Consider the following 251,220-nt stretch of genomic DNA (forward strand, 5'->3'; position numbering starts at 1 on the left):
ACCACCTATACAAGTGAGGCATACACCGAAACAGATGGCCAAGAAGACTCTGATGTCACATACAGTGTCATTAAACGAATAGATGAAGTGGTTGAAGGCGCAGACACCAATGTAGAAAGTTCAACCACTGAAACGAAGGGAGATTGGTTTGTATCTTCAGCATCAATGGTGAAAAGAAACCCTGTTGAAACAATGTACATCGATCTTGGTCCTGAAGAAAACTTTACTGGCTCTAAAAAGACAACAACCACAACCACCACATATACCTTAGACAACGGTGATGATTTCGGTGAGATAATAGTCGACACAGGAGAAGCGGCCAACTAAGCACAAAAGAACAATTATGCCGACAACTTACCTTTTTCCCTGAAAGTGTTACGTGTCTCAACTGGAATGGCACAGTTGAAGTTCACATGCTCGGTTCAACTTCATGTAAGATTTTTGAAGGCGTTTCGAGAGCGTGTAGATTTGTAAACGGAGCACTCAGCTCAGAGCGGTCCTTTATTTCAATGTTTCTCATCGTAACACCTTAAAATGATTGGTCAGTCTGTCGGTCAAAAAGAAAGAAAAACGGAGAGTAATTGTTGGTGAACATGTTGACTGTTCTTTCAAATTGATTTATAACCACACGTTTAACTGTGACCACTACCTTAGAAATGACAATTAAAATCTGGAGGATCCCATGAACCTTTTGATTACAAATCCCAATTTCAGCGATGGATGATAATATTTGCCAACATACACACGTGTAGTCTCGCCATCTCACCAACGATTTGTTTCTATCCGACCATAGAGGGCGTTATTTGTAAAAAAAAAAAAAAAAAAGTTTTGGTCAGTCTTAATAAATATAGGCTTGGCCGGGTCATGAGAAACATAAGAATAACCTTTAGAACATGATACAAAATTTGAAGTGAATCAAAATTGTACAAGTATATTTTCACTGTATAAAATATATAAGCTTAGATTTCGATGACTACATAGTAATATGAAATAAGTGTTGTTTGTTACTTACTGTATATATCGGAGTACAACAATTATTTAATTACATGTTCATAGCGCATATTCTTTAAGGCGACATTAACAATATTTCTTGCTGAAGAGTAATGGATTAGTATCATGATCATTTATATTGCAGAAGACGTTAATTGCCAGTCTTCTTTGTACATGTCGAGTCCAAATGTAATGGTTTAATATTATTCATATACTAAGAAAAAGTACGGGATGAATTGATCAACAAACTCAAGCAAAAATCAAAATGTTTTTTTTTTTCGACAAGTTAAGTTTTAGAAGTTTTTCTTTTCGGTCAACCATGCATCATTTTTAGGGTTAAATGATATACACTTGTACCTCCAGTAGCCGTGTGACATTGCTCATGATTGCTACGACGCCGATTTACTCCGAGGGCGTTATTTTGTATATATTACATCATTATTGAATTCCAAATCATTATTTGTACATTTTTTCATAACTCTGAAGGTGTAATTTGTAAGATAGCACACAGATAGGATATAATTCATCATCACAACCAAAATAATACGCCAAAAGCACATAATATAACACGTTTTTAGATAATTTGAAGTGACTTTGAGTTTAGTGACAGGTCACATACACAGGTCAGTATGTATATAAAAATGATAATTATGCACGACGTAATACTTGAACAATAATACAAATCAAATATAATAAATAAATCTAGGACTATACTTGTCGAATTCAAATCGCAATATTACGTAATGTATACCGACTAGGACACTAGAATGCGCCATGGTGAATTATCTCTGAACTTGAAAGCAAAGCTTTTTAAAATCTCAAAAAAAAACTTTGCTATATGAAAGCTTGTTCCTGGTCCTTTTGTAATAATAAATGAAAAAAAATTGTTCGTCTACAGCTAGTTTCAAAGAAATTTTATTTTCCAACACAGTATCGGGCGGCCATATTGGATTCCACAATGTTTTAATTTTCATATAATTTTGAACTATTTCAAAGATTTGAACGTCGATCCTCATTTTTTGTGATTTTAACTAAGACCGGGTTTGAGTTTTCTTGCAAAAAGTAACAACAAAAGTTTAATATATTTATACCCGGGGCACATTCTACTTTTGACGGATTTTCCTTGTTAATATTTTGATAAAGAAGTTTGACATTATTACATAGCTGTTGTATGGACCTACAAATCCTTATCTTACTTCATTCTAATTTCATGAGAAACTTATATTTTGAACCTGCAAGTACTTCTTGTGTTGTAGTGCTATTGTATCTGTTATCGTATTTTAAATGGCATGTGTTTTTCTTACCATTATCAGAGAGTATATTTTTGTATCCGCCTATACGTACCACCATAGCTTGTTTTGATAGAATTGATAATAGTACTATTACTGTGGTATGACGTAGTTGAGGAGTGCAATGTCGGTGTCGGGTATTTCATAGTATACCCCCAGGTCTGTGGGTATTGTTAGAACTTGGAAGTGTTTTATTTTTAAAAAAAATAAAATTACCAAAAGTCGAAAGAACAAAACTGGAAGACTCGATTGTATGATTTTTTGAAAGATAATAAACAGTCTGGAGGTCAAGTTCCATATTTCAGATGTAGTCAACGGACAAGTTTTTTTTTCCTTTCAGCGATAGTGCCAGACAAAATATGAACAATTTTTGCATTCAATTGCTCTCATCATGAATTTAGCGGAGGATGTCAGCTGGTTTTTTTGTTCCACCTCCCCAGTGGTGTAGGAACCCTACCCACTCAACAGCTTAGCTTTCGTCTTGCCTTCCAGCCTAATGCCTTTCAGTCGACGCAATTCCCCTATTCTCCATTTGAAAATGTTTCCTATACTAACAACCACCCAACAATGATATATTTAGTTCCTAGGTAGCTCTGGATATACGCTACGGGAACTCCGACACATCTTCATCGTGCACTTCTCTGGAGCGTATATTTCTATGATGACGCACGATTATCTAAAGTATCATCGTCGTTACACTTATAATCTTCAATATCCAGTCACCCTAGGCCTGTAATAATCGGACAACTTATGTAATACTCTGATAGACAATAAACGACGAACCACTCGCAAGGTAAAGTTTTGTGGCCTGAACCTTGCAGCTAGCGCCCTCTAAAGTAAACGCATACAATGTACCTTACTTGTTAAATTGATTCCTTATTTGTTCACCATTTCACCATAACATCCAGTTTGGTTGGATCAATCAATCAATCAATCAATCAATCAATCAATCAATCAATCAACCAATCAACCAACCAACCAACCAACCAACCATGACAGAGACATGCATGGCATGCCTTTCTGTTGTAGTATGGGTGGGTGGGTGTGTGTATATTACTTGTCTGTGGTGTATATGGGTCACTGTGTGCACAAGTGTCTGTCTGTCATTGTGTATGTGTTGATCTATTGTTTGTATTGACACACCATATTCACAGATTTCTAGGTTTGACAACATATTTTTTTTTCAAAAAAGAAAAAAAAAACTAAAGACAATAGTCAGGACAAGAAGGTGATACTTTTTGTGTACTTTATATATGTTGTTATGTAACTGGCCACACCAATAAAACCCCTGTTTTGAGTATTGGAGGGTTCTTGCAGTGACCAAGATAAGAAACTATTCCTTCTTGGTGCACTACTACCACTCTTGGGGTTAAAAAAAATGGTTTAGCTTGCAAACTGAACAGACATTATAATTTTTGGTTTCATGGCGAGATTTAGAAAATAATTTATTGCACAAAATAATGACGAGCAAAATCAATCCATATAAAACCAACAGCCTTCTTTACAGCATCAATATAAAGTTCAGTAAAGTGTACAGACATAAAAGACTGACTTATCAGGATGATACTCATCCTGATTTTTCAAGTCTTTGTTTTCTTGCCTAGTTCTACATTTCCATGGCAACAACTCATCATTTACAAATCTGAGGTCAAAATGTACACAATTACACAGCTCCTTCATTATGGCTAAAATATGATACTTCTCTGTTGTAACAACATACATCAAATATCTGGACATTGTCATGTAAAATTGATGTCTCCATGGTGCTGAGCTTTGTTACTATGTTACCCCACATATCCATAGTAACCACTACTCTTTTTCTTTATTGGATATGCATTTATTGATTCACATGTCCATGGTAACAAACAAAGTATCTGATTTGCAACCATGGATTTTCATCTCCATGGTAGCAATACTCAATTTTCAAGTAGCTGATATGCTGTTCTGCAGCAGCATTTCCATGGTAACAAATACTGTTTTTCAAAAATCTGATTTGCAGCTACGGATCCATGTCACTATGGTGATAACTTCTATTCTTTTCTCATGTTATAGCTCTTCATGGTAAAAAATACTCTCCTTCAAAATATCTGAGGTGCTGTTATAGATCCAATCTCCATGGTGATAACTACATACAATCAAAGTACTTTATGAGTGGTTATGAATCCACAGGTCTCTATTAACAAGTACTTCATTCAAAAGTCACCCATTCTTCTGTATCTATGGCTATATGTAACCATGGTGACAAAGTCACTCCTTCTGTATCTATGTCTCTGTGTTATCACAGTGACAACATCACATCCATTCTTCTGCTTTGTGTAACCCTGGTGACAAAGTCAAACTCCTCTTTCCATTGCTTTGTGTAACCATGGTAACAATGATCACATTTTAACTTTTATCTATCAATTAGTAATGGGATCAACATACTTGGGAAGACAACTTAAAACTTTTTCAGCAAGTGTCCTATATGCTTCAGCTGCAGAACTGTGTGGGTTTGATACGATGACAGGTTTACCGCTATCACTAGTCTCACGTATACCAATGTCTAGTGGTATATCACCTACAATAGAAATCAGAGTATACTAATGTCTATAGTGATATATCACCTACAATAGAAATCAGAGTATACTAATGTCTATAGTGATATATCACCTACAATAGAAATCAGAGTATACTAATGTCTATAGTGGTGTATCACCTACAATAGAAATCAGAGTATACTAATGTCTTTAGTGGTATATCACCTACAATAGAAATCAGAGTATACTAATGTCTATAGTGGTATATCACTTACAATAGAAATCAGAGTATACTAATGTCTATAGTGATATATCACCTACAATAGAAATCAGAGTATACTAATGTCTATAGTGATATATCACCTACAATAGAAATCAGAGTATACTAATGTCTATAGTGGTGTATCACCTACAATAGAAATCAGAGTATACTAATGTCTAGTGGTATATCACCTACAATAGAAATCAGAGTATACTAATGTCTATAGGGGTATATCACCTACAATAGAAATCAGAGTATACTAATGTCTATAGTGATATATCACCTACAATAGAAATCAGAGTATACTAATGTCTAGTGGTATATCACCTACAATAGAAATCAGAGTATACTAATGTCTATAGTGGTATATCACTTACAATAGAAATCAGAGTATACTAATGTCTATAGTGGTATATCACCTACAATAGAAATCAGAGTATACTAATGTCTATAGTGATATATCACCTACAATAGAAATCAGAGTATTCTAATGTCTATAGTGATATATCACCTACAATAGAAATCAGAGTATACTAATGTCTATAGTGGTATATCACCTACAATAGAAATCAGAGTATACTAATGTCTAGAGTGGTATATCACCTACAATAGAAATCAGAGTATACTATTGTCTAGTGGTATATCACCTACAATAGAAATCAGAGTATACTAATGTCTATAGGGGTATATCACCTACAATAGAAATCAGAGTATACTAATGTCTATAGGGGTATATCACCTACAATAGAAATCAGAGTATACTAATGTCTAGTGGTATATCACCTACAATAGAAATCAGAGTATACTAATGTCTATAGTGATATATCACCTACAATAGAAATCAGAGTATACTAATGTCTATAGTGATATATCACCTACAATAGAAATCAGAGTATACTAATGTCTAGTGGTATATCACCTACAATAGAAATCAGAGTATACTATTGTCTAGTGGTATATCACCTACAATAGAAATCAGAGTATACTAATGTCTAGTGGTATATCACCTACAATAGAAATCAGAGTATACTAATGTCTATAGTGATATATCACCTACAATAGAAATCAGAGTATACTAATGTCTATAGTGGTATATCACCTACAATAGAAATCATAGTATACTAATGTCTATAGTGATATATCACCTACAATAGAAATCAGAGTATACTAATGTCTATAGTGGTATATCACCTACAATAGAAATCAGAGTATACTAATGTCTATAGTGGTATATCACCTACAATAGAAATCAGAGTATACTAATGTCTATAGGGGTATATCACCTACAATAGAAATCAGAGTATACTAATGTCTATAGTGATATATCACCTACAATAGAAATCAGAGTATACTAATGTCTATAGTGATATATCACTTACAATAGAAATCAGAGTATACTAATGTCTATAGTGGTATATCACCTACAATAGAAATCAGAGTATACTAATGTCTATAGTGATATATCACTTACAATAGAAATCAGAGTATACTAATGTCTATAGTGGTATATCACTTACAATAGAAATCAGAGTATACTAATGTCTATAGTGGTATATCACCTACAATAGAAATCAGAGTATACTATTGTCTATAGTGGTATATCACCTACAATAGAAATACATGTAAAACAGAACAGTCCTAACAAAACTCAACTTAACAGGTTTGCTAACACTCTGAATACCGATAAGATGCATCACAAAAAAACAAAAAAATTTGTGATGGAAAAACATGATACTATTCAGCACTGGTAGAAGTACTTTGTTAAAATTTTGTAGAATAAGAATACTTACCAAGAATGTCTACTCCCATTTCCATGGCAACATTCCTAGCACCATCATGTCCAAAGATGTGTGTTTGATGGTGACATTTTGGACATTCAAAAACACTCATATTCTGTACTATCCCAAGAACCTGTAAAAAAAACCAAACGAATCATAGTATTAGATAGCAGCTTTACACCTGTAGAGGGCAGTGTTCAATTCCCCCACAACAACCAGAGAGTGTGAGCGATTATGAAACACTAAGTTTTCTATTCTGTTAGCATATTTTGTCTGTTGTAGTAGTGTTATACATTAACTTAGGATGTAAACCACAATATATAACACAAATAACATGTTTCATTAAAGTGGTCATTTGGATGACACATGAGTATTTATTTTGGATTTTTCCGACTTGAACAAACTCGACCAAATCCTTGTTTGTAACTCAATAAATTACAAAAAGCTAAAACATGTGTGAAAAGTTTGTTACTGTACATACTGTACATTTTAAAATGTTTTTTGCAATTTATCATCGAGTCGAGTTACACACAAGGATTTGGTATATGTTGTTTCACATTGTTTTCTCAAGTATAGAAACATAGTAAGAGTTGTTTTATGAATGAAAAAATCCAAAATAAATATCCCCATTTGTCATCCATATGGCCACTTTAACTTCATAGGGTTGTATAAAATCTTGATGTAACTGTTTGGAAGTATGTAATGAATGGATACATCTGACGAAATTGATCCAAATCTACATAAATAAGCTAAGTGAGTTCACAGATCTTGAAGCACACAGGATACCCATATTATAGGTAAACGTTAATGGAAATCAGACATTTTATTGTACAATGTTTGCTTCAGCGTCTATGATGAGTTACTTGTAACTTACAGGTATGTCAACTTTTTTGAACATCTCAGCTCCTTTCCTTGCGTCCAATAAAGCTATATCTTGTGGAGTGGAGACAATAACAGCACCTATGTTGATGGAAGTATAACACAGAGCGTAGTGTTACTATATATATATATAATAGTACATTACAGATGTAGTAGTGTAATGATAAAATAATAATACAATTTACATTATTACATGTCATTTTCAGTCAATTGATACACTGGAAGTGTTAACACTGTACAATTATTACCCCTATAGATCTCTATAAGGACACAATCCTCAACTCCTAAGGCAGCCAGCATACATTCTTGCTACCACTAACTTCAGATAACAACCACTATCCTACATGGTCCCTATTTACAGAGCTGGAGTGACTGGGGAACAACTATGCTTCACAGCTTACCTGAGCACTTTAGCCAATGGGTAAGAGTGGTTCATAGACTGCCCAATAACATTAACCAATAGGAAACAGTAGTTCATAAACTACCCAATAGCTTTAGCCAATAGGAAACAGTGGTTCACAGACTGTCCAATAATTGTAGCCAATAGGAAACAGTGGTTCCAGTTTAGCCAATAACTACATAATAACCTTAGCCAATAGGAAACAGCAGTTCACAGACTGTCCGACAACTGTAGCCAATATGAAACAGTGGTTCACAGTTTAGCCAATAACTACCTTATAACTTTAGCAAATAGGAAACAGTGGTTCACAGTTTGCCCAATAGCTTTAGCCAATCATCACTAATATACAAATATATCACTATGGAAACAGATTAAGTTTGATATTATACATGTACCTGTAACTGGTATGAGTTGTGAGATAGATAGTTGGACATCACCTGTACCAGGTGGCATGTCTATAACAAGGTAGTCCAATGGACCCCAGGATACCTGCAGATAGAGAATAGATAAATGGATACATAACTAGATGAATAGATAGATATACATATATATGTATGTATGTATATATATGTATATATATATATATATATATATATATATATATATATATATATATATATATATATATATATATATATATATATATATATATATATATATATATATATATATATATATATAGATGGATGGATATATATAGATGGATGGATAGATAGATAGATAGATAGATAGATAGATAGATAGATAGATAGATAGATAGATAGATAGATAGATAGATAGATAGATAGATAGATAGATAGACAGACAGACAGACAGATCATAGAAAGATTGAGAATACATAGACAGACAGAGACAGACAGACAGACAGACAGATAGGTAGATAGACAGATAGATCATAGAAAGATTGAGAATGCAGAGACAGACAGACAGACAGACAGACAGACAGACAGACAGACTAAATACTCTTGCAAGCTGCTAATGTGGACCACACACTAACCTGTCTTAGTAATTTTTCAATCATTGACATAACCATTAAACCTCTCCATACTATAGGGGATATCTCCTCTACAAGGAACCCCATTGACATGCTACAAGTGATAAAGAGGAAACAAATGTGAAAAATACAAATAAATAAACAAAACTATGAAACATACAAAAACAACAGGGAGATACTACCGCTGTAGTGATTTGACCATTGTGGACTGCACATCCCTGGGCTAACAATGACAATTTTTATGCTTATACAGTGAAAGTGTGAATAAAAGCCATGCCAAGCAGACTAACATAAAGCCAAGCTAGCTAATAAAGTTGTTCACTGCGGCTCAGTAGAAGTGGTTCAAACAGAATGAACACAAGTTTTTAAAAAAAACAAAACTGAGGCGAGCTTGCAAAAAGAATATTTGAATAATAAAAGTTAATTAAAAAGTTTTAAGATGGAAGTCATAGAAACCCACCCTAACAAATAAGATGGCAACAATAGCAGGCCCTAACAACTAATTCCTACCTACTACTACTACCTAAAACCTTTAGCCAGGGTTTCACATGTTCAACACAGAGAAGCAAGTATTGTTTTTTAAATCTTGGCCAATAATGATCTGTTGTTATGAAGCATGCAGACAGTTTTTTTTTTTATAATAACTGTTTCAAATTAACAAATGCAACATTCTATACTTACCAAGAAATGCCATAGTTAACCAAGGGCTTCATTAGTTTTTCTGAAAGTAATATATTGTAGAAACATTGAGCATTACTTCATTGAGTTAATGTAATATCAGCAACAGAGTCTGTACACCATCACTTAAAATGAAATGGGTATTAACCTCTGATAGCCATTTGACTATATTCACCCTGCAATGTTGATGGTCTGTGAAATCATTACCCTGTAAAGTTAATTTTCCCTTTGTTATATTTCAATTTGTTTTATCATCCAAGACACTGATAATATGGATATACAGTGAGTATAAAATAGATCATTCTCACAAAGAGCTGTTATTTCTTCCCTGACACTATGAAATAACTTGGCGGTGGATTCTTGGATGGTGTCGTAAAAGAGGGTGTGGGTTACGACGATGAAAATAGATTAGACTGAAAGATTCTTTGTTGTGTACATTTCTTTAATGACTCAGTCTTTATCAAATCATTTAGAGAGCATTTTTAACAGGTGTGACAACAACAATGAATCCATAATTGATACATTTCAGAAGCATGGTGAAAGTTATAATGCTGGGGATTTGAATTCTTACTAATTTGTTGATATATATATTATGTGTTTGTGTGTCTGTTTGATGATGTGTGTGTGTGTGTGTTTGTGTTTGTGTGTCTGTGTCTGTGTGTATGTGTATGTGTATGTGTATGTGCCTGTGTCTGTGTCTGTGTCTGTGTCTGTGTCTGGGTCTGTGTGTATGTGTCTGGGTCTGTGTGTATGTGTTTGTGTGTGTGTGTGTGCATGTGTGTATTGTTGGTATAATGAAATCACCTACGTGCAGTTAGTTCTGGTTGTTGATCAACTAAGTTCATTAACCGTGGTATTGAAGGACCATAGATGTCTGCATCAAGCAATCCAACAGATTTGTCCTGTAACAGAAACACTGAGGGGTCACATTGGTACCATTAAAATATCATACAGGTGTCATAAAATATGAGTGTCACTAAGGTGTCTTAGCTCACTGTTACGTGTCAGGTGAAATAAGTGTCACAGCAGTGTCTCAGATGTCACATTTCAGGTGAAAGGAGTGTCACTAAGGTGTTTCAGGTGTCACATGCCAAGCGACAAAAGTGTCACAAAGGTATTGCATGGATATCACACATATTTCAGTCTGGTGTCAGTGTCACATACAGGATGTGTAATGTTCCTCAGGTGTCACTAACATGTCGATCACAAAAGACTCCCATACATATTGTATGGTGGTAAATTATAGGGATACACAAGATGTAAAGAAAACTTTGAAAATACAATTTTTTTATAATGTAGTCACAGATTTGTTAATTTGCTTATTATATTTATCCTCAATGCACTTTGACAACATAAAATAACTAGATCAGTGGTTTGTTATCAGCTCATCTTGATATAAATATGCTTAGTAAGTGATTACATTTCACCTAAGTGTATTACTAATCATATACTGATGACATTTGTGACTCACTGCATGTGACAGAGCATATTGATGAGGAAATTCTTTAAAAGAAAATTTCAATGTAGAAAAATGTTTACTTTACCTGATTATTGACTGATATTCCAAGTGCCAAATTTACTAGAAATTAAAACAACAGTTATTAGCATATTGTATGTTATGTCTTCATGATTTAGATACACTTTACTACGTAGTTCTTAACTGAGTTTGGAACTAATACAAACGGTAATACAAAATATGATTCCAGAGTAAGGAAACAGCACTTTTAGCTGCACTTTACTACTGTACTTTGACAGACTTGATATTCATTAATGGAGTGTTGCCATTTTCAAAAAAGCATCACATGTCTCCTCAAAAATGTTGACTATTTATTTAGTGAAAAGGGTAGTGCATGTGCTATTCTGGGGAATGGTTGTCGCCTGACCATACCATGCCTTTACAGGTAACGAATGTATCTATCATTTATGGTGTTTAGTGTTATATTTTCTATAAAATTATTTTACAAAATTATTATACAATTAAAGAGAGTATATATGTCTTAAATTTCCATTCTTTGACCATCAAAATGGTTTTTTGAATTTAATAAAGATAAATGTATAATTATACATGAACATTTCCTCATGTAATGTATCTTGAAATTGGAAAACAGACTACTCTTTGCATATTAAAATGTAACAATAACTTGCAGTGCAAATACCACTAGTATCCTGTAAAATTTGTGCACATATTGGTGCAAGTAATCTCTGGTACATATTAATGTACATACATATTAGATCATAACACATTAAATGTATAAGTACATTAAAACTATTTACTGTACAAAGATATATATGCAATTCACTTTATCCAAGATTAATGTATGTATTGTTATGTATTACCTGCTGTTGTTGATTTACCAACTCCACCTTTACCAGAAGCCACCAAAATGACTTGTTTTACACCAGCTATAGGCCATTTCTTAGGAAGTCCTTTCTTTAGTCTTTCATCTATCAACTTTTGTCTCTGGTCTCTATTTTGGGGAGCTGAACCACTGATGCCCTGTGTAAGTAAGTCATATAAATCAATAGAATTACTCTACTTAAGGCTAATTTTCTCTGACATGCTTAACCAAGGATCTTATATATGTATGGAGTCATGATGGGCAAATGGTTAGTGTGGCCAGCTTTGAATTTGCAGGTTGCAGGTTCACGTCTTGTTGCTGCCATTTGTTGCTGAATGACTAAAGTCCTTGGGCTAGATTTGAACCATGATTGTACCTCAGTCAACCCAGCTGTATAATTGGGGACCTGGTAGGATAGAGGTTGCAATGTGAATGCTTTAATCCTATGTGCTTATACTAAGATAGAGGTTGCAATGTGAATGCTTTAATCCTATGCACTTATAAAGCCTGCAATGGCCTGTATGCTCCCCGGGGAGTTGAGGAAGTATTAGGCGAATTTGTGCCAAAATAGATCCATGCCAGGGGTAATAATTGTATTAAAAGCATTTTGACCACAAAGTGGGAAAGCACTATATGAAAACCAACATCATTATTATTATCATGTATAAATGTTGAATCTCATCAGCGTATACACATTATTAGATGACCTTTGACCTATGACCCGTGAGATGACTGGATATTTCAAAACAAAAGATTGCAATATTGCAATAACAACAATAGTAGACTACCATTTATCATAACTATGATATCACACGATTTTAAATTCAGTTTTATTGTTGGCATACAATACTTAAGCACTATTAAGGCAGGTATATGATTTTTGTGAAGGTCACATGTAATTTATCAGGCGGCTGCATGATACTAACCCACAAGTAACTGTTACAGAAATTAAACTGCTCACCAGTGGATTTCCATGTCTTCAGTATCATTCCTTTGGATAGCATATGAGGTTAAATAAATGTGTATGGTAATCAAGATTATATGCAGTATGGTTTTTGGTAATGACTTGATGAAAATGAAAAGAACAAATATTACCCAAAATAGTTTATATTCCTAAAGTCTAATGACTAATAACAAAATACAATTAAATTAGACTAAGATCGACAACACAACTTCAAAAGAGTTTAATAATATGCATATTGTGAACTTAAAATTAACTACAGGTATTCGATTCCAACCCAAACTATGATTGACACTGTCCAGCTTACCAGTGGATTCCAGTGTGAAGAGTAGCTTTCCTTTGCAGAGTCGTTTAAATAATTGTTATGAAATGCTATATGGATTAAAACGAATAATGAACTTTAAATATGTGTTATGATATGTATTAACATAATTCCCGGCTACCTACAGGTACCTGTGCTAGAGATTATACGACTCACCAGTGGATTCCCATGCGTAGAGTAATGTTCCTTTGCATAGCATACAGCTTGTTGTCTAGGTACAACACCAAAATGTGGACGAATTCGGATGAAAACAGTTTTCAGAGTCGACGTTACGATCATAGCGAAGTTATTTCTGCACATGTGTAGTTTGTTCAGCTGATTTTGCATTGTTATAGCGCCCTCAACGTTAAGTAATATAACTGTATCATAAATAGCTAGCAAGCTAGCGGGTAATTGGACGGCAGTGACGCCTGCAAAACTAGTCGTAGAATAGAAGAGTAGATGCAGAGTAGATAGTGGCCCTGAAAATATCATTTGCAATAATTCAGGTTTGTGAAGTAATAAATAAACAAATAAAAACAGCAAGCAAACAACAAACAATAATAATAAGTGAATAAATAAATAAATAAATAAATTAATTAATTAATTAACAAACGAATGAATGAATGAATGAATGAATTAATGAATGAATGAATTAATTAATTAATTAATTAAATAAATAAATGAATGAATGAATGAATGAATGAATGAATGAATAAACAAATAAACTATATATACATATTAGTAATAAATAAATAAATAAATAAATAAATTAATTAATTAATTAATTAATTGATTGGTTGATTGATTAATTAATTAATGGACTTCTATACAAAGAAGTAACTTAATATAGTAAAAATGTTTTCAACTCGTGTAATAGACATCTTCAAGGTCTACAGTTTAACCTAGATATTATCACAAATAATGATAGGCCTATATACCACCAATACAGATGGTATTCGTATATAGAATTGACGACAAGATGATATCATTAAAAGAGGACCTTTGTATCAATCATAAAGTAAATGGCTATTATCTTACACCAGTTGTAAAAGTTAAAATGTTGCCAACAGTTTAACTCTGTAATGATAATGATAATTCCATAGTGTTCATTGTGTTGCTAAGGGTTGTCGGAGGAATCGACGAAGAACCGGCAAAATGTTGAGTAAACCACCCCCTGATAATAACATGCCATGGGTGTAATGATCTATCACATACTGCATTCTCCATACTGACCGATATCTTATCCGTGTTCAAATAGTTACTTGCTAATATCCAATTTGTCAGTATAAGAGGGGGTTCTTGTAAGCTGATTTTGAAAATTTTAATTTTGATGCTATTTGATGAAATCTTAGAAAAGAAAAGTGTCAAAATTTCTTTTCAAAACTTAGAGAGTAAGATTAGAGTATATTTGTAACAAAATATCAAAATATTTCATTTTTAACATTTTCTATAATTAAGAGTAGAATTTTGTCTGTCTCATAACATTGGACCTCTTAGAGTTGCCAATTTTGCCGACTACTAGCTTATTAGCTTATACTGAAAACACTGCTTGGAATTCAGCACAGATTTCTGTGCTAAATACAGAATGACAACATAATCGCGAATGTCGCGTTAATTCTCTTGTTACATTAGTATAGTGTTGATGATAAGTAACCATATTGAAGCAGTTGTACAGGGTGGGGGGGGGGCGTGCTGAGGGACTTCTGCAAATTCCACTCTCGTAGGAAGCTATAATTTAGAGCAACATAAATATATACTATATAGCAAATTCAAACTATTTTTGCATGCCTATTTCCTTCCTTTTTGTCAGTTTTCCAGTGACTCCCTTGTGTACGTGGAATGTACATGTTTAAGTGACCCTCCCCTTAATTCCTCCGACACCCCTCCCCCTACACACAGGCCGCAATTAATGACGGCTCTCTAAAATCATGATAATGTATACTGACTAATGTCCATCCTTATCTACGTGTTCAAAATTCAATAGTCTTTCGGCCAATCTCTATTCAATCTCAGCCCCTGGAATTTAGGGAAAGAGACAAATATCTGTGGGTTTTTTTTTTTTAAATGCAAACTTTCTCCGGCCAAGCAAATTCAAAATCTTAAAGCCTGACATTGGGAAATATATTAACTGTCTCCACGATCAAGTGTTTTGATTACATATGTTGATGGCTGATGACGCACAGTTTCCCAGGTTCTTCCATTACCCTATACTGTCACCTAAGTGAAATATTCCCACAATGCACCTATACCAATATAAATCTATTCTCTTATGAGTTTTGTGGCACCAAGGTATTTATTTCACGATTTCTATAAAGTTTCATCTCTGATTAAATCTAAATAATTCGACACTCGAGTAAATGAATACTATATTAAAATGAGAACTCTGTCACGCCCCGCCCCCGAATGTTGCGTAGCAGGTATGAGGTAAAAATAAGGTCGTCAGTGGCCATATTGGATCTGAACTAAAAACAGCAACGAAAATGGGTTTCGAAGTTTGCGGCCCGAATGAGGCCATGGTCGTGTCAGGTAAGAAGACTTGCAATCACTATGATCACTTAATATGTTAATAGTTTGCTATTTCTATTTTGACGGTGAAAATAATTTGCCGATTCTTCAAGAATTAGAATTTTAATCATGGAGCACAGAGACGGTGGCCATGTATGTATGTAGTACTATTAGTAACGCAAACGTATTGTTCAATGTCCTGGGTGGGATTGTGTGACATTTAATACCACTACTGTGGTAATTAAACCGCAATACGAACATTTATAGCGGACGGTATCCCATTTTGCCAGTTTGAGAAGCAGTATCGTAGATACATCTGTAAATATTCTGGCGCACTTTTTTGTGGAAGTTCCAAATGAAAGCATTTGTAAACATACGTGCTAAACGTTGATCTTTCACGACATGATGACCGAGGCCGAGGAGTGTAGTAGTACATTTTGTACTTTCCATTTTTAAAAAAACAACAACCACAAACTCTGTTCTGAATAACATAATATTTTACAAATTTAGATTTAGGAAAATTTAATACGATAAATTGTAATTGTGGATCGTCGCACCGTATTTAATAATTCTCCAATCTTGATTTGCAAGAATGTCATGACAAATAAACATTGTCATGTGACATACACTCACTCACTCATGATTATACATATGGCATGCTGACCTAGTTACCGTTCGTGTAGAAGCCGTCCTTTTATTTGAACCATTCTTCACAGACCTATGATGTCTTGATAATTTATTTTCCACAGTTTTATAATCTCACTGGATATATTCAAAATCAAACCCTTTATGTTTTTTTGCCATCTGATCTGGGTCAAGAAAACCCAGTTATTTCAGTAAAATTATCATAACAAAACAGGTCAGTGTGGTGACTATAAGACTTTAATGTAATTTATACATGAGCAGTATATTGTAAGTGATTTTCTTATTTGCATCAAATGTATTAGTGATTCAAAGATTACTTTTAATTCAAATTATTGCCCCTGAATTTGAAAACTGAGTTGTTCCACTGTATGACCCAGTGTTCAACTTCCAGACACTTCTATTAATGTCCAGTGGCCAGCAAATGCAGTCATTATTTTTATTTAATCATATTGATTTATTTTTTCACAGACATTTGCACTAATGGACTTTACTTCCTAGAATCTCAATAAAATAGTCATGAGAGATTTCATTAATTAATGGATTAATTTGCATAAAAAATTGTATTATTTATCGTGTGAATACATTAGAATGTAATGCCATGTCCTAAAATGCATATGCCCTGCTTCTTTGAAATTTTCTTTATTTCGTTTAAATTTGTGAAATGTGTTAGGTATTGAATTTTATGTCGCTATATCCCTTTGTATTGATTGGCCCACAGCAATATCATGTTAAATTTTGTACATACTGTATATGTATACAGATTCTTAACAGTGTTACTGTGTACATGTACATATGTGCATGTGCTGCACAATGTAATATCCCTTTATACCTAATATTTGTTCCTTGTAAGGAAAAAAGTGGCATCATTTATAATTTGTATATTTTAATTTGCCGTCATTTCTGTGCACACTGGTACCCTCCATCCAAATGTACTGAAATGTATCGTATGCAGTCCTGAGGCCCCCCCCCCCCCCCCCCGGCATGGTAGCAATTATTTATTTTAAAAACCAATGTTCCAAGACTTTTGTCATATTTTGTACACTGTGTTTTCCAAATCCTAATATATCCTTTTACATGTATCTTGTGTACATGACTGTTACATGTATTGAAGTTATGTAACAATTCTTTGAATTATTTTTGTAGGACGTAAACCCAATTTATTTTTTTATGTAAATCCGAGAATCCTACCTAGTGCTTTAAAGGGAGGAAATGAGATATTTTTTATAAACAGTGGGTTCTGGAGAGTCATAATTTAATTAATGATCATGATTTCACATCACATTGCCTAAATTTCGCTTGCTTGCCAAGAGTCATCAAATTTAAACCCCCTTTTTACCTTTATTGTTCTGGCATTGGACACTGCTGCCTCATGGATCTTAGACATGAATATATATAGTCATTAATATCCTATGTTCAGATTGTGTCTGTTAGACCCATGGGGGCAACAGTGTACTACTAACAACAGTAGAGGTGAAAGAGTTTCACTTTGGTGGTTCTTCAAAATTTAACGAAATTTATGAGATGTGAACTCATGAAATGACTCCCAGAATTCAAAGTGTATGAAAATATATACATTTCCTGGAGTGGCATTCCCCTTTGATTTTATTTTCATATGATGTAAACCCAAGAATCCTACCCAATGTTGTTTAGTAAGTGCACACTTAGTCTGTAAGCTACATAGTACATCATGTCACGTTAGAGTGCTATAATACTAATAGTGCTGTGCGACATTGTGTATCGTACAGACTAAATGTACACATGCGATATGCTTATCTGTACATGTTTTTTTTTTGTTATAATTGCCTGCTTATTTGTGTCTGCATTTTCCTTGCTGTTAATTTGTAGGATGTTGTCACTCCAGGCCATTGCTTGTCGCTGGTGGTCGTACATTTGTGTGGCCTATATTGCAACAAGTTCAACGACTTAGCCTTAACACGATGACACTGAAGATCGATACGTCCAATGTATACACTAGGTTAGGTGTACCAATATCGGTTACAGGCATTGCGCAGGTTTGTTCATTTTACGCTAACATTTACTTGCTCTATAGGATGCTGCCATTCCAGACCATTGCTTGTAGCTGGTGGTCGTACATTTGTGTGGCCAGTTATTCAGCAGCTTCAACGGCTGAGTCTGAATACGATGACTTTGAAAATAGACACTCCAAATGTGTACACAAGGTTAGGTGTCCCTGTGTCTGTGACAGGCATTGCACAGGTTTGTCTCTCTTTCATTGATCCAAATTACATGTGTTGTGCTTAGCAGTACAAAGTAGTGTATAGCCACCACTGTGAAGCGTAGTATATGTTTTGTGCTTAGCATGTTTCTATGAAGTATACGCAGTACTGGTACATGTTATGTTCCCTGCTTTAGTAGTACAGAGTAGCGTGTTGTTTATCCATGAAATGTAGTAGTTATATGTAGTACTAGTAGTACATGTTTGGGCTTATCAAGAGTAGAGTGTATAACTATGAAATGTAGCTGTTTTATGCATAGCAGTAGAGTAGTACAGTGTACAATGTAGTGTAGTTATGTATTGTGCATACCACTACATAATAGTATTTCTTTGAAGTGTAGTAATGTTTTGTGTGTAGCAGTACAGAGTATCAGAGTATCTTATGAAGTGTACTGGTAGTAGTCACCACTGTGAAGTTTAATTCATGTTTTGTGTTTAGTAGCACAGAGTACAGTAGAGTGTTTACATGTGGCTATGCAGTGTAGTACATATTCTGTATTTAGCAGTACAGAGTGAAGAGTTTAGCCAGTACTGTGATGTGCAGTACATGTTATGTGGTTAACAGTATAGGGTGTAGTGTTTAGCTTTGAAGTGCATATACATGTACATGTATGTTATGAGTAGTACTACAGAGTAGAGTGCTTAGCTTTGAAGTACATAATTGGACTTGTTTGGTGCTTGGCAGTCAAAGTAGAGTGCTTAGCCACCACTACATTGTGCGAAGAAATGCATTGTTATTATGATAGCAGTTCTAAAAGTGTAGCAGTGCATGGTTATTAGGCTGGCAGTCCTAAAAGTGTAGCAGTGCATAGTTATTAGGCTGGCAGTTCTAGCACTGCATGGTTATTAGGCCGCAGTTCTAAAAGTGTAGCAGTGCATGGTTATTAGGCTGTTATATCAAATGTTAGTATTACATACACATGTTGAAGGAAATGGTCAGTAAATGTATGGATTGTGTGTGTGTGTGTGTGTGTGTGTGTGTGTGCGTGCGTGCGTGCGTGCGTGTGTGTGTGTGTGTGTGTGTGTGTGTGTGTGATTCCCTCGATGCTTACTTCAGTAACATCTTTGGTAATATGTCCTGACTTAGTGGACTGACTTGCTACTTGTTACACCATTTACAGAATCTTCTAGCAATTTGAAATACATGTAACTATATTTCATATCATTAGCTCGTGCAAATTTACCATAATACCTTCATAACAAGTTGAAATAATTACATTTCTTATGCAAATTTATTGTAAATCCTTCATGTGGCATTTTGAAATAGTTGTGTTTTATAATATATGTGCAAAGTACAAATATATAAGACATTCATATACAAATAAAACTAATTGTATTCCATATAATTAGCATATATGTAAATTTACTGTAAATCCTTCCTAGCTAAATGTTTTTGCAAGTCATTAAATGGTATGTTTTACTGTATGTCATGTATTGTTCATAACCTACATGTGTTATTGTTCTTTGACAACTTTACAAGTGGCTTTGTTTAGTATGAGGTAATTTGCATAATTAACAATATAGCAATTAATAGTTAATTGGTATGAATCTAAATATTGGAACACAAGATTAATTACAACTGTTCACGTAGATTGTTTTTATGATATTAAAATTATACATATTTAAAACATTATTAGTATATTATCTTTTATCAGTGATTATCTTTTCAATAAATTAAACCTTTTATTGAATTTTGTGTTAGGTATTTTTATATTGTTGCAGTGTCGTGTTTACATTGCTGGATTCAGTATTCAATAGGACAGTTTATACTTGATGATTTATGGACCTCTGAATTCATTTTATGAAAGTAGCATTATTCAAAGGAGCTTTTCACCGGGTGACCCAGACATGATTTGAAATTAATTGGTTGGGAATTAGTAGAATTATTCAAACAGGTTTATCCCAAACGTGATAAGAAATAATTGGTATGGCTATCAATCTCACAAGGAAGACATGTTGTATGTAATTTCATCTTCTATTAGTACCATTAATTAAAAATATTGGTTAATAAGTAATCATATTAATGGATTGTCATTATCAGTACTCTCTATGGGAATCCACAACATGATACATGAATATAAATATGCAAAATTTAGTGAAAAACATTACAGAAGACTGTGAATGAAATATATATTGCTTTCCTTGATAGAGTAAATAGGCTGTATTATACACATTATGTTACATGTAAGCAGTTACAGATGTAGGTACCAGTGGAACAAATAAAGCACTGTTTTAGAATAAAATATTAGTTAATATAATATACATAATTAATATATAATATACATATACATAATTATAAATGTACTCAGAGTTTATTCAGTATTGGACCTTATCCTGTAATTTCATCAAAACAGTAGACGTCAATTAGCATAACAATGAATTCTATCCATATGCAAATCAGCTGGTGTGCTATGAGTATGAGAAAATCCTCTGAGGAAACTGTATATATGTGCATATTTAAGATTATGACAGCATTTCATAATAGCATTATCAATAACCAATCGGATATAGTTTACTCTGTTCACTCCAGGACCAATGCTTTGGTTCACTTTAATTATATTTAAGAAAATTGTTCCAAGTGACTTCCTTTTTTAAATACAGGTCAAAGTTCAAGGTCAGAATCAAGAAATGCTTTTGGCTGCCTGCCAGCAGTTTCTTGGTAAAAGAACTTCCGAGATTGAGAAAGTTGCTATGGAAACCCTTGAAGGTCATCAGCGTGCCATCATGGGAAATATGACTGTTGAGGTAGGTGTTTGAATTACTTTTGCAAGTGTCTGTTTGCGTTTCCAAAGGTGTTAGTTGATGTCATAAAAGTTGGTCTACAACAAGAGAAAGATCCCGCGTAATCGTCATGGCTCCACATATCACTTATGTGATGACCTGAGATTGAAAGATGGCCATTTAACATTTCAGCCAAGAGAAAGAATTCCATTTTTGAACACAAGAATAATGGTACCCTCTCATTTATAATTGCAGGAAATCTACAAAGACAGGAAGAAGTTTTCTAAGAATGTGTTTGAAGTGGCTTCATCCGATCTGGTTAACATGGGTATCAGTGTGGTCAGCTACACTCTGAAAGATATCAGAGATGATCATGTAAGTTTCTTGTCAGTCTTACTACGCAGATTGATACAGTGATGGTCATCAGTGTTCTCCCCAGAATAGAGAAAGCTGGTGGTACCGCCATCCTTGGAACTCCATGCTTGAGCTTGCCAACAATGCTTGTCTCTTTTGGTAATTTTTTACCAACAAACAGCAACATCCTCACATTTGTCAAGGGCAAAACGCATGTCATCTAATTTACGTAGTAGTATTAGTACATAAACCGTCAAGCATAACAAGTGGTTGTTGACACCTACCAATTAGATAATTATTTGTTTACAATAACATACACTAGCATTTCACACATTTGAAGTTCTTCAATACACATGACAGAGTTGTCAGTGTCACAGAGAGATATCGACTCTTTAATACAATGTAACCACATTGTTTAGTAAATCATAAATGTCGCCAAGTAATCTTACTAATTGCCAAAATCGTGACATATATTTTTCGAAGTTAAGAGCAGTGAACAGGATCAAAATGGATCTAAATGACTTTGATACTTGCTTAGAAAACCATTCACTTGCCTATATTGTCCAAAGCTATGTAATTGAATGAGAGTTAAGACTGAGAGATGTAAAAATGCAATGGCATGGGTTCACAGCCATTACTTCTAGAACACACTTTGACCTGCAATGACCTGCCATTAATCAATGGGGTGGGTGGGTGGGTGGGCCATAATGTGTTATTTTTAGTACTAACTTTCGAATGATACCATTTGTTTTCTGAAATTCTGCCTACCAGAAGATCTAGAAAAATCAGTTTGAGTAATTTACTGAACCAGCTTGCCAAATTTGTTGAAATGAAATGTAATTGACATTATATTGGGAAATATACTTTTGAATGAAGAGGAATCTTGACTCATACTATTTAGTATGTGAACAAGCGAGAGCTTGAATGTTGGAGATATGCAAAGCACATGTAAATTAATATACTAATCATATCATATACAAATCAATATACTAATCATATCATATGCAAATCATTATACTAATCATCCACCATGCCTGGCTTCAATCCTGGGGAGAACACTGGTCATTGTACAGTAGCTATGACAACGTGCTACATCAATGACCATCATTTTATTAATCTGAGTAAGACTGACAAGATATTACATGGTTATCCCATATATCCCTCTTTGTAACACTGAGTTATATCAATTGATAGAGTGGTGGTCACTGTATACTGAGTTGTAAGTTTTGTATTAGCCTTACACGGATTGATACCGTGATGGGTCACTGTACACTGAGTTGTATCAGATGATCATGTAAGATTCGTATTAGTCTTACACGGATTGATATCATGATGGTCATTGTACATTGAAGAGATATTAGAGGTGAATTACATCGTCAGTTTTATGTAGAAAGATGTAAGAAATGATGCTTTCAGAATCAAAATATCAGAAATTGTGATACTATATGCATAACAAATAACTACAATTATATTTCAAAGCTAGTGTACTCTCCTTGGCAGCTTAAAGTTTTGTATACAGTCTACCATTGTCTGTAATCGTGTAACAGCGCCAATCACATTTCTGTGAGCAACACATGTATGTATATTGGTTATAACTAGGCAAAGTTTGAGTCCCAAGTACAGTTAGGCAGAATTTGTGTCCCAGTACAGTTAGGCAGAGTTTGTGTTCCAGTACAGTGAACACAAAGTATGAAGGAGCAGTAACACTGTTAGCAACTTGGCTGTATTGAAACTTGAGTGGAAATGTCATGATATGCATTTTTATATACAACTTGGCATATCACTTTTCTTTTTGAGTATTGGTGTCTTAATTAAGTTCTAACAAATGATGTCTACATGTATGGCATAGGAGAGGTATCATGTATAATTCCATCTTTTCTGTCCAATAGGGATACCTGAAAGCTCTTGGTATGTCTCGTACTGCGCAAGTACACAGAGATGCTCGCATTGGTGAGTCAGTCGCCAAGAAAGACTCAGGGATCAAGGTAAGTATCATATCAGTAAACGTGTATAGAAACCTTCTGTAGCATTATTGTACTCATGCAGGTATCAGTTACACATAGTATTATACATGCAATGTTATGTTGATGGACCGCAGCATTCTGAGCAATCTACATCTAAATTACAGGAAGCAAGAGCTAAAGAAGAAACTATGGCTGCCAAGTATTCAAATGACATTGACATTGCCAAGTCTCAGAGAGATTTTGAAGTCAAGAAGGCTGCGTACGACCAAGAAGTTCAAACCAGGAAAGCTGAATCTGAGCTGGCATATGATTTACAGGTTAGTGATATTAGAGAAGTGAGAATTGTCGAATACAGAATGTCAGATGTTTCTATAATGTATATGAAAGTGACATCACATGAGATAAGGGTTATGTGTTAAGGAACAATGTTTACATGCTTGCTATCAATAAAGAGGTAATATTAAGGAAGCACTGGACAGATAGGTGTGTAGCTTAGCCAGCCTGTGGCTGTACACATGTAGTTGGAAGTGATGTGGGACAGTGATAAAAGTTATGTCTCAAGACCGAATCCGAACCATGTTATAATTTGTATGTGAGTGTGAACTTCTATACAACTGGACTCCCTGCAGGGGTTCAAGGTATTCCAGAGAATCTAAATACAACTGTTGAACTTCACGGTTCCAGGTCATTGTAAGTGCTCCCAGTATCAGGTGATTTTTGTGGTGTCGCCATATAGCCTTAACTGACCGTTGAGGCAGCAAAGCGTCAAATACATGTATCACACACACTATCATCCATTGTGTGAACATTATAGTAGTAGTAGTTCTAGAATAGAGATTGTTATTGTGGTGTTGTTCACAAGTAGATAAAGTTTATATATATATGTTGTCTTACTGTACAGGCTGCAAAGACAAAACAACGCATCAAGGAAGAACAAATGCAAATCAAAGTTGTTGAACGTGCCCAGCAGATCCATGTCCAGGAACAGGAAATCAGTCGTCGTGAGAAGGAGTTAGAGGCCCAAGTCAAACAACCTGCTATGGCAGAGAAGTATAGACTGGAAACACTAGCTGAAGCCAACAAGTAAGATACTCCACATTTTTCCCTATCTATGTGTGTGTGTGCGCGTGTGCGTGCATGTGTGTATGTGTGTGTGCATACAGGTATATGTGTATGTTAGTGCTACTATATATGCATACGTGTGTGAGTGTGTGTGTGTGTGTGTGTGTGTGTGTGTGTGTGTGTGTGTGTGTGTGTGTGTGTGTGCGTGCATGCGTGCGTGCGTGCGTGTGTGTGTGTGTGTGTGTGTGTGTGTGTGTGTGTTCGTGTTAGGCTTGCTCAAGTCGCCAGGCTTTTTTCATACTTTATTTATTTTGAATATTATAGGTTACATATCTATAAAATGCTCCATGCTGAAATGTTATGACAACAAATTAACAATCATGTTGTAAGTTTGATGTAAAGATTGACATACATGCACATGTAATATTATAATATATGGCCTATTCCATTTATCAATTACAGGAGGAGGGTAACTTTAGAGGCTGAAGCACATGCTGAATCTATTCGGGTAAGTAGCATGTGTATGGTACAGCAGTCGGCATTAATGAAGTGTTTGTAAATGAAGTGGTACATAGACAATGAATTCATTTACATATGTATTTAGATGTTATTCCCCAATATTTTTCTTTGTTCAGCCAAGGAAAATACAAGTGACCTAAGGGACCTTTGTCACCACAAGCTGCTAGACAAGTAGTGACAAAACCCTTAGGTCACAAGTATTTTCCAACTAATTATACCAGCTCCAGTAATATCACAGACAAATTGGGGAAAGTAATGGCAATTTTGAGAACGTTTTGACTCATATTTTGAACACAGCAGACCCAGTGACGTAGATGCGCGTTGTAGTCATGTAGAACAACTAGGTTATAAATTCCATATGTTATGGCTTATGCATGGTATAATGTATGTTTAATATTTGTTGTAGTTTGTAAGGTGTGTGTGTGTGTGGGGGGGGGGGGGGGTAGTTGTAATGGGTTCTATCTGTCCATCCATACATACACATATCCATATCAACATATATATTGCTGACATCTAGGAGCAAGACTATCTTTTTGTAGGAGGTTTTGGTGTATACAGTACTCTTAATGCCATAGTTAATTGTTGTTAACTTTTGATGAATTTTTAGCTGAAGGGAGAGGCTGAAGCCTATGCTGTGGAAGCTAAAGCTAAAGCTGAGGCAGAACAGATGGCAAAGAAAGCTGATGCATGGAAAGATTACCAGGATGCTGCAATGATTGATATGGTGTTAGACACAATGCCAAAGGTGGGTAGCAGTATGATGTTATTTTTGTTATAACATGACTAAGTTATATCAGAGTTTAGTTTTGAAGTGGTAGCAGACCTATGTGACATGTACTTTGGAGTAAATTAAACAAGAAACTCATTTATAGGAAATATACGGAAGTGGAACTGTGACTGAAAAGGCTAAGTGCTAACTGCATCATGCCTCTGTAGAATTACTTCATGTAATTAACAAAATGCACACTGTGGAACATACCTGTAAATTTCAATATTATGTGGTGAACAAAATGCGCACTGTAGAACACACTGGTAAATCTCAACCATGTGGACATTCATTGTTATCATCTATTGATTTCACATCTACTAAACATACATGTAGGTAAATGTGAATCACATCTACAACAAAAGCTTAACCGCTATTTAAGAATCAGTCTTTGTGAAACTAAAATTTTGTTATGTTATCTTTGTTGTACAGGTAGCTGCTGAGATTGCTGCACCGTTGTCACAGGTGAAGAAGGTTACCATGGTTTCATCTGGTAAGGGTGATGTCGGTGCTTCTAAACTGACCAATGAAGTGATGGATATCATGGACAGATTGCCAAAGGTAGTCGAAGGAATGACTGGTGTTAATATTGCTAAGGTAAGTTTTAGAATGTTATGTGTCTGTAGACATCTAACCTTCAAAGAGTGTATGCAAATGAGTGGGCTCAAATGCATTCTCAGCCAAATGGGATTCAGGGAGGGTTTCAGATTATGATGGCCTCACGTCCAGTGATTGCTGTGTGTATTAACAGTAAATTAATGTTTAGAATATATGTTACAGTGTTATTGATTAATAGTATATGAATCTTACAATGTTAAGATTTAAAATATTTAAGATATGTGAATGGTACAATGTTACAGATTACATCTACATGAATGTTACAGTGTTGCAGATTAAATCTACATGAATGTTACAGTGGTGCAGATTAAATCTACATGAATGTTACAGTGTTGCAGATTAAATACTAGTATACATGAATGTTACAGTGTTGCAGATTAAATACTAGTATACATGAATGTTACAGTGTTGTAGATTAAATCTAGATGAATGTTACAGTGTTGCCGGTTAAAAGTATACATTTTGATACACTTCTATGTTCTATGTTTTGATTAAATATTTATAACTTTTTATATTCCTTTGCTTTCAGTCAATGAAGCTGGCCAACCGTGTTTAGTGGTCCAATCTTTCTACTATACCCAAATTGATGTGTACCATACCAATAGAAGTGTACAGTACATCATCATTTTCTACTGTGATACCAGATTATGTAGACCATCAACTGTGGTGCATGATAACCAACTGTGATACCAGACTATCTTCTGTAATTACAGAATTACCATTATCACATTTTATTGACTTCTCCCTTTAAAAGTATTGATATACTGTGCAATGTAGTCTATATAGTAGTCATTGTGTATTTTAACAATCTCAGTCTTCTTATCACCATCAGTCAACTCCTTTCCGATAAAAGAAACTGTCACTGTCATTAATTTCTTCATGTTAAATCACTTTATATTTTACCTGTACCTGATATTTATACACGTAAAGTTGTCAACACCAAAATAATAGATTTAGTAGCTGTATACACGTAGTTGTTGATATAGAGAAAGTACCATTGTAGTCGCTGTTAACGTGGTGACTGTGTATAAAAGTTTGAACCTAAGCACTGTAAGCTGTGCTGTACAATACCTGTCATACATAGTGGTTACTGCTATGATTTCAATTAATGAGGGTGTTTTATGTGACAAATCCACAGTATGTCTGTGTGTGTATTTGTCTACTCTGACCCCAATCATGCTGCAAGACATTGGCACATTGCTCATCCATAACAGAAGTACCCTGTGTGCCACCGCCACTAGCAGTCAGAGCAGTAAGACATATCTCTCCTCATGGCTTTGCCACTTTAGGTGCATTTCATGTACCTTAAAATTACTAATAGAAAGATGTACATAGTCACTACTCTAGCAAGTGAGACAGCTGTGAACCGTACAATGCATGTATGTGGTAATATGTCACTCAGACCATTCTCGCAAGCCATAACACATTTTTCTGCTTATGTACAACTTAGATGGTGCCGTAAGTAGTCCTGTGATTTACAACACTGACCCAGACCTGTCAAATGCAAGTACAAATGTATCTGGTACTACTATATATGGCAGCTAATGTACAGCCAGTCCCAAAATATTTGCATTGGCCTTAATAGATAGTTGTATGATTTAAATTTAGAAAAAGCAGAAGAGAGAACAATTACAGGGTAAAGATTTAAACAATGTTGTAGTGTGTTGTGATAGATTGATTTCTGCTAAATGCATATAGGAGTGTGTTGAAAGGTACACCATCTATCTTAGATCAGGCGTGGATGATATCAAAGCGCATAATAATAATTTCAATATTAGAATATGAGACATTTTGACACACTTTGTTTAAAGTGGCATTCAATATTTAGTATTTATTGTACAATCCAGAGGCTGATGGTCACGTTTCATGATGTTTATCATGTGTTCCTGCAAAAAAAAAATGGTGAAAGGTGTGGTCTCGAAACGAAAACAAAAAAATCATCTTCATAGTAACATAGGAAGGTTTTTGCACTGCATAGAGTTTTATCAGAGATGCAATGTGTTTTAATTGACATGGTAACTTTCTTGGGAAATGGTTTCAGGTTTAATGGTTTCAATATTATATCGTATGTACATATATCAATACATTTTCCACAATCTTTCAATGCAGCATGTAGCTGACACAAGTGAAGTATTGTAATTTCATTGGAATCTTGCAGTTGTCAATTCATAAGCAAGCACACACACACACACACACACACACACACACACACACACACACACACACACACACACACACACACACACACACACCATACAATCAGATGTTCACATATAGACACCTTTCAAAATCAAGTTCCTGTCATATGATCTCAATTTCCAAGAGATAAAGTCAATGAATTTCAACTTATATGCAGAGCTTGACAAAAACTCCATCTCTGCTCTCGTGCACATGTTGCACAAGACAGATTATGTTAATGTGTTCGAGTATTCTACTGCCAATTGCACCAATTGAGTCTCATAAGTTTGATTACAGAAGTGAGAATTCAGGGTTGTTGTCTCGTTTCAAAGTCAATAAGAACTATCATCCATTAAGAAACATGTAGTATGTTGAATCTCTCTCTACAAGGGCAATTCAATGCTGAAGTGGTGTATAAGATGTACTGATGATAACCATTGTAAGGACTTTGACACTCAAGCTGAACTCATTCCTACCTACGAGAAGTTGATAGACTTTCGTTAATCAAATCAGTCAGCCACTTCAAAATTGTGAATATGATTGGTTGATTTATTGATTGATTGACAATGTCAGAATCAGCCCACTTCAGTTGGGTGTTAAAAATCATTAGCGAAAAGTAGCCTTGCTGTGGAAGATTGGATGTAGTATCAGCCTGCTTTGGTTTGTTGTCAGAGATATGGGTAATGTTCCTGAACAGGACAAGATATGTCTGGTAATTGTTTCCAGTATTATCATATCTACCTTGTAGTTAGTAACCAGTAATGGCTATTGATGGAAAGTTAGATTTGCAATTAACTTTTATGATTTGACATATCTTTTCCTTAACAATCACTTCATTGTTTTCTATGATTCTTGTTATGTCTTCTTTTTGTTTTTACAATTGATAGTTATATCTTATGCTAGCCTGTATACACAATGTTAGGATTTTATATTTTGTTACCTATAGTCTAAGAAAATGTTTATTTTTAGGGAGTTAGTATGACGTAGCTTTTCCTGAAACGTATAACATCAATTTCATTTTGATTTGATGATGTTTTATTATGACGTGCAGTTTCATCGTTTTTTTCAAATATGCCTTCATGTTAAAACTCATCCATAGAGCTGAAATTTGAATGTCACGCCTTTGATTGGCGGAATTCCCTTTGTAACAGAGTTCCTGATTTCTTCCCCTATGGGTCCTATAAATTCCATATCATGTATTTTATTTGATCGTAAACTATTAAATTTGTAATAATCAGTTTGTATTTGTGTGCTGTGCCTAGTATACTCAGCTGTAATATTTTGCTATATGAAGTCAGGACGACAAACCACCAGATGTAACGCTTGCTGCTTTAGTGTCATTCCAATATTATTTGTTATCAATATACTCTTTTAAATCTTTGTAAAATATAGTGATATTATTGTTAATTGTATTAAATTTGTATATGGATTCAATGACTGAGATTGTGTGTGTGTTTATTTTCACTACGGGCAGACAACGACTGTACGTGTCCAGAATCCCACAAATTGTTGTCATGATTTTCTGAACATGGGTACCACAGATGGTGATATTGCGTGGGAGGTTTATCATGATTTTATAAACATGGGTACCACAGATGGTGATATTGCGTGGAAGGTTTATTATGATTTTATGAACATGGGTATCACAGATTGTGTGGGAGGTTTATCATGATTTTATGAACGTGGTTGTTTGACTCTGAGCATACCGGATCCCAAACTGGTTCTGAATCTGAATCCAAGAATATACTCATTTGTTTGTTTGTGTGATCATTCTTTCCTACAAAGCAAAATGGCGACAATTGTGAGGACTGTGCGGCCGATCTTGTTTAGTACGAGACTGCAGGTAGGTTCTTTGCATGCAAGTGCCATAAAGAATTTATTTTCATACCGCGTCGATGTGTCTTTTGAAGTGATTCACGATACAGAGCTGACGAAGGATGATAGGCGCTAAAACGGCGAAGATTTCCATGCTGATTACAGTCGATTTGAAGGTCTTGCTTCGATTGCAGACGGCCAGAATTTAATACGGGGGCTCTATTTTCACTAGTCTTCGTCGGTACAAATTGTAACACATAATTTAACGTCGACAAATTCAACGCTGAAATGTAAAACTACAGACACCACAGTACAAACCCAATATTTCTGAACTTCAGAACTAGTATTGTCAAATCAACTTGTCCATGTACACAGTACAGTGGATATAGTCCTGTTTGCAGACAGAGTAACTCGGTAAGTGACGACTAGATTCGGACAATGACAGAATCGATACCCTTACTCCGTCTGCTAATAGCAGAACTACAGTGGAAAGTGCATTGCCATGAACTTATATGGCGAGTTTGTCACTGTGAAACACTAACAGATGATTTTTATCCTGACAGAGAGGACAGCAAGTATGTGGAACACATCGTGTGAACTACTGTACATCCTCAGGTAAAGATACTGGTGCAAAACCCAAAACAGAGAAAGTGGTCAAAGCAGCAGCTAAGCCAGGTGAGTAAACAAACACAAACATGTGTACGTCTACATATATTACAAATAAGAGGTTGCTGGGGGACCAATGAAAATTAAACTTTTTAAAATTCTACCTACCTGTCACTTTTACAAACACAAAGTTCATTTACAAATTTTTTGTTCAAATGATTGGCACTGTTCAAAAGGAAACATAGCTATTAAAGTAAGTACATGAACAATCCTAAAGGCCCATGATTCAATCTCAGGTCATCACATTTATGCTATCATTTCAGTGGAGTCACAAGGATTACATTCTGTTTGGTGCCATCTTTTGCTATAGCCCTATCAGAGAGCTGTTTATCACACCTACATTTTAATCTTAATGTGAACCAGGCTTTTTAAATGTAATCTTCCATGTATATATTTACTTTTCATAGAACCACCTAAAGAAGTGAAGCAAGTCAAACCAGAGACAGTCAAAGCAGTGAAAGCTGAACCAGTGAAACCAAAGGAAGAATTTAGAAATGATCAATATGACAGCAAGGATTACTATGGTTACAACAAATGGTCATTTTATGATATCGAGTCAGCAATGATTCCACATAGAGTTAAACAACCATCACCATATCAGAAATACTAGTAGAAACATTAAAAACAATGTGTGTTCACTGCAGAAATGTAATTGATTCTAAACTATACTTGCAGTTATAATTGGTATTACTGAAATGCAGCAATGATAGTTCAAATGGTAAGACATGGACTGTTTCCCTGTGAAAAGCCATTGATTTCAAACACACACACACACACACACACACACACACACACGTGCGCATGCATGCACAGAGACAGAGACAGACAGACAGACACACACACAAACTGGCGACTGCAGAAAGACATGTACATACAGTATTGATTGTTAATGCATATGATATGATCAGTAGGTTCCTGTACATCCTACGACTAAGATGATTGTTAATGTCAATCTGTAGGAACAGAACTCCAACCACATACAAAATGCACAAGTTATGAAAACAACAAATAACCAAAAGTAAAATACTGTGTACTTTCACTTTATGGATTGTGTAATTAGATGGTTGATTTGGACAGTGACAAAATTATTTTCTGCAACATCAAATGCGATGTTCATTTTAGGCAGTTTTAGTCTCTGTTTTTTGTTTGGAGTGAAATATTATAAATGTACTTTCTGTAAATAAATCTTTTGTTGACTAAAGCTTGTCATTTCCATATTATACCATACATACGTACATAAATAGAATAAGGCTGGAATGCTTTTGACAGAAATTTCCATCATTTATTTCTTTGTGATCATTCCATGTTTTTTGCAGTACTTGTCCCTTTTTGAGAAATTCTGCATTTATTGTTTTAATGTATCACATACTGAATTAGACCTTCTTACATAGAAACCTTGAGGAATACTTATATAGAATGCAGCAGGTGGTACATGTACGACTCTGGTAATCAAGCCTTCGGTTTACTAAGATAGACACAAACTAAATACAGTATATTGTTGTTCAATGTGGTAGATTACAAGTGGGTGATGGCAGTTTCTGTTTTGCGAATCTAATCTACTGATAAGATAATGTAGACATTCAAACAGTACATTGCAAGTTTAACTAACTAGCTTGCAGCCACCCTATTGAAATTATTTTTAAAACAACGTCCATTCAATAGCTTATCACTGTTGTATCAACATGTTGTGATAATAGTTTCAGTTAGTGTCTATCTTAGTAAACCAAAGCCTCAAGTACCAGAGTACATGTATGTGTTGCCAGTCGTGGGTAACTCGGGATAGATTGTGGACTGACTGGGAAAGGGTTGACTGTTCTACTGTGATATGATAGTGAGCATACTACACAGCCAGTTTCACATACTAAAGTAGTCCCAAACATGAATGGAAATCTGTATAATAGTGTGATGTGTCTTTGTGTGTATATATCTGTATAAACAAGTCTTATGAAGTGATATTCCCCCCCCCCCCCACACACACACACACACGCACAGCCTTATAAAACAGAGGTACACTTGATCTGAAATCTTCCTTTACTTGCTATAGGTAATATAAGGCATAAAATAGAATGTAAGAATCCTGTACACTAACTTGTGCAAGGCACATACATGTATGTGGTAATTTGTTTAGCTTGACTACAATACAAGTATTTGGTACTACTGTGTATGAGGGTACATGTTCAGCCAGTCACAACTCACAACATATTTGCATCAGTGTTTTTAGTCGCCAAATTGGAGGGTGCTACTACGATGGGTTGTGTCTGTCTGTAATACACTAATTCATCTGAAAGCAATATCCATTCAAACTGGCACAAAGGCAACATCTCATATGGAACACATGCATGTTACTTTGTTTTGACTTTGACCTTCAGGGTCAATTATCAAAAGCCCTTTCGTACATATCTTAGACACTTGTATTTTTTTGCTGCGTTTCTTATACATCATGTTTTCAGCTAATACAGAAGATTACACACAAGAATTATTTTTAGTCAGACTCCATGATTTTCCATTTATTTTTCTATCCATTAATATATAAATCATTTATTTTATTTATGTATACATACATATGTGGCTATCAGTACAGACTGAACACGATACAGTTTACTAAAATACTTCACCGGGAGTATACGCGTCCTTTTAATACCACCCCTGCCCCTCGCCTCATTGTGGAAAGGATGAGAAGAGCGCCAGCAACGGTTGATCTATTGATATCAGTCCATGCGGAATAGTCTCTGTTACCCAGACTCTCACCGTTGAGGGCATATCCCCTGAGCTGGGGGGAGGGGTAGTGCCCTCAACAACGAGAGTCTGGATAACCCAGAGTAGATGCTGAACAGAAAGATGCTCAACTTTAAGCTAGCGGGAATCAGTAATTTTGATTAAAAGATAAACTGGTCGGCCATATACTTTTATTTCTGTTATACTAATGTCTTCTTAACTCTATATATTCACCAGTCCTACTTTTTTTTCTGTCGGTTCATGTAATTTGTAAAGTAGTTGGGAAATTCTTATCAGGCTGTGGTTTAGGCCTGTATAAACGGTACGGGCGGGCTTAATAAAGTCGGGAAATCAGCACTCACACGATCAAGTAATTACGTCAGTAAGACACAAGTTAGACCAGCATACTGCCACTGTTTTGTTGTCAAAGAATCAAAAATACAAATCTCATCGTTATGCACAAAATTACCACAAACATTTTATTGCAACACTTTCTAGTATATTGAGTTGTCAGTGTAGATAGATAAAATCACATGCTGCACTCGTGAAGGTCAGATCATCTTCAGGGAAGTGCCAAAAAATTGGCCTAACACCCACGACATAATGTCTGTAATACAGCTGACGGACTTCGCGGAAATGAAAAAAACAAAAGCTACGTGACAAAGTAATATAAATAAAAAACGAGATGACAACTAGTGAAAAAAACAACGGAGTTTTAGTTCTTGGTTATAAAATCACTTGACATTTTCAATAAAAGCTGAATTTTCAGATGAAAATTTGGAAAATCACCCTGAGCAAAGCATTGAATTAGTATGATCGGATAATTATTCTATGCAGCTGGATTTCGGCAGGTTTAAAAGTCCGGACCGATGACATCATTACAGTCTAGATTTCTCCCTACCTAGCTACCATGGGCCAGTCATTTTCTTCGATGGCAGGATGGGTAGGCGTCGGTAGGTACTAGTAGATTAGTTAGTGTGTCACTCTGCTTTTTGAAATTGGAAGTATGAAGGTCATCCTGTCATGAAAATGTTGGAAGGAAGGGGGCGCTGTTTTCTTCTAAATTGTGATGGACGAACAATTCATATCTACAATGGCATGACCAAGTCGTAAACGCGGTTTAATTTTTTTTACTTCATATCTTACCTACGTTTTGTAATATTACTTCACGTAGAGTAACATTGGCATGTTGCTTAATATAACCACAGTCACTTGCGAACTCATATTCCATTCCAGGATGGTGATATTCTAGTCTAGGATGATCATAATACAAAATAATGACGTTGTTCTTTACGATATTCAAAAAATACCGTTACGGGTCACTGTTTCGGATATCCTGGGATGGAATACGAGTCCCTATGATGCTAGATACTGTACATGTCATTTAAATAATCTTAAAACTTATCTTAAATTTAAACTCCTACCTGTTATATTATTACCTAACAGATTATGGATAACCTAAAAATTTCCTTAATCGAGCAAAAAAACCACCGGAGCTTCCAGCAGGCTTCACTGGTTCGGTTTTTACTGGTTCAGGCTCCACAGGTTCAGCTTCCACTGGTTCTGGCTTCACTGGTTCAGGCTCCACGGGTTCAGTTTTCACTGGTTCAGCTTCCACTGCTTCAGCTTCCACTGCTTCAGTTTTCACTGCTTCTGCTTCCACTGCTTCAGTTTTCACTGGTTCAGCTTCCACTGATTCTGCTTCCACTGGTTCTGTTTTCACTGCTTCAGCTTCCACTGGTTCAGTTTTCACTGCTTCTGCTTCCACTGGTTCAGTTTTCACTGGTTCAGCTTCCACTGGTTCTGCTTCCACTGGTTCTGTTTTCACTGCTTCAGCTTCCACTGGTTCAGCCTCTACTGCTTCAGCTTCCACTGGTTCAGTTTTCACTGGTTCAGCTTCCACTGGTTCAGTTTTCACTGGTTCAGCTTCAACTGATTCAGCCTCCACTGCTTCAGCTTCCACTGGTTCCGTTTTCACTGCTTCTGCTTCCACTGGTTCAGTTTTCACTGCTTCAGCTTCCACTACTTCGGCCTCCACTGCTTCAGCCTCCACTGCTTCAGCTTCCACTGGTTCAGTTTTCACTGCTTCAGTTTTCACTGCTTCAGCTTCCACTGCTTCAGCCTCCACTAGTTCAGCTTCCACTGCTTCAGCTTCCACTGCTTCAGCTTCCACTGCTTCAGCCTCCACTGCTTCAGCCTCCACTAGTTCAGCTTCCACTGCTTCAGCTTCCACTACTTCAGCTTCCACTGCCTCAGCTTCCACTGCTTCAGCCTCCACTGCTTCAGCTTCCACTGCTTCAGCTTCCACTACTTCAGCCTCCACTGCTTCAGCCTCCACTAGTTCAGCTTCCACTGCTTCAGCCTCCACTGCTTCAGCCTCCACTGGTTCAGCTTCCACTGGTTCAATTTTCACTGCTTCAGCTTCCACTACTTCAGCCTCCACTGCTTCAGCCTCCACTAGTTCAGCTTCCACTGCTTCAGCCTCCACTGCTTCAGCTTCCACTGGTTCAGTTTTCACTGCTTCAGCTTCCACTACCTCAGCCTCCACTGCTTCAGCCTCCACTGCTTCAGCTTCCACTGGTTCAGTTTTCACTGCTTCAGCTTCCACTGCTTCAGTTTTCACTGCTTCAGCTTCCACTGCTTCAGCCTCCACTGGTTCAGCCTCCACTGCTTCAGCCTCCACTGGTTCAGCTTCCACTGGTTCAGCTTCCACTGGTTCAGTTTTCACTGCTTCAGCCTCCACTGGTTCAGCTTCCACTGGTTCAGCTTCCACTGCTTCAGTTTTCACTGCTTCAGCTTCCACTGCTTCAGCTTCCACTGGTTCAGTTTTCACTGCTTCAGCTTCCACTGGTTCAGTTTTCACTGGTTCAACTTCCACTGCTTCAGCTTCCACTGCTTCAGTTTTCACTGCTTCTGCTTCCACTGGTTCAGTTTTCACTGCTTCAGCTTCCACTGCTTCAGCCTCCACTGGTTCAGCTTCCACTGGTTCAGTTTTCACTGCTTCAGCTTCCACTGCTTCTGCTTCCACTGCTTCAGCTTCCACTGCTTCAGCCTCCACTGCTTCAGCTTCCAGTGCTTCAGTTTTCACTGGTTCAGTTTTCACTGCTTCAGCTTCCACTGCTTCTGCTTCCACTGCTTCAGCTTCCACTGCTTCAGCCTCCACTGCTTCAGCTTCCAGTGCTTCAGCTTCCACTGGTTCAGTTTGAACTGGTTCAGCTTCCACTGGTTCAGCTTCCACTAGTTCAGTTTGAACTGACATTACAGGTTCAGACTTCACATATTCACTGTTAACTGTGTTTACTGGCTCTGGATTTACTTTTGTAGGTGGTTCTATGGAAAATAAATATAAACATAAAAATTAAATTATAATATCACAGTTCAGACTAAACGTAAAAAATCACTTGTCTTGCAAGACTGTAGAAAATGTTTGTCCACAACAGAAGAATATAGATAACACAAAAGACAACCTGGGATTGAATCATGGGCCTTTATCCTTCGTCTAAAGCTATCTTAGCTACTGTATGTTGGTTTTGAACATTGGCAATCATTTGAACAAATGGTATGACGTGCGCCTATAGTAAAATTGATATCGAGGTAGAATTTACTGAAGTTCAATTTTGATTGGATCCCCAACAACATGTTATATGGGCAACTCATTTATATGTAGATCTGTGTACACATGTTTGTATTTGTTTACTCACGTGTATTAGCTGCTGTTTTGACCACTTTCTCTGTTTTGGGTTTTGCACCAGTATCTTTATTTGAGGATGTACAGTAGTTCACACGATATGTTCCACATATTTGATGTCCTCTCTGTCCAGAAAAAAAATGTCGTCATAGTTACACTTACAGTTTGAGATTTGTGGCAAACTCACCTTATGACTGGACACTTCAATCAAGGGTAGTCAAATCTGGTTTCGCAATAGTTGCAATGTTTGTAATCATTTTTTTTATTTTGTTGTTGAGCTTTACTAGTTTGCAACAAACAATAAAGCTAAAATTCAGCTATACAAACTCAAGTAGATGGCATGTAAAACGCTTTTTAGCTGCCAAAAATAGGACCTTTCTTTACATGTAAATAGTCTCTAAACTTGAGAGCTCGCTCACGTTTTCAAATTTTGTGGTTCTTCACTACCTTCGCTGTTATACACAAGGTTATCCACCTGGAATATTTACATCGCACCATCTATTTGAGTTTCTACAGTTGGATTTGTAACTTTAGTAGCAAGTGCAAACCCCAGAACGATAAAAAAGAAAACAAAAAAAGAAAACCCCAATAATAAATTGCACCTAGTTAAGAAGTTCATTTTATCTCTTGGTTTGTGTTGAGACGTCTTAGAAACTTACTACATTCCAGTGCTACACTTGTTGCAGTTACATTGATGTACTATTTGTACACTTGTTTGCTAGGGACAGCAGTTTAAATCGAATTTCGTGTATAGGCCTAATGATAAATCGATACTGCGTCTGCTCTCTGCAGGCAGGACTAAAATCAACATGGGTAAACATTGCAGTGTTACATCTCACCCCTCCTTCTTCAGCTCTGCGTCACGAATCGTTGTTTATGATACATGCATGCATTCAAAGAACCTACCTGTAGTCTTCCACTGAACAGCAGCATCGGTCGCAGGGTCCTAACGATGGTCGCCATGTTATGTTGCTTTATAGAAATGGGATATTCATTGTTCATCAAATGCGTTACATAATTGGTCTAGACGGGTCTAGAATGTCAATGACCTAGCAGAGACTAAATTTAGCATGCAAGCCCGACTTTACAGTCATTTCACTGGTTCAGAAATATCTTTATAAGTAATATAACTTCTTTCCCTTCTGTGCAAGCTTTACTCAGTTATATATGACGCTATTTATTTGTTCCAGGTTGTATTTTCCGACTTTACACATCTATTCATGACGTCAAACCACAGGGTGCTCAGGCTGTTAGTTTTGTTTACAAATACATACATACATACATACATACATACATACATACATACATACATACATACATACATACATACATACATACATACATCATACATACATACATACATACATACATACATACATACATACATACATACATACATACATACATACAAACAAACAAGTAAACAAAATTTTTTCAAAAAATTAAACAAGTAAACAAACAAACAAACAAACAAATAAATAAACAAACAAACAAACGAACAAACAAACAAACAAACAAACACAAACAAACAAATTACCCGACACATGAGTAGATACATACATGAATAAACGACAACAAACCAACGAACAAACACTGCCCCCCCCCCCCCCTTCCGAAATGGTCACAAATGCGAGTCCCGAATTCCTCCGTATGCAAGCAGGACTAGTAACAGGTAAACAGGCACTGGAAATAAATTATAGTACAGTATAGTGTCATGTCGTGTCGTGTCGTGTAGTCTAGACTAATCTAGTCTAGTCTAGTTTATTTGAAATGAACTAATATGTAGAAACCACATATGGTAAACACACAAACAAAAATATCAAATATGTATAAAACACTGAATTAATATATTGAATACAAAGATAAGATTCAATTAATGAATTTCCAGATTACTGACAATGATACAGTATACCCAATGTAGTATACATACTATACTCCCCTCCCCCGGAGGACGAGGTGTACCTGTATATTGTTTTCGTCTTTTGTATATCACAAAACATGGCAAAAATATCACTTTGCAGAGCTCTGTACATATATACCATGTAGCTACAGTAGGTAAATGACTGTAGAGTTGGCCGTGGCCATGCAAGCTGATTTGACATTGAATTGAGTTTCTGCCAGCTATAGGTCGTTGACATGCAAGAGCTCGACCCATTTACGGTGTATTCCCGTAGACAGTTCACTACCAATATATTATGCAATGCATTTGTTAAACAACGAAAATCCCATTCCAACATGGCGACCATTGTTAGGACCCTGCGACCGATCTTATTAAGTGCAAGACTGCAGGTAGGTTCTTTGCACCCATGCATTTATCATTAACAATTTATTTTGATAATATTAAGTACTTTTCTTTTGGAATCATCACGCAGAGTTCAAGAAGGAAGGGTGTGATCTATAGTGCTGCCAAGTTTTCCATAGCGATTCCACTGAGTCCAGCATTACAATGTTACATGTAGTTTAGCCTTGGATTTATTGTTATTATTATTGCTATTATTACATTATTTTATTAATTACCTGTAATATATACTTCCATAGTTTAGCAGACAGCAGACGAGGTATCAATTATCACTAGGAATACATTTTGTATTTTAAGACGAATTTGGTTTATAGACTGTTGTACCATGGAGGTATAAAAATAGATGATGGTTGTACCTCGCAAAGTTACAATAATGTAACTGCAACAAGTGTAGCACTGAAATGTAGAAACTTGTAGATACATCTCAACACATCAGGGATGAACTGAAATTCATCAGAACTATTTGCCAAAACTGTACGTAGCTTCAATAAGTTTTTTTTTACGTTTGATTATTTTTAGTTTTAAGCGTTTATCTATAAATTATCGTTCGGTTTGCACTCAAATCCAAACTCAAATAGACGGTGCGATGAAAATATGCTAGGTAGGTGGATTCATCTTTTATTAAATCACGCTTTAGGTCAATCCGCCAAAAAATCGGACATTTCCTTGCTCCACTGATCTAACATGACGTACTCTATTCTCCAAAGTACCTTGGTTATAACCCTGTCAAAACAGCAAATACAGCAAAGCACCACATCTCGGGTTCGGAGAGTAAGGAAATGTCAGAGTTTTGGCAGGTACGACCTACTTTAGGAGATGAATCCGCCCGACTAGTGCGATGCAGATTTGCAAATCATCTATTTGAGTTTGTATAGCTGAATTGTAGCTTTAGTTTTGAGTGCAAACTATAAAAAGCTCAAAAACCAAAAAAGTAAAACCTGCATAATAAAACACTAATGCTACAATTATTGCAGATGTTATTGCCCTCAGACCATAGTGTCCATTCAAGTGGTGAGTTTGCCACAATTAACGTTAAGTTTGAAACAGTATATGATGACATTTTGTATGACAGAGAGGACATCAAATATGTGCAACACATCGTGTGAACTACTGTGCATCCTCAAGTAAAGACACTGGTGCAAAACCCAAAAAACAGAAAGTGGTCAAACCAGCAGCTAAGTCACGTGAGTAAACTTGGCAAACACAAACGTGTGTATGTCTACATATACTGCACGTAAGGGGTTGCCCGTATAACAGGTTGCTGGGGGGAACCAATGGAAATAAAACTTCAGCAAACGTACCTGTCTATTACTCCTTACCACTAAAGCAGACGTCATTTACCATTTATTCAAATGACAGACACTGTTTAAAATCCAACTAAAATAGCTTAACATGAAGAATAAAGGCCCATGATTCAATCCCAGGTTGTCACATTTGTGTTATCTATCAGTATAGTCATAAGGATTACATAGGAGTATTCTTCTGTTCTGGACCAACCTCTTCTATAGCCTTGCAAGACAACCGGTTTTCTAACCCTAGTCTGAACCGTGATTTTTAAATGTAATCTTGTATTTATTTTCCATAGAACCACCTAAGAAAGTGAAGCAAGCAAATCCAGAGCCAGTAAAACCAGTCAAAAGTGAGTATGTGAAGTCTAAACATGTGAAGTCAGTACTAATGAAGCCTAAACCAGTGAAGCCTAAACCAATGAAAGCTGAACCTGTGGAGCCTGAACCAGTACTAGTGAAAGCTGAACCAGTGAAAGCTGAACCTGTGGCGTCTGAACAAGTGAAAGCTGAACCTGCGAAGTCTGAACCTGTGGAGCCAGAACTAGTAAAAGCTGAACCTGTGGAGTCTGAACCAGTGAAAGCTGAACCTGTGGAGTCTGAACCAGTGAAAGCTGAACCTGTGGAGTCTGAACCAGTGAAAGCTGAACCTGTGGAGTCTGAACCAGTGAAAGCTGAACCTGTGGAGTCTGAACCAGTGAAAGCTGAACCGGTGGAGTCTGAACCAGTGAAAGCTGAACCTGTGGAGTCTGAACCAGTGAAAGCTGAACCTGTGGAATATGAAACTGTAGAATCTGACCCAGTGAAAGCTGAACCTGTGGAGTCTGAACCAGTGAAAACTGAACCTGTGGAGTCTGAACCTGTAGAATCTGACCCAGTGAAAGCTGAACATGTGGAGCCTGAACCAGTGAAAGCTGAACAAGTTAAACCAATGGAATTTAGAAATGACCAATATGACAGCAAGGATTACTATGGTTACAACAAGTATTCATTTTATGATATCGAGTCAGCAATGATTCCACATAGAATGAAACAGCCATCCCCATATCAGAAGTTCAAATAGTTGAAACATTTAAACAAGTTGTTCACTGCAGCAATGCAACTGATTCTAAACTAGACTCAATGTTATAATTGGTACTACTGAAATATTGATCATCCAGTGGAAAACATATGGATTGTTTTACCTATTCCTATACACACACATGCATGCACACTCATACAAACACACACACACACACACACACACACACACACACACACACACACAATTACAAACACACACATGCATGCACGCGTGCACACACACACGCACGCACGCACACACACACACACACACACAAACAAATGGATTGGAAACTGTAGAAAGACATGTAAATACATGTACAATGTTGAGTAAAATTTCTTATACATGGATTTTGCATACGGAAAAGAAAGTTGGGATGATTTGGACACTAACAAAATAATTTTCTGCACCATGAAATGTGATATTCTGTTTTAGTTTTGGTGTTTGATGTACTGTAAATAAATGGGACTAAAGTTTCTATTCCTATATTATACCACATAAGTTTCAAAGACTTTAATATTGCTTTCTGATCATTCTATGTTTTTACAGTACATGTTATGCCTTTTGAGAAGTTCTGCATGTGTTGTTAGAACTTATCACATGCAGTCAGCGACAATAACTCGCATGAAGTCTGCTTGGGCTATGCATTGCTTGGCCTTGGTGTCTCTGGGATGACTAAATGGAGACTGACTAGGAGTACCTGACTAAGGAAACTGTCACTGCAACATAACAGCATGTATGCAAACATAGCCCTGTCATGTAGACCAAGTATGCAATATAGCCCTGTCATGTAGACCAAGTATGCAATATAGCCCTGTCATGCATACCAAAATCTGAACAGAAATCTATAGAATCGTGCCACATGTTTTTGTGTATATGAAAACAATGTCATTACATGGTGCAATTCCTTCTGCACACAAAACAAAATGGCAAATACAAAGCATAGTCTGTTTTAATTGCTATAGGTAATATTAGCTTAGATAACATGAAACAAAGAATGTAAATAAACCCTAGTCACAAATTGCTACTGATTATTATGGAGGTCAAAGGTCAAGTTTAATTGAAAATTTTGACATTTCTATAAGTTTATTAGTTTTCATATACTATGTGAAATCAGTGCATGTATCTGATTAGCAAACTACAATTTTGCAGACAAAACATTTTGTCAAAATATGTCAGATTTAAAATGTGTAACTGTAGATCCATTCAATGATGAAGTCAAAGGTCTTTTCTAATGAGCCTTGCAGGCATGAAGAATGATCACAGATCCTATAGAACTATTAGAAGAGAACGTTATTTACAGGGTTATTTATATTTACAATTTTGACCTTTGACCTATCATATTCAGAGTTAAGTTTGACCTCTGACCTACCAATTTCAAACACATATCAAACTTATACTCCCAAAGTTTAAACCAAATTTGACAAGTCTATGGGGTTCTACTAGACAAAAAGATGGCACACAAAATATGCAAGAATAAAAATTGAAAGAATATTGAAAGAATATTTTGTAATTTGTTGTATGTGAGTTCTTTTAGTTCTTCTTTAGTTCTTATTTCATGTATTTAGCAGATATAATTCAAATTAATTAATTATTAAAGTAATAATTTAATTTAATTTGAATTAAATAAATAAGTAAATATTATGATGAAAGCTCATCTTGCACACATTCAGTCTAAGTTCATGACTTTAACTTCGTATTGCACCAAAATTTTCAAGTAGCTCACCAAATAGAGGACTCTGAAAGCCAGAAGAAGTGAACATCGTAGACTGGGTTGAACATTATCCAAGGTCTCCCGACATCTACACAAGGACTACCCTGGTCATTCATTTGACCTTGACAATGTTACAATTTTGGGTTGCGAGTTGGACTGGTTTAGGGATTAAGGAAGTGATTCATGTACCCACGATGGGGGACATTACCAACTTCCGAGATTTTGGGACAATTGTCTGACGTCATGCATGCATCATGACTTCAGAAAAGAAAGACAAAACCATGGTAGATACCAGGTGAAAGCTTTGGTGCAATACGAAGTTAAAGTCATGAACATAGAATAGATAAATAAAATAAAATAAATTAAATATAATTCCATAAGAATATATTACTGCATGTAAACCTTTCACATTCTACATCAACAATCACAGATATTTAAGTTTTGACGAAAAAATATACAGTCTCATTAGACTATTGTGATATTTTGTTGCAAGGGAATTATAAATACTTGAAGATATAGAAACATCTCATCTGTGATAGTCTTGTTTTGGTTCGTGATACGACATGTTAAGCTTTTGTAGTCAAGTGGCCAAAGTCAAAGTCATATACATGAATGTACAGGCACAACATCAAAATAACAAAGTCAAAGTCAAAGTCAAAGTCAAAGTCAAATGAGAAAAAATATAATGAAGGAACTTTCTATATACAATTTAAAATCAAACATAAAATCTACAATAATTCAAAAAACCAGCTAGTAAATCATTTGAAAAAGAAAAGTTGGACAGCCTTTCTTTATACAAATGTTTCACCATACATTATACATGTGCTGTACAAAAGTAATGTCAATTTACTATTTAAATAATTTTTTGTAAAGTTTTTACAACATTGACACCATATTATACTAGTTAAGTACATCATTTTGATATAAGATACACAATATTATTGTTTCTCTGTACAACACTGATGGCAGTCACAGCTTGTGAACTTATTTTGAATGTTACAAAAATCACAATATCTTCAACACTGGAGACATACAGCATTTGATTAAATAAAGTATTTTTATGTCAGGATTTTCATTATATACACATACGAGATCCATTAAAACTTGATTGTTTCTGTTACCGGTAAAAGAGACTGACCATTTTCATATGGAATAAAGAAATTTTATATTCATTTTTTTTGTTGATTTTAATACACAGTCATATAATATTAATTTCTTGGATCTAAGTTCTTAAATCTGTGGCAGGAAAGCATGACAAATAAGCTTAACATTTTCAAAGTTGCTGTGTGATGTGATGTGATAGAAGTTTGACATGGCCCTGGAATGTTAGCGCCCTAACTGCTAGACAGTAGTATGGTAGTTTTGTGTACCTAGTATATGTACAATACAGTCTCATAAGGCTAACAGTAATCTCAATTCACTGTTACAGTACAATCTCTCATAATCAAGCTCCCTGGCACTCTACACCAATTTCTACTATAGTGTGTTGCTGTTTGATATTAAAACCTGTTTTTGAGACAGCCTCATTCTGTGGAATATGAGAATCAACAACAACATTGATAAATGCCTACATTCAAATAGCTTGAGTGATAGACTGTGATGGGTTGGCACAAGCTAGAAGACTATGAAAATACTACATTTGAATTTCACATAGTTTTGGTTATCTACCAGGTTATGTCCATCCTTCACGACTTATTACTGAATAAAGTGAAATGAGGTTACTTGACTTATTTTTGAAATGAATATTTTGATACTTAATTTATAAGCCTAATTATTGCAGTTTTTGTTGATTTTACACGGGTCTTACATTCTTGCACTGATAACATGTTTGATCATAAAACAGAAACACATTTTGGCAATTACATTTTACAGTGTACTTTATTACAAATCTTCTGAATTGTTTGAAGAGACTGTTTGCATCATCTACTGAATACTGCAAACAGAACTGTTCTTCTGATGTTTCCTTGATTTTTCTGTTCGCCGCTTGTACCCTGCAAATAGACAAGAACGTTATGTTAATGGTATTCACTGTAATTGATAAAGAAACAAGTAATGGCTAACAGTGATACATACATGTAGTGGCATGCGACAGTATCACCTTCATATTAGGACTAATAGTTACATTTGAAAAACAGTTGTCTGGCAGAGATATAAAAAAGTAGCCCTGAACAAAGAATGATTCTATCTAATGGCTATGACTAAAGTGATGAGCTAGCAATAATGCAAGAACATGGTATAGAATTATGGGCCTTTAACTAGCATTGACAACTGAAATTATGGTACTACAGTATGTACGTGACACTGATGGTCAAATATGAGTTATTCTGAGGCTGTGTTGACAATTTTTAGACCATGACAACAAGGGAATTTAGTACATACATTTGTAGTATGGCATATACAGACATTTAGTGTCAATGACTGAGAACACTCACCTTCCATGAAGACATTCCTGTTAAATATTCCACCAGATAGTGGCATACTGTAAGAGAAGAGATATACTGAATGTGGTTGTAGTATCACAACAGTTGATTGTGTTGCCCTATCAGTGCCCTTGGTGGGAAGTAGAGGGTATTCTCATTGAGAAGTTATAGTACAGTATACCACTCAATGGGGTCTACTTTTTGGGCATCCGAGTCTGACATGATGTGTACTTTTGTCTATAAATGGGATCCTGAGAAAGGGTTCATATGCAGATTCATATTGTTTTCTACGCTGAATTGAAATGGTTTGTGCCCTAATGGGTGTAAAACTTTAACAATCTCTCTTTGAACAAGATAATTTTCTGCACAACAACATAGTTTCCTACAACAATACAGTCTCCTAGCAACAATACAGTCAAAGAGAACACATGTGTATCACACAACATTCATGTGTTGTGTACGCATCCATGTGGACTAGTTTTAGTTTTCTTTTTCTCTGTAGAAAACGTTTTAAAAAGATTGCAAAGCTACATATCAGATATAATACAGACAAAAACATGTGATTCTTTTAAACAGGAAGCTACTTACCCATCTTTGCCAGGTCTTATTCTGACCTGAATTGTCGCATAAACAGGTCTGTGGTCGGATATTTTGATACTGTTACATGAATTATATGTTAGAATTTTCATGTCATTTGGTTTCCTTGATTTACACAGTACACGGTCCTATGGGCAGAATAAACAATAAAAATCTCAAATCTGCTTATAAAATACCATATTTATATATTGTTAAATATAATCAGACTGTATTACATTGTAATTGTAAATTATTGAATATGACCTGATTATAGCCACTAAAAAAGTACCACACTACCAAATCCATCATATACCAATCTCCTCATCACATTGTTACTGCTAGGTAAACTGAAGCAATATGGAAGTTCAATTTTTCATGACTTGATGTCATGCACATTAGTTACTACACTAGGAGATATCATCTACTTGCATAATATAAGCTCCTGTAACGTTTAATAACAAATTTGTAAATGAAATCAACATGCTATTACATGTATATATGACGATGAACAAAATGCAAAAATCTATTTTTCTTTCAAACTTAGGAATATTCTGATTATATCGATAGCAAACTGCAGTTATCATTACCATCCCATACTGCATACACTATTATAGATATTAGTATTTTGCAGTGAATGTCATCAGGAATGTTTAATTAATATGGGAATATGTATATTATGTATAACTGTAAATATTAAAGTAACTAATACTTACTGTGTATGAGGGTATTCTGGTTTTGGGTGAACTATCATAGTTATCGCTGTTCAAATCAAACTTGTATGACGGATAAAACCGAATTGGTTCCTCTTTGAATCCTTTGAATATATTGCCTGTAACACCATCACAAGTAACAATTTAATTCAAATATACATTGTTAATTCAAAACCATTTGAACTTGTTGTCAGTACTTTGTTTCAATAAACCATCTATTACTATGATATCCTATGATTTCACAAAAGAGTTACACTTTAGAATAGTATGTAGAAATAACATGCTTATCTCAGAGTCTAATAACAATGAAAACTTTATCAGTCCCACATTACATTCACTATCATTGACCGGTTTCTCAGCCCCATGTATTAGTTGATATAGTGAATCAACATTCATTGTCACTGACTGGTTTCTCAACCTCATGTATCAGTTGATATAGTAATACTGTAAAAAATTTGAAAACTTCGTTTAATAAAAAGGATACAAGCTGTGTCAGCATGTCAGCGTGTATCTCATAATCTATATGTGAATTGTACATTATATCATTACTAAACATACCTTTCTCTATTTCAGCATTTAGCTGGTCATATTGAACTAAATCCTCATAGTCTGGTGATGACTGTTTCTTCATTGAAGCAAGTATTTTGTCTACTTCTTCACGACTCTTTGTCAGTCGAAAATTCAAATCTCCACACCAGAATACATAATCAAACTTAGTGGTCACATCGTCTGCAATGAAAGACAAAGAGCTGATAAAAAAATATGCTAACTTTTTTCTTTCAAAATTGATCTTGCCTGATTTTTCATTACAGGAAGTTTATCCAAAACATTAAAGAAGAAAAACACTGAAGAACATAAATGTATATTTATAGACTGGGTTGTGGAAAGTTATTTCATGATTTCCACATTACTTGTGTTAAGTGCAACTGTTGAGAAACACCGGGTTGAAACTTTTCACTCATGCATTGATCAGTGGAGGTTCTTGCCATAGACACGTCCTGCAGGTATTTATTCATTAGATCACAATGTGACAAAAATATTCTTTTCCAGGTGAAGAAACACACTTGACATGAACATATTTGCTACTTGTACTCACTTCTTTCACTTTGATATGGGTACATAACTGGTATTTCTTTTGGCAGTTGTAGGCCTTGACAAATCTTTCTGAAGTCTTCTACACGTTCATTAACTTTACCTTCATCAGCTACATGTAAGAAATGTTCACAATTATTGATGCATATTGTCTCAACAATGAGTTTGCTAACACATACGAGTAACATTTGATGGACATTCAGACATACATACATACGTACATATGTATGTACGTATGTCAAAGGTACGTATGTACTTGTGTGTGTGTGTGTGTGTGTGTGTGTGTGTGTGTGTGTGTGTGTATGCATGCATACTTACACACATGTACATACATACATACATACATAAAAAGTAAACATAGTACTGACCACATAAGGTGACACTGTCACCTCTGTAGATCTAGAAACAATGTGTTGTCATAGAAACAATGTAATAATTATACTTACATGTAAAATGAGATGATATGAATATAAATGAAGTACCAAAGAAATTAAATGATAAGCCAATTGCACCCTGTAAACAAAATTACAAATGGAAATTACTCATATCATGCCAACAAAATACCTACACTCTCAACAGTATAATAATACCCCTGACAATCGAATGTTGTGACCTGATTTGAATATGAGTGCGAGTTTAAATGTGACAAGGATGCAGTGGTATATAATGGACATTGTAAAGTCATCACCATAAATAAAAGAATGGTATTAGTACAAAATACAATTTGGCAATAACACACCTGAATGTATTTCCTGTACATCTAATGTAACTGTATACCTTCGGAGTCCACGAAATAAAGACATTTTTTGCAACTTTAAGTTCTGGAGGATAATTTCCTGTTTTCACATAAATTGTGACAACAACGAAAATGTGCTGACTTACTGCACACATGTAATGAGAATTAAACTCTTTTCAGCTGTATACATGTATATCGATAGTTCCTACAAAGCATTTTACAACACGTTATTTTCAAAAAATTGTGTTTTAGCAATCATCATTGTAAGTAGACCATTTCTATATTTCCTACCTTTGTTTTAATCATAGACCCTGGTCTTGTTGCTATGGTATCTTCTTCCACAGCTGTAAAGAACAACAAATCACCAAGTTTAGATATTAAAGCAATGTGATTCTGATTCTGACATCCATATATCATACTACATACAAGCCAAGTTGTACACATTCAAACCAAAAATAGAAGATGTATACCTTGGTTGCTTAGTTTCACCACAATGCTCCTCTAGGTCATTTGTTGTGCAGTTTGCAGTGTTTGAAATTGAGAAAAATCACATTATTTTTCCCCATGTTTCAGAGGCCTGCAATGTGAATCTACATAATTTGTTCTGCAGTGTTTGCAATGTTTAAAATCACCATTAATTTCCCAGTTTTGCCTTGATTCAGCAAGCATAAGTCGAACCATAGTATTATCCAATATTTTTCATCAATCACTCATGACAAAATACCCATGACAGAGTACTCATGACACATGGGTTTTTATCATAAATAATCACAAATCATAGTGGCAATACCTATTGTGTTACTTACTAGTATATTTCCCTCAGCTGAATGAGGATAAATTTTGGCAAATAATATGATTGCATACATATAAAGTCTGCCTACCAAAGTGATATCAAACACACACAAATATGATAATGAATTCTGAAGACTTCTCCTATATGCTAAACTGTAATTTAAGGACCTGTGATTAATTGAAAACTATGATGTGAAAACTGCATGTCAGTATTTAGTAGCTAAAATGATACTTACGAGAACAAAACCAAATGTACTCTCTTCTGACAAAAATGACTAAATGTAGAACACCAAATGATGCGGAATGTAACTGTACATGGGATGGTCCTAAAGTCTCTTGAATTTTTATTTCCCATTCATCTCTGCAATAACAATTGATTGTCTAGTTAATACACCCATTAATGATTTATAACATAGATTACATTGTTTGATTTCTGTCAGTGTCCTTAATTGATCTTAAACTATACAGTATTACATTTGTAAATGAGCATCATAAATGCACATAGCCAGAGATATAGACACACAAAGTTCACATGCATCTACATGTACATGCAAACACAAACACATAGTACTTGGTGCACACACACACACACACACACACACACACACACACACACACACACACACACACACACACACACACACACACACACACTGCGTCATACACAGACACATACTGCTACATATATACATATACATACACACATAAACACATACATACATACATACATACATACATACATACATACATACATACATACACACACACACACACACACATACATACATACACACACACACACACACTGCGTCATACACAGACACATACTGCTACATATATACATATACATACACACATACATACATACATACATACATACATACATACATACATACATACATACATACATACATACATAAAATGAGAGTAAAATTAACAACATACTTAAAGGGGGTAGCTTCCTGTAAACCAATGACATAAAAGTCGGCTAAATAGTCAATATCTTCAGGTATTAGTAGGTCTTCTATACTCTTGGGGAGAAGCTAATATGGAGACAGTAAGAAATATAGTCATGCCAGGTAACAGAGTTACACAATTTACAAAATGTAAACAATATTCAATTTGTACGCTCACAAAACTTAATATTGAAGCCAAGTCAACTCTGCCTATTTATCACTACAAACCAGATGTTAAATGTTATCAATTGTCAAATGTGTTTTTTCTTCTTCTTTTTCCCCAATGTTCATAGGTTTCATTTACAAATGTTATTGCTTTTAAAATGTGACGGCATAGAACAAGCAATGGAGTTTACAGCAATGGAGTTTACTTCCCCCTCCAAGACAGAGTTTGAGCCAAATCTAAGCAGTTTCTCGAAGCTTGTGTTAAATAAAAAATAGTATGTTTCTTTAAGTCAGTGTTGAATCCTAATGAAATCATGAAATCAGGTCTTTAGCCATGTTAAAGACCACTGAGGAGCAATGGATACTGATTTGAAATAAAAATTATACATACTTTTTCCTCATGCATGTTCCAAGTTGCTATGTATATCTTGACTTGTCTGTCAGGAAAATGTCTCTCTAATTCTTCAGTACCAAGTAAAGAACCAACATTTCGAAGTCCACCAGTTAAGAAACTCCTGTATAAGTTGAAAACAATTGAAATGAAATCATTATAAATGAATCATAAATTTGAGCCACTAAATACTCCAATTTTCATTTTGGACTCAAATTACTATTGCAGTCGTCTAACCGAATTACTTATTGAACATTGTAAAAATGTGACATAATTAACCTGCAGTTTGAAAAAGGTTTGAAGTATAGACCATAAATATTATGCTGTGAACCACCAAAATTTAAACCCTCCAGTGGTCCACAAGGACCAATTTCTAAAAAAGGAAATGTCTTCTCTCCTACAAGAACCAGACTGAAGTGAAACAAATTTTCACCTAGGTATGAACATCCTTAATTTCAAAGCATTTTTGTGATTCCAGCTACACTCTCATTCTCTTTTATTTACTAAACATTTTGACTATAATAGTATAATTAGTAGAATACATTACTTCATTCTTGCTGCTTTACTTGATATAGCAGGTATGATACTGGTTGACATGAATGACTTCTGTGATATTGAGTCAGCAGGCCTGTTCAGTGGTTCTGACAATGGAGCTGAGTTTATTCTCAATGTTTGTGATAGTGGTGCCAATGTGTCATATTGAGGTTCACGCATCTCTGGCATTGTCTGGTTAAGTCTTGGCTCTGGATGATATTCAAGTTTATCATCATCATCATCATCAGATGCATCACTCATAGTATTTTCATCTTTGTCTCCAGACATTTGTTTTTCTTCATCACTTTGCCCCTCATCTTTTTCTCCAGAAAAATATTCCTCTTCTTCATCAGTCTCTTCTCCAGATTCTGATTCATCTTCAGATGATTCAATCACTGGATTTTTATTCTCCAAGTTATCTTTCTCTTCACTGATTGTCTCCTTTGTTTCCACGGTATCAACAAACAGATTACCAGTACTGTGTTGTCTCCTTGGTGATGATACTTCAGTTGGCATCATTGGTCTTGTATTCCTTACAGGGACTGTAGTGTCAGTAGATGACATTACATTGTCACTACCATCCAGAGGAGTCAATACATGTTTTTGTCCTGAATTCAGTGATCTTCCAGCTAGTAAACTGTCTCTTGAAAACTGTGGAGTTCTTCCAGTCAGTCTGTCAGCATTGTTACTAGAAAATGACTCACTGAACCTTGTACCATTTGGGCCAGCATTTCCTCTACTTTGCAACAATGTATCAGGTCTATCTATACCACGTATTGGTGATAATGCTGCACTGCCATGTCTAACAAACAAAAAACAAACAAACAAATACACAATATTATTTCAGTAATTTCAGTATTATAGTAACTAATATAAACATTATCTGAAGATTTTGGAAATGAATAACATAAGAATCTGATATTTTCCAAATGGCCATCAGACAAATCTCTAGAATATTAACCAGGAAACAACTGATTAAACCTGTATTTGCTATATCTTTTATGCATTAGCTACACTTTTGAAGTTTCAAAAAAAGTAGCAAATTATTCACGAACAGTCAGACATAGTTGTCAGACATAGCACTGATAACAGAGATAAGTTTGACTTTGGAACCTAGCCAATTATCACAGCCATGAACACAGTCAAACTTTGTTGCGAGTCATTCTTCCGAAAACATAAAACAGAGATAACTTTGACCTCTGACCTTTTGTGGTCTGAGCTTTGACTTGGGAACCTAGCCAATTTTATCATATCCCACAGATTAGTAGAACTTATCTTTTAGTCATAGAGATAAGGTTGACTTACGGTAACCTAGACAACCTCGAGTCTTCTTTCCAACTTGGTGGTGATGATACAGACATTGTCTGTACATCTTCATCTTCATCACTACTTTCATTTCCAGAATCCATGTAAGGTGTCAAATGCAGGTTTTCCATATTTGATTCTTATTGTTAGTCTTCTACATTGGTTTTTATGTCTATCAGCATACTGTGTAGTCTTCTAAGAGAATATGAACAATGATGAATCAGTCATCCCCTTACATCACATATGAATGATTGCCATATCATTAATTGTAATACATTGTATTGTTAATAAAATCAACAGTCAGTGTGTACACTTGTACTCAGTAAATGTTGATTAGAAATCTCAAATAATTCATGTACCTGTAGCTCACAGACAGACTGTACCTGTAGTTCACAGACAGACTGTACCTGTAGCTCACAGACAGACAGACATACTGTACCTGTAGCTCACAGACAGACAGACTGTACCTGTAGCTCACAGACAGACAGACTGTACCTGTAGCTCACAGACAGACAGACTGTACCTGTAGCTCACAGACAGACAGACAGACTGTACCTGTAGCTCACAGACAGACAGACTGACTGTACCTGTACCTCACAGACAGACAGACTGTACCTGTAGCTCACAGACAGACAGACAGACTGTACCTGTAGCTCACAGACAGACAGACTGTACCTGTAGCTCACAGACAGACTGTACCTGTAGCTCACAGACAGACAGACTGTACCTGTAGCTCACAGACAGACTTGTTTTGCTCTCACTACTTCAAGTCTACCTGTGGAAAAAAAACTACAAATATGTGGTAATGAAAATTTCTACTCACAGAGTCAAACAATTTCTTGGAAGTGAATCCAAAATTTTTGCTGATATCTTGTCAGTATCATCAGGGGTGTACATGTACTTGGAAGAGACACATGAAATGAGTGTGGGAGAAACAGCTGGGAACTCCATGCCTGCATCCCTGACAATGCTGATGAGATGTCAGCGAAAATTTGGGATTTGCTTTCAAGAAATTTTTTGACTTTGAGTAGAAATTTGCAAAATTACTATGAATCCAGAGTCAGAGTCCATGAAGATTCATTCTCATACAAATATATGGTTTGAAATGAATAGTTTGAGAGCAATTAATTGACATAAATGTCTCTTGGGCTGCTACATTATGTTTGGGTGTTAGCAGTGTTCCATATGTGACCTTTTACTAAGTAATTTCTGTTTCTGTTGCTATTTGTATTTAGTCAACATATTCTGTCTATTGTATTGTATTCTATTGTAAAAACACACACCTACTACACTGTATTTTATTCAATTCAATGGTCTCTTTCAAAATTTTCTTTAATTGTCTATTTATCTATGATGGCAGCAGTGTGCCCGACATCGTACTGACGCACACAATTTCTATCTCTTACTATGTGGTGCCAGTTTTTCTCACTTTGACTCACAACAACAAAACTTGGCTATCATTAGAGGGCACACTGAACAGCAGTACTAATACTTCACATTCAAACAAAACCATGTACCATCTACACATTTACCTCTAAATTCTATGGAGAATGATGAACATGATGGTTTATATACACACACTGCAGTGTCTAGAAATCTTTGTTTCTAAGCCTATAAGTCTCTACATATTTTTGTACACAGCTACATCACCAGTGATATAACAGGGCAGTTTATAGATATGTTGAAATACAGAAAAACACACTATCCTTGGCAAAATTATAAGTTTACTATATCATTATTTAGTATAAATTTAATATGCTAAAAATGAAGCTCTGTTACTATATAAAAGATTGAAGTTGGGTACTACTACTAAATACATTGAGATCAATATATTTATATTGTACAAACAGAAATAGAAATTCAAAACTGATTTTAGAACTGACCATAACTATCTAAATTGTCAGTAATTTCGGAGGATATTAAAGGCATGCGATATGACTGAGGATTTATAATACACTGCGTTGTAACAAAGTGGGACGTCTGACAGATTGCCTGGGCATTGACATTGTAATTTGTACACTAGTCTGTAATTAAACCGATAAGTTATAGCTACTAATAGTAATAGCCCTATAAAGGTTTCCAAATTCGGTTCAATGCAGGTACGGGTCAACCGACCTCTGTTCTGTTCACTGTTCATATCACTATTCTGATAGGTAATGATTACTAGCTATGTTTATTTGGACTCTGGTCTCAGTCATCCATGGAAACTCGATCCTGCGAGGAAGTAAACATTACTTAGTCATTACGAATCCTATGTGGATCTAGGCACAATTCTGAAGTTACCTCTAAAAATCGACATGCACTTACCGTTAGACTTTTAATTTATATCATTCGACGCTATGTCAACACCATTGCTACATTCATGTGGGTCATCACGAGTCAACTAACCAATCTACCATTGACACTGGTATATCAACTTGCAGTTTCCATTTGTCAGCCATCAGAGGATCCGCTAGGAATCCCTTTCACGACGCATGCGTGTGTCTAAAGTTGAAAGGTCATTTTACGACAATTTGTCGTAAATGTGACGCGCCCTTGTTACCATGACAACTGGTGCAAAGATTTGTTTTGCCAAACATAGCAAGCCAAATACTAGTAATTAAACTTTGTCTGTTCACTGTTCTTCACTTATTTGATCGTAAGAGTCATGCTTACGTACGACCGATTTACAGTTATTTCCGATTTAGGCCAATATAAAGCTCAGACTTTAAAGCTTTCTGAGATTAAAGCTAGAGGGTTAGGCTAGACTAAAGTCTCTGGGGCCCTTTTCCTTCTTTCTCTACATGTGAAATGGTTAAACCGGACTGAGTGATTGTGAAGCAGTTGCTTGAACCGGCTTATTGCCCTCGGGAGCGTATTAGTATTAAGTGAAAAATAGAAAATGAAAATCGATGACATTTTTTCTCTACAGAACTAAAATTAAAAGCATTTTGAAGATTTTGAGAGTAAACAAGAAATATCCCAATGGACTAGGGACTGTGTGTGTGTGTATGTATGTATGTGTATGTGTGTGTGTGTGTGTGTGTGTGTGTGAGAGAGAGAGAGAGAGAGAGAGAGAGGAGAGAGAGAGAGAGAGAGAGAGAGAGAGAGAGAGAGAGAGAGAGAGAGAGAGAGAGAGAGAGAGAGAGAGAGAGAGAGAGAGAGAGGGGGGGCGACGAGTGGGCGGACGGACGGACGGAGAAAGATATAAAATGAGAGAAAGAGAGAGAGAGAGGTGAGAGGATGATGCGATAATGTAAGACCGACATGTTGAAATTAGACATCGAGGTGATAGGGGACTCATCTATAGATCCAGACAGTGTGACAGGCAGAGGATGGAGAGAGATGGCGAGACAAGACAGACATTTGGACAGTAAAAAGGTTGGTGCTTGTTTACCTGATTGTTGGTTGAATGCATGAGTGACCTCTTGGGGTGAAGGCTGAGTCCTAGGGGGTTATCATAACCTCCCAGCAGATCTGGAGGTTTTTTTGGGCTCAGTCTATGAAGGCAATTTTTGATTGGTTATTCATAGCCTTTGTTTGAGGTAAATATTTCACAGCTTCGAAAAGCTAAAGTGATTTTCCACGGCAAATGAAAATGGACAAGTAACATTGGTATAGTGGCATAAACTATTGCAGATACATATATAATATAGTAAAGTCACTAGTATGTTACATGTAAAGAACTTTAGATTGCCATACCTACTGTGTAAAATATACTGGAATCTGATGTGTGGTGATTTGTTTGTAGTGTCGATAACACGTAGTGTTCGAAATAGAAAGTGTATTACATGTAATGCTTTCATACTGATGAAATTTTTGTTCTGTTCGGCTTGCCATAGTGACACCGTACACACTACCAATAATTTCACCTTTGCCTTTAAATTGCTTTCTCTATTTAGAATGTCATTGACTTCGTTTTGTAGTCCACGTCATACTTTGTTCGTTTTGTGATTTCTTAGCTGTGTTGTCTACCACACCCACATACTCTATCGCCATTCTGAATTAGTTTGTTACATGTGTAAGTTATTGAATACTGCTGTAAATACCAGTACGTCTTTTTTTGCACACCAATACCGGTATCATTGATCGAAGGGTGAAAAGTGAAATAGGCCCACACGTATCATTAATAAAATGGCATATACAAAAAGACATTCAACGCCACCATTCAGCAAATTTCTAGTCGTTCCGACCCTTGCCTAACTATTCGTTCAGCTTGCGGTGTTTGTTGTCTATTCAAATTTTCTTCATTTACCTGGGTAGAAAGTTATCACCACCACCTCAATGGATCACTTTTAATTTTCACGAAAAAATCCTTAAACATGGGTCAAGTTTTCATCTGAAAGTTCATGCCGCATCAGAATAAAGAAAGTCGACTGGATGATGGAAATTCCCTGTTTTCTCATAGGGCCACAGGGAACCCAGGAACCGAAACAAACAAACAAACAAACAAACAAACAAACAAACAAACAAATATATAAATGAATGAATGAATGAATGAATGAATGAATGAATGAATGAATGAATGAATGAATGAATGAATGAATGAATGAATGAATGAATGAATGAATGAATGAATGAATGAACAAGTATAGGAACAAATAAAATATTTAAATAAACCAGCAAATAAACAGATACTCATGGAGGTATACTAGATATGGTTTTTTCCTATACCATCACTACAAAAAAAAACAGAAAGAGAAACAGAGAAACGTCTGTAGCACAGAGAAACGAAGATATGCCGATGATAGGCCGGTCAGACATTGACTATTTTATGTTCCAAGTTCCTTTTAAACTTTAACTTGATTTATCTGTTCTCCATTCAATAGAATCTCTGCATGACAATGAGGTTACATTGTAAAGATAGCAACATCGTTTGGAACTCCCCCAAAAACATACATTATAATTACAAGTTTTTTATCGACGTTTGTGGGGATACATGTAAAATAGCATTGCGTGAAATCCATACTAACAAAACAAATATTTTGAAATATCAATCGCAGCAAATTACAACAAAAGTTTAAAAAATTAAGTCCTATTAAGCTCATGCTTAAATTTTATCTCGAATATGCATGCGTCTTCTGTGGCCAATTAAAATATTACCACTGCTCGATCGTTTTGGATGATACGTTTTGTTTCTATCCTTCACACTGAAACATATAAAATATATACAAATCTATCAAAGTAGCATGGTCTTTTACCAGAAAGTACAGCGAGGCGGGCGGCCTTCACGTGAACGGTTAAGGACGCAAGCGTGCATACGTAATCAGTTAAATATCCATAGCAGTGAACACCTCACAACGCCAATCTATAGATTGCACACTTACGTGGCTATTCAATTAGGCGCTTGACAACAGCTTTATTACAGGTAAGATGACCACGTTCATGTCGTCATGAGTGTATATTTTGTGTGCTAGAGTGTATTTTACTCATCGGCCACGTCCAGGTTGCCCGAAGTGAAGGGTTGGCTGGGTTGTGCATGACTGGTGGTTTAATCAATATCGAGTAACTATGGCTGTCGTCAGGTCATTGTTTATCATCAGCCATATCGTACTCAGTTTCCACGTGAACAACGCCACTTTTACACAAATGTAACGCTTGGTGTATACAGCTATACGTATATAAGTAATTGCAATTCAGTACAGAAATAACTACTCAATTTAACAGTTTCAGAAAAAAGTGTATGGCTTCAGGTCGCTAGCAACCATTTGTTTACGGTGTCCTAGGGGAATGCGATCATGACCTTATGAACCTCAGTTCTGCTATAGTTCTCAAGCTTTAAGCCGACCCTTCAAACTCTTGTATTGTGTCAAAGAATAGCAAACGCAGTCAACCATTTGCCAAGTAAGGACACAAAGAGGCAATGTATATTAAAACGTTGGCCTAAATGTGTCAATGTATGAGGATTTAAATCTATTGCCATTGGTCGTTATTGACACCCTAATTCTAGGGTAATAGTTATAATTATTCTTGAATATTACCTATCAACTATCTAAAATTCCTTGTGATTGTCAAATTGTGATGTCCATGTACCAGCCCATGTTGTCATGTAGACGTTTTTTTTCATTGTCACTGGCATTTAATTAATATATACCCATCTTCTAATGGATGTCGTGAATTGAAAGAAGCCCTATACTGCATGTATTAAAAAAGCTAGTGGAACAATACAAGTCAATGGATGTACTTAACACGTACATGCCATCAATAATCAACCCATTCTGTGTCTTAAATCAACACATTAACAACATAATTCCCTTCTGTAGCAGTATTGGAATTTGTCCATCAAGACTTAATCCGTTCTGTAGTAGTGTTGGTATTTGTAATCTAACATGCATACACTTGTATAGAAATGTTGTGAATGTCAGTGTCCATGTTATATATCTATTGTCATACATTCTTCAAGTCACAAGTATATTTATTTTGTAGTGGAGCACAACTCTTTGACTAGCCATCAGTATCTTTATACGCCAATGTTTCTGTTGTCTGCATAACAGCTAGAATGATGAGCAGGTCAAATTTTCTCTTGAAAAGAATTAAGTTTTAATAGTGTTCTTTTGATTTTGGAATACTACATTGTATTACCAGAGAACCAAAGTTTTTTCCCCTCCAAACTACTAACCATTACAATTGTTGTTCTAATTCCATGGAAAGGGTTTTGCTAGTTTTCTAAGTACTTAAAGTGGTCATATGGATGAGGATTGGGTATTTAGTTTGGATTTTTAATTTATAAAACCATTTTATCATGGCTTCCTACTTGAAAAATCAATGTGAAACAACACATATGCCAAGTCTGTGTTTGTAACTTAATAAATTGCAAAAAGCTAAAAAATAAAATAGTTGCTTATCAGTGTTTTGAAAAAAAAGGTATAGATCGAATTGTTATATATAGTGAAGATTATCTAAAAGATTAGATTATCTATTGAGCAAATTTGACAAGAAGTATAAGATTTCTTGCATCATCCACACTACCAAGAAAGTTATCTGTAGCAAGCTATCTTCTCTTTGTCACATATCTGTTGACGTTAAAAAGAAAGACACTTTAAACATAGTAAACTACCAAACACATGCATCACACACTCACTTCCACATCAGCTTCCCTCTGGACATCGTTATAGAATTCCACTTGCAAAGCAGAATGTGTTTAAAAAGCATTCCTGTCATCAGCAGTAGCTATTGTGAATTCAGCTATGTAATAATTGGTGTCATCATCCTATCGTTATGCTGTCTTTGTATTTGGATTGTATTTTCATCTTTTTCCTTGACCAGTCTGAAGACAATTTTATGTGGTTTTATATGCAGACAATAAAGTTAATAATAATAATAATCTTTATTTAGTTTATGAATTGAATTGAATCTATGTACCAGAAATGACTTTTTAATACAGTCTGTATGATCACGAAATATCAACTGTAATCATCTGCCAAATCTACATTCACTTTCTTTACATTCAATTGTATAAGGAAATGTTGATTGACCTAAAAATTCTGATTTTCTTTTTCATTATAGGATAACACAAGAGTTTGAAAGATGTCTGTCAGTGGACTCAGAAGAGACATTGCCAGGCTTCATGCAAGATACAAGGTTCTAGAACAGCAACAGTTCACCTTTGTTAATGCCATGGACAATAACAGAACAGATTCATATGAGAGAACAAAACCTGTACGCAACATTACAATGGTAAGAAGTGTGCTGAAAAGATGCACATAATGTAATGCCAATTACATGTAAATTCTTCGCAGCTAAGATTGGCTTGATTGTGTTCATTGTGTTCTCATTTAGCTCTGATAATATTGCATGCATTGCGGAACTTTAAAAACTGTTACATCACTTTGTGGGTAAAATTGCGTGGATTGAGGATTGAATCTGGTAGAGTACTACTAGCTTAACTTTACATTAACTCACAGTACCATGCTGCTTAGTCCTGAGTGCATATACCCTTCAGTGTATAACATCTCATGAATATTTATTGTGTAATTTGAATATATTATTTCTGGTGACTCCCATGATGCAATGCCCCACCCTATATAGGCACAAGAATAACTTGGTGTTCTTCTGAAATTGTAAGTAATAGGTGATGTAAAAAAAAAATAATCATGAAATGACTCTCCAGAACCCATAGTTTATGAAAATGACTTCATTTCCTGGAGTCTTATGTATTATAATTATGATTTACTTTTACCAGGTGAGAGAGTACATGCAGTGCTGCCATAATGCAACTGAAAAACGAGCACTGAGACAATGGTTAGACCTGCTTAGGGAGTTGGATGATTTCCGTAGGGGAATTGATGAAGCGGGAAAAGTGAATGGCCCCATGGAAAGAGCTATGGATAAATGGAAAGTGTTGTTGAATCCTAATAATGATTTCTCTTCCCTCAGAGCCAGATACCCACACCAAGAGGTATGTATATGGCATTCTTTTTTTGAACTGGAATTGATCTCCCCCCCCCCCCTCACTCTGAGTAAGAGATCCACACAGACACTGTCATTTATTCCAAAATGGACTATCTTAGATTATCATATTACCCAAAATTATCCCCTCTTGTGTTGCCATATGACCCGCTGAAAATTATCTCCTTAATGTTACACACACAGACACAGACACACAGACCTACTCTCTCTCAGAGAAAGAGAGAGAGAGAGAGAGAGAGAGAGAGAGAGAGAGAGAGTGTGTGTGTGTGTGTGTGTGTGTGCAAGTGTGAGTTACTCCCTTTGTGTTTACCGTATATAAGTCAAATTGGCCTCACATATGAACACAATCTAGATTTGTTCCATCTTTTAATGATGACCATGTACTTAGTGTAGTTACATATCTCTTGTAGGTAAATCACCTAAGTTGTGATGACGCTCGTAACTATTATGGAGGAGCTGTGAGTCTTATTCCAACAATTCTGGATTGTATAGATGTTGTACAAGGACAGATAGCTGCCCAGGCTGCATTAGGTACCTGGCCACCAGCACCTAAAGAAGACAGATGTCTATCTAGCAGTGCACAACACCGACGTTCACGTACTGAAGGTATATACATGTACTACAATACTCTTTTATTTTAAAATTATGGATAGTGAACATTACATTTTTAATGAAGACAAAATTACATTATTTGTGCCTATAACCAGTGTTATTGCTAAGGGTGGTAAGTATAGGTAAAATCTACCTGGGTTCCCATGTCATTTTACCTGGGTTCCCAAACAAAAATACTGTATGGGGGAAACACTGACATTTTTACCTCAGTCTCCCTTTCTGTTACTTGGGTTTAGCAAGAAAATCTCCTTACAATTAACTAAGCTATAAAGAATGTCACTGGTATACATGTAGATATACCTACAAATGAATGTAGTGAATCATATACTCACTGTGATGACTATGGAGAGAACACATTGGAAACTTTTCTGTCTAGGTACAGTTATGTATTAAAGGCAAATTGCTGAGTGAATCTTTGATATGAATGAACTAAGTTTTATGATTAACTTCATGTTTCCTTGATGTTTTCTAACTCATCAGTTAATAACATATTTATATACCCTTAGTATTTCTCCCATGTCATTCCCATAAACTCTAGTCCCTTCCATGTCACATTCCACGTTATCCCCTTCCATTCTCAGCTCTGTCACTCCCATTTTATAATTCTCATCAATTTCATTTCCTTCCATATCACACTCCAATTTTCCTTTCTTACAGTATTGCCATCCATGTCACACTCTTCCATGTCATTGCTAGCAGCCCTTCCCATGTCACTATAAGGTTATTCCCCTGAACATTATTCCCATCTGTGCCATTTTATCTTACACCATTTAGTGAATATGAAAGAGAATTCTAACACAGCTCACACCAATGAAAATGTCTACAGAAAATAAGTAATTATAAATCAATTAATTGATTAATATAATTATACAAAAAATAAACAATGGTTCTATTTTCATTAGGTGACTTGAGTCGCTCCCAGTCAGCAATGGACAAAGCAGTGGACACAAAAGATTTAAGTAAGAAAACAACAACAACAACAACAAAAACAACAACAACAACTAAGCAGCCGAGAAAGTTTAGTGGAGGTGGTGTAGGCTACTACAGGAGAACTCTGAATGGTAGAGCTGATCAGGTACAGGTCCGAGGACAAGGCAAGAAGGGTGTCTGGCGTGGTGCCTCCTACGATAAAATCAATCACGCCGACCATAGACGTTTTGTAGATTTGTCTGGTTCTTACATGTAAATAATGTTGACTTGGTCTTACAGGGCAAACTAGGTTACCTTGGCATTACACTCATGGGACATTGTGATTTTTTATATACAGATAAAGACGTTTCCATTTCAACTCCAAGTGAATAATAACAGAGACACCACACAAGCAGCACCTTATACTCAGTCACATTGACGAATGATAAGTACAGCTGCTATTCTTTTACAGTGCAGTACAAACAGGTGTATATCGAAACAAGTATGGACTTCATCATTTCAATGGCTTAATTGTTTACTTTCTTACTGATAAGCAAGATGATTACTTGTCAGCTGTCTACACCCCAACTGTGCACGGTACCTCGTGAGTGAAATGCCAAGGTAACCCCGTTGGCCCTGTAACTGTATATAAAGATGAACAATAAGGACTTTAGGAAAAATAGCCAAGACATGATTGATCAGTTATAAAAATGAGAATGAATAGTCTGCACTTGTCAAATTAATACATTGTAAATAGAACTTTAAAAAAACAACTTATTGTACAGTAGTATTTAAATTTATCATGAAACTATCCAAATTTTAATCTCTTTATTTTTTCTCATAAATAGTAGAAGTTTATATGCCATATATAAGAATATCGTGAATCAAAATGTTGACATTTTCAGTAGATGTACCTTTCATTGTTATAGCAACCACAATCAACCAATCAGAATAGAGAAGAGAATCAACCAATCAGAAAAAGAAAAGAAAAGTACCAGTACTAAGTAAACAGCTGTTTGTCAGTTTTAGATTTGTTTACTCAACTTGATGTTATATATATACAACACATAAAAAATAAACACTGAGCATTCTGGTACATTAAAGGTACATAAATAGAAGTTTTAATTTTTTATTGATATTTCACCGAGTGTAGTTCAACTGTTGATGTACATATATATTAGATAGATAAGCACGTACGTTCACTCACTCAAACTTTGCTTTCTTTACTGTAAAAGTCTGTTGTCAGTTTTACCAAAGACATCTCTCCAGCGTCTTTGGTTTTAAGTTAAGTACTGTATGTGTGTATGCACCTGTACAGGAATTGATATACATGTACATTATATGTCATGCAATAATCCAATATGAAAACTAGCCAATGTATTTACATTTAAAGTGCCTCATGTTAGCTTTTATGTTTACTATCACAGTGAATAAAGCAATGTACAGTTACTGGGTAGATAACATGCAGGCCGAATGTCACATCATGTACTAGGTATGTAGTATACTATAATATGCAGGCCGGATGTCACGTCACATACACATGTGTTATAGAAATAAAGTCACTAAGGACTGAAATAAAATGACTCATACAGACATTATTTACTCTGATTGGCTATTTTCAGTGGTAAATATAAGATTTGTGATGCCACATGCCCTAATTGGTTGATAACATGATTGGTGAAAGTGGTCTCTGATTGGTTGATATTATGATATTGGTGAAAATCATGATCTCTGATTGGTTGGTATGAATGTGAAAGTGATCTCAGATTGGTTGATATGATTTATGAAAATGATCGCTGATTGGTTGGTTCATAGTATGAACGGTGAAAGTGACTTTTGATTGGTTGGTAACATGACTGGTTAGTGATGTATGGATTAAATTTATGGACTCTTTGATTTATTAAAATGATTGACAAGCTCTGAAGATTTGCTTTGAGTTTTGATGACAGTATTGTCCCAAGTTGCTCATATAGCAATTGACAGATATTTCCCTCCCCCAATTTAGTGATGACGCCTTACATGCAATTGTATCGGTTAGCATCAGAACAACTACCAGGGTATTTGGAATGACTCTGAGAGCACTCAATTATTTTGGCACTCACTGTTTCTGAACAGCACTCCTAGTGGCCAAACTACGCAATCTTTTGTCTTTATGCATACTGGACTATGACACATTATGATCATACCATTAATCACGCAAAATTCTCTCATTTGAACATTATGTTTATTTCATAAAATAAACATGTTCCTGGTTACTTTATTGTATAGCTGGTTGTATATTTACAGAAGGTAAAATGGAAGAGAGTTTGTTGTTGTTCACAGATGACCAATCAACAAAGATACCTTTCATCATAGACCCTCCATGGGTTAATGATATATCACAATAAACTTGACATAAAAAGTTAGCATATAAAACTGGCATTGTGACTAACTGTAAAATAGAAAGAAAAACTGACTTTTGAAAGAGTGTTTTCAAATATAACATTTATTGTTGCATTGATGCATTCATATTTGACGAATACTGGTAAACCAACATGTATTGTCACCACGGCAACAGCTCTTGATATACTCACTTACATGTCTATCAGTATCACTATGACAACACAAATGTTGACATTTCTAGTTATCTATAACATTGTTACTATGACAACATAGAGTGGAGATATTCACTCTACCACTGTTACTATGGCAACAGTGTTGACATATCCATTCACTCACTAACACTCTTACTATGACAATACAATGTTGACGTATTCGATCTGAGCCATGATTATTTCTCTATATAGTTAACTGACAAGACCAATCACAGTATACTCAATGTGGTTAATCTACAAGCCAAAGTTTAAATGTTCTATCCCATGATGACGTAACTATATATTGATTATCAGGTGAGACATCTACACCCATTACTTTGCCTTCATGTCCAGCCAATGTCATCAAGGGTGACCAGCCTGGGTGGGCCCATACCTACAATGATAAAGTACACTAAAATTAGTTACAGAGTTAGATACAAGTGTTTGGTTGGTATTGTAAATGCAAAGTAGGTGATCTCATTCAGTGTCAGGGTAGAGTGGGTGATCTCATTCAGTGTCAGGGTAGAGTGAGGAATTCATATAACATATAAAGTAACCTTACCTTTGCTGTGTTGTCATAGGAACTGGTGATAAGAAAATCTCCATTTTGTTCTGAAAAAAAAATGTTAGAAATTAAGGCAAGTCAAATTCTGTCATTGAAAAAAATAATTTTTCATAAAGATTATAACAAGCCTTATGTACTTTGTACTCAAACCACTATCTGCTGGGTTGTATTTTATACGGTACAAGAGTTTTGAATTTTGACTTACTTTGAAAGCGAACTCTTGAAACTAAATTACTGTGTGCTGGTATTGTATACACACACTTTCGTTGTCGTACATCCCAGATTTTGGCAGTGTTGTCTTCACTTCCAGTAGCTATGTGGTATCTACATAAAGATAAAAATATTCACATCAAACAACTGATAAGTGTTTCATCAAAATCCTAATGCACACCTGAAGGACACTGTTATTTTGCTCTGGATAAAGTCTCCAAGGGTCCAACAATCATATCATCTTGATCTTGTATTCTAAAATCCCTAACCCTAATGTCAGTGTCCTTCATTTCTTTATTGAGGCCAGTTTCGCCAAACCAAATCACCCCATTTCTATATCTACTTTTTAAAAACTATCCCTGGTGTTTTTTCATGCACCTATTCATGCTTGCCATGCTTTCTGCTGCATGTTTAGTCATTTTGTCGCAATGTTCTGTTGTGTCATTCCCTGTAATTACTAAATATATAATATTTGTATTGTAGTCTATACAGACAATCTTACCCATTTGGTGAGAAATCAATACCAAGAATTCCTTTCTGATGTCCTTCCATAAACATAACACATCGACCAGTTCTCAAGTCCCATACACGAGCAAAGGCATCCAGACCACTTGATGATGAAAACAACAAGAGAAAAACTAATCAGAAATCAGAAACATACCACACCGACCAGTTTTCACATCTTATACATACCAGGTCAGAGGCATCTAGACTACATGATGACAACAGGTTAAGAAATGTTTACTTAAAGAGATCATTGTGTTGTCATGAATGGTTGAAACTAGGTACTGAAATCCATAGGACATCTCTTCTTTCTCACACCGTGGTGCATAGTGTCACTATATATTACATCTCCTACATATAAGTTATTATGCACATTGTGACATTTGACAACAAACATGGCTGCCATTTGGTTACTGAATTGGTTACAAAGCAAAGCAAAGTGACGTTTATGTCTCATGTATAGTATGTTACCTTTGTGCCGGGTTTAGTTAAAATCAGTTGGTGCATGCCAGAAATATGAGAGTGAACACACACATGTGCAAGGATGGACAGAACTCAATGTAATAGCCCCCTCTGGACGGCTAAAAATACGGGCCTGTATCAAACTTTGTACATGACATGGTAAGATATTTGTGAAGGAGCCACTTCAAAAGACAAAGAAAATAAGAAAGTTTTAATTAAAGTATTTACCCAGTTGTAACAAGCGAACCATCAGATTGAAATGCTATGCAATAGACTGGTTTACTATGTCCTTCCTGGTGGAGAATCTCATCTTGAGCTTCTAGATCCCACAACCTCCATGAACTATCATGACTGGTCAAAAAACAGAAAGTATATCTCAAGTTTTGTATGTTGATATGTTAATTTATGTTAATCACATGAGTTAAGATACAACAATTCTTGGTACCTGAAATAGAATATTACTGCCTAGGCACATCATAGAAATAACGAACATTTGATTTCTTCGTTGACACCGTAACTTCCATTATGTGCGCTTCACATACATTAATATAGGTGCGCATGTGAGAATAAGTCAACCTTCTTGTTCTATTTTGACCCTCCAGCATGAGGTAAAATGCTATTGCAGGTACAGAGAATTGCATACATTTAATCAGAGACCATCTGTGATAGAGGTATCTTCAACACTTCAAATATCTACTATCTTCACTTACACAAAACAAAATAAAATAAACTAATTCTATGTTTTTTGTTGACAGAAAACTGAAAATATCAAGATTTACATATAGATATTGATATAAAATAGTGTTCTCGAATTCATAGGCTAACTTTGTTTCTGGACACCCAGACTTGGTATGCTGTGTTAGAAAGCTACTGTTTGTTGTTCCTAGAAATCTAAACTATGTTCCTAGAAATATGTAAACTTACCATGTTGTTCCTAGAAATCTACCTGAAGGATGATAAGCTATTTGTGAAACTCTGTTGCCATGTCCTTCGATGTCTGCTATTGGTTCATCACTGAAATTAATTCAAATGAATACATAAAACAACAGTGAATAAATCAAACAATTTGATACACCAGTAGTGGAATTAGTTCATATAAGGGTTCCACTTTGTCAAGTTAAAGGCCAGGGTTTCAATCCCAGGTTCTCACATTAGTGTTATCTTATCAGTCGAACCATGAGGATTACATAGAATCACTTTTTTGTTCTTGGCCAACCTTTTCTATATGCATGTTGCTTTGTCAGACAACTGTTTTTCACACCTAATTTTTAATCCTTTTTCAAAGTATTCCTTTAAAGTGTTAAACTGTTTTTGTTGATATGTACAGTTGCCATGGTAATAATTGCAAATATTATATTGGGATTGAAAATAGCGTTCAAAGTGATCACAATTTTACAGAGCCATCAACAGTCTGTTTATAAAGTGAAACAAATCAAATGATGATTACCTGTCTAGAGACCATAACTTGACAGATCCATCAGTAGAACACGATGCCATACAACATGTAGAATTCTGTACACTTAATGTAGCTTGTGGGTGGAAAACAATATTACCAACATTGTGTTTGTGACCTGTAATTACACAATCATATTTCTATATTAATTGTGGACTTTCTGTTTTTACTATTTCATTGTGACTGTGACATGCAATCAAGACTGCAATTTTGAATATAATTTCATGCATTCAATGATTATGTTAATTTTTGACATTTCATTGAGCTAGTGACACATACCCAATAATTATTTTTTTATTTCAATACTTACACTGCAACCTTTACTTGGCAAAATCAAACCCAGTGGTAAATGAAATGAATTTCACTTTTTTTTTCAAATATCATATTTTCTATATTACCTCATAACAATCATTTTATCCAAATGTCAAAAGTATGTATATAAAAATATTTAGTCACATTACAAATTCCACTGTTATAGCTACTTACCATTGAGAGTTCTCACAAGCTCACATTGAGGAATAGACCACAGTTTACATAGACCACTCCTAGAACACAATGATAATTCTGATATCACTAATGATGGTAACAATATCAATGTAAGTTTAATACGGCACTTGACCACACTGTGCTCAAAGCACTTTAAAATCATTACCCTGTGCATGGACCTGGATATGGGTTCTGTGGACAGAGGTTGTATAGCGGAAGCCATACTACTGAGGTCCACAAAACCCATTTCCCGGCCGTAAAGGTTTTATCAATATGCCATGGCACTGAAACATCATTTGAATCATATAAACACACAAATTGTCTTTGAAATAATATTTCATTCATGAAAACATAAAATTAATATAGTGAAAAATTAACAAAGCCAAATCAATAAGCGAATGGATATCAATGAGTGTGCCACTTGTCATATTTTAGCAAAGTGTGCTGGGACGTGATACAGAAAATTGTTGCCTGGGTTCGATGCATGTGCTCTCCATTGAATTGCATTGGAAGTGATACTGGATATATGATAAGATCGTCTACACAATGATTTCATCTTTTAATGCTAGGCAAGACAGTGTACATACAGTTGTACATGTAAGAAACATAAGCGCCAACAGTATAGTCTGTAGTTGAGTAACTAAGTATAACAAATGTACCATAATAGGTCTGTGTTATGGGTGTCAAGTTTTCACACAGAATGTTCCATTGTATAGGAACTTTGGCAAAGGAGCAAGGTATCTAAACATATACAGTACTTACCATGAACTTGTCACAAGAAGTTTACCATTGGGACTAAACTGACAGCTGCTAATTGGTCTTGTATCTCCAATCTGACTACACTGGTTGCTAAGTGACTGAGGAAAATAGATGAATCTAATTAGCTAATGTGATATCATTACATTATGCTATGTGATTGTGTGCATGAGGGTATGTGGATGGGTCTATGTTTGTCAACATATATCATGCAACTATTGTAGCCTTGAATCCATGCTGTGAGGGTGTGTGGATAGTTGTATGTTTGTCAACACATATCATATCAAATCATTGCTGTTCTGTTTTCTTTTCAACAATTCAGACAATCTACTTTACCACAGCTATCAACAATCTGTACGTGGACCAAGAACTTGATAATGTAAGTACATTATATACAATATACCCTGTAACCTATCATGGAGGGCTGTGATATGCTCTGAGACATGGCTTCTATGCTAGTTTACAGATAGTGATCTACATTTGTTCTGCAAATATCTTATACAGTTGTTCACATCATACAAAGACTTGGGAGAGTAAAATATAGCAACTTCACAATGGTAAATTGGAAATGAATGCAATGATTCAATCCATCTACTACAGATCTTGATCACACAATGAAGGGGTGTTTGGCTTTACTGGTATGTGGCTACTGTCTTGATAATGGGAAATGTGGTATAATTGTGCCATAGTTGTTATTTCGGTGTTTTCTCCTTGGGGTGCACTAACAACAGACATTAACAATGCATAATTAAATCATTGTGTTATCTAGGTCCCTTGTAGATGGATCAAACTATCATGTTCATTTCCAATTTACTGTTTCACAAACTATAATATTGATTCTTGGAACCATATATAAACCATTCTCCATACAAAGACTTACTCTAATAAATCTGTGTAGTTCTTGTCTTTTAGCATTTTTCTGTGAATCTGGTATCTGTTTATAATTTCTAGCTTCTTCTAGTCTTGCCTCAGCCCTGTAAAAGTGTAATCAACACAATTATTATTCAGTATTATTTCATACAGCTTTCATGAGGCACTTTGGAAAAAAATATCCTGAAAGGAAAACAGATGGATGTAATGTTTGAACTTACAAGCAAAAACTAACAAGGTAAAGACACACAGACGGTATCACAGACACACACACAGTGCCACACAGACACACACAGACACACACAAACACACACACACATACATACATACATACATACATACATACATACATACATACATACATACATACATACATACATACATACATACATACATAATGATACATACATACATACAGACAGACACACATATCCTCATCTCATTGTCAGTATATTACTAACCCAGGAGATATAATTGTCCTTACCTAGGCAGTGAGTACTCTGCTATCCAGTATCTAGCTTTCTTCAATCCCGGTGGCCCTTCATGGTACCATGTCTTCTGTTCATACTGAAATGTGAAATCATAATTCATCATGTTTATAACAGTTTATGTCTATGTACATCATAATAGTGCCCATGACCTAAAGTAAAATATTCCATGAATTGCTATAAAATGAATGTAGACCAAACTCTGTGAATGCAGCGGGACTGAAGCATCTTCATAAGAGAATGAAAACCAAAAGATTATTATCTGTGCTGGGATAAAGGACTTTTACTTTGATGTGATAAAATCTAGAGCCTAATGTTATGATCACACAGTGTCTTGGTCCATACAAAATAATTCAGCTCTTACATGTAGTTTGCTAAATTTCTTTCTTATCTCAGTATCTGACTAAATATTTACAATGTACAGTGCCCTTGTGACAATATTGTTGATGGGTATATAGGAAATTTTGATTTCAAAGCACTCACCTGTTTCTCTTCAACTTTAGCTGGTTCTTTCTTGTCTACGAGAGTGTGTCCTTCTCCTAGACTGGCAAGAAGTTGTCTGAGACGTTCTCGTCTGTCGGCAGGTCCTTCACCAAATAAACCTGTGTATACCAAAGGGGGACTTTCATAGTTACATACATGACTTAAAACATTGCCTTTTATCTGTGGGCCCTTCAACAACAAGTAAACCTGTTTTACATTGGAAATTTAATCTTTATACCTTGTCTGTAGGCCACTCATTGAATAAACTGTATTCAAGAAACAATCTACATTTATGTCTTGTTTCTGACACATTAGTTTCTTCAATGATATCTGCAGTCCTTCACCAATAACAGTTTGTGATTAGAGTGAAAACCTGTACATGTTTCTGGGATAAGTTTTTAATTACCCAGAACCCTGTATGCAGGCCATTCATGACTAAAATCAGTATCTTCACATTAAATACTAAAGTAGTCATTCACAGAGCAGTCAATGGAACTACAGCAATGACCCTTAACAGAAAATACACAATTTAAGTACATACGTTGTCTTGGTAACCTTAATACAAGTATCACACTGAGTTGTATTTGTGAATGTTCATGTGAAATTACGCCAGTACTTACATATGGGTTCTCCTAGTTCTCTCAGTTTTATCTTCACCTCAGCATCATCAGTAGATACAAGAATTTGCCTGGCCTGAAAAGTTTGCCACAAAATAAATAAATTGAGACATCATAAAATTGATGACAATGTTTCATTTTAATTACTCTATCTAGGGGTGAAGTTTTAGTTACACATGAAATAAATAAATAGAAATTTCAAAATGTGTACATGGTACATATACATTCACTCAATGGGTACTGAGACTTTCTTAGGCAATTAATACTAATAACAATGTTTATACCACATATACCTGTAAGACAAGTTGAACATATTCAAGCAAAATATATGTGATTTATGCCATGGTTATTCTATGTCAGGACAACACATGTCTATGTCATTGGTTTATGCAGTGTTTGAAATAGGAATCAAAGCATTAAGAACTAAGTCATTATTTTCCTCATATCATTTGTTCTCTCTTAATTTAAGCTTGTGCAGATATAATTATATTCTTTTCAATACAGCTATTTATCTTAATTCAGCCAGAAAATACTCTTGATATATGGGTTTGTCACTACTAGTACTCTTCAATTTGTAGTGACACGTCTCTTATATCTTACTTGTATTTTCCTTTGCTGACATAGAAAAATATCAGGGAATATTACATGTGTAGTATCCACTGGTATGATGTAAATGTATCATACAGTCCATGTGCAAGAGAGTACCAGGACTGCATGACCACATCAACTGACTTGACTTGATCATCAAAGTACACATCATCATTATTATGTCATGCTGTAACCATGGAAATAGGATTAATCATCTCACCCTTTTCCTTCTCTCAAATTCAGCTAGAACTTCTTCTCGCTGGGCATTGACGTGTTCCTCTAAATCAAAGTGATCTCCTTCATAAATAAAGAAAAAGATATTTCAATGGTTTAGATACTTTCTATTATATTGATTGTATCACTTGTAAATGTTCAATGACCTCCACCACCGTTGCCAAAAATGTTTCATTTTTACATTGACACTGAACAACAGTGTTGAGGGTCAAGAATTACATGTAGTTTGAAAGCTTTGTGTATTTTCAATATTTTGACAATAAACATTTCAGAATATTGCTATAAACTAGATTATAAATATGCTTAGGACTATGTTCAATTTTAGAATAGGTGGGATAGGTTGAGTTTTTATTTTATTTTATTAATTTTTTTCTGTGTGTCTAGTTCAGGTTTTCCAAATGGTCTCTGTTGTTTATTTCTTCCTATCAGATGTACATGTACAGCCATTACAGATTGGAAGAACGGTTTTAGAGTGTCTTTTTAAGTTCATGACAGTTTCTGCATCCACTATTTCTCATGAGACTGCACAATTTTTTGCAATTTTTCTTGAATACATAAAAAAATGTTTAGGGTCGGCAGTGAAATCTAGGTGGGGATCGGGTAACCGGAACCAAACAATTATTTTTTTTAGACCATAATTAGATTGTATTTATTTTCTGAGATACCAAGTTAAATAAATTATTGCAAGCCTCACAGCAAATTGCAGTAATTTGTGACTGAGAGATATCAGAAAAGAAAAGGTAAAATGGAGGCAGTTCAAGGGAAATTTGATAATTCTTAACATCTGAAACCAAAATCTAAAACATTACAATTTCTCTTTATTTATCTGAGCATTAGTATGTTAAATTTCAGAATGATATGTCAATTTTTGATGAACTAAGTAATGTAGTATTAAAGGTCAGTAATGTCTTATATGTGTAACATTAAAATGCACTTACCTTCTGTGATATTGATATTTCCACTTTCTAGTCCAATTTTCAAAAAATCATCTACGTTGTCTCTGATTTGACCCTGTAAACTGCCATAATGGACTTTCTGTCTTTTGACACTGAATGGTGCTTCATCATCTGACATTGTTAAAAGAGACCTGACAAGAAAAACACAAGGCAAATGACTCTGGCTGAATAAATGCATAGAAAACACGAAACACAGTATTTTGTTTTATTATCATAAATTTAATGAAAAATAAATCAAAGTGAGAATGCTAGATAATCATAGATTGACTGTGGTTGAATGCACTTTGTTGTTGTTGACATTTACTCCTATCACTGGGACCAGGAGGGACAAATAGCTGTATTTCAAGCTTTCTGATATTATTTTCTGTTTTTCTCTACATTTCAAATAAAGTTTTAAATAAATCCCACTATATAATATATAATGTTCATAACTAAGCTATGGTGTGATTCATTGTGAAAGCCTTGTTTCATCCACATAGACTGGACGCAGTTTCACAACAGAAGGCAGTCTCCCCTCATACAACATTGATCCATGATTATCGTGGATTGAGATCCATGATGATTACTTGTATTTATATACATACGAATATCAACAAACCGTCACACACTGCAAACGTATGCTACACGTTTTCAGCCATTGGAAACAACACTTGCATGACTTGAGGTTACGTGTACAAATCAAACTTATAACTCAATGAATTGCTTATATTAGTCAAATGTTTTATTACAGTCCCTCTATCTGGGAACTTTGGTTTTTATATACGAGATCACGATCGAGTCCAGTGCGCAACATGCAACAGTCAGCTGGTCATGCTCATGGCATGGCACGCAACCCATAAATAACCACATGCTGAACTATGGGTCCGTGGACACCACACGTTAATCATGAACATTCGTCTACATGTGTTGGCCCCTGATAGCTAGCTATTTTGTCATGCAGCTAAGAAGATAGCGGGTATTTCTTTCAGTTTGGAAACTTACCTTCTCGTTGTATCTTATCTTGTGGACAAAGCTGACAGCATACAGCATTTACAGCAACACTGGCTTCGGCATCTGAATCACTTTCAAATGTTACGCCGAATCTGAATACAACTTGACCATAATTTATTGGGATCGTTATCTTATGTATTTTGACCGTTCTTTACTTAGGGGTGTCATAGAAAATATTTTTTAAAAATATATACCCTTGAAAAATACTTCATCAATTATAGAATAAATCTTTAAACGTTCAAGGACAACAATATTTAATGACGGAAACCGGAACGAGGTTATACATTTGAATTTGTTCGCGCTTTCATCACTCAAGTAAACACACGAGATACACGCTGCTGCTAACTTTCCTTGTTTATTATAAACTATTAAGCATGATAAAGCGGAGACCAACACGAATTGAAATGACTCTCGATGATCTCAAAGAGTTCGAAGCCGTTAAAAAGGAAGTCGAACAGAGGAAGAAGCAAAGAGAGATGAACGCTGCTGCTGCTGCTGGTGGCGGTGGTGGTGGTACGGCGACGTTAGATGTTGCTACAGGATCAGGAGTGTCCGATCCGAAATCTAGGCAAAAAGAAATCAACGAAAGAATAGGATATGATCCCAAAACTGTAACAGTGACATCAAGCAGGATTGGCGAACTTCGGGGCGGAAACTAATCTTTGTGTACATTTGTGACATACCAAACATCGTGGTTGTCCGTACGTCTGGTGTTTTTACCTGACAGTTCACAGACGTGTACTACTATCATTACCATGGCAGCATGGGAACGTAACTGGCATAAGGAATAGATTATGAAGTCAGAACGGAAGCCTAATTACATGTACACCCAGAATGGAACTGGTGCATTTGAGAGGTAGCTCAAACATACACAGGGATGGAATATATTTATATGTGCTGCCACTTTTTATTTCCTGTATGAAGTTTGGAACATCAAATGTAATGACACTTCAAAGTGAGGTTGATATCTCTACTGTACAGTCAATGCAAACAATATTATTTAGCTAGTACATGTACATGGATACTGGCCCCGAGAAGATGGGAGACCTGGCTATCTGGTTTTAAATATCATTCACCAGAACAGTCAAGACTTTGAGACCTTCATTTGTACTCAACATTACAACAAGAGGGAATGTACAGAAGTTATAGGCAGGCATTGTGCCCTGTTACTTTGTTCAGAGATAAAACTGATATACATTCAAGTGTCAGTATGTTAACACATTCATGAGTGATAACTCCTGGCTTGACAATGAATAGTCTTGTGGTTAGTACTTAGTAGTCTGAGGACGCTCTGACATGAGCAGGGAGTCAGATATATTTGGTCGGTGTAATCCGTTATCAGTCAGAAATCCAAGTGGTCTCAAACTTGCTAGCAGTGCAGTTGAATAAAATTGGAGAAAATCTGTGCGGATTTAAAAAGTGACGGCAATTGTGTTTGATCGCAAGTTTGAGATCATTTGGATTTCTGACTGAGAACAGAATCATACAGACCACATATATGATTATATCCGACTCTGTGCTCGAGGCAGAGCATCATGGGAGTATCGTATGTTAACACCTCAGATTTGCAGTGCGCTCGCAAGGTTGCTGAACAAAACTGAAGGATGACAGTACATTTGTTGGACTAGCAAGCACATGATAAAGGCATTTTACGACCTGTGGTCACTTTTAAAGTTAGCAGAGTTTCCCAACGATCTAGCAGCTACACTAAAGAGTGAGATGTCATGATTAACTATCACTGGACAATTAAGAAAAAAACATATTTTGCAATTCACCTTGAGTTGACTCTTAGAGTTGTAATTAACTCTGTGAAAACATAGGTTAATAGAATGACTGTTTTTTTTCCCAAAGAATTACTTCCTTGTAGCAATACCTGTGATTTTATACATTTGTACATGTCTGTGTAATAATCTGCATTTAAGTTTCTGAGTTTATCATATGTCCACTCAAAATAAATTAACTTACTCTATACATGTATGTGCATTTGATTTTATTGTCATGGCATGACATAATTACATATCAGTAAATGCCTTTATTTCTTACATTATGTCATAGACAATCTGGTAAAATCAAGAAATTTGTATGTTTGTGTGTATACCAAGATGTAGTCACTGAGTAAATATATATAAGTTGTCACATAATAAGAACAATTGTGAATTTTGTGAGTGATTTGTGAATTTTGTGAGTGATTTGGTTTTGTAAGTATGCTCAAATCATAACCGTACTGTATACATGATTAGTCGCATAACGTCTTTCAATTCAGACACTGATAACTTTACCTTGTTATACTTATTAAAATACCAAATGTCTAGGTGTGCCTGTATCAGTCAGTTTAATGTGAACTGTTGAAAATAGCAATGTATATCTATCTACATAGACATTAGAGAGATATGAACATCAATGATAATATCCATGTACAAATCATAGAATATCTTACACCTGCCTTTACTAGCATTGTCAGTATTGACTCTAGGTGTTAACATTCAGGGCTGTCAAATTATTCTAGTTGTTAACATTCAGGGCTGTCAAACTGCTCTAGGTGTTGACATTCAGGGCTGTTACCTGGTACATGTAAATTACTCTTAGACCTTAACATTCAGGGCTGTTACATGTAAATTACTCTAGGTGTTCACATTCAGGGCTCTCAAGATACTTTAGGTGTTAACATTCAGGGCTGTCAAGATACTCTAGGTGTCAAAATTCAAGACTTAAATTACTCTAGGTGTTAACATTCAAGACTTAAATTACTCTAGGTGTTAACATTCAAGACTGTCAAATTACTCTAGGTGTTAACATTCAAGACTGTTAAATTACTCTAGGTGTTAACATTCAAGACTGTCAAATTACTCCAGGTGTTAACATTCAAGACAGTGACTGTTAAATTACTCTACGTGTTAACATTCAAGACTGTCAAATTACTCTAGGTGTTAACATTCAGGGCTGTCAAATACTCATAAGTGGAAATGATTCAATGTAATGCTGAATGTCCTAAATATGAAGTGAGTATACAGGTCTCTCTGAAGTGGTAGCTGATGACAGAATGGTAGACAATGAAGCTTCCTTCAAGACCATTTAATGGACACTTTCCCCTAATACTTGGTATAATGAATTTTTAACCACCTGTATGGCTTGAGGTGATGGCATTTTATTACCTCCAAAAATGGAAGGCAATGTTGTCTGTCTGTCTGTCTGTCTGTCTGTCTGTCTGTCTGTCTGTCTTCTGTGACCTTATAAGTACCACGGTATCATTTACACCAACACTTTATCTTTGGTCATAACATCTGGGGGATTATCAAACTGAATATATCGGGATCAACATTTAATTTTATTCTGATTAAATGTAACTTCCAACTTTCAATGCATCTTTACATTGACAACTTATTTGCATAATTAATGAGTTTTACAAATTAAGGAATTAGTGGTAGCTCAATTGTTTTATCATCAATATGTGCTTGTAGTTTAATCTAAATTTGATTGATATATTGATGACTGAAAACTTTTTATATATATGATACACAAATGTATATCGATGGACATTATTTGCATATTGCTAATTTACATAATCATAATGATTCATTTCTCTTCACCAATGTGGGAATACATGGTCTATGGAAGCACGAGGTTGTTGCTCTTCAAAATGCCATCAACCATATTTTTTAGTCTCAGGATCTCACATCTCAGGTTTGGCACTCCACAAAGTTGATCTTTTGTAGTGTCATTCCTTGTGTAGCATTCATTTGATAATGTATATGTAGACATTTTTTAGGTTAACTTTATATTTGTATTGTCAATTATTTGACTGACAGTCATTGTTTGGAGGCCCAACTGTTGTGTACATGCTATCATCTAATACATTAATGGAAATACACCAGAACTAATTACATAGCCTTGCTGTGTCTCTCAAGGAGAATGAACTAATTACTGATGGGAGAACAAAGTAATCCAATGAACAGGAAATAAAATAAATAAAAGTTAACATTCTCTATGTCGACAATGAACAAAATAACAATTTCTCTTATATTAATTTTAAAACTTATCAATTAGTTGTATTGAAAGTATAATAAATCAGATGATAATTAATCTGTCAATTTTTTAGAGTAATTTTCCTAATTGATGTCGATTCGTTGATCAATCCTATTGATCCACTCCATTGACTTTAATTACACTAATTGCACATAAAAGCTAAACAATTATTGCATTTCTTACCCAAAACAATGTTGAAGCTTTTTTTTCTAGAGGTGTGATAGCTAATGCTAAGCGTTTTGTGGAATGCTTTGCCAAAGCGTGCAGAAAGTTTTTTTTTAGCCTGATTTGTCTGTTTTTATCCCTCTATTGTAGAGAGGTCGTGCGATGTTGAAATGCGAAAGGTGAAAATTCCCTACACATAGGGATGCAGCTGAGATTAGATCGAATACAGAGAGTTTAAGTCAATTAGATTTTATAGTCTGGTGTCTTTAATTTCATGCTTGAACTAATATGGTCGCTTTGCTTCATTAGAGAATCACAAGTAATCATCTCATCTCTCCCAATTAGTGATTAATGTTGTAATTACTAATAATTGTGGCTTGAAAACGACTAATTAATTGGTTTTTAAGTAATCAACGGACACATGACTAGCAATCATTACTTTGGCATTTCTTTAGTCTTCGCTAGAAGAGGACATGAAGGACACACGGCATTATTCGTATGTTCAATGTTGACAGAGATAAACGAACCAATGCAGCGACTTTCCAATATGAAGTTTAAAATATTGCTGGCTGTGGTGTTTCTCAATCTTTGTAATAGAAGTGGACAAGTTGGTAAGTGTATACACTACTTATAAAATCATATTACAAAACTACCCAGAAAAAACATGGAATCACTGTGACATCGAAGGTACATGTATATGCCATTTCTCTCACTTTTTGCCATGGTTTTTATAGAAGTTATGTTCCACCGTTTGCCTCTGTCTGCCTCAGAATATACATGTACAATGTATTAACCCAGGTTGGCTATGAAGCATTTCAAAAAATCTATTAAAAAAACCTGCTCAGTGTATGCATAATTCTGATTCAATTGCACCACTTTCTCAGTATCTAGACCTTGCATTTTTTGGTAGCTTTGAACTTTGCAAATCGTAGGGTCTTGAAATATTGATCCTAAGGTTATATATGAAGATATTCAGGGTAATTGGACTCGATGTGAAATGAAAAGTTTGAGGTATTGTTGTTTTTGATGTCAGGTTTGGTAGTTCAAATTGTTTTTATAACACCTGTTGTAATTAGGGTAAGGCATATGTTTGACATTTTTGAGTAATAAGGTTTTGTGGGGAGATATTACAATTATCTTTCATACCTTTTGATTTGATGCCGTCTATATAGAAATTCAGAAAGTGTGTATATTAGGCCTAAAAAAATTGTGTAGTTCCAATAATGGTCAGTTTTAGAATAGGTAGGTAGATTTTTTATTCATTTTTTTTATGTGTAGTGTCTAGTTCAGGTAGTTATGTTTTCCATTGTTTTCCATATGGTTTATGTGTTATTGGTTTCTTCTCATCAGATGTACAGCCCTTACAGATTGGAAGTACAGTTTTATATTGTCTTTTTAAGTTGATGTCAGTTTCCACATCCACTATTTCTTACAAGACTTCACAATTTACATTATTTCATTTTATTTTTTCTTAAATACATAAAAAAAAGTTTAGGATCAGCAGTAAAAAAACTAGTTGGGATGGAGTCAGGTAACTGGAACCAAACATTTTTCTTTATCATTTCTGTATCATTCAGAAAGTGTTAAACTATCATTCATACATTTGCTACTCATATTCATAATATGAAACTGGTATCAATTCGATGCCAGTAACTAAATACTGTATTAACTATTGGCATTATTTTACAGGTGCCTGTACAACAGGATGGGATTACTTTAAGGGGTCCAAATACTGCTTTGAAGAGTCTTTGAACACTTGGCAGGATGCAAAGACTGACTGTGAGGATATGAAAGGTGGCAACCTAGCCAAAATAACCACAGATGCAGAGTTGACGTACTTAGCCTCAAAAGTTGAACAGTTAGGAGGAGATTACTGGATTGGCTTATATGATATAAATGTATGTAATGATATAATTATTGTTTCTAATTGAAAACTGACAGACTTATTATTTCTGTCAAGTTGACTATTCATCACTTCTTGCTTATTGATACAGTTGTGACTTATCTAAAAGGCTTAATGTTGTCTGTACCTTTAATGTTGTCTGTAGACTGTATTTTTAATGTTGTCTGTATTTTTAATGTTGTCTGTACCTTTAATGTTGTCTGTACCTTTAATGTTGTCTGTATTTTTAATGTTGTATTTACCTTTAATGTTGTCTGTACCTTTAATGTTGTCTTTACCTTTAATGTTGTCTTTACCTTTAATGTTGTCTGTATTTTTAATGTTGTCTGTACCTTTAATGTTGTCTGTACCTTTAATGTTATCTTTATTTTTAATGTTGTCTTTATTTTTAATGTTGTCTGTACCTTTAATGTTGTCTGTACCTTTAATGTTGTCTGTACCTTTAATGTTGTCTGTATTTTTAATGTTGTCTTTACCGTTAATGTTGTCTGTACCTTTAATGTTGTCTTTACCTTTAATGTTGTCTGTATTTTTAATGTTGTCTGTACCTTTAATGTTGTCTGTACCTTTAATGTTATCTTTATTTTTAATGTTGTCTGTACCTTTAATGTTGTCTGTACCTTTACTGTTGTCTGTTACAGTGTATTTTTAATGTTGTCTTTACCTTTAATGTTGTCTGTATCTTTAATGTTATCTTTATTTTTAATGTTGTCTTTATTTTTAATGTTGTCTGTATCTTTAATGTTATCTTTATTTTTAATGTTGTCTGTATCTTTAATGTTGTCTGTACCTTTACTGTTGTCTGTATTTTTAATGTTGTCTTTACCTTTAATGTTGTCTTTACCTTTAATGTTGTCTGTACCTTTAATGTTATTTTTACCTTTAATGTTGTCTGTATCTTTAATGTTGTCTTTACCTTTAATGTTGTCTGTACCTTTAATGTTATCTTTACCTTTAATGTTGTCTGTATCTTTAATGTTGTCTGTACCTTTTTCGTATATAAACTTGTTGTCATGACTATAATCAGTCCAACTACATACTGCGGACAACCCTAGACCTTAATTGCTGAATTTTTCATTAGAATTTATCAAGTAACTCTATTTATGAGTTCAGCAAATGTCTCTGTAATCCATTTTTTGGTGGACTTTGAGAGTCAATGATTACTTTACTCACTGTGACAGGGGTGTGGCGTAAACTACTCACTGTGTCAAAGCATTGGCCAATCTGTATAAAATCTAAAAATCTTTTAGAAAAGGGAATGTAGTCAGGCAGGGCCACATTTCACACGACACTGAGATAGGCTTGATTTCTCCTTCCCCCTGTGATTAACTGAAGGCCCTTGCAAGACTAATGAGTCAATCCTGTATGATTATTTTAACTTTATTTGTTTCTTTCTTAGGGGACAGGAACATTTCTTTGGAGTGATTATGATACTGCATGGAAGTCATTCTGGGACAGTGGTGAACCAATTATTGGGGCAAGTAATGGCTGCGTTATGACGATGGGTGGGGCTGTAGGACGTTGGACCACAACTGATTGTCTGAATACAAACAAGTACATCTGTGAAGTTCGTAAGTCTAGAATGTCAATAATTTTGATAAAAAATGTCAGAACACATTAGTGGATACTATGTAAATTTACAGGGTGGGGGGGGGGGGGGCGTGATGAGAAAATGTTTCGAATCAGTAAAAATTGTGATCTATATCTAAAACATGTGTAGAATGCAAAAGCGTATGCATAGAATATGTATTGTTACCTGAACAAATGTAATGTCACAGACTAGGAATGGTATAGGAGTATGTGTTACAGTACTTTTTATTACTTTTAAAACACTGCACAATTAAATAGACCAGCAAATTAGCCTGCAACCCTAACTCTAGTTACACTCCTGAACAAATCCTTATAGGCCTAACAACGTCTCTCACATATCATACATGTTAATAGTGTACAGCATTGTGAGTTATTGGTAAATATTATATGTTTGTGTTCACACTATACAGATGGTGTATGCAATGAGGGTGAAGAAGTACATGGGGGATACTGTTACACACTGTATCGTGGGCCAAGGATGGATCATACTTCAGCTGAGCAGTACTGTCAGGTCAAAGGTCATGATGGACTTGTTGGCGTGGAAACTGAAGATAAGCATTCATTTGTTACATACACTCTATTAGAAAATTTGCCACCAGAAATCAGTCATGTATGGACCAACACAGCTTGTGAAAAGCTTGATGTTAACAATGGTGATACGGGTACTGAACCCTGCGATACATTGCTACCGTTTGTGTGCAAACGAGGTAACTTTGATATAACATTTTCCATTTTCGATTTGTGCCATTTTAACTGATTTGTATCATTTTAAACTCCATAGTGAAAGATGCCATATGATTTTTGTGTGATCACAGAAAAGCCAATATTTAAATAGTAATGACTAATTTATCATGCACCAAGAGCTGGAAATGTGATGAAAATTAAAATTAAAACTATTCAAGTTTGCATAAAGTTTAAACAGGAGCTGCTGTGATATAAATTAGAATATCATGTTATATGAATACAGCTACGTTTTACCATCCGATCAAGTACCAATATTATCAAAATTACTTGTATATACCGACTTAGATCAAGAGGATAGAATCTGCCTCGTTTCTTGTTTGATAATAAATTCCATTATAGTAAATGTAAGGGCTTCTTATATGTGTATGCATGCATGGTACAGAAAAGAGACAGTTCTACAGAATGAGGGTCAATCGTTGTTACAACAAGTGATGTTTATGTTTATTCACAAATTGCAATGCATAAGATCTTACATTTTCTTCTCTTCTATAGGAATACAATGTACTATCGAAGATGGATTTCCAGCTGGAGGATTTTGTCATCGTGTGGTAGAAGTTGAAGAAAACTATGACAGCGCTGCCAGTTATTGTCAGGATGCCATGGCCAGCCATCTCGCCAAAGTCTCGTCTGAAGTGATACAACAAGAACTAATGACTCATTTATCTAAGTATCATCCTGGTCAGAAACTTATGATAGGTAAGTATTTCAAATATTCTGACTCTAAGTGTGTTTGCCCTGTGAACATGCACCGCATCAGCAAGTCAGCAAAATACCTATACAGCAACAAACACACACACATGCACACATGAATGCACACGCATCATTGATATGTCACGGACTGACTACTATTTAGTGGAGTAGTATGTATATGTATATAAGTGTTTAGTCTTCAAAGTTTACTAGGTATAGAACATCTAATATGTCAGCTGAACTGATCATAGTTACATGTGCCAAATATCAATTTGTTTTCATCTCTTCTATATCTTGTTGATTATTCTAAATAATCTGCTTCTTTAATCCTGTTTTCTCTTCAGAACTTACACATAACACACTAAAGAGTCTCTTGTCCCGTTTTGTCCTTAGGACTTACAGATAACACACTAGAAGGTACATTTATTTGGGAGGATAATTCTAATATAGACTACTCCAATTGGATAGACTTTCAACCAGATGATTTTGGTAACAACGAAGATTGTGTTATAATCGATGTTAGTGAGAATGGGAAATGGGAAGATGTGGAATGTGATCTGGATAGTTATTACTTTATTTGCCAAGTAGGAGGTTACCCTGCTGATGGGGGTAAGTTGTTACTTTAGCTGACGATGTCAATTTCTATCTGTGAAATTATGAAAAAAGATGATATGGTCTTTTAAGAATAGAGAGACGACAATCAATCCATTTATATAACATTATGAAAACAATTTTAATGGTACCATATTACAAGTTCAAGTTGCATGTATGTTTCCTTGTCCTTGTTCGACTATAAGATGCATCGATCGTGTCCTTCAGTAAATCAACCCTTCTGAAGAGGTGTAGCAGCTAGCTGAGAGATGACACAATCATGGTATTTGTATACCCAGTCGGTGTGAATTTTGCTATTGTTGATCTTTGTTGTTTTATCTGTGATGTTACAGGTTCTTCCAGTGGTGATACACCTTACTACATCTATTTGCCAATGGATAATTATGATAGCGGGAAGACAACGGTGTACCCAGATCTGTTAGACTGTGACGGTGTCGGAATCGGAGTAACTTTAAGTAGTGAGGGCGATCGGGATAATGTATTACAGTTTTCTTCATCTTCGTATTTGACTTGCCCAAGTCACGTCAGCAAAATTCAATCAGGCTGTGTTGGTAGTGATTTGTACTGTCCTATGATGTTTTCGTTGTCACTGTGGGTTTACATTGGTATTGACATTACACCACCTAGTGGTCAATTAGAACTCTTGTCATTCCGACCCGATGCTGGCAATAGAGGTTTCTATCTGGCTTTTTCAACAGACCAATCTGCTCTGACATTTTACGTTCGCCAAGAAGGCTCGACCACAACATCGAAAACAAAAGCGATCTCACCTATGGCCACAACATTGAAAGCGACAGGGTTCTTAACTATCAACAAATGGGTACATGTATATGTGTCAAGTGCTGATGGCCAAGTTAAGATGTATATTAATGGAGAATTGAACACTAACGATGTATCTCCAGTAAACTTTGATACACCAATGGCTTCAATCCAGACTGGTTTAACGATTGGTCATTGCCAAGATCCAGTTTGTAATTCATACAACATATTTATGGATGAATTTTGGTATTTTAGTGATGAAGTCACCCTTGAAACAACTTCAGGTACTATGTTTTTCCTAAATAACACTTGGGCGCTGCAAAATTGGGTACTGTATTTCAATATCCCACTGTTATTTGACTTGATCAACTTAGTATATATATTTTATCATTATATCATTAAATATGATAGTAATATTCACATAAACACTGCTAGGATATATTTGTTGACACTGTGTTTAATATCAAAGAAAGAATTAATGCAGTGATAGAGTTTAGCACAAAAGAGAACAGTAAGACAAAAATATGCACTGAAAGAAATAAGGCCAACTAGATGAACAATCAGCAAGACCAATGCAAAGCCTAAACTATAGTTGTCATTTACTAATGAAACCTTAATTATGCAAATTAGACTGATTAATATGCATGGTATGTCTACCAAATATATACAATATAGATGTTGCCATATCACTCATCTATTTTTGAAATTTTGTCATATAGATATTACAGTGTTTAACTTGGTGAAAAAATACAATTTCTGTGTTATAATTTACAGCATTGATGGCGCCTAAAGTGTCTTATCATTGGCCATTTGATGATCTTCAAGGGACAAGTTTGATTACCAAGTCAAATATCCAATCCACAGTGAACAACATTGTTTCGCTATCATCTGATGCAGTATCTGGATCAGCTATAGATTTGAATGGTGTTGACCAATCAGTCAATCTTGGTTTATTCTCTGGAGAATGTTTAGGAAATATTCTTCTATGTCACTTTGGATTTTCTGTCTCGTTCTGGTACAAAGGTCAAATACCTCTTGAAGACGTGTACTTCATATCCAATGGCGGTGTTGCCATGGGTTTCTCATTTGCGTTTCAGTATGGTCGTTATGAAGTTGCAGTTTTCAATGATATTCAGAAGTGGCGTATTCATTTTATGTTAGTTGACAATGTTTGGTCACATCTATTCTTTGATTGGGTATCACAGTATGGATTAAAATTGTACATTGATGGTGTCTTGGTGGCAAATGAAATAGAAGGGTTCGAACGCACGGACACCTACCCGGCCACTGCAGGGGTCCCTTCAGAACCATTGTTTGCTGCTCAGCTTCCGAATGATGTCGCCCAAACATTTGGAAAGTGTCAACTTGATGAACTAAGGTTTTGGGAAGGGATTCATGAAGATGAATTAGACAGTGTTGCAACCAAAGGTAAGTAATGTAGTGGTGAACCCACTGATGTCATATTTTGTAATGTAGAAAATGTAAAATTATTATGAAAAAATTCCAGAATGATGTAAAACCCCAGACATTCAGACATACATTGTTGAAAGACGTTTTATGATATTTCCGTACATGCGGGCAGTATGTAAATTATAATCAGAATATAAAGAAATTGTTACTGCTTAGCTTCTCCATAAATGAGTAACCATTTATATTTTAGATACAAGTATAGCAAACAATGCGAGTTGTATCGACAGTGCTGACAGAATATTCTCTATTTTGTATTACAGAAGTAAATCTAGAGGGCTGCTTTGACATTTCCCTGACAGATGTACCTTCAGATTCCACTCTGGATCCATTAGAACTAACACCTGGAAAATGTCGACTGGCATGTGCTCGTTCAGGTCTAGACTTTGCTGGTATAAACAATGCTAATGAATGTCGCTGTGGTAGCACCCTTCCAACCTCGTCATTGCCCATCGGGAAATGCGATTACTCCTGTCCAGGTGACATAACTACCTATTGTGGTGGTCTTGCAGCTCAGAGTGTCTGGCGGTCCACTGGTTTCCTTGAAATTGCAGATGTGCCAGAACTTTTAGATATGAATATTCTAGCTGGAAGTGATGGCAGTGCTGTGGTTAATGAAAGTGTACCAATTACTTTGACATACAGTAGCAATGTAGATGTCTCCCTCTATATTGATTTTGGTCATGATTACTTCGCAGCAGAAAATCCTGGTACAACTGGTAAAGTAGTGTACCATTCGTTTCCGGAGAATGGATCTTACACTGTTACATTACTTGCCAATATTGGGGGTGCTTATGTTGAATATGAATACAACGTTTCAGTCGAGGCACTTATAGAAAATATAACAGATTTGTTTATATACAGTGAGCCAACATCTCTGGGATATCAGACTATCATATACAGAGTGATACCCACAGGGTCCCATGTACACTGTAATTGGACATTTGGTGACGGAACACATGTTAATACTTTCACTTTGTATCCCAGTTACTTTGATGAGATAAGTCATCTGTACCAAAGTGAAGGTACTTACGGTATACAAGTTAGTTGCTCAAATGCACTATATCAACTTGAGACATCAATCACAGCTGTTGTTCAGGTTGCAGTAACGGAAATAAACTTGGCACCTTTCACTTCGGAGTTTGGAAAGAATATATCCTTTACTTGGACCATTCCTGCAGGCAGCAATGTGTCTTTCTCCTTACGGTTTGATGGTAAAGATATGAGTCGATTTGGTTACAGTGAGGAGGAGCAGAGAGGTTGGGCATACATTCATGTGGAAGATTATATCTATAGAGGTGAACACGGTTTGGAATTGAATGGTACAAACCTTGTGTCATATGCTCAACATTTCCTTCTTATCATGATCACAGACAAAGTGAGTACCCGTAGACCACAAGTTTCACATTTGAAGCCTTTCGTAGCTGAAGGCGAACAGTTTACACTGACAGCGAGAGTAGATGGTGGATCACCATTGTATTTTGTGCTTGACTACGGTGATGACAGTCCGATAATATGGATGATAACCCACGACAATACAATTGAGATGAATAAAACCTTTGAAACAAATGGTATATACCCTGTTAGAATTGGTATTGGCAACTTTGCTGAATGGCATGAGCTTTATTATCCATTACTAGTCAACAAAGAAGACTGTAACTTTCCAAAAGTACAAATGAATGGTGACGGACAGGATATTCACAATCCACGTATTCATAGGAAATCAGAAGAGATAGTCATCAAAAGTACTGTTGAAGTTGACTGCAAGGCAAGTATTTATGCTGAGTTCATCTGGAATGTAATTCGCTTGGATGATGGAATATACCCTGATGAATTTATTGAGACTCCGGTTGACATTGAACAATCACACTACTCTGAGATTGTTTTCAAACCTGGCACATTTGATATTGGATTTTACAATGTAAGCGTCGCAGTCGGAATGGTCAACGTAGCTGACATCATAACAACACAGAATGTATATGTTCGAATCACGTCATCTCCACTTATTGCGGGTCTCACAGGTGGTAGTGCCCGGAAAGTGGCAGTGACAAGCCCACTTGAAATCAATGCAGTAGAGTTGTCTTACGACCCAGACACACCAGCTGGTGAGTCATCTAATTTTGTATTCAGTTGGTACTGTGCTGTACACCCAGAGGATACTAATATTTCTCTCTGTGATGAAGTAGACCTGGAACCACCACACGATGTTTGTTTTGGAATTGCTGTAGAAAACCGTGGTGAATTCAGTATTCCACAAGAGGATCTAATCGTTGGTGCATTTTACGCTGTGAGTGTTTTAGTAAAGAAAGATGTGCGTACAAAGTGCTTTGGGCAATTGAATGAGATTGTAGCAGAACAGCCTCCAGTGCTGGCTCTCACGTAAGTATCACAGCACCTAATTCTGATGTAGCTATGTTAGGAAAGAGCAATTGTATTGAATTCACAGATAAGATCAAAGTTTGTCATTAATTCATGCAAATTTTACTTGTACAAAATAGAATTCATGAAGAGTGGCATGGATATAAAGTAATATCTCCTTGGTTACCATACACAGTTGTGGTTTTTTTCTCAATGTATCATATATATCTATTACCTTCACAAATCATACACTACAATGTAATCTGTGTTGAAATCTATGCATAATGAATGTTGAAAAATAGTAAACAAAAACTCTGAGTTGATTTCAAAATGCTGCCATGAGAACAAATTCTACCTATAGCCAACCACATCAGAAAACTCCCATAAGAAGTAGATTAGTCCAACCATCTTGTTATGCAATGATATAAGTGATATCGCTCCTTCATGATACATGTAGAACTGATTAAAAAATTGAATGCATGTACATGCCCCTTTGAATAAATTACCATTTTGAGATATCTTGTTGAAGTTATGCTTCTATAAATATACTAGGTGAGTAACTGAAGATGATATTTTGTATTGGGTCTTGTTGCAGTCTTACACTAATCTCATTCTGGTTTTAATCTAGGTGTATCAATAATTGTGGTATGAAAGTCAACCCGTCCAGTGTTTTAACATTGAATTCATCATGTGATAGTTGTAGTAAAAAAGAGTGGAATGAAGTGATGACGTTTCTTTGGACTCTGGAGCTTTATGAAAGTGTCAATGGAAAATTTGTTACTCTTCAGGATATTGAGTCCTGGACATCGACTGGTGAGTTATTTTTACCTTCCGTAAGAGACATTCTGTTATGCTTTTGTCTTTGTCTGTGTCTGTGTCTGTGTCTGTGTCTGTGTCTGTGTCTGTGACTTAATCTGTCTGTCTGTCTGTCTGTCTGTCTGTCTATATTATATAATTTACCTTATGAATGATATTCTTGTCACATTCAGTGCTAGTTTTGTCTGTGCATTGAATTTGGTTCTGTTCCCTTAATCATTGAGCTGTATACATAAACGTTAGATTATATTTAGTTGCATTGAGGTTTAATTTACGTTGACAGTTACTCATATTAAAACCATCTATGACATATTTTGCAAGATGTGCAGTCTCATGCCACCCTATCAGCCACCATAAAAGAAGAGGACCGATTTGACACACCTGACACGACATAATAAGCATGCATGGATATTTTGAACCACTGCTGTTAAAACAATGAACAAGTCATAGCATGGATGTAACCAGCTAGAGACTGTTTGGTTTTATTTTACAGGTGTCACAGCCTCGGGCATATCGATAAAACCGGGCTATCTACAAGATGCAGCAAGATATAGATTCCGTGTTTATGCTACCCTGGATGGCAAGACAGGATATATTGAAATAGAGTTTGTCACAAATATATCACCATATGATGGTTGGTGTAGAGTAAGTCCAAACAGTGGTAAGTATATAGTCGTCAACAAATTTAGAAGTAGTCTTTACTACGTGAAAGACTAAATTATCATAAAGTATATCATGAAATATACAACTGATTCGAAATATTGTTCACACCCATTGCAGACATTAATTCATGTATAGATGAAGAGAGCAATTGGCTAGGCAGTGCTTATTATTGTATTCGGACGATAATCCGTAATGTTTTTCCATTCCTTGTTGCTTTAGGTTACGTATTAGAGACAGAGTTTGAAATTATCTGTTATGATTGGATGGATGAAGGTGTAAACAGACTAACCAAGCCCGATCCAGATAAAGGAGATGAACCCTCTACTAACTATGGTCTATTGTATGAGTTTCGCAGCAGACATCCAGGTAAGATTGTCTACTACGAATTAAATGGTCATTGCGTTTCATGAAAAGTGATATTGTCTAAATGAAGTATCATAATTAAATGCTGGTGTGATTAGCTGTTGAAGATATTTGTATGTACCTGCACACAGTGTACCATGAACAAACTTTTACTCTTCTGGCAATGATAATACAGTTTAAAGCTAATCATCAATAACAGAGCCCAAACTTTTCCAAAATAACTCGCTAAATGCAATTTGATATAAATGTGTGTATAGTATGTCCTCATTTAGGATCTCATTATGAATATCTCTATATTACAATTATATTACTGATATGTTTTCCCTTCAGTTTTATTGCATTTTACCCAAATCCCCATAAAACCATGTTATTTCAACTTAACGTTTGTTTTGTTTGTTTGTTGATATTTTTGTTTTATCTCCATTTTCATGTTTTGTTTGTGTAGGCTTTGAATACAGTGATGTGTTCTACTATGGGGCTGACCCATATTGTCCACCTTCTAAGTTACCCTTGGGAAATCCAGACCTATACATTGATATTCGTGTTTATGACTCACTTGGAGATTTCACAGAGTTGTCTCTTGTTGTTCAGGTAATGTCAACCCAGCAATCTGTTGTCCATTATGAGTAAAAGACTTGTCGCAGCACTGCCTTTTATTTCTGAATTGCTAAAATCTTTTGGCAGGACTTGAACAGCGATTGTGCCCCAGGCAAGTCAGCTGTATAACTTTGAACCTGGAATATTCATGAGAGAGGTTTTACACTGAAGGGTATAGGCACTCAGGACTCATACATGTTAAGTGTGCAACTTTAATAGACTAGTATATTATTTCTACTGACTCCCATGATGCAATAGCCCATATACCCTAAGGCACAACATCAACCTGCATATCTGAAATCGCATTCCATTAGTAATTGTAGATGGTGTAGCATCACGAAATGATCGACTCTCCAGAACCCATATTAGTTTATGAAAATGTCTCCATTTCCTGGAGTGGCGTTCGCCTTTAAAGTATAACTTAGAATACATTATTTTGTATAGGTTCAGAGCAGACCAGATCCAAGTGGCTGTCGAACCGATGACATTCTACACAAGACCACAGGAGAGAAGTGTGAATTAAATACATTATCTGGATGGGGTAATACTGGTGCTGTATCTCAGTTAGTGATGGCAATATCGTCAGAGTTGAATGCTGACAGTAGTGATGGACCTCTTGGGGTGAGTAAACATCAAAATGAGTCTGTCGTCATTTTATCGGTCACATGGAACACCTGAAACATAATAACAAATATCTGTACAGACAGACATAAAGGAAAATAAGCAAGACAATTTTTGTATGTGTTCCATTTTCAGACTGTGGATATAAGTTCAACTACTACCCCATCAACTGATGCTGTGCCTGTAGGTGGACCAACCTGTTATAACACAGGGACTGACATACATGAGAAGAAGATGTCAATTCGTGAAAACATGTTACGTACAATTAATGACGTGTCTAGTACAGTACAGACTATAAGTTCAGCTCAGCAAATAGCTGCAGCGTTGAGAGATGTAACTGATAGACCAGATGAGATAATAGAAAATAGTAGGGTAAGTACCACACACGTCAAGTTGAACACGTTTGGACAAAAACTATGGAATTGATATCCAGGTCCTTGTAGGTCTCAACAAACGTGTCTACATCATTGATTCTTGGATGGTCGAAATATGAGTCACAACATTCGAAATCGCCATTTTTTCCTGATTTTTTTTCTAATGCTTGGAGAAGGGATAATGATATCCCAATATTTTTCATTCAACCAGAAAATTCTTGTGTCACTGCTCATCTTCAACTCGTAGTTACAAGGTCATTACTTTTTCCTTGTCTAAATAAAGCCATTTTGGGGGGAAATATATCATTATTCGGCTATACTGTTGCCACATATCTATATTCCTAGATTCTGATCAACTTTCTGTGTGCATTTAATTTCTTCATGGCATCGTCATGTTTAATGGACTTTGCATTAAATAGAAGCATTTGTATGTATCTATATATGTGTACCAACAAAGTTTAAACTCTGGTAATACCAAAGGAGATATCGGGTCATACAAAACAAACATGTTATAATCGATATGTCGATATGTTTATTTGAGTTTGACTAGAAGAAGTCAACAAATTGTGTTGTCTAACATAAAGTCTTTATTGTACCTTAAAGATTTCAATCCTTTTGTATATCTACAGCACCTTGCCATTGATTCAATGGACAAGATAACACAGCGGTTATCAAAGACAAGCTCAACATCAGATCAAGACATTGTGGCTTGTAAAGGTAGTTTGTTTAAATTATTTATTTTATTACCACTGAGCAACCTTCAGGTAGTAAAAATTACAATTTTCTGTGGCATGAGTCAGATTATTTATCGACACACAGTCGATTACACAACTCCCATAATGTATACCAATGACTTTTTGTGCTGTGTTTATCAATGTAATTATTTTAGCTGATGAAATTGTTTGTTTTTCATCTGTGATAAATGTGCCAAACTGTTTATAAATTGAGTAAAGATTTCTGTCTGAAGAGATGTTAGCTATGGCATTACAAATTTAGCTAAATTGCATCATGGGACTTGTAAAATATACAACTTTAAAATAAAAATGGATTTTTCAATAATTCATAACAACTATTACATTGTATTTCTCCATCTACAATCTAAAGTGGTCATATGGATGAGGATTTGGTATTTATTTTGGATTTTTAATTTATAAAATTATTTATCATGGCTTCCTACTTGAAAAATCAATGTGAAACAACATATGTCAAGTCCTTGTATGTTACTCAATGAATTGCAAAATACTAATAAATGTTTTAAATGTTTGTTATTGTACATACAATAACAAACTTTTTACACATTTTTAGCACTTTGTTATGTATTGAGTTACAAACACAGACTTGGTCAATGTTGTTTCACATTGATTTCTCAAGTAGCAAGCCATAATAAAATTGTTATAAATTAAAAATCCAAAATAAATATCAAATCCTCATCCATATGACCACTTTAACATGTGAATGTAAATAGAACATAAGTGTACTTGTAGGATCAGATATAGACAAAATGAAATTATTTAATTTTTTTTTATATAAATAGACCTAATATATGGGTTAGGTAATGTTATTGAAGCAGGTGCACTGCAGTATAGTGAACACTACATAGCCAGAGATGTTAAATTGGTACAGAATACTACTAGTACGGAAAAAGATGATGATGAAGAAGATGATTTGGAATATCTTACAGAATCTGCAACTGTAAGTTTCTTTTTAAAGTGGCCATGTGGATGATGATTGGGTATTTATTTTGGATTTTCAATTTTTACAAATTTTTTATCATGGCGTCCTATTTGAAAAAATAAATTAAATGTGAAACAACATATGCCAAGTCCTTGTTTGTAACTCAATGAATTGTAAAAGACTGCTTAATGTGTAAAATGTTTGTTGCACGTACAATAACACACTTTTTTTATACTTTTTTTAAATAGCTTTTTGCAATGTATTAAGTTACAAACATTGACTTACTCTTTGTTGTTTGATTTTTCAAGTAGGAAGTCATGCTAAAATTGTTTTATAAAAATAAATAACACCCCCCCCCCCCCCATACCCAATCCTCATCCATATGGCCACTTTAGAAGTATCATTATATTGAACCAATTCTCTATAGTGGATGAACGTTTGGTGAAGTTTAATAGAAACCAATGAAACTAGAATGGAATTTCCAATTACTAAAAAAGCAAACATGATCATTAATATTCATCATGATAGGTTTTGTGAAACTGAAAATTTGATTGCAATAAGTGTAAAGTACAAGGTGATTTAAAAATCTTAAACTGTATCTGACTACAGATTGGTTTTGACATGAATAACATATCCTGTGTTGTAAATAAAAGTTTATCTCAATAATCTGATGAAAATATACTGTGGAGTGTATATGTAGACCTGATAAATGTAATCTCCACACAGCCAGCCAACTAGGGATGATTTCAAACCTACAATATTGCCCTACCAGCAACATACATATATTATTGCCTCAGTTGCTGTTCTAGCAGATAGATAGAAGCGGTTTTATTATCTGTATACAGTGAGAGTATGATTGACAACAGCATCTTTTCAAAGTGTATGTTTAGACAAGAAGTATTTACTGAGAGCCAGTGTTAGTTATATCTACCCAAAATGGGAAGTGGTTGTAAGTATGAAAGGAATATTAAAAGCATATTATGCATTATTTTTGTGTTTTGAACTGTTGCCCTGAGAGGTATGTAATCTGATTGAACTTTAAGTATGATGTAAATATTTATTTTGGGTAGATGTATCTGTAACTTGTAGCAAATAGTTTCCAGTCTCAACAAACACAAATCCCTACTGAAATATATTCCCCAGAATTTCTGTTCAGACTCTTTTGTGGCCATACAACAGTTCAAAGGGTCACAAACAAAAAATGAATCGTCAGTGTTTCACAATTTTAATGTTCGTTCTGTTTGAATACAGGTCCAGGGCGTCACTAACAAAGCATTGAAAGTAGTCCATGATGTTGCCATGGTAGCTCTAAATGGTAGGATCGTGGAACAAGATCAACTTTTCATGGAATCTAGAACGATCGATTTGTACCTCATGCGAGATATTCCTGCACGACTTGAAAATAGTACTATCACAATCAAACATGGCAGTTTCATCCTTCCACAAATTCACAGCTTACCGGAAACTCAAGAAGGGTTCCTAAACCTAGAGGTAGGACTTAGTGTATTTATTTTTTCTTAAAATGTCAGTCTAACTAATTTCAGGTCTCATAATTTGAGTTGATGCAGCTGTTAGTTGTAATTATTAGAATCAATGAAAATTTGTACAAATTGTGAAAAATCTTGTCAACAACTTGAAACAAAAATGCAGAAAGGCAACTTTTTAAAAGCAATGAGAAAGCATAAAATATGTGGAAAAGACTTAAAATGTATTCTCTATCACGCTCCCTCCCTCCCTCCCTCCCTCCCTCCCTCTCTCCCTTCTCTCTCTCTCTCTCTCTCTCTCTCTCTCTCTCTCTCTCTCTCTCTCTCTCTCTCTCTCTCTCTCTCTCTCTCTCTCTCTCTCTCTCTCTCTCTCTCTCTCTCTCTCTCTCTCTCTCTCTCTCTCTCTCTCTCTCTCTCCCCCCAATATTGTCACCAACAAAACTTCACATTACCATAACTTTTTTACTCTCCCATTCGTTCTCAAAGGTGATTGATATGAGAGAAAATTACTTTAGTTGGGATGACACTTCTCATTCCGTTCAGTCGTCAGTTATTGGTTTATCATTCACCGATCCTTACAAGCAAGCTGTACCTGTTCACGATACTGCTGATCCCTATGAGATTGTATTCGACTCTGTGCCCTATATGGACTACCAAGAAATGGAAGTTGAGTTTATTGGAGACCCAAATGATAAAGATCATCTTTACTTCTTGAATGTAACAGTTGACACTGCAAATAGTTCTGTCAGTATCATTATTCACCCAAGTGATCCTTTAGTACAATATCACGCTTATGTCAAATATGAAGGTTTTCCATCAGTTGAAGCATCAGATCTTAATACAACGATACCCCATGACCTTAACCTGACTGATGATGAATTGGATGGACTTGATGAATCTGTTATCAATGAATTACAGTTTACTGTGTTCTTACCTAGTGACTACATTGTATTGAGGGGTATTTATATGCTGGCATTACAAGAAATAGGTTAGTGTAACTACTTTTTGTTGTTTACTTTAATAAAAACTACTTTTTTTGCAAAGAAAGTGAGGAAAATCCTCCAACGTAAGAAATGAGAATTGATAATGATAGTTTCTTGTATTCTGATACAATGAAGTGGTTTAGGTAAAATGGAAATGCATTGGCTACATGGATGCAACCATGATTGGTTTGTGTAGATGAGGATATGATATAACATGATGGATACAGTTCTAACACGTGTAACACTAATGTCTTTCTTGCAGCTGTTATCTCTTATGTGGTGACAAAGGAACGCAAATATTATTGAAAACTATACACAACTGAGACTGAAAATATAATATTTCTGAACTGTTGCCAACTAACAATGTCTCAAAGGTTCAAAGGTCAGCAGAACAAGATGGTGACTGACAATTATATCAGCAGCAGCCCAAAAATAGCTTGGTTTAAATAATTTATCTGTGGTTTTGTACCATTCACTTTATTGTATGCAGTTTGAAAAATTCTGAATAATTTGAATATTTTGAATTCACATTATGCATGATTATTATTTAATATCTTCAGTTTCGTAAAAATAAGATTCATGAACTTACTTTTAATCTAACAAGTCTTCTACGAGAAGTGGGTAATATATCAAACAGTTTCAGTTTTACATAAAATGTCTGCATTATCAGCAAATCAATAATTTCTGCTTTTCTTTTTTGTTGATGTCATTGAATGGGAAAAAAATGGTTGGATTCTGGCAGTACTGAATGCCACTGACATCACCAGTACAACGGCTAGTGAGATAGATGTAACAACGCAAGCAAATATGACAGAAGAAGTAATGTCTACGTATCCAACAACAACGTTGAGGTCATCTACCAGCTATGCAACAACGTCAAATTCTTCAAATATAAGTTATATTGATAGTAATGTAACAACAACAATACCAACTGTGTCATCCCATGCGTTAGAAAATGGAAATAATATAACTCATAATTTCACCATCACACTTTTCGCATATGGTTGTCGCTACTGGGATGTTGAAAGTCAAACTTGGAGCACGGATGGTTGTCGGGTAAGTCTCAACTAACTACTACATTGTACATTTTTTTGATATTTTCATTTATAGTCCTTTCAGATTGTTGATATTGTTATTTTCAGTATCATGCTCAGGCATTCTCTCTCTCTTTTTTATATGCAAGTTTCAATACTTTTTAGTTTTAGTAAATTTGTTTTCTAACTTTTTTATTTTTTATAGGTCAGTCCAAGGTCAAATTCCAAATTCAGTCGATGTCTATGCGATCATCTGACCTCATTTGGAGCTGATTTTTTTGTTCCGCCGAACACAATTAACTTCAAGGAACTCAGTTTTTCTGACTTCAAGGACAATGTTGCTGTGCTTATCATGGTCTTAATAATTATTGCTTTGTATATATTAATGTACCTTTGGGCTCGACGGGCAGATAAGCAAGACTTGATCAAGGTAACAGAAATACATAGTTAGCAATGATGATAAACATGTATAATTGTTCTTCAATTATGTGTAAATTTTATTCATGGCAGGACATTTTTTGGTCAACATCAGTTATTTTCTCATTGAACAACATAAGTCCTGCTTTGCTCAAAGTGTTTCTGTAAAATTCAATAAACTGATGGGAGATGTACTAGAATGTGGTTATATTGTGAAGTCAGTGAGTTTTGCAGATTTATTACCATTTACGTTGTTTTTTAAAGGGTGTACTATGTTTAGTAGCACTGTCACACAATACTTGTATCGGGTATCACGTCCATAAATATCAACTTGGTTACATCACATTTACCAATGGAACGAATAAGCCTAGATTGATCAAAAATCACTTCATAGTGAAGGTAGTGTAGTGGTTTAGAGAGGCACTGTACTCAACCATAGTGGAGGCATAGCTGATTTATATACTAAATGTTTACACATACCTAACCAAAAGATGGGTTTATAGCTGGAAAAAGTCTCAGGTGTGCAGCATGAGTAATTGACAGACAGTTTCATTGTGACAGACTTTGCAATAGGTTGGACATTTTCAATGTACGTCACTTCAGCCTATGTGCTGAGATGTTTTGATCAATGTCTTCTCTCATACTGATAAGTAAAAGTGACGGAAACCAAAACATTTTATCATGTTTAACATGCATATTTTTATTAAAAATAGTTAAATCCACAGGGTATCTTTTCCCTTTAACAAATCTGTATACCCTTTGACTTTGTTCAAACTGTCCTGTCCATATATTTTATTGTATCAATAGCATAGCATGATCCTCCAAATTAGATGATCCGACTAATTAAAATAGTGAAATAATTTATGAGGTACGGTCATATTTTTATCCCTGTTTTATAACATATTTGCAGTGGGCAGTTTTTCCGTTGGTTGATAATAAAGATGATGACGACTACCTGTACCAAATATCTGCAGTGACTGGTCTTCGAAGTGGTGCCTCTACAAAGTCAAAGATACGTTTTCAAGTGTTTGGCAGAAATGACGATACTGATGTACGAATCTTACATGATGGCCAGAGAGAGGTAATTGTACATAATATAGCATGTACATGTTGTAGATTCACAGAAATTAAAAAGAATGATAACTTGAATCAAAACTTGGTCAAGAGAGCGAACAATTGTATGATAATGATGGCCAGGATAAATGTTATAATGCTACATATCTTATACTTTAAAGTGGCCATATGAAGATGAGGATTTTGTATTTATTTTGGATTTTTAATTTATAAAACTATTTTATCAAGGATTCCCACTTGAAAAATCAATGTGAAACAACATATGTCAAGTCCTTGTTTGTAACTCAATAAATTGCAAAAAGATTAATAAATGTGTAAAATCTTTGTTATTGTACGTATGGTAACAAACTTTTTACACATTTCTTTAGCTTTTGAGCTACAAACATAGACTAGATCAGTGTTGTTTCACATTGATTTTTCCAAGATAAAATTGTTTTATAAATTAAAAATCCAAAATAAATACCAAATCCTCATCCATATGGCCACTTTAAGTACATGTATATATGAACCTAATCTACTCATTTTCACAGTTGTTTGACCGTGGCAACATTGACAACTTTTTAATGGCAGTCAACAAGCCTCTTGGTGATATTTTGTTTATACGTATATGGCATGACAACTCTGGACATGGAGAATACCGTTCATGGTTTCTTAACCAGATAGAAATTATAGACATACAGACAAGTGAGAGGTGAGTATATACAATATAAATTGATAGGTTATTATTCATATTGAAGTAGATCACATGAAATTCCCTAATGGACACTTGCGTACATAGTAACCCATTGACAAGGGTCAAGCTAAACCTGTGATTTGCCTAACAACACATCGTTCGCAGCAGAAGTTATGAGAAATGTCAGTAGTGAATCATGTGTTATTTCTGAATCAAGAAATAGTCGTACATAGCATATTAAGCTTTCATAATAAGCTAGTAACGATAAGTTTATTAATATTGACAACCAATTCCAAATATGAATGTAACACATTCATTTCATTCAGTGACACAAACATTTCCTTAATGTAGATATGAGATAATTGACAAAAAAAGTTAAAGTAAATGATTTAATGTAGACAAATTAGTACATTTACAAATATCAGGATTCATCTTTGATTTTAAAGACATGTGATACTTAAAACAAAAATAAAGCTAGATTTCTGAGATGTTGGCTATCTTCTTTGTTTACATCAAATGGTTCCATAAGTTTAGATTTTTGTAGAGTAATCAAAACACGAATATTATAAAGTTGTAATGTGACCGTAATTACTCACTCTTGCCTTGGATTTACACACCTTTTTTGGGGAGACACTATTGGTTTAGGATGTATGTATGGCAATTACTTTTATCTAAATTAAAATTAATATTTAAAAAAAAAAATCCTCAATTAGCTTTCATTGTTTTAAATAAGTTGTCTTTTGGACGAGCTTTTTAATATATTAAAAATGCTTACTTTGGTAATGTTTACAATAAAGAATAGTTACACAGTGCTATATATTGCTGATTTAGCATTCAAGCTTTTTGACAAAATTGTGGCAGTCTCAAAGCTTCGTCGCCTGCTTATCACTTTTACATGCTTATCAAAGATAGGTGTCCATATATGAAAACCTTAATGCTGTTGTTGCTTTATCAACTCAATTCTTTGAAAGCTTATTAACGAATTGAGTATCATTTACTGTGTCATTTACAGGTTTCAATGACTTTATCATTTACAGGTTTCATTTCCTTTGTGATCAGTGGTTTGCTGTTGATGAACAGGATGGTAAAATTGAACGTATTCTTCCAGCAGCTGGACGATATAATCTGATACAGTTTTCTCACTTGTTCTATACAAGCACACGTAAAAACCTGTCTGAAAACCATCTCTGGTTTTCTGTTTTATCGCGCCCATTTCGAAGCTCATTCAATCGAGTTCAACGTATGGCATGCTGCTTTTCGCTGATCTTTCTCACCATGATTGCAGGGGCAATGTTTTATCAGGACTCGGAGGAGGATGCTGAAAAACTCAAAAGTGGGAAAGGACTTAAACTTGGCCCTATCAGATTATCATTCAAAGAGATCTATGTTGGCTTTATCAGCATTTTAATTACATCTCCTGTGAGTCTGATTATCATTCACTTATTCCGTAATAGTGAACCCATTCCTGGTAACCAATCATTATTCTATGGATGGCGTCAACTCAAAAGAATGCTTAAGACACGTAGAAGGAACAACAAACAGGGGGCATACTTTGAAGATGATCAAGACATTGTAAATGTCACAAAAACGAAAACCAGCAAGAACAGATTATCATGGTATTGGTTATACATAGCTTGGACCTTAGTGTTTTTGTCGATTACAGTTCCCTCGGTTTTTATTATCATGTACAGTATGCAGTGGAAAGGTGAAAAGTCGAATCGTTGGTTAACATCTATGGCAGTTTCTCTTATCAACTCCTTACTTATTACAGAACCATTAAAGGTAGGGTACGACATGTAACTATTGGTGCATTATGTGGTGTGGAAGGGGCAGGGAGTGGACTGCTGGTGTGCATTGATTGAACATGTTTAGATGCCTTTTTAGGTTAACACGACCTTCAAAAACATGTCTCTATTGAAATATTTCAAGATTAAATATTTTGAGATAGTAAGCAAGAGTGTCTATAGAGATAACAAATATAAAAGGTATATGCATTGTTGTTTAATCACTTTGAATCCCAAATGAAAAGGTAAATGGAATGATCACCTTTAATAACTAGCATTTATTAGGAAACTGAATTTATACCATGCAGGCAAAACAGAAGTGTCATGTATGTCAATGACTTCTGATTAAATCTGGTTGATTAGTTAGATTATTAATTTGCATAATGCAGAGAGTTCTATTGGTGATTGTGTCATGGTGGTCAATTTTATTAGTTTGATAAATTGTTGAGACGAAAATTACTAGTATGAAAGTAAACTTTTGCCAAACTTTTGTGCCAAATACAAATAGAAAATTAATACCCAAGATTTTTTCAACGGCACACATTAGTCTTTGTGGACAACAGATTGACACACAACTTAGAACACATGACTTTATGGACATGTGGGGAATAAGATATAGCTTTGATATAATGTTTGACCAACACAGATGAATTGTCATGTGAAAGTGGTCATATGGATGATGGTATATTATTTTGGATTTTTAATTCTTATTCAACTCTTCTATGTTTTCCTACATGAAAAAAACCAATGTGAAGCACCATATACTAAAGCCTTGCTTGTAACTCAAAAAATTGAAAAACATTAAAAAATTTTTTAAAATATTTGTTATTGTATAAGAAACTTTTTACACAATTTTTAGCTTTTCACTATTTACTGAGTTACAAATAAGTATTTGGTTGATACTGTTTTACACTTTTTGTTCAAATAGGAAGACATACTAGAATTGTTTTAAGAATTAAAAAATCCAAAATAAATACCATTTGTCATGCATATGGCCACTTGAAAATTATCACTACTTCCTTTTAGGTTGTTATGTTGACTTTTATCGTGTCGCTGATATTTAAGAAGCCAACGGAGGAAGATGATAAAGAAGAGGACATTATAATGCTAGAGAAAATAAAGATACAAACAGAAGATGATGACAGTGACTTAGAAGGTATGAGGTGAATTTAGTTATCTTTGAAATAATATTGATATAGAAAAATTATGTTGATGATGAAATACATAATTGTATAACTAGCAACAGTTTTGAAAGTAGAAGTGTGTTATTTGCATTTGAGAGAAATGACTTTAGAGGTATTTAAAGTAATAATTTTTGTTTATCTTTTCAGTGGACAGGGTTCCGATATTTCCATATTTTCTAAAAAGGGCACTGTATGCGTTAAAAAGTCTTCACATAGTGTCAGATTTCACATTTGTAATTGTAGAAAAATTACTTCAGATGCATTATATACTTCAGAGATATTAAAGGAATCATTTTCATCATTTTTAGAGCAGACGGTATTTCAATGATTTCACTATAAAATCACACACCACTTGCATAGACAATTCTTGACAGCACGTTAAATTTCCTATGGGTATATTTCAATTTATTTAATACATACTTTTTGTTGGAATTTGGTTTTACAACACTTTTACCTCAAAGATACAAAACACTTGAATGAAAAGTAAAAGTCATACTTTAGGTTTCAACAAAAGCATAGAGAAGAAGAATATCATTTATCTGCTGTAGAAGTTACTTTCTACTTTTAATTTACAATTTGCAGAGGAAGAAAGTCTCAGTGAAACGGTACACACTCGTGATTTAGAAATTCAAATGAAAAGGGTTATGTATGAAATTTTTGGATATTTCATCCTGTTAATGATTCTGCTCTCCATCGTCGACAACAATGCCGACATCAACAAACGTTACATACACCAGTCGCTGCTCAATTTGCTTGTGGATACATCACCATCGTTTCGTACTGTAAGTGCATGAAACTAGTTTATCAATTTCAGGAAATTTTGCAATATGTTCTATTGAATAATGTGACACACTGTACATTGGTAAATATTAGTGACATGACAGATGGCTTTAACAATTATAATCTGTATTTTAATACTTGATAGTTCTTTAAGTATATAAACACTTGTCTCCCAGGAAGTCCAGTGAGGGCCATCCCTCATGGGTTTAGTGTTCAGTATTGAAGCTGCAACTGGAAAATTTTTTGCAACCTAACATTAGATTACGATTCATGCAGCAATGCTCAACCCTACTTACATATGCGTATGTCCATCATGAAATCCATCCCTTTGTGATTGGTTGATCCTGTCTACTTGGTGACTATGTTTAAATCATCTCGCAGCAGTGACTAGCTAAACCTGTGCTCTCTGTGGTCTATAATATATGAATTCAAAATACATTCTGTGAATAGTTCAAATGAAGTCGAGACTGATTAAGTTGTATCTACTTGATGTGCTTGCTAAGGACATGATAAAGTATGTTGTGATGCTGAAGTAATGGCAAAGAGCTGAATAACCTTTACTGTTCTTGTGTAACAGTAAAGGGCTGACTTCCAAATCATTTGCCATCAGAGCACTAAATGGCTGATACCCAAATGACTTACTATCAGAAAATAAAGGTTGTTTTTTGGGTTGTTTTTTTGTTGTTTTTTTTTTGGGGGGGGGGGGGCGCAAATGCATTATAGGTCATACATTGATGCAAACACCTTGACTTGTTAATGTAAAGCTTGATTGACTTATGTTGATGTTATAGATTGCAAACACACAGAGAGCCTTCCAGTGGATGGATGGTGTTCTGCTGCCAGGCATGTACCCTCAAATGTCTATTTATGGTACAAAACTCAAAATAGACGAACAACAGTTTTTACATATGAGTAGAAACTATCGAGTTGGACCGCCAAGACTTCGACAACTACGTATAAAACCTGGTGAGATATGCATAATGAGGCTATTATCTGACACTTTTAATGCGTCAACATACTGAATTTGTTGGTTACAGTTTATAATACTTACATTTTATTTTTACGCCATGGGTGTCCCTTCAGGGCTGTATAGTGATATTTATTCAGAATATGAGTATATATATGCACTAGGTACAGTGTGAATAATGTTCATTCATCAGTGATGCATCAGTGATTTCGGATGGGTCATGTAAATAAAGTTTCCTACGCTGAGATTGAAAAGAAATGAAAGGTGAATTTTGGACACGTGCAGTCTTTTGTATCGATAGCATATAAAAAATGTTACAAATTTGTCATTACTAAGTTTGGTCCTTGTAGCATTGCTGATGTACTTTTGAATGTTCATCTACACATTAAATACCATGTGCATAATGGATATATGGTATAAATCAGAGAATCAACCACAACTTAGTCTTTATCATGACAGGCTTTAGAAATGACAATGGCAATACCGTGATAGGGAAAATCTCAATGAATGGTTCTCAGGTTCTTTGCTCAAGAATTAATTGCTTTGATTTGCTTTGGAAATGTATTTGTATAATGCTCCTGTGTGGAATAATGGTAGATTCTGGAATAATTATTGAGATTGTGAGAATTAGCTTTTGAGATATAAACTTTAACCATCCTAATACAACAATGTCGCTATTTAGGTGATTGTGATGTGCCAGACTCCATGGTTGGCAAAGTTAAAGAATGTAATATACCGTACTCTATTTCAAATGAGGAAGATGGAAACTTTGGTATAAAATGGAGTAATGCCAGCGCGTATAGGGAAAATGAAAGTGGCAATATCAGCCATAGCAATCCATGGCTATTCAGGTAAGTGTAATATTAGCTTATGATTTTATTTATAACTGTAAATAGTTACAGAGGCTGCAATGGATTGTATGTAATGATAACCTTATCACGGTATTTTTTTTATTGTTAGGAGTACTTTTGATCTCGGTGGAATGCCAACTGTGGGTTACATTTCTACATACGGCGGTGGTGGCTACGAAGCAGTCTTGGGTACAAGTTTAGAGGAGGCACAGAATATGACAAAATATTTGTTTGAAAACAGATGGATTGATCAGTACACTCGTGCAGTACTTGTAGAATTTACACTTTATAACGCTCAAGTGAATCTATTTACGTCTGCAATGATGATGTTGGAATATCCATCAGGTAGTGCGATCTCGACAACGTTGTCATTTCAAGTGTTCCGCCTCTACGACTTCATGGGTGGTGTCTTTTACGTCATCTTCCTGATGCTAGCTCATACTACCTATGGACTCTACCTGTTATACAACTGTTTCATGATTTTCCAAGCTTTGCGATATGATGGGAAGCAATACTTCAGTTATTTCTGGAATATTGTTGATTTTTGCCAGACATTTATTGGAATTACTCTCGTGGTGATGTACCTCATACGATATGTAATAACTCTCGCCAATGCTGGAACATTAGCAGATAGAAATGGTAAGGTATTTCTCTCTTCACTTTTGAGCAATTTGATATATAATTATATATATATATATATATATCACGTCAATAAATCATCTCACATAATCAAACACTTCAGAATTATAGGAATTGAAAAACTATGCACGCCTACCACCAACTACATGAGTCAATGTGGATTTAAAAAAACTAGATACACTCATCAATGGTATAATAGAAAACAGTAACATAGCAACCAGTAGTTAAATCAATAACATAGCAACAAGTAGTCATCAGTCTTCAACAGCTGACTGAACTTAATATTCATACCATTCCAAGACAAGATCATGATTTTACATTACAATATAGCAGCATTTATAGTGTGTCAGAACTTGATTTTTTTGACAGAACTGGAGACCCACTGATGAACAGAAGCTCAAGCTTTCAATAGTCGTTTCCTTACAAATCTGTTTTTTTTTTCTGCTATCAATTCATTCTAGGTACTGACTTCGTAAATTTCCAGTACATTGCCTTTCTGAACGAGTTGTATACTTTATTTATCGGGATCGTCATCTACGTCGAAATACTCAAATTTCTCAGACTGCTTCGCTTCAACCAACGCATTAGAATGTTGGCTGCGACTATCAAGTATGCGTCAGTCACACTGATCCCGTTCTCTATTCTATTTGGGCTCGTGTTGCTATCCTTTGCTTCATTTGGGTATATGATATTTGGACATACCATCCCACATTATCGAACTTTGATTATGTCGTTGGAGACACTACTTCAGACTTTCATTGGAAAGTTTTACTTGACAAATTTAAATGAAAGTTTGGTTGGTCCTGTTTACTTCGTATTGTTTTCTATTATATGTTTCTTTATCCTACTAAACATGCTGATATCAATCATAGCCGATGCATTCGCTGAAGTCAGAGAAGATGCATCAAAACAGAGTAATGAGTATGAGATTGTAGACTTTATGAAACAAAGGTTTATGGATAATATTCGTCAACTTTTGAAGAAAATCAAGAAGAAATTAAAAATAGGAAGTAAGTAGAACTGAAAAATACATTATGTATACAATGAAGACATATGTTAAAAAAAAAGCAATTACTAAGATTTTAGGGAATGTTTATTGGAAAGAAAGTGTATTCATTGACAGGGACAAAGTGGTTGTAATCTACGGTAATGGTGTAATCTCACTTAGTCTATCTAGCAATGGTGAAATAACAACTTAAATGTAAAGAAATGGTTAGCATAATATATACATATTGATAATGAGAAGCTTAGAAATACACTTGTAGAATTAAAGGGATTTTATTATTCACCACCACCACCACCACCACCACCACCACCACAACAACAACAACAACTACCCATTACTATTACGACCACCACCACCACCACTACTACTACTACTATTACTTCTACCCTAACCCTTAACTTTACTGTAGTATTCTTAACCCTAACCTTACTACTACTCTGACAACGACAGCAGTTGCTACTACTACTACTACTACTACTACTACTACTACTACTACTACTACTACTACTGCTGCTGCTGCTACTGCTGCTGCTGCTGCTGCTACTGCTACTGCTACTACTACTACTACATTTTATTTAATTAAAAAAACTTTTAAGAACAGCTCCTGGAAATCACTCGTACAATGATGCAAGCCTACTGATTTCAAAACATAACATTTTGATTATTTTCAACAATTTCTTTCAGAATCAAAAAGGGAGAAGAAGAGCAAAGATCCTTATGAGGTGTTAGAGCAAAAGATGGATGAAGTGCTATTGAAAATGAATATTATAATAGAGAAAACCAGTGGGTCTAGTCATAGAAATGAAGTCATTGAAGATGATAGAGATGAACCTAGTTCTAGCTATGATGTGATAGAAGATAAAATAGATGGACCTAGTTCTAGCTATGATGTGATAGAAGATAAAATAGATGAACCTAGTCCAAGCTATGAGATGGTAGAAGATGAGATAGATGAATCTAGTAGAAATGAAGTGGTAGAAGATAAAATAGATAAACCTAGTTCTAGCTATGAGGTGGTAGAAGATAAGATAGATGAATCTAGTAGTAGAAATGAAGAGGTAGAAGATAAAATAGATGAACCTAGTCCTAGCCATGATGTGGTAGAAAATAAAATAGATAAACCTAGTGATAGGAATGAAGTGGTAAAAGATAAAATAGATGAACCTGTCAAGGGGTAGAAGATAAAATAGATGATTCTAGTGATAGGAATAAAGTGGTAGAAGATAAAATAGATAAACCTAGTGATGGGAATGAAGTGGTACAAGATAAGATTAGTGAATCTATGGAAATCAAGGGGTAGAAGACAAGAAAGATGGATCTAGGAATAAAAGTGAAGTGGTAGAAGATATAGACAAACCTAGTGGAAGGGAACACAGTTTAAAATATTACAATGCTGCGGCATTACTGAATATACAAGCCGATATTTCCAAAACACACACCCAACATATAAAAAAGAAATTGAGAAACTTGTTTTATTTGAAAAATGAAATTCAAATAATGAGTTGTCAGAAAGTGTATTTGTACTTGTTTACAGCTGATAAGCTTGTTATGAGATTCAACTTTAGACTTAACTATATATGGAAAGAAAAACATCATGTATAAATTTGGATTGGACATTGTGTAGTTATAAAGAGTGTAATCATATCATACGTATATAATATTCCATATCATCTTGATATTAAATCATCAATAGTCATTTATATTAATAGAATGTGATGACGTATATTCATATGTACATTTCAAAACACTAGAACATTAATTATGTGTAGGACGTCAGACCTAAGATTTGTTTATTTATATTGATACATTTGGAATTTAGTAATCATCTTTCTCCGTATGACAATTAGATTTATTCATTACCATGTAACATGTACAACGTTGATATTAACTATTATACCATGCACACAAGCTCGGTCATTATTTTCGAACAGAAAATATAGACTGTATACCTTGGTCGTTCTACGCTATGACAAGCTGCAGTGTCTACGTCACTGGTTTTGCAGTGCTTGAAAATAATCATTTCAAATCGCCATTGTTTTTCCTGATTTTTCATGGATTCTGTTTGCGGAGGTATAATTATATTATTTTCCAATATTTTTCTTCATTCAGCCAGAAAATACTTGCGACCAAAGGGTTTCTTGTGTTGGGAAACAGTGTTAGTAGAAAATAAAGAGGCACTTTAACTTTGAATACATCATGAACATTTTAAGACACGTGTAATAAAATCTTGTATGCTTCAATCATATCGACTTTCTAGAAAAAATCTTCATTAAGATCGAGAAGTGAGATTTACTGTTAGATAAGGACAGGGTAATATGGGGCGTATATGCATGAATGTGCAAATTTCTTTGTTTTATTGTGTCTGCCCATAAATTTCAATAAAGATATATATATGTTATCTGGTATATCATACCTTGTTTGTTTTTGTCACAGCTTATCAGTTGTATCAAACACTTATTTATTGCAGAAAAATCCAATGAAGAAATGTAGTTTTCTTTAACAACGAATGCAATAAAGATTCCATTCTATTCTTTTCTATTCTATTCTATTCTATCAATTAAAGCTCCTTACAGCTTTTCAACCCTATCAAAATGTAGATGGTTAGTTTTCAAGATATTCTGACCTGGTATATAAAGCATTTTCTACCATGAGGACGTAGACATATTTCCTCATTATAACCGTAGAGGGCGCAAATACAAAGCGCCCCTTGACCTCATGAGAAAACAATCAACGAACAAGCTTGGGTTTCTGGGTCAGGTTACAGTTCGTCGGTACATGTGTTATCTGTCGTGCAATATAACATATTTTTCCTCGGTATGGGGTTTCCAGCAGCTCTTACGGAGGAAGAGGAAATGCTTAAGAAGAAGTATGCCTTACTTAGGAAAAAGGTAAAGAAACAGACGCCGATATGTCACTTGAATTTGAACCAGTACTTCTGTTCTCGTTGTACACTGTTGCCATATTTATTTTCCTGTATTTACATCTCATGCTCAGAAGCCCGTGGTTAGAGAATTCGAAAATTTGCATCACATGGCTGGGGATGGAAAGGGAGGGGGCGAATTAGATGGATTTTGGTTGCATCCTTTGCAAGGGATTTTGGGCAATATTTGATGAACTTTTTTAGTCTTGGTGTATATCTGTCATAATCTTAACAAATGAATCATGGAATGATAAACTACAGAACTTGAGCCCACATTCAAATTCACATTAGCTATGTATTGGTTCATGGGAGAAAACGTAAACTTCAAATTTCTTATGTTTCAAAACTAATTTAGTGGTCCAAATGGGCCTTTGCAAATTGAATTTTTTGGTCCAAAACAAGAAATTCATTGGTCTTTAGAAACAAGATAATTCATTAATTGTTGTCTTTTTTATGGTAATACTAACAGTTACAAAATAAGATGTAGTCACTGCCAGGTAGTGGTACTCAAAGTGTGATCAATACTGTTGTAATGTCAGCAAGGGAACTTCTTTCTTAAACTGGCCATATGGATGAGGATTGGGTATTAGTTTGTATTTTTAATTTATAAAACAATTTTATCATGGCTTTCTACTTGAAAAATCAATCAAGTGAAACAACATTTGTCAAGTCCTTATTTGTATTTCGATTAATTGCAAAAGATTTAATAAATGTGTAAAATGTTTGTTATCGTACATACAATGACAAACTTATTACACTTTTTAAAAATAGCTTTTTGCTACATATTGAGTTACAAAGACAGACTTGGTCAGTGTTGTTTCACATTGATTTTTCAAGTAGGAAACCATGATAAAATGATCTTATACATTAAAAAACAAAAATGAATACTAAATTCTCATCCATATGGCCACTTTAACAAAAATGGTAGAATCACATTTGAATGAATATACATTTGTAGGATATGGCGAAAAATGCTGTTTTTGATTTGTTGACAGAAAAAACAACTTGTGCAGTTAAAGCAAAATAAAAGACAGGGAAGTACATCAACTGTATCTACACAGAAGAAAAGAGGTGAGACTTCCAATGTTTTTTGGACATCCCCCTGGGCACTGCTCACCCCATAATTTTTCTACTGGTAACCCTCCCCACTCCATAACTTTGCTATTGGACACCCCTCCCCACCCAATAACTTACTGATAACCCATTGATCCTCACCCCCATAACTTTGCTACTGGACACCCCTCCCCATCCAATAACTTACTGACAACCCATCAATCCTCACCATGACTTTGTTCCTGGACACCTCCACTTCACCCCCATAACTTTGTTACTGGACACCTCTTCACTCTATGACTTCGCTACTAGTCACTTCCTCCCTGCCAAGTCTAGCGAGACAGGACTATTGCCACAATGTTACATGTATAATCTTCCAGACTTGACTGCAGTAATATGCTAATAGTAGTGAAGAGAAACAAAGGGGTGCTAAATATGACTTTCACACATGTATAACCATAATGTCAACAGAAGGAACTCGGGCCAGCTTTGAATACTAGTATCTTCCTGCTCATTCTCCTCATGGCAGATGTGATAAATAGTATAACGAGTATTCATGTCATGCACTTAGTAATGTCCAAGAACAATAGTGTTTTGTGCTGGACAGCAGCTTTATGTGCCAGTTACTTGAGTTCAGGACTAGGTCATCATCCAGGTTGTGGAGAACCTTGAGTCCCATAGGGACATTGCCTAGTATATAAAGAAGGGTTGTCCATCACATAAATACCTTTTCACCATGGAACTCTGTGACAAAGTCAATGCAATTGTCTATGATTTTTAACACAGCTGCACAAATTGGCAACTCCCTCAACTCATTAGCAACTGAGTTGTGCGCATATATCTGTGTTTGAATTAGCACTTACCTTTATCATGGAAGTATGTTTGTCCCTTACAGCAGCCAAAGAAGAAGTCAGTGAAGGTGCTAAAGAAGCTGCCAAGGAAGTCGCTAAAAAATTAGTTGCTACAGGGGTAAGTTTTAAGTTTTTGAAATCTCTATGTTTGCCATCGGGGTAAGTTATTCTAGGACTAAAGCTGCTATGATTGTCATTGATATCAGAGAGTGACATTTTGGAAAGGAAAAGGAGATCTGTGTTTCTTTTCATAACTGATGATATGAAGGATATTGTTATACCCGTCTTCAAGTGATTAATGTCTTCCTGGTGAATATTACAAATCATGGTAACTGCTAGTCCACAGAACTGATGCTTACTAACATTTTTATTTATCCTTGCAGGCCATTAGGTTAGATGCCGACAGCAAGAGTTCTGGTTTTAAGAGATCTAAGAACCTAGAACACAAACTAAAAGACCCTGAGAAATCACACAGTATGTTAACTTTCCAACCATTTCATCCAAGTACACCAACTGGAGATGAGACTTCACCATCACCTGCGAAATCATTTAAACCACTTTCTGAAAGGTAACACAGATCTTTCTTAATCCACTAACATTCGCCATTTGTTATCATATCTTGTGATCTTTATGAGATGTATCTCTGTATCCAGTGTGTGTGTGTGTGTGTGTTGTGGGAAAATAAGGATTATGAAAATTTCAAAATATCGTTAAAATATTGGTTAGTGGTCATACTAATATATAAGCAAAGTAAGCTTTCTTTTTATACCTTAACCTTTGACTTTGACCACAATATTGAAGGTCAAATAGCAAATAGGTTGATAAATTATGAAGTTTTGGTATCTAGAGACACCATTCAAATTGCACAATAACTTTTCCATGCAACACATGAATGTTTAGCTATGTCTTCTATGAAGGTTCAGTGGCCTTATGGGACCTCATATCCAGGCAATAAGTGTTAATTAATGCATAATCTTGTATTGTTATCACATTCACAGCTTTGTTACCAGTGGATCACTATCAAGAGGAGACTCTAGTAAGTGCATGGTAAAATAAGAAAGAAAACTGTACGGACAAATTTGAGACACACTAAGAGACAAAACAGTTTTTGCACTGCATTGAGATTTGCTGAAAATGGTGTTATAGACTGGTCAAGTTAAAAAAAAATAACTTCAAGGCCAACACAACAGGCCACTAACAAGACTGGAACAGAAGAAAGGTTGATAATACTTTACAGAAACACACACACACACACACACACACACACACACTTACTCACTCAAAAAAAAACTTTAAAAAGTTAGCATCTTATGTACATTTTCTTCCGAATAACATAATACAATACCACCAAGTATATGTTTTTAGTGTTTTACACGATTTTTGTTTGCATAAATATGAAAATGATATATATGCTGTTTTCATCCTGTGTTAGGGCCTGGTGGTCACTATGACGACAGGAGAGAGAAGCGGAAAGGAAACACTGTATATGTACATGGTCATGGTATCACAGAAAAAACATGTCAACAAGCATTCAGTCACATTGGTCGAATTGTGCAAATAAATATGGAACGAGACAAACAGTAAGTCACTCAGTGTGATTTAGAATAGTATGTCACTCATTAGACAAACAGTTAGTCATTCAGTGATTTAGAATTGTACATCACTTATTAGACAAACAGTAAGTCACTCGGTGATTTAGAATTGTGTCGCTCATTAGACAAACAGTAAGTTGCCGATAGCACATTTTCCATAGTGATACCAGTAACTTATATGTAATGCAATTTAATTTTTGACAGTTGTGGCTTTGTAACATTTGAAAAAATGGAGATGGCCGACAAGGCAATAGAAGAAATGAATGGGTCATCAATAGCTGGAATACATTTAAGGGTTTCTATGGCAAGAAGACAACCTATGTTAGAAAGTGCAACAGATAACTCACCATGGGGAAGTGTAGGTAAGTCAACTTTAATACAGCTAGGGTTTAGAGATTTTGATAAGATGGGAGATATACAACTGCTGATATCAGACCGTGGATGAACATGTTACAGACAGGGAAAGTAAATAAATGAATTGGATCAATAACACTTGGCTCAGCATGTTGGAACAGCAGAGACTTGTATTACACACCATCATTTGATATTTACAGTTTTATGGCCTCTGTATGTGTACCTGAAATGACAGGGGAACTGGTAAACTGCTAAAAATTGTCATAAATTACAACTAGCATTTCTTTGAATATATAATATGACAGAACCGCATGACATGTGAGTGCAAGTGTGATGTACTCGGGGGTATTTGCATAAGTGCTTGCAGTTTTCTCTGTGCCCGTACTTTCACAAGCGTAGCATGGGGTTATGTTATTATTAAATATTACATATCTAAAACGGCAAATTTCCATAAACATCAGACATCATCACGCGCAATCATGTGATTTTGTGTGTAGCACGATTGTGTCATCATTTGCATATAATTTGCATGCAGGTATGCAATAATGTTTTCGGTTTGCACCGCAGTGCAAATACCACGAGTATGTGCACACACCAGTGCAAGTTATCTCTGGGCCATACTTAATAATACCACTAGTATGTGAACACACCAGTGTAAGTAATCTCTGGGCCACACTTAATAATACCACTAGTATGTGAACACACCAGTGTAAGTAATCTCTGGGCCACACTTAATAATACCACTAGTATGTGCACACACCAGTGCAAGTAAGCTCTGGTACATATGTAATAATACCACTAGTATGTGCACACACCGGTGCAAGTAATCTCTGGTACATATGTAATAATACCACTAGTATGTGCACACACCAGTGCAAGTAATCTCTGGTACATATGTAATAATATCACTAGTATATGAACACACCAGTGCAAGTAATCTCTGGTACATATGTAATAATACCACTAGTATGCACACACACCAGTGCAAGTGATCTCTGGTACATATGTAATAATACCACTAGTATGTGCACACACCAGTGCAAGTAATCTCTGGTACATATGTAATAATACCACTAGTATGTGCACACACCAGTGCAAGTAATCTCTGGTACATATGTAATAATACTTAATGCCTTTCTTCTTGTTTTGTATAATTCAGCTGCTGGGATTACCAAAAACTCACACAGAGAAAAAAGAGAAATGGTTGTATATGATGACGATGATGTGTTTTGATGGATTTGTGGTACAATCTTAGACTTCTTTCTACAAATACTGCCAGTATGATGTTGACTGCGTGAACGTGAGCAACTCCAGCAAAATGTCTAATGATAAACCAAGTATGCATTGTCTACATGTGGTGAACCTTTCAAAAAGTACTGCGACAGTGAACTTGTACATATACATGTTTGTAATATACCAGTCACAGGTGGTTGATCTTTGATATTGAACTTGTATAATACCCCAAACTTATTTCAGCCATTGGGAGTTGAGGTATGCAAAGTTTATTGAAAGTAAGCATTGTTTTTTCTCTTTCATGAGCAAGGAATGTCTGTCTCAGTATTAATGCTAAATTTCAAGGAAATTCATCAAATAGTCGTTTTCCAACAAATATGGTTATAATGATGATGTACTAAAAATGCTAGAGACTAACGATAGCGACCTCATGCATGCCTCAATGCAATAGCGATCTCATGCATGCCTGAATGGTGGTCAGATCAAGATCTAAAGGATGCTGCCAGTGTGGTGACAAGGTCTTGTTGGATGTTGACACAGAACTACAATGCTAGAGAGTGTAAAAGTAGCTTAATGAACGAGTGTCTGGTCTTCAAAACACTCAATGTCTGAATTCTGCTAACGCTAGTACCGGGTATTTCCAGTATTACCCTGGGTGTGTATTGAAATGAGCAAGTGTCTGGTCTTCAATACACACCCAGGGTAATACTAGAAATGGCGTTAACAGAATTCACACATTTGTGTAATGTTTGGTTGAAATAGGTGAATGCATGTCAAGGGGCGTGGGGACGCACAGACAGCTGGACAAACAGATGGAACTCAATGGAGCTAACAAATCTATGTCACTGAGACCCAGATTTGAATAAATCTGTTTGAATATCTCACATAGCTTAGTCAGATGGCTATGAAATACAACATAACACAGTAGTAGTCTTCTTTTCTCTTAGGAAAATACTCATTTATTCCAAAATCACTTAGCTTTACATTGAGTACAGTGTAATGTACGTACATCAAAATAAATAAACATGATGAAGACAACAACGGTTCCACAATACATTAGGAGAAGAACCCCATTGGCTATATACTTACTGATTTCTACCCGCCTGTGGTTAGCATTATTGTACATTGAGTGAAACTCTCTAAAAATACAATGAACAGGAATTGGTCACTCGTCTCAAAGGAAATTTTCAAAAGTCAAGACACAAGTGACCACAAAAATATACATAACTACATTATACCAGACAACTTTAGTGTCACACCTGATTTCAGTGAGTTACAAAAACAAACATTTTTTCCTTAAAATTCCGACAAAAGGAAGTTTCCACAATTTTGAAGACTGTTAAAATGTCGTACATTGTACAATGAACTCTGGAAACTCGCATATGAAATTTTGTGTGAAAATCCATATGGACAAGGTTTTCTGGAAATCCACTTTATTAAGAGACATGTGAAATTTGAAATAGCAGATGGATATCCTTGATACTAGAGCATCCACTTGCTCAAATACTCTGGATTAAAAATAGCAAATTTTAGCCTTTGACATTGCGGCTTGGTTAGTATTCTGACCTGCACTTGAACCTGTAAATGATACCATATTATATATAGGAAGGAAAGAATGAATTCTGCATATATATATATACGAACGAGTAGATGATGGCATAATTTGGCAATATATATGAAGTAAACACACATTATTTTTGTCTACAATCTAAAATTCTGTCGAGCTTTTCTTTATATGTGTCAACGTATTGCTTTCTCATCCCTGTTGATCTGTGAAATTATTTGTCTTTCTCCACACATATTCCACAAAGTGTATTTTACTTGGTGTATTTATCGCTGATTGCACGAGAATACATTTTTTTGCTGCCATCCATATGGTGGACATTTACAAATGCTGGTACACTTGAAAGGTTACAGTTGGTTGTATTTACAAACCCTGGTATACTTGAAAGCTGCAATTTGTTGTACTTTTTTGGCCACAGCATGATCTATGTTAAGTAATGTTCAGTGACATTTCATTACATGCTGGTAGTCTGCAAATTTGTACAGCTGGAAAAATCTCCCATCAAATTGAAATGTAAATAACTGTACTAGGCCAGGAATTGAAATTCACAGTAGTCCAGGATGCATAGGTAACTAAACACTCTATCTAGACTACCAAATTTATAAGATGTTACCTTGTTTAAACATTGAGAATCAATTTTTAAAAATTTGCTTGAAAAATTCATTTGGCTAAAACTGATTACCAAGCCTTTAAGCTAAATTTAAGCCCTGTAAGCGTGTTTTACCTGTTGCAAAGCAAGTTTGGGCAGGGTTGTGTACATGCTATACCATCTTGATCTAAGTGCCATTCATATTTTGTCTCAGAACTGCAACTCTGTTTATAAATCTCAATAGATCTATTTCAACTGATTGAAATCTCAGTTTGTTTAAAGTCCATAATGTATGGCAAGTGGGTATCAATAACAAATACATCTTAAAATTGTTGATTATTGTATGCACTTATTTGGGGCCACTAAATGGCAGGCAGTGTCAATCCTGAGTATACAACCATTCTACTGATGAACTGGGAATCTAACAGGTCAGTGGACAGGTTGGAAAACATCACACAAAAATGTGGCATTATTTGTAAAAATATGAAATCCGATAATAGAAAGACAATGTGAGATTCTTTTACAATTAAGAACAAAATGCTGCTAAAATGTCTGTCTAGAATGATGTCATCAAATGTAACTCTTCAGAAATACAAATGATGTGCTTTTAACTAGCAGACCTCTTAGCTCAATAGAACGGCGCACTCATGGGAGAGTATTGCAGTTACTTTGTTTTGATGAAATGAAAGTGAGTGACTATCTGACATGCATCAACTGTTGAAAGTCTGACTATGTAATGTCACCACTTGCACAGAATTCAACACCCTCTGTTGTACATTACATCAAACAGAATTAATTCTAATAAAGTTGGCTTTGTTGGTCACCCATTTTGAAATTCCAGAGGGAGCTATTTATATGAAAATGTATTGAGAGAACTGATGAGTATATGACACTTAATGTATCCTTGGTAAGTAATATATTTTATGCTTGAAATCAATGGCACATTCTTATGTATATCTAACATTCAGTCCTCATAATTAATTAATTATATAGTTCATTTCACTGACGGGCAGAACGGACAAATGAAATACACAGAGAACTTACATCACTTTTGAATTCTACTATTATAAGTGAAATTACAGCCAAAGCACAAAAAAAAATGTAAAATTTTCTCTGAATTTAATAAACTGTACAGGAACCATGCAAATAGCTATATAATACAAAAGTAGCAAGATTAGAATTCAAAGCTATAATTTCATGATTGAGTTTTGGCAATCCTGCCTCTAGAGAAATGAATAGCTAAACTATGCCGTTTTATGAAAACAAACATGTTATTTCCTCTTGTATCGATATTTACACTTTGAAAGTTTTGTCTGAAAACATTGACCCATGTTTACACTATATGCTTGGATCAGAGGAGATTATGCATGATGACAGCGCCCTCTAGTGACAAAGCAGTGACCTTGGCGATATCACACCATGAAAGAAAACGATAAAACTTGCTTTTAGCATTTCCCTAAACAACAGGAAACTACCGTTCCTTTTTTGGTATAGAACTAGGCTTCATGCAATCAACTTTCCTGCATTGTAACACCAGAGGGCGCCACTTGTTGGAAAGGTACATGATATTTGAAGACTGGTAATTTACAGTGTGTGAGCTGTATTAATATTATTCAAAAGCAAAACTGCCTACCCCTACAAGTTCCACAATCAATTGCAAACCACAGTAAATCAAATCAAAATACCTGTATGAAAAAAGTGAACTGCCATATACCTTAGGGGAGAGACTAATACAGTCCTTAACATCAGGGCACATGATTCAACTAAATGTGACTATCAACACACAACGAAATTACGATATTTTCAGAAAACAAATGATACATTCTTTTCAAAGGTAAAGTTACAGTCTCTGACAAGAGTTTTGACGTGTGAAAACATGACCATATTAGAGGTAAGATGATAACCATTTCCACAATAATTTTGGCACAGTATTCGATTTCAAAGGTAATGTTGTCAATGGCATGCACGATTTTCAGATCACCATTACAGATTTTGTTGATTTTTTTTTAATCTTGACTTTTCAAAGACAAACAAATGTTGAATAGTTACAAACTTAAGGTGAAGTGTACTGTATACGCCAATATCATTAGTGAGAGTGAGGGTGCATGATTGGTGCCACTCTAGGAGGTTCTCATTTAGAGTTGATACATAACATAAATTACTACATCACAAACACATAACCAGCTATATCAATCTATAAGGCGAAAAAAAAAATTGTTTGTTTCCGATAACATGGCTTCAGAAAGTAGGGTAGGTAGGGTCAGGATTTTATTTGGTCTTTTTACTTTTTATTTTTTGAAAACTATTGCTTCGACCAATAACAAACAAAATGTCCATCTGAATACCCCTTTTGTGATAGTTTGATGAAATATGTACAGGCATTGATGGGGATAGAAAACGGACGTGCATGAAGGTCAAGACAAAAAAACTTATCTTTTTGTTTTTAAATGTTTAGAAAAATATTCAGAGTTGGCGGCTTAAACTAGGGTCGATCGGGTTATAAGAAACACAATTTTTTATTTGGCCTGATGGATAGCTGACTATGTCATTGGTAATTGTGGATGCTATACAACACATTAGATAATGTCATGTAATTTATGTTGCAAGTGAAATTAACTCCTTATTTCATGAGTTCCTCTTTGCTGAACATACATGCATACAAGTGCAATATGTATAGTTGATAAACAATGATGTATGAAAGCACGAGGAATGTGTTACATTGAAATGGTTAGTCAGGTTTACCAAACAACACAGAGTCACATATTGAGTATTTGACTTCATCAAGTACTTAACAGCCTCGGGAGGGGAGGGGAGACAGGAATGTTTGAAGGGAAACAGCGGAAGAGAGAAACAGAGACAGACGGAGACAGAGGGGAGGGGCAAAGATGAAAAATAACACGACTGCAGTATACAATCCAAAATTAAAGAAAATGCAATTCTGCTTAGCATTAAGAAAACAGACAAAGCTGAACCTGGAAAAATTGCATAGCGAAGAAAATCAACGAAGACATTTTACAGCCCACACACTTGGCTGACAAATAAAATTACACTGACAAGAAAAAAAAATGCAGAAAAAAAGTGTCTCCCATACTGGCCAACTTTCTTTCCAACCCTTTATTTGAAATGTAAAACACCAAGTTATTATACACAGGGAAGGGTTTATCATAACATACAGGGACGACTACATTGACAAAGACACAGTATTTACATCAATAAAATCTATCTAGAAAGTTGGACCATGGAAAGAAAAAAATAATCACTAAAAAATTATTGTTTCTTCTTATACAATATATTAATAAATGTCAGCTCTGGCAGAGAGAAAAAAAGATGTGAAGTGAAATTTGTGTGAAGTTGTGAGTTCATTGATAGTTGTCTTATTGTGGTATGCATTGCTTGCTAGAACTTCTAAAATGTTTTACAGATGACTTTAGCACCAATCAGCCATGTAGGAGAATCCTTTGAAGTAAGCCTGGTCTTCTGCTGAGAGAGGCCGTGGATCTTTAGGAGGTGTTAGTACTGGCCTTTCACTTGTAAATTCCACATCAAAATTGCTGACATCTTCTGATGATTTCTGTGAAAAAAAACCACATCATATTTTAGTTATTACTGCTATAATTAAGTGTATCCACAGAAAGGTAAGTGAGCTTGTTTTGAATCAATATGATTGTTTGCTTTGCGTTTAAACCAAGTCAGGAGAATGTAAAAAATGGGGTATACTACAGATCTTTGCCTATGTACAGTTCAGATATGACCTTCACCATCCTATAGGAGATACATGTATGGCTATCAAAGTATGGATGGACCAACACAGGTCCTTCCTATAGCCCCTCTTGACTACACCTGTTGTGGGTTTATAATCATTGAAAATAGTTACATCAGTCAATCTCTATCAATACAACTGCTGTTATATATATTTACAAGATTATCTACACAAGTCATAACTTACCACTGTAGGCACAAAAGGTGGCTTCACTCTCCTCATCAGCAGATCATCCCATTTGACATTCTGTAACATAAATTTCTCTCATTTTAATACAATTTCACATATGATGGCAAGAACAGAAATTTGATTTAAATGGATATACATTTATTTACAAAGCTTTGGGTTCCCTGGAACTGAGAATGTGTGTGTGTGTGTGTGTGTGTGTGTGTGTGTGTGTGTGTGTGTGTGCGTGCGCATGTGCTAACATCACACTGTGTAACAACACTAACCACATTTGTTAACATAACTGCTTTGTGCACTGACATCACAGATATGTGTGGTGACATCATAGCTATATGTGGTGACATCACAGCTATATGTGTGTTGATATGACACTTATGTGTGCTAACATCAAAGCTACAATGTATGTATGCTGACATTACTACTATGTGGTGATTATACATACCCTAAAGAAAGCTTGTTTCTTGATATCTTCAGCATCTCTTTCTGTCGACCCTAACCTCCTGTCAGGATTTTTTCGGAGTAACTACAAGAAAAGAAAGATACATGTATACACTTGTGTCAAAAAAGGTCTCAAAAATAACAAATTTAACAGATTCCTGTGTCGTTTTGGGAACACTCTTCACTGTCAGTTCCCTCAGGCCTATGGATTACTTCATTACAGTCTGTGCCCCTCAAGACTACCCTCAGAAACAAAGTCTGTGCCCTCTTGAGACTACCCTCAGAAACAAAGTCTGTGCCCCCTTGAGACTACCCTCAGAAACAAACAGTCTGCTGCCCCACGTGACTACCCTCAGAAACAAACAGTTCTTCATAGAAACAGACATACATATATGATGTTGCCCTTGTAACCATTCAATATAAATATAACCTAACTTACCCTCCTCATTATTGAGATGGCTTCAGTAGACAAGAAGCGTGGATATCTAACTTCATCATTGACAATACTGTCAAACATTTCTTCTTCATTTTCACCTGGGAATGGTGACTGTATGACAACAAAGACATAGACACAATATATATAGTACTTAATACAATTCACTCTACATTGGTTTGGTATAGCTACTTGCATAAAGTAAAGGTACTTGCTAATACAAGTATAGTATTAAAACATCCAATCACTATGGATCATTGATTACTTGCATCAGTGCACACACATGCAGTTGGTATTTGCCCTGCTGTGCAATGCTGGAATGAATATGGGTGTGTGATTGTTCTCTCTACATGAAATCCAAATTAAAGTTGTCACAACTTGTGTATTTCTATTTTTTTTTTTTTTTTTTTTTTTTTTTTTACAAACTTTGGTCTTTTGGATAAACATATTAACAAGAGCCGATGATGCATGAATGATAGTGTTAATACACTTGGAGTATTTACACTCATGTTTGTGAAGTTTTCTGCTGCACTTTCAATATCTATGGAGTACGCTTGTGAAAGTGTGGCCACAGATGCAGTCATGCAAATATCCAGAATACACAATAGTATTAGTACATAGTATTTGATACTCAAGGCATTCAACACACTCATGTTTATTCAGTATTTTCAACTGCTATTTCCCAAGCTACATTCAGGAAAGTATTCCTACAGAGAACACGACAAGCGTGAGGGCAAATAACCTGAGTAAACCACACTGGTAATCACATGTCATGGGGTTCTGTTATCATATGCTACTTGGTATTTGGTAATAGTACCCTATAAGTAGTTGGTATACTCATTTTTATGTAAAGATTATATAGGGTAAGAAAGTGAGCAGTGCCTACCATAACATTTGTGTTGCATGTCTTTCAAATAAATATCTGAATTGGAGATCATAGTAAAAAGCTCTTCGCCACAGAATAAATTGTCAGTTAACTTAAACACACAGATACTTACCTCCCCTATAAGCATTTCTCCATATAAATTGTCAATGATACCAAAAACAGAGATACCTACCTCTCCTACAAGCATTTCAAATATGAGAACACCAAGTCCCCACCAATCTACAGCCCTTGTGTAGGATGGTTCTGTCAACACTTCTGGTGCCAGAAACTCTGGAGTGCCACAGAATGTACTGGTGCGGTCTCCATACCCCATACCTTCTTTACAAAGGCCAAAATCTGCTATCTTAAGGAAGCCTTCAGCGTCAAGTAAAAGGTTGTCAAGTTTTAAATCCCTGAGAATATGAAATCAGTAAACAAATATTAGTCTAGACAATCTTTTGATCATGTGCAGTCATTGATAGTTGTACGAGAGTTGCTGGCTTGGAATCTGTACATTGCTGGTTGTGGAGTCATTGATGGTTGAATGTATAGAGTGGTTGGCTTATAATCTATACATTGCTGGTTGTGGGGTCATGATGGTTGAATGGTTAGAGTGACTGGCTTGGAATCTATACATTGCTGGTTGTGGGGTCATTGATGGTTGAATTGTTAGAGTGGCTGGCTTGGAATCTATACATTGCTGGTTGTGGGGTCATCGATGGTTGAATGTTCAGAGTGGTTCCATGAACAAGATATAACCACAACTGTGCTCTAGTCAACCCAGCTGTATAATTGAAGACCTGATACACTAAGGTTATTATGTGAATGTTGTATTACAATCCTATGTGCTTACAGATGGATTGTACGCTCCCAAGGGAGTTGAGGAAGTTATACAGAGCCATTGAGCTGATATACAGTAGGTCTTTGCCAGGGGTAATAATGTACAGTGTCATATCTATTGTGAAAGGTGCCTTTTAAATGTGTAATAGGTATATTAGACTTTCTTTTGATGTATGAGTGTTTCTCTCTGGTCGTGGTCTGATACAAGCCTTAGTTTATTTTTCACTCTATTTTTAACATTTCTCTCTGTTTTCAAGTAGTTACTCTACTTACCTATAAATGATTTTATTCTCATGGAGATATTGTAAACCGAGTACCACACACGCTGTGTAGAAACTGAAACAAAAAAATATCATCTGATTAATTCATTAAATTTGATAAACAACTTCTATGATGTGTTAATACAAACATATATTGCAGCGGTATTACTCACATGGTGGCACATCTTTTGAGAGTTTGTTACAGCGCCATCTATAGTTGTCATCTGTAACAACTCAAATCATTCTGAGAAATGCTGCTTACCACAAATGATTTTAAACTGAATGGTATATCATTGGAGTGTACCTCATGGTATCTATATCCCTACAAATGAGCCACACAGGAGAACCACTCAACCAGATTTTGATAGTATATTTCCTGGTTTTCATATCAATACTTTAAGGGTAAATTTAGTAAGATAGTATTTGATGTCTATGCCCCATGCTGTTGATAAACTAAGATAGACATAAACTATAAATATTGTGGTTGGATGTGGTAGATTACACAAGTAGGTGACAGTGGTGTCTTGGTCATATGGATATAATTACTCTGCAATTACAATGTACAGGACAATAAGTGTGAACACTGAAGGAGGTTGAATGTCCCCCACTTAAAAGAAACTTGCTATAAGAGATACCACCCTACTGTGAATGTAATTACATTTATGTGTTTATATGACACCTTACATGAATATGTAGCAATAACAGAGTTACCGGTACTTTGAGTCTATGTTAGCTTGTCAATACCTCATCTGCCATTCACAAATTTACTACTAAAAGAAACTTGCTATAAGAGATACCACCCTACTGTGAATGTAATTACATTTATGTGTTTATATGACACCTTACATGAATATGTAGCAATAACAGAGTTACCGGTACTTTGAGTCTATGTTAGCTTGTCAATACCTCATCTGCCATTCACAAATTTACTACTTACACTGTCCTTGGTTCAGAGAAGACATCTGAATGTATATGCATCATGAGATCCCCACCAATGGCATACTCCATCACAAAACATACATGCTGCTCAGTTTGGAAACAAGCAAATAGGTTGACAAGGAACGGATGCCTCATGGCATTGGCTGCTTCAAAGATTCGCTTCTCACACATCAAGCTGAAATTAATCACATGACAGTCACATGATAACCACATGATAATGAATTAGTTACTTACATGTAAAATATTGTGGGTTAAGTAGCTTTGCTTTGGATCTTTGTCAGTCGATTTTGACTCTGTCCTCTCAGCTCACACTTAGTCATTTGAATTCGATATTTTATTTAAAGAAAGTGTAGACCAGAAAACGGTTGCAAATTCTTACTGGATTTTAAATCTATCCGGTGTGTTAGATGATATCAGTACTATCCTTACATTATGTAAATATCAATAAATTACTCTTGAGAAGCAGGATCAGCTTACCACAAAGGCAAATATTTCCTTGGTGGGTGTAATCATATTTACAGCTTAAATAACAAAATGCCTATATTTCACAAAGAATGGACACACAAGAAATTCATCCTAAATGATCATTTTTATCAAGACTAACCTGTCTACTTCATCTCTTGCAACGATATCTCCTTTCTTCAAGGCTTTAATAGCGAACAATTCACCTGTGTTTTTATACTCTGACAGTAAAACTTTACCAAAGTGACCTCTACCTAGAACACTGACACATCTAAAGTTGTCCATACTGATAGAGCTGTGAAGGAACACAATGATGCAGTTTTAGTACAATATCATGTCTCAGTACATATATGAAAGGAAAACAAGTCTTCATTGAAGACACAGCACAACATTTTAATAATTTATGTGACAATGGTAGCATTATTTAAAAGAAATTGGTGGCAACAAATAAATACTACAAATTTGCAAACAAAGTGACCTGTATATGTCCTGTATGATACATCACCTTTGTAACAGGTTTGATTGAAATCGGACTTTGCATGTCTGAGAAATGACGTATTACCAACACACAGACAGGTGCACGCACATACAGACAGACAGAGCCCACAGTAATAGTTCTCCTTCGAGGGACAACAAACATTCTTAGCTGAATGATGCATAGAAGATATTTACTTTTGAATTGTTATCATAAATTCATTAAGGCTTTGACACATTTCAGATGTTTGTCTCTCCCTTAGGCCATAAAATAAGGGTGGTATCATGGCATTGATTCTCATGATACATTACGAAACATGCTGATGTGTAAGTTAGGGGTTGTTAATGTGTAACACTTTCTTTCAATTTATCCAGCATATAATCAACTTAGAAATATCTAACATACAATGCATATAGTGTACCCAATAACAAAACTCTACAACACTAATGAGTTATTGTTATTCTGATAACTTGTGTACATATCATCTACATAAAGCTATGGAAGTTAGAACTTCCAAAGTCAATGCTCTGTAAACTATTTTTCTCACATTTTCTATCAGTATGGCAGATATGTAATTTTCACTAATTGTATCTTTCACACAGGCCGATGGACTAGAAATGCAATAACATCATATTTCAAAATAATTTGGAATATATAGCATGTGCTTCTTTTAACTGCAGTCTTAGTTTTGTTATGGGTCTGGTGATAGAGGCTTTTGTTTACAAAGATAGACACAACTAAAACTGCTGTGGTTTGATGTGGTAGATTACACAAGTGGGTGATAGTGGTTCCTCTGTTGTGTGAATCTAACCACCCTGCGATCAAGATAGTGTAAACATTGGAAGTCCCAACGCAGTACACTGCAAGTTTATAGAACTAGCTTTCTGAGAGTCTCCCTACTGAGACTATAATTAAACCATCGTCATCCATTCAATAGCTTATCACTGTTGTATCAAACTTGTTGCATCAATAATTTTAGCTTGTGTCTGTCTTACTAAACTAAAGCCTTGACTACCATATACTGCTGTATGATTGACTGCCTATTACATACTTGGAATGATCAAACACTGGTAAAACACATAGACATCATTCTACTAAGATTTGAACTATGACCTCTCCACAGGAATTAGATGTGGACTAAAAGACAGTAATGCATCATGCAACTAAGAGCAGATACTGTGTGTATCTATACTACAGGGAGCACAGCAAATACAAACACTACATAGCACAACAACTATGGGATATACTACAATAGAAATATTAGCACCACACTACACACAAATTCACAGCACACTAATTTGAAAAAACAACAACACATCAATACCACTCAATACAAGAAGAGTACATGTACAAAGTAAAATTGGTTACTATTGCCGTGTAGTTTCAAACATCACACTAGAACTAAACATTTTTGTGCATCACCCTAAACTTACACCTGTCAACCAAATAGTGCCCTCTAGTGGCAGGTGTGACATTTGCTGCGGGGTAGTCATTTGATCAAATACAGTAATATCAAAATGAACTTCACTCGGATGTTACATTAGATGAAAATATTTATCTTGAATTGGTTTACATAAATTTGGTTAGAAATGTACAGCAATTGCTTTCTAGGCAAAGGCTTAGCCATTCACATTTCTCAGCTGCACCTGTTGAGGGCATGCTTTGTTCAGTAGGGTATATGATAGGTGTGGTAACAATCACTTTGTTCAGTGAAATGGTTCGATGTGTCTGTAAGAGGATTATTTGAGTATGTATCATTGTATGTGTGATTTACTGACTGAACCACTAAAGTGTTCTTGTTGCAGCCAAAGGCCATCCAGCCCAAAATACAAATGTAATCAATAACGGCTGGTAATGTATGCAAACACTTTCAAACGAGAAAAAAAAGCCAGAAGAGAATCAACAGGACTTGGAACGTCTTTCTTACCGCCTGGGTGGAGTCCTATAGAAGCAGATTTGAACAATGAAGACATAAAGTTTGATGTGAGCCTAACAAGAGTGTGTACATTATAATGTATAGATTGGGATGTTTCAAATATGTATCTGATGAAAGTATCAACAGTTAAAATGACCACAAAAAGTTGTAATCTTCCACTAGTTTTGCACCTCAGTGAGATTTTTCAAGAAGTTTGAAAATACGCACTTCTTCAATTAACATAAATATCCTTGGAAAAGGGACGGAAATAGTATGACGGTAAACTATGGTTTGGGTTCATAACAAATATAACGGGCTGGGTTACAGGGTTACAGACCAAACATTTGTACAGATTTTCTCAAAATCTAAACACTGGGGTTGGAGACTTCAATGAGAAAGATTGTGCAAACTGGTTGGGTTGGATTTGGTGATTCATTGGGGGTTAGAAGGATGTAGGGTTAGTGATTCTCGCAAAATATGTGTCATTCGCATCAGAGGTGCTAGTCAATCAATAGTAAATTCAGTGGACTAGAGTAGTATCTGTCATTTAACACTTGTATAAATTCATTGGATGGTGGTGAATCATGAAAAAAACTGAAAATGGGTTAGTTAGTCAGTCATTGTCTCCTGAAAAGTTGACATATAAATTCAGTTGGGTAGCAATTACAATGTAATGTTGTGTCAATATTTGGGATAGCACAGTGTGAAATTGTTGTAAATTAAGGAGGGGAGATGGCAAGGTATAATGTGAAACTAGTAAATTCAGGAGTGAAGGGGAGTAGCTAAGCATAATCAGAAACTTTTGTACACTCGGGGGGGGGGGGGGGGGGGGGAGTAGCTAGGTATGATTTGACACTTACGTAAATTCAGGAGTGAAGGGGAGTAGCTAAGCATAATCAGAAACTTTTGTACACTCGGGGTGGGGGTGGGGGTGGGCGTGGGCGTGGGAGTAGCTAGGTATGATTTGACACTTACGTAAATTCAGGAGGGGGAGGTGGCAAGGCATCATAGTACTCTTCCATTGAATGGTCTGATGACTGGTCTCCTGGTGTGGAATTCTCCAGAAATTCAAACGCTGACAGAGCATCCTGTAACACACAAAATGATGACGATGAAAATCTAACATTTGGGAAACTACACAATAAGTCAACATCTTAGGAGATACATAAGACCTCATATATGAATGATGGTTTACAAAGCTCTATACAGGGTTCTTTAATCAGTTTAAAGTAGTAAAACTCTTTCTTCCTATTTCCATCTCTGACAATATCCCAAAGTGTACTTACTTGTACTTCATTCTCCGACACTGGTGAATGTTCTAAATCTTCAACTACCATATCATCTGGTAGTTTTCCTGCACCCAATACATCTTGGGAACTTTCTTCACTATATTCTAATTTCTGTACAGGTGGGCTTGATTTTGGCAGTGGAGGTGGCTCTGAGCTTGCTTGGCTGTGAGGAGTGAGGGGTGCTGGTGTTGACACAGTGGCAGCTATAGCACGTTTCATAAGTCTACCCCATGTTGCTACATTTATATTCATCTGTCCTGCACGCAGAAAATTTTTACCTGTGTAAGAAACCACAAACAAAGTGAGAGACATATCTTATACAGCAGGGGGTAGGAAGAGAAAAGATATGCTGAAAACACTGGGAACATATCCAAGCACACAAAATGTAGAAAACACTGACAATTCTTGTTTGTAATTTCATTGTACTTTCACGGCTTGGTGGAGGAGCCAGATGTTTAGGTATATATTGAACTAACACTAAGGCACATTTGGGAAGTGTCTCATCAGAGTGAAGCCTTCACCACATTCTAAGTATCTTCCACACTTGGGCTTTACTTACATCTCTGCATTAAAAGCATAGTTTCATGTAATACCATTAATAGTTGAATCTGTTAGTTATACAAATAGTAAAATTGACTACACACATAAGTTGTCTTGATCATTGTAACAACAGTGCCCTAATAAGTCTCTCATTAAACAATGCACTGTAAGTTGTCGTTATTTATTTCGGCTAAAAATTGCTTTTAACCGAACATAATTTTAAGTTTACTCTAAGTGAACACCTCACCTTTATGCTTTGGGAAAATCTTTCTTTGCCTTTGGAGCTTCGGTTTTCTTTCTATTGTGGGATTGAGGAATGTAATCTAGAATACACAAACAGAGAAAGAAAGTTAGAACACGCTGATGAGAATTGAAATGTAGAAATGTAGGATTTGAAGGATATTTCTATCAACAGATTCTTAAGTTTATTATAAAGAGACAGCTTGACAAGGTACTTGAATAAACAGTATCAATTTGTGTATCATTGCTAGACACACAAGCAGCATGACATATCTTTAATCTGACTACGAAATTTGTGAGGTATTTGTTAGATCTACTTTTCCTGGCATGTATTTTGTATCAGATGTTAATGTTAACATCTTTTGTCATTTGAATAATGCGAATGTGATTCACTCAGCACACATGTAACAGTAATTCTCAGTACCTGAAATAGAATATTACTGCCTACGCGCGTCATAAAATAATGAACATTTAATTTCTTGGTCGACACCATAACTTCTGCTCCATGTGCATTAGTATAAGCATGCATGAGAATAAATCAATCTCCTTCCTCTATTTTGACCATCTATCATGCAGTAAAATGATATTGTAGGTACCAAGAATTGGGTGTACATATGTCAGCATCCTTACTAAAAAATTAATCAATTAATCAATATGTACCTCAACAAAGAGCATTCCTTGTGGTTCCATTGCTAGACACATCCCGTGTCGTTGATTGTCTAGGAAGTCCTCTAAACGAAGGTATTTCAATGCAGCTAACGACCTCCAATCTTTATAATATACAGCAATTTCTAATTCCCTAGACTAAGAAACAAACAAACAAACACGACATTTCAGTATAGAACAAACACACTTTTTTCTTCTACCATAACCAGCCGTCAACATATTAAAGATTTTTTGCTAGTGTGTGTGAACTGATACATGATAATGCACATACAGCAAACATAGCTTAAGTAAATAAATAAATAAATATATAAATAAACAAATAAATACGTAAATAGACTGACAGACAGACAGACAGACAGGCAGGCAGGCAGACAGACAGACAGACAGACAGACAATGATAAATATACATTCATGTTATGTTCAGTTGGAAAATGTTGCCAGTTGATACTTGAAAGCATCAAGAGATTGTGCTATTACAGTGACAAGTTATTCCAGTGTATGATAGTTTTCAGAGAAAAGGAATATTTGCTACAATCTGTCTCAAAATGGTGGAATTTAGTCATTTTTACTACATACATATGTCTGGTATATCTTGATAAAGATATAAGACACTAGTTTTTGTTGATAGCAACTGTTCCTGTGGACATTTTTGTAAAGCATTGATACTCTTGCCTCTTTCCTGCTTAGTTTTTTTAAGAGATTTCCAGTTGTACAACAGCAATGCAAGTTTATAAAATCCTTGTCTTGACAGGTACTCACCTTTTCTAATTCTATACTAAATCTCTGATCCCAAGACTGGTTACTGATGGGTTTCCACGACGTTTGACCAACTTGAATATTGTCTAATTTCAAAATTCCACTAATTTCATCTGGAAAGCAAGGTGGGAAATAAAACGTGTACAGAATTTGATATTAGATACATTGTAATGTCAGGAATATAAGTGTTAGCCAACAATGCTGGAGACTGTCAGTCAATTGATATTACATCAAAATACATGTATTGTAACATATTTTTTTGTCAAGCCTACATCATACATGGCAAACAATTATTGAGTCGTCATTTTCATTTTTCTTGGGAAAAGAATATGCCATATTCTAGTTATCCATCATTTTTGATAGAAGTTTCAAAAGAGGGTACACCACATGTAAACACAGCAAAATATGAACCACTTATCAAAACGTAGCTAAAACAATTCTGTGAGTCTGAACAACATGATCTAAAACAAGTATTCATAGAAGACATAGATTTCAAATACTTAATTTCTGTCCTAGTGTGACTAATGGATGAAATAAATGCAACCCTAAAGGTCAAGGTCAAGGTCAAATATGATAATAATGATAAATAGACTTATATGGACCTGGTATCAAGTGATGCTCACTGGTGCTTTACAGTATATACTGTCACAAATAAGCTTTCTCTGCATCTCACATTTGTGCCATGTTTGCTTGAAAACAGGCGAAAAAAATTCAACTTACTTGAAATGTCGTCTTGTTTAATACTATAAGATTTACTACTATTTTTTCCATGAAAACTTGGTTTGCCTTTCAGTAAGCCTTTGCTCTCTGGAGGACTGGCAGCTGGGTGGTAGGAATGACCTCTTGTCCTTCCAGGAACGTTGTCTAGTAGATCTTGGCAGCCCATGACACGTACTTCTAGTCTACCTGTTAATGCAGCTGGTTTGGGTAGCTTACTGTATGGCATTTGGGCCTGTGTAGTCAAACAAGTTGTAGACAGCTTGTTAGTAAACAAAACATTTGTTGAATATGTCATCAGTATTGAAATGTATGTCATTCATGCAACAATTCTCCCCACATAATAACATCCACTGTATTTTGATTTGCAATTAATTTCAGCTTAGGGGCGATTGCACTATGTCACACAAGCTCAATAAATGAACTTCGTTCTCTTAGGCCAAAACCTCCTCCCCATAACAAACGTACACAAGTGCGACAACTATAAATTGTAGCGGTCAAACAACTACAATCGATATAATATAAAAACATGGTAAACATATTAAAATACAAACCAGAAACCCAGCACTGGTATATCACATTATCAGTAACTTATCAGACATCTCAGTAGTAAATACAGAATCTCCTTGAAGGCTTGAAGGTTTTCAACATATGGTTAGCAATGCGAAAATGAAGTTCTGCAAATTGCACTGATGCAAGACCCCTCCCCTAAATGAACGAAGTTTGTTTACTGAGCTTGTGTGTGTGACATTGTGCTATTACTATCCCTTATATAGTGGAAACAATATTTGGGTCAAAATAGTGTGAAAACGGAATCGGTGCAATGTGTAAATAATCTCTGGTACATATGTAATAATCATTATTACATCACTACATGTAATATACTTACATGAGCACTACCAGCCAATTCTGCTTTGAGTTCATACACCATAGGTGAGTTGGGTACCAATTCATCTATTCTTCTTTCTAAGGAAAGCCTAAGGAGATCTAACTTCTGAGAAGATTCTGAAAGTTTACTTTGTGCCTGTAAGTAACAGATAAAGAGAAACATGACGGATTTGTGTATGCACGGAGAAAGTAAAAATAGGTGTAGTGTTTTCTCCAGGTTTCCGGACAGAGGGGGTTCGTTCCCATGTGCATCAAATTTGTATAAGGTCTTTGTCAATAGTTTGTGTATGTACAGAGAATTAGGAACCGTGAACTTGCTGACAGTTGACTATGGCAAATGTAACTGTATTGTGTTATATAACATATACTAGTACATATAATGAATGACAACTTAATCATCAAAGCTGGCGCCCTCATGTGGTAGCTAGTAGCAATGATGTGTACTGATATAAGACTTGTAATTGTGATCTTGCATCAATTTAGCAATGATAAGTCCTATGTAGAAATAAATGTTTGTCAGATTATTTATTTATTTATTACATTCAATGATGGAAATTTTAAGTATGATACAGACAGAGAAATGAAGCAAAGTCAAACACTGCTGGGACAATTGCCTTAGGACTTGATGGGGATAGATCTCTTGTTGTCTAGTTGAGGGTTTGCGAAAAAGAAAAGGGTCTGGTTTTGTGATATACAAGTTTAATATGTCCAAAAGAATGATTTTCCATCAAATATTTCTAGGCTCTTCAGGGTAATTTCTGATGCATGTTATAAGTCATTTACACATACAGGCTGGCAACTGGCATACCTATAGCACTGCTGAACCTTTGAACTGCAGCTTCACACCAGTTCCAGTTACTAACAAAATGGGCATATGTTAATGTTCTCAACCCTCGCGAAAAAGGCATTTACGGTTACCTATGAGGCTATTGAGTCTAAATAAAGTTTATTATTATTATTTATTATTATATACAGTAACTCTACCAATATATCACTACTGAAGATAAAGTGCAGAGGTCAGGGCAGGTCACTTGTCTTGTGTACATATGTACATACAATGTTGATGGAATATCGATCGACTATTTTTAATAACTACATTGTGCAATGAGTGAATACAAGCCTAGATAATCCCAACTATGACATTAACTTGGTTACTAACAGAGACATCATGAAAATGTTTTTCCCTACAATGCTGACTATGCATATATTGACAGCCGATATTTACAATGTCTTTCATCTGATCTTGCCTAGAAATAACAATCCCAATGTAGTAACTCAAAAACCATGTCTAATCTCACGGTATTTTGTTTCTCTGGTAAACACATATCAGTCATCAACACAAGTTTACTTGTAACTGTGCTTCACAACTTACATTCTTAAGAATTTATAGATAATGTAATGGGATATACTTAAGAATGTGACATTTTTTCTTTACTTATGAAGTATCATGCTACACAGCCAATCAACTAATTTCTCTTTGCGAAGCATTCTTGGCACTTGACAACAAGTAAATATTGCTAATAAATAAATTCAACAACAGTCAAAGAGTTCAATATGCGTCAAAAAAAAATTATATAAACGGAAAACATAGCTTTCATATCTATACTATAGATAGATTGTAATTATCTTTCATAACAGTAATAATACATTCATGTACCACGACCAAAGATTCTCATTACTTATGAGTAACATTTCACCTCTTCAGGTCGACAGACGTTACTCATAAATAATAAGAACCCTTGGTCGTGGTACACGAACATATTATTACTTGATTGCAATATCTTTAATATTAGAACCAAGACCAGATGTAAACTTATGGGCAAAACCTTCATATTTTTGCTCCTACACACATTAAATGTTGGAATACAAAATTCTAAGCTATAGCTATCATACATAATATATCTCTTCTGTGGCAAATTAATTATACCAAATTATATAAAGTTTGGAGTCTGTTTTACTTAAGATATTGCCCAATTACCGAAAACCATTATTTATGCAAATGAGTCATGTTAAAGGTTACATTAACAAGTTTTATTGGACATGCATGTCCTGTTCACATTAATGTATTTATACAATGCCATGAAATAATTTGATGTATGCACTATTGAGATACTGCCTAATTACTGAAAATAATTATTTCATAAAAATATATCATTAATATTCATCGAATGTTTACCAAAACCTAATCACTTCTAGCCATTATCCTAAAGAATATGTACCGAATTTTATTTTGAATTGAGTCATTTTTGAGAAATGATGACACAGATACACAGGCAGACAGACAGCCACACGTACGTACGTACGTACGTACGTACGTACGTACACATATGCACGCACACGCACACACATATGCACACGCACGCACACACACACACACACACACACACGTGCGTGCACGCACACACACACATGCACGCACACACACATCACTATAACTTCCCTTGCAGAAAATGACCTGGGGTAGGGGAGGGGTACACTAAGCAAATAGTAAACATGCTTGCTGTACAGCATGACAATTAGCAAGGCCTCAAGAAATTTGAATATTATAAAACCGATCATGATTCCACTGTTTATAAAGTTTCATTTTTTAGGTTTAATACAACTGTTAATAGGATTCATTGTAATGGTTATTGGTTCAGGAAGTTGGCAACTATGTTGAAACTGTATATGACAAATAGCAAACATTGTATATTTAAAGTACATATTAAATAGTAATTAATAGTGTTAAGGGTTTTGTATACTGTTACATTTCCACAGGAAGGTAAACTATACTACATGTATACAGTACTTCCTTCCATCCATGTTTTCTTGTGTTTCACTCATTTCCTTATGGGAAACATCAGATTGAAATTTGCCAACAAAGATACCTGACTGACTTCCCAACATTTCAGAGTGTGTAAAGTATGCAAAGTTTGGCTTGTAGTGGATTTACTGTTCTGACAGCCCAATGACATGGTCTCACTGTCTCAGGCCCATCTTTCAAACCACTGATATCAAGTTGAAAAGTAAGCCTGAGACAGTGCAACCACAAAAATTCTCTGGGCTACTCTTCTTACGGCTTGCCATTTGACATAATATACTTGACTGCACTATATAAAGGTGGCTATTTTGTTATGAATCTAAGATTACATTCTGTAACATTAATCTGCTTCTACTGAGTGTCTTGCATTGCAATCACTACACACATATTTATGCATATAATACATATGATAGTCCAACTAGTGTTGCTATGTATATGTGGTATCAATGTCTGTGGTTTCAACTAGCATACTATATCTTACCTCATTGAGAGCTTTTTTATCTGCGAGTTTACTAAGTTGTAACATTTTCAGAACATTCTTACAGCCTTCCACAACTGCTGTCTCTATCTTTATATGATGCCGGAGTTCTTCAATCCTAAACTCAAGGGGGTTGAGTGGAACCTCCGATGATTGCCTTTTGACCCCTGTAAGACAGAAATACATGATTCAGGTCAAATCTCTGCCCTACATCTATTGGTTGGTGTCATCACTGTGCACTCAGTATGCTACAATGTACATGTATATATTCAATACTTTCAGCATGCTGTCTCTATGTTTTCAGATTGGAATCCTGACAACACTTACTACACTGAACACATACTGAACTAGTTTTAAGTTTCCAGCAACTTGTTGAGAGCTTTCTTTGAATAACAGATTAAGTTTTGTCTACAAAGTACCCTTACAAGTAGGAAGTTTACTCATAATACATATTCAGTCAGACCTAACACATAAGCAAACAGAGTGACTGTATCTGCTGCTAAAAAAAATATAAAAGCTGCAATCATTATGGATGATATTTCACTGACACTTTATAAAGCTACGATATAAAAATAATTTATGAAATATGGGTCGTTAATATTGTGGCGTCAAAATGACTTAATGTATTGACATTTCCTTATATCATAATTCAGACCAAATGACTTTCCTGGTATTCTCAGACAGATCTATGTAACATTATGTAACATTATACAGATTTCCATCTACTAGAATATTACATGTATTAGGTCAACTCTGAGAGCATATTGTGACATAATCCCCATTTATAACAACTGCAAAATTTAATGTTCCACAGTAAAGTGGCCAGTGATACATTTTGTAATCTAACTGAATGCACTGACTGGAATAATTACGTGACTTGGCATTGATATATACACAGGTGTCAGTATGCTAGTCAATGGTTACAATATGTGGAATGGTGCACAGCAAGTTGTACAAATGTACTTACATGTAACTTTAAACATAGAATTGCCTTGCTCATCTATGTGGTGTATTTGAAATCATTTGTTTTCAAGAGGCTTGATAGTTTCTAGCTGGACTACTAGTTTTGTCTTTTATCAAGCTCATGGACAATGTGATATGTATGTGATATTCAGAGGGTCACTTATGGAACAGCGCCCTCAGAGTTATTTGCACAATTCATCCTCTCACTCTGTTTTTACAGTTCAAGGTTCACAGACAGACAGACAGACAGACAAAATCACTTTCAAAACAACACTGATATGTGTGGTAGTGGACCAGCATGCCCTCAAAGTCAATTTGACGCCCAACTGATGCACACAATTTCTAGTGAAGCACCGAAATTTGGTGTTCCCCTATCTCATACTATGTAGTGACTCACAAGAAAACCCAGTTTTTCTCATTTTGACCCACAACAACAAAATTTGGCTATCACTTGAAGGCACACTGGCGTGGACAACTCAAATGAAACACTATGTAACCTGCTTAATAATATGCATGGATTATACCAACATTTAATCTTGCTTTCACTTCATATTGTTCTACTCAATTGAATTCTACATCAGACAAAGCCTCTACACTTCTGGATATAGACAAACTAGACAGTGACTGACCTTTCCTTGACATTACTGAAAACCACATGATAAAATCATCTACTGTGTCCCAATGTAGAAAAGGCACATGATGTATAGTATAGCAATCAAAAAATACACAGACTATTGATGTGCCTGACTTTCATATGTATTTCAGACATGTATACTGGATGACCTCTGAACTTGAAGTGATAATTAACTCTGAGATGAATCCAACAGAAAGACAACATGCAAACGTACCTGATGAGTCTTCTGTAGCAGCTGCACCTTCTCCCAGTGCTAATGCTTGTTCAGCTTTCAATATCTGCATTCTAATGATTTCAATTTTGGTTTTGCTATCGTCCATCATTTGCTGTGCTTCAGCTAATAGTTTGCGGTCTTTAGACGACCCAGATGAGTACATATGTAGCATGTTTTCAGCACCCTGTTTCACTTTCATTTCAATTGTTATTTGTTTTTTCAAAGCTGCTATTCTGCTGTTGATTGGATGAAAAGGTTCACTTTTAACTCCATTTCCTTCGGGAGAAGTTACATCAGAATCACCTGAAACAGGAAGAAAACAAAAGAACCACATTGAAATTTTATTAAATCAATAACAAAACATTGAGATAAATTATGCTTGTACATTGTACTCGTAAAATTGTATAAGCGAACATCGTTCATTTAGGACAAGCCCCCCCCCCCTCCCAAAAAAACAAACAAACAAAACAAAACAAAACAAAAACAAAACAAAAACAAAACCAAAAAAAAACAAAAAACATTCACAAGTGCGACATCACACGTTTCACGTTGATATATGTGAATCATGATGAAAATTGTAGAGATCACACCTGTCCATTCCTATCAATGCAATATAAAAACATGATGAAGTTCCAACCTCATGAACCGGCTTACTGAGATGATGGTAAACAAAACACTACCGTAAACCAAGCACTGTACATGTATCTCACATTAGAAGTAAATTTTAATCAACTTATCAACATCTCAGTAGTAAATACAGAAACTGTTATAATTGAAGGCGTGAAAGTTTTCAAAACTTGATTAGAAGTGCGAAAATGAAGTTCAGCAATCACACTGACGCCAGACACCTTCTCCCCCTAAATGAACAAGGTTCGCTTGTTCAGCTTGTGTGACATTGTGCGATCGTCCCTTCTTATGGTACACATACAGCCATACAGTATCAGATACATACAAAAAATGTATACATGTAAGGGAAGAAGTCCATTTCAAGTTGCCGGTACCGCAGGCGGTTCCCGCGGGAATCCAAACCCTCCCGTACCGCCGGCGGTTTTACCGCTTTGTTACCGTGCATATTCATGAGAAACTCATTACCGCTTGACATGGCATAATGAATTCAGTGTGAATGGGGTACCTGAATATTAATCAGATCGTTGTTTCTGGTCGGTCCCGCGGGAACCTCGGTTTCTTCCGTCAATACAAAGAGGTTTTAGACAGTAAAAAGTTACTGTCTATGGTTCTATGAGAATACAATAAAATGGCGATAATAAAGATAACATAGATGTGTATATTAAAGCCAAACGTTTATGGTAGGGGTAAAAATATGCTCGTTTTATATGATCGTATAAATTCACTGCAAGTAATGTTACAATTGGTTAACTGCGACGTGCGTTAAAAACCATCAGACGATTTCGAGTCAAGAATAAACATTGCCATACGAATCAAGTTTATTGGAACATAAATCAATTTGTGACGAAAAGTCAGACACAACTGCTTTTATTCTTCGATCGCAGCGTGCATGCAGTGTGATCGAATAGTGGAACAGCAGGCTTTGTTAAAAATACGACAGTCTATGGTGACAACAATTAGTCTTTAGTTGAGAAGTGTGACCGAAATCAAATAGTTATGACGATAAAAAAAGTTTTAGAAACAAATGATGTACATGCACATTGTCAAGCGAGTACAAAAAAAGACATGCGCGAAGAATACCAGTCGATACGACACTACGTTTTCATATCGTTATTAAAACCATCCCCATCGACGTTTGGTACAAAAAAATATTGGGCGGCATAGGGCAATAAAAAAGGTGCATCAAGGTGAATGCCGCGTGTTAATTGATATAATGTATTATTTGAGTGTGCCTATCAACATAGTGTGAAACGGACCACATACTCATATAATTAAACCCTCCGTATTAAAATGTAGTAAGAGGTTGTAAACGACTTATTAATTGTCCAGTCTATGGTGACAACAATTAGTCTTTAGTTGAGAGGTGTGACCGAAATCAAATAGTTATGACAATAAAACAGTATTAGACACAAATGATGTACATGTACACGCGAGTAGAAAAAAAGGCATGTACAAAAATATGTCAGTCGAAATGTGCAACTATTTCATACACAAAGTCTTCGGGTGGCCATGGCCGCGACGATTTGGTCTCGTGTAACCTCATGATTTTTCAGATATTCCTTTCTGAAGTATTTACAACCTAAAGTAAAGCAGTTACGTTTTATTATAAGGGCAGTTTTCATTTCTTTTACCAAGCGCACATGGCAAGGGGAACGTAACATGACCTCTGACCGACCTTGAAGTAATCATGACGTAGCTACTAGTGTGAACAGATCTGATCGCCACATTTTCATGTCGATGAACACGCCGCGCCATTGCTTATAGACTTTCTGGTGTCGCAGAAGTGTCCTCGCAAGTTTGACTAATTGAGTCCAAAATCTTCTTGCAAATTGCAGATTTTATTCGCATTTTACGATTTGGCGAGTGGGCATTATTATTTTAATCATTTATCGATACTGTGACGTGAGGGTTCATGTCGGTACCTGTTTAAGTTGTGTCAGTTTTGAACATCAATCTCAGTGTCTGAACGTCACCCATGTCCCCATTGAGTTCGGTGGTCTACTGAATTCAGAAAAAAAAAACATGCGACAAATCATTGGACCTGCAAAACATCTCCGAATAGTATCGTGTGCGACATGTTTGCGATCTATTGTTCTCTCATGAATAATGAATTTAGGTGTTGTCGGAATAATCAAAGGACATGCCACACAAAAGACTATGGAGATAATGTAGTGGTCCCGGTAACGTCGGTTTCCCGTGTACATACAAGCTCATTACTGACAGCTGAACCTGGTACCGCTGTTACCGCGGTAAAGGTGTGTTTCCCGCGGGAACCGCCCGCGGTACCGGCAACTTGAAATGGACCTCTTCCCTAACCCATCACACAATGTATATCATAACCCTTAGGCCATGTGCATATACACATATCACTGTTTTCCATTTCTACTTATCCAACATTTCATTTTATCTCAAGTACCCTTAGCCTTACTGAGAAACCTCATTCTTACTAGCAAATGGAACTGAAATGATTTATAGCAGGTTAGAGAAAAAGTGTCATGCAATAAAAGTAAAAGGAGAATTTGATTCATGGCTATTACTTACATAAATCTATCAAACCCTCACAAAGCTATCCTAGAAGTCATCTATGTGAAGTGTAATCATCTAAATTTTGTAATTAAACTGGCTAAACTAGCTCTGTTTGATATTGTTGTTGGCTCACTTACGGCCACCCTATTTGTTTTTATGTTTCTCGTCATAACAACTTCAAAATGGATCAGTTAAAGAATTTGAAAGTAAGTATATGTGTGTACATTTTAACGATGCTTTCAATTCATAATCATACTTCTAATAGTCTGGATGTCTTAACAAATGATAAGTAATGGAAACTACATACATGTATGAACATTTGTGTAACTACTAAAAGTCCACAATTTCAGCGATAAATGATAATTTCACTCTGTCTGTAGAGGGCATCAATGTTCTCATCTTTATCATTTTATGGATTCAAAAAGAAATGGTCATCAGGGGTATGAGAAACATAAAAACTAAGAAGGCTGTCCTTATTATAGTCTTGACTGTATAACAGAAAAAATACTACCATTTAATCATAATTTCACCTTATATTGTTCTACTCCTCTGAATTCTACATCAGACAAAGTATCTTTACTTCTGGATGTCGACAGACTAGACAGTGACTGACCTTTCCTTGACATTACTGAAAACCACATGATAAAATCATCTACTGTGTCCCTTTGTATAAAAGGCACATGATGTATAGCAATTAACAAATACACAGAATATTGATGTGTCTGACTTTTATATGCAGTATATGTTGACACTGTAGTAGTCCTGGGTACATATACATATTATTAAACATCATATTTAGACTACCAAAGCCATACTCTCATAAAGTCTATTAGACTAATGGAAATCAATACGTAGTTGAAACAGTTCACTCTTAAAATTAGATTACTATGCATACATGTACATGTATATGTACATACATGTACATGCAGAAGTTAAAATTTGAGCCCCAGTATTGGGATAGGGCAAATCCACTCATCAACTTGTGTATTTTGTGCACTACAGCTACAATTGTGGCTTTGTGGCTTTCCTAGGTTACATCAAAATTTTAAGTGATAAAATCTCAAATCTTGGCTGACATTTTGTCAGCACTGGGATGTGTTGACTTGATACAACTTGTGTGAGACTCATATATAACACTATAATATAGCTCAAGTCATGGTTGGTACAAATGTACCTGTGTCTCAATGAACTATGATTAATACATGTACATGTACATCTAGTATGAGCCCATCAAATCTCTCAAAAAGTTAGTGAAATGCATTATACACTGTGCATGAAATTCTTCATTTGAAGGACATGGGCCATTTTGAGACACTACATTTTGTATTTTATCTAGTTAATCTGGGAGCTACCTACTTGTGGGGTTAATAACCTCCCTGAATAAAAACAACCTGATACCAAGAGTGACTGACATTTTACTGACCAAATGTCTGCAAACACTGTAGGGAATATTTTTATAATTTTTTCTACAACTACTATGTCTCCACACGACACAAATGCAATTATTGGACTCTGAATTGAATTTCAGGAATTCAAATCATTGTAAATTATGTAGGTTAAAATGTGGCTAGTAGTTTTCAATTTCAATTATCAATAAAATTAAGTTTTAAGTAATAATAAATTAATGAAGCTAACACTAACAGTGCCATGTATTATACATGTACACTGTACAATGACTATGCCTTGATTAAACTCTCAATTCAACCAATTCATTACTAATAAGAGAACGGCTTTCTGTCTATTGTGCTACTGAATTATGGTGCAAATTTTTTTCATCAGTTGGGATTTTTATCCATCTGCAATTTGCATTTTAAGTCCTAGGATCTTTTACCATTCATGTCAGTTTCATGCTATTTGTCTCTGTGTTTGTATCTTTCAAATGTTTTATATTCGATTGTTGTTTTCTTTCCATTCTTTAGTTTTCAATTTCAGTTACCTTTGTAGAGGAATATAGAAAGCCAATTTCCAATGCATTATTATGCAAATGGCAATAAAAAATTATGTTATTATTTCATTAAAAAATTGGCAAAAGATGAGAATATTCTAAAATAATATATTCTATTTTCATAGTGTCGTAATCCTAATCAGGCTTCTCTCTGTTCAGTAGTATCTGATAGGGTGACACACACGTCATATCTTAGACTAATTCCACAAAACTGAAGTCCTATTATACACGTCCTTCACTTTGCTGCAAACACAGAATGAGATAGACATGTTTCTTGTATTCAGACTGTAGTGTAATCTCATTGTGGGAGACTTCCTATCAGCCAGACAGATCTATCTACAGCCATGGATTAATTATCTAAAATTACATCACTACCCAAAGTTGTGGAAAATTGGTCAGTAATTTGTACATGTACAAGTACATGTACATGACTACCCTGAGTTAGGAATACTGGCCAATAATTACATGTACATGACTATGTTGAGTTGGAAATACTGGCCAATAATTACATACAGTTTTAACACTGCATTCAAATGATAAATTTGTATCTATGAGTCATAGAGTTGTCTGTCTATCTTTATGTCATTTATACTTCATCTAACACTGTTACTGACAATTTTATTTTTGCCTGGGTACATTTTGTATTTCTGACAAGTCAATTCCTGAATGATTCACTAACAATGACACATAATGTACTGTAATGTCATTGCTTTTATTACCTCAGGGCAATTTACCTACACCATCACTATTCTTTCACAGTACACTGAACTGCAATATCACCTAACCAAAATTCAATAACATGTACACTGCTAGACGAAAAAGAAGTGTGTGTTTCCAATTATATGGCCTCACAAAATAGGGTGGGTAGGTTGGAATTTTATTTTATTTTATGTTATTGTTTTTATTTTTGAAAAATATTTCTTCGACCCAAAAACAAAATGTTGATCAGAATATACCTTTTGCAACAGTTTGAAATATGTAGTGTACAGACATCGCTGGGGAAAGAAAACAGATGTGCATGAAGGTCAAGAAGACCAAGAATTTCTTATCTTTTTGTTTTAAATGTTTAAAAAAAATGTGTAGGGTCAGAGGCTTTTAAACTAGAGTCGGCCAGGTTATCGGAACCACACAATTTTTTTTTTCTTTGGCCTGAATATACAGTTAGACTAGTCTAGTGCTATCCTTAATTGAATCTAAAGATTAGAGAAGACTTGATATCATGTTATTAGCATCCAGACTATTAGAATGTCACTACAAGCCAGGCAAATCCAATCCTTGTTGAAAGCAGACAACATGTAATCTATTGGGTACAATACAACATGTACTTGCCAAAGCTTTCTCTAAAATTTAATGTACCAATGTATACATGTACAAGTAGGATAGAAATTGATATTATTATGTACATAGCATGTATTATGTTAATGTTGCATTATGTTATTGTACATATATATATATATATATATATATATATATATATATATATATATATATATATATATATATATATATATATATATATATATATATATATATATATATATATATATATATATATATATTAGTGTTTCTGTCATGACCTACATTATCTAAATTAAAAGAAACTTAAAGAGGAATGTCACTTAAGAAATACAGATATTTTCATAGAGTTTAGTTTCTGTAGAGTCATTTCCCCTGGAAAAAGCTTTATTTTCTGTTTTCGTTCCACTAGGCTGACTACAGGAGGAAGTAAATGTTCATATACATTGTATAACATGAATAGTACCTGCATACAGATGCACAGAGACCAACATGTAATATACAAATGGAAATACAGACACTGTGAGATGTCAGAGTGGATATTAAAATGTTGAAAATGCAAACATCTTTGACACTGTAAAAAAACCATCTAATAGTCAACAGAGAGTTCATGAATGATGATGTTTTAGAAATCAACGGACGTTGTAAATGTAATTTCCATACTGCAGTCAGTGTAGAACTGTTCATGCTATGATGGGTTGTTACCGATCATGATATCAACCAGTAGAAAGATAGGTGGCTAACAATGCTAACATATGGTTCTATGCTAAAATATGCATGGTGTGCAGTACTGACACCACTATTTTCATTTCCCATTGGATTATGAAATGGATATCTTGGTGATGGATTCTGTCCATACAATGTAGCTACCAGATTTGAATATACCAAGAAGTTAATATGCCTTTTTTCTACATGTGATTTTCTCTGGGACTGAACTTGAAAATTTTCAATCACACTCCAACCCTAACCTGTCCATTTGCTGGACTCACGACTCTACTACATATACATAGCTCTTTATCCATGGATAAGAACGACTATAGCAGAGTCACAGATCAAGTCAGTAGAGAGGCTACACTGACCCTGCATTTTTTTTACGACATCCAGGGAGATTCAGCAAGCAAATGCTAACTTGTCAACAAGTGACCTCATCACTATCCCTAATTAATTATCTGTTGGACATGAATCCATGCCTGAAATGTACCCTTGATGTTTTAGTGCCCCTGGCTCTTATTACCCACCTAAAAAACAAGCACACTAGAGAGATGTACATAAGTATCAGGTCATTCAACCATAACTACAGTACTACAGACACAATGTACATGTACCTAAATCACTGAGTGGTGCATAATAAAGATTACCTCCATGGGCGTGTGGGTGTATAGTGTGTTTTAAAACGAGTATCGGTAGATAGTATTCTGCTGGTTACACAGAGAATTTATCACTATAATATACAACAATACCCATGGATGATACAAGTACTTCATATCAAGGTCATTGTATCAGACATGACTAGTCTGCATGCATGTTATAATACTCTAGGTTTCTACCTTTGCCCCCTTATTTGTATTGGATAGGCAGGTATGTCATTAATGGTTATTTAGTTCAGTGCACATGACACATGTGTGTATATGATCCACCTTTGATTTTCCTTTGTTTATTTGTGACTTCAATGTGAATAAAATGCTGTCTTTTATGAGCTGTGTGTCACATCAATCAATCAATGAATGTGTTATGGTTGAGGTGACAAACCACACCCATTTCTGTGCAAATGGACTACCTATCCATTTGTTGTTGGAACAAACAATATGGATTCCTGGCTATAACATACGGAATAGCTTGAACGGCTGAGAAATACCTGCATGTCATCCAGAATTTGCTACTATTGTATCAGGGTAACTTATAGTTATAAGATATGTTTCCACTTTAATACACGAGTCATAGATACATTTGTATTTTGAGTGGGATATCTGTATACATATACAACATTGAATACAACTTATATTCTAATTTCAACAGTTACATGTACATGTAGTGCTAAGTTATACCAAAGAATATGTGTAGCTTTTTTTCAATGGATACTTTGTTGACCTGCCAATAATGTTGTCCTGCCAATAACATTGCCCTTCCAATAACTTCAAGTCAGTGTCAGTCACTATTGGTTTTAGTGATTTACTTGAAACAACACTTTACAAAATTCCAAAGAAACAGTTTACCTTTTACAACAATATCAAAGAAATATTTATATCTAATCCCACAAAATCAATTTCAGCATTACAGTATATCATTATAAGGTAATTTGTGGATGGATACACCACTGTGGTGAGACTACATGTACAGTGTATGTGCAGTTCATTACTCATACTGGTATTCTGACCATGTCTTACTCACAATGCTTTCAAAGATTGATATCAAAGCAGTATTATATCATGTACATTTGAAATGACACAGCCATCTAAACAGCACATAACATTGAACACATGTAAGTCTAGAAATTCTGGGCATTTGTCAACTTCAGAACCCTGCAAATAAAATGTATGTTATTTTCTACTTGAGAATACCATTCTTACACTCTACATGTACGGATGGATCTTGTGTTGGCATTTGTCATGAGTGACCCTTAGGATTGATAAATACAAATAGTATGATACAATCAAGACAAAGAGACTAGGTATCTGTGATGTCATCACAATCTTTTCCCATGAGCCCTTGCAGGAAATACCCCAAAATGGCTGAACAGATGTCTAGTGCTGTCATGTTTCTTTACAATATTTCAAAGTTGATAAAGTTACTCAGATGCTATTTTATCAACCCAAATCATATTTAATAGTAATAAATGTATGTACAAGTGTTCCAAAGGCACAAGTACAAGTGCATCTGACAGGTCTTTTCCTTTTATAAAAAAACTCAGAAGTACAATGTAGTAACCTTCAATGAATGCACACCAGTTTCACATCACTAAAATGTAATCTTTATAATGCCCAGTCAGGCTGGCATCTTCCCAAAATAAATCAACTTAAAGTAGAAAATACTAAAGCCATGTAATATTTGTAGACATTTAAGTGTGATAACTTTGTACACAGGAGATTCACAATGAAAACCAAACATCCTACAGCTGTGTTACTAGAAGTCTTGAGATGGATGAATACCTTATTAACATCAGTAAAAACACTTAATGTTTGACCTTCACCATTGTGTCTATTCAAGACATGATACTAATTGATGACTGTTGATGACTTCAATTTATCAACCTAATTTCCTGTGAGAACTGCTGAAAGTGAATGAGCAGACTTCCATCATCTGATCTGCCCTTGTATGGTTTCTGAATTCCTGGCAAAAACATCTTTAAGTGCTTTGATAGGCACATATCATTCCAGGTTGAGTATTTCTCATGTAGCCCAGAGAATTGTCTTGTCTCACTATCTACAGCCTACATGTACCGTTCAAACGACTATGGTAGACAAAGGCTTCAGATAGTGAGAATACTTCAAGTTCAAGTCTCTGGGCTAGTGATGCACTGTTCTTTTTGTTGTCTGAATCTGATTCTGTTTTCTTCAGAGTTGCAGATATAATTTAGAAACAGACATTAATACAAGTTTGCATGTTTCTATTTTCTACTTCCATAGGGTCTGATATAGTGAGTGTCATACAACTCTGAACTTCAAATTGACAAGTCAATCCAATCCTAGAAGTACATACATGTAGTATTATATCAAGCATGATTTCAATCAGATGGAAGAGGGAGTGAGAGGCCTTATGTGGTCACAGGACATGATTTCTCCCCTGCAAATATGGTCCGATGAATATACTCAAGTTGGGGACGGAACAAAACAACATGGTTTAAGGTGAAATTGTGGAGGAATTCAATGAGCTAAGAGGGGCGAAGGTGTTGTGCAAGGGTATACGCCAAGTATCTCTGTATATTTATCACTATTCTTGATCATTTCATGCCCTCATGTGACCTCTACAATATGCCCAATTTAGTTAATCTATCCTTTACTGCCCCACTTCAAACGCTAATGGTGATAAATTTGATGTATAAAATGTAAATCTGTTTTATCTGACTTACAATGTACATACAATCATGTTAAATTTCAACTTCAAGGGTTGACCGTGAGTAATTTATCTCACTGCCACCAAGAGTTGACATAAATGTGTCTCTTTTACTGAGACCATCATGATATATACAATACTGTTACTAGTTAGTATAGTTAACTCTATTTGCTGTGCATTAGAGGGTGGGTGAGAGTTGGAAATGATGAAATGATGAATGGTACTGTGTACTCCAAAAATGATAAAGTCAAGTGAAAGTCATTGGAAATTAATATCCAGTTTCAAAAAGAGGGGTTTGGTTTCCACCAAATATCTAAATAGTATGAAAACAAATATTCAACACATAAATTTGTATAACCATGTGTGTTTATGTACATGTATGTGTGGACTTGTATAATTTGACTGAAATTCAAAACCCATACATTCAATTCTGTCTTGAGTAATGCGGTTACGCATTCCATATTTATCAACCCTTACTCTACGTATCATATACTACATGTACACGATTGCTAGGGACCTCAGGCACAGTGCCTGTAATCATAAATCATGTATTCTGATTTCATTTTGTGACAGGGAACACATGCCGGACGCTTTATCAGAGAGAAACTGTTACTGTGAATTATGATATGGTACAAAACCTGATATATGATATAACAAAATACACAAACTATTACATATATGTATTTATCCTCTTAGCATTTCTATTGTCACTGTAATGAATAAAGTATGTGATGGAAACTACAGTATTACTTCTATAAATGTAAATTGTGCCTTCTCATGTAGCAGTACAAAATTGCTGAGTGAATAAATATATGCATAATACTAACACTTTTTCAGACCCTTCAATGTGATAAACATGCACACATAAACAAATAATACATATGTATGTGTTTACACTAATATTATGTTATTTCTGTCATCCTAACACGTACATGTACTGAGTTTATACTGTATGACTATATACATGTGTACATGTACAATGTAATACTACATGTATGACAGAATGCATGACACATGTGTGCAAGTGTGGCGTTCTCGGAGAATTTGCACGAGTGCAGTGTTCTCAGCACCTGTAAGCATAGTGAGTGCGTGCAAGTGTGGCATTCTCGGGAGATTTGCAGAAGAGCTTGCAGTGTTCTCTGTACCCATTCTTTCACACGAGCATAGCAAGTATAAGTGCAGCAGAAAACACTGCAAGCACAAGTGCAAATACCTCTGCCTACCCACACTGGTACTCACGTGGCATGGGGTTCTGTTATTATTACATATGTTTATCTAAAACAGCAAATTTCCATGAAACTCATATGATCACACGATTTTGTGTGTAGCAAATGGTAGCATCATCATTTGCATATCATTTGCATACAGGTATGCAATTATGTTTTCAGTATTTGCACTACAGTGAAAATACCACTAGTATGCGAGCGCACCAGTGCAAGTAATCTCTGGTACATATATAATAGTTATACAGAATGTTGCAACCTGACTATAGTACATGTATTTCATTTTTATACGATTCTAACTATATTTATTCTGAATGTGCATGTTTTCAAAATGTCTATGAATTTTGTAAGTGATAAATACATGGAGTTGTGCCACTTTGGTACTACGCGAAGTTTGTGGAACATATTCACTAACATCTACAATTCAACTTCAGAATTACAGAATATCTTATACAAAGAAAGGAAGCAAAGACTGACTTTTATTACATTATATTGTGGAGGGGTTTGTGTGTGGGGAGGGGGAGGGAGGAGGAGGAGGAGGAGGGAGGTGGAGGAAGAGGGAGATTACTCTAAAATTATGATTTAAGGTATGTTTGAAAGATAATCCAGCAAACCCCCCCCCCCCTCCCCCCTTCCCCCAAGTCCACTGTACTTGACTTACTCTTTTGATAGTATTCTTAACTTGCATGAGAAATGACACAGACCTGCAGACTAGTTGATCACAACTTTGAACTATGGAGGACATGGCTTACATTTGTAAGCAACTGGGTTAATGTTTTTAATATAATATGATCTCACATCTACATTTTTCCCCTAGTAAATATCTCATTATTTAGGGGCGACGTCAAAAGATCGATGTTTACAAAAAAACTTAATTGCTTTAGTTTGGGGGTGGGGGGGTTTTGGCCAAAATAATTTCTCAACCGTCAAAAACGATTTAACGCCATACTTGGCAAATTTAGTACGATTTCAAGGCTGCTTTTACCTAAAAAACTGCGTACAATCGGTTCGATTTATCAGCGGTACGCGGTTCAGCTTTCAAATTTGCTGCAAAATAGGTATTTGGGAACGAGGTGGGTATCCAGAGTGTGCGTACGCACATGTCATCAGTTGGCGTCGTCGAGACACGAAGGGTTCGTCCGTACAATTTTCTGGTCCATATATGTTCTCCTCACACAATTTATAAATGCCCTTCGAACGACTTTCAGAAACTAGCGAACAAGATTTGGGAGTTAAATATCAAAGAACAACAGGGCAAATCCCGGGCCGGTGTACAGGAAAGCGCAACGAAGTTGTGGCATGCCAAATACAAAAATGATCGACGGTCATTAGCCGAGTTCATGTCCCAGGAGGTCGAGTCGAAACAATCTATTTTGAAATACGTTAAAAAATATGTTTGAAAGTTAACGAAGTCACAGTGGGTACGTGATCAGAGACGATCGTGCAATCGTAGCGGTAAATTTTAAAGGACCTTCACGATAATTGATTTCAATAGACTATGTGGAGAAGACGTTGCCAAAATCCACCTACGCGAAGGTTCTAAGTTAGGCCATAAGTTATAACGTGAAACTAATACGAATGTAAATCCGGAAATTACCGATGAGATGTCATGTTTGATGTGACCTCTCAACTTGGACTAAATTGTCGTAGATAGCGTGGTATTGCGAATGTTTATTTCTACACTCGCAACAAGTTGATCGTTCGACTGATGTTGATTCAATCCTTCCTGAAAATCAAAAGTTCGATCGCCTGAAATAATTATTCAGCAATAGTTTAGCAATTTCAAACAGATTTATAGATGTTTGTAGATGATAGTTGGAACATGCATGTGAAAGCCGTGGCCGCCGCGTCAACGTGTTCATCACTGTCGTGGTGCGATGTCACAGTCAAAATCAACGGAAACGTGCGAATATATACGACTCGACAGAAACAACTTGAAGGCTAAAAAGCATGAGAGCTGGTAAATACAATTTCTAGTTGAAACTATGTTTTGCAGAGACAGTTAAATGTTTTACAGTTTGAATTGCAATGTTACTACATATAGTTCTTTACTCCAGTGAAAATGGTTACTTCATCCGATCTAATCTTTGGAATGGCCTTTAATGGGAAGTGGTATCCTGCTGTTTGCAAAACATCTTGTCAAGTTTTATGAATCAAATCTATCTGTACAATCAATTTAGTCGAACGAGTTAACAAAGGCGATTCCTACACTTTCCCGACCGGCCCTGTATTTTTCAGTTAAACAAAAATCATCCGATTAAAGTGTTGCTGATGAGCCTAAGCTTACACCCAGTCACGAAATGTCTCCCATTTCATAAAAGAAAGTGAAACCAGACATACCAGTATTAGTAATCAATGTGACTTGACGTGTAAATTCAGTGTTGTTGTGTTCTGTTGGTTTTCAATAAAAGTATTTTTCTGAGTTAAAATGGTTTTCTATTTTATTTATAATTCAGTATTATATTGGTACGTTGTTTGAAAGTGGGAGTATACAGTACGAGTCTGAAACGATTTTCAATTTTAGGTCAGTTAAGTTAGATGGGGGGGTGGGGGGGTCTGGGACCTAACTTAAGCAATTAAGTTAGATATATTATATTGAACTTTTGATGTTGCCCCTTAAATGCCTATTGGGAAACCATGACACTTCAACTCTGACATTTAAAAGTTCATACCATCTCACCATCTTACCTACTTACTACTCCTATCTTATTGACATTGTGTCCTGCATAGCAAGCATTGTACCATCTGATAACCACACAAGATGTATTTGCAAACACCATGTGAAGGAGTGCACAGACAAACACTATCCTTGGCATCAACACACTTCCCTTTCTATCTACAGTATATATTGTTTCTTGAGGCAAATGCTATCCTTCAATGGCTATCCACACAATTCACTTTCTCTGCATATATGTATATACATGTACATGTATGTATCATTTGCTTCAAGACGAACACTACCCTGGCCATTAAAAATTGACTTTCTCTGCATACAATGTATATCATTTGCCGAGACAAATGCTACCCTTGGCATCAATGATCAACACAATTCACTTTCTCTGCATATATCAATGTCCAAGACAAACGTTACCCTTGGCATGGCCGCATCAATGATCAACACAATTCACTTTCTACAGCATTTTTGCCGAGACAAATGCTACCCTTCGCATCAATGATCAACACAATTCACTTTCTACAGCATTTTTGCCGAGACAAATGCTACCCTTCGCATCAATGATCAACACAGTTCACTTTCTACAGTATTTACTGAGACAAATGGTACCTTGGCATCAATGATAAACGTAATTCACTTTCTCTGCATATATCATTTGCCAAGACAAACGCTACCCTTGGCATCAACACAGTTCACTTTCTCAGCACACATCAATGCCCACGACAAACGCTACCCTTGGCATCAACACAGTTCACTTTCTCTGCATATATCAATGCCCACGACAAATGCTACCCTTGGCATGATGGCCACATCAATGATCAACACAATTCACTTTCTCTGCGTATCTCATTTGCTGAAACAAATGCTGCCATTGGCATCAACGATCAACTCAATTCACTTTCTACCTAGAGCATAATATTGTTTGCTGAGATAAACGCTACCCTTGGCATTAACATAGTGTCACTTTCTCTGCATACAAATAGTTACAAAGGTAATTTGCTACAAGTTCAAGGCTTTTGAACAATTTTGTATCTCTGTATGTATTTACATAAACAAGCCATCTTTATAGAAGACTTAACCCCCAACTGCTTTGTTGTATAGCAGTTATTCTGCAAATTTAAGTGTGACCTTGAAAATTTTAGTTATGGTCAAAAGTCTGCCTGAATAGTAACCATACATGTACCTCAAACAACATGGGTGTACAGGTTTCAATGATGTCTCTAGAGATGAAACGTCCACATATATTGACCAATTTACTATTTGACCTTGAAGATGAAGGTCAAAGTAAAAGTATGTTAAGCATGCTTATTTTGGATAATACGAACAAAGACACTTAAATGAAGTCTGTGTGTATCCAACTTTTTGAGTTATCATAGGTGGACAAATTTGGTTATTTTGACTTGAAAATCTTTGTCAAGGTCAAAGTCTCATTATCAAGCTTACATGTACCATAATTAATGTGGGATAGACACTTGAATGATGTCTGTGTGTATCAAACTTTGGTGATAAGAGGCAACATTTTCTTTTTATAACAAATATGGCTGCCATTTCACTATACAGGTCAAGGTCACAAAATCAAGTGACCTATGCACAGATGTCACACTAAAAATCTAAGTCATGATTGAAATATCATCAAAGGTTTCACTATAATTTATAAATGCTAAGAAGATAAACCAAATTTGGCCTTGAACAAGATTAGAGGTCAAAGGTCAACGTTTTAAAAGCAAGCTCATCTTTGATAACATGGGTGTAGGCATTTGTATGGTGTTTCAATGTGTAACACCTCCTAAATTATAATGCAACTTGCGAAATTTTACAACAAATGTGGCTACCATTTGACCATGTTTGATTAGGTCAAAAAAAGTGCCGTGCAAGTCTCACATAGTATGTACATGTAGTTACCTTTGTGCCAGGTTTGGTTGAAATAAGTTGGTGCATGCCAGCGATTTAAGGGTGAACACATGCACAGATAGCATGCAAGCATGCATGCATGTACGTACATTTTTGTATGTATGTGCAATTGAATGGACGAAACCCCGTCAGCTCTGAGCAGTAGGATTATGTAGAAGGATAGCGGTGTTGCTAGACATTTCACTATCATTTCATAAATAAAGGATGTGTTTAGGACGAAAACAAGTTACTATGCGATACATGTGTAAATCTTTCCCAAGTTTCACTAACAAAGATAACACAGCTTTTTAATTACTTCCTAAAAAACTTCCATGTCATGTTTAAGGCCAGAGGGCATGCAGACTCTTGTGTTGAAATCAATATAATCATTGAGGTCAGACAGACTCACTCATTATAAATAACTTGTTTCTCAGTGACTAACATACTTCCTTCACCAGATCTGGCTTCTCAAGTGAGACACTTTCTAAATTTATGTTTTGATGACAAAGTGTTAGTACAGGGTTCAAAATTAGAAATAGTCCAGGACACATAGTATAAACATTGCATCTAGACTTTCACATTAATGAGGTGTTAGTCACGTGACCCTCTGTTAAACCGATGAAAAATACAGTAATAGCTGAAACAGTTCACTTGGCTAAATCCCACAACAAATCATAACGTTAAATTCAAACCCTAAAGTACATGTTTATATGAGCTATATCGGTCTTTGTCTTACAAACTGCATAAATTCCACAACAGAAAAATAAAACAGAAAATTTTGTAGTGAAATCACCATCAACATGAAGTAAATAAAGTATCTGTTCTCATAAATTCCATCAATTACACAAATTATGTGTAGACTAATGATTTCAAATCATAGCTTCACCATGTATCTGAGATAAATATGTAGACAGCAGACATACAATACATCATGTATTGTGTAATTTATGTTGGTATTTACATTATGTACAATGTAAGTGACAGTTTCAGGATAATGCTGCCCTTGTTTCAAGACAACCTTTTCATTCTCACAAATGACTGCAACCCATTTTTTTTTTTTTAAATATACATACTGTATCGTAAGTCGATTTGAATTGCTGAGAAGATGACAAAATTGGCTCCTAGCAATATCATAACAAACATGTATTCAGATACTAAATCTCCCAGGTGCCAGCCTGATATCTTTATTGGGATCTAAGGATATGAGTCCACCAAAAACACATGTAGTACACGTAGATGTGTATGAATTATAGTTTATTAGATGATTTATATTGTTGTTACACATTTCAATAGCATAGTTCAAACACAGTACGACATCGATTGTAATATACAATATCTATGCACAATGCAGTTGTTTTTAAGAACTGACTAAAAAGAACTATATATCAATCAAATTTTGTGACATGTTATCACCTCATGTTTTATCACTAAAACTTAAAAGTTATCACATTGTGATTGTGCCTTATGACTAAACTTCTAAAGAATAGTTTATTGATGGCCCATTATGTATAATTTGTAACATCAATAGCTTTATAATTGTTTTATTACAAATCCATTCCCCATATAACAAGCCTGGGTTTTTGAGATATTGATGATACAGACAGACAAATAGAGAGAGACAGATGCCCAACACTTCTCAAGCTCTCCCTTAGGGAGCTAATAGCTGTAGAAGTGAATTTCATATACATGTACATGTATATGTACTACACCAAGAAGGGCCAACTGACCAATGCTAGAAAATACAAGAAGTAAACTGATAGACTACAAGTTTATGTCCATTACAGAGACATACATTTCTTGAATGATACAGTAGATAAATAAATATAGCCAAGTACAAATTAAAAGTTGATCATGTTAGTCACAGTAACTTTACATAAACCCTTCTCAGGTCACAGAGGTCAACAATAATATAACAATTACCATGTGTGTTATGACCCTTGAAATAAATACCACACAGTGTGACTGTACAACCATTACATATTGCTAACCAGGTATAAACCTTTGTCACTATTGATCTCACACTGAAATGACAACAATGGCAACATTTTTCACCTGGTAACAACACTTCTGTTAGCTGATTCTGAAATGGTCTTGACAAAAATCACTGTGCATTAAACACAATCCCACAAGGTGGGTTGCGGTCTTTAGTGTTCTAAGGGCTGGCGGTGGCTGAGTGGTTACCTAAACCATTTGCCTCTTACCACTGTGGTTGGGGTTCAAGCCCATTCAGGGTTTGAATCTACCGAACAACACAGGTTTTCCCTCGGGTACTCCTGGTTTCCTCCTGCATTAACACTGAACCCATGAGGGATGGCCCTCATTGGACTTCTTGGGAGATAATAGTGTTTATATGCTTAAAGAACTATCCAGCATAAATACAGATTATTTTAAGGTGCTGGTGATGAACAGTCATGACTCTGGAGGCTTGCAATGTACAAGTTACTAGTTACATAGAGCACAGCTAAAGGCTAATAATTTAGGTCAGGGTCTGATTACATTCAAATATCTATCATGTACTACTTTCACTGTGTCAAGGTTCTTTTTTTTTCACTCTTCACATGCTGAATACAAACAATTTACATTGTATTTGAAAATGTCACAGTCAATGCACTATCTGGTACACAGAAAAATATATAAAGTAATCAGTACACTGTATGGTAATATACCTCCCTTTTTGAAAACCATAAATTACAATTTGTCAAGCAACAAAATTTGATCTGTTATGTGCACGGGTTTCAAGGTTTGGTTCATCCATCTTGTCAACAACTTGCCCTCACAGCTAGCTGAACATACCCATACTGTGAATTAGAGAAGCATTTGATACTTGAATTGCTATTCCATCCATGGTTTGCAAATATTAACAAATTTATTGTTCACGTCTTTTTATTTGGGTTATTCTTATTCTCACCAGAGACACCTAGTTATACCTAAAGTATTTGTTATTTGATAGATTTTAGCTGTCAACCAATCACAATTTGACAGACTACAGCTGTCAACCAATCACAATTTGATAAGACTATACAATGTAGCTGTCAACCAATCACAAATGAACAACAACCAACAGTACGAAAATACTTACATAATTTCAAATAAAACATACTGCACAGGATTTCACATAACAAAACAAGCGTATTTTGAGTGTGGGCTTTAGTTGGTATCATCTTAAAATGCTGATACAGCTATGTAAACATTGACAATGAGTCCAGCTTGGAAAGTCTGTTTTAACTTTTATGTCAGGGACTGTTTATACAATTTAGAACTTCAATAAATACTATTCAGCTGTATTAGCAGCATAGTCTGCACACCATTTGTGTTTTCTCAGCTTCAAGGACTTCGCCTAGTTTTCTGTTTCACTTCAATTCCATACTGAAATTTACACAAGTATATTTCAATTGCCTCGTACTATTATTCATGTTTCACTGTTTGATATTTCCAAGGGTTTGGGTAATCTAACATTTATCATATGTGACAAATATGGAAAAAAAATCAACAGAGCAATCAATCAAATATGACATTTGAAAAACACAATGCAATCAGATTTAAAATAGAAATCTGCATTGCTATTTGTTGTATTTGTACACATTTGCCTTTAAATATCACATGATTCTAAATTGATGCTATCTTATCTGTTCGATTTCTTTTTTAAATAAATTCTGCAAGCATAGTTGTAAGACTCCGATTTAGCACAATGTTTTTTTTTCAGTACAAACTAATTAATATTGAATTAAAGTAATCTTTCTTCATGACACCAATCTATCTCTACGATCTTGATGAGAACATCAATTTTTGGGTACACCCAAAATCATATTCAATATCAACCATTTATCAAGGTTGCTCAAATCGATCTTCTTACACATCTGCAGGCATAGGGTAGTACAATACATAATTCATGACTTCCCTCTACATGAATCACTGCTAACCTTCCGTCTGTCATTCTGCCAAAATCATGTCTATTGTTTGTCAAGTCACAAGGGTGATGTATCAACATACTGCAGTCATCCAGGAAACTTCCTGCTAGCCCAGGCTATTGAAATTTACTGGTTGATTGCAGACAGCTGGTACAGTGAATTCAATAGGAAATGGTAGAACAATTAGTGTTATGCAAGGTCTGAATTTCATTGTAATATAAGAATCACTCAGTTCATTGTAAACTAATAATCCTAGAAAAAATTCACTCTATGACAAAAAACCCACTTCCCTTACATGAAAGTTTATAAAACTGTAATGTAACAATCCAGCATTTTGAAAATAATCACTGCGTTAAGATTTCATAATTGCAATCATCTATATCAGTTAAAATTCTAATTTTTTGTTTAATTCCAGTACTTGAAAAGATAATCTTTTGTTGTAAACTTCAAAAAAGATTTTTATCTTTAATATGCTCTGCTCTATTTTGATCATTTTTATATGAAAGAATGTACAAGAGTTGGGTAAACAAATATCTCACACACACACACACACACACACACACACACACACACACACACACACACACACACACATACACATACATACATACATACATACATACACACACACACACACACACACACACACAATTGACATTACAAAACATTGACAAAATTTTCTTACTGATCTTGTATTCAATACAAAGCACAAGTAATGTTCTTGATATTTTGATGTTGGTGAAAAAAACAGACAGGAATACTTAAAGTGGAAGTTGTGTCACTGTACAGTCAGTAGTATACATCATACATGTACATGTAACAGTTATTGTCATTCATGGTAGACATCAATGACTCATTACTAGTGCTGATTAAATGAATGACAATTAAAACATCCCAAATTAACCTTTTCAGGTACATGTAGACTTATTGACTCACTAAAAAGACAGTTCAAATCTACACACAAAGAAAGATACTAAAACACCATGTAATTACTTCTCTGAGTCTCACTTCAACTCATCAGTTTTCATAAAATGAAAATCAAATCATAAAGTAATATCTTTCAGAATATTCCAGGAATGCATTACACTGAATTACAATGTATGATCTTTCCTTGATGCATTTTTCAAAATAAAGGTAGACCACCACAGCATAACTCAATCAAAAGGTACAATGAAATAACAATCAGACCTAGACAGTTATTTAGGATTATCAGCATTTTTGAATAAAGCTTAATCCCCCTTGAGACCCTACAGTCTTTTCTGCTCTGAAAATTACTAGAAACATCAATGCATAGAGTTTGTCCCTCCTCATTGAAACCAACAACTTAAAATCAAAGCATAATTTATCCATCCAGGGCATTGAAATATAATGTATTTTATTGATCAATATTATACACAGGATTACTGGAGACACAATGAAATTGAGAGACAGATCTCACGTGTACATGTATATGTTTATATTTTTATATGAATATGTTGAGAGTAGAATATCTGTTGTCTGGAAGTTGTCAGGAAAGTGTCACTTTACCATACGGTCAAGGACCCTACTTGAAGCCTGTGTACATTGTATTACTTTTCTCAAGTATAAGCTTTCCAAATAGTCTCCATTTGATACATCCATCAAACAGTTCAAGATCATTTGGTTGTAAGAATTAGATTTGCTGTACATACAACATGAGTGTACAATAGTGAAAGTTCCCTGTTATTAGTCTTCTGAAGTAGATCACAGTAGTATCACTATCAGAGAACAACTGCATATAGAGTCAACAACATGTCCATGACGATGTAAATCTGGTCACTTGAACCATACATGTGTGTAAATCTGGTCACCTGAACCACAGACAGTGGAAGGGACCCCTACTGTGTCAGATTGAGTCTGGCTGAAAGTGAAACTTATGAGAAGAAAATGCACCATGGATGTAATCCAGTAATAACAATATACAGGGTAGTTAGACCTAGTGTCAGTAATGTGCTGCTGTTATTATGACATTTCTAAATGTCATGGTATTGATTGAGAAGTTTCATACAACATACTTCTGTTAATGCTGAGGATTAAACATGTATACTCTGTCTTTTACATAAATGGACAAATGTATGCTCTCAGTGAGCAATACACAATCCAATTCAATTAAAAAATCATTCATTGGATATAACACAGAAAATCGTCTTCAAGCTCATCAACATACAAAATTCAAATTTATTCCTGAACTGAAGTAAGAACACACAACTGAGATCATGATACTCCAATATCCCTCCTTTTCATGATTACAGAAAATGTTTCAGACAATTTAATGAAAAAAAATCTGTGGTAACAATTGAATTTGTTGTGACTGAGGAAGTTGCTATCTGCAAATATATCATGTATCACACTTCACTTTGTAGAGTTGGAGGAAATAGTTCTGATAATGAAATGAAAAATAGTGTGAATTGTCAATGGTATCCAGACTATTGTCTTGTCAAGTAGTGGTCACAATGGTGTGCTATCTATTGAGTGAGACACAATTTGCATCTGGGTTTTTTTTCCCTGCACAATTCATGTTTGGATTAAAACTTCACTGTGCATAAAAATAAACTTGAAGTATCGTATTATTGTAAAGAGATGGTAATCCACTAGGAGTGAATGGTAAAGAGATCTCCAGATTTACACTGAATGGCTAGTCATTAGACTAATCACTTCCCTAGTTTGTCCTTGTAAGATAGTCTAGTGTATCTTTCATCAAATCTTTCAGATCCCCCTTTCGTTAGAGACCACACTGAGACCATGTTGGCATCCAGACTATTTGTATGACTGCATCCCCAAATTTGTACACTGTGTCTGTAGTGTGCTTCCCTGAAGGAACATTATGCAACTCTCTTGGTACGGAAGACTGGCAATATCCTTCAAGATTGCTTGAAAAATTGGGTGGTAGTCTCGTACATATAGTAATAACTGACATTGCCACCATAGCCAACTGAGAAATTGTGTCAGGGACCTGATTACAAGTAACTATGGCAGTATGTGTGAACAATTTACAGTAATCAACTCCTCTAAATACTAACAAGACAAGTGAACTTACAATACTGATAAACCAGAGCTCATTATAAATTGTAAAACATTCCAAAGGGCATCAACACCATACTTGTGCGTGATAACCAAAAGGTGTTTTGTAAAATGTAAAATAAGCAGTAGAATCACTTATTTTACTGCTATACTAGTATTTAGAAGTACTGATACTCACATGATGAACAACAACTTGAAAGGTTAATTAAATTTCATGGGAATAGCTGCATTAGAATATCATGTTCTACGAGGAAACGAAAGCCTTGCCTTGACAGTTGAACTAAGTCAATGACTGCAGCTGTTACTGACATATCATGTCCACATATCACCATACCATGGTCTAGCCACCCATGAAGGACACACACTGTAAAACATCTCTGGCTACAATATTTCATGATTCTTCCAATTCTGCTTCAATACATAACTAAGTTGTAAAACTAATATACCATGCATGAGCCAAGTTGAACCAAAAATATGGAATATATACTCTGATCGTTCTACATCATAATGTTACAACAAAGCATGTATATGTCTGTCACTGGGTCTGTTGTATTCAAAATATGAGACAAGACATTCAAAATTGCCATTACTTTCCCAGATTTTTCTTTTACATTACTGGCGCTGGTATAATTATGTTATTCGCCAATATTTCTCTTCATTCACCTGGAAAATACTTGTGACCTAAGGATTTTGTCACTACTCAACTCATCTAGCGACTCTTAGTGTCAGAGCTCCCCTTAGGTTACACGCATTTTCCTTGGCTGAATGAAGAAAAAACATCTAATTATTATTTTGTATTTTACGTATAATGGACCACTTGAAGTAGTCAGCTATATAAACTTCTTTACTTAAACCATTTCATAATTCATGATCTACCCTAGTCTTAAATTGTATATAATTGTAAGTCATCCACCAACCAAACTGTAGTCTTGCTTTATGATTTTAATAATAGCACGAATGGAAACTATAGGCTTCTCTGACGTATATAGGACTAATGCAGAAACACCGACACTAGGGCTTCCAGGTTCTTTTTTAAACTTTCCACATGTGAATGGCGAGAAATTATAACAAGATGTTCTCAAGTACGTTACATTATATTGTACACTTAAATGGGTTGACTAAAAATAGAATAAAACAGATCTAAAAATATCAGCTTCTTTCTGATGAACCCTATTGACTATATTATCAACAGTTATAAACACTAAAATGTAAACATTTGGTGGGAATTCTTTCATGCTGTGCTAACATCAGTTTTATCTAGTCCAGAGGTTGACCTTGGTTCATTGGTTTACAGTAAATATCACTATAGAAATGTGTATGTGTGTGTGTGTTTAAGATAATTTACTAATGTGGATTAACATACATACTGTGTAGTTCAATCACAGCCAAATCTGTTGGATATAGCTGTCCACAACTTAACCCCTTTGTTTTTCATATGAACTTTGTAATTTACCAAACTGCATACTGTATTGCAATTTTGGGATAACATACAGATTATAAATTATCAAAATATTGGTTTATTTTGAATTCATAAGTCTGTCTTGCCACCCATGGTAAAATGTCCCTCCCACAAAATATTTTGAATCATGACTATTTCACATGATTCTTGAATAATGTAAACAAACGACGTCGGATACTGACCACATCCCATGGAATTCCACATGGTGAACCGTCTAACTATTATCCACCACGCCTATGTCACACATATTCTGAATAACACCACACTACTAGAACAGTAAGTAAAAATATGCGACTCAATCAAACAACATATCTACGCTGCGTACATCTTTGTTTACTATAATAGGTCGTTCGTTGGGTCAATGCTTTTACCGCTGGCATATCGCTGTCGAAATAATTTGTCAAATATACGTGTGGAACTCACCAGGACTTGCTTCCTCGATTGCCACTGCTCCAGTGCTTACGATATGGGCATTTAATTCGTTCAATTCAGCTTGTAGTTCTTGTAGTTTATTGTTTGCCTGTTTAACAATACTGTTAACATTTGCCAAACTTTTCTTGTCCGTTGTGGCTTTCCGTAAATTTTCGGCCCCTTCTTTAATTTTCAGCTCTCTCCTGATATCCTTTTTGATTTGTTCCCGAACTTGTTCCATTTTTTGCTGGAGAGATTCATCCGAGAGGTCTAGTTCAGCCCCGTACCGTTGGCCGACCATGATTAAGCGGCCGGGCTCGCCCTAAAGTCAAAATAGACGTATATATAAGCTTACATATAATAAAAATGCAACACAAATTTTGATTAACAAAACTTAAGTTCAAAACATTTGATAATAATGCGAACTTTTACCTGATAGATACTGGGCTCGGCCGCCATGTTTGATGAGAGAAGACCCCGGTCCCGCACACACACTAAGTTTTGTATCGCCTTTCCGTGGCTGTTTTCCAGATCCGATCGCGAAACTCAAATGTCCAATTATTTCCTTAGTTCCGACTCGGCCTAAATACAGAACTTTTGGTAGAATATCCACTAAAACGGAAAAAAGAAAAGTGACAACACTAGGAAAGTCATCACAAACCGTCATTAAAATTTTGGACACTATCACGTGATCATGAAAAGCTAAGCCAATAAGAAGTTCTGTCTGAATGACCTGGGATGTATCTATCAGATATGTTACATGTGGTGTGATTTGAGAACGATAATCGACGTCATAATGTTATTAGTATCTTGCAAACTCGTAAATATCTGTATATTTTCTTGATGAAACAATATTACTGACTTTGGCTTAAGCTAGATATAAGTAACTTTCATCACAGATCATTTTTAAACGACAAATTCATCAGCTACAGACCCTTTTAGATTTTTGACAAGTACCCGTATGTTTACTAAGTAGATTAAATATTCAAAATGGTTTCACTGGGGAGTTCATGTTGGTACAAGTCGGAGGTTTCTATATTTAGCATATGATTAAGTCACTTATAGCGACTGGGAAAGGTATAAATACGCAAACGTAGCGTTCTCTGTAAGTGTTTAACTATAGACGATCTAGCGATGTGCGGCAGAACGGCTTGGTAAGTGGAGCACCACTGACAAATTCACGGGTACTCGGACAAATTGACCCTTCACAGATTAAAGTCCACCATGTACAACTGTACTGGCTCTATCGATTCTGTGGACTGCACAATCGAGTACCGTAGTAAACAGGACCGTGTATGACTACACTTCAGCCTCGACATAGTCCTGCTTGCAGACGGATTAAGTCGGGATTCGAAGCTGACAATGTCCCATTCCTTCTTTGTAAGGTGACACTGACAATGTTGAAACGAGTCCTGACTTACATGTGCTCTGTGAAAGAAAATCCTAAGGTGTTGAAAACGTCTTTGAAGCAATATCATTTTTGACACCACTCTCATTGACGCAATCAAAGTGTTGATTTTAAAAATACCTGAAAAAGTAATAGATGTAAGAGAAGTTTGACTTTATTAAACCCGACATTTGAATAATAATAAAACTAGCTTATTTTACTTCAAAAGTACGGATACAGTGATATATGTATTTGCATACCTTACCAATTTAGTGTTGATTAATTGAATTCACTGCAGACTAATTTTTAAGTATTATCTTAAGTTGATCAGGGAAGGATAATGTAAAACCTCAGAATAATAAATTAAATCAGTCATTGAGAATTTCTGGAGACTAATATATGAATATCATAAAAAGTAAAAGTCATATAAGACTGCAAAATTTAAGTCCCAGCCCAACCATATTCTGTACATAATCAAGTTATTTGTATGAAATAATGTGTTACCATGGAAACTTAGCAATATTATGTGTCACCATGTGATCATGTCATCACTGTTTGTCCTTTTCTTTGCAGTACTCTTGGCCCAAGTGATATTTGTAATGCGTGTGGCTACAAGAATAAGCAAGGCAAACAGAGTCGACCACAGTGGAGAGGAGGTGGTGGTGGTGGTGGTGGTGGTACAACTGATGGCAGTAGCCATGGAAAACAGTATTATACATCATACAATGTCGGACCACACACATATACGTAAGAGATGGTTTTATTTTTGTCTGTGAGCTTGTTTGATATTTATCAGTTTATTTTGACTCTATATTACTGAATGATTTATTCAAATCAATACCACTTTGAAGCATCGTAAGACTGTCTGTATGAAATCAAAAGACAACAGAAGTGAACATAATATATATGTTTGTTGCACAGTAGATTTTGTTCCTCCAGTAAGATATACCAAAAGTATGAATTGTTATATGTTAAAGTCTAACTAATCAGTTGACTGATAGGTGAAACTATTTCTTGTTTTTATACCACAGACCAATTTTGGTTTCCAAGGCAACCATTGATGAAGACACAAAAAGTGCGGACAGTACTGATGAAAGGGTTGTCATGCCGATGAAATGGGGACTAGTTCCATCCTGGCACAAAGGAAGTCCAAACAAGTTTGGCTACAGTACCATGAATTGCAGGGATGACAGCTTAACTCAGAAGGCAATGTTTAAGAAACCTCTGGAAAGGGGACGAAGATGTGTCATTTTGGCTGATGGGTAAGAACTAGATTCATATTATATTAGTATTCCTCTTGTAATATATACGTTTAACTGTTCATTGCATGTAAAACCAGCTGGTGGTAAGCTACAAAATGTTCTGTTGGATCATTAAAAGAATTTTACCATTACACTGTTGTTTTCAAGAATTAGATATGTAGACAAAAGTCATAGGTAACATTTTCATGGTAAATACATAGAAAACGATAGAAATTCTAAAACTTACCTGTAGGTGGCGCTATAATTCAAAATTGGATACATGGCATACCAAGCATTTGTCATTTCTTGGGTTCAGTTTGAGGTAAATATTATATATGCCTATTTTTTAATGGTTTTTTTTTCAAAGTTTACTGATCATTATTTGTGTTTATTCCTGATCTAGCTTTTTTGAGTGGAAGAAAACTAAGGATGGAAAGAAGCAACCATATTTCATTTACTTTCCACAAGATACCAAGGTGTGGTCCGAGTCAGAACAGAAACCAGAAGATAACTATGACAGTGAAGGCAATTGGATTGGAAGGAAATTACTTACAATGGCTGGTATCTATGATGTAGTCAAACCCAAAAATGAAGTAAGTTTACATTGTTTTGAGTTCTATATACTATGTATGTACATTACTTCTAATGGCTGGTTTCTCGTCTACATTTCGATATTTCCTTGAACTTTTGCCTCTCTTGAGTATTTTGGTTGTGTCAGTGTTGAAATTTTACTTTAGAGTAAATAAGATATTATGAATGATAATTAGTATTATCTGTACATAGAAGTGACCATCAGTAAAGAACTATTCACATAATGTTGGTAACAGGTTGTATCATTAACTGTCTTGGCTGTTCCATAATGTGGATAACAATGTGTGTCAAATACAATTGGCTGTCTTGGCTGTTCCATAATGTGGAAAAGTTTTATCATTGTCTGTCTTACATGTAGCAGTTCCATAAAGCAGACAAGAAGTTGTGTAATTGACTCTCTTGGCTGTTCTGCTTCAACAGGGCGAAGAACCACACTACACATACACCATCATCACAGTGCCAGCATCTCCAGAGTTGTCATGGTTACATGATAGAATGCCCGCCATATTGGATGGAGACGACGCTGTCCATGATTGGTTAGATTCTGGCAACATTGACAAAGATACGGCATTGAAACGGATCAAATCTACAGGAAACATACAATACCATCCTGTCTCAACAGTTGTCAACAGTATTCGAAATAAAAACCCAGAATGCATTGTACCAGTTGATTTAGAGTGAGTACATTTTGTTATTTACACACACACAAACACACTACCCCTACCCTCTCCTACCCAATGTGATGTTTTCTCATTTATTTCTACACATTGAGCTGTAACTACAAACTTCAAGCCACAGTTTTAACAAATTATGTATTTCCATTTGTGTTATGCTGACAAATATTTGTATTGGTTAATGAGCATAACATTGTGACAACAGCGATGACGATGGTGATGACAACGATGGTGATGGCGACGGTGACAGCGACGACGACAACGAGTGGCCACTGTCCCCAACACTTAAGGAGATTCGATGTCGGAGCACAGACCATGCTATCAGCTTGTCAACATCTATTTGCCTCTAACTGGCTCATTCTTCCTCAAAGAACTATCACTAACCTTACTAGCACCACCTATCATATGCTTTCTACCCCTGGCATTGATCATGAGATAACAAATCTGTGTACAATGTCTATTACAAAAAAGTGAATGACAGGTACATGTCAAACATGAAAAAAAAAAATTGACTTTTGAGCAAATGAAAGGTAATTGATGTTAAAGAAGGAAACTTTCTTTGATTGATTATTTATAGTAAACCCAAACCAGAAAGCAAGCTAATGGCTGCATGGTTAAGTAAAGGCTCCAAAACTGCTGGTATGAAGATGGAAAGTTCCCCTGCGAAAAGTCCCAAGAAAAGACCTGCTCAGAATCTGTTGACCTCGTGGGTGAAGAGAGAACCAAAGAGTCCAAGTAATCAAAAACAGACTGATGATGGCAGTCCAACAGCTAAAAGAGTCAAAACTGAATAAAAATGAACCTAGTCAACATTCCGCTGGATCTAGTATGCAAGATGTTGGTGATTGTTGAAGATAGACCTTGAAAATATCAATCACATGAACATTACTGGACCAAGTATGAAACAGTTGTGAAAAGGAGAATCTGACCAGACAGTCGGGCTATACAAACATTGCCACAATACTGCAGCCCTTCATACAATTGATATCATGCAAGGAACTTTGACTCTAGGGTTGCCATGACATGAGTCATCCTAACATACACTAGATATGTGTCACAAACCATGTTGAGTCCAACATCTTAAAGCTGTTTCTAAGAGAACATGGCTGTGTTCTATTCAGACTCTAAAGTGTATCAGTGCAGCTGACAAAGGTTGCGTAGGAAGTGTAATGTAAGGCAGGATACCAAGTGTTGATTTCTACACTTGATACTGTAAGTTAATTATATAGGTTTTCTAGAAAAGATATTTATGAGAAAGTTGACAGATTGAATGTCTCAACAGAACATTATACGTGTACGTAGTAAATAGTAGTTCTCTATCCCTACTTTGTAAACCTTTCTCATTCTCAGTTTTCTTCAGTCTGTGTATATTTTCATTTTGGATTGAAAAGCACATGTTACAGCAAAAATACTTAGTAACTATGGAAACTATAATTCTGGGTCCCTGAAATGGTGCGTAACAAAGAAGTGGGAGTAAAAACAGAGGAAAATTTCATTCTTGTTGGTTAGAAAGTTCGACACCAGTTGCAATATCCTATACACCGAGACGTATAAATTAAATTATATTTTCCTAGTGTCTGACATTTTGTATCTTGAATTTTCAGTGCAAAATAAATTGTACTCAATCTTGTTTATACATTTGCTTTACAGTTCATAAAGTTGTACTTTACCATTGCCATATAGTTTATCAATTGATCACGATTGTTTTGGCTCCCCTTAGGTGGCAAAATTACATATTGGGTTGCGACGATTGCACTGTGATCTCTGACAAAACAGATCAAACATAAGTCAGTATTGTCCAGTAACATTTGATCATAAGCGTACCCCTCCCCACTTCCCTGTCCTTCTTTTGCCTGTTCACTGCCAGTTTACCGTATGTAACATGCCACAGTTAATATATACAAAATCATCTGCTATTATTATAAAGCTAGTTATTAACATTTTCTGGTGTCCTTACTTTGTTCTGAGCCAATATAACTTGTCCATTTGTTATTTTACAAGTTGTTTCTTGTTCATGATTTTCATATTTTTTTATACTTGTAGATATGAACAGAGTAAAAGAATCATGAATGTTATTATAGTATTTTTATACAAAAGCAATTATCAGGTTTGGTTTTGGTAACAAATGATAATAAATGTACATTTAACAGAACAAGTTGTATGAAGTCATTTTGGTAACATCGTCGCAAACCACGACCGTTTTACGGTACCGTTCTTAACAAACTGGTCCCTACTTTTATTTGAAAGAAATAATAGCTCTGGTTTGCGAGAATGTTTGGTAACAGGGAAGCTTGCATCCAGTGTCTGTATTCACGTTGATATTTCAATTTCTATCATGTATTCAGTAGTGCTATAGGTATGGCAGACTCTGTGTGTGTGTGTGTGTGTGTGTGTGTGTGTGTGTAAAGTGTATAAAAGTCTACATGGCTCATTGTTGTGGTATTAGTATGTACTGAATGTAAAGTGTCTCTTTTAGGGACTTTGTTCGTGGCAAAAGATATTAGTGATCATCCATGGACTTGGGTACACTTTTTCTCAGTGCTAGTCTGTGTAGAAAATAGCTCAACAAACACAGAAAGTGACTCAACATAGACAGCACTCCAAATCAATTACATTCCCACTGTGTTCAGACAATAAAACTGCTGCTATAGACAGTAATATACTAATTTGTTCAAGTCACCAAACTTGTCAAATTGTGTAGAGTGAGAACAGAGTGTTTTATACATATACCGTATACACAGTAGATGTGTACACATAGTTATGGTGATGAGATGCCAGGGTAAATTATGCATACATTTAGTAGTTTGTCCAACATTGTGAGCAAATGATATCCCGAGTGCATTTGACACTGATGTGAACTTCTTGTCATAATTTACAAAAAATAAATAACTTATAAAAATGTCATATTTGGTTCATTACCACTGCCATATGCTTCTCATTGACTGAATACTATGGATATGATTTGAATCACATTTGTATCCTGATTTCACTAGTATAAATGGGCACCTGGTAGGATGTGAATGGTTTATGCCAATTAAATCCTTTGTATTTAGTGATATCATAAAGTCTGACAGATTGTACAATTAGAGGTCTTTGCCAAGTGATGGTGCAACAGTACATTGACACTGTACAAATATATTCTATGACTAAAATGGTTGTTTATTACCAAAGTTTTAAAAAAAATGTTACATTGTTGCCAGCCTTTATATCAGGTATTGCATCATTAATTGGTGAACAATGAAACAGAGTTACAGACAAGTACTGAATAATCAAATAAAATTAAACTTCTTGAAGATTAAAAAATTCATGATCAGAAACAAAGAGATAAAATCGTGTGAAGTTGAAGTATCTACTTATTGCATTATATAATACGTAGACTGTAAAATACACATCATCATTCTGCCCTCATCGGCCTTCTCTTTGAGAGACATAGGACAATGTATGAGGGCGCTTTACAGACTACATGTATACATCGTCGTAAACCAGAGGCTCTTTTACGGCACCATCGAAGACTCATCTCAATGAGAGGCATCATTATTTTGCAGTGTCGCAGAAGAAATAACAGCTCTGGTTTGTAAGAATTACATGTCTATAAAATGTTACCTTACTGTTTATTGCACACAACAACAAAAACTTCAAAGCAATATCAATATTTGTCTGAAATTTGCATTTCAAAACAAAACGTCAACTTGAAGGTTTTGGTCTGACGGTTGCATTGACTACTGAATTTCATACAGTGAAACATATTGGAATATTGAAACCATCATGAAAGATTTCATCACAACATGGCCCCAGATGGCAAATTAACACTGTTTCCTCCAAACATGATCAAACCTGAGGTATGTAAGGGTGTGTATGTAAACTTTCCCGCACAGTTTCACACTCAGTTTGCCATTTTCTACAAAGTGTACATTGAGTACTTTTTTGCCCATTTTGTCAATTTAGAGACTCTTACAAAACTTGACTATTTTCTATAACTTGTTTTTGCTCTTATTGTGTTACAAAATGTTTCATTTTAAATTAAGAGTTGTAACTTACACGTAACTCCTTGAAAAGCACACTGAGATCAAAATTAGTTGACAATTCAAGCTGATTTTGTAAAAATTTACTTACATTTCAAAACTTCACACATTGCATAACCACCTCACAAAAATGATTCCTTAGATATGAGTATAATAAATATACACCATTCTGGCTCAGAAGTTAGATTTTGAAATCTAATACTTCAACCACATTTCAGGTTTACAAAAGACCATTCAGGATGAAGTGTTGACATTTATACATGTTTTGATGATACAACAACTATTTACCTGCATTTTGATGACACAACTCAACTGTTTACACATATTTTGATGACACAATGATGTATACACTTTGATCACACACACGCACACACACACCTACACACCTACACACATGCACATATAACACACACACACACTTTGATGACAAAACTCAACTTATACACATGCATTAATGACACACCATTACTATCTACATACACTTTGAAGACACAAAGTGATGTATACACTGAGCTGAAAACGTGATGTACACACACTTTGAAGACGTGATGTACACACTTTGAAGACACAACATGATGTATACAGTCACACACACTTTGCTGACACAATGTGATGTACACACACTTTGATGACAGTCACACACACTTTGATGACACAACATGATGTACACACACTTTGATGACAAAAACATGATGTACACACACTTTAATGACACATGATGTACACACACTTTGATGACACATGATGTACACACTTTGATGACACATGATGTACACACACTTTGATGACACTACATGATGTACACACATTTTGATGACACATGATGTACACACACTTTGATGACACAACACTACATTCATTCCTTGTCTTCTTCATCTTTCTGTTTGGGCTTCTTATACTTGTGTTCTATGAACTTCTTCTGATGTTTCAGCTGAGGAAATTGATCTAAAACACAAACCAGAAACATCAAATGTTTTAAAATACCAATGCTTAAGGAGCACAAGCTGAGATTATATGTTTTTTTGTTTGTTTGTTTTTGCATAATTATTGCACATTTACAAGGTGTTCATAGCATTTTATTTACTGAAGCATTTAACCATCACTTGCAATTGACTGAGCTCAAACCTGGTATGAAGATGCACCTTAAAAATGATCTGATAACATTATCTATTTTACATACAAAAATGTCTACTATGCAATCAACTGTTCTTATAATGCCAGAAGACAATTGTAATATCATACAAGGGCATGCTTTGGCATTAGCATTATTTAATTGGATGTTATGAAGGTAGTCTCACTTAATTTGTTTTCTATTCTTACGTTTTCTCGTGTGATCTGTAACAGTGTGGGTATATTACTGGTACATACAGTGTGTTATACTTACAGTTATCCAGGGCATTCTTAGCAGCATTCATTTCAGCTTGCTGAACACTGCAATACAAAAAGTCAAATCAAACTTTTCTTCATATTTGTCATTCTTAGGTCAAAAGTCAATGTAAGGTCATGTGACTCATACCCATACCAGCTCATGTGACCCGTAGCAAGGTCATCGTATGTTTTCCTTGTTAGTCTGCAGGTTGTGTCTTTGTTTTTATCACTGTTATTGTATGTCTTTAACAGCAGACATTATTATGACTATTTTAGTGCTTTAGTAAAGTATTACTATTATCTTATCTTATATATCCATACCAGGTCATGTGACCCATAACAATACAAGGTCACATGACCTACAGCAATAAGAGGTCATGTGACTCTAAGTTTATGATAAAACATAGTTAAGTATTCATCAGCATCTAATATATACATCATAGTTTCAATGTCAGCTATGCTGTCTTTTATACTACTGAAAATGGAGATCTCTTTATCAAGTCAACAATAACCACAGAGCACCTACCTTGACCAAGATCCACTTGCCAATCTTTCATTCTTAAAGTAGACAGCTACAGTATACTTCCTAAGGTGTGATGGACCAATCTGGTTAACAATCCTGTACAAAATATACAACAGAGTCAATTTACAGTCAGGGTCTTTCCATGGCCATTATATTGTAACCATAGTAATATATTTCTTCTAATGCCTTGCATTAAGTGGTAACACATTGTTTTCTAATACCTTTAATTTGTAACCATGGTAACACATGTTGTAACCATAGTAACACATTTCTTCTAATGCCTTGCATTAAGTTGTAACAAATTGTTTTCTAATGCCTTTAATTTGTAACCATGGTAACACATTTTTTCTATGGCTGTTATGTTGTAACCATAGTAATATATTTCTTCTAATGCCTTGCACTAAGTGGTGACACATTGTTTTCTAATGCCTTTAATTTGTAACCATGGTAACACATTTTTTCTAATGCCATTATGTTGTAACCATAGTAACACATTTCTTTCTTGAAGGTACTTCTACCAGTACAAGGGATACAACCTAAAATATCTTGAAAGAATATTGACTAGTAACTGATGTGCTGTAGTTACTCTACACTCATGTGAAGTAAATGATAAAACTAGCCAAACCTTACCTCAAACACAACAAATATATAATTTAACTTTACATGGAGTGGCAACCTGTGCCCTACCAACTCCCTGTTTATATTACTGGGTTGTCTGGGGTGTGAACATGGTTCAAATCTTCGCTAAGGACTTTGACCATTTGGCAACAAATGACAGCAGCAAGGCTCAAAAATTGGAAACTTACTGATCTTAAGCCAGAGACTCTACTTATCAAATTACTGAAATAGCTGATAGGGGGTTTTGTTACTTTGAGAAAAGAGATGAATTATATACAGTCTTACTTATATATTGGAATATCTGGTTCTTTTCCCTCAGTACGTAGTGTTAGACAACATTGTTGTAGTTGAGATTTGGGATCATTCCAGTCTTGGTTCATAATGAAATCCTGAAAATGCAAAACATATAATAAATCAGGTAGGCAGGAATCGATAATAATATAAATTGTATCATTTTGTTGTTGTTTTCTCGAAAAGTTGTTTAACAAGCACTAAATCGAAGACATACTCCCCAACTTGTGTGTTTTATGGCAACCTTATTATGCAAATTTGAATGGTGTCTTTATAGATACAAAGCTTCATAATTTATTGACGAAATTTGCTATTTGACCTTGAATAGGTCAAAAGTGAAAGGTCAAGATATAAAAAAGTAAGCTGACCTTTGGGGTATAGACATTTATTATGGAGTCTTTGCTCAGCAAAGGAAATATGAGTGACCTAAGGGGTCTTGTATATGCAAGTTGCTAGATGAGAAGTGACAAAACCCTTAGGTCACAAGTATTTTCCTGCTGAGTGAAGAAAGATATTGGAAAATAACACAATTATCCCTCTTCTAGCATAATTTATGAAAAATTGGGAAAAATAATGGCAAATTGACTCATATTCTGAGCATGCAGAACCAGTGATGTAGACACGGGTTGTCATGACATAGAATAACCAGAGTATATAATCCATATTTTCTGTTCAGAGACAATAACTTGGCTTGAGCATGGTATAATGTATAAAGTACTCAGACATCATTCAGTGAGGTTCTGATCTTATCACTCTCCAAAATAAATCATGTTTCATTAGTTTTTCACTTTATTCACTGAAAAAAGTTTATCTTTGACCTATACATACTAAAGAAATATCAACAGATAAACAATTGAGACACTGCATTGACTACTACAGTTACCAATGTAAGGCTATCACATACACACACATTGTGTTACTTACTGTAAGCCTTGGGAAGAAACAGACTTCACAGAAAACTCTGACCCGTTCAATATCTCTATCAACATAGAGAGCACCTAGAAATGCTGAGAGACAAACATTCTGACATTTAGTAAAGTACTGTTACTACTCTAAGACTCTTAGGCCTGGGATGAATATCGAACTTCTCATGTGTCAAATCTAATTATTAGATTAGGTACATGACAAATTTGCTGCAACTAATAATATTTTCAACAGGCAATTACATTCGACACCACCTGTCGAAAATAATGACAGAAGTGTAACTCACAATAAGGGTCAAACTTTTGCTGTGTCGAATCTAAATTCTCATCTAATCTGCATATTTAATTGCATAGTAGGAATTTCCTTAACATTTTTTGATATGTCTTAATATGTCAAGACCAAAAGATTAGGATATTCATGATGTCATCACCAGAGGTTTTCCAATAGGGCTTCTTTAGTCGGACCTTCATCACCAGGTTTTCCCATAAACCCTTGCAGGAAATACCAAAAATGATCAAGAGCAATGGGGCTTCTTTAGTTGGACTTATCCTTCAAAATTGATAGCAATGTAAAAGGTAGCATGTATATTCAAGTTTATGTAACATAAATAGTTTAAAATTCCATTCTGACACATTTCATAGTATCAATATTCTGTGGATAGAAATTTGAGAAAACTTACCCTCCAACAAATCAGCTAGAACTTTCACTCGAAGTGCAGGTTTTTCCTTTTCTCTGTTTCTGTTGAAATTGATAATGTATTCTTCCATTCCTAGGTCTTGGGATACAGTGGCCTGAGTTCTATTGTTGACCAGAGAACTTCTCAATAGCTGCAAAATAAAATGATACAACAAAGATCAGTTTTGTAGTTGTACATGCCAAGTGTCGTAAGTCTGGAATTCTAAAAATCTTGGGAATTGATAGAATGATCAATCAGTTATGTCTTGGATGTGTTCATGGTCACACATACACCAAAACACAGCATAACACAACACAACACAATGCAACGCAACACAACGCAAATTACGCAATGCATTGCAACCATAGGGTCTACGCTGCAACCAATGCAATACAACCCAACCCAACACAACACAACACAACACAACACAGCACAGCACAACACAACACAACACAACACAACACAACACAACACAACACAACACAGCACAGCACAAAACAACACAACACAGCACAGCACAGCACAGCACAGCACAGCACAGCACAACACAGCACAACACAGCACAACACAACACAACACAACACAACACAACACAACACAACACAACACAACACAACAAAACACAACACAACACAATACAATACAACACAACACAACACATGCATACATTAATTTCTATAATTTTTGACATACTTTAAGACATCTTTTCACTTTGAGGTACCCATACCTACCCACTTCATAACTACTTCACTGTATCATAAATTACTGACGTGTCAAATAAAATAAGTTGGTACATGGTAAAGATTTACTTACTGAAAGATGACCTTCATGATGGTCTGGGAAGTGTTTGAATAGATATTCAGAGGCTACTAGTTGCATGGCAGAATCACCTAGGAATTCCAATCGTTGGTTATGGCCTCTGAAAGATAACAAGTAATGAACAGTGTAGTAGTAGTAGTAGCAGTAGCAGTAGCAGTAGTCAGAAAACAACCTTAGCTGATTTCCACCAGGGCCCTGTTGTCATTCATTTATGACCATTTATGTAACTGGTATCATTTGACACTGGAAGATTGTGAGAAATAATTCTGATCTCATTTTCATAAGTAATTTGAAACTTCAGAAGGTAAATGTTGGTCATAGAACCAAAAACTTACATATTTAAATTTGTAAATCTACGTCCAAGATAAAACTCAGAGTTAAATATATGTAAATCCAACACTCCATTGTATAAATGATCTAACTAACTTACAATGTTAAATATATGTAACTCCAACACTCCTTTGTATAAATGACCTTGCTAACTTACACCGATTTTAAATGATCTAACTGACTTACAGTGTTAAATTTGTAAATCCAACAGTCCTCTGTGTAAATGATCTTGCTAGTAAACGTATATGGTTGAACTCAATTCCTGTTGATTCTTCAAACTGGGTCAACTTCTGCAAAGTTGAAAGCAACATGAAAGGTATTAATTCACTTCTTATAGGGGTAAGATTATATTTGTGACCTAAAGAGGTGTAAGTTCAAGATTGAACTGTGACCTAAAGAGGTGAAAGGTCGAGATTGAATAGTGACCTAAAGAGGTGAAAGGTCGAGATTGAATAGTGACCGAAAGAGGTGAAAGGTTGACACTGAAGGTTACCATGGAAACAAGCCTACCTTGAGTACAGGCGATGATTCTATGAGATGTCTGTCTCCATCAGGTTCTTGTAGCTAGGATACAAAAGATAAGGATTTAGCATCACTGAAAACATACTGTATATCAAATGATGTTACATGGCCATATCATTCAAAAATATATTTGACTAGTACTTCCAGACAAGGCATCTACTAAGTGTGTGCACCCACAGACCCTCCACGGTGGCGGGTCTATGGTGCACCCTGGTATTTAGTGCTGATATTATCTCTAAGTTGTAGTGTAACTTCAACAATGTCACTTTTGTAGCAAATGTTGAGACAAAATTGGAAACCAATTCTAGTAATCTAAAAAGACGTTTGGAAATACTACAATATTACATCTGTTCAAGCATAATCTTTCGAAAAATCGAGAAGAATAGTGGCGTCTTTGAATGTTTTTACTCGCATTTCAAGCACCAAGGAACAAATGATATACACATGTGTTGTGTTGACATACAACGACAAGGGTATAAATCCAATATTTTTTGTTCAAACATGTACAACTTAGTTTTTGTGTGGCATAAATACCTGGAGTGGATGTTTAGGATGATTCATCCAGATTTTTCTCATTTCCTCTTCATTAAATAACAAGTTGCAGAATATATCCCTAACTTTGTCCAATCCTGCTTCTATGTACAGCGCCCCCATGAGGGCTTCAAAGCAGTTGGCCATGGCGTGTCGAAGGTCAGCTGTGTGGCAAAGGTCAGGACCATGGGCATACAACATGTAGTGGTCTAAATCAAGTTTCTTTTGAAAAGAAAAAGTGTGAAATTAGGTGGGTGGGGGGAAAATGGTGTAGGATTATTTTGAATACTCGACTTGCTTCAAGTCTGTAAACTCAGAAGATACTTTAAAAATAAAAGTGAGACTGTACACTTTTACTGAACGATCGAGCCAGTAGTGTAAGCAACACAAACCCAATTCCCTGTGGTGACACCTTAAGTCACAAGTCAAAGGTCACCCATCTCAAATGAGAATGACTTCACTTTGGGTTATAAAGGTGTATTTAAAAAAAAAAAAGATTTCTGAAAAGATCCAGGCTGTATGTACATTCATTTTTTTTTTTGAATATCTGTATATTTGTACTGACCTTAGCTAGAACAGCCAGGTATTGATTTTGCACCAGGGCCATTCTATAAGTTGCAAGTCCTCCCTCCTCAATGAGTGGAAATAGATAGTATAGGTGAGTGCTGTAGAAAGTAGGAAAAGATAGAAAATTATCTTATTATCTTTGTTAAACTTTGTTTCAGCAAAAAACGAAAGAATGCAACAATGCTCAATACATTCCATAGATTAAACAGACAGGAAAAAATAAAATAAATATGTACACAAAACAGAATTTTTTTTAACTAGCAGATCTCAAAAAAGACAGGCTAACAATACTACACATGAAAATAGTTACAAGCATTTAAAAGTAGAGTTACAGTAAATCTCGAGCAGAGGATTGTATCAGAATTTTGTAGGGTTAAAATAAGACCATTGCTACTGATTCTCAAACCTTCACAGAAATTGTACACTAGCTTCTGTCTAAGCGGCCCAAAAGTGAGGTTTGTACGTTGAACAAACATTGAGTTTGCACTACAGTCTTGTGAGCAACCCATTAGAATTGGGAAAGCTTTGTTGAAACCAACTCTAAGATTATTCAGACACTTTTTACTGTACAATGACCACAGCTGAGAACAGTACGCATTCAAACAGAACGTTCCAAATACCAGGTAAAAAGTTAACAATGCCATTCTCACCTGGTGACAAACTCTAAGACTGCATCACCTAAGAATTCCAGTCTTTCATTATGTTGTATTCTTGATTTGATTTCATCATCACTTGCCATTCGAGACATGATATTGATAAGAGTGTTGATACCTGACAAACAAATAATATTCAATTGCAACATTTAGTGAGATATAAGTGTAGTACTGTAGGATTGAGATACATGACTTTGTCTTTGGTCAATACTTCAATCTTATTTCTCAATGTGTGATACTCAAAATGATTGGTCAGTCAAGATATCTCAATATAAGACCCTCAAAATGATTGGTCAATCACGATGTCTCAATATAAGACATCTCCAATGATTGGTGATGTAGTATTTTTCAACATTAAGACCTTCAAAGTGATTGGTCAGTCATTAGCTCTCAACATAAGATATTCAAAATGATTGGTCAGTCTGAGTTTATCTAGGTAAGACATTCAAAATGATTGGTCATTCAGTGGTTTATGATAATACCTTTCTTGCGAGTGTGTTCATGATGAATCCTCCTGTCTCCATACTCTGGTTGTCTAATACCACAATTTGACATAGAATTCCTGACATGGTCTGGATTCATTCCAAAGTTGAGATGATGGGATGGATGGGTCATGGCAAGCTACAAAAAGACCACACAATATTTATGACTGTTATATCACATATAGTAATTTCAAACTTCGTCTAGAGCATGGCAACAAACTATATGTTAGAAACTACCAATTCCCAGGTTCTAGTGTGTGTGTGTGTGTGTGTGTGTGTGTGTGTGTGTGTGTGTGTGTGTGTGTGTGTGTGTGTGTGTGTGTGTGTGTGTGTGTGTGTGTGTGAGTGTGTGTGTGAGTGTGGGTGTGTGTGTGAGTGTGTGTGTGTGGGGGGGGGGGGGGGTGCATTACATCCTTAGCACTAAATAGGGGACACTCTTTCTTACCACACTAGACTTGTTGTGGTCTTATGATTTCAAGCTATCCCAACCAACAAACATGATTTTTTGATTTGGATAGCTTGAGATAGTAAGACCATAACACGATTCTAAGCCAACTTCTTGCTCGCTGTGTTCATTTAGGTCAGAAATGTCTATGGCTATTTGCTTTGTTACAACCAAATGATATACGCCAATCACAAGACAGACAAAGTAGTACTTTGTTGTATCTGTACTGTGGAATACTATGACAGACCCCCATGATGTGCAAGTGCCAGTGTGGCATACTCGGGGTATTTGCACAAGTGCTTGCAGCGTTCTCTGTGGCAGTACTTTCAAGAGTATAGTGAGTGAAAGTACAGCAGAAAACACTGCAAGCACGAGTGTGAATACCACTGAGTACCCACACTGGCACTCGCATAGCATTGTACTGTTGAATGCCGTTGGTAGATATCAATATATTATACAATGGAAAAAAGTTAGATACTTCTGATATGATCATTTCTGATAGTACAACCAAAGTACAGTACAGTTGGTATTTATAATAGTACCCACCTTAAAGAGGGTGCAGTCTTTAAAAATGTATTGTATAATATACGAGATATTGTATAATGATGTCACTTGTCTTACAGAAGGACATCTTTGAAAGCACAAGACATAACAAAGTACAACATATTATATAATAGTGGCACCCACCTTAAAGAGTGCTCTGTCTTTGAAAGTATACTGTAACTTTGCATCTAAGGTATGCAGACATGCAAAGTATCGGAGATGTTGAACTAAGACCGGCAACATCATAGCATGCTGAAAATGAAGAAATAAAACATGGTTAATTCTTGACATTTAGACAACATATCATACAATTATATAGTATTAGGCCTAAGACTAGAATGTATACCATGATGGTATGGCCAGATGACTTTTTCTTCTTACATATTTACACGATACATTTTGACCAGTTAAGTTAACCTTCCATAATTTCCTTGTATTTTTTTTTCATATTTCATTTTTTGCACTTTTTTCATGCTCACTTTAAAAAAAAATAAAATAATGATATCATATATGTTTACTATGGTTGCATAAGTAAAACTGAACACTAAATCTCAAATTGTCACTTTCCCTTTTTTGGAGAATATAAACTCTTTTTTAGAAAGGGGGTGTATTCTCACTGGGCACTTGCGTTAATATAGCCATACAGTACAATACATTTTGCAAAATGCATACTGTCTAATGATGTTTACAAGATTATCAATACAACGTTAGTTATCACCATGACAACTTACCTGACAGACATCGGATCGTATACCAGTCTTTAGCATTCCTTCACTACTTAATTCCACAGTAACTTCTCTCTTCATACTTCCTCGACTTCTTAACTTCTGTAACTGGTCTTCTTTTTCTTGCAGTTTGAGTCTGTCTTCATGAGTCACTTTAGGTCTGTTTGCTAACAAGTGCCTCATCTTTAGATAGGCCTTGAATAGTTTCTGATATCTGTGAATTATACCACCAATTTCAATAATTGGTTGAATAGTTTCTGATGTGTGATAGTTATCTTATGACTCTGTGACAGTTTAATGGATGAAACAGAACGCTTTTGGAAAAACATCTGTTATTGTGTCAGGGGTGAACCAACAATTACTTACCCAGGATCCCCAGCAGAACTAAAATAAGTTGTGATGGTCTAACGACATCATATTGAATACTTACCCAGCATAACTATCGGTAAGTTGTGCTGGTCTAATGACATCATATTGAATACTTACCCAGGATCCCCTGCATAACTAAGTTGTGCTGGTCTAACGACATCATATTGAATACTTACCCAGGATTCCCTGCATAACTAAGTTGTGCTGGTCTAATGACATCATATTGAATACTTACCCGGGATCCCCTGCATAACAAAGTTGTGCTGGTCTAATGACATCATATTGAATACTTACCCAGGATCCCTTGCATAACTAAGTTGTGCTGGTCTAATGACATCATATTGAATACTTACCCAGGATTCCCTGCATAACTAAGTTGTGCTGGTCTAATGACATCATATTGAATACTTACCCGGGATCCCCTGCATAACAAAGTTGTGCTGGTCTAATGACATCATATTGAATACTTACCCAGGATCCCTTGCATAACTAAGTTGTGCTGGTCTAATGACATCGTATTGAATACTTACCCAGGATCCCCTGCATAACTGAGTTGTGCTGGTCTAATGACATCATATTGAATACTTACCCAGGATCCCCTGCATAACTGAGTTGTGCTGGTCTAATGACATCATATTGAATACTTACCCAGGATCCCCTGCATAACTGAGTTGTGCTGGTCTAATGACATCGTATTGAATACTTACCCAGGATCCCCTGCATAACTGAGTTGTGCAGGTCTAATGACATCATATTGAATACTTACCCAGGATCCCCTGCATAACTGAGTTGTGCTGGTCGAATACCGAAATGTACAATGACAGGGTAGTTGATGACATCATTACTATTCTGTTCTCTGTCCAGTTGATCAATACGCAATGATGATGGTTTCTGAAATTAGAATACCAGTATTATGTTTATTACTATCAAAAGTAGGTTTTAGGAAATATGAATAAACACAATTTTTATGGTTATGATGCGACAGCCAATTTATGACATGTGACAATCATGTGACTCGCTTTGCTAGGACTTGACAATCATGTGACTTACCTTGTCCTTACATATGACAATATGATATACCTGTCAGCACGTTACAATCATGTGACTTACTTTCCAGGACATGTGAAAATCATGTGACTCACTTTGCTAGGACTTGACAATCATGTGACTTACCTTGTCCTTACATATGACAATATGATTTACCCGACAGCACATTACAATCATGTGACTTACTTTCCAGGACATGTGACAATCATGTGACTCACTTTGCTAGGACCTGACAATCATGTGACTTACCTTGTTCTTACATATGACAATATGATATACCTGTCAGCACATGTTACTATCATGTAACTTACCTTGCCAGGACATGTGACAATCATGTTCTTCGTTTCTTCTGCAATGTTCTGCCATTCAATTTCATCCATTTGTATCATGTCTGCTAAGGCACTGTCTTCCAGCAAGGGTCTGTTGCTTCTCAGCAGGTACAGTAAAACTTGGTGCATTGACAAAACTTCTTTTCCATTGTCAGGCAAACTTCGTACAAATCGAGGCATGAAATGATACCTTCTACATCCATTTGGATCTGAGGATCACAAAACAAAGCAAAATTGTGTGGCAGCACTTTTAAGATTAACTATCAATAAAAGTTTATTAACTTTTGGACGCATATAGACTTCAAGGAATGAGGCATAAAATGATATCTATTAGCCAATTCCACATTTTTAGAAAGGCAATTTATACAGATTTCAATTAGATTTTTTTTTTTATGACAACTGTAAATGTCATGTTTCAACGTACTGTTGTGTCTTTGTCAGTTGTATATAGTAAATTGTAAGATGACTGTTATTGGGTACACACCTTTTGTTATCTTTTAGCAGATAAAAAATGCATATTATCTTCAGTGATAATACCATGAATATTCATTGTTCACCTATTACATATGCATTTCTTCTGACTCCCATGAGGCAATGTTGCCCAAAGTATAATATATCCCCAAAAGTGGCATGACTTCAAATTGGTATTTCTCCGAGATCACGCATAATGTAGGTGATGTAAAATCATCATCCAAAAATGTCTTTACTTCCTGGAGTGAAGTTCTCCTTTAGAAATTGTACTAGTATTGAGAGGTACTGATGTCTTGTGATGAGTTGAACTTGCATGCTTTCACATCAAAGTCAAATGTACCTACCTTTCAGATCAAAGTCGTACAACTCTAGAATTTCTTCAAACAGAAAATCACAGAAGTGATCAATACCTTCAACACAAAAGTTCTGTGGGTGAAATCAGAAAGATGACCAGTGTGAATGTAATTCATGACTAATGTATTTTACTTCTCTCGTTGCAAATAAAAACCCATAACAATATCAGTGACATCATTGACTATTAAAGGAAACTCATACCATGCTGATTTTTGTCTTTAGTTCACTACGTGATGCAGACACACAGCTCCACTGTTAAAAAATGTTCTATTCTTGATGTCTATACAGTTTGACTATCAAATTGGTATTTTTGTTAATGGTACAATAAATGAATAACTACCACCACATTTCAAGAGCTATTTTACTGGGTATCTCATAATCACAGACAGAAATTAAATGAGATGTATTTGATGACAGCAGTTGGATTCCCCTGTACCTAAATTTCTAAGTGATGTGGCAATTTGAACACTATACATGAATTGCCAATTTCTTAGTTTAGTGTCCAAAATAAAGATGAAATAAAAAATGAATGAAAAATAAAAAAATGATTGGCATACCTCAGGTATGGGTTCTTTGAGAAAAAGTACATTGTACTCTATGTTGAACCTAATCACATTGCATTCTGGGAAATTATCCAGTGGATAGTGAGAAAACATGGAGAATCCTTCAAATATGTACTCATGTTCATCGTATTCTATGACGGTTGGTCGGTCACTCTGAAAAACAACAACAAATAAACCATTTTATCAAATTTTAATTTAAAGCCAGGTGCACACTAGAGGAATCAGCTGAGCAAATTTTCACTCACACAATTTCCTCGTGCTGATTCTTCTCATGTGAGAGCAACTTTCATTGAGAATTTGGTCATTTCTGATCATGTGCCAAACATCTAGCGTGTTTTGATATTTTGGCCTCATGTGTGCGCCTAAATGAGCATTCTGTTCATGACTTTCTCATAAGAGCACATGCATGGCGATGATGCAAGTACAAAATGTTTGTGCCCAGTCTAAAATACAGGTGAGTAACTTCTACGTCAATAACTAAGGTATCTTCATGATTTTAGAAGACAAACGTGTCGATCTTCGGCCTAAAAACCCAAGGCTATTGCCTCAGAGGGAATAGTCAACAAGGTTATTGTGTCAAAGCATGAGATGGTTATCTCATTTTGCTACAGTTTTATTACTATTTCCACCAATTACCTACAAACACATTAAGTATTATTTTTGACTTGGATTTACAAAGTACCGGTACTTACCAGAAAGTTTGTACCTGGTGAAACAGTGACTCTATAGTGATAAAGTCTCCCTATGTTATTAGTGAGTGGATCACAATGGCTTATACTTTCTTCACCAGGGTAGATATTATGACGTATTCCAGTCTGCTTAGCTCTGTAGCTACATTTACATAATGGTCCATCATTCATCTACAGGTGAACACAAATACTAAGTGTTAGCTACATCACCTACACTGTGTAGTTTAGTTTGTAAGCAAACTGTTCATGTTTGGCATTCAGTACACAAAAAGTATGATTGGTTTCATTCAAGGTTGCTTAAAAAATTGATGTAATCATAAACTGTTGTACTTGAAATGTTGTGTAGAACTGAGTAACGGTGATTTTGCTGATTTTACAGTGGATTTAACACTGGCACACTGCATACTACAACTTGTGTGGCAGTATACAGTAGAGCACTGCCCCTACCCATTGCAGTCATCATGGGAGTCATCGCTGGGCCCCAAACACGAAGTAGTTAATGAGTTCTTGCCTGTTTCAGTCATAATTTCAGTACTAAACTGACAATTCTACTGAAACTCCAATATTTCTTACTTATAGTTATACAGCATGGAAAATTGTTTCAATCTAAACTTGGGTTCCATCCAGGTAAGTGGTTTAACCACTAGACTAGACAAATGTTAGCTTTCTTTCAAAAGTTTCCCTTATCCAGAATTTTTTATTCCGATCTTCTTAATGAAACATGTCTTCAGGACATTTATGGCAATCAATTTTGCATGTCCAGACTTGGCTAATTTAATCGGTGTCAATCAACAATGCAATAGCGCAATTCATTACATTGGCATCCATTCAAAGGTGGTGATGTTCATTTCTTGTGTAAGTAAAGCTATGCTTTGACTTTGACTTTGGCTGTATCAAAGGACTCCTTGCATTTATCTAGAGGGTCAAAGTCTTGAGGGTCAAAGTCAAGGTCAAATTCCAACAAACCTACCTCTCCTGGTTCATTGAACCATAATTCCTGATGTAGCCTCAATGGATGAGCTTTCTTTCGTCTCATTTCATTCATTTGTTCAAAAGTCAAATTATCTTCATTATCAGACTCCGAGTCATCACTCTCAGAAGAACTACTCTCACTGTCTGAAATATGTACTTCAACTAAAAAAACAAAACTGAATTATGTAACAACTATAGTATATACAGGTTTATTTAAGACCAATTTAAATGTTTTACCTTCACAATGTACAGAAGGAGTAAAGGATACTCCCTGTGTTCCAATTCCAATGGATAGAAAGAAAGGAGAATTCTACTAAATTCCTTTCCATCATGTCTTCCCACTAACAGTATAGGAAAGGGGCCTGGATGATCCTAGCAACGTAATTCCATTCCATGGTGTCTCCCAACCAAAAGTATAGGGAAGGAGATTACACTTTGTAAACTGCAAGTTAAACTTTAAGGAAATTTTCATGCAAAATATTCTATGATACTCTTTATATGAAAAAAAACCCACAAAAATAAGATTGACTGTAATCATTAGAAGCTGAGTATGTTATCTATAATTTGTAAAAATGTTACATTGAGAGTACTTTTAGATCTTACCTTTGTGGTGACATTTATGTTCTGAGTAGTTTGGAATTTTAGCACAAATATTTTCTTTACAGCGCTCTCCTCTCTGTAGAAGATCATGTCTGATCTTACAATAAAGATCTCTCAAATTACTTGTGCCAGCCACAGTAGAATCATGCTGTAAGATATAAGATGTATCATGGTGATGATCACATCATATCTTTCTAATGACTGCTAAATTATCAGTTCATAGAATTACATGTAGATCCACAGTTAGTTTCATTTGTATTGTTCGTGTTGAGATTACTCCCAGCAAGACACACACCACATGACGTTATGGATTCTGTTCAGGTTTTGACTACCTGACAGTGCTACATTGCATGGTCATACCATGGTACTGTGAAACTGTACAGAATTTCCAAGGCAGTCCGCAGTCTGTTTCAGAGTCACTTTAGCCCAGTAGCACCTAAGGGGCTTTTTTTGACTAATTGGTCCTGACTCCTTGAGTCATTTATCACTCCAGGAGTACCCCCAAAATTAACTCTTGTATTGTGAAGAGAACAGGCTGTTATTTTGACTAGTATGGTGCCATCAAACACTAAACCAAAATCCATTTTCAGAACCAGGACATTCTTTGAAAGGTCTGAGGACGGTGGACCTCCATATTTTCATACCTTAATATTGAAAATCAGAATACAGTTCTTGAGAGCTGTATATAGTGACAACATTCCCCTGTAAAAAATACCCTCCCCTCCCCCCATCATATGCTGTGGATATTGCCAACAGGACAAAGAGTAAAGTTCACTCACCTTTTGATCCATGGGATCATTAGAGTAATAGTTCTCCATTGGTGTGCATCTAATCCAGTGAGGTTTCTTCTTCACATCTGCTTCTTTTGTTTCTTTGGCAACGGATGCAGAAGATGAACTAGATGGGTTTCTTACTGTCTTCATTTGTATCTCTTTTTCCAAGTGGCTCCATCTTGATCTCCTTGAAGATGGTGACTCACTACTACTGAAATGACAACAAAATTATCAAAAGAACAGACACGGCCAAAAAATAAGAACTGTTTCTGGTCAGTATTTGTATCACTCAAATACCTCTGCATTGGTCTTTGTGTTTGTGTTTGTCTAGCCCATGCAGTCTGCAGATCTGGGGAAACACAAAAATAACTCTCCCTACTTCATTGAAGACAACTGCAGAGCCAATCATGAACAAGCAAATGACATCTGCCCCACATAAACACTTGCTCTAAAGTACTAAATAAAAAGAACAGTAACTGTCATAAATAATAGATTTAGATAAAATAAGAAATTCACATTATCACACCACTCTAGACAAAATGACCAAAAACAATTCTTTTCTTTTTTTGCCTAAATATGTAATAAAATCTTGAGGTTTTATGAATGAAAAAAAAAAAACAATTACCAAAATTTGAGTTTCAATAGTTGGATGATTATATTGATGATGTACACTGCACATGCATGTAGTATATCTACACTAAGCATCTATTGTAGACTAGTAATGGGTATAGCAGGCCTTTTAACTTCCTCAACTCCCTGGGGAACATACAATCTATGCAGCTAGTGAACTGAATAGGGTTAATTTTTGTCCTATGTCATACCGGGTCCCCATTTATATAACTGAGTTAACTGGGGCAATGGTGGTTCAAATCTTGGCCAAGAACTTGCCATTTAGAAATAGACAAAAGTGGCGAGGCTGAAACCAGCAACTTGTAGATTCCAGCCTTTCCACTCAAACCATCATGACTCCATATATAGCACAACTACGGTACTATGTCATAATTTCATCTACCAATTTCTTACCTTCTCTCATATTCATGTTGTCTTTTTCTCTTCTTATGTTCATGGCTATCACTGCTGTGTTCTTTATGTCTGCTTTCTCTGGTCCTTTGGAACATAGATAATGAAATAAGAGTGTCATACAAGTGTATTTTTCCACTTTTTTTCAAACCCCTTGCTGATTTTAAATATTTGAATATATGGTGGGGCTTTTAATGTCAAAGTTGGAAATGACTTACCTTGTGTGTGTGATATGTATGTTTATATTAGAACTGTACACAAGCTAGACTGTGATATGGATGAAGACTTACTGTTCTAATGGTAAACTGACAGCTCATTATTATGCTAAGGTAGGTAAAATCTACTGGGGTTCCAAATTCATTTCAACATGGTTCTGAAACAAAATTCTGATAGGATTCTATGGGAAACTATGTCACATTTCCTCCTTCCTCTAATTTAGCAAAAATAGTGATTAACAAACAACACATCATTCAGACACATATGAAGTGTTATCCTAAACGACATAGAAGTGGACACTTAATAGAAATTGCTTTTAAAACACCGTTACAATTCAGAGGATAAGAACAAATACAAATGTAATGATACGTTTTAATGGATTTCATATGTTGTCAAATAATAGCCCAAACTAGAAACTCTGTGGTATTTCAAAAGACTGTATTACCTCTTACTTAGGACTACAATTTGCACAAAATTTAAACTTTCTATCTGTGACAGATGTCTTTCCCATCTGTGACCATTTGTACTTCCGACCTATCTGTGATGAATCACACTTCTAAGTCACAGACAGTCTTTTGAATGACACCATTAAAAACATTTAAACTCAGTTGAATTGACTTTACCTATCTCCAGTCTCATGAAGATTTCGTTTTCTGTGTCTTTCACCATCACTTTGCCGTGAGGATCTCTTTTCTTCATCTCGTCGCTCATCTCTGCTGTCTGTTTTTCTGTAGCGGCGATGACTGTGATGTTCTTGATGATGGGAAGCGTCATCATGATGTCTGTGTTCAGATGAATGATGTCTTGTTTCATCTTTTCTATGTGTGTGTACTGGAGAGCGATGACCACGCTGGTGATGGTGGTGGTGGTGATGATGATGATGATCCTTTCTGCTACTATGAACTTGACGTGATGCATCACTTCTATCTTCTTTTCCTCTGCTGTGCTGATGATGATGGGAATGAGTTTTAGTCACAGAATGTTGACTATGTGACTCTGCTTTACTTGTTTTGTGCGATCCCAATGAATGATTACTACTACTACTACTTCCTGATTTTGTTGTCACACTCGACTGGATACCTGCTACTGTAGGATGGGAAACCTGTGTCTGCATGGGAATACTTCCCTGCATTGGAATTCCAGGAAATGGAAGTCTAGGAACCATGCCTCCCTGATTGTACATACTTGGAGTAGGTAGCAGTCCTGGCCTCAAGTTTTGTTGAAAGGGTACATTTCCAATTGGCCCTTGTGGAAAACTTACACCTGGTTGTATGGTCTGTTGAAATGGCATATTTCCAACGGGTGTTTGGGGAAGATTTGGAAAAATGGGTTGTCCTGTCCATGCTGGATTACCAAACTGAAAAATACAAAACAACAAACATCGATTTATTGAAGGTATATGATTGCGCTTCAGACGCTGGTGTAACTGCAGTATTATTGTAGTGACTATCTGCCCCACATTGATCCTTCACTAAGAACTGCTATAGAGGGACGTCCCTGATGTCAATTTCCAATCTAAAGTCAAGTGACAAATCTGTCACTCACTTTAAATATGGGTTTGATGAGAATATCTCATATATCATGAAAATCGAGCATACAAATCGAGCTCTTCAAATAGATAGTTCACGGTTTATTGCAGTTCTGACATACTACTAGAACTACATCACATAGAAGGAAAAGATCTCACACAGATTCACGTGTTTGAATATTATATCCTAGCTGCAATAACTGTAGCATTAGTTTTTGACTTTGATCTTTGACTGTTTTTAAACATTTTATCGTTCCTGAGTTTCCACTCAAAACTAACCCCAGAACGAAAAACCACTCAAAACAAAAAAGAACAACTAAAAATTAACGTGCTACTGAAAACGACGGCTTTGTTTTCAATACGGATTATCACATAGTAGTAATGGTACTGTTGTTGACTGAGTGTAATATGATTATTAAATGATTATTAATGATTCTCTATTCCGGATTCCGGGGTTTCCATGTTACGGACACGGAGCGGAAAATCACTGCAGTTACTGCAGTTGCGTTGGGTCTGTATGCAGGTTATAAATCTCCAGGCCATGTTGAACTTACCTGACCACCACCAGGTTGTGAAAAACCTTGTCTTTGTAGACCACCAAACTGTGATAGTTGGCTGATCGTCGGCCTGGGAAAATTTCCAGGGACACCACCAACCGGCCTCCCTTGCCAACCTCCTGTGCCTCGATTCATCTTTGTTCTGTGCAAACTCTAAATGGCTAGAAATGTTGTTATTGTACAAGAGAACCAAGTCTGGGTTATGGAGGCAGCCATGTTGTATTTATATGGCAAGCGCCTCCAACTCCACTCAATCATTTAATTTAGTCTTTTGTTTTTATTCTTGAATCGCTTAGTCATTCTCTACACGCGCTTCCCACCATGTTCAATAAGTCAAAACGTGATTATATTTGGCCTGTAGACAAGAAAAACAACAACCTAAGAAAAACTTAGTGTCCCTATGTGTGTATGTAAATCTACTACCCATTTGCTTGTCGCTATTTTTATCGACGATATTTCATGTCAAACACCCGCTCGTCCAATATATTCTAGGTTTTGTTCATTAAACGCACTAAAATTCTTTTCGATGAAATTTATGTTAGACCGGAGTCACGTGACCGAGTAACAGCGGACACACACACACACACACACACACACACACACACACACACACACACACACACACACACACACACACACACACACACACTGTAAGTTTGTTCATATACATTTCTTTATAAATTATATTGTAAACCCACCATATACCATAATACAAAATTTGTGTTATTTTGTAAATCATCAGTAAAAGAGTTCTAAAAAATCGTCTGCTCGTAATTTTAGTTTGCCAAGGTTTCGGCTTTAACTATGTGGTATTCGGTATTAGGGGTAAAAGTACAAAAACCAATGTTACGTTAAAATAACATTTATTATATATCGTCGATACACTGTGAACAAAAGTTAGAATAAATAGCGATAACGTGACGTAGACGCGTTCCCTGGCCATAGTTAGGCCTAAAACAATTGTTTGGTTCCAATTACTGGACCCATCTAATTTTTTCACTGCCAACCCTATACTTTTTTTTACGTATTCAAGAAAAAAATTAATAAAATCGCAAAATTTAAGTTGTGAAGTCTCGCGAGAAATAGTGGATGTGGAAACTGACAGCAGTACAAAACTGTTCTTCCAATCTGTAATGGCTGTAGTGTACATCTGATGGGAAGAAACCAATAACACAAAATCCACATAGAAAACAATGGAACACATAACTACCTGAACTAGACACTCACATATGAAAAAAATATTTAATAAAATAAAAAATAAAAAATCTACCAACCCCACCTATTCTAAAATTGAGCGTAATCGGAACCACACAATTTTTAGGACTTAGCTATATAGGTTATGTATCTGAATATGATAATTTGAAAGCTCTACATCTTGTCCCAAATATGTATATTGCTCTGACACTGAAGTCTATTAGGAACCCATTACGTGTGATAAACGTATAACAAATTGTGACAACGGTATCGGTATGACCTTATGATCTACCGACCATCCTCCGTCGACGACCAGTACATCCAACATTCATCATTTAGCGGCGTCACCTGGTCTATTGTGTTCAAAGAGAGATATAAATACTTTATCATTAACACCAGGCTTTCTTGTCATTTGTCTTTCGATTTACACACCTTATAGACAAACTTTGCCCCCACACTTATTTTGATGACACGATCCCCTCCTCCCTAACATTGTTCATAAATTGTCCACTCCCTTCCAATAATTTTTGAAATCATTCATTATTCTACCCCTAGGGCCCCTTTGATCTTCTATCTGATCCGGTTTTAAACAAGCGTAGTCCCACAAAATGAATGTACAAATTGAAAAAATAACAAAAATGTATCAAAAAAGCAAACTGCCTTTAGCATCCAGTACTGTGAAACGTTGTTAGTATTTTGATTTTCGATTCTAGTTTCAACAAACGAATGTTCGAAATTCGATATCAACGCCCCAAAACCAAATATCAAAATCGCATGTAATTCTAAATGTCGATTGCTTAATACGAATTCATAGTTTGATATTATGTCAAAAAAACATCTCCAGATAGATAGATTAGGATTTCACTTGGTCGTCGTTAGTCACGCACCCATGGTAGGTATGGTAATTCTCTGATTAGAAATGTTTTTTTTTTAGTTTTACATGTACTTTGAAATGACTTCTACTGTTGATGCTGCGAATGCTGATTGGGGTGCTCTTCCAAACTTTGGCACCCGTAACTTGTTTCACGAAATTACGTCGACCTGACCTTCCCCAAGTAGTATTATGCAGTGGGTTATCAATACCTATAACATACCAATAGTGTGTCAATGTATGTTACTCAATGAAGCGAGTGGGAAACATGACAATAAAATCCCCTGTCATAAACTCTTTGTAATTTGGACTGTGCAAGCTGACCAAATTCTGTTGAATGGATTGGCATCGTAAAAGTAATTGAATCTTACTTGTTTGTATCCAGATGTTGATACCTATGACGTAGTAGACACCATTGGAAGAGTCAATATGTGCCGAAAGCTATTAACTTTATAACCTCTCTTCTTTTGGGATATATACACAGCTTTGCCTACATACTATCAATCAATTACTTCAAAGAAATTAACCCACCACCTGTTACACTTTAGTATATTAAGCAATGTAAAGTTGAAATTTGGTAGAGCTTGCCAAAGCTTCATATAGGTGGCACACGAAGTAGAGTCTACTGCAGTTCCGTCAATAACGACTCTTACTTGCACGTTTGAAGCTCCAAGCTTACGGTTCACAGGTAAAAAGTGTTGTTTTTTTCTCTCGATACTTCACAGGCAAAATATTTTTTTTCCGATTGTCTCCTTAAGTTGTTTTCCATAACAGCATCCTTTCTTAAATATTTCGATATTTCAGGAAAATGTTCAATATCTGGTATTCGCTATGATGACAAATGCATGCCAAGATATTAGATTAAGTCCATTTTCTATAATTCAATGTTTGTAAACCCCCCCCCCCCTTTAAGTGTAACCTAACGTTGTCGGGCTTATAGAAGTTCCAAGCAGAAACCCCGAAATATCAATTCAGAAATGATATATAAAGCACTATTCAACCTATTATTCCTAAATTTTAAGAATGTTATTAAAAGTTAGTATTTCTCAATCGTTTACCGGGCCCTTCAGTGAATACAGCGATCAATTCAAGATGATTGCGAAGATACCCATTCTTGTACTCTTTGCTGGAATGGTTCTCTCGAAGCCAGCTTTGGACCACCAGATACAAGAACGAGATGAAGAGACAGGTACGTAGCATACCGTACTGTGGAATATAGGTTTTATCTGATATACGTAAATATATTTTCACTCGGAATATGAAATGCAAGGACTAATTTCAAAAATGAAATCATTGCCTGCACATTCTTATAAATATTTATAGTTCAGTACGACATCTAGTACTTGCTGACAGTTGTGAAGTCATAAATTTCGGTAAGGTTTTGACAATATTTGATAATCTCACAATGGTTCTTTCCTTGGGTGTTTCACTTGCTTTGATGGGGACGACGGTTACTGGTGACTTCGATACTCCATTCGCGTTATAGCGAGGCTAGTTCAAATAGAACGGAAAATGCGCTTAACCGAAGATCGTGGCAGCTCATGTTTAAACAAAATAACTAAACCTCTCTGACATTAACAAAAATAATCGATGCTTTCCTCATTTTTTTTACAATGACACTGTGGTTTGTTTTATCAGGCGATCTGTCATGTTATGAATGCGCTGCTGCAACGAACCCCAACGAGGAATGTGTTCAAGAATCTAAAATATGTGGAGGGCGTGGTGTAAGATTGATTACTTACTTACTTACTTACTTACTTACTTACTTACTTACTTACTTACTTACTTACTTACTTACTTACTTACTTACTTACTTACTTACTTACTTACTTACTTACTTACTTACTTACTTACTTACTTACCTACTTACCTACCTACCTACCTACCTACCTACCTACCTACCTACCTACCTACCTACCTACCTACTTACTTACCTACTTACTTACTTACCTACTTACTTACTTACTTACTTACTTACTTACTTACTTACTTACTTACTTACAATTATCATTCATTAAATTTTTTACACATGATTTTACGATGAATTGAATGATTTATGATATGATTGACTAGCTAACTGGCTGGGTGGGTGGCTAAATGGGTGACATACATACATACATACATACATACATACATACATACATACTTACATACATACATACGGACGGACGGACAGACCGTAGACAGACAGACAGACAGACAGACAGACACACACACACACACACACACACACGCACACACACACACACACACACACACCCTCCCCTCACACACACAGTTTCGTTTTAGATGGTAATATGTTATGCTTTCTCTCCAGATGGCGTGTTTCTATCGTGGGGCGAAATCGCCAAATGGTCATATGCTGTTTTTGAAAGGTTGCATGAAATTGTCGGTAAGAATTATAGTTGTGTCATTATCATTCCCGTTTATCGCCGTCTCGTTTATTCTCAATTCATCTTTCTATTCCTGACCTTGACGACGACGACGACGACGACGATGACGACGATGATGATGATGATGATGATGATGAGGAGGAGGAGGAGGAGGAGGAGGAGGATAATCATTGATTCAGAAGTCGTTTTAGTGGACGTGATTTACATCTTTATGGAAGAGAAAAGTTTCTTCATTTTAATTTCCACTTCTATTGATCTGTTCTATTCGTAGCGATGCCAAGATGAAGCTGCTAACAACTCAGACGGCTGTAGCCTCGATATGAACCCAGATTCTTTGGCGACAGAAGATAAATGTTTCTATTGTTCTGAAGGGTCACTCAGTAATGACCAATCTTTAGAAGTTCTTCGTAAGTTTATTGCAATCTACTAGTATTTAAACAAAGTAACCCCGGTTAACGGTTGTTTTTTTCCTATCAACGTTAAACATATTATTATAACTAAGTTACCGACAATGGGTGAACTGGAATGAAAACAAACTTTAAATCCGTTTGTCGAATTTGTAGTCCACGAGCTTCCTACACAGTCAAGCATAGTCAGTTTGGAAAAGTAAATTAGTTTTCGATTTTAAGAACGAACTAGGGGGGATAATATGATCATTGCAACGCCCCCCTGGCCCCGGCCAGTGTTTCCTCGGATAATGCTTAAAGTTCTATATTCTCTACTTCTATTGTTGACAGCGGTTGACTGTTACAACTGCGACTGGACTACCGACCCTAGCCAATGTGATGAATCCGTCACTTGTGGCAGAACTGGGGTGAGTATGCAACCTTACTACCAAGTAAATGTACAGTCTGTGAATTTTATCGTTCTCGGTGATTACCTCTGTCATATTTGAAATATCATTATATCATCACAACTGATTATTGAAAATGACATTATAATGAAAATTAATATATTGTGGATTACAACATTTTACTAACACAACTGAACACCTAACTTCTGTTTACATACTCACCCAACTTGAAGACCATGAATCATGTTATTTACTCCTAATGATGTTCAGAGCGCATATATGTACGTGCATTTCTGTCCGCTGCAGCGAATCGACCTCAATGTATTTGTAACATTTCGTGTATTATTATATTAGTATTCGTACTCGGCAAGGGTTTCAATGCAAGATCGGGACCCTCTTGACTTTTGTACTCAATACAATGTTCTTTGCTTCATTGTCGTACAGATTTTTTCTCGACAGTCACATGTTTCTCTTATCATTACAGGAAATATGCGCCTTCAAAGCTAGAAAAATTTCTAATGGAAATATGGAATACTGGAAAGGATGTCTCTGGAGAACGGTAAGATGTTAATGATTACTTCATTCGTTTTGTGTTTGACTTGGGTTATTGGGGAACATTATTTGAAACTGTACTATGCTTCAAATATATGTCCATTGTACACATGAGGTCTGTTAGAAAAAAAGTTACATTATCAGAAATTATCGTAGATATACCCATATGGCATAATTAAACGTCATATTTTGTGTTCACTAGCAATTTATAGAGCGTTTGTTTGTAATATTGTTGCGGGATACCATTATTATCTCAATGGCCATAGTTGTCCGAGATTATATTCATATTTCTACCTGTTGGTAGTGGTGATAGAGATGTAGTGATGGTTGGAAAGGTGGTGATTGTTGTTGTTGTTGTTGTTGTTGTTGTTGTTGTTGTTGTTGTTGTTGTTGTTGCTGTTGCTATTGCTGATGGTGTTGCTGCTGCTGTTGTTATCATGGTAATAGTTGTACTTTTTGCTACTGCTACATTCTCGCAAACCGGAGTTGACATTTCTTCCGCGACCATTACAGAACTTCACAACTCATGAGAGGACGTATTAACATCTTGCTTATATCAGTAACCACAATCTTTTCATTTCCAGACCTGTCTCAACCAAGCTAATATGGACCCTGATGTATGCCCGGAAGGAGCAGACGATTTCAGTGGCATTGACAAAAATGAACGTTGCAACTACTGTACCGAAGGATCTCTTAGTAATACACAGTCATTTTCCAGTGCACCTGCTGAGCCTACTGAGCCATTAGATGAGCCTACTGAGCCATTAGATGCACCTGCTGAACCAACGAATGCACCTGGTCTGCCAACAGAGGCAGTTACTGAGCCAACCAACACATCGGCGGAGCCAATAGAAGCGTCTGGTGAGTCAATATTACCAAGGTTTTTTGTATACTGAACTTTTAGCATTAAAATATAATCCTCTTGAGTTGTTTATATGCCACAATTAGGAAAGTTTGGCTAGACCTTATTAATGACCCTCCATGATATCAAACAACCTTGAGTATTGAACACTGCATTCATTTCAAAAGGTCGCTTTCTCTTATACAAAAGTAAATTTAGTCAAAGAGTTTTGTAAAGGCGATGGACCTCTGGCACTTTTGTTGTCATTTCAGATGACAGTCTCAATTGCTACACTTGTGAAAAGGCGACCAATCCCCTGACAGAGTGTATGACAGAAACATTAGAGTGTACTCGTGCTGGTGTAAGTAAAATACGTCACTGTCTTTTGTCTTTTCTACTTTCCTATTATACAAAACAGATTTATGTTGTCAATTCTTAATAAAATCAGAATGCTCGGCGAATTTCTTCACCAATATCACAGCTCGTTGTTAGCTTGAATATCAACAGTTTTCTGCCCATTATCATAAACGACACTGTCCTGTTTACGGCAATGTTACCTCACATTGCGTCAGCATTGAAAATATGCCCTTACTTGCGACTGAGAAAGGATTTAATGGCCAGCCAAGCCATAGACAATGGGGAAAGAGTTGTCTATAGTCAAACTAGCAAATACAAGGGATGGAAGAATATAGTCGCATGGTACAAAGCAGAGAAGGCACTATGCTATCTTTACAACCATAAATGAAGTGAAGACTATGTTTAATATGTTCGTAAGTGAACTCATTCAAAGATCAATGAGTACCGTTATTACTGTAATATCACTGAATTGTATCACTCTCATTAAAAAAAACCTTTGAGAGTTTTATAGTGTCAGTACACTTCAATATTGGCAGCCACCGAAGACTCAAAGCCCAATCGGATGCCTCCTTCTGTTGACTAATTTTAAAGGTGAAGATACTTTGTCCTAAAGACACTGAAGACACTTTGTTATATATTTTATTGTGAAGCGGTTTGTTATTGTTTTGATGGAAGTCGCTATAGAAAAATAAAGTATTATTAAGTATTACTGAAACAGAAACATCACGTGACTGTAGTTTAAAAGGAACTCTATGATTGGTCAATTGCTGTTGGATAATGAATAACTTTGCTACGTTTGTATTGGGGCGTGTTGACGTACACAACTCTGACAGAAAATATTCAAGGAATGATCACAAAAGAAACTTATGTAGGACATATTCCTTGATTTGACTGTATTGTTCTTGTATTTTATTTCTTGTAGTCTGTATGTTTCTACAAGGGAAGAAAACAGCCTAACGGTCATCTTTTATACACAAAAGGCTGTATGAGAGGAGGGGTAAGAAATCTGGTTTTTGACCCTCACTTGTTATATTCATCAGAGAGTATAAAGCTGTCTCGAAAATGTTACCTAGGTCTGCGCTTGAAATTCAACTCAAGAAATTCATAAAAAGTTATTAGGTAGATTGAGTATAATATCAAAGGAATTTATCTAGGGATCAGGATTAATAGTTTGGGATTATAAAGTTGATAGGAACTCAACTTTAGATTGTGTATGGTAGATTACTAGTTCGAGTAATTGCTTTTGAGAAGAGTAGAATCAGATGATGATGATGGTGATGATGATGATGATGATGATGATGATGATGATGATGATGATGATGACGACTATGTGATTATGATGGTGGTGATGACGATGAATCAGACGACTGCAGTTGTTTTACTACATTGTTTTTGTTTTATTCGGAAGCGATGTGATAGTGCAGCAGCAGAAAACAGTCCGAGTTGTAGTGTAGACATGAACCCTGATGACATGGAAGTTAACGAGGAATGCGTTTTCTGCAGCGAAGGAACACAGAGTAACGACCAGTCCACTGAAGTTCTTCGTAAGTTATTACTGTCTCCTAGATCAATCCCTGCTATTTTTCTCAAGTTTTCCATGTCTTGATTCCTCAAGACCATTCCCCTAACTCTAATTTACAACTAGTAACTAACCTCCTAAAGATTTCTAGGGATGATATCAACACACTTCAGAACTGGCAGGATATCACTTTGATTGTTCTCTATCTATAGTATATATATTAGATAAATACCAAAAAGTCTCGTCTTGTTTTATTGACAGCGGTTGACTGTTATAACTGTGACTGGACTAATGACGCCGAGGAGTGTCAGGAAACCATCACTTGTGATAGAGTTGGTGTAAGTAATACCACGCCGATATTGAGAAACATTTGAATAAAAAAATATATATATACCTTGTTATTCTCGGAAGTCTATACGGAAGTTCTCTCACATCTCTTTTACAACAACACGTGTATGAGCAAGGTAATGTCACCATGGCAACCACGATTTGCTACTTCCTTAAAATTGACTCAGAATAATTCCTGATGTATTTTACATAACCTTAATACATGTAGTATAAATCAATCACTTGACATCATTTCTTTGTCTGTCTGTCTGTCTGTCTGTCTGTCTGTCTGTCTGTCTGTCTGTCTGTCTGTCTGTCTGTCTGTCTGTCTGTACAGGAAATATGTGCTTTCAAAGCTAAACGAACTCCGTCAGGAGATGTACAATACTTGAAGGGATGTGCTTGGAGACTGGTAAGTCCGATAAGTTTCAATAATTTTCCTATACATATAGTTGTGTCTTTGGTAGGTCAGGCTGTAACGTCTTGTTGGAATACTTACAATTTGAAATTTCATCATCGTTAGACCATAAGATTCCTTTATAGTAACGTGACAATAAATTCCCTCTTTATTGTTGTTTTTAGAAGTAACAAGGTAATATGAGATTCTGATGTACTTAAAGTCGATATATATCATCCGTACCAGTACCTCTTTATTTGACCTAGTCTAGAGGTTATCTGTGGCTTCGAACCTCTTCTCACGTCTAGCTCAATGGCGTCCTGAGATGAAATTTCAAATTGAAACGAAGTCACCCACACAGTCGTTTACTCCATGTCTTTGTATCACTCACAAAATTCATTATGGTACCTGATGGAAGCAGTTACATAATGTCCAAATAAGGTACATTTGTCATATCAGGAAGTGACTTCTACCCAGGTTACATCATTTCGAGTTACTGTTGGAGTTTACTCATTTGCATGAATAACTTGTGATTCATGATTTCTTATTGAGCTAGATGGGATGAACAGAGATCTTGAGATTTGAAGCCACAGATAGCCTCTAGACTATATTCGACCATATGGAAACAGTAATGTTTCTTTTTGGTTAGTCTAGTCTAGTACGTTATACTAATATACAAATCTTCTCATCGCTTTCTTTTTCTTTCCTCTTCAAGACGTGTCAGGACACTAATTCAGATAACCCAGAAACGTGTCCCGAAGGAGCTGATGACTTTAGTAGTATAGTTGAACGTGAAATGTGTATGTACTGTACTGAAGACTCTTTGAGTAATTCGCAAGTACTTCCAGAAGTTGTTCCACCAACTACCGAAGCACCCACTCTGATTACTGAAGCACCCCTTCCGACGACCGTCGCACCCGTTCCGACAACCGAAGCACCAGGTATTATATAGTTATGGACAGTTTTACATTTACTACTTTACCTATCGAGGGCAAATTACTCTTATTTTCATTTAATGTGCCACTCGTTTCCTTTCGATTCAAGTAGGTGCAGTGTGTATTTTCCATATCGTAAACTCACCATTAGTATTACATAAGCCCATTTCGATGTTTCCTCTAAGTCTATCATAATTGATCAAGTGCTTTTGATACACACACACACACACATTATTTATATACATACATACATACATACATACATACATACATACACACACACACACACTATACACACACTATACATACATACATACATACATACATACATACATACATACATACATACATACATACATACATACATACATACATACATACATACATACAATGTATATAGTAATTAATATCTGATTTGGTTTTTTTGTTATCATTATAATCGCTTTATATAAATCGTTGGTATGTAATTCACACGTTCTTATGTTTTCCGGTGTTATTCAGTTGTAAATGAGACACTTTCCTGCTACTCGTGTTCTCAGTCAACGAATCCACTGGAGGAATGTACCACAGACACAGAGGAGTGTTCGAATGGGGTACGAGAACGCTTTTCGCCTAATGTGTTATTTCATGTTTCCACTCAAATTATCTTCTTCTTTTTTTACTTGGTTTGGTAAATCAATACACATGTATACATTACGGCAGATGAAATCGCTCATGGACGAATCATAGGGACATAAAACATTGTAAAAATTTAAGAATGGCTATTTCGTTTACTTCATACACCATTTGGTTGCAGTGAACGATGAAAATGCATACTGCTCAATATAGATACCAAATACATATCAAAGCAAATTTTTGAGTGAATGAATAGGAAATAATATTAACATATATTACTTTCATAAGTATTTTGTTTTTATGTGTTAGTTACTAGAGTTTATCTTAACTTACATTACAGTGACGACAGAGATTGTTATCGTTTATTTTATATCTTTTGCAGGATGTATGTTACTTCAAGGCAAAGAAACGAAGCAGTGGTGATATATATTACTCGAAAGGATGCATGGGAGAAGGGGTAAGATATACCGAGTTATGGGTCTCTGTCCGACTGCTATACTATTACATTTAACCTTAATATAGGACATTGAATCATTCAGTGAATTAATTTCTTTGTTTGTTTGTTGTTTGTTTGTTTGTTTGTTTGTTTGTCTATCTATCTGTCTATCTATCTATCTATCTATCTATCTATCTATCTATCTATCTATCTATCTATCTATCTATCTATATATCTGCCTGTCTGTCTGTCTGTCTGTCTGTCTGTCTGTCATTCTGTTCATTCCATACCCGCCTACCTGCTTTCATCTCTAGATTTCCGTCTGAGTGTACATTTCCTCTCTCTCTCTCTCTCTCTCTCTCTCTCTCTCTCTCTCTCTCTCTCTCTCTCTCTCTCTCTCTCTCTCTCTCTCCGAGGCGCTCTCTCTCTCTCTCTCTCTCTCTCTCTCTCTCTCTCTCTCTCTCTCTCTCTCTCTCTCTCTCTCTCTCTCTCTCTCTCTCTCTCTCTCTCTATCCTCCCCCTCGGTTTGTCTCGTGCCCTTAAAAGTATGGATACAACGATTCATACCACATGTTTCGTATATCTCATATCATATTTGTAAACCATTAATATTATACCTTTGCTGACACGTAGTTTTATTTGTCACGTGACTGGGATGATTGGAAAAGGCAGTTTTTGCTGGCAAAGCTGTTATTCATACAGTGATCAGCTACACTTTTATATTAAGGCTGATATCCTTCTGTATCTGAGACGTTTTATTCTTTCAAAATCATTCACTAGCATCACATTGTTTCTCTCCAAAAGCGATGCACAGAAAATGCAGCTAGCAACCCCGAAAGCTGTGGCGACATGAGTACAGATACCATAGGAGAGGGTGATGAATGTTTTTGCTGCAGTGCAGGATCACTCAGTAACGACCAAGCTCCTAGCGATGTTGGTAAGTTATCGAAATTTTTCTGAACTATTGCATGGTTATTGTGCATTCAAAATATATCTGTTAGTTTATAGTAGTAGCATTTCAGTATTTAAAATCGTCAGAAGATTAGTCGACCATGAACTTTTTGAGGGTATATTCCACAAAGAGTTGTTTAATATTGTTACTGTCAAATTTGTATTATGATGTTCATGAATCTCATGTCCACTACAATTTGAATGTGATTGAAAACAAAATGCTAAACTGACAACAAATATACAAGTCAAACATAAACAAGTATGCACAGTATTTTATGTTTTGATTCGTCAGGCTGATTTATTCAAAGCTTTGGTTAGTGTTCTTGAATGCTATTAATGTACGCGAGATCATAATAGTTCAATTTTCATAGTTTCCACGCACCATGCAAAGAAATGATCAAATAAAACATGTAAACAACCATGTATCTGTCTTTGTTCACCACAAACACCATTTACAACAGTTCCAACCGCTGAACCAACTGATGCACCAGAAGAACCCACAGTCCCCGTAGGTAAGATAGGCTCATTCATGAATTCTGTCTTGTACATGAGAAAGATTATAGTTCAATTGAACTGAGATTTTGGTGAAAAGTCTGAAATGCCTCAACAAATATTTATTTGCATCTTTGTTCCCAAAGAACTTCTAGTTGCAGCAGATGCAGTGCCAACTTATGCACCAGAAGAAACCACAGATGAAAGTGTAGGTAAGACAACCACATCGCCTATATATGCTATAATACTTGTCTAACTTGTATTTTAGAATGTTTAGTTCAACTAAACTGAGATTTTGCTCGCAAGACTGAAACTCCTAAATTGCTGAGTTGATTACTGACATCGGGATCAGGGCTATACCTCTTAGGCGCTATCTCAGTGGAGAATTATTTGAAGCAAAATGTTGTATCAACCACCCATCCACATACATACATATATACATACATACATGCATACGTACGTACGTACGTACGTACATACATACATACATACATACATACATACATACATACATACATACATACATACATACATACAAAAACTTGCAATATCGATACTATACTCATAATTCCACATGTAAAATGACCGTATATACATACCATATCACAAGAAACATCTCTAATTTATGATTTTTACTTCATATTTTGTCGGAATTACTTTTATTCTTGCAGAAGAAACCCTTTCCTGTTACAAGTGTAAAAGATCAACGAATCCTGCTGAAGACTGCCTTGGGGAAACTGAGGAGTGCAAAAACAGTGACGACGTAAGTGGAAAGTTCCCGGATGTAATGATAATGGATGAATTTACAATGAATTTGTATGTGACTTAAAAACACAGGTTATAACGCACAAGCAGCTATAACTTTGTGTAAGTCATTTGATCTACTAAGCTGATGAACGTTTTTGGGAATCTGTATGTGTTTCTAATTCTAATTCAGTTTAATATCAGTTATATTTATTTGAGTATGTATTTATTTATTTATTTATTCATTCATAGATATAAGAACATACAGGTACAACGACCAAATGACTACATTTGCATATAATTCAAGTCTTTAAGTGATTTCATACTTGCATCTTTTTTTTAGTTTCTGTGTTACATGAAGGGGAAGAAACGACGCAATGGCAATATCTATTTCTCGAAAGGATGCATGAAAAAACAGGTAGGATATAGTGTTGATGTCGCCCTTTTGTATAGGACTGGTGATGATAGTGGTGATGGTGATGGGTGACGAGGTTGATGATGTTGATGATGGTGAGGATGGTGAGGATGAGGATGATGATGAGGATGATGAGGATGATGATGATGATGATGATGAGGATGATGATGAGGATGATGAGGATGATGATAATGATGATGATGATGATGATGATGATGATGATGGTGAGGATGATGATGAGAATGATGATGATGATGATGATGATGATGATGATGATGATGATGATGATGATGATGATGATGAGGATGATGAGGATGATAATGATGATGATGATGATGATGATGATGATGGTGAGGATGATGAGAATGATGATGATGGTGAGGATGATGAGGATGATGATGATGATGATAATGATGATGATGATGGTGATGATGATGATGATGATGATGATGATGATGAGGATGAGGATGTTGGCAGTATCTTTCTGATGACGTCATGAGTTTAAATGCCATCGTCATAATTGCGATTTCATCCTCTCTTATTTACATAATGATTCATTTCATTCATTCATTCAAGCGTTGCCGTCAGAAGCGAAGAGACAATCCCGATAGCTGTGAAGACATGCTCTCCAATCCAGATAGCGTTAATAGCGGTGATGAATGTTACTTCTGTAGTCAGAAATCACTTAGCAACGACAAGGTTCCCGATTTTCTTCGTAAGTATTTACACATTTTAGTCAAACTGAATAAAATAAACATTACTTCAAAAATATTAAAGAACAATCATATGTTTTGTTTGGGAGAAATGCCCCCCCCCCCCCACAAAACCCCAAAACCCCACAAAAATAAAAATAATAATAAAATAAAATAAAAAGAAGGACATTTTATCTGAATATTTTTAGCGTACTATTGTACAAGAATGACAACTGTTTTAATTTCGGAACGAGATCCTCGCGAGAATATCCGAAGTCCTGAATATTTCCATGAAATAAAAAGCTAAAGTAAATATATGCTCATACTTCACTGATGTAGAAAAATAATCAAGTTATGGATAATATATTTATTTATTAATGTTGTACTTGTGCTTACAAACCTACTCAAGAGGACCTAGGTCTTCTTCCAATCACTGAAGCGCCGGAAGTAGAGCCAAACGGTACCGAAAGTCTTCCAGGTAAGATGCATGAAATTGAAAGTGACTTTCTGTGCTTGAGTTGAAATCTCGTCATATAATTAGCCTGTGTTACCATTCAATTCAAATTGGTGTTTGAGTATTATGTGTAAATGTTCACTGGTGAAGCCTTCAGTAATAACTACAGTAGGGGAAGCCTGGGGAAACCAAGCCTGGTCTTTTGCGTACAAATGTGACCCCAATAATTTCATCGAAATAGTACTCATACTATTTCTTCGTAGTGACCTCTTTAATTTCTGAGCAACTATTTTTTTCTAACTCTGCATAGGTAACTACGAGAATAACAGAAATACTTACTATTGTCGATGCAAGATGAAATAACAAAAATTAACATGTTTATACTTCGTTTATGTAGAAAAATAATCAAGTTTTGAGTAATATGAATATTTATTTGTACCTTGGTTCACAAAAAACTCCTGTAGACCTAGGTCTTGCTGCTGATCAACTTCCAACCACCGACGTACCGGAAGTAGAACCCACGGTTACCGAAAGCAGCTCCCAATCTGAAGAAGGTAAGAAGCACATTTATTGAACGTATCTCCACTCTCTGTGCTTTACATGTTGTCATTTAGTTGGCCTGTGTTGCTATTCGACTCCAATTGATGTTTGAGCATTATGCACAAACGTTCACTAAGTAAATCGAAATGATATGGAAGAAACGGGGTCATGAAAATGCTCTTTAGAAGCTTCACGAAGAACAGACCTTTCGTTGTCCATGTTTGAAGCGAAATTATTCCATTCTCATAAAGCAGTATCATATCAACAAGTTACAATACAATACAATAATGCAACACAACACAGCACAGCACAGCACAGCACAACACAACACAACACAGCAACACAACACAGTACATTTTATTACTCTCACAGGGAGAAACAAATGTGTGCTTATGTAAAAAACAAACAAAAAAACACCTAAATAAACAAAGCAATACAAATTGAACAAAACAAAAAATCTCTAATTTATTATTTTTCTTTCATATTTTGTCGGTATTACTTTTATCGTCGTCGAAGAAAATATTTCCTGCTACAAATGTAAAAAATCAACGAATCCTGCTGCAGACTGCCTTGGGGATACCGAGGAATGCAGAAACAGTGACGTAAGTAGAAAGTTCCCGGATGTAATGTATGAATTTACAATGAATTCGTGTGTGTGATTCAGGCAGGTTATAACGCACAAACAATTATAACCTATTTGAATCAATATATCTATCAAGCTGATGAGCGTTTTGGGGAATCTGTATGTGTTTCTAATTCATTTTCATATGTTATATTTATTTGAATATGTATTCATTTTTTCATAGATATAAAAAACATGCGGGTACAACGACCAAATGACTACATTTGCATATTAAGTCTTTAAATGATTCATACTTGCGTCTTTTTTTAGTTTCTGTGTTACATGAGGGGGAAGAAACGACGCAATGGTGACATCTATTACTCGAAAGGATGCATGAAAAAACAGGTAGGATATAGTGTTGATGTCGTCATTTTGTATAGGTGATGATAGTGGTGGTGGTGATGGGTAACGAGGTTGATGATGATGATGATGATGATGACGACGACGACGACGACGACGATGATGATGATGATGATGATGATGATGATGACGACGACGACGACAGTATCCTTCTGTCGACGTCATTTAAAATGCCATCGTCATAATTGCGATTTCATCCTCTCTTATTTATTACATAATGATTTGTTTCTTTCATTCATTCAAGGATTGCCGTCAGAAGCGAAGAGACAATCCCGATAGCTGTGAAGACATGCTCTCCAATCCAGATAGCGTTAATAGCGGTGATGAATGTTACTTCTGTAGTCAGAAATCACTTAGCAACGACAAGGTTCCCGTTTCTCTTCGTAAGTATATTTACAAACTATAGTCAAGCTGAATAAAAATTAACATTACTTAAAAATATAAACTATATTTTTTTAATCATGTTTTTTATCATCCCCCACCCCATAGAACAATTATACACGAATAACAACTGCTTTCATTTTGGAGCGAATAACTAATTTAATTCTGCTGTCAATGAAACTGAAATATTTAGCTAAAGTTATCATGCTTATACTTGTGGTTACCATGCTTATACTGATGTTGAAAAATAATAAAGTTATGAGTAATATAATTATTTATTTGTCCTGTAGCTGATTCACTTCCAGCCGGTACCGAAAGTCTTCCAGGTAAGATGCATGTTATTTAGAGTGACTTTTTGTGCTTGAGTTGAAATCTTGTCATTTACATGTAAATTGGTCTGTCTTACCATTCGACTAAAATTTATGTTTGAGTATTTTTGTGGAAACCTTCACGAAGGGAGCCATCAGTAATTACAAGGGAGAATACCCGGGGAAACCAACCCCTGCCGGATACCATTCTGTCTAAAAAGTGACCTTCCCTCAGGTTTTTTCTCTAAAACACGACACCTACCCCTGTTCAAATATTTCTTGGGTTAAAATGCCGTCGGATGTGGAAGGGACAAGTCATCGGCATCAATGGTACGGATCCACTGCTGCCACCACATTGATAATTTTAATGGCGTGGGTTGTTTCCCCCTACTACCACCACGGGGAATTTATGGGAAACACTGCATTAATTACTTTCCATGTCTGGATCTAATTGGCAGACTTCAAAGGTCAGAACTCCCAAAGACTAGATGGGTGAACTACCGACACTGTCGGGACCGAGGACAACATCTCATCTGCAGCACACTATCCCCAATTTCGTTTTACACTGTTCCCTTCACCAGAAGTGTTTCACTACTGTCAGACCCACTCCTCTCCTAACATAACAACTAACAATTGGCTGATATGTTCCGATAGTACTGTACGATGGTGGCAGTGGCCCCTGTGGCAGTGGGATACCAAAATCATAAAATAGTGCAATGATTAAAAGTTGATAATACATTGAGTAAAATGTCACCCTCCCCTAATTTCAGTTTGTAAAATATGGCCTTCCCCTAGAACCAATTTGTAAAAGGTGATTCTCTAATTCCCCTCCTCCCTTTGTGTTTTCTGACGGCTCCCTAAGTATATGTCGGTCGATATGAGAGTTTGAGAAAAAGACATCTTTCACTCTCCATGTTTGAAAGTCATACTGCTTCATACTCATAATATTCACCCACGTACACATAGATAGGTAACATTTCCTCATATTAATACTACTGCCAACATAAGGTGTTTTTTTTCATAAATGTTTTCGGCCAATATTTTGTAGGTACATTTATATCGTAGTTCAACAATATTAACATAAAAGAAACATTTCCCCAAAACAACAATTTCTCGTGGGAGAAACTTTATTCCGTTGTAGTGAGCGAATATTTTTCTAACTCTACATAGGTACCAACAATATAATAACCTCAATCCTTAATTATTGTCTATGAAAGCTGAAACACTTGAATATAAACATGCTTTTACTTACATGTAGCTGAAAAATTAATCAACTTGTGAGTAATATATATATTTCTTTGTAACTTTGTTTACAATAATCCATCCGACCTAGCTCTGGCTGCTGATGAGCCGGGAGTAGAACCAGACGGTAAGCACATTATTGAAAGTGTCATCATGTTCTGTTCCTGAAATCTTATCATTTAGTTGGCTTGTCTAACTCTTTGACTCGATTTGATGTTCGAGTATATTGCACAAACATTCACTGTGGAGATCGTCACAAAATGGAATAGGCCAGGTTATGAAAGTCAAATTACTTCAATATATTTATTTATATATTTATGTATTTATTTCCAAGGATATCCTATAAGACAAGTACCAAATACAGGCTCCAACAAATCATATCTAATTACATATTCATACACAGGAAAACAATAACGATTCAATGAGTTCAAAAACATATTGACTCACTGTTTTTCTTCATGTCTTTGGCCAAAGTTGTTTTAGGTTCATGGCAGTTAATAGAGATGACAACTGTAATTTTTATGCATGAATGTTGTTCTAAAACACTGTACTTCATAGAAATTTGTGACAATGAGCACAATCTGATGAATAGAAAACAATAAATCTCACATATACAATGATATATATTGTGATGTGATGTGATATGATATAAAGTATAATTCAATAATGTTATTATACAGTATAATAATTATACTAACATGGCAATATTACATTTCATAATACATCATTTTCATACATCCTTCAGTGACTGGTTTAGACCATGTCACATGGTATGGACTAGTGACCCATAGTGACTTCATTTCCATAGAGTGGTCACTATTTGTTTTCTGCTTCCCTTAGGGTACTATTCATATAATATGCAAGTTTTTAGGTGATTTACTTTGACTACGGAAAGACTGTGTGTACGACAATATGATGGGTTGTAAACCCCTTAATACTAATAGCTGGTCTTATTCAGGCACTAGTAGATGTCACATGACTTTTCATGCTGTTATGTAACGACTATTTCCCCACCCCAACCCCCACCCCCATCCCGAGGCTGACAGCTGAGAATAAGTTACTACATAACATGGGTAATAAATATCCACCAATGCCCACGTAGCCAGGAAATGTTATTTATATTGTATTGTATTGTAACATATATTTCATATATCATTTCATCATAAATATCATAATATAGATACATACTATTGTATAACATATGTACATGAATATATAACTTTACAGTGATTCTGTCTCTGTATATCCAAGACTTCATTTGTAGATATTGTATAGTTAATGTTAAACTAAATACATCTTGTCTGTTTTCTCACCTCCCTGTCACTATTTCATTCCCCATTCCTTTATTTTACACCTACACCTATCTACTTTAACTTTTCTTTCTCACCTACTCGTCCTTTTGATTTATTTCTCTTTCAATATTTTCACCCCCTTGCCCTCCCCCTCAAAGCAGATGGACCATGTATACTGTAATACATGTTGTGACAATGGACATGACTAGAGATGAAGACGAGTACCATCATTATGGGTCCCAACACTACAGTGCATTGTTCTAAACAAATACACTGCTATACTTCTACATATCATATGAACTAAGTATGGATAGATGAATGTAACGTCCAAATTTTAAAAAAATCCAATTTCCTTAGAATTTGACTATCTCTACAACTGTTAAGAAAAAAAGAATAGAAACAATGAGACATGATTTATGAATTCATGTAATTTGCACAAGGTGATTGTCATCAATACTGTTACTTGTTGCTATGTGTTGTTTGTAGTATTATCATTAAAGCAAAGTTTAAAGCTCGATCATATGTCTGGTGTATTTATACATTTTCCTTCTCTCTACCAATCATATCTACTCAGTACTGTGAAAGTAATACGAGGCTTGTATTTACATCTTAAGTAATTTGAGGCATAATTATAACTATGCCATCTATCTCTCCATCAACTACCTCGAAGGTAACTCATGTAAGTTAGATCGCCCTCAAACAGTTACAATTTGCTATTATCCAGCAGCAAATTGGCCCATCACAAATTATATAGTGTTTAAAAATGTTTATCCACATACTAATCCATGCTAGGTATTAGTTCAATTGTCAAATGTTCATCCAGTTGCCTATCCAGTCCAGCCCTACTGTTACCTTTACCAACGTCTTGTTGCTAGGCATATTTGTCAGTGATATGCAAATTAGGTCTAACACGTCTTTCAGTAATGAAAAATTCTTCGTCTACGCATCCATAAGATTATCCCCACCAAATTGCAGACAGGTCTGACCATACTTTTTTGAGTGTACCTAAAGTGTTTTTTCAACCAAAAGTCACACTTTTTTTATCCAAAACACTGATGCAATCATTTTCATTTGAACAGTTTTCCATCTATACACCCCAAGTAATGTTCCCACCACATACCAATACAATCAGTCTGGCAGTTTTTGACTTTACGTGCACACACACACACAATTTCACCTGCCTATAGCACTACTGAATTTCAGTTCAGTTGTTCTGAAAAAGCTTTGTGTAATTCTTGTATTTATATTCAATACCATTTCTCAGTAATACTCTCAACGTACAAGTGGCCCGTCATTTCAGTTTGTGAATTCTTGTGTTTCTTCAAACTTCCACTTTGAGTAAATGCTTTACCACATTCTGTACATACAAATGGCTTGTCGTTTGTGTGAACTCTGATGTGTCTCCTCAGATTGCCACGGTGATGGAAAGCTTTACCACACTTCACAAACAAATGGTCTGTCAGTTGCATGGGTTCTTGTGTGTTTCTTCAGACTATCACTATCCTTAAAAATTTTATGACACTGTTTACATACAAAAGGCCGGTCATTTGTGTGGATTCTTGAGTGCCTTTTCAGAGTGCAATTTTGATTAAAGCCTTTACCATACTCTTTACATACAAATGGTCTTTCATCTAAGTGGATGTTCATATGTCTCTTCAGAGTGTCACTGTCACAAAACCCTTTACCACACTCTTTGCATACAAATGGTCTTTCATTTGTGTGGATCCTCATGTGTCTGGTCAGTTTACCAATTTCAGGAAAAATGTTACCACTCTTTGCCTTCGAATGGTCTTCCATTTGTGTGGATTCTCATGTGTTTCTTCAGACCGCCACCATCGCGAAAAGTTTTACCACACTTTTTACATACATATGGTCTATCATTTGTGTGGATTCTTATGTGTCTTCTCAGGTTGCAACTCTGATTAAACCCTTTTCCACACTCTTTACATACAAATAGTCTTTCATTTGAGTGAATTTTCAAATGTCTCTTCAGAGTGAAACTGTCACAAAACCTTTTACGACACTCTTTGCATACAAATGGTCTTTCATTTGTATGGATTCTTATATGTCTCATCAGAGTGCCATCGTCACAAAACCCTTTCCCACATTCTTTACATACAAAGGGTGTTTCATTTGTATGGATTCTTGCGTGTGATTTGAGATGACAACTTTGCATAAAGCCTTTACCACACTCGTTACATACAAATAGTTTTTCATTTGTGTGGATTCTTGTATGTCTCTTTAGAGTGCAACGCTCATTAAACCCTTTACCACACTCTTTACATACACAGGGTCTGTGATTTGTGTGTATTCTTGTGTGTCTGTCCAGTTTACATCTTTCTTTAAAACCTTTACCACACACTGTGCATATGAATGATTTCTCCTTTGTGTCAGTCATACACTTATCTCCAACTTCACTTTGTATCCTTTGGTTTGGAGGAGTTTTACAGTAGGTTTCACATTTTTTGCCACTGTTCACAGGTGTTCCACTTGATATTCCAATGGCATAGGCATGCAGTTTGGTGTTAATTATTCCTATGGGATAGGGTTCACCATTGGAATTTCCTGCATTGATAGGCATATGTTTATCAACTTGAATTGTGTTTTGGATGAAACAAGTGCCTACAGCAGTATCCTCTGTTGAATTTTCAGAGGAACAAAAGTATGGTGATGTTTTGGAATATTCTTCTGTGCTCTGTAAGTGATAGTTATCTGTTGAGTTGGAGTTATTTTCAAGTACTTTAGCAGATACTACTTCCCCCAAGTCTTCTTGATATAAGTCATCAATAAGTTCTGATTTAATGCCCCTGTTGGTAAAAGAGGAGAATGTATAAGAAACAACACATTAAATGTTCAATTCGTAGATTACACTTCGTTGTTTTGGGAATAGTCTTTGGATTGAATTACAGTATAGTACTAGTAGAGTACGACATTTAAAACTTGTTTCTTCAAAAACTTGACTAATCAGTGATACAGTAGTTCGCTTATGTCCATCAAGTCCCTCTTGATGGACTAAATCTCACTCATGCCACAGGGAAACACATCGCTTATACTGTGCTTACCTAAGGAAAATATCACAGGAATCCTGCTATGTAGAAGAAAATTAAAGCTTACTCTATAAAGTGACTTACATCATCGTTACAGACGTGGACTGTAGTACATCATCAGGCACAGAAACGCCCTCTTTCTCCTCCACGAGTTTGACTTCATTCTTATAAATATCCTGACCAAGATGGTAACTCGGGTCATAACCTTGTTGTTGACATTCACTCGGGAAACATTCCCCGCAATACTGTCGGTGAATATGTAGCAAATGTTCTGCAAACGCGTCATCCGATAGTTTGGAATAACCAACTGCTTTAACGCCATGCCAAACATCGAACGCAGTATTGAGATGAATTTCCCTTTCTACCTTGATGGGGGTCGCCATCTTTCGTCCACTGACCGCGGTGTGTTCTGGGATATATGCGAGACTGGAAGGATTCAGATTCATCCTGCTGGAGTTGTCGGATACGGATTCATAGCAATGTTGTCCTTCTAGTTCTATACGGAGATCGTGCTATTGTGACCGTAATGTTTGTCGAAGATGATTCATATACATCAAAGAAATGACGACCAAATAGATAAGCATGTCACCCAATAAGAGAAAACATACTATATTGAGCTGACCAGCCCTGCGCAAATTTGAATGTAGCCTTTCCCGGATCCCCACTAAAGCACGAGCTCACTACCTTCGCTTTGGAATGTAAACATAAAGTCATAAGCCTACGATATTAATAATGAGGGAAAGTAAGAAACAAAGTAAAAGAAATCAAAAAATGAGAAAACAAACAAATGAATGAATAAATAACTGAATAAGTGGGGTGTAAGAGGCTGGATAACGGAGACTAGACTTATCCAAGACAGAAGTGTTCTGAAGTATATTTTTTCGAATAAACATGGCCGTCTTTTTGTCAAAATGACATGCACATGCTTCATTTTCAGTGTGTATAAATGTCCAATGAAATGTGTAGATTTTTAAGATATCAGCCACATTCAAATACGACACAGCATTATATACAAGAAATTTATTGACATGTGTCGGCCAGTGTTTTTGCTAAGGTTTGGGAACCCCGGTAACAGAAAGGGGGAAAGAGGTAAAACTGGTAGTGCTTCCCATGCAATGTATCATAGTTTAGGTGGGGAACCCCGGTAAAATGATGTGGGAACCCCGGTAGATTTTACCTACTTACCGCCCTTAAATAAAACACTGTGTCCTATAAGAATACTTATCATTTCTGTAATATTTTTTGGAAAATGGCTAATATCTCAAGAATGCAAACTATAAATCTTGCATAGTTTGGTACATACATTGATGATAAAAAGGACACATGCTATAAAACTTGATGCATTTTTTTAAATTTCAAATGAGTCACTTGCATGTTAAATTAATATACATGTATATCAGGCAGGGTAGCTCAGAATTTTGTATTCTGACATTGAGTATAGGAACAGCAATCTAAAGGCTAGTAATTTTCACCACTAAAGAAGACATTCAATTTTACATGTAATTTCTTTTCATAAGTACTGATTTGGTCAATAACTTCACAAAGCTCAAATACTCTTTTCATTTGTCAGGATGCGCGTTAGTCTTAGTCTGCAATCTTTTTGAAAACTTACCATACTTTTCTGTAAAGGGAACTGTAATAACTTTGCCTCTCTTTCAGTATGTATGTATGTATGTATGTATGTATGTATGTATGTATGTATGTATGTATGTATGTATGTATGTGTGTGTGTGTATGTATGTATGTATGTATGTATGTATGTATGTATGTATGTATAATGCATGCATGTATGTATGTATGTATGTATGTATGTATGTATGTATGTATGTATGTATGTATGTATGGTGTGTGTATGTAGGTATATATATATGTATGTATGTATGTATGTATGTATGTACATATATACATGTGTATGTGTGTGCATGGCTGTCTGTCGATATGATATCTCAAAAGCTACTTCATCAATTCTTATGAAATTTGCTCCACATCCTTATGGGATTGGTAAGAACTGATAGGTAAACATCTTAATGAGTTATTTGTATGCAAGCATTAAATTTGATACAAGTGGTCTATTCCATTAGTGATAACTGTGGCAGGCCTGATGGGACAGGCCTGATCTGACAGGCCTGACTGAACAGTTAGATGTCTTCTGTGACAACCAAAACGTATGTCAGAAGTCATATAGATTCACTTTATGTTTGCAGTTGCATTCTTTATATATGCATATATACATACTCGTACACCAATCTGTATAGTGGCAAAAGAACTTGACTGACACAGTGTGTACATGTAAATAATATATTTATATATTCAAACACTGGTTACAAATTGACAAATTCTGAATGGAGATGATTCAATTAAAGCCCCATCACAAAGTGGAGTTATATTTTTAATATACCACAGCAAATCCTCCACAGGGTAAGCCTAGAATCTACATGTAGGCTTTAAAACTGATTTGGGCTATTACCCACATAGTGCTCGTGAAAATTCTTGATAAAGGCCTAAATCAACTACAAGCTGAGTCTAGGCTACTCCATGATATGAAATAGAAAAGTACTGCATGGCATTTATATGTTCTTTCAATAGCATCTCACAGCATGAGTCAATCTGATCAAAATCTGATGTGGTGAAAGTGGCGAGATGCCTTCATTTACCTCTATTTCCATCGTTTTGTATCGTTTGTTTTGGGAAGGCATTGATCACCCAAACAAAACAAACACCACAAAATGATGGAAATAGAGGCAAGTAAAGGGATTTGGCTACTTTCACCACATCAGCATGAGTCTACCTGTGTGAATTTCGAAAGAAATATTTCATTCTGTATTTCTATTACTTAAATATGTACATATACATAAACAAGCATGACTGTTTTACAAGGAATCAAGGCTGGGTTTTGAAAAACGACGAATAAATAGTTATCATTTTGAATTTCAATTTTTCTCTGAATATCGGCTTGCCCTGTATACACATAGTACTTGATGAAAACTTGGTCATGGTCAATGCATGATGACCTCTTCTACTCTGGCCTTTGTACCACTACATTGCAAATGGCCTGTCATTTGTGTGGATTTTCCTGTGTCTCTTCAGACTGCTACTTTCACTAAAAGCTCTACCACACTCCTCACATAGAAATGGCCTGTCATTTGTGTGGATTCTTATATGTTTCTTCAGATTACCACTTTCATGAAAAGCTTTACCACACTCTGTACATGCAAATGGCCTGTCATTTGTGTGGATTCGTATGTGTCTCTTCAGAGCACCACTTTCATTGAATCCTTTACCACATTCTGTACATACAAATAGCCTATCGTTTGTGTGGGTTCTCACATGTTTTTTCAGAGTGTCATTTCGTGTAAATCCTTTACCACACTCTTTACATATAAATGGTCTTTCATTTGTGTGGATTCTTGTGTGTTTCTCCAAACGGCCCCCTTCATGAAATCCTTTACCACACACTTTACATACAAATGGCCAGTCATTTGTGTGGGTTCTCACATGTTTCTTCAGAGTGTCACTTTGATGAAATCCTTTGCCACACTCTTCACAAACGTATGGTTTTTCATTACTGTGGATTGGTATGTGCAACTTCAAATGACAGGTATCAATAAAACCTTTACCACACACGTTACATACATATGGCCTCTCATTTGTATGGATTCTTATGTGTCTCTTTAGATTACAACCTTCGTAAAAACCTTTACCACACTCTCTACAGACATATGGCCTGTCATTTGTGTGGATTCGTGCGTGTTTCTTCAGACTGCCACTGTCATGAAAATCTTTGCCACACTCTTTACATACATATGGTCTATCCTTTGTGTGGATTCGTATGTGTCTTCTCAGATTGCAACTTTGATTAAATCCTTTTCCACACTCTGTACATACAAATAACCTGTCATTTGTGTGGATTCTTGTGTGTTTCTTCAGATTAGTCCTTTGATGAAAGCCTTTACCACACTCTGTGCACGTGAATGATTTTTCATTTGTATCAGCCATACACTTATTTTCACTTTCACTATGTTTACTTTGATTTGGAGGAGATCCATTGTTAATGTTTTCATTTCTGTTCTCACACGTATCTCCATGTAGTTTGATTTGAAATTCCATTGGAATGGATTCACCTTTAGAACTTTCTGGAATGGCAGGCACATATTCATGTTTATTCTCATGTTGTGTGCACTGTTGGTTGGTTTGTTGTTTGTCATCAACCCCTTCCTTTGATATTGTTATGGAGTTGATCACATCATCACCAGTAATGTTCTTTTGTGTAGAACTACTTTTTACAGCATTGTCAGAAGCTTCATCACCCTCGGTTAAACTTTCAGTGGAAGAGTCTGGTGAAGTTTCAGAATAGTCTTCTGTACTTTGTAATTGATGATTATCAGTTGAGTTGCAGTTAATTGCGTGTCCTTTTTTGGCTGTCCCATCTCTTGTGTCTTGTTGATACTGGTTACCAATGGTTTTTGATCCAACACAACTGGAAAGAAAGAGAAAGGGTTATGGCATGCACCCTCCTGCATATGTTATGTAAGAAAATCATCATAAATGTAATAACTGCTTTTCTTCTGGTGCTATCTTGATTTTTCGAATATGAGACTGAACCTGAGACTGGCCTCATATCGTCCTCCAATGTGAATCTGATTCTGAATCTGAGACCAACTTACAGTATACTCATTACATGTTTATGTACGTAGCTCCAAATGTAGTTGCACGTGATTTTGGTCACGGGGTGTATAAAGTCGTCGTCGGCAACAAATTAGTTACTTACCTAGTTATTGCAGACGTGGGCGGTGGTACATCATCAGTCGCAGAAATGTGCTTTGTATCTGTCTCGACGACTTGTTCCCAACGAAGGTGGCAACTTCGGTTATGACTGTGTTGTTGACAATCACTCGGGAAACATTCATTGCAATGTTGTCTGTGAATGTTTAGCAAATGTTCTGCAAATGCGTTATCCGACAGTTGGAAATAACTAAGCGCTTTAACGCCATGCCAGTTATCGTACGTAGTACCGAGATAAATTTTTCTCACTACACAGGTCGCCATGTTTGTTATGACCTGAAACCGCGGTGTGTTGTGGGATAGAAATATGTGATTATTAAAGGTCATCTGAGTTCATCATAACGACAGTAGCAATGTGTATGTACAGTGGGTCTATTCATGTATGTACTGTGATTCTCTAGTGTGCAGGCATTGGAGAGATATTCGCTCTTGATTTTTTGTCATTACTTTTCATGTTTGTTTCTGATTCAAACGATCAATAAATAAAAAATAAAAAAATAAATAAATAACAGATAACAGAGATAGACAATGTCCTGGAAATGTTTTCAAAACTTTTTCACGTCAATAAAATGATAGGATTTGTGTATAACAACTCAGACCACTGTAGATTTAAATAGGGGTCTGAAATAGAAATGATACTTGCAGACGAGTTCATTTTAATGATTGCTGATCGTAACTTTAGAAATCAGAGAGAGAGAGAGAGAGAGAGAGAGAGAGAGAGAGAGAGAGAGAGAGAGAGAGAGAGAGAGAGAGAGAGAGAGAGAGAGAGAGAGAGAGAGACAGACAGACAGACACACACACACACACACACGAAGGCTAATAATGCATTGGTGTGAAAGTGACGTATGCACTGCTCAGAAACAACTCTTTCAGTAGGGAAGGGGGAGGGAGGGGATGACTAAAAAACTAAACTTTTTTGATGACTATCCTTTACTCTCAATAATTCATCATTGGACACTTTTGATACAAGTTGTAAGGTAGGTAAATTTTCAGATAAACCAAAATAATAATGAGAAAAGTACCAACGAAATTTCAATACCCTAGCTGTATCTTTTTCACTAAAACACACATCCGAAAAAGAAAGTTTACCCTGGCCAGAGATTGAAAACAGTATGCCGTCATTCCAGCATCATTATGATATCAAGGACTCTTCTTTTTTTTTTTTTTTGAAAATGACAGTAAAATGCCTGCTTCCGTTAGCATATCTCAACAACATTGCTCAAAGTTGTCACATGAGTATTAAAGTTGTCATCAATAAAAAAAGTGAGAAAAAGCAACCAACAATAGAAAGTGGCCAATTCAAATGATCCATGAATGTAAAGACCATAGTGACATTTTCCTTGTCGATATTTTACTGAAAACAACATATGGCAAATCACTTGAACCGGGAATGCTTTTCATATTGGTGGCCATTTTGTATTCTAGATGAGTCAATTTTAAGACCATTTTTACCTCTACTTAAGAATTCTGCATGGTTACCCACTCTTTTTCTTTAATTTAAATTTAAGCGAAATAGGTGAGCATTTCTTGAACAAACGAACAACAAAAGTTTCTGACTTTGATATCTGAGGCGCATGTCGGGAATTTAATACAGAAATGTTTCCTCCACTGTACTCTGATTTCTTCTTTTACTAAAAGCTTCACTACACTTTCTACATTGATATGGTTTCTCCATTCTTCTGTCAGATTACCACTATCATATTATTACGCTGTTCCTATCTCCAACGTCTATGATATGGTATTTTCATTTCCTGTGAATTTGCATATGTTTTTGCATATTGTCTTTTCGAGAAAAACCTTTACCACACTCATTACATAGAAATAGCCTTTCATTTTTGTGGACTCTTACATGTCTTTTCAGAGTGCCACTTTCATGAAAACTTTCACCACATTCTTTGCATATAAATTGCCTGTCGTTTGTGTGGATTCTTGCATGTCTTGTCAGAGTGCCACTATAGTAAAACCCTTTCCCACACACTTTACATACAAATGGCAAGTCAATTGTATTCGAGTGTACTCTTATGTGTTTCTTCAGAGTGCCACTTAGGCTAAATTCTCTACCACACTCATTGCATATGAATGGCCCTTCATTTGTGTGAGTTTTTATATGTCTCTTCAGGGTGCTATTTTCATGAAATCCCTTACCACACTCTTTACACACAAATGGCCACTCATTTGTATATGTGTGAGTTCTTATGTGTCTCTTGAGAATGCAACTTTGATTAAAACCTTTACCACATTCTTTACATACAAATGGCCTATCATTTGTGTGGATTCTTACGTGTCTGTTGAGTTTACCTCTTTTACTAAAACTTTTACCACAGTCTGTGCATATAAATGATTTCTCCTTAGGCATTGTGTCAGCCATAGACTTCTTTCCAGCTTCACAATGTTCATTTTGGTTTGGAGTACATGTAGATCTATATTCACTGCAATGTGTAATGTCTCTTTTTTCAACAGTATCTGCATGTAGTTTGTGTTGAAGTCTTGTTGGAACTGATTCACCACTGGAACTTTCTGGAATGGCAGGCACATGTTCATATTTATTCTCATGTTGTGTGCACTGTTGGTTTGTTTGTTGTTTGTCATCAACCCCTTCCTTTGATATTGTTATGGAGTTGATCACATTATCACCTGTAATGTTCTTTTGTGTAGAACTACTTTCAACAGCATTGTCAGAATCTTTATCACCCTCTGTTAAACTTTCAGTGGAAGAGTCTGGTGAAGTTTCAGAATAGTCTGTTGTACTTTGTAATTGATGATTATCAGTTGAGTTGCAGTTCATTTCATGTTCTCTATCTGCAATCACTTCTTCTGAGTTTTGTTGGTACAGATCATCTGATTTAATGCACCTGTTGGTAAAACATCAACATAAAAATTAACTGGACCCAACATGTCAAGTGTGGAGTGTAACTATTGTGCAGGTTGCGGGCTGCTGTGGGTCACTGCGGGCATGGGAGTATAACTATTGTGTGGGTTGTGGGCCGGAGTAAGTGAGTGTTACTATTGTGTGGGCTGCAGGTCGCTATTATTTTTCCATCATTAATTTATTCACTTTTTAAAACCAAAGAAACTTGTTTGCTGACCAATAGGGGTAACTTATTGTGCAGGTCACACACTACATGCACTGTACTATACAATAGAACCCATGTGCTGGGCTAATTTTGTACACAATATGTGTATTCACCCCCTTCCCCACCCCCTAAAAGTGATGATTATTTTTTTTTAAATGATTAGTTAGCATAGCACTGACTTCAGAAAATATCCCAATTCTACTATTACTTTCTATGATTACATAAGACTAATTATTTGCTGTAACAGAGATAACTGGACCAACTTATCTCTGAAACAACTCTTAATAGGAAGTGGTGTCCTGTTGTTTTGGCTGAAATCTATCTTTTACAAGTCTGACTAGTTACACAATGGCTCCCACACACTAGCCTGTAAGGACAACGACACTACATCGGTAGTTAGGCCCAAGTTACATGTACAGGAATGGTGGAACTGACACAATCTTGAAATTGAATAATGATTTATCAGTACATCCAGTAATTGTGTCTCTATTATTGTCACAACACAGAACTGTATTCTATGCATGTCATTAGTAAAATAAATCATCATCATAGTGAGGATGACTGTGTGCCCACTCTGGGATTATTTACTGGCTGGGCTGCGCTTGTGAAAGAGGCTGGGCTTGTAAAAATGACTTATGTAGGTAACGTGGTAGCTAATAAAACGGCATTGCCTTTTCCCAGTGTGTGTGTGTGTGGGGGGGGGGGGCTTGGGTCACATCTCGCCAGATTTCTGATTTTGCACGATTTAGGGGCAGGGGAACATCCAAAATAAATAACTTACTCCATCGGCGTTCCCAGTTGTATAGTATCTTCACTGAGGTCATGACCTTGTTGTTGACAATCTCTCGGGAAACATTCCCCGCAATGTTGTCGGTGACTATTTAACAAATGTTCTGTGAACACACTATTCGACACTTCAGAATAACCAACAGATTTAACACTACGCCAGACATCGTACAAAAAAGCATCCAGATAAATTGCTCTTTCTCCAACAACGAAGGTCGCCATCTTTGTTGTTACTTGAAACCACGGTGTATTCTGGGATAGCAAAGCTATCCAGAAAGATTCAGATTCATCATTCAGACGCAGATTCGATAATTTATGCATACAACAAATAGTACATTTGTACAACGTAAGGATATATATATAAATACATGTAGATTAAATGACGACCCAAGTCTTCGTTAAAAAAAAACATGCTCCCCACCATTTCAACTTATTCATATTTTGAATTAATTGTCGTGCCGTCATTTGGTCATTATTTCAAATGTTATGTGGGCAAAATGTGAATTTTTACATGCATTCGCATGTGTTTCTTTTAGAGTTCCACACTGTTTGCATAAAATGGTCTTTCATTTGTATGGATTGTCATTTAAACAGACTGCCACTTTGAGTAAATGAAATGAAATAGTACCATATGCTAATCTTTTCTCTCTCGTTTCTTTTAAATTTGAAAAAATAAGGTCTACATTACTATCCCTGGTTCTTGATTATTTGCTCAGTATCATCTGACTCAAAATTTACGAATGTACCTCACAGTAGGTATTCAGTGAACATCTGGTTGCGAATTATTTGCAAAAGGGAAACAAACACACGCAATGAGGCCCTGGGGTATTGCTCATACAGTAATATGTAATTATTAGCAAGGTAGTCATGGTAACAAAGAACAAGACTTTTCAAATGACAGTTGACTAACATCATTCAATACTCTGATCAAATTTGTATCTAAAAAGAATATCCATTATATACAGTAGTTCTGCACCATGGTGCTTTACTTTGTCAACAAAATAGAAATTGTTTCTTTAGTAAATTGTTACATGTACATCCAGTTTGAATATGGGTTCCACGATAAAATTGACATCAGTATAGTTCTGTATTAACTCGACACATCCTTCTTTTCTCCAAATGAAAGTTTTCCATGTCTCTCTCTTTATTGGGGAACTGGATTAAGTGCAAAAATAGTATTAGCCCATGTATTAAGGATGGCATCCCTTGCCCCTTTCCATGATGCGGGTCCTTGCAGTCTATACCATGAACCAATGGCCGGTCCGAAGTAGTATGCATATGCCAATCTCCAGTCAGTGAAAAGGAGTTTCCATATGCTTGGTAATGCACCAATATCCCTCGCTAATTCATCTTGATACATTGTGCATGCCAACTACATTAAACATTAAGAAAAATACCTTGATTATTTTTCTATCCGCATGTTTTGAATCGGAAGATCTTGAGTGATGAGATCTTCGAATTCAGATTCAAAGCAAACAGACAGCCTCTTGACTAGGTCATGTATGTATGTATGTATGTATGTATGTATGTATGTATGTATGTATGTATGTATGTATGTATGTATGTATGTATGTATGTATGTATGTGTGTGTGTATGTGTATGTGTGTGTGTATATGTATGTATATGTATATGTATATGTATGTGCGTGCGAGTGGTAGGTGGGTATAGGTAGACACGTGCACGTGAGTATATAAGTAATGTAGATTTGGGGAAATGTCTAATGATTCCTATAAAATATGAACTATATATCATACACTCTACAGTCACGTAGACAGACAGACACACAGACAGCAGGCATACAAACACACATAACACACGCACACACACACACAAACAAACAAACAAACAAACAGACACAAACAAACAAACAAACACAAACACAAACACAAACACAAACACAAACACAAACACAAACGCAAACGCAAACACAAACACAAACACAAACACAAACACAAAGTATGTCTGAAAATGTCAAGATAAGCAACAAGGAACAAATTTGGGCTAGATAATGTATATTTTGTATAACGTATTTATCACATGACAAAGTATTTAAGATTATCTTACTTACCACTTTGTAATGTTTTGTGATTAAGGGTCTCCTCTGAATATCCCTTATCATTTTACTTTTATCTGGAAGGCTAAGGCGTTTACTGAAAACTCGTGCACCCCACCGTGCTTGTAATTCCAATGTGTTCCAAGCTGATGGTATGAATGTCTGCAATACACCAATGATAGCGAGGCTAGGGTGTTTCAAGTCAACAGGTATGATGTATTTGTAAAGCTTCAGGAAACCGTTTTTGTCTGTATATGACAAAAAAATAACGTTTTCACCATTATTTAGTCTCTATATGGGTGAAGGAAAGGTATTACAAGAGCATTTATTGCCTGGCATATTTGCTGCACATCAGCCCTTGGGGTAATAGATGACTACTACAATCGGAAATAAGTATCATATACAAAGGACAATGTATGCTTACCAAATACTTCAGCTTCATCAAGTGCCTTATAGGCGATGGAATATCCAGTGGCAAATATAACGACGTCGATATCAGCTAGAACACGTCCATCTGATAATATTACACCATTTTTGGTAAATTGTGATATTTCTGGTATGATTGTCACATGACCTGCTGCAATACTAGTTTGCATGTCATCGTTGGACATGAAGGAAATTGGTTTGTTTGGGTCCCTTGGCTGTAAGATATGACATGTGTAAAGTACACAGTGCCAATTATTCCAGATTAGTACAACTAAACAAACATTTAAGACTACAGCATCAGAAATATGGAACGAATTACTACTTGAATTTTAGACAATGTGTTGTCTTTTAAAGGAAGGTGCAAAACTTTATGCTGTTTAATGAAGGAACATATTTGCATTTATTATGAATATTTAATCTCAGCAACTTAGAATAGTACGAATAAATCATAGACAAAATACCAGTGTGAAATTTGGAGATGTATCTATACTAACCGCTAATCCAAAACGGCCATTATCTCCATAGTGATCTGACATAATACGATTTCGAAATATGCCAAGAAAAGTCAAATATGCTCTGTTTGTTATGAGCATTCCATAAGGCCAGCCAGATTTGGTGAGGCGTGGAGATATGATTGTACCATTCCGTACACTCATGTATACCTGTGAAAGAGGTTAACAGATTAATCCTCTGTATGGGTCCACATCGTAGATTTGGAACGTTCAGCTGTATGAAACGTATGCAAATTATATTAAGTTCTACATAAAAATACTAACTGTGGATGACTTGCTTGTATATTGATGCGAAAATATTGAAACATCATGTTTAAATATATATGTTACAGGACTGTCAAACAAGCAAAAGTCAGCACTGTTTGGAATTATACATAGGTTTTGAAAGCTATTACCTTTGCACAATGATTTCGTCCTAACTCACAGGATAATTCTCCAGCTGTGTGAGAAGCACCTGGAATGGCAAAAGGAGGCAGAAATATGGCTAGTTAGACGTGACACACGGGCTAAAAACTCAAATCGTATCATAGGGACAGGATTGTAAAATCTTAATCCATACACTATAGCCATGCTTTTGTGTTTTGTTTGTGCGTGGTAGTTGTGCCGGGTTGGTAAATATCCTCTCCTCATTGCTATACCTACGGTTTACCTGAGGGACAGAGCATATGGATCTGGCAATTAACATCAACAGTTACTGTAATATACCACACCCCAACTCTCGTACGTATGATTACATTCTCTACATGTGTCCGTCAGTCTGCCTGCCTAACTACATGTCTCAGTCACCGTCTCTCACCGTCTCTATCCGTGTATGTCTGTACATGTCTGTCTGTTTGTTTTGGCGCTCTTAAAAGTTCCTTAATTTTTCTGAAAAACTACAATAACATCGGCCATACCACATACCAACAACAATGACTGATTTCCCTCTAAAGCGGTCAGGTTCTCGATATGAGTTTGCATGCAAAGACATTCCTTGAAAATCTTCAAATCCAGGTATTGCTGGAGTGTAGACCTCGCCAAATCCACTGGTACACATCATCACAAAGTCAAAAGTTTCTATCTGGACATTATCGTTTTGGCAATCTTGAACTTCAACATCCCACTTCCCAGACACGTTGTGATCAGGAGAAGGGTTCACTTTCATAACGCGTCGGTTGTAATTTATATATTTGTCGAGACCAAAATGTCTTGAATAATCCTTCAGGTATGAATATATTTTGGTATTGGTTGGAAATAACGGTGCTTCCTTTGGAAATCGAAAATCGGAGAAGCCAAGCAACTCCTTGGTCACGTTGGTGATAACAGACCGGTACACTGCTCCAACTTGACCGGGTCTAAGCTCTGGCGTGTAATACCAAACACCACCTAAAGAAAGTGTGTAGGGTAATATTATGTGTTGCATATCACGTTTTCATATCTCTATGTTTATTCTCTGCAAGTTACTGGGAATGATCCTACCAAATCATCCATGGAAATCATATGTTATATATGCAATACTTTGAACAAGATTCTGCCACTTACGGCATTTATTTAGTATAAGAATATCATTATTGGACCATCAGCTACAAACGTTCTAGGACAGTCTTTTAACCGAAAAGTTAATTTCAAGAACAAATAATATATTTGTCATAGGTTTTTCTGTAAGTCCTGCCACAATATTATTTAACAACCTCAGTAACATCTCAATCAAGTTGCATGGTAATATAAACAAGTGACCTAGAGATCGAAATAGTGCCTCTGGGTTTTTATATTTATACATTTTTTGTTACATAAATGGTACAGGAGATAGACAAGGTGATTCTCTGATGTTGTATAAATTAGAATTTCTAGAAACAGTTCAACTCTGCAACAAGTAAGAATAACCATAGTGGTTAAGTGTTGCGATTCCCAGGCCAACATAACCTTTAAACCGAGTCAAAAATTTCCCAACAAAACGTATCTCCCATCATCATTATTAGCTTTTGGCTTGAAAAGAAATATCTTCATTCTAGGAGTTGTAAAAATTGTTCACTACTATAGTTCACTGCTATCCTTGCTTATATCTTTGCAATAAATACCATCATTTTATTGTTGCTATGGGCATGGTCTTGTTGCTAGGCATATTTGTTTAGTTTTGATGAATGTGTATCACTTGCCTCCCCAACCATTTTACCAAAGCTCGACTTTTGCTATTGGTGTGGTCTTAATTGTTGCTAGGCATATTTGCATATATATTTTTCGAATTTCTATCTATTTACCTATCCACCCCTGTTGTTATCTTCGCAATATACTTAATTTTGCTGTTGCTAAGGGTGCAGTTTTGTTGCTCGGCACATTTGTATATATTTTTGAATGCGTAATATTCACTTATCCATCCAACAATGTTATCGTTGTAATATGCTAGCAATTGGTCATTTCTAAGGGTGTGGCCATGGTTGGAAAAAGTTACAATTTTTTACCTAATTTACATATCACTGTTGGGATCACCATGCCATGAATAATTCTTATCTACACATTCCAAAGAACATTCCAACCAAATTTCAGGCCAATCTATCTATTACCAAAGATCACATTGACCCAAACATGCACTTTTCATGTGATTTTTTTTTCCATTTTGAACAATTTTCCATCTACCCTAAGTAATGTCCTTACTACATGTAAAGGCAATCGGCCTTGTGGTTTTTGACCAAGTCGTTCACACACACACACACACACACACACACACACACACACACACACACACATTTTGACATGACTATAGTGCTACTGTACTTCCTCAAGTGTTCAGTTGTGCTAAAGAAAATTTAATTAAATAGTAAATAATAGTTCCCTATCATGTCATCTCAGTTTCATGTTTGGTCACGATTTAGACACCTTTTGAAAGTTCTGTGGATTCAGTGTACACAAGCAATCATTTTAAAAGGTTAAACAAGAGCGTGCTTTTCACAGCAATGTACATCAAATTGATGCCGTAAAAACCTCGGACGTGCTGGTGACAGGCGCCGGTCACTTTTAATATTTTGATTATGTTTTACTTGAGAAAGTTACTGTGATCTGACAAAGTAATGGCGTTACAAGCTACTGTTAACGTGCTCTATTTGACAAAACCACGCATACATTATACCAAATATATAAGAAACTGCACGCCACATGCTACACTTGAAGACAATTGAATCATAGTTCGTTCCTTGCACATTAAGAGGCAGACATGGAAACACCGGCATCTGCCCAGCCTTGGGGCACCCGCCGCATGTCTGCATATATTGCAATGGTTTATTTCATTTTGACAAATGTCTGTGTCATGGTAGCTGATAGTCTAGCTTCTAGACCTCGGATGTTCTTCCGATACAATACGGCACATGACCAAACATAGCTATCGAGGATGGAACATCCGAGGTCTAGCAAAAGTCATCTCTGCATTTTCAGGGATATAAATAACTGCCAATCAGAGAACTGCATTGGAGACAAGCACAAACAGAGGACAATAGGTATTTTTTCATGCATCATATTCAGCTTAAGGAGGGACTTGTAAAAATAACCACCAATGCCTTTACTGAAATGTGTGAATGATAGTGTCTACACATTCATCAAACTCACAATTGCACCATAAACTGATAACACATAATAGTTAGTAGTTTGTTATCATCATGTGATATTGGACATTACTATTATAAATCATTAGCATTATTGAGGTCATGGGTTATTGAATGTATTAACATATATATATATATATATATATATATATATATATATATATATATATATATATATATATATATATATATATATATATATAACTCGGTGAGTATCAATCTGCTAAGACAGTGCTCTATACCGCAGTGGCAGAGCGTAATAGTTTATATATAAAACTATATATATATATATATATATATATATATTATATATATATATATATATATATATATATATATATATATATATATATATATATATATACCTCTAGTACTCCAGACTTTCTAGTACACACACACACACACACACACACACACACACATATATATATGGATACATGGTCCAACCCACAGCCATATGTCACCTCAATCAAATGTGAAGTCTGAAAATGACATTAGCTAGACGATCGGGCAAGCCCTCACTGCGCTTATCGTATCGGAGGAAAGCCCGAACGTCTAGCAGCAAGACTAGGTAGCTGACAGCGTGGCACGAATGTCGGATTTTACAGACTACAATTACGTTCAATAACCATAGAGCCTAATCGAATACACACTAGCTACACGACTGCATGAATTGAACTCCGCTTGGCCTTGTCTTGTCGGTGATAGAAACTTTCAAAACCCTGCGAATATAGGTGTAAGCTTAATTATAGATAATGATATCTAAAAATCAAAAAGTACTCCACTGAGCCTGGAAGTGACTTCAACATTTAACTAACCTTTGTTGTCGTGTTGCTCAAAACATACTGGTATAAGGCCTTCTTCTACACAGCTTTTTATAGCTACTAAACCGCTAACCCCGGCTCCAATGACTGCTACACGTTTCTTGTTGTGCTCCACATGAGGGTCCATCGTGATTCCTTTTAGTTAAGACTGGTATTGAGACGGGATGAAGATGTCTGCTATGAATACTAGAGAGGCGTATTGTTCACGTGCTTTTTCGGTGTCGACCAAGTGAAAGTATGACGTCACTCTGAGGTCAGACAAGAACATATGAGTGTCGATATGTGCGTTACCCAGACTTTCACCGCTGGGGCTCTATTGCGAGACAACACAAGCGATGTGTCTGTCTAACCCTGACAATATCTTATCCTGGACAATACATATAGCACTGTGTGCCAAACTAGAAAATTTACGAATTTACCTCACAGTAGGTATTCAGTTAACATCTAGTTGTGAACTATTTGTAAAAGGGAAAGAAACACAGACAATGAGACCATATGGTATTGCTACAGAGATGCATTGTGTATTTATTCGCAATCTCAAACAAAAGTACTTACCAGAATGGCCATTTGTAAATCCTACTATTGAAAAGTTTTATTCACCTATGTCGTCAAACAAAGGTCCAGTAATTCTAAACCTAGCTGCGTATGTATACAGAGCAGATGTTTTAAGAAAGGAATTCTGCTAAATAAATTTGTTTTCTGTACACTTCCGTGAGATTATGTAAACTAGTACTGTAAATTTTTGCGATATGGGCCAGAGGCCTTAAGAAGCAATAAAGCATTATTATTATTATTATTATTATTATTATTATTATTATTATTATTATTATTATTATTATTATTATTATTATTATTATTATCATTATTATTATTATTACAAGTGGAGGGGTTTAAATAGTATATAATAATGACAAATGTTGGGAGAACTTTAGAGGAATATCACTTATGGTTGTTGTGTATACTTAGGAGGTGTAAAGGTTGACGTTTTACACCCACAACTAATTGTTCAACATTTCCCATTCAAGCTTCAAGTCGTAACAATTGGGAGCTTGGTACTAGCCATGTATATGAATAAAAGTATAACAATATTATTTTATTTATGACTAAATTGGCACTAGCACTGCGGCCCAGCGAAGATCTCAATTGTCCAGTATTCCCCGAAGCATTTAGGCACTAATATTTGATTGACAGCTACGGTAGCGGTAGCGATGACTCAGATTTTCACAAATCCCCTTTGGTTTCTACTTACGATTTTTCAGACAGATTGGTGTGCATTTGAAAAAGTTGAACATGAGCTGAGCGAAGTTTAGTTGTCATAAAATAATGTTGCAAAGTTCAGTGAAAAGAATATCGATTTCAAGTTTTTCTAATATGAGCGCAGTAGTACTGTACTGACTGTGGTGAGTGTCCGTGGAACACATATCGCTGACCTGTTGATAGCTAGCATTATTTGCTGACGGGTATTAAACTAAAGTATACGGAATAACTCGAAACTCTCGATTTTATTTGCCACACAGCTTTCATGAAATTAAAGACTGATTGCTGTGAAAGCAGTCTCTATGTATTACGTGTAATTTACTTACAGAATAACGAAGTTAGAGGTCTGTATTTATGTAGGTGTACATGGTAAAATGTGCCGGTTTACAAATTACAATGGTTTTCTTAATGAGTTTTAACAACATAGTCAGCGATAGCACATCATTTTCCAGAAAAGAATTTTAAAAATGACAAATCTAAAACCAAGAGATTTTTTACAAAACCTCTATTTATTAATTTTCAGACCGATTGGTGCGAATTTGAAAAAGTTGAACGTGAGCAAAGTTCAGTTGTTATAAAAGAAAACGACCATTGTTTTTCTATGGGAAATCTGACATAGTATTCGGAATTAAATGTCAAATTCGAACTCCTACAATCGCTTGATTTAATTTTTTTTATCTTCGCGTTACTTGCGATACAATTTTGAGATTTTAAGTCGTTTGAATCTCTTCTAAAATCGTAAGAGCTTATGTTTTGATTTGATTTGATCGCAATCGAAAATGCGATGTCATTGTGCTGGCATGCCATAAAGTTGACTTGACCTGTGTCATAACTTCTGCTACTGTAAAACGTTGTAAAGAATATTGTTTCATATATTACAAATTGTACTTTCATGAATAGCCGATAACATGTAATAATATATTAATCCGAATGCAAAAACGTACCTGAAATTATGAAATGTACGGTATGCATGTGGAGAGCACGTGATATAGGTCATTCCAGGCATGATGATATTGTTACACTGTGTAACATTGTATCACATTCACAAGGTGTTTATGTGTGCATCTGCACCATGTGCACAGCGCGTGTGTACTAAAAGAATGCAAATAAAAGGTCACAACCTTGATGGTGACACAACTGTGAAATCATGGATAATTTATCAATCTTCCCTTAAAAATGGAAGGTATGGAAGGCTACTCATCCTCAACTATATGCAGCGGCATTGTGTTCAATCATAACGCAACTAACGGTTTCCTTGAACGCAACTTTGGATATATATTTTGGTACACGAGTGTCTATGTTGTGTCAAACTTAACCGACCTTAAGTTATTACTCAAAGACCTACATAATCGAATGGTACATCGCTTATCCATCACGATCGTGTCATATATTCAACTGTAGTTTATGTACTACGTGTGCATATATATATAATTATATACATGTATGATTTACACTGCCAAGAAAGGAAAGTTGAACTTTGTTCATAGCAAAAGGTATGTAGAGCTGATGACTTCGTTAACGTACATGTTTGTAAATGTCAGCGCAAATGAAAAGGACAAGAATATGTCAAGATGGGATTGTATTTTCAAGCTGAGTAATTTGTATTAAATCGTAATTTCACACAGTATATCTTTATTTCTGTGTTATGCTGTCATTATTGCTAACGGATGCAGGCTTTTACATGTAATATTTAACAGAAAACTAGCGAAGGCCTGTAATTTTCTTCACATTCCCACACACCAGTTTGTTTATGTATGTACATGTAGCACCCTCCTTGAAATTTTGGGATCGTAATTCGACCTTGTAATCGGCACAGATCTTCTGACATACATGTTAAGCTTTTACGACCACTCAGTTTGTGACTCGTTGCATATTTTATTTGGACTTAGAGTAACAAAATATTTGGTATTTTAATAGCAAACCCATTCGATTGTAGGTGTATGTCAGATGTATTTTTTTTACTAAAACATGGCATTTGTAATGCAGGGATCACCCTGGCTCCAGAGCTACATGAGCCAATGTCCCATTTGGAGAAAATGAGCAGTGAGACAATTTGAAAACTGTGTGGGACGGAAGTAAAATTCTGGCAACTGTATATGTGCGTCATGTGTATATTATACTGGTAATGGTATACACTGTGACTGACACACACACACACACACACACACACACACACACACACACACACATAATTATAATCATAAACCTATGGATCTCATAATCATATCAACTTTCATACTAGAATTTGCTACTGTACAAATAAACACTGTAGACATCAACTTCATGAAACATTTCTTTCACAGGAAAAGACCACATCTGTACTTGTCTTACATTGTACATGGTTGTCCTTACATTTGTAGTATATGGTATTACTTATTGACTGACAAAATGGCCCTAGATTTAGTGACTTTCCATTCCTTTAGAACGGTTTGGAAATTGAACTCTTTCAAATCCGAACCTTGAATCATAACTCTCATGAGTTGATCACAATGCTCTGATGACAATCTATTTCTGAGTGGAGTAGTGACTGCATTCTGTGCTGAAAATGCACGCTCACAGTCACTGGTGTGTACTGGGTGGGTCAAGGCCAAGGCAGCTAGATGCAAAAGATAATACATAGCCAGCCAATTATTTTGAAATTTCCGGTTTGTTTTGCGACCTACACCGGGACATACAGATTCTTCGTCCTCACTAGCGGATGTAGTCGAATCCAGATTAGTTCCCAGCGAAGGAGTAACTTTTGTACAATAGTCCAAGATAGAGCATTTGCGTTTCTTGGTACCACTCGTACTGGCACCCGACATCCTTGAAAGCGCCATTTACATACACATGTATGTGTGACTAATCAGCAATGAACATTTACTGTATCAACTCCGTTGATTTGTCAATGAGCGCCTGCCTTCATGTCAGCAACTAATCATAGATACTGTTTGAAAGGGGCATGATGCAGATAAACCTTGCCGCTTGAGGGCAGCAAAAGACATGCTCAGTGTATATGCACTGTTAAGGCCCTGTACATTAGTAGTAAACAAAAGCTTAGATATGATGTCACGTATCTATCACAGTGATGCGCTATTAGTATCGACGGTGCGATTTTGTGTCCCAATTGAGTTTTCTGGACGCGATATTTTTTGTTTTGACAGTGCAAATAACGCGTGATCGCGGCCCAGAGTGATCCCTGGTAATGTAAGCGTATTTTATGTTTCCTTGGAAGCCACTCTCCAATTTGAGATAATCTGTCTTATTACAATGGATAGCACTAGTGTATATATGCCAAAAGTAGGGGGGGGGGGGAGCAACGTCGCAAGGTCAGCCTCGGCAGAACACTGGTCTAAGACGCCACGAGAAACATTTGATGTTCGTTCGAACCTTTACAATCTCGCTGTGTTGAACTCAGGAGTCGGTCGGAAATAAAAAAAAATTCTGATGTCGGAGCTGCAAATTAGGGTCGGTCGGGAGATGAGAAACAGAAAAAATAAAAAGGGCCGCCCTAAAATATAATAAAAGTAATTTCAAAATTGCATGTCAGGAAAATAAAAAAATGAAGGGGTTTATAATGACGATAAAAAAATAGAAGGATGAAGTTTATACGTCCCTGGTCGAACCTTGTCGTAGCATATGAATTTAGAGCCACCTTTACATGTAGACACACCCTGTCTCGTGTCTTCTACCTACAGCACACTACTTTCTATATATAAAATGTCACTGAAATGAACCAAATGGAACATTCTAATTCGCAATTATTGAATTCTAATCGAAAGTGATCTGATATGTTCGTACTCGCGAACTTACAGAAATCGGATGAGGAAGGGTTTCACGAGAAGACAACACATGAGGCAATGTAATAACGTGGACGAGTTCACTGATCATGGATGGGTTGTCTCGGAAATATCCGTTTTTATGTGTACATGTATGTACTCCAAAATGAATCGTTTTCAAAGTCGCTGCATCTCTTTGATTTGTTTCTTTTAAGAAAAATACGGCAGTCTGGTTTACAATGGTCACGTCAGTATCGAACGAGCGCTAGCCCCCCCCCCTATCATGTGTCGTCATAGTACAATATACTATGATTACTCACAGTGTTACAGCGAAGTGGCTAGCTAGCCTCACAAATAGCAAAGTCATCGGAAATGTTGTCGGATTACTATCTCTGTTGATAACCATGTACTCACTTTTCTTTTTAATTATTTCATTTTCTATTGATTGGGTTCATTACCATCCACACAGCAGCAGTTTTGTCATCTTTCAAAAATACCGCCAATGGCGTTGTAGCACAACTGTACAGTATTTAAAAATGTTTATCAATATGGTAGTCCATGCTAACAATAAGCGTTCATTTGGTGAATGACTATCCAGTTGCCTAGCCAACCATGTTGCTATCTTTACGATATATGCTATCATTTGGCTGTTGCTATGGGCGTGGTCATGTTGTTAGATATATTTGCATACATTTTTGTATGTTTTTGTTCACTTGTGTATGAATTCCTTATATTATCTTTGGAATATACGTGATCATTTGGCTGTTGCTATGGGCGTGGTCTTGTTGCTAGGCATATTTACATACATTTTTTGAAAGTTTATTCAGTTGTCTATTAATTCCCGTTGTTATCTTTGCAATATATGTGATTATTTGGATGTTGCTATGGGTGTGGTCTTGTTGCTAGGCAAATTTACATACGGTTTTTTGAATGTTTATTCAGTTGTCTATTAATCCCTGTTATCTTTGTGAAATACACGACCGTTTGGCTGTTGCTATGGGCGTGGTCATGGTTGCTAGGGTATTTGCATACATTTTTTGAATGTTTACTCATTTGCCTACCAGATGATGTTGTTATTTGACCAAAATATACTGCCATTTGGTTGTTGCTAAGGGCGTGGTCATGGTCGCTAGGGCCAAAATCTGCAGAATAACACTTTCAGAAACATCTCACCAAGTTTCAAACTCGGTGACCAAGTACTTTTTGAGATATAAGTTTTTGACCAAAAATGAACATTTTTACACCTAATTTGCATATCACTCATGGAATCATTGTATGCTTAATATTTCTTCGTCCATACATCCCTAGATGCATTCCCATTAAATTTCAGCCCAATCTGCTCAGTACTTTTGGAATTACAGATTTTTAACCAAAAAGACACATTTTTAGCCCTAATTTGCATATCAGTGATGGAACGATCATGTCATGAACAAATCTTACTTTACACCCCCTTAAAAATGTTCCCACCAAATTTCGCACCAATCTGCCCAGTACTTTCTATCTTGCTTGTGTATATGATGTGTGTACGGCTCACCACGTACCGCTTCATACACACATAAATGCAGTGCACGTGACATGCGTGATTCGCGTGATAACTATAGCTACATTGTAATACATTCTAGTGATGTCAGTCGACTTGCACGCGCAAAGTATAACAGTCGCCATCGTTATAACACTGCACTGGTCAGCAAGCCTCACGCCTTCACGACTGAGAAATTCTGGATAATAATATTGGTATTCCTGTAACAATCGATGATACTGTACATGTGATCCCCAACTATATTCAGTGTCCTTATCATTTGAATTTGGCATGTGTCACTGGGACCCGGAAATACGTACGTACACATATACGCACATTGTGTTGTAACTCAGTTGAGTTGGAGAATTTAAAGCAGACGATATTTTGTTGGATAAAATCCAAGTACAAACAATAATATACAGTATGGAGTCAACAATCATGTAAACTTGTACTCAAATGTATGTGTACACTTACTTTGAAGATTTTGTGATAAAAGACTGAACCTAGCTGCGTAGATGGAATTCTCAAGGACTGCTGGTATTTTAGGTATTTACAATTTATTCTGGCGATTTTAGAGTTTTAGAATTGCTTAAGTTTAATACAGATAATTCAAAAATCATGAAACTTTGTTACACCAGATATCATCAACCAGTGCATGCCAACAGCAATGATGTTTTTTCCTAAATTTGAATTTTTTAAAGTGTTTCATGTCTAATTTTCCAAAAAGTCACATAATATGGTTATTTTGGTTACCATGTCAACTGACGTTCATTAAATGACCACTTTTTTGAACTCAGCATGACAAACTACCCTTGGTAGTGGGGTCAATGTGCAAATAAAAAGATAATTAGTTATTTGTGAGATGTATGTGTATGTAATGAAAACTTATTTTTCACGTCTACCGTATGTTTCCATGGAAACAGCTATCCAATTTTATACAATTTATGTTACACCAGGTAGCACTAACTCATACATGTCTAATACAAGGACATTTTTTCACTGTATTGTCTCTTTTTTCAATGTTTTATGTCAAATTTTGGAAAAATGATTAACATATTATGGTGATTTTGGTTACCATGGCAACAGATGTTCATAAAATGACCCCCTTTTTTGACCTTAGCATAACAAACTACTCCACGTAGGGTGGTTAATATTCAAATAAACTCGATTATTACAAAAATTAGTATATAATATTATTTAATTATTTATTAGCAATAGTCACGGAAACAACAAACAAAACTTTTTCACTGACAGTCACTGACAACATTACTCAATATGCTGACCATTGTATGTAAAAAATAGTATCAATGCAATATCCATCCAAGCTTTAGTTTTGTCAAAAAAATAGAGAAATTGTTTCTTTATTTAAATTGTTACATGTAATCATACATCCAGTTGACATCAGTATAGTTCTGAATTAACTCGACACATCCTTCCATGTCTCTCTCTTTATTTGGGAACTGGATTAAGTGCGAAAATAGTTTTAGCCCATGTATTAAGGATGGCATCCCTTGCCCCTTTCCATGATGCGGGTCCTTGCAGTCTATACCATGAACCAATGGCCGGTCCGAAGTAGTATGCATATGCTAATCTCCAGTCAGTGAAAAGGAGTTTCCATATGCTTGGTAATGCACCAATATCTCTCGCTAATTCATCTTGGTACAGTGTGCATTCCAACTACATTAAACATTAAGAAAATAAGTTCAATTATTTTTCTATCCGCTTGTTTTGAATCGGAAGATCATGAGTGATGATATCTTCGAATTCAGATTAAAGCAAACAGACAGCCTCTTAACCAGGTCATGTATGTATGTATGTATGTATGTATGTATGTATGTATGTGTGTGTGTGTGTGTGTGTGTGCGTGCGTGCGTGCGTGCGTGTGTGTGTATGTATGTATGTATGTATGTATGTATGTATGTATGTATGTATGTGTATGCATGAGTGCTTGGGTGGGTGAGTGGGTGGGTGGATGGTAGGTGGGTATAGGTAGACACGTGCACGTGAGTATATAAGTAATGTAGATTTGGGAAAATGTCTAATTCCTATAAAATATGAACTATATATCATACACTACTACAGTCACATAGACAAACACACAGACAGCAGACATACACACAACACACACACACACACACACACAGAGTATGTCTGAAAATGTCACGATAAGTACTGAATCCAAAAAACAACAAGAAACAAACGGGCTAGATAATGTATATATTGTATTACGTAATTATCACGTGACAAAGTATTTAAGATTATCTTACTTACCACTTTGTAATGTCTTGTGATTAAGGGTCTTCTCTGAATATCCTTTATCATTTTACTTTTATCTGGAAGGCTAAGACATTTACTGAAAACTCGTGCACTCCACCGTGCTTGTAATTCCAATGTGTTCCAAGTTGATGGTATGAATGTCTGCAATACACCAATGATAGCGAGGCTAGGGTGTTTCAAGTCAACAGGTATGATGTATTTGTAAAGCTTCAGGAAACCCTTTTTGTCTGTATATGACAAAAAATTAACGTTTTCATCATTATTTAGTCCCTATATGGTGAAGGAAAGGTATTATAAGAGCATATATTGCCTGGCATATTTGCTGCATATCAGCCCTTGGGGTAATAGATGACTACTACAGTCCCGAGGCCCATTGCCAGGAAATAAATGTATCATATACAAAGGACAATGTATGCTTACCAAATACTTCAGCTTCATCAAGTGCCTTATAGGCGATGGAATATCCAGTGGCAAATATAACGACGTCGATATCAGCTAGAACACGTCCATCTGATAATATTACACCATTTTTGGTAAATTGTGATATTTCTGGTATGATTGTCACATGACCTGCTGCAATACTAGTTTGCATGTCATCGTTGGACATGAAGGAAATTGGTTTGTTTGGGTCCCTTGGCTGTAAGATATGACATGTATAAAGTACACAGTGCAAATTATTCCAGGAACGAATTACTACTTGAAATAAACAATGTGTTGTCTTTTAAAGGAAGGTGCAAAACTTTATGCTGTTTAATGAAGGAACATATTTGCATCTTTTATGAATATTTAATCTCAGCAACTTAGAATAGTACAATAAATCATAGACAAAATACCAGTGTGAGATTTGGAGATGTATCTATACTAACCGCTAATCCAAAACGGCCATTATCTCCATAGTGATCTGACATAATACGATTTCGAAATATGCCAAGAAAAGTCAAATATGCTCTGTTTGTTATAAGCATTCCATAAGGCCAGCCAGATTTGGTGAGACGTGGAGATATGATCGTACCATTGCGTACACTCATGTATACCTGTCAAAGAGACCAAACAATTTATATCAACAGATGTAAACTATCCTCCTCTGTATGAGTCCACATAGTAGATTTGGAACGTTCAGCTGTATGAAACTTATGCAAATTATATTAAGTTCTACATAAAAAATCAACCGTGAATGATTTGCTTGTATATTGACTGTGAAAATATTGAAAACTTTTGTTTAAATATATATGATATGTTATCTGTAAAATATACCTAGTATATTCAATCACGTTACACTGAATAGGAAAACTCATGTGGCAATCATTGGAGAATGTTACAGGACTGTCAAATAAGCAAAAAGTCAGCACTGTTTGGAATCATACATAGGTTTTGAAAACTATTACCTTTGCACAATGATTTCGTCCTAACTCACAGGATAATTCTCCAGCTGTGTGAGAAGCACCTGGAATGGCAAAAGGAGGCAGAAATATGGCTAGTTAGACGTGACACACGTGCAAAAAACTCAAATCGTATCATAGGGATCGGATTGTAAAACCTTAATCCATACACTATAGTCATGCTTTTGTGTTTTGTTTGTGCGTGGTAGTTGTGCCGGGTTGGCAAATATCCTCTCCTCATTGCTATACCTACGGTTTACCTGAGGGCCAGAGCATACGGATCTGGCAATTAACATCAACAGTTACTGTAATATACCACACCACAACTCTCGTACGTATGATTACATTCTCTACATGTGTCCGTCAGTCTGCCTGCCTAACTACATGTCTCAGTCACCGTCTCTCACCGTCTCTATCCGTGTACGTCTGTACATGTCTGTCTGTTTTGGCGCTCTTAAAAGTTCCTTAATTTTTCTGAAAAACTACACTAACATCGGCCATACCACATACCAACAACAATGACTGATTTCCCTCTAAAGCGGTCAGGTTCTCGATATGAGTTTGCATGCAAAGACATTCCTTGAAAATCTTCAAATCCAGGTATTGTTGGAGTGTAGACCTCGCCAAATCCACTGGTACACATCATCACAAAGTCAAAAGTTTCTATCTGGACATTATCGTTTTTGCAATCTTGAACTTCAACATCCCACTTCCCAGACATGTTGTGATCAGGAGAAGGGTTTATTTTCATAACGCGTCGGTTGTAATTTATATATTTTTCGAGACCGAAATGTCTTGAATAATCCTTCAGGTATGAATATATTTTGGTATTGGTTGGAAATAACGGTGCTTCCTTTGGAAATCGAAAATCGGAGAAGCCAAGCAACTCCTTGGACACGTTGGTGATAACAGACCGGTACACTGCTCCAATTTGACCGGGTCTAAGCTCTGGCGTGTAATACCAAACACCACCTAAAGAAAGTATGTAGGGTAATGTTATGTGTTGCATATTACGTTTTCATATCTCTATGTTTATTCTCTGCAAGTTACTGACAATGATCCTACCAAACCATCCATGGAAATCATATGTTTATATTGAATATACAATACTATGAACAAGATTCTGCCACTTAAGGCATTTATTTATTATAAGAATATCATTATTGGACCATCAGCTACAAACGTTCCAGGACAGTCTTTTAACCGAAACGTTAATTTCAAGAACAATTAGTATATTTTGTCATAGGTTTTTATGTAAGTCTTGCCACAATTTAACAACCTCAGTAACATCTCAATCAAGTTGCATGGCAATATAAACAGGTGACCTAGAGATCGAAATAGTGCCTCTGGGTTTTTATATTTATACATTTTTTTTGTTACATAAATGGTGCAGGAGATAGACAAGGTGAATCTCTGATGTTGCATAAATTAGAATTTCTAGAAACAGTTCAACTCTGCAACAATTAAGAATAACCATAGTGGTTAAGTGTTGCGATTCCCAGGCAACCATAACCTTTAAACCTAGTAAAAAACTTCCCAACAAAACGTATCTCCCATCATCATTATTAGCTAATGGCTTGAAAAGAAATATCTTCATTCTAGGAGTTGTAAAAATTGTTCACTACTATAGTTCACTGCTATCCTTGCTTATATCTTTGCAATAAATACCATCATTTTATTGTTGCTATGGGCATGTTCTTGTTGCTAGGCATTTTTGTTTACTTTTGATGAATGTGTATCACTTGCCTCCCCAACCATTTTACCAAAGCTCTACTTTTACTATGGGTGTGGTCTTAATTGTTGCTAGGCATATTTGCACATGTATCTTTCGAATGTCTATCTACTTACCTATCCACGCCTGTTGTTATCTTCGCAATATACTTAATTTTGCATAAATTATATTAAATATATAAGAAACTGCACACCAAATGCTACAGTTGAAGACAATTGAATCATAGTTCCTTGCACATTAAGAGGCAGACATGGAAACACCGGCATCTGCCCAGCCTTGGGGCACCCGCCACATGTCTGCATATATTGCAATGGTTTATTTCATTTTGACAAATGTCTGTGTCATGGTAGCTGATAGTCTAGCTGCTAGACCTCGGATGTTCTTCCGATACAATACGGCACACGACCGAACATCGCTATCGAGGATGGAACATCCGAGGTCTAGCAAAAGTAATCTCTGCATTTCAGGGATATAAATAACTGCCAATCAGAGAACTGCATTGCAGACAAGCACAAACAGAGGACAATAGCTAATTTTTTCATGCATCACATTCAGCTTAAGGAGGGACTTGTAAAAATGCCTTAACAGAAATGTGTCAATGATAACGTCTACACATTCATCAAACTCACAATTACCATAAACTGATAACACATAATAGTTAGTAGTTTGTTATCATCATGTGATATTGGACATTACTATTATAGACCATTAGCATTATAGAGGTCATGGGTTATTGAATGTATTAACACACACACACACACACACACACATATATATATATGTGTGTGTGTGTGTGTGTGTGTGTGTGTGTGTGTGTGTGTGTGTGTGTGTGTGTGTGTGTGTGTGTGTGTGTGAATACATGGCCCAACCCACAGCCATATGTCATCTCAATCAAATGTGAAGTCTGAAAATGGACATTAGCTAGACGTTCGGGCAAGCCCTCACCCGAACGTCGAGCAGCAAGACGAGGTAGCTGACTACGTGACACGAATGTCGGATTTTACAGGCTACAATTACGTGCAATGATCATAGAGCCTAATCGAATACACACTAGCTGCACGACTGCATGAATTGAACTCCATTTGGCCTTGTCTTGTCGATGATAGAGACTTTCAAAACCCTGCGAATATAGGTGTAATTATAGATAATGACATCTAAAAATCAAAAAGTACTCCACTGAGCCTGGAAGTGACTTCAACATTTAACTAACCTTTGTTGTCGTGTTGCTCAAAACATACTGGTATAAGGCCTTCTTCTACACAGCTTTTTATAGCTACTAAACCGCTAACCCCGGCTCCAATGACTGCTACACGTTTCTTGTTGTGCTCCACATCAGGGTCCATCGTGGTTCCTTTTAGTTAAGACTCGTATTGAGACGGGATGAAGACGTCTGTTATGATTACTAGTGAGGCGTATCGTTCACCTGCTTTTCCGGTGTAGACCAAGTGAAAGAATGACGTCACTCTGAGGTCAGAGAAGGACATATGAGTGTCGATATGTGCGTCGACTCGCAGGCCGATAGTCTCGGTTACCCCGACTTTCACCGCTGGGGGCTCTATTGCGAGACAACACGAGCGAGTGTGTGTGTGTGTGTGTGTGTGTGTGTGTGTGTGTGTGTGTGTGTGTGTGTGTGTGTGTGTGTGTGTGTGTGTGTGTGTGTCTGTCTGTCTAAACCTGACAATATCTTATCCTGGACAATACATATAGCACTGTGTACCAAACAATAAAATTTACGAATTTACCTCACAGTAGGTATTTAGTTAACATCTGGTTGTGAACTATTTGTAAAAGGGAAAGAAACAGAGACAATGAGACCCTGTGGTATTGCTACAGAGATGTGTATTTATTAGCAATAGTCACGCAAACAACGAACAAAACTGTTCCACTGACAGTCGGCTAACATTACTCAATATGCTGACCATTGTATGTAAAAATAGTATCAATGCAATATCCATCCAAGCTTTAGTTTTGTTAAAAAAATAAAGAAATTGTTTCTTTATTAAATTGTTATATGTAATCATACATATATAGTTCTGAATTAATTCGACACATCCTTCTTTTCTCCAAATGAAAGTCTTCCACGTCTCTCTCTTTATTGGTAAACTGGATGAGGTGTGAAAATAGTTTAGTCCATGTAATAATAAGGATGGCATCCCTTGCCCCTTTCCATGATGCGGGTCCTTGCAGTCTATACCATGAACCAATGGCCGGTCCGAAGTAGTATGCATATGCCAATCTCCAGTCAGTGAAAAGGAGTTTCCATATGCTTGGTAACGCACTAATATCTCTGGCTAATTTATCTTGGTAAAAGTGACCCTCCCCTTTGTCCCATTTTGTAAAACACGACCCTCCCCATGACAATTGTATATACTGAACGTTAATCAATATGACAAACTGGCCAGTTACCTTTCTCTTATAATCATACACAATCTAGTTAGTATCTAAAACGTGCTTTCCATGTTGTGCATACTCTGCCTGATCTGGTCACTTGCAAAAGTTCCCTGATATCATTGTCATAGTCATCACCTTCACCTTCAGTATTGCCATTATCAGTGTCACTGGTACTACATGAGTCAGTACATGTATCACTGTCCGTGTTCTCTATGACATTCAAAACTAAATCATCATCATCATCATCATCATCATCATCATCATCATCATCATCATCATCATCATCATCATCATCATCATCATCATCATCATCATCATCATCATCATATCATCATCATCATCACTGCTACCATCACCATCATATTTTAACAACATTCACGGACAGTATGAGTGATAAGGTGAAATGGTACACTCAACAAAATGCATCGTTTTATTAAACAATTTTCTCACAACATAGTATTTTTATTTTTGTATTTTGGCATGTAAAGTATTCGTAAAACTAAATGTTGAGTGCTCATCTCACTTTTACATCTCAAAACACACAAAAACAAATTGACAATAATTGAATCATCAATTTGGTCACAAAACTACGGATTGTAAAATGTGACCCTCCCCCAAACATTGTAATGGAAAGAATATGATCCTCCTCCAAGAACAGGTTTGTAAAATGTGAACCCCCCCCCCCCCCTGTAAATACTGAAAGCTCCCTAACATCAGGTCGATTGAAGTTGAGGAAATGAAAACCATGTGTTCGACAAAAGCTAACAATTCATCTTGACGTCGAAAGCCACCCAAGTTATGTTGTTATCTAGTATACCAGTACTGGACCTCTAACCGAACAACTTGAGATTGATAAATGTTATACACTATCAAAATTGATTTCATTTACATCCACTGCACTCTTAACCTGTTCAATTCCCAACTGTTAGCATCATGTATTTTAATGACATCTGGTGGGGCATGTAAAAATACCGACTTGGAAAGGCTTTCTATGCATGCATTACTTTACGTAGGTGGAGGGTCTATGCAGAGTGTCTATTATATATAGACAAGTGCTACGTTATCATTCACAGCTGGGGACTGTATGGAACAAATCGACTGTGAGGGCGTCATCTTACGTACAACGTCTTGACACGTACACTAGACCAGACCCTCCACCAAGGGTGGGTGGAAGGTCTATGACTAGACACAAGGCCAGAGTACAATTACAATGCTATGCAAATATATTGTTAGCCTGCCACCATGAAAATATCACCAATGATACCCATACCCATGCAGCCTAGAGCTATCAGCGGCTTTGATGGTACTACTTTGAAAGAGATTCGATGCCACAGACTACTTGCTTGTGAAACGCTGTTGATCGGCTAACTGTGCAGTTTATCGATATTTAATGTTCAAACGGGGAAGTACTCACTCGCACTGCTGTTCCAATCGTCAGTCTGTTCCATTTAAGACTATAACGTTGAATTAGCCGACCAACTGGTTTCTTCTCAAACCATCTCTTCTACGAGGTACCGTACCGACTTGGATTGTGTTGAGTAGAACTCACAACGAAACATACGTATCTGGTTCAACGAACACCAAGCTAACCACTTGGTTGATTTTATTACATGACCACTCTCCGTCTCCGCCTCTCCTCTCTCGAGATGGGCTAAAAACCCAACTTAAATACATTTCCAAGTTTACACAAAATCTCTATTCTTAGAGTATGACGTATTCTTAAGTCTTATGATGAAAAACATCATCCGAGATTTAATATCCAATCACCTTCTCTAGATTAGTAATACAAGTTCATATCTCAAAGACCATAAAATAGTCATGTCATAATAAAACTTGTTGACAGTTCAATTGTACCTGGTACGAAATAGCGATGTTGAGATGTCAAGGACCTATGTTGTTACGCAACGGAATGTCACTGTATGTACAAAGTTTAAATGCTTTTTGACTTCAATTTAGAGTTCATATAGAAAATTTACCAAAATGTCCTAAATGGATATATTTTAGATATGTGACTCGTAACACAGCGCCCACCTTCACTGTGAAGCGCCCTCGCTTCAACATAAATGATTGACATTTCTCCTCGCGAAAAATATCGTACCATCTTGTCTAACTAAGAAATATAAAGTAAAGAAAGTGAAATGTTAAAAAAATGAATCTAAAATTCATATGCAATACTTGAAATAAAATACTAGAGTAGTAATGCAACATTGTTGTAAATCAAAATTGAATCAGTTATCATGTGACTTAACTAAATATAGTCAAATAAATTGCTTGTAGTACCATGTAACAACAAAACAATCAAAAAGCAGTAAAGTGCCCAACTTCAAATCACCAGATAAGTAAAATGTATCACTTAAAAAATAACTCCAACTTTGACAGAATATTCTAATAATTACGTTGAACTGATAAAAACAGCTAAAATTAATGATTGGAAAAAATCTCAGATCAAAGTCAAAATGAGTAATTGTTGCTCCGGTATATGTAATAATATATGTAAAAGGAGTCGAATAAAAGAATAAAATGTAAACATATCATACCTAATAAGCTATCATATAATAAAGAGTATCTAAATGATAATCGGTTGTCAGTATGCCAGTCTAAGACAATATATCTCACGCATTATCACTAAGTTTTATCGCATCAAAGCATAGTATAAATTTGCAATATTCGCAAGCCATAAAGGTTACGTAATGTCGCAAGTGGCGGGGAGATGATGCCGTCTTATTGCATATATGTTCAAGGACGACATCAAACGCACCCTATTATAAACCATAGAGGATTCTTATCATGAAAATAGTCACAGTCAACGTCAATAGCTACGTCATTAAATACATATCTATATCACACTAAGTAATGTGCAAATGTCAATGGACTGTGTCAACCCATAAACACTCTGTAAATAACCTATGGAGTGTCAGAGGGCCCTATCGCAATATGTATTTCGTAATATTATTTAACCCACTTCACTGTGTGTCACATATACGTATTATTCTTGAGAAGAGTAAACAAACGTAAACTAACCAATCTACAGAAATAATGCATGCTTGTCCCTAGGTAAACAATAAAACATTGTCCTGCGTCCAGGACTGAAGTGGTTTGCCAAGGAACCTTCTGACTGTACATGTAAGTCGGTAGTACTCGAACACAGTCGAAAATGCCAACTTTAACGTAACTCAAAACTATATATACCTGTCAGCACCTAATTGAAACACACCCGCTATCTAACAAAGAATAATAATTATTTGAACTTGAAACTTTGTCGACAGAGATAACCAAATAATCCAAATCAAACTATCAAACAAAGGGAACCTTCTTCACATAGAGGTGGTAAACATACTCAAGATATTGAGCTCAACAAATAAACAGTATTGCCACAAATGAAAAAAAACAACAAATGAACAACTCTATTTCACTTGAAGTTCAGCAGACATATGAAAGCATGAAATGAACAAACACATAAATGAAATGGAAGCTAGAAACATGAAAAGGAACACATGCGCCTCTGATCATTAAGACGTTGGAACTAATGTATTGAAATATTATGAAATAATACACACGCAGATGAAAATAAACAAATTACCTTTAAAGAGTTTTATGTCTGATGAGTTGCCAATAAACGAATATTTCCCGATCATAACATCACAATTATACAGCGTCAGGCCAGACTGTACAAACACTCACTCAATCATACTATGCACTCAAACATACTATAGTAAAGAACCCCAGCAAAAAATATACTAAGTAAACTCTATCAAACAGAATATTCATCAAAGCAACTCCAAGAATGAAAAGAATGATAAAAGTAAGTACACGATGCGGTTGGATACAAGGTTGACAATTATGAGTTATGACAACAATTTTGTGCATACGTCGGTGAATCGGTGAACACACTTTAGTTTAATATATGAAGACAAATATAATGTTATGTAAACAGTGCACACCTGAAGCATAGCCATAAAGTGCAGATACAACTTGGGCTGCAATATTGAAACAATAAATATCGTAACAGAAACAATGTTAAGATAAAGAAGACATTATGAGCCATATCTGTAAACTCGGCGGTTCCTAGCAACAACCTTTGGTTTGCTATTAAGTTGGGCGTGACTTACCCGTAATGACAACTGGATTGTCGCGTAAAGATTGAAGGGCAACTTCATTCAAGTAATCCCTTGGAATCCATGAATTGTCTGAATTAGGGTATCCCTCCCATTTTATCAGATATTCTAAAATGCCATTTTTGTATCGTCCGCGTAAAATCTTTTCTATACGATAATACGTGTCATCACCAACATATTCATTTTCTCCAGCTAAACTGTCACTATCATAATCAATGGGATGTCGCGCAGGGGTCCGATTTGAACGTACTGTATCGTTTGAATCGGAAGTATCAGTACTTTCATGGGTTGAGACTTCGTCGCGATTCCCTGAACTACTACGAGTTTCACGTGTGCTATGTGCTATTTTACGAGCGATACGTCTTTCTGCTCTCTTTCTAACAGCTACTTTCTTATCTATTTTTCTTGGTTGTATAGAGTGATCAGTTGATCCAGACACACTTTCACTGGACGTGTCTGATAAATCATAAATTTCTGTATCCGAATACATATGATAGTCACGACCGTTATCATCATTCACTGGGTGTGATAAGTGATTATCGCTCTGTATCTGAGTTGCACTGTCTGATTCATCAATTGATTCCTGATCATCATTACTTAATAGACGTCGTGGTCTCAACTTTGCATGCTTGAGTCGGTTAGCATGAATAACTTTCCCATAAGGTCTTGTGCCTTCAACATGTTGCAGTTTGAAATTTACCGGTGAAATTTGCTCCTTAATGCGATATGGTCCGCGGAAGAATTTGTGAAACTTCTTGGCGTAACCGGGCTTCACAGCCGGATGATGAAGATATACTATGTCACCTACTTTAAATGTATTCTCAGCTTGTGCAGATTTATCATATCTCTTTTTCATCTTTGCTTGTGCCTTTTCGATATTCTCTTTCGCTAATGATACAGCCAAATTGCGGCACCGAGCCATTTCCTCTAAGAATAAATTCGCGTTGTGTGACGCACCAAGTTGTGGTATTAATTCAGTATCAACCGGTAGTCTTGGCTCGACCCCAAACAATGCCCTGAATGGTGACATTTTCGTCGTGTCATGTGGCGTAGACCTGTATGCGAATAAAACTGACGGTAGAAAAATGTCCCAATCATCACCTAGTCGATTCGTGTAAATAGAAATCATATCTATCAGAGTTCTGTTAAAACGTTCTGTCAGCCCATTTACCGATGGCATATACGGAGATGAACGCTTCTTTGTAATATCGAAATAGCGACAAACTTCTTTCATAACATGTGACATAAATGACGAACCTTGATCTGAGAGAATAGAATTTGGAAAACCAAAAGTGCAAAATATTTCTCGAAACAATACTTTAGCAACAGTTTCTGCTTTCGTATTAGGTACTGCGAATGCCCACGCAAACTTAGTCAAATATTCCGTCACAACTAAAATATGCACATTCCCACTTTTTGTCTTTTTCAGTGGCCCTAAAAAATCCATGCCAAGTCTATGCATAACTCCCGTGACTTTCAGTGGAATTAAGTGACCTTTGAACCGACGACCCCTCTTTCTAGTATGGCAACGTGCACACGATGCTACATAATCTGTGATATCCTTATTCATCCCATCCCAATAATATCGTGACCGAATTGCATATAAACATCGCGACGTCCCGAGATGACCTCCTGTTACGTCATCGTGAATCCGCTTTATGACATACAATTTAGAGTTCATAATGAAAATTTACCAAAATGTCCTGAATGGATATATTTTAGATATGTGACTCGTAACACAGCGCCCACCTTCACCATTGAAACGCTGTTGATCGGCTAACTGTGCAGTTTATCGATATTTAATGTTCAAACGGGGAAGTACTCACTCGCACTGCTGTTCCAATCGTCAGTCTGTTCCATTTAAGACTATAACGTTGAATTAGCCGACCAACTGGTTTCTTCTCAAACCATCTCTTCTACGAGGTACCGTACCGACTTGGATTGTGTTGAGTAGAACTCACAACGAAACATACGTATCTGGTTCAACGAACACCAAGCTAACCACTTGGTTGATTTTATTACATGACCACTCTCCGTCTCCGCCTCTCCTCTCTCGAGATGGGCTAAAAACCCAACTTAAATACATTTCCAAGTTTACACAAAATCTCTATTCTTAGAGTATGACGTATTCTTAAGTCTTATGATGAAAAACATCATCCGAGATTTAATATCCAATCACCTTCTCTAGATTAGTAATACAAGTTCATATCTCAAAGACCATAAAATAGTCATGTCATAATAAAACTTGTTGACAGTTCAATTGTACCTGGTACGAAATAGCGATGTTGAG

General features: G+C 35.8%; 17 protein-coding genes across 18 annotated transcripts; 8 read left to right on the forward strand and 9 right to left on the reverse strand.

Moving 5' to 3' along the window:
• Positions 1-4,678: 4,678 nt before the first annotated feature.
• Positions 4,679-13,687, reverse strand: LOC144441325 (iron-sulfur cluster transfer protein NUBPL-like). Its single transcript, XM_078130883.1, has 10 exons — positions 13,565-13,687; positions 12,124-12,283; positions 11,331-11,365; positions 10,595-10,688; positions 9,790-9,829; positions 9,112-9,202; positions 8,510-8,603; positions 7,710-7,795; positions 6,848-6,968; positions 4,679-4,836 (listed from the first exon to the last, which is right to left on the reverse strand). Exons 1-10 carry the CDS (start codon positions 13,685-13,687, stop codon positions 4,679-4,681), a joined length of 1,002 nt encoding a protein of 333 aa, XP_077987009.1.
• A 2,145-nt stretch (positions 13,688-15,832) lies between these two features.
• LOC144440966 (flotillin-1-like) lies at positions 15,833-28,981 on the forward strand. Of its 2 annotated transcripts, none has more exons than XM_078130441.1 (11): positions 15,833-15,916; positions 18,386-18,552; positions 21,378-21,521; positions 21,753-21,872; positions 23,741-23,836; positions 23,980-24,132; positions 24,717-24,898; positions 25,340-25,385; positions 26,004-26,141; positions 26,595-26,759; positions 27,310-28,981. In XM_078130441.1, exons 1-11 carry the CDS (start codon positions 15,871-15,873, stop codon positions 27,334-27,336), a joined length of 1,284 nt encoding a protein of 427 aa, XP_077986567.1. In that variant the 5' UTR covers positions 15,833-15,870; the 3' UTR covers positions 27,337-28,981. The 2 variants fall into 2 exon arrangements, with proteins under 2 accessions (XP_077986567.1, XP_077986569.1); XM_078130443.1 differs by lacking the exon at positions 18,386-18,552 and adding an exon at positions 18,591-18,757 and having other exon boundaries at positions 15,847-15,916.
• A 1,766-nt stretch (positions 28,982-30,747) lies between these two features.
• On the forward strand, positions 30,748-32,227 carry LOC144441406 (uncharacterized). The gene is made up of 3 exons (XM_078130973.1): positions 30,748-30,801; positions 31,337-31,448; positions 31,847-32,227. The coding sequence occupies exons 1-3, from the start codon at positions 30,748-30,750 to the stop codon at positions 32,047-32,049; spliced, it is 369 nt and encodes a 122-aa protein (XP_077987099.1). The 3' UTR covers positions 32,050-32,227.
• Positions 32,228-45,880: 13,653 nt separating this feature from the next.
• Positions 45,881-56,289, reverse strand: LOC144441326 (phosphatidylinositol polyphosphate 5-phosphatase type IV-like). The gene is made up of 14 exons (XM_078130884.1): positions 56,189-56,289; positions 53,882-54,076; positions 52,590-53,378; positions 52,043-52,166; positions 51,476-51,573; positions 50,767-50,891; positions 50,030-50,082; positions 49,449-49,515; positions 49,007-49,114; positions 48,469-48,639; positions 47,914-48,029; positions 47,213-47,349; positions 46,637-46,683; positions 45,881-46,195 (listed from the first exon to the last, which is right to left on the reverse strand). Exons 2-14 carry the CDS (start codon positions 54,010-54,012, stop codon positions 46,128-46,130), a joined length of 2,034 nt encoding a protein of 677 aa, XP_077987010.1. The 5' UTR covers positions 54,013-54,076; positions 56,189-56,289; the 3' UTR covers positions 45,881-46,127.
• Positions 56,290-59,107: 2,818 nt separating this feature from the next.
• On the forward strand, positions 59,108-65,365 carry LOC144441067 (sperm acrosome-associated protein 9-like). The gene is made up of 5 exons (XM_078130588.1): positions 59,108-59,228; positions 61,367-61,537; positions 62,043-62,258; positions 62,680-62,875; positions 63,784-65,365. Exons 2-5 carry the CDS (start codon positions 61,388-61,390, stop codon positions 64,065-64,067), a joined length of 846 nt encoding a protein of 281 aa, XP_077986714.1. The 5' UTR covers positions 59,108-59,228; positions 61,367-61,387; the 3' UTR covers positions 64,068-65,365.
• A 677-nt stretch (positions 65,366-66,042) lies between these two features.
• Positions 66,043-75,162, reverse strand: LOC144440898 (U4/U6 small nuclear ribonucleoprotein Prp4-like). Its single transcript, XM_078130345.1, has 15 exons — positions 75,018-75,162; positions 74,066-74,142; positions 73,261-73,333; positions 72,641-72,759; positions 72,154-72,236; positions 71,680-71,773; positions 70,806-70,900; positions 70,044-70,102; positions 69,552-69,675; positions 69,029-69,118; positions 68,333-68,455; positions 67,641-67,748; positions 67,134-67,252; positions 66,926-66,975; positions 66,043-66,757 (listed from the first exon to the last, which is right to left on the reverse strand). The coding sequence occupies exons 1-15, from the start codon at positions 75,151-75,153 to the stop codon at positions 66,614-66,616; spliced, it is 1,494 nt and encodes a 497-aa protein (XP_077986471.1). The 5' UTR covers positions 75,154-75,162; the 3' UTR covers positions 66,043-66,613.
• Positions 75,163-76,344: 1,182 nt separating this feature from the next.
• Positions 76,345-77,919, forward strand: LOC144441244 (anaphase-promoting complex subunit CDC26-like). Its single transcript, XM_078130800.1, has one exon. It carries the CDS (start codon positions 76,400-76,402, stop codon positions 76,682-76,684), a length of 285 nt encoding a protein of 94 aa, XP_077986926.1. The 5' UTR covers positions 76,345-76,399; the 3' UTR covers positions 76,685-77,919.
• Positions 77,920-80,760: 2,841 nt separating this feature from the next.
• On the forward strand, positions 80,761-109,498 carry LOC144441329 (polycystin family receptor for egg jelly-like). Its single transcript, XM_078130885.1, has 31 exons — positions 80,761-80,824; positions 81,903-82,111; positions 83,516-83,687; positions 84,117-84,413; positions 84,943-85,146; positions 85,534-85,749; positions 86,085-86,795; positions 87,286-87,939; positions 88,242-90,357; positions 90,965-91,149; positions 91,646-91,813; positions 92,035-92,181; positions 92,624-92,769; positions 93,220-93,396; positions 93,532-93,768; positions 94,400-94,487; positions 95,305-95,462; positions 96,696-96,935; positions 97,415-97,916; positions 98,654-98,967; positions 99,151-99,375; positions 100,273-100,443; positions 100,967-101,127; positions 102,147-102,891; positions 103,920-104,049; positions 104,660-104,859; positions 105,649-105,823; positions 106,507-106,675; positions 106,785-107,314; positions 107,776-108,328; positions 109,015-109,498. Exons 1-31 carry the CDS (start codon positions 80,761-80,763, stop codon positions 109,496-109,498), a joined length of 10,548 nt encoding a protein of 3,515 aa, XP_077987011.1.
• Positions 109,499-111,084: 1,586 nt separating this feature from the next.
• Positions 111,085-118,038, forward strand: LOC144441470 (negative elongation factor E-like). The gene is made up of 8 exons (XM_078131048.1): positions 111,085-111,208; positions 112,236-112,311; positions 113,189-113,262; positions 113,528-113,712; positions 114,143-114,180; positions 114,577-114,724; positions 114,941-115,098; positions 116,250-118,038. Exons 1-8 carry the CDS (start codon positions 111,137-111,139, stop codon positions 116,321-116,323), a joined length of 825 nt encoding a protein of 274 aa, XP_077987174.1. The 5' UTR covers positions 111,085-111,136; the 3' UTR covers positions 116,324-118,038.
• Positions 117,273-164,942, reverse strand: LOC144441469 (serine/threonine-protein kinase N2-like). The gene is made up of 19 exons (XM_078131047.1): positions 164,715-164,942; positions 164,295-164,604; positions 139,235-139,537; positions 137,427-137,590; positions 134,147-134,281; positions 133,261-133,492; positions 132,544-132,653; positions 131,779-131,922; positions 131,126-131,201; positions 130,336-130,616; positions 130,025-130,137; positions 126,802-126,954; positions 126,196-126,372; positions 125,272-125,334; positions 124,352-124,571; positions 123,300-123,407; positions 122,865-122,945; positions 122,423-122,482; positions 117,273-122,047 (listed from the first exon to the last, which is right to left on the reverse strand). Exons 1-19 carry the CDS (start codon positions 164,739-164,741, stop codon positions 121,904-121,906), a joined length of 2,901 nt encoding a protein of 966 aa, XP_077987173.1. The 5' UTR covers positions 164,742-164,942; the 3' UTR covers positions 117,273-121,903.
• Positions 164,943-165,288: 346 nt separating this feature from the next.
• LOC144440963 (abasic site processing protein HMCES-like) lies at positions 165,289-170,321 on the forward strand. The gene is made up of 6 exons (XM_078130437.1): positions 165,289-165,436; positions 166,243-166,416; positions 166,701-166,931; positions 167,314-167,503; positions 167,922-168,178; positions 168,753-170,321. Exons 1-6 carry the CDS (start codon positions 165,417-165,419, stop codon positions 168,967-168,969), a joined length of 1,089 nt encoding a protein of 362 aa, XP_077986563.1. The 5' UTR covers positions 165,289-165,416; the 3' UTR covers positions 168,970-170,321.
• Positions 170,322-172,930: 2,609 nt separating this feature from the next.
• On the reverse strand, positions 172,931-191,874 carry LOC144441331 (ribonuclease 3-like). The gene is made up of 27 exons (XM_078130887.1): positions 191,700-191,874; positions 190,881-190,974; positions 190,241-190,820; positions 189,405-189,488; positions 188,388-188,589; positions 187,612-187,756; positions 187,007-187,170; positions 186,040-186,207; positions 185,342-185,500; positions 184,775-184,856; positions 183,942-184,168; positions 183,350-183,474; positions 182,221-182,428; positions 181,634-181,741; positions 180,502-180,640; positions 180,017-180,137; positions 179,365-179,464; positions 178,803-179,021; positions 178,257-178,310; positions 177,933-178,036; positions 177,411-177,516; positions 176,601-176,748; positions 175,922-176,004; positions 174,992-175,095; positions 174,092-174,184; positions 173,582-173,628; positions 172,931-173,142 (listed from the first exon to the last, which is right to left on the reverse strand). The coding sequence occupies exons 1-27, from the start codon at positions 191,835-191,837 to the stop codon at positions 173,054-173,056; spliced, it is 3,891 nt and encodes a 1,296-aa protein (XP_077987013.1). The 5' UTR covers positions 191,838-191,874; the 3' UTR covers positions 172,931-173,053.
• Positions 191,875-194,355: 2,481 nt separating this feature from the next.
• On the forward strand, positions 194,356-211,921 carry LOC144440918 (uncharacterized). The gene is made up of 30 exons (XM_078130379.1): positions 194,356-194,455; positions 194,838-194,956; positions 195,406-195,491; positions 196,085-196,159; positions 196,432-196,567; positions 196,898-196,974; positions 197,438-197,512; positions 198,090-198,366; positions 198,619-198,707; positions 199,626-199,700; positions 200,112-200,247; positions 200,484-200,560; positions 200,887-200,961; positions 201,662-201,887; positions 202,383-202,474; positions 202,879-202,953; positions 203,737-203,869; positions 204,345-204,395; positions 204,522-204,587; positions 205,047-205,138; positions 205,463-205,537; positions 206,111-206,249; positions 206,636-206,704; positions 207,145-207,234; positions 207,737-207,822; positions 208,113-208,187; positions 208,447-208,585; positions 208,874-208,909; positions 210,225-210,260; positions 211,587-211,921. Exons 2-30 carry the CDS (start codon positions 194,860-194,862, stop codon positions 211,604-211,606), a joined length of 2,775 nt encoding a protein of 924 aa, XP_077986505.1. The 5' UTR covers positions 194,356-194,455; positions 194,838-194,859; the 3' UTR covers positions 211,607-211,921.
• Positions 211,805-214,861, reverse strand: LOC144441333 (uncharacterized). The gene is made up of 3 exons (XM_078130888.1): positions 214,557-214,861; positions 213,205-214,232; positions 211,805-212,881 (listed from the first exon to the last, which is right to left on the reverse strand). Exons 1-3 carry the CDS (start codon positions 214,853-214,855, stop codon positions 212,673-212,675), a joined length of 1,536 nt encoding a protein of 511 aa, XP_077987014.1. The 5' UTR covers positions 214,856-214,861; the 3' UTR covers positions 211,805-212,672.
• A 2,357-nt stretch (positions 214,862-217,218) lies between these two features.
• LOC144441334 (uncharacterized) lies at positions 217,219-223,336 on the reverse strand. Its single transcript, XM_078130889.1, has 4 exons — positions 223,110-223,336; positions 221,536-222,106; positions 219,075-219,115; positions 217,219-218,949 (listed from the first exon to the last, which is right to left on the reverse strand). Exons 1-4 carry the CDS (start codon positions 223,334-223,336, stop codon positions 217,509-217,511), a joined length of 2,280 nt encoding a protein of 759 aa, XP_077987015.1. The 3' UTR covers positions 217,219-217,508.
• Positions 223,337-224,157: 821 nt separating this feature from the next.
• Positions 224,158-230,629, reverse strand: LOC144441335 (dimethylaniline monooxygenase [N-oxide-forming] 2-like). The gene is made up of 7 exons (XM_078130890.1): positions 230,497-230,629; positions 227,010-227,471; positions 226,502-226,560; positions 226,089-226,256; positions 225,593-225,809; positions 225,184-225,416; positions 224,158-224,486 (listed from the first exon to the last, which is right to left on the reverse strand). The coding sequence occupies exons 1-7, from the start codon at positions 230,627-230,629 to the stop codon at positions 224,259-224,261; spliced, it is 1,500 nt and encodes a 499-aa protein (XP_077987016.1). The 3' UTR covers positions 224,158-224,258.
• A 7,624-nt stretch (positions 230,630-238,253) lies between these two features.
• Positions 238,254-243,880, reverse strand: LOC144441091 (dimethylaniline monooxygenase [N-oxide-forming] 2-like). The gene is made up of 7 exons (XM_078130620.1): positions 243,635-243,880; positions 241,203-241,664; positions 240,699-240,757; positions 240,180-240,347; positions 239,734-239,950; positions 239,308-239,540; positions 238,254-238,713 (listed from the first exon to the last, which is right to left on the reverse strand). Exons 1-7 carry the CDS (start codon positions 243,765-243,767, stop codon positions 238,486-238,488), a joined length of 1,500 nt encoding a protein of 499 aa, XP_077986746.1. The 5' UTR covers positions 243,768-243,880; the 3' UTR covers positions 238,254-238,485.
• Between the last annotated feature and the right edge of the window lie 7,340 nt (positions 243,881-251,220).

The sequence above is a fragment of the Glandiceps talaboti genome, chromosome 10, assembly GCF_964340395.1.
Source record: "Glandiceps talaboti chromosome 10, keGlaTala1.1, whole genome shotgun sequence".
Taxonomy (NCBI): Eukaryota; Metazoa; Hemichordata; class Enteropneusta; family Spengelidae; genus Glandiceps; species Glandiceps talaboti.

Bases quoted from the DNA above. Each gene is read 5' to 3' on its own strand.
- LOC144441325 (XM_078130883.1), bottom strand. From the start codon at position 13,687: ATGATCGTAACGTCGACTCTGAAAACTGTTTTCATCCGAATTCGTCCA. The intron at 12,284-13,564 runs GTGAGTCGTATA...TTACTTACACAG, and splicing joins CTACGCATGGGAATCCACTG to GGCATCAGTGGTTCAGCTCC. The intron at 11,366-12,123 runs GTAATACATAAC...TTTAATTTCTAG, and splicing joins TGGTAAATCAACAACAGCAG to TAAATTTGGCACTTGGAATA.
- LOC144440966 (XM_078130441.1), top strand. From the start codon at position 15,871: ATGGGTTTCGAAGTTTGCGGCCCGAATGAGGCCATGGTCGTGTCAG. The intron at 21,873-23,740 runs GTAAGTTTCTTG...TCTGTCCAATAG, and splicing joins AAGATATCAGAGATGATCAT to GGATACCTGAAAGCTCTTGG. The intron at 26,142-26,594 runs GTGGGTAGCAGT...TTTGTTGTACAG, and splicing joins TGTTAGACACAATGCCAAAG to GTAGCTGCTGAGATTGCTGC.
- LOC144441406 (XM_078130973.1), top strand. From the start codon at position 30,748: ATGGCGACAATTGTGAGGACTGTGCGGCCGATCTTGTTTAGTACGAGA. The intron at 30,802-31,336 runs GTAGGTTCTTTG...TTATCCTGACAG, and splicing joins TGTTTAGTACGAGACTGCAG to AGAGGACAGCAAGTATGTGG. The intron at 31,449-31,846 runs GTGAGTAAACAA...TACTTTTCATAG, and splicing joins CAAAGCAGCAGCTAAGCCAG to AACCACCTAAAGAAGTGAAG.
- LOC144441326 (XM_078130884.1), bottom strand. From the start codon at position 54,012: ATGGAAAACCTGCATTTGACACCTTACATGGATTCTGGAAATGAAAGT. The intron at 53,379-53,881 runs GTAAGTCAACCT...TTTGTTTGTTAG, and splicing joins TCGAGGTTGTCTAGGTTACC to ACATGGCAGTGCAGCATTAT. The intron at 48,030-48,468 runs GTATGTTTAGTA...ATGGTGTTACAG, and splicing joins AAATGCTGAAATAGAGAAAG to GCAATATATTCAAAGGATTC.
- LOC144441067 (XM_078130588.1), top strand. From the start codon at position 61,388: ATGTCTGTCAGTGGACTCAGAAGAGACATTGCCAGGCTTCATGCAAGA. The intron at 61,538-62,042 runs GTAAGAAGTGTG...TACTTTTACCAG, and splicing joins CTGTACGCAACATTACAATG to GTGAGAGAGTACATGCAGTG. The intron at 62,259-62,679 runs GTATGTATATGG...TATCTCTTGTAG, and splicing joins CCAGATACCCACACCAAGAG to GTAAATCACCTAAGTTGTGA.
- LOC144440898 (XM_078130345.1), bottom strand. From the start codon at position 75,153: ATGTCAGATGATGAAGCACCATTCAGTGTCAAAAGACAGAAAGTCCAT. The intron at 70,103-70,805 runs GTAAGTACTGTA...ATTGTGTTCTAG, and splicing joins CTTCTTGTGACAAGTTCATG to GAGTGGTCTATGTAAACTGT. The intron at 66,976-67,133 runs GTAAGTCAAAAT...TTTTTTTTTCAG, and splicing joins TTCAAGAGTTCGCTTTCAAA to AACAAAATGGAGATTTTCTT.
- LOC144441244 (XM_078130800.1), top strand. From the start codon at position 76,400: ATGATAAAGCGGAGACCAACACGAATTGAAATGACTCTCGATGATCTC.
- LOC144441329 (XM_078130885.1), top strand. From the start codon at position 80,761: ATGAAGTTTAAAATATTGCTGGCTGTGGTGTTTCTCAATCTTTGTAAT. The intron at 86,796-87,285 runs GTACTATGTTTT...TATAATTTACAG, and splicing joins CACCCTTGAAACAACTTCAG to CATTGATGGCGCCTAAAGTG. The intron at 108,329-109,014 runs GTAGAACTGAAA...AGAATCAAAAAG, and splicing joins AAATTAAAAATAGGAAGTAA to GGAGAAGAAGAGCAAAGATC.
- LOC144441470 (XM_078131048.1), top strand. From the start codon at position 111,137: ATGGGGTTTCCAGCAGCTCTTACGGAGGAAGAGGAAATGCTTAAGAAG. The intron at 114,181-114,576 runs GTAAGTGCATGG...ATCCTGTGTTAG, and splicing joins ACTATCAAGAGGAGACTCTA to GGCCTGGTGGTCACTATGAC. The intron at 114,725-114,940 runs GTAAGTCACTCA...AATTTTTGACAG, and splicing joins AATATGGAACGAGACAAACA to TTGTGGCTTTGTAACATTTG.
- LOC144441469 (XM_078131047.1), bottom strand. From the start codon at position 164,741: ATGGCGGCCGAGCCCAGTATCTATCAG. The intron at 131,923-132,543 runs GTGAGTACCTGT...TTTGTTTCTTAG, and splicing joins TTAGTATAGAATTAGAAAAG to TCTAGGGAATTAGAAATTGC. The intron at 130,138-130,335 runs GTAAGTACACTT...TGTGTGTTACAG, and splicing joins TGTCGGAGAATGAAGTACAA to GATGCTCTGTCAGCGTTTGA.
- LOC144440963 (XM_078130437.1), top strand. From the start codon at position 165,417: ATGTGCGGCAGAACGGCTTG. The intron at 166,932-167,313 runs GTAAGAACTAGA...TTCCTGATCTAG, and splicing joins TGTGTCATTTTGGCTGATGG to CTTTTTTGAGTGGAAGAAAA. The intron at 168,179-168,752 runs GTGAGTACATTT...GATTATTTATAG, and splicing joins ATTGTACCAGTTGATTTAGA to TAAACCCAAACCAGAAAGCA.
- LOC144441331 (XM_078130887.1), bottom strand. From the start codon at position 191,837: ATGAATCGAGGCACAGGAGGTTGGCAAGGGAGGCCGGTTGGTGGTGTC. The intron at 185,501-186,039 runs GTAAGTACCGGT...GTTGTTTTTCAG, and splicing joins CACCAGGTACAAACTTTCTG to AGTGACCGACCAACCGTCAT. The intron at 180,641-181,633 runs GTGGGTGCCACT...GTCTTTTTGTAG, and splicing joins AAGACAGAGCACTCTTTAAG to CTTGCCATGACCCATCCATC.
- LOC144440918 (XM_078130379.1), top strand. From the start codon at position 194,860: ATGATTGCGAAGATACCCATTCTTGTACTCTTTGCTGGAATGGTTCTC. The intron at 197,513-198,089 runs GTAAGATGTTAA...TTTCATTTCCAG, and splicing joins AAGGATGTCTCTGGAGAACG to ACCTGTCTCAACCAAGCTAA. The intron at 202,954-203,736 runs GTAAGATATACC...TCTCTCCAAAAG, and splicing joins AAGGATGCATGGGAGAAGGG to CGATGCACAGAAAATGCAGC.
- LOC144441333 (XM_078130888.1), bottom strand. From the start codon at position 214,855: ATGGCGACCCCCATCAAGGTAGAAAGGGAAATTCATCTCAATACTGCG. The intron at 214,233-214,556 runs GTAAGTCACTTT...TTTTACCAACAG, and splicing joins TCCACGTCTGTAACGATGAT to GGGCATTAAATCAGAACTTA. The intron at 212,882-213,204 runs GCAAAGAGTGGT...TGCAACTGACAG, and splicing joins AAATGGAAGACCATTCGAAG to ACCATTTGTTTGTGAAGTGT.
- LOC144441334 (XM_078130889.1), bottom strand. From the start codon at position 223,336: ATGGCGACCTTCGTTGTTGGAGAAAGAGCAATTTATCTGGATGCTTTT. The intron at 219,116-221,535 runs GTAAGAATCCAC...TCTCAGATTCAG, and splicing joins GAGGTAAACTCAACAGACAC to AATCAGATTCACATTGGAGG. The intron at 218,950-219,074 runs GTTCAGTCTCAT...CTTTCTTTCCAG, and splicing joins CGATATGAGGCCAGTCTCAG to TTGTGTTGGATCAAAAACCA.
- LOC144441335 (XM_078130890.1), bottom strand. From the start codon at position 230,629: ATGGACCCTCATGTGGAGCACAACAAGAAACGTGTAGCAGTCATTGGA. The intron at 225,417-225,592 runs GTAAGCATACAT...TGTCATATACAG, and splicing joins TGATGAAGCTGAAGTATTTG to ACAAAAACGGTTTCCTGAAG. The intron at 224,487-225,183 runs GTAAGTAAGATA...TGTTTAATGTAG, and splicing joins TCACAAAACATTACAAAGTG to TTGGCATGCACAATGTATCA.
- LOC144441091 (XM_078130620.1), bottom strand. From the start codon at position 243,767: ATGGACCCTGATGTGGAGCACAACAAGAAACGTGTAGCAGTCATTGGA. The intron at 239,951-240,179 runs GTTAGTATAGAT...CATATCTTACAG, and splicing joins ATGGCCGTTTTGGATTAGCG to CCAAGGGACCCAAACAAACC. The intron at 239,541-239,733 runs GTAAGCATACAT...TGTCATATACAG, and splicing joins TGATGAAGCTGAAGTATTTG to ACAAAAAGGGTTTCCTGAAG.